The following is a 288,358-nucleotide window of genomic DNA, read 5'->3' as shown; positions in this document are numbered from 1 at the left end:
GAGCCATGTGGAATAGCAAAACCATCTTCATATTGTGTTGAAAAGTTAGAAGCATTAGCTTCACTTGTGCGGCCTGTTGGACAGAAAAGATTTCAAGCGGGATAGAGCATCACATGCACAATGGTGTCAAGGGCCATCAGAGGTCTAGGAGCACTAAAGCTGTAGGATGCCTGGCATCCATCATCCTTCCAAGGTCATCCTATACTAAAACAGTGATTAACTAAGTGCTGGGACCGGGTCAAAACTCGGCTTGTTGACTATCAAACAAGGCATTCGACTCAGGAAGATTTTATAACTGTTTAAAAAAGAAAGCCAACATTTTTGCTAAAACGGCAGCAATAACAAGATCGGACTAAAGTTGCTGAAAATGGTGGTATCTAGTGAGGAGTTTTTCAGTAATAGCCGTATAAGTTCTTCATTCAAATAAAATGGAATAGATCCAGTAATTTGGAGGATTGATTATCACCAAAAGAAATGCCCAGAAATGAGCGCATGTATTCTATTTGGAATGGATTACAAGTAACAAAGCTGAAAATGTGCTAGCCTGCCCATTTCCTTGTTAGGGTTTTATCCAATAGAACACACAGAGAGGGATATGGTCAAGACAGCACGAACTAAACAGAGAAACTATTGTACTTGGGACTGAAGATTGTAGCGGTCTGGATCTTGGCGGCTGGCAAACACAAATACTCTGCAACTTAGAAATATTCACTTCATGGGCGAGGACAGCCACAAAAGTGGTGAGAACTAGCAAAAGGGTGCCCGGTAACGTCTTGTATGTTATAGGGCGTCATCAACATTGTATATCTCAGTTTTTATTGTTTTGCTCTCTTTCTGGTTATTTTGCTGCATTTTCTTTTGCCTACTTAACACAGTGCTTAATTTGTAAAAAAAATTTAAAAAAAAAAAAGTTTCGGGGCTATAGTCAGCAGGTCACTTCTGCTTACACTGCCCATTCCTGATGTCAATTACCATAACAGCATAACTAATAAGTCACACTCCTACAAGGATTACAATTCTGACAATTTCAGGACCCCAAAGTTGAAAGAATGGTTTGGCAGCAGGTATTAGTAATTCTGAATAATGTATATAGAATTAATAATCAACAGTAGTTGTGCTCATCTCTCACCTGAAAAAACAGTGCCACCAGATGGAAGACCTGTGCTGACAATTAAGTGCCAGTGCCGAGCACCAGAAACCACTGACTTAACTGCTTTCAGACTGCGAAGATTGTTCCGCAAGACCCCGTACTGTTGTGTTCTATCTTTGGTTTTACTGCTGGTTCCTTCAGGCTCCCATAGAGTATACTGATGCTTTTGGGGCTTGTAGTTGCAAACTCCACAGCAAATCATTTACTACATTTGCATGTTATGAATATTGCTGGGTTCTGTTCCAATAATTTTCTTTTGTTGTACTACTGCTTCTTGTTATCTTAAAACCTACACCAGAACCAGCCCGTTATATGTATGGGTACCAAAATGCTCCTCCTGGGGTGTCAGACGGCAGGTGTGCTTTGTCTTCTATTTTGTGTATCATAATATGACTAAACCTAGCAGTAAATATTATCCATAAATATTCCAGAACATGTGTAGGAAATATTCTGCTACAGACAAAAGTTCAAGGCCATGAGATTGGTTTTAGCCTTCTTAAGCTTATGCCCCAAAATGTCCCCATTGTGTCATGTATTATCCAATACCTATACCACCAAAGTTTTCTCACAAAACTATGGGCCAGATGTACGGCCGTTTGCGACCAGTAAAATTCTTTTTGGCATGTACCAACCCTGTTTTGCGAGTGAGTAATCTATTACCAATATGCAAAATAGGGTTTGTAAGGGTGTCCCTTCCTAGTAGCGAGTTGCACTGGTATGTAGGAATGTTTTGCAACCGGGAATGTAGTCGCAAAACATTTGCAGTTACCACCAACTTCAAATTGGTGGTAAGCCATTCACAAATGGGAAGGGGTTCCGAAGGTATCCTTGCCCCTTGGTGAATGGGGGTGCCAACATTTTTTCAGAGCAGGCAGTGGTTCCACAGACCACTACCTGCCCTTAAAAAATTCAAAGAAAACGTTTAATATTTTTCTTTTAAACGCAGCATTTGAAAAAAAAGTTGCTTTATTTATGAAGCAAAAAGAAAAAGAATTCCCTTTTCAAAGAGATTAAATATAAACAAAATGGGATATGCAAGTACATGTCAAAACCCACCCAAGGTTTGGATCATGTGGTATAATTACTTGTGGTATCACAGGCCAATAGCTACTAATATTGTCACTAACGATAGAAATGACAAAACCTTTTAGATGAAATTACAAGTTGCTGCAATGTGTAACAATAATTACTCAATGATCAATAATGTACTCAAGTTTCAATTATTTATTTAAAACCCTTATAAAAACACAAACAAAAACCAGATTGTCTCACAATCCTACAAGTGCAGTTTTATAAAGTGCAAATTCGTATAGTCACCAGTATATTTCAAAACAGTGATTTTTCTTAACAAATTGGTATCTTTTTTTATATTCACTACATTATTTCGAACAACAAATCAAAAATTCAGATTGAAAAAATATCACATTAACAAACAGAGAAATTGAGGAGGAGCCTAGCGCGCAACCAAGATGGCCGCGTAGGTGCGAGGCTCCCGAGGACCTCCGCGACCTCCTGCATAAATCCTGACCATATCCTGTCCTAGACGAGGGGACTGTGTTCGTGAGACCGAGCTGAGGTGCCACCCGTTTTCCGTTTCCGAATCGGACCTCGGGCACCGGCGGGAGCAACGATTGAGGTTTGCGGCCTTCTCCACGCCGGCCCCCCGGATTGGACTTGTGGGGCGACCCGGAGACAAAGTGAACAACAGCGGCGGGCGAGGCTGGGCGATTCGCGTACCCCGCACTTTCGCTTTCGCTTTCGCGCCCTCCTTGCTGCCAAGCGAGGTGGGGTTGCGAGGCGGCGTGCGGTGGTGTGGCTTCATCGGGGTGCCCTGCCGGCCCGCCAGCTGTGATCCGCCCTTCGGAGCTGTGGTCGCCCTCCCCCGGAGCCCGTGAATTGGTCTGTCAGCCCTTTTCAAGGAGATTGGCACGATTTGGGGACTAGAGCCATGTCCACGAAACAAGATGGCGACCGGGCAAAGGTGAAATCGACCCGCCGTGGCGCAGCCCCTCAGTCTAACAGCATGGACCGCTACACCCTCCAGAAGGGATCTCCAGAGGCGCCGCGTCGGTCCCCTGTTGGCCCGACTGATGCTCCTGCTCCGCCCGCGGATCTGACCCTCCGGGACGTCATGGGCGCCATCGCCGAGATGAAGGCCTCAGTGGACCAGCGCTTTGACACTCTGGCGCAAAAGATTGACTCGGTCCTCGTGGATGTGGGCCTGGTGAGGGCCGATCTGTCCAAGACGAATGACCGGGTCGACTCTTTGGCCCACACCACCTCGGGCCTCACAACGGACGTGGCAGCCCTCCAAAAGGAGGTGCGCCGACTGGGCCAGGCGAGCGCCCTGATGGATCGTCGACTGGAAGATTCCGAGGGTCGGGCCCGGAGGAACAATGTTCGCATTGTCGGGGTGCCGGAGGGACGTGAGGAGGAGGCGGCGGATCTGTTTGTGGAGGACCTGATCCTCACCCGTCTCCAGCCCCGGGGGCTGAGTAAACTATTCGCAGTGGAACGTGCCCACAGGGTCCCCGGAGGGAGACCTAAGATCGGAGCCCCTCCGAGGCCTCTCATTGCCCGGATCTTCAACTTTCGGGACAGAGACGCTATCCTGCAGACTTCTAGGCAACAAGGACCGGTCAGACTCGACAATATGGACGTAAACTTCTATCCTGATTTTACTCCGGCGGTCCAGAAGCAGAGATTGAGTTTTCTCGGAGTCAAACGTCGCCTACGGGACCTGAACCTCAAGTATGCGATGCTTTTTCCAGCGAAGTTGAGGGTAGAGGTGGATGGCCGCACGCACTTTTTTGATCGTCCCGAGGCGGCCGGGGACTGGTTGGACACTTTGCCCGGGGATCGGGGCCGGGGGGGTGGGGGGGGCGCGGTTGGTGGGGAGGGCTTGCCGGATCAGGACTGAGGGACTAATAGTAGGCCTTGCTCTGGACAACATTATTGTCATCATTGACTGATTGTGTAAGTTCCCCTCCCATGGAGGTCGTACGGGGTCTCTTGGGGGCTTTCCCTCCTCCTCTGGGGGACTAGTTAGTGTTTTCATCTATGGGGCGACAGGCACACTGCACTTTGGGGGGGCTGTTTGGGCTCATGCAGGGGTGCAGGGAGGGGGGAGTTCTGTTGGGATGGGTGGGTTGGGGTGGGGTGTTGTTCGTTTTTACCGCAAGGCAAACCCTTTACTGTATTGGTGTTTTTGAGGTGCTCTCGGGGGGACAAATGATGGCTTCTGTATGTGATGGGGGGTAGGGACTTGACTTTGTTGTCTTGGGACGTTAATGGACTGGGGGATAGGATTAAGCGAGGTGTGGTCCTGCAGTATCTGAAACGAATTTCGCCAGATGTGGTCTTTCTGCAGGAGACACACCTTATTGGTAATTCCTTTTGTGCCATGAATCGGCGTGGCTATCGTTTGGTGGCCCACTCGGGCTTCACGTCTGGCTCGCGGGGGGTGGGCATCATGGTTAAGAACTCGCTCCCGCTGGAAATAGATGAGGTGCGCCATGATGAGAGGGGACGCTACACTGCCTTGGTGGGGAGAATGGAGGGCAAAGTGGTTGTCTTTGTTTCAGTGTATGTCCCACCGGGGCTACAGTCTACCACTTTTGCGGACCTGGGGCGCCTCCTCCTTGACCTTCCGGGGGGGCTTCTGGTGGTTGGGGGGGATTTCAATGCGGTGGTTTCGGGGACTATGGATCGTCACCCCCCTAGGGACCTCCCCCGGGCGCAGGCGTGGCTGTCCGGCCTCTTAGACACATTGGGATTGGTGGACTGCTGGCGCTTAAAACATCCCACGCAGCTGCAATACACCTTCCATTCGGGTGCCCATGGTAGCCTCTCGCGGCTTGATCATATCCTTGTCCCTGCGGCCTATGCTGGGAGGGTGGGAGAGGTGCGCCATCTGGCGCGGGGTATTTCAGATCACTCCCCGCTCCTGTTGCACTTTGGTGTCCTCCCGAGGGGGGAGGGCAGGGTAGCTCCAATCAATGCCTGGTATCTGCGCGACCCCACTATTCGTGCTGACCTGATTAAATCCTTGCAGCGGTATTTCGAGGAGAATGTGGGGTCTGTCCCTTCGGCTATCTCCCTTTGGGAGGCCTTCAAGACAGTTATTAGGGGGGAGGCCCTCTCCTTCATATCCCATGCCCGGAGGCGCGAGCAGGAGGAGGTGACCCGAGTGGAGGCCGAAATTACTGACCTAGAGGGTGATTTGGGGAGTGGGGTGACGGATGCTGCACTGCATGTTCTACACCTTAAGCAAGCGGCCTATAGGGCCCTCGTCACGGAGGCAGCCAGGGGCCTCAGTAGAGAGCAACAGGGGCGACTGTATGATGTGGGTGATAAGGCTGGTAAATTGATTGCGTGGTTGGATAAAAAGGAGAGAGCGAGTCGTGTGGTTCCGCTGATTGAGAGGATGGATGGTGTACGTGTCACCGAGCCAGAAGACATTGTCTCTTGCTTCGCGGATTATTTCCGCGAGGTGTATTCCCCGGTCTCTCCCTGCTCGGAGGCGGATTCTCATGCCCTGCTTCGAGATATCGCGCTGCCCTCCCTTTTGGTGGAGGACAGGGAGTCGTTGGATGCTGCCCCTACCTCGGACGAAATTGCCCTCGCTAAACGCTCGGTCGCATCTGGCAAGGCCATGGGCCCGAACGGCATCCCGGTCGAGTTGTATAAGCTGCGACCAGACGTACTGGCACCCCACCTCCGCGCGATGTTCCTGGCGGCCCACTCGCGGGGCTCCCTCCCACCGGACCAACGTCTGGCTACAATCGTGGTGATCCACAAGGAGGGGAAACCCCGAGACCGGGTTACCTCCTATCGGCCTATCTCGCTCTTGAATGCGGAGCCCAAAATCCTTGCCAAGGTGCTTGCCAACCGGCTGGTCGGCGTGGTGGGCGATTTGGTCCACCAAGACCAGTCTGGCTTTATCCCCCACCGCAACACGGCCCTCAATCTGCGGCGCTTGCACGGGGTGCTCGCGCGTGTTCCGTTTGTGCGGGAGCCGGCCATCTTGGCGTCCTTAGACGCCACCATGGCGTTTGACACGCTCGAATGGCCATACATTTGGGCGATGCTGGCGAAGTTCGGATTTGGACCGGGATTCATCAGCTGGGTCAAATTGTTGTACTCGGGCCCGTTAGCGCAGGTGGTAGTGAATGGGCGAGTCTCGGCCCCGTTCGCGCTGGGACGGGGCACGCGACAGGGTTGCCCCTTGTCGCCGCTCCTGTTTGCATTGGCCTTGGAACCCCTGGCGGAGTGGCTGCGGTGGCACCCTTCCATCCGTGGTCTCCGTTGGACCCCCGAGTATGAGGACCGCGTGTCCCTCTACGCTGACGATATCCTTTTGTACCTAGCCTCCCCGCGCAAATCACTGATTGTCCTGGTTGATGTCCTGCGCTCCTTTGGCCGTAACTCAGGCCTTGTCATCAACTGGGCTAAATCGTGTGTCTAAGGCTCCCGTCCTCCCGCGGGGATGTCCAATCCAGATTGCCTCGCAGGGGTTTCGGTACCTGGGTGTCTATATCACGTTGGACCCGGAGGCCCGCTACGAGCGAAACTTGCTTCCCCCCCTCCAGCGCTTGAAGGAGGACGTCGCGCGCTGGCGGCGCCTGCCGCTTTCGCCGCTCGGCCGGGCGGCATTGTTTAAGATGATGTCGTTGCCGCGCTTCCTGTACGCTCTCCAGAACACTATGGACCTAGTCCCGGCGCGCTACTTCCGTGAGGTGGAGAGTCTACAGCGCCGCCTGTTCTGGGACGGGAGGCCGCGTATAGCCCTGGCGAAGTTGACGCTCCCGTGGTATGTTGGGGGGATTGCCCTCCCGGACATTAAGCGGTATTACTGGGCCTCCCAGCTAGCTGCAATTAATCACGGCCTCTATGGGCCCGCCTTGAACCCGGCATTTGAAATGGACAAGATGCTCCTGCCCGGTGGCGACTACAATCGAGCACTCTACTCTGGCGCGCCGGATCCCCGCTTGACGGGGCCCACGCGTGTCATGGTGCGGGTGTGGCACGCGGCCAATGCAGCTATGGGGTGGAAGGACCGTTTGACCCGCGCGTCGCCGTTGTATGCGCCTCAGCGGTTGGGCTCCCTGTGGACCTCGAAGGGCTTCGAGAAGTGGGACACGATTGGCATCAGTAAAGTGGGGGACCTCTGGACGAGAGGGGGATTTAAAACATTCGAGACGCTGCAGACGGAGTTTCAGCTGCAGGGCAGTGAATACTTTCGGTACTTGCAGGTCCGTCATGCGCTGGGCTCCGTCTTCCCAGACGTCGCCTCCATCCCGGAGTCTTCCCCCCTGGAGGATAGAGTGCTAGATGGCCACGTTCCGGATAGCACGATCTCCCTCATTTACAAAAAATTGATTAATGACCGCTCGGGCCTGCTGACTGGCCTCCGTGAGGCTTGGGTTGCCGACGGGCTGGAGTTGGACGACGAGGACTGGATTTCCGCGGTGGCCTCTCCGAAGGAGGTGGCCATACCGGCTCGCCTTCGCTTCGTCCAGCTTAAGATACTCCACCGGGTTTACATGACGGGGCCAAGGCTTCTGCGTATGGGTTATGCTGAGGATGGGTTGTGTAAGCGTGGGTGTGGCGCTTTGGCGACTTTTTTGCATATTTTGTGGGAATGCCCGAAGGTGGAGCGATTCTGGCGTGGTGTGCATGAGGTCCTGCGTCTGGTTACGCTTGTCGCACTGTTGCCTGAAGCGAGGAGATGCTTGCTGAATGTGTGGGAACCAACTGATTACTCGGTGCCGCAGACGCGATGGGTGACTCTGGGATATATGATAGCTAAGCGTGACATCGCTCAACTGTGGGGATCCCAGCGGCCCCCGGCGGTGTCGGCCTGGAAAGAACATATGGATTGGTGCATGTTCCGAGAAAAGGTGGTGTATGTGGCGAGGGGCAAGCCTGGGGCGTGGGTGAAAATATGGGGCCCCTGGAACGCCTACCGCGGGGGTATCTGCGAGCCACCACTGCCGCCTGCTGCCTCACCGGCTCCGTCCCCCTAGTTGACGCCCTCCCCCAGCCCCGGGCACAGAGTTCCCCCAGTCCTGGACTTTTTTCCCTTCCCCCTCTTCAGATTCCTGTGGATGGTCGGGATCCCTCATTTGAGGAGCACGTGTGGTTACCTTTGATTGCGGGTTGCCTTGCGGGTGTGGTTTTTTATGTTGTTGTGTGTGTATAAAATGAAACCGTATTGTGGGCTTTGAGTTATGTGGCCCACGTCGTTGATACCTCCTGATTTACTTCTCTGCAACGCCAAGTGCCCTTTTGTAAGTTTGTCAGGTGCTCCTGTCACTCTAGCGGCCGGCCGGAAGGTTGTAGGCCCATACTTGTATATACTTGAGATTGCAAATAAACGGTTTAAAAAAAAAAAAAAACAAAAAAAAAAACAAACAGAGAAATTGTCGATGCGGCGTTTCAGCAAAAAATGTCTTCGCCTTGTTCAGGACAGAAATGATTACATTTTATTGAATACAATTATTATATTGAGACCCAAAACAAGTCGTCTCTTGCTTAAAATGGCAAAAACCACAGATGGAAGAAAACGACATTCTTCTCCCGTGGTCCACTGATCATGGGAATCTCTGTGGTCATCTATTGAGTATGGCTCCAACGGCCGTATGTCTCTATCCTCAAACCCCAGGTATTTAGGGCAATACCTGGGGTTTGAGGATAGAGACGTATGGCCGTTGAAGCCGTGATACGACTGTGCAAAGTGCAGCGATTTTTCAACCTGGTCAACTAGAATCGAATCATATAGCAATACATATTAGCAAGGTGGCAGTTGGACAATACCAATTGGATTGCTAGGAGGACCCATTTTAAGGAATCCTGTAGGAACTCCATCTCAAGTTTTGGACTTGGCCCCTTTTGCAGGGTCATCCCTAACCTTCCTCTTAGCCTTTTTTTTGACATGGTGTTGGTGGTTTTAGGACTCTGGGCACTTTAGCACTGCTGTCCCGTGTAAAGTGCGTGTGCTCTCTGTGGTAAACATGGTAAGATTGTTCTACACCTGTTTGGCATATTTAATTTACCAGTCAGTCCCATGTAAATTGGTATCTCAGACTCAGGGACAGTAGATTAAATGCTACTGGTGGGCTTGCAGCACTGATTGCGCCACCCACCAAAGTAGCCTTTCAAAACTGTCTCAGCACTCTGCCATTGCAGGACCTGTGCACGCAGTGTTACTGCCACTATGATATGACACCTAAAGTGTGTGCCACATTGGTGACCCCCCTTTTACTGCATGTCAGTCACCTCTAAGGTAGGCCCTAGCTAGCCCTATAGGCAGGGTGAATTGTAGGTAAAAGGTAGGACATGTACCTGAAGTGTGTGACATGTCCTGGTAGTGACGAACAGCCATTTTGGTTTCGCACTGCTGTGAGGCTGCCCTCCCATAGGAATGCATTGGGGATTCCCTGATAAGTGTTTCAGTGGTAATTCCTGACATGAGAGGAGCAGCGTGGTCAAGTTTGGTATGGTTGGAATAGTAATAATAAATGCTGCGCAATGGTGTGCACAGATTTATTATCACTATTTTAGAAATGCCACTTTTAGAAGTTGGCATTTCTGTGTGCTATGTGTCTGCCTGCCTGATGTGGATTGCATGTCTGGCTTTGGAGTGACAGGGCTGGTGAGGTGTGTGTGGCTCCAGGGAGGGCAGGGTGAATCAGCGCTAGGCTTAATAGGGGATCTGCATGTGGAGCAGTGGGAGGAGTAGTTCCCTGACCCTGAATAGGTCTGTGCCTGCCTGGGTGAATGCTAGCTCCGCCCCCCTGTGGAGTGTCTGATGACCGAGCCCCCACCTGACAGAGGGGAAGAGGAGCCCTGTAAACAGAGTGCTCCAATAACCCCCCAGAACCAATTGAGACTGGTCCCCCTAGCCCTGTGGCCAAGGGCAGAAGAAAGACACATGTAGTATAAGTACTGGGGCTGTGACCCCATGAAAAGGTTGCGCTTCCTTGTGACTTGGGGAATTTGCTGCTGCTGGGCCCCAGGAGGAACCGCCATGAGGGCTGCCTCCCTGCTGGAGGGTCCTGTGAGCTGGCCTGCCTGGGTACAGCCTTTACACTGAGACTGTTGGGACTTAGCGCCTCGTGGGCACTCTATATATTTTTCAGGAGGAGCATGAGGGCTCTGCTGCGCTGAGCTGCACATCGTTCGGATGGAATCCCAGTACAGGGATTCCCCCGTGCTGCTGAAAGGAGAGCGAGAGCCTACCCCACACTGTGTGGGAAGCAGGGGCCCACCCTGCATTTGCAGGATTAAAGAGCGGGAGCCCACCCCGCGTTTGTGAGTATTTCCAGAAGGAAGCGGGAGCCCACCCCGCATGGATGCCAGCGCGGCGGGAGCCTACCCCGCACTGTTGAGCCAAGGAGTGAAACCAGCCCAGAAGACAGGACGAAGTCTGTGCCTGGTTGTGGGCGGGGCTCATTTCCAGCCACCCATACGAAGCGGCCCAGGAAGAGGAAGCTGCCGAGGCCGCCAATTGCAGGGTGGCCGCGGAGGAAGTCAGGCAAGGGAAGCCTGCTCGTGCGCTGAGCTCTACTCCCAGGACTGAGAGAGCCCCGCATTCTGACTGACCGGAGAAGTCTAGAAGGAGAGCCCGGTGAGTAGGGGCTAAACAGAGCTGCGTTGGCACTCCAGGAGGCACCATGGTGCCACAGGTGATCCCAGCTGATTTCTTTTTGGGGCGATTTTCGGGTTCCCTGAGTGGGATTGTAGAGGCACAGTGGTGCCAAACCTCATTATCACAGCTGCACCGCACAAGTGTGGGCAGTTGCAACGTTGGGCAATATTGTTTTAGAGTCCCAGTAGGGGCTCAGGAGGCACGGCAGTGCCAAAGGTCATTCTTCACAGCTGCACCGCAGAGGCGCAGGCAGCTGCAACGATGGTGGCATTGTTCTTTCTCTGAGAATGAAGGAGTGAGATACACTCCTCTGCCCCAGCGCAGTGCTCACAGTGTTTTCGCTGCCCAGGCAGCCAAACGGGTCAGTGGAAGGTCCTAGATTAAGCCCTGACATTTTGGACAAAGAGCATTGGAGCCCCAGTGCAAGGCCAGTTGGCCTGGGGTCAGTTTGGTGATATTGGTAGAGCGCCAGGCTCTACAAAACTGCATAATGTATTTATGCCTAATATGGTGGTTGCCAAATATGATTTATGCCCATGGTCTATGTGCTCATGCAAATGTGATACCTACAGAGGGTGCTTATGAGGCTTGGGCCTAATGTGTTTTATGCCTACTGTGATGCAGACATAATGCCTTTATGTTGCAAGATATAATGCTGAGGTCATTATTGTACCAGGAGTAACTGGTTGTGTTTTATTTCTACTACTTGTGCTTGTGATGGTTCTGACAGTGGCCTGATTGTCCCTGTCATGTATATAATCCCCTGTGAATATTGTCTAGTGCCAGTTGGCACAGTGTATATGTGTGATTATGATTTTAATGTGTTTTGGATAATACAAAGGCTATTTTTTATATAACCTTGTGTGGAGTTCCTTTTGTGGTGTGCCTAGTGTGTTAATGCTGTGTGTGTGTGTTGCGCAAACACTTTACACATTGCCTCTGGGATAAGCCTGACTGCTCGTGCCAAGCTACCAAGGAGGTGAGCAGGGGTTATCTTCAGCATGTAACTCCCTTGCCCTGACTAGAGTGGTGGTTTCTGCCTGGCTTTGGCGCATGCCTTAGCCAACCAGAAATCCCATTTCCCATTTCTAACAACAAGCAACACCATAATAAATATGTTGTCTTTGTGACTCCATCATAGATATTCTCTACACTCTACCGCAACGATAAATCAATCAGTGATGTTAAAGTGTGTGTCGTATAAATTCTATAGATGACCACATAGAGTCCAATCATCAGTGGACCACGGGAGAAGAATGTAGTTTTCTTCCATTGGTGGTTTTTGCCATTTTAAGCAAGAGACGACTTCCTTTGGGTCTCAATATAATAATTTTATTCGATAAAATGAAATAATTTCTGTCCTGAAGAAGGCGAAATAACTTTTTGCCCAAACTCTGTATCGACAAGTTCTCTGTTTTTTAATGATATTTTTTAAATCTGTATTTTTTATTTGTTGTTCGAAATAAAAGTGAATATAAAAAATGATACCAATTTGTTAAGAAAATCACTGTTTTGAAATATACTGGTGACTATACGAATTTGCACTGTATAAAACTGCACTTGTAGGATTTCGAGACAATCTGGTTTTTGTTGGTGTTTTTATAAGGGTTTTAAATAAATAATTGAAACTTGAGTACATTATTGATCATTGAGTAATTATTGTTACGCATCTCAGCAACTTGTAATTTCATCTAAAAGGTTTTGGTATTTTCTCTCTTTTGTGACAATATTAGTAGTTTTGGGCCTGTGATACCACAACTACTTATACCACATGATCCAAACCTTGAGTGGGTTTTGAAATCTACTTGCACATCCATTTTGTTTATATTTGATCTCTTTGAAAAGAGAATTCTTTTTCTTTGTGTTTCACGGACCCTTCTCTTTTCCTAGCATAAGGGTACCTCCCTTATATTGTTGGAATTATTTATGAAGCAAACACAGACATCCCTGTGTTATTGCCTATTCCCAATTGGTCGTAATTTGTGACCTGCCTCATGAATATTGATGAGGCAGGTCTCTTGCAACCCATTTGGGATTCACTAATATGTTTGAGACACATTAGTACATTTCATTTTGCAAGTCTCTAATTGCAAGTCCCAAAAAATCGCTATTAGAGACTTGCAAAATCGAAAGTTCGTTGTTTGGCCCTATATGTTATAGTATAGACCTTAAATAATTTTGCCAATATGGGTATCCATACTAGAGTCCTCTTATCACTGTGAAGCTGTTTATTTATATTGTTTGAAGCACCTCAAGTGGCCAAGGATATTCCTAGATATGAGTCCCTTGCTCAATGTGCCACTGGAACCAAGCTGTACCTGAATTAAGAGGCCCAGATAGGCCAAAGCCAGTGTTAGTTTGCTTGTGTTATGGTTCAGAGAGGACCTGGCTTGGCAGTTCAGGCTGGACTCTTCTTTTGGAGGAGGACAAAGGCTGATTTCTATATGGCTGGGTCCAAACTGAGGTTGCATAGTGGACAAGAAAACAATGAGTTCGAATTCTACCCCAAGTAATTTTCAGTCATGAGACAAACTGCAAGCATTCACTTTTTGCGTGTTCAATGAAAATTTTAAATGCCGTTTAATGCTTTGACTAGAAGAACCTTCACATATAAGAAAAAACAATTCTCACTGTGCATCACGCAAACGGAGCAGGAGATCACTACCTAGGCTGGTGGGAATGACCAAGCCCACCGGTGACCTAGGGACACAGAGGAATCCTTTGTGGCCAAGTGATGACAAGAGGCCTTCCATGGGAGCCTCACACGTAGCCAATAGAAGACCCAGCACCCACACTCCACCTTCAGGGTGATGATTGCTCCCTTATCTCAGGAGAGTCATTCCAGATACATTTGGGTGTCTCAAACCTGTGTTGAGCTGAAGAGACACATGTCAAAAAGCATGGAGTAGGGGAAGTGGGGTGTCCTCTACCAGGTATTCACACTGATTTGTTTTCCCACAAGCTTGTTTCACACATCTGGACAGGACAGAATAGTCTCAAACCTAATGAGCACATATGGGCTCAGGATATACTAATATAACGCGCAGGAACGAAATGGGCCAAGTGTAGCATCCTACCCATTCTGAGGACCTGCCGATGCCTACACCAAACGGAGCTTAGAATTACACATCTTTATTCATCACATTCTAAACTTGCATTCGCTTCACTACACCCTAACAATTACGTCACAGTTCTACGGAGTCCATCAGGAGCCAAAAGAGTTCAATCATTGCTTACTCACACAACACTACATCTCCCCCTCTGTTATATACAAAATAAAAAAAATCTAACATATACGATCATAGCTCTTCAATGAGTCTTCATTTTGCTCTGATCGCACCTCCTTATTGTGTCATCAGAAGCTGGAGACAGGCAGTAGAAGTGTCTGTGATCTGCATTGGTGATATCGGGACCCCAGCAGTCAAGGGGTTTCCTTTTGTCTTTTCAGACACAGTCTCTACTTTGACATCAATGCCTGACGAGCGAGGAGCCACATGTCGGAAATGCAAGGAATCTCACGTAATGGACTTCCAAATACATGGATAAGCCACCAAGTGTCCTTGGCTGGTCACAACATGAAAGGGCCCTGCATTGAAGGGAGCAACAGATTTTCATTTTCTAGACTGATGGACAAACACTCGATCTCCTCATTTAAAAGTAATATATTTTGCATGATGGTGCTTGTCTGCATAGGCCTTCATTTTCCTTTTATGATCCAAGTCTTTTAGACTGGCGTCTTCCTCAGTAAGTGATCTACTGTTGATCCATTGAGGTAAGTTGGTTGTCTTGGCTCTCCTGAACATCGGGTTTGCAGGGCTTTCACCTGTGGTTGAGTGAGGGGTCATATGGTAAGCTCGTAGAGTAAAATTCAAGACAGTTTTAAGGTCGAGCTTTTCCAATACACCATTCTATACAGCTTTCTTAAGAGTACTCATGAAACGCTCAACAAGGCCATTGGCCTCTGGCCCAAGCTTTGTGCTCTTCTGATGCTTTAAATTAAGATCACTGAGAAAGTCTCTGAATTCTCGACTGTTGAGAGGTGGGCTGCCAAATTTTAAAATCACAGGAACATCCCATCTTGCATAGATGCCATCTAATCTCTCAATTACTCTTTCTTGAGTGAGAGATCTTCTATTAATGGAAAACAGGAGTATTCATGAACAATCACTATCAGGTGATGTCATTTGTCAACAGGACAGAAGAAGTCAAGAGCAATTCTTTCCCGTACATGCTTTGGAAGCTCTGACATGTTTAAAGTGTGTTGAGTGCTTTTCGACGAAAAGCAGTTGCATAAATGACAAGCCTTTTAATTATTTTTCTTCCCTCATCGAGATTAGAAAACAAGGCTCATTTTCAGAGAACTCGTTTTGTGCGGACGATTCCACAATGTCCTTGATGGGCCACATCAATTATCTGTTGTCACAGACTCTCCAGAATAACAATTTTCGAACCTCTCAGGATAATGTCTTCTTGAGTAACGGACAGTTCATCTTTGATATTTTTAAACTTCTGTTATTTACTGTCACTGTAAGAGGATGAGGGTTCTCGTTCTGAAGCTGCTGAATAATGTCTTTTAATTTTAACATGTCACTATCTTGACTCATGGCAGTGACAATTTGTTCCAACAAAATGGCAGATGGTGTGCTTGATTTCACAATGAAATTTATGAAGTCTTCAGCCGTCTTGGAAGGGGTATCAGGGAACTGCAGAGGCACTCATGAGAAGTAGTCAGCAGAGTTTTTATCTTTCCCCAGATGGTTCACGATTGTGTAGTTGTATTTTTGTAATCTTAGGACCCAGTGTTCAATGCGAGGGGGCGCTTTTGGATTGCTAAAGATGGTCAACAATGGTTGATGAACTGTCACAAGCATACAGGCTTTCCATATAAGAATACGTGGAAATATTCACAAGTCCACACCCCTGCTAAACCTCCTTTCTCAAGCTGTGAATAGGTACTTTCAGTTTAATTCTAATTTGCAGGAACCTGGGAACCAGACAGTCATTGGAGGCCTGCAGAAATTTGCAATCAGATTCTAGCAAGCACTTTGTATTTGCAGTCTCTAGGTATTTATTTGCTATATGGCGAATGAGGAGAAAAAATGTTTTACTACTGGCCCCGTAAAAGGACAATAGCACTTTAAGGCAGTCAGGAGAACCTCACATGTTTATGTTCATGTTTATGTACAGGATTTATAGAGCGCTGGATTCACCCCCATAGGGATATCTCCACGCCATAAGACAGAGAAGGTACAGGACACACATAAATCAGTCCTAGAATAGTTCAGTCTTCAGGAGTTTCCAAACGCGGAGCAGGCTGGGGCATTTGTGCAGGGCCTCCGGCAAGGAGTTCCAATATTTTGGGGCAGGGCAAGCAACAGTTCTGCCACCAGTGCATGCTTTCCTGTAGCGAGGGACTACGAGCAGCCCTTTCCCTTCAGATCTAAGCAGTCTACTTGGGAAATAACATTTAAACTTGTCTGCCAAATAGAGGGGACTGTGCTTTATGGGCGAGGCAGCAAAGTTTGAATTTGATTATTTTGCGGATCGGTATCTGGGCTGATATTCCAATGAACCTTTCAACCTTAATCTACAAGCTAGCTGAGAGCATTTTGCCATGTATCTAGTTGATGGATTTACTAATTGGCCTCTGAACATCAGTCCTTCTTTTTTAACATGAAGCGTCAATTTTGTATATACATAATGATGGATAATATTTTATTGATTGCTTTTTACTAATTTGAATGCATTAAAATGACATTTGTAAGCCATTTTCATTGCTTTTGTATATTTCATATGGTCACATTGACTTCGCATTTTTAATGTCTTTATTTGTATGTCTCAGTTCAGTTCAGTTCATGAAACTTTATTCCGATAAACATCGTATCCATAAAAGTACATAGTAAAAATATAAATGACAAGGGAAGAGTAACAATAAGAGCAAGTAAAAATTGAAAATTTGTAGAACACAATATTACACGCTCAGAAATAAAAACGGTATATTCATTGGCAACAATTGTAAAATGTATCCATTCGTACTTTAAAAACTCAAGAATTAAACATTGACTTGCGTGCCCGAGTAGCAACACTCCGAAATGTGCTAATACGAAAAGTAAGCTCTTCATCAGTCAGGGCGAGCATACTCAAAAAGGCAGAATCCAGACTAATGGGCCTGCTCCTGCTGAAAAAAGGGTAAAGGAGCCCCTTACTGTACTTTGTGTAATATTTGCAGAAAAACAAGAAGTGAATGGTAGATTGGCCACTCACCCCGTCACATGGGCAGGGTATTAAATCAAGTTTCGAGTTGTGGTAAATAAAAATTCCTTTACCGGGACTGAATTTGATACAGAAACATTATAAAATAGCTCAGTAAAATGAGAGGCAGAATCCGTGATATTAGAGTTTCGGAATGGGCTTTATTCCAATAATCGATTATAATCGGATGCTTCAAGTTCCATCACCACGGGGGTTCAGGAAGTGAAGTACATACTTTATTGACAAGAAGTAACTTTTATAGTACATACATTATAATGAAGTGAATACAGTAGGCGTAACAATTGATAAGGACATTGACGTTTGGTCTGCGTAACCGAAAATGGGTGTAATAATGAGTAAAAAGAAACATGATTGGTTATGATGTAATACATAGGTGGATCTATAAGATAATACTTGGCATAGATGCGCGCGCAGCAGTATGACGTGTAATTGACGTGTAACTAGGGGGTGACGGGGACTTGACATTTAGCTCTATATGTGGAGACGAGAAGTCTGGGGGGTCAAGTCAACCTAATCCCAAATCATATCTAACATCCTATGTTTAAAGAACTATGTTATCCACAAAAGAAGGACTCTCGGACAGAATCTAATCTATACTGACTGTGCGTGCGTGTACAAGCGTCTAAGTGTCTACACTGAATGCGAGGGGGTAGGAATATTCCATGGTAACAGGGCTATGAATTACTTGCATGAGGACAGAGAAGTTGGGCCTTTTTGCTTGGTAACAGGAAGAATGTTTACTTAAACTACTAGGCAGGAATGCATCGGCTGAGGGGGAAGCAGATAATTCGAAGGTGAAATACAGTTCTTGGCAGAGAGTAGGCTGATGTCAGGCTTCGTGAGCCGCGCAGAGAATGAGACAAAGTTCATGGTCACAGATGCAGGCTCGGACTGGAGCTTTCAGAGGCAGAAGGCAAGAGGAGTTTTGATGACAGAATCAGGGCCTACTTGCCTGGACTGTAAAGTGGCATAAGTGAACCATATAAAGCCGGTGGCCTTTCATATTTAGGAATGGAATATCCGGCCTATTCATGGCGGATCTGTCAAAGGACATGTTGACGGTGGACGCACATGTGTTTGCGTCTTCATAACTGGAACTGGAGGGAAACATACATGTACTTGTGACATGCACATGGGACCGTTGGGGTCCAAGATAGGGGACATAACTGACCAGAAAAATCCATATTTCCACAGAGTGGTAGCCAAAAGGGAAACACAATGCAAATGTAACTGTCCCTGCTCTAAAGCGGAATAGGAGGCTCCTTTCCCAATGACTCATAGGTAGCATTAGATAATTTGATAGGGGGAGGCAGCACCGCTCACAGGACATATAGCTGGAAACAAATGGTTTCTTCGATTCCAGCGCCAGTCTTTCTTTATTATATGACAAATAAAGGGTATTTCTGAGTTCTTTATGGGCAGAGTTTCAATTTCGCTGGGATTTAAAAAGATACAACCTTTGTTAATGCTACATAGGTTCTGATAGACTCCAGAAAGCCTGGGATATCCATCCCCGTCTCACACTTCATTCAGTCAGTAATAATATCTCTGGTTAAAGTTGCTGCCTCGTTCTACCAGACCGATAACTAGAAAAGGGCTGGGAGAGCACTTATAAAATCAATTATGTAATTTAAATTAAATTCCTTGTGGCATATGTATTGCGGAGTGGAGATTGGGATGCCCAGCAGTTTCCTACAAAATCTGTTTTCTTCCTGCTGGATGCAGGAACTATTTGCAGTACCCCAAATCTCAGCTCCATATGTAGCTACTGGGACACATTGGCTTTTAATTTTTTTTTTAAATAGCTAAAATAGCACCTGAATTCTTTGGACAGGAGAGACTAAACATCGAGTTGATGGTCTTTGAGAACTTGCTCCTGGAATGGGTAAGATGCTCAGTCCAGGAGCTGTTCGCAGCAAAGACCACCCCAAGATAGGGAAATTTGCAAGTGCTTATCAGTTTTTGGTTGCCAACAGTGATGGAGCTAAGCTGGCATTTCCGGGGGCCACAAGACATTAAAAATGATTTATTAAAATTAACTCTTAGGTCCAGGCTGTCCATATATTTAACGAAGGACTGTGCCAAGATACATAGAGAATTTGGGGTGCGGCATATAAGTACCGTATTGTCTGCGTATAGTAGCACGGGGAGAGGTTTCCCATTAATCATAGGGACATTCTGGGACATAGATATTAGTGATTTGTTCAGTCCGTTAATATGAATAATAAAAAGAAGGGGGGGCAAGATACAACCCTACCTGACCCCCCTTCCAATCTTAATGGGTCCTGAAACCTCCCCACCTCTGCCAATCCTCACTTGTGCCTGGAGGTCTTTGAGGAGATATGCCAAGAAATGGACCAGAGGCTCATCCAGGCCATAGGCCAACAAGATAGCCCACAGCTTCGACCTATTAACAAGGTCGAAAGCTGAGGACAAATCCATGAAGGCCAAATAGACTGGAGACTTCCGGGCGATGGTATATTTCCCAATTACAAGGCTGAGATTAAGACATTGTTCGTTAGTACCAACCTTGCTACGGAAGCCTAGCTGGCAGGGCTCTAAAATACTGCATTCCTCCGTCCATTCCAATATCTTATTATATAAGACTCTGCCCAGTATTTTAAGGGTGTTATCAATCAATGATATCGGCCTATAATTGCTGGGCTGCGACCGATCCCCCTTTTTAAATATTGGGACAATAATGCTTTTAGCCCAGGTGTCAGGTAACGGGGCATATATTAGATTGTTGAAAACATTCAGGAGAAGCGGTTCCCAAAAATCCGGCTTCCATTTGATAAAATCTATTGGTAGCCCATCAGGGCCGGGAGCCTTATTCCCAATACTCTGATGGATGGCTTCTTCTACTTCAGCGAGTGTTATCTGAATGCTGACAGGTGGGCCATATTCATACTGATCAATGTCCAGTGAGGGGAGGCATAAAGATTTGAAAAGTGGGTTTCCCAGGATTGGCTGGATATAGTACAGCTAATTGGGGTTAGTAACTGGCCCATAGATCGAAAATCCCTAACAGTGGACCAAAATAATTTACCATTTTTATCAGTTGCAGCTTGCGATAGGGTTTCCCAGCGGTCCCTAAGGAGTACTCCCTTCCGCTCGTTAACTGCCCTGTTGTACTTCTGCCTGGCTAATTTCACATCCAATGCGCACCTGGGTTCAACTGACAATGCCTTGCGCAAGTTCCTATTAGCCAATGAGCATTTGTTATCGAACCATCTAGGGCCCTGCCTTCTGATGCAATCTTCGACAAGTAAGTTTTAATAGCCAGACAAAGTTTGGAAAAGTTCTGGACTACCTCTGGGTGCGGGGTTTGAAATGACAGTCAATAATTAATGAGAGGCAGGTTGTCCTTAGCTAATGATTTAAACAGATCCCCGTTATCAATCACCCTCCATATTAATCTTAAATTGTCTGTCGATAATGTTAGGTCTCTTGCCCCACATTCAGATGGAAACCCCGGTCGTGCGGCCAATCTCAGTGCTGTTTTAATAGGGTTGTGATCCCCTTGAACAGTGGCAACGACCTCTGCGCTGACTAAATAGTCCACGAGTAGAGGGGAAATAAAAACAAAATCTATAGTAGAACGGTGGCACCTGCCTCTAAATGTCAGGTGATGGTTAATGGTCGCATGTGATGAGTCCATCTGGTCCATAACATTGACCAGATTGTGAGAACTCAAGAGTACTGCCAGTTCTGCACCCCTATGAGAAGAGGGAACTAGATTGTGTGGCGCTGCACCCAAATGCGTGTCTTTGAGTTTTGCATTAAAATCCCCTCCCAAAATAATCCCAATGATATTGCCCGAACCTTGCTGGTAATCTAGATTAGAAATAAAATCAAAGAGCTCAATGAAATTCTTATTTGGAATGGAAAGGAAATCATTATTGTAAAAATGTACCAAATAAAAAGAAACTCTTCTCTTGTACAATACAACTTGAAAGTTACAACTATTAATTGGGAGTAACTTAAAACTTCCACCGGCTGCTACATTAAGCCCAATGAAAAGGCCCCCTGAAGGTCGGCCCAACATATGGCGGGATGCCGCCGCATTAAAGCAGTGAAACCCCTCAATGTGCAAATCGTGTGTGGCCCAAGTCTCCTGGAACATTACTATGTCTTGTTCTTTGACTAAGCACAACCAGCCCTGATCATTAAGTTTGGACTGTAACCCTGCTACGTTCCAGCTAAGAATGTTCAAGCCTACTCCACTGTTAGCTCTGGTGTGGGATAGGGCATCATTATTATTGTCAGTAGTTACTATAGTTGCAGGGGAATCCTCCAGATGATGTTGCTGAGGCAACTGGGGGGCCATCAGTGGTGGTTGTATGTCTCATTTATGTCTCATTTATGGCCGAATTAAAGAGTATTAGCTAACTGACGGACTGGGTGTCCTCTGTGCCGTGCAAGGATTGCACCTAACCATTCAAAGTTAAACCTGCATCAGCGAGCAAATGACACACTTGCATGAGAGCTTTATTGTGCTCCTTCTGTGTCTATCTGAAAACCAATATGTCATCACTTTAATTGAATGCATTTATGAAAGACTGCATGATATGTTGAAGGAAAGCTTGAAAAAACGCTGCAGCTGATGACACACTGAATGGCTAGGGCGGTCGACCTCGAATCTAGGGAACTGGGTTCGATTCTCGGCAATGACACTGAACATCCTGTGATTCTCGGCAAATCACTTAATCCTAGTGCCTAACACACAAAAAAAAAATAATAATTAATGTGTCCTCATGTAATGCAACTAGTGCTATATAAAGCGCTCTGATAACCGATTCAGGTCAAGGTTGCGCTAAATAAAACTTTGTAAAATAAAAAATAAAAAAATATTTGGTGTCGACTTGCTTCAACTGATGTGGTCGCTTGGCCTTGTGGGTGTGTGTCGAACGTCATTTCTGGAATGTTCGGATGGTCAATTAGTCTTTGCGCCGTGACACTTAAGCAATCCTTCGCCTGGCAAACAATTACAAAATGGTTCTCCTTCGCACAGCCTTTGCAGATCTGCCCAATAGCGAGACATTTAACTTCGTGTGGAAATTAAAATCCATACCTGAATTACAACTTCTTTTTCCGTGGAGACATTACTCTGTGTTCTTTCATGTTCATGACTGACTCACTCTGGGCACCTCCAGCCTCCATGTCAGCAGCTTGTCGATCAGCATGCTCTTCAGATATGGCAGCCATAAGAACTCACTCCACATTAAGAGTTCCTTTCAACTTTTGTTATCTGAATGAATATGACAGGCATCCGTCAATGACTCTTAAGTATAGCTTTCTCATCAGTAAATTAATTACAATGTTTGAGGAGTGTATCCAGACTCTCAACACATTTTTCAATGGTTTCATCAACTTTCAGTCATTCTTGACTGAAAATGTACCTTTCACAATCTACAATGGGCATTAGATTGAACTTGAGATATAAGGCTGCTTGGGTTTGACAGTATGTAATTTTGTCAGCTCCCTGCATTTTCTTTATGACTTATTTGACATCTTCACCAGGAACATTCTTAAGGTATTTGATAGTCTTTTTTTTAGTTGCTTCTTCTATTGCTTCAATTAAATCATCAAATGTCTTTATCCATGCAGCTCATTTGTTGCCAATATTTTACTTTTTGGAGGTATTGAATTGTGGTTGGTGGTGATTTCAGAAAGGTGGCAGCATTGTAACCATTTATGAGATTGGCTGACACTGAGTGTGGAGTTCTCTGCAACACTGTCTGCTGTCCCCTAGGACCCACTCATCCATGCCATATCTAAGGCCCTGTGCTGCGCTGGCCTCTGGGTCATCTTGGACAGTCTTTGGAACCTTGACCTCCCTCTTGATCTCCATTTAGAGGCCTTCAATTTAATGGAGACCTTTGGAGTTGTTGGTGTGCCCCTTCGTGTATAGACGGCTCAGTAAGCACAACCCCGGTCACTTCCTTTGCGGCCACTTTATCCAACAGTGTTGTATGATGACTCTCTTTACTCAGTTCTGGGAAGCAAATGACAGTTTCTTGTATTTGAATTGCTTTGGTTTTTTGGGAATCTCTTTAAAGTGTCTGACATCTAGTTGATCTCTGCCTTACAGTGCTTCTGATTGCAGATTTATCTTCCAATTTGCTGCTCTTTCAAAACCAAGTTGTATCTGCCGTTAACGTTATCAATCGGTATGATGTATAACTTTGGTTTGCGTAGTACTGCTGCACCTCTGTTTATGGCGTTCACAACAGGTTCCTGGCCAATGATAGGCAGACTTCTCAGTGAAGCTTTTTTTATCTTCAAATGCTTCACACTAGCTGGAGTTGCATTTTGACTCCACATACGCCAAACGTTGATTCAGCACTTCGACTGAAGCACAGGTGGTATGCACAAGCAGTATTCTGGACTACTGCATACTCTATGAGAGAGCACTGCTGATCTTCAGGTTACTTATCCCAAATCTTGTCGCTAGTTGTAGTGTCGTCCCAAGCCTGGGTACCTGCTAATGACTACGTTACACACACAGCTTAGTATTACATGTCTTTATTCGTTTACGTGTAAAAGCAAACTCCACATTCTAAACCTTCATTCACTTCACTACGCTCTAACAATTACGTCACAGTTCTACGGAGTCCATCAGGAGCCAAAAGGGTTACATCATGCTAGCTCACACAACACTATCAAGAAGAAGTGAGAAGAGGTTAAAGAAGCACAGAACCAAGACAGTTAAACGAGAAGGGAGAATAGATTTACATAGATTTCTGTTTTCTCTCTCACAGTTTTTTGTTTTTGTTTACTTACTTACCCATGATTGTTTTATGTATTTGTTCTGAGGGGACCTCAAGACGAAGTGTATAGAAGCTGAGCCCGAACAGACGCACAGCACCAAGAAAGGACACCTTGGGCATAAGAAAAAATCAAATTTATTGATTGGGACACTTTTTGATGCTGGATATTTGTGCTGTACAAAAGCAAACATTTTCCGTATTCTGCTTTAATCTTGTAAACAATAAACTGAGGAACTGAGTTTTCAGAATTCCTTTCAGAGGGCCATGGGGCAAGCAAGGGTTTAGACCTTTTACTCCTGATTTCCCAGGACCTGAACTACTATAGGTTCTAAGCAACTGGGCCAGGTACTGGTGCAGTTCGTGTTCCTCAATTTCCCCTTTCTACCACGGACAGAGTGATTTCTCAGTCACACACACACATACACATCACACGCTGGTGGGGCCCATAACACCAACATTCATTCTAATCAATCTATCCGTATACTTTTTTTCAGAGAAGGGGATATGACATTTGGGTTCCAAACTACACTGCTTCCCTTGATGGGAACTCGCTAACATCACTTAACAGAATCCCTCTACTCCTCCTCCCATCAAGGAGAAACACAAACCTGATCGATGAATCATTTAGTTGGAATTAGCTTAATGATTCCTTAATTCTCTGAATCAATCAATAATGCATTTCAATGAAAGAACAACGCAACACATGATTTCAATTAATCTTTCTTTATCTAAATCAAATGCAGGTTAGACCTGATTAGTAAATTTCATCTTTTGTCATATTTACCTATTCTGGCTATTTGTCGTTTTTTTCTAAGTCAGAATCTGATCCTCAGTCAAATCGTCAAAGTTCTGTTCTATCATGCAGAGTCACCGTCCTCTCCGTCAGCATAACATCAGGATACTGGACATGATAAAGTGCGTTCCGAACGACCCTCTCTATTCTACTATTATTTATACTAAAAATTTACATTCAAATGTTACAATCTTCTTTTCCAGAGCTTCTCATTGGTCAATCAAAGTACATCCTAATTCATCAAGAAACATTCGATGTCATTCCCACAGGCTAAAAGTTCCAAAACGAATGTATGGGAACGTTGCCAATTCATGGTTTAGGTCGCAACAATTTGTATTGAAGTGTTGGCTTTTCGCCTGGTGCAGCTGAGGTTTGCGCAGGCGCGTTTTTCCATTCCCTTCATTGCTTTTACTTCGTAAATTCTGATTCAGTCGGTGGCCATTTTATAGCAGTCCCATATGGTCAACTTAAGTAAAGAAACACATAAACGTCATTAATACATTGAAATGGTTAAACAGTGTAATTTCCCTGTGCATTTATCTAGCCATATGCCACGTCCAAAGCCATTATTACTTGTTTATTTAGGCGGAATTCACGATAACATAACATAAGCAACGTTTATCCTATTAATATGCATACAGACTTAGTTAACATATTATCTTTAGCCATGCAAAGCAATCCCACGTATATTCTCTCGGTTGATAAGGTTCTTTAGTTTCTTAAACAACACTCTATTATTATTATGATTAATCATTAGTCATTTTAATACAAACATATATAAATGGATTGGGTATATAAAAAGAAAACATTTTACCCGCTCCATCAATCCCCCCTTTGCTGATTTTATCACCATAAACAAAACCCACAAAAAAAAAATCAATTTATTTTTCCTTTTGATGGAAATTCGAAATGTTTTCTTGCTCAATTATAATTCTGTTACTCCTTCATCTTCTCTTTTTGTTTTGTCATACATACTCTCCTTCCATTCTTCCAATTCTATCTCCTCAAAATCCCTTTCTTGTTTCTTTTCCTTCTTTTTGATAATTTCTCGTCTAATTTTCTTTTTATTTCTTTTATGTCTGCAACACATACATCCTAATCTAAGTATTAATAATATGAAAATCACACACGTTAATGGAAATAATATTTTCCCTAATATAGTACTACCTAATTTACCTAAGAAAGTCTTAATAGCAGCCATCTTATTACTAATTTTAGTCCAGATACTTTCAACCTCTAGTGGTACTATTTCATCATGCAGTTCAGTAATATTTTTAATATATACCTTTAGATCTTTAATTTAATTTAATTTATAAAGTTTTATATAGCGCGAACAAGATCCCAGGGGATATCAGAGCGCTTTACATTCAAACTGAAACAGGAAACAACCCCAGGAAAAAAAGAAAAAAAAAAAGAAACACAAATTAACCATAAAGTGCACGAAAGTTCGCATTGAAGTTAAGTTAAACAAAGTACAGTGTAAGGACAGCAGAACAAAGAGTCAAAGAAAAAAAAAAAAAAAGTGTAGTAGATGTTGACACAATGGGGGAAGGAACAATGTCAATGGGCCAAGGTGGGTAGCCCAATTACTGAAGGAGTTTGTTCATCAGGAATCTTTTGACTTCCAGTTTGAACACCGTTGTACTGGTGATTCTGCGTAATTCTGGAGGAAGAGAGTTCCATATCCTTGGAGCCGCACCCGAGAAAACTCTGTGAGAGGTTCTCTTTTTGTTAAAGATAGGTGGTTTCAAAAGTAAGGTAGTAGCGCTTCTAGAGACTCTTGCACCAGCAGATAGCTCAAGTTGAGGCGCCAGATACCTGGGCGTCTTGAGGTGGATTGCTTTGTGGGTCATCGTGGCAATTTTTAGCTGGATTCGTGCTTCAAAGGGGAGCCAATTTAGCGTTTTTAGGACTGGCGATATGCGCTCATTGCGTTTGGCGCCTGTAACCAATCTCGCAGCAGCATTCAGTGAAGCCCTTAGTGGAGCCAGGGTGTATTTGGGCAGGCCACAGAGGATAACACTGCCGTAATCTATTCTCGGTAGGACCAGCGATTGAACCACCTGCTTGAAATCCTTCAGTGGAAGGAAAGGTTTGATGTTTCTGAGTGTCCTAATCAAGTGGTTTGCTCCTTTACATGTAGTGCTGATATGATTTTTCATATTCAGGTTATTATCCATGGTGACTCCTAGAGATTTGGCTGAGTTTACGATGAGCGGAGTACGGTTGAAAGTAGTGAGGTGGCTCATCCAGGGGTCAATATTGGGGGTGTACTTCTGAGGGGAGACAAGCAAGAATTCTGTTTTTGAGGTGTTGAGCAGGAGATGGTTCTCAGTTAACCAGTTTTGAGTATAAGTTAAAATGGTGTTGAGTGATATGATGTTTTCCGGGGATGAGATTTTCAAGTAGAGTTGCGTGTCATCGGCATACATGTGGAAATGAATATCCATGGAGGTAAGAGCGTTAGCTAAAGGTTCCAAACAAAGGTTGAAGAGGATAGGAGATAAAGCAGATCCTTGGGGGACTCCCATGAGAACGGGCGAAGGCTTGGAGAGAGAGTGATTTGCCTTGACTCTTTGCGATCTGTGATGGAGGAAGGACGAGAACCACTGTAGCGCCTGATCACCAAAACCCATCCTGTTTTGCAGAATGGATAAGAGAATGTCATGATTGACCGTATCAAAGGCAGAGGAAAGGTCAAGGAGGATCAGGAGGCAGGATTCATTTTGATCGAGAATCTTTAAAATGTCATCCATTACATGAGTGAGGGCCGATTCAGTGCTGTGCCCCGCCCGAAAGCCGGATTGATGTTGGTCCACGAGCTGGTAGTTTTCTATGTGGGCACAGAGTTGGGCCTGAACGCATTTTTCAAGGAGTTTCGCAAGGGTGGGTATGTTGGAGATAGGTCGGAAATTATTGAGGTCTGTCCTATCAGCATAAGGTTTTTTTAGTATAGGGGATACTTGAGCTGCTTTTAAGCAAACAGGGATTGTACCTTGTGAAAGAGACGCATTTACAATCCTTGTCCAGGTAGGGATGAGTGTATTCTTGATTTCCTTGAAAATGGAGGGGGGTTGATATTCCGGAGAATCTTTTTGATGTCTTGTTCACTGAGCGGGGTAAAGGTGTCCCAGGCCGCGTTGTTCTTAAGGGTCAGGGGGGTGGAGTTGAACTTTTCAGAGGGGACAGGTGGAGATGCGGCTCTGGAGGAGAGGAGTTCAGCGTTCTTAGCAGCGAGGTCAGATGATATGAGTTTAGATTTCTCAATGAAGAAGGAAGCAAGATCTTCACATGAGGGTGGACTGCTTCCAGGTTCCGATAGGTTTGGACCTACAGTTGATTGCTGTTTGACCAATTCAAAAAGTTTCTTGGGGCAGTTTGCCGCTTGATCTAATTGGTGTCTGAAATAGTTAGACTTGGCGTTCCTGATTTGTTTGTAGTACATGCTCCTAGCATCTCTTAGGAGTTTAAGTTGGTGCGAAGAGGGATTCGTTCTCCAGGAGCGTTCAATTGCCCTAAGGTTGCGACGTTCCGTGTTTAGGTTTTCATTATACCATGGTTTGGAAATTTTAGTTGAAGCATTTTTATGTTTGAGTGGAGCAATGTCATTCATGATGTTGGAGATTGTCTCATTGTAGGAGTCAGTGAGTAATTGCACCTCCGTCAGGTCCGCTTGAGAGGAGAGGGCAGATGTACAGTGGGCGGCTAGCTCAACAGGGTTTACTAATCTAAGGTCCCTTTTCCAAATCTTTGATTTCGTTGGTTGGGCCTTCCACCGCTGTACCTCCTTGTTGATAAAAAAAAAGGATGCAGTGGTGATCAGACCAGTCACACGGGGTAATAGACTCCAAGGTGACGGTCTGCCCGTTCGAAATAATGAGGTCAAGAATTTTTAGCTTTATTATGGGTTGGTTGGTCGCAATGCTGGGTCAGATCCTGATCACTTAGAAAGGTTTTGAGGCTAGAAACTGCCGGATCTATAGAGTTAGCCCAGTGCAGATTAAAGTCACCAAGGAAGATTTGGGACACGGCTGAGTCACTATTACTAGAAATGATTTCAAATAATTCCTCAATAAAGGGGAGATTGTCTCCTGGGGGGTGGTAGAAAGTGTGAAGTTTACAGACCGGTAGGTTCTTACTTGAGATGTTGAGACAGAGATATTCACAGGAGGAGGGCGCAGAGGACTCAACGGGAGAGATCGAGAGTGTGTTTCTATGAATACAGGCTAAGCCCCCGCCAAGTTTCCCAGCTCTGTCTAACCTAATAATATCATGAGAGGGAGGTACTAGGATGTCGAGTATCGGAGTGGAAGCGGGATTTAACCACGTTTCAGTGAGGATGATAATGTCTAAGTCCAAGTGTTGTATGAGATCGAAGATATCAGTGGCGTGTTTACTGGCTGATCTGCAATTTAGCAGTACACATTTAATTCATAGTGTCTTTGAGGACGGAGGAGTCTGGGTGATGTTCACGTGAGTGAGGTTGATCTTATTGCTGATTCTGTTATTGATAGACGGTCCTCTATTTGGGTTAGAAAGGATGGGCTGTATTTGTCTTGGCGGGCTCCTGTTAGGGTTGGACCAAGTAGGGTAAGAGTTGAGCAGGTCCTGTAGCTCTGCGGACGCAAGGTAGGTCTCATATCTTCTAGGGCGGGAGGTGTCATTAGGTAGGGGAATGGATTTCATGGTGGAGGAAGGTTTCTTTGCTTTCATCAGGAATGTAAGTGCAACAATGTTGAACTTTTAGCATTCCACAGACTCAACCCTCTTTTGCCAATAAGATATCAAGGGCAAGTCGATTTTGCATAATCATAGCACGCATGGCAACCATTTCAGTGTTTACCAAAAGGAATCCTCCAGCGGTGCTTGTTGACAAGCGATCCACTATGGTTGACAATTTCCGAATATAATTTGCATTCAAAGATATTCCCACTGCTGGTATCAAGGCTCCAAAAATATCACCTACAATTTCTAACCAAGTTTCTCTTCTACTACGCATTAATAGGTTATGTGGTCCACTATTTTCTACTCTATCCATGTGAAAGATTTTTGGAAAGATCAGGCCAACATAACATGTGCCATACCAATGGTCGGGCAACCTGTAATAAGCCTTGTTCCCACAAATATAGTACAATCCAGGAAAAACTGGATCTTCTCCGCCTCTAAATCCCCATCCAGATGCAATAAAGTATGTATCATGACACTCACTTGTCCCTATATAATAATAATCATATTGGGATCTTTCTCTCATAATACATAATTTGCCTTTCTGTGGTGAATCTATAGCTATCGTTGGTCTAGCTTCACCCTTTGTCTCCTTTTTCCCATCTATGTCCCAAACATTTTTCCCTACTTCATGTCCTTCTGCCTTTTTATGCATCTTCAATCTCCTTTCTTCAACCATATCTAGAAATGTTTTCTCTTCTGTCTTCAAACTGCAAGTTAAATTGTTTCTAAAAATATATTTTAAGGTTGGTTCTTTAGTCTCTATAAAAATCTCACCTACTACATTAGCAGTTTTAGCTGGATTCAATTCATTATTCATGGGTAATTGTCCAAGAATGTTATCTACATTAGACAGATTATATTCTAATTTCCCTACTTGATAAATATACTTGTTAAAACGCTACATGTTATTCCATAAGTTGCTGGAAGGTGATGATAAGTCACTCCTTCTGAAACAGAGGCAGGTAACTGCATACATACGTAGCAGTCCCTTACGTCCATTGTTTTTACATATTCATACAATAATTTTGAAAATACATTGCTAGAAAAAACAGTTATAGACCTATCCTTGTGCATATGTTCAGTGCTTGTTTTAAATGGTACTACCTTTTGTGAATTCTTTACTACATTAGTCTTATTCTCGGTATGCCCTTCTAGTGTATCTAAAGTTACTTTGAAAGAGATCAAAAGAGCAAGTACGCTCCAAAGAAGTATTAATAATCCTGTACAACAACAACACATTTTACACCATCTTCTCATAAAGGTACATCTACTCTTGTTATCATCTATGTTAGCCATCTTGTTAATTTGACCGTGTCTTTTTCCTCTTCTACTCCACTCCTCGTACTTTCACCTGAAGAGCTAGGCACTTATCAGGTTATCTTAGTCCTTCAATTTCTTATTCAATCCTTTATATTTCTACAAGGACCTTCTTGAAATCACTCAGTTTGGCATCTCATTGTTTTTCACTTCCTTCTCATCATCCACATACAGAATTTCCTGATCTTCCGCTTCTTCTCCGATATCGGATAGGATAACTCTCAGGATTTCCGCTGTTTCTTCTTCCTCCACCACTTTCAGTAAAGTCTCCTCTGGATTTTCTTGACTATCTACCTCTTCTCCTTGTTCAGGTAGTGCCACATACGTCCATTCAGGTGACTTATACTTCTGGTTTGGTTTTCTCGATCGTTTGTTTTCTTCAGACACTTCTGTCTCTCCCTCTTTTTCTTTGTGCTGACTTGTTACTTTGTTGACTTGTTCAGCTTTTGTGGGTTTGACTCGTGTCAATCGATATCTCAGTCTCTTTATTTTGTTTGGCCAAAGGTCTCCTTTAGCATTTCTTCTTGTTTTGCCTTCTTTACTGTTTCTTTCCTCGATCCAAGTTCTCTTCCTCAGAACTCGACCTTCCGGTTCACTGTCTTCAGATTCTGTCTCATTTGGCTTTTCTTTTCCACCAGCTACTTTCTCCACCTCTGGGGTTGGCCCTATTTCTGTTCCTCCTCGGGTCTCCGACACGCAATCTTTCTGTTTGCTGTTTGTCCCTTTACCTAACTCAGTGTTGGATGTCCCTACACCTCCTCGGGGGTCTTCCGCAGAAATCTGTCCCTCTCTCTCTATTTCTGTCCCTTCTTCTCCTTCAAGAATTTTCTCAGGTGGAACTTCTCCTACTCTTTCGTCTGGTGTGAATGTTACTTCTGTTGAGACATTCTTTTCTTTTCTTCTTTCTGTGCTCACCACTGGCATTTTGTTTGTATCCAGAATCTGAACTATCTGAAATCTGCAATCTCTTCCTCAGGATTTCTTCTCTTGGAGTTGGAACTAGTCTTGGTTCCTTCTCCCCCCTTTCGGGATTTTCTTTTGTCTTTGAATTCTCATTATCTGAATCAGCACTTGATTCCGAATCATCAAAATATTATTTTCCAATGCTATCTGCTGGATTTGGAACTCTCAAAGTGTGACTTGCATGTATCCAATTTTTCAGTCCAGCACACTTCACAGCAGTTGTTGTGGTCAGGATAACTTGCCTTGGCCTTCCCCACCTTGGAACCAAGCAATTCCTTCTTCTGTGGACTTTTATTCTCACCCAGTCACCTGGGCTCAGGTCATGAGCTGGTTTTCTCTCAAGGGTTCTGGCATCCGCTCCAACCTGGTGAAACACAGAATGGACCTCGTCAGCCAGGCCTTTACAATAATCCAAAATCATGTCATCAGTTATTGTCATCAATTTGTTGACTAGAACAAATACGTGTCTCATGGCTCGTCCCATGATAATTTCGTGGAGACTCAAACCTGTAGTTCTGTCTGGAGTAGATCTGATTGTCATCAAGACTAGAGGCAAGACATCAGGCCATTTCATTCCTGTGGCTAAACACATTTTCCCTATTCTGTTTTTGATTGTACCATTCATTTGTTCAACCACACCAGAAGCCTCTGGTCGATAGGCACAATGTAGTTTTTGTTGTACACCCAATGCTTCACAAATCAATCCCATGATCTCATTGTAAAAGTGTCCTCCTCTGTCTGACTCAATGGTCACTGGGAACCCGAATCTTGGGATGAATTCCCTTAACAAGAGCTTGGCCACTGTGATTCCATCATTTCTTCTTGTTGAGTACGCCTCCACCCACCTGGAGAACAGACAAACTACCACCAGAACATACCTCAACTTGTTATAAGGGGGCATTTCAATTAAATCTATTTGCATTCTGGTGAAAGGTCCTCCCTCTCGGCCTATTGTGCCTAGGCTCACCACTGTTTTCGTTCCAGGATTGTACTGCTGACATATCAGGCATCTTTGACAGAGACTCTCTATCAACCTGAATTTTGCGTTATACCAGGTCTGCTTAAAGGCCCTTATCATGGCATCTCTCCCTAGATGTCCTTGTCCATGATACATCCGTACCATGGTTGACATCATGCTATCAGGCATTACTGGTCTTCCATCCCGATAGACCCATGCATGATCTTTCTCCCTCGGTGCACAACCTGCTTTTACCCACTGTTTCATTTCTTCATCTCCTGCTTCATCCTGCAACTGCCTCACTTCTTCCCATGTTCCCACAACGCTAGTAAACATTAGGGAGCAAGAAAACATTTCCTTTTCCTTTGCCCTATTGATTGAATACATGTTTCGGGCACCGTTCTGAGCCATGTCATTAGCATATCGGTTCCCAGTAGTGATATAATCACTACCTTGACTATGAGCAGCACATTTTACAACTGACAGTTCTTTTGGCAACTGTATCGCTTCAAACAATTTTCCCACCACTTCTGCATTCTTTATAGGAGTTCCACTTGAGGTCAGAAAACCTCTCTGCAGCCAAAGTTGGCCAAAATCGTGGACAAATCCAAAGCCATACTGGCTGTCAGTTAACACAGTCACTCTTACATTCTTCCCAATTTTGCATGCCCTTGTCAATGCCACTAGTTCTGCTACTTGAGCGGATTTAACCCCTTTCAAGTGTGATGCTTCTATGACTGCGGCAACTATGCACATAGCATAGGTTGCACTCAACAATCCTTCATCTGTTCTCAAACAAGATCCATCCACAAACAACACATAATCACTTTCTGGCAATGGTAAATCTTTTATGTCTGGTCTGGGTTTCGTGCAAAAATCAAGCACATCCAAGCAGTCATGATCAACATCATCTCTTACCACCACTCTCTCTGCATCTGGCAATAGTGTAGCTGGATTCACATTCACACATCTTTCCAGACTCACATTGGTTGCACCTAGAATGACCTTCTCATACTTAGTCAGCCGACTATGTGACATGAACTGTGTTCGGCTCCTTGTTAAAAGGATTGCCACATTATGAGGTACAAACACTCTTACTGGATATCCCATCACAATTCCTTCACTCTGCGCTTCGGCATGTAGCAGCTACTGCTTTCAGACATCCTGGCAAACCTACCGCCACTGGATCTAACATTGATGAAAAATATGCAACTGGTCTTCTCAATCTTCCATGTTTCTGTATTAACACTGAGAGTGCACATCCATTTCTCTCACTGCAGTACAATTCAAATTCTTTCTCATAGTCTGGCATTCCCAGAGCTGGGGTTTCATAAAGGCTGTCTTTTAATTGTCTGAATGCTGCCAATTCTTCTTTGTTCAATTGAAGAGGGTCTTTAACCTCACTTTTCGTCAATTTTGCCAATGGTTTGGCAATCAGGGAAAAGTTACATATCCACTGACGACAGTAGCCAACCATCCCTAGGAACATTCTCACTTCTCTTTGAGTCATTGGGGCTCTCATTCCTCTAATAATTCTGATTCTGTCTATGGTTACTTTTCTCAGCCCTTTTTCAATGGTATGTCCTAAATATTGTACTTCTTTTTTACAGAATTGTAATTTTGTCGGAGATACTTTTAGTCCTCCATCTGCCAAATGATTCAGCAAAGCTATCCTGTACGGTTCACAAGCTTCGCGTGTTTTTGACGCCACCAATAGGTCATCAATATACTGAACCAGAACTGAATTTTCAGGCATGATTAGATTTTCCAGAGATTTCTTTAGCAACTGATTGAAAATTGAGGGGCTCTCTGTGTACCCCTGTGGGATTCGGCACCATGCCAAAATATGCTCTCCAAACCGAAATGCAAAAATCGGCTGGCTGTCATGATGCAACGGAATGGAAAAGAAAGCATGACACAAATCAATTTCCGTGTACCATTCTGCATCATGGGGAATCTGATACAAAATCACTGATGTATTTGGAACAATGGGACAACATGACACGACAATTTTGTTAATCTTTCTCAAATCCTGAACTTCCCATTGGGCTTTTTCAGTCCCATTATAGGTGAGTTACATGGACTGCTCATTATTTCCCTCAACACTCCTTGTTGAATCATTTTCTCAATTAAAGGTGTCACTCCTTTAATTATTTCATGTGTCAGTCTATATTGTGGAATGTTTGGATAAATTACTCCGTTCTTTTAGTGTAATTTTTACGGGATCTATATCTCTCATAAGCCCAACATCTTCTCCAGTAAAATCCCAGACTCCTGCTTTCACTGACTGCTTCAATTCTTTGGGTAACTCATCAGGGTTAAATACTGCATAAGTTCCTGTAATTCCATTTTCTTGATTAGCTATTGTCATTTTATACAGTACGTCCTCATCTGGTGTCTCAAATGCTATTCCATCTGGAGTACGGAATATAGTGCAATTCATCTTGCACAGAAGATCCCTTCCTAACAAATTCACAGGACTGGTATCGCACACCACAAATCGGTGCATGTCTGTGAATTTCCCTATTTTAACCTTTACCGGTTCGGTAAGTTAGGTCCTAATCTGGGTGTTTGACACACCAACTACTTGGATTGTTTCATCCGAGAGAGGAAGATTCTTCACATCTGCTGACCTGACAGTAGATCGCGTAGCTCCAGTGTCCACTAGAAAAGGAATGTTTTCATCATTAACTTTCCCATCCACAAATGGTCCTGTCTGATCTATTTCTAGAGTTGCGCCAAGTACGCACTCTTCTTCCTCACTTCGGCACCGTCAATAATTCTCCTCTGACTCACTCTCGTCATTTCGCAGCCAATATTGTGAAACAGCGCTCGCGCGTTGCGGTTTGTTTACCTGTTCTTCATTGTAGAATCTCACTTCTTTGCTATATTTCTGGGTATTTCTGCTTTGCGGTAATGGCGGTTTTGGCAGCCTTCTGCTGTTGCTGCGGTGGGCCACTCACCTCACACTGCACCTGTGGATTCAATGATGGATTTTCATTATTAGTACTTGGTGGATATTTACACTCGGATTTCCAATGCCCTAACCTTCCGCAATTGTGGCATGGAAACTTCTTTTTAGCTTCTTCTACATTACCTTTTCCCTTTCCTGGGCCAAATCTCGGTTTGATTCCTGGGTTATTGGCTTGTTCGACTAGCTGAGCTTCCTGTCTTTCTGCGACTTTCACTTGAGCCCACATTGCCTTTTCTTTTATTTATTTTAGTTCTCATCACTAAAGTATTTAGCATGTCTCAGGATTTCATCAATTTTCTTGCTTTGCCAATCTACAGTGTGCTGCTTGATCATTTCACTAATTTCGGGACGTAAACCATGCACAAATCTGTACACAAAATGACTTAGATCCTTTTCTCCCAGATTTTCATCTCCACTAAACTGTTTGAAAGCTAGTATTAGCCTTTCATAGTAAGCATGAACTGATTCTTTCACTTCCTGATGCGTTCGATCTATTTTAACCCAATCTGTTTCTTTGGGAGGCACTTTTTTTTCAAAAATACCATAACTTGTTCGTATTTCTTCATTATCTCGGGGTCTGGTGCTCCTGTTTTGGGATCTCTCGGGTATTCTTTAGCTGGCCAATCTATGACTATTTTGCATTCTGCCCATAAGTCTGCTGGCACTATTATATCAAATAAGCTATTTAGATCAATCCACAGTACCTTTGACAACTTAACAAATCTGTCTACCTGTCTGTACCACTCAACGGGCTTTTCTCGCAATCGAGGGAAGTCATTTGTAAATGACAAAATGCACTGTCTTGTCCAAGGGACATGCACATATACGCCTCCTGGAATCTCTCTCATAGGAAACTCTGTTACTACCTTTTCCTTTTCTCTCACAGGAAATGCTGAGAAAGTTCTGTCTGAGGTATCATCCCGCTTTCTATACCACCTGCTTTTCCATTTGTCCACATCTCCCCATTTCCTTAACAATGTGATTATGTCCTTAATCTGCCCTATTCGTCCTGCAGTGTTCAGGTTCTCAATATCCTTATCCGTGAAATCCACTCGGTAAGGCTTCTGTAAAGCTTTTAGCTTGTCCATGTCGATTCCCATTTCACTTGCTATTTCTTCTAGCCTGTCATGTAAATTCTTTGCTCTCCAAGTGACACTCTTAAATAAGAACAACAGCTCCTCATCCTGGTAATTTTTCAGCTTTTCTGTGAGAATTGTCCCTACTATTAATTTTTCTAACGCCATGCGTAATTTTGCCACATCAATGGTTTGGGATTCTTTCTCTTTACCTTGCAAGCCCTTCAGCCATTCGCTCAATTCGTCTGTAGTTATACCTACTGATTTTTCTACATTCCCTGGTTCTGTCATTCTCTGTGGTTCTAATATTGGTCCCCCTACCATTCTGCTTATTTCTACAGTATCAGGATTATAAAATGGGTTATTTGACACATGTAGTTCACCTTCACTCATTGTGTGTCTCCAAGGATTCTCCCTTGCTCTCATTAGGGGTTGTTCCGCTTGTCTATTGCTCACGTACGGAACTGTTAGACCATGCTCATTTTCTTTCTTCTTCTCAAAAATAGGCATAACTGGACCTATGGTTACAGGGACTGTAACTGCTTCTAGATTTTTAGTCAATTCTCTTATTTTCTCTGTCAGTTCTAACGTGGTTTTTGCTAATTCCCTCGAATTTTCACTTTGTCTTATTTTCCATCTCTCTTTCCCTAAAGGGAATTTCTTCTCTTCACCTCTGGAGTCGTAACCTCTGTCTTGATGATTCGCAGGGTTTCCCTCACTGGAGTACCTGAGGTCAGCGTCTCTGACTCCTGTCTGTACGGAGGTGGGCTTTTGTAAAACATATCATCTAGGACATCATCCTCTGATTCATTTGCTCCATACCTTCCAGGTTCAACATTATGCCTTTTCTCTATACATTTCCTTCCTTCACTTTCCCCTGCAGTTCTTACGGGAAACAGTCCTTCAGTCATACTTGCGTCTCGCCACCTTCTCATTCGATCACAATGAGTTTCGCGATCATTTGGCCGTCCGAACATATATCTATATCTACTGCCATTTCTCTGTTTTTCTCGCTCATGCATTTCGTCTTCCCACTCAGTCAAAGCCTCGAACTGCGTCGGTCTAGGCCACGGATCTAAGCTCATCATTCTCTCCCGCAAATTCCTTAAAATTGCCAAATTAAATGAACCATTTTCTGGAAACGCTAAAGCTCCGTCTTCCTTTGTATACTTTGCCCAATTGTCTATTCAAATGCAAGTATGGTATCCATATTTCGCAACCATGAAGGATGCGGGTGTTTTCGTCGGAGGAAGTAACTGTCCTTCCCTAGTCACAATCTCTTTGTCTTTCACAAACCATCCTTTTATTTTACTAAACAAGGATTTTTTCTTTTTCTCGGGAGAATGATAATACATCTTCTTTTCTCTCGTGAACCCTTTAGTCTTTTCTTCAACTGTATCATCTTTGGTCCAATAGCAACGCGACTCTCACTCACGCACCAATCCTGGCACGTCTACGTCACTGTCACAATCTCAAATCCCAGCGCGACTCACACTAACGCACCAATCCTGGAGCGTCTACGTCACCCTGTACTTCTCCAATCCTAGCGCGGCTTTTCACTGACGTACCAATTCAGAGCGTTTTACCCCTCTGACTAGCCGTCCAATCCCAGCGCGGTCTTCCTGACGTCAGCAGTCGCTGCAGCAGCTCCTGCTCCTGACTCCTGTCTCCAGTCTACCCCTCCTTTACAAAACTGCACGGTAGACTTTGTTTCAATTTTACAATACTGTTAGTTACAACATATAAACATCTCTATTGTCTGCTTCGCTAACCACAGAATAGCAATAGACCTTTCCCACGAGAATCCTGTTTTCCCCGAGAGCAGCGCTTACCTCTGCCCTACCACAGAATCGTTACTTCCGTTGATAAAGTAGCACATCCCTCTACTTCACCCTTCTACCAAGCATCAATTAACTGTTTCTCCAGATTTAAGACACATAGTTGGATGCTCCTGAGAAATAAAACCAGAGTTTCACAACTAACCCGAATGCTATTTCATTCACGCAATTTCACACAAGAAAATGTAGTTTATTCACACAGAATCCTGTCTTTTCCGAGAACAGCGAACAGTCTGTCCTACTACAGAATTATGACATACGTTAACAAAGCAGCGCTTACCTCTACTTTGTCCTTCTAACAAGCTCAGAGAATACCTGCTACCTTTTCAGTGATAAGCGTTATCGGTATGCCAATTGGTTTCCTGGTACTTAAAGACCAAAATTTCACAGGTACCCTTCGCTATCATTCACACTTCTCTCCCACAGAAAATATCACTAATGGTAACACTCTGCGATGCTACCGAATCGAACCCAGACAATGCGCCGTGCAACTTCAATTGTTACACGGTTTCCCGTGTACCTACGGGCCACCACAATCCCGTCTTTCCCGAGAGCAGCACTTACCTCTGCTCTGCTACGGAACTGTTATCAATTCCCGACTTCCTACATCCCAGAAGCCGTACAGACAACATAAAACTCAATACAACTTCAACATATAGTGTTAGTACAAATACCAATCAATAACCGATAAGCTATATACATGCAAAAAATCATTAAACCAAAACAATAAAAACCATCTCTAGCTACCAGAAAACCTGGTGCAGTTCGTGTTCCTCAATTTCCCCTTTCTACCACGGACAGAGTGATTTCTCAGTCACACACACACATACACATCACAAGCTGGTGGGGCCCATAACACCAACATTCATTCTAATCAATCTATCCGTATATTTTTATTCAGAGAAGGGGATATGACATTTGGGTTCCGAACTACACTGCTTCCCTTGATGGGAACTCGCTAACATCACTAAACAGGATCCCTCTATTCCTCCTCCCATCAAGGAGAAACACAAACCTGATCGATGAATCATTTAGTTGGAATTAGCTTAATGACTCCTTAATTCTCTGAATCAATCAATAATACATTTCAATGAAAGAACAACGCAACACATGATTTCAATTAATCTTTCTTTATCTAAATCAAATGCAGGTTAGACCTAATTAGTAAATTTAATCTTTTGTCATATTTACCTATTCTGGCTATTTGTCGTTATTTGCTAAGTCAGAATCTGGTCCTCAGTCAAATCGTCAAAGTTCTGTTCTATCATGCAGAGTCACCGTCCTCTCCGTCAGCATAACATCAGGATACTGGATATGATGAAGTGCGTTCCGAACGACCCTCTCTAGTCTTCTATTATTTATACAAAAAATTTACATTCAAATGTTACAATCTTCTTTTCCAGAGCTTCTCATTGGTCAATCAAAGTACATCCTGATTCATCAAGAAACATTCGATGTCGTTCCCACAGGCTAAAAGTTCCAAAACGAATGTATGGGAACATTGGCAATTCATGATTTAGGTCGCAACAATTTGTATTGAAGGGTTGGCTTTTTGCCTGGTGCAGCCTTGATGGGCACAGCGATGACAGTTCACCGGCAGGTCGCAGCTGCTGAGGTTTGCGCACGCGCGTTTTTCCATTCCCTTCATTGCTTTTACTTCGTAAATTCTGATTCAGTTGGCGGCCATTTTATAGCAGGCCCATATGGTCAACTTAAGTAAAGAAACACAAAAAAAGTCATTAATACATTGAAATGGTTAAACAGTGTTATTTCCCTTGTTAATACCCATATGTGTGTGCATTTATCTAGCCATATGCCACGTCCAAAGCCATTTTTTCTTGTTTATTTAAGCGGAATTCACGATAACATAACATAAGCAACGTTTATCCTATTAATATGCATACAGACTTAGTTTACATATTATCTTTAGTCATGCAAAGCAATCCCACGTCTATTCTCTCGGTTAATAAGGTTGATTAGTTTCTTAAACAACACTCTATTAATTATTATGATTAATCATTAGTCATTTTAATACAAACATATATAAATGGATTGGGTATATAAAAAGAAAACATTTTACCCGCTCCATCACCTTGGGCATAAGAAAAAATAACATTTATTGATTGGGACACTTTTTGATGCTGGATATTTGTGCTGTACAAAAGCAAACATTTTCCGTATTCTGCTTTAATCTTGTAAACAGTAAACTGAGGAACTGAGTTTTCAGAATTCCTTTCAGAGGGCCATGGGGCAAGCAAGGGTTTAGACCTTTTACTCCTGATTTCCCAGGACCTGAACTACTATAGGTTCTAAGCAACTGGGCCAGGTACCACTTCAGCACTTGAGTCTCAGGGTTAGCAGAGACCAAACAATCTAAGGCTCCCTTGGGGGAGAGTTGGATACAGGGTGCGAACACTGGCTCACAACTCAACATCCACACTGCAACAGCAATAACTAAATGTGCAGCCAAATACTTACTTTTGCGATACAAGAACTATTTGTTTTTATCACTACCAACACAAAGGGAAATTCAACATTCACAAACAACTATACAGTCCCTCTAAGGTAAGGGCTCTAGTATTTCTTTAGCTGGTTCCCATGCCCTCATTACTTCTAGCGACAGTGGTTATTCCCTGTTCACTACAGACAACATCCAGGGTAAGCTCCACTAATAGTCCGAGTCTTAAGAGTCCACTCCGACCTCTGACTCTATATTACAGTAAATAATGTTCCAGCGCCAGAGCACTGTCTAGCAAGCACCTACAGGATTCAAGTGACTGGAGTTCCTGTGTGTGCCCCTTCTGCGGGAGTTGGAGCGACAGGAGCTGATTCAGGTGGGTTTGCTGCAAGCAATCCAAGTGGGCTGCACCCAGTGGTCATAGAGTTCCTCACACACAGTTTTGCCACTGCAGCAACCAGAGGTTCTTTGAGCCTCCTCCGTCCAGGGGAAATCTCTGGTCCATCCCACAGTGGACGGGATGGGTGGCGCGAAGATCCTGGTGTGAATCCTTCGTCCTGGTGCAGGTACGCATGGGTCCCACGGCACCGCACTTCTCCAGTGACAACTTCAACCTAGTCACAGGACCGGGTGATCCCAGTGACACACTTAGGGCCCTATTACGATGTGGTCAGAAAAGGCTCCAACTATTGGTCGGAGCCTTTCTGACCGCATCGTAATATGCTGGTTGGATTCATTTCCGACTGCCTCATTAAGATGGAGGTGGTCGGAAAGGAATCCAAACGGTCATTCAACTGGCTACCGGTGCGCTCGGAGAGCCCGTCTGCCAGTCGGAATTCAGCCAGTAATCCTAAGGGCAGTTCTTTCCGCCCGTGGGATTACAATGTCAGGTTTCAGCAGCCTTTCCATACCGGCCTTTCCGACACAGAAATGCTCTCGGAACTCGACTCTTCAGGGCCCCTCTATGGTGCCCCCCTGTTGATCCCTGCACCCCATGGCAGGCACCTTGAGGTGCCTACCACGGTGCAGGGATGAACTGCACTTCCTTTTTTACAATGGGAGCATGCATTCCAGCTGGTTTACGGCCAGACTACATGCTCCCATTGTAAAGTATAGGAATGCAATGAACAGTGTTCAGTCGCATCCTAATTAGTCAGTCGGGAACGCCGACTGAATTCCGGTCGGTCCCATGACCGAAACAACTCCGCCCAACATCATAATAGGACCCTTAATATACACGAGCTTCAGCCTAGTAGGCACCACAAAGTCCTCGGAAGAGGCCTCTTCTGGCCATATGGAGTTGCAGCCCAACACTACACAAGGGCTACAGTCCTCACAGCATGGCAATCTTCTTACAGTGGGCCCTCCTGGCATAAGGAGTCACTGGCTCCTAACTCCGCACTGGCTCCAGGCCAAGAGGTGCAGTGATGCACATAGCTCAGTTCACTGCAAACCTCTCCTGACATAAGAGGGTCACTGTCCTGCACACGAGCATCAACCAGATCGATGCAACAGCCATCTCCTCACACCACGCAAATTGAGTCCACTTGAAAAGGCTCCCACTGCACCTCACTCCATCTAACTCTCTCCATTGCCTCAAAGGGCACTATGGTCTTGGCAAGCAAGCAGACAATGGTGCTCCAGGGTAGGTTGTATTGGATTTCCTGGGTGATATCCTCTCACTCAGCAGGGAGACTAGCAGGCCTTGGCCCCAGCCATGGTCATAGGCAGAAGACATGCAGAGCTTCGCCTCCTCACACCACCCATCTGACTGCTTTGCAGTTGACAATTTTTGGGGTTTCGAGCATCCCTTCTTATAGGCTTTTACCAGACACCAAATGTGGTTTAGAGTCTTTGGCGTTTATGTTCGATGCCTGATTCATTTTGAAGTTCCCATTCCTTTGCCCTATGTTCCTCTAGAAAGCATTATGTCACAGCAAGAGTGACTCCAAATCTGGTGGCCCCACAACACAGGCCATGGGATTGACTAGATTTCACACCTGGATGTCACTTACAGTCATATGTGTATTGCAAGGTTAGCCCAGGGCCTTCGCCCTACTCGTTGATTCTGTTATCAGCCCCATCACCTTCCTGAGATGTGCCCAGGCCTTTCTTTTGTGACCTCTCTCTGAATCAAAAAGCACTCTGTGAAGTGTACAGGGGAAGTCTAACTCTGCTTTCTCCAGTGTATCCCACCCATCTTATAGGAATGCAGCAATACGCATACCTATCTGGGGGATTCCTCTACCTCCTCTCCTCATGATTCACCATGCTGGCTTGGATCTCCCAAAATGGAACGGATAATCTGCCATGTATTATACCATTCATAGCCAAACATACACCCAGCACATGTACTTAATATACACACACCTCACAGCACTGTATCCTTCATGTATTGTACCACTCACAAGTATACATACACCCAGCACATGTACTCTTGCCGCATATGAAACAGGTAGTGTCAGAAAAGGGATGTTCCTATCAGTGTCCCTATTCCATACATTGGAGGCCACATTGATCTTCCGAGGGGTAAAAGAAGCAAGTATGGGCCCTAGAATGGTATGTTTGTATGGCTCAACAGGACAGTGACAGTTTACAACCGACTGTGAAAACTCACTCCAAACAGATTAGCTAAGTATCTGTCAGGTACTACAACAGATCTTGGCTCGAACCATTCCAGACCTCTCTGTAGGTCTCCAAACATTTACACCAGACTCACTTTTTGTCAACTTTGAACATATCGCACAAGTGGCCAACTGGCCTGGTGGCAGCTTAGTCCGTTATCTGGGACATTTGTTGGTGGAAGACTCTACAGTTGATCCATCCTTTATGGAAATTAAACAGGTCATTCAGAATGCTTGGGGAGAGACAGATAGATTTTGGGTTTGCTTTTATAGGGAACTACCATGGATAACCCTAAAGCTTTGCATTATGAGATCGAGGAATTAGCAGACAGGTGGCTAAAACCTTGAACTCCTACCAAGAAAGAAATAATGGAGAAAAATATGTACATGTAACCATCTCTAGAGCATTTACATTTATCTATCTAGTGGTGGGTTATGCAGCATAATCATTTTACTAAGAATCAGGCTAAAAGTTGAGAGGTAGAACTGATTGGCAAATGTTATGAATATTAGAGTACATTTAATCAAGGGGCCTAGAAACTTCCAAATCAGACGTGGCTGTAAGTCCCCCTCCTCTGGAGATTCTGTCAGTTATCAGGCAAGGCACTCAGTGCATTAGGTAAATTAGTGAACATTGATTTATTAAGTGTTATTTGTTTCATTGTTAAATGTTGTGTTCCTAACGCACAGCACCTCTGGGATTGCCTGGAACAGTCCTCCCCCTGATTTCTCACTAAAAACCTGTAGGGATTGGATTAGGATCATCTAGAAAGGAGATGGTAGTTCTTGTTTTAAAACCCCTGGGTGGCCAACTGGCACTGTAGAATTGGGTTGGAACTGAATGCAATAGCAAGTCCCAATAAAGGCTGAATTTTTATTCTACCCACAAATAGATTTTAAATATTTTTAAATAGCTATCCAATGTGATGAATAGGCATATATTGCCAGACGTCCATAGGAAAACTTAATTGTGAAGAATCAATTAGCATGTTTATTGCTCAATATTGACCGGCTCTCAAGATGTTTTAAGGTTGTGGGAAGTGAGTCAAGGGTACAACAAAATTCTGATAAGCATCAGCACTAATGACTACCCATAACTTCATGGGTAGAACCTTATTACCATGTTTAAAAGTCGCCACAATCAAAAATCTGCTGTGCCAAAAAGCAACCTGCCTAGGTTCTATATTTTCAAGCATTGTAATTGAAAGCAGCAAGTCTCAATAGCCATTCCATGTTTTCCAGTGCAAAACAAGTGGAATAAACGTGAATCAGAGCATAGAGAAACAATAGTGCCAAGCTAAAAGAAAAAAGGGTTAAAACAGGAGTGAAACTGTTTATCCAAGGGGAATTTCCCACCGTTCTGAAGTTAATGTCAAATGCCCTCTTAAATTAAGAAAGCTGACATCATGAGTGATCGTGCATGTGATTGGCTTTAGGATTATACAATGAATGTCAGATTAGTGTAGGAAGCAGTTTGAGGACTAATGGTTACATAGATGGTGTTCTTGTTCCCTCTTCATAAACTAAAAAATATATTTTTGTTTAGTGGCAAATAGATCGTTGCACATGCTATTGACTGGCCAAACTACATACATTAGACAATTTAAATAGTGACATAAATGTTAACACAGAGAAATACTAAAACAGTTTCAGTCACGCATTTTACAGAAGTTTAAAAGTCTGACTGATCTCTTGTTAGTATGCCTGGTTCTCCTCCTCTTTTAGCATAGGTAACATTACAGTAGTTGGGTAAGAAAATTGCTGGATAGTTGGATCTGACCTATATATGCCAGAGCTATCATAAGCCATGTGGTGGGAAAAAAGAAAGAAGATCATGCATTTGCAATATCTTACCACACACTTTCCGCCCGCTGATTTGATCTGCCAAAAGAATCAGTCTGTTATGTCCACCCCAGCTCTGGAGCACCCAAATGACCACACCACACAAGGAGCTCTGTAACACATATTTATTCTTTGACATGCATCCTTTAACTGAACGCTCAACATCCATAAACTTTATTGGCTAAGCGAGACACACATATACACTTCTCAACTGATTATGGAACTGTGTAAAAAGTCCTGCAAGGACCACAAGGGTCCTACTCCACACGATCACCCAACACTACATCTCCCCCTTTGTTAACCCCTTCAGTGCCACACCCTTTCCCCCTCCTGTGCCGGGCGTTGCACTAGTGGGTGGGGTTCATGACGAGATAGTCTCGTCATGGGCACAGCGCAACCGTGCTCCATGACGAGACTATCTCGTCATGGGCACTGAAGAGGTTAAATACAAACTATTGACAAAATATATACATTAGAGTTCCTCAATGAGTCGTCGAGGTGCTCACACCAATCTTCCAGATTGAGTCATACGAGGTGAAGGACAAGCTGGCTGGCATTTTTCAAAGCAAGGTTCAGTCCGTATATAACAAACTTCTGAAAACAGCTGAGTTTGTAGGGAGTAACCATCCAGCGCAGCCTGAGGACAAGGTCTCTCATTGTAACCTAATTAAATTCCCACTGTTGGGAGAGGAGAAAGTGGCTGACTTCTTGTTAGAAACCAAATCAGTGTCGCCCCTAGATCCTTGTCCACCGCACATTCTACAACTGGTTCCGGGGGAGATTAGCATCTCACTGTCTCCAATATTAAACCAAATTGTAGCTTCAGGGGTCTTCCCCACGACCTGGAAAAAAGCCTGTATCCGTCCTATTTAAAAAAAAAACCTAGGTTAGATCCCTCAGACGAGAAAAACTACCGTCCTATCTCCTACCTGCCTCTACCGGCCAAAATTCTGGAGAAGGCCATGAACTCAGAACTGACAACATATTTAGAGACAAATAATATTCTTGACTCTACTCAACATAGTTTTAGATCATTAAATTCTACTGAGTCGGCCTTGATCAATGGCAACAGTGGAAATTCAGAAGGTGATGGATGGTGGAGGGAGGGCTGTATTGGTCCTGCTTGATTTAACAGCAGCCTTCGAAACCGTGAACCACACGATATTCGTTCGACGGCTACAGGACGTGGGTATTAGTGGTACAGCACTTGCCCTCCTTACCTCTTTTCTATCATCTAGAGAACAACTTTTACTCTGGGGCGGCTATCAATCGGAGGAGTTTACACTCCCTGGTGGAGTTCCACAAGGCTCGGCCTTGTCCCCTATGCTGTTCAACATATACATAGCCCCCCTGGCTAGACTTATAAAAAGCTACGGCTTTAAGCTGGTGGCATATCCCGTTTTTAGATGCTTACAAATCTGCACTACTTCCTAGGGTCGAAACGTCGACGTTGCTCACTCAACTTGTCCACGCAACCCCACAATTAGAATAAGGAATATTATATCCTGTTGTGGTTTATACATCTGACTTTGGACTTTCTTTGTAAAACTGCATCCATTTTTGTAAATATATGTTACATGTGTGAATCTGTGTTTAGCACTACGTCACCAAGCACGATCAGTCACTAATTGTTTCATGTTTATGTGTTATATATTTGGACAGTCTTGTAAATATTCTGTTGATTTGCACAAAGAGTAAAAAGGAATTTATTTTCATAATCTCTTGTATTGATATGTGTGTGTTTTCGTCTCTTCCATTGAATGACCATTGAAACATTGATTACATGTATTAAGTACTTTATAAACAAAGATCACGTGGCTCCCAACAGAACTATTGTTTTTGTTCCACAAATACACCCAGGTTCTGAGGGTTACTGGGTTAACCCATTATCTTTAATGGCCCCATTGTTTAAGGGTCGAAAGAAATCAACTGAAAGTTTCTCCCAGTATTGTTTAGGAAGGTCAGATCGATTTAGTGGGTGCTGTTTTGTCTTGGGAGATCAGCAGTTACACAGGTGACATGCTTTCAGTTCCTTCTCGACTTGTTCATCAAGGCGAGGAAACCACACTCAGTCTCTGAGGGTTCTCTTGGTGACTACAATGCCACAATGTCCTTTGTGTGCCAATTCAATGATTTGTTGTCTCAAGCTCTCAGCTATGACAATTCTCGAACCTCTTAATATGATACCTTTTTAAGTGACAGAATGTTCTTCCTACACATTTTCGAATTTTAGATATTCAATGTCATCTGTGAGAGGTGGGGTATGCTTTCTCCAAGATTGTGTTGCAGTGATATCCTTGAGTATGAGCATGTCTCTGTCTGTGTTGTTAGCAGAAATGATCTGCTCAATGGATAGAGGTGCAGGGGTGCTGGACGCTACTATGAAATTGATATACTCTTCAGTCGCTTTAGATGTTGTACTGTGGCGCTCTAACATCACTCGTGAGAAGTAATCTGCTGGGTTTTGATCCGTCCTCGCCATATTCTTGCAATCACAACCCCCACCTCTCAATGCAAGGGGGCATCTTGACTCTTGGATTTCTGAAAATGGCGAGCAACTCCTGGTGCTCAGTGACAAGGGTGAAATGCTTTCTGTACAGAAACACAGGAAAATATTCACAAGCCTACACTACAGGCAGGCTTTCTCTTTCTGGCTGAGAATAGGCACGTTCAGTCTGAGATAGACTTCTGCTCGCATAGGCCATAATATGTCTCTGAGCATTTGGATGTCCAAGGTGTTATTTTAAGTACATATCTCTTCTATGATGTTTGTTCTCCCCTTTTCTATTTTTTTTAATATATAGGTCCAGTGCACCTAAGGGTGAAATGTGGTCCTCATGCCCTGAAAAATTAGCCAGAAAACAAAAGTGGCAATAAAACACGTCTGCCATTCTGCTTAAAATGGTCTAAACATGGTATGGCATTTTAAATCATGAGTATGGGCTTAAAGAATTAAAGTGGTGTGCTGTGTGCCATGCGTAACCTATTTTTAATACTTTTTTCGTGTGAGGAAGAATTTGCTCCTCCTTCAATGGGGACCCATAGGGAGTATTTTGAGATGTATAACACACATGACAAAGGTTTTTAGAATGCACACATACACAACAATCTTCTGAAATCGTTTGTGTTTTGAATCCTCTATCCTATAAGAAAGTTGCTTACGTGCGGCACTTCCTATACTTTTTCACACACACTTACATATATTCTCACAAATACTTACGGGTTTCACCTTGGGGCACAGGACATGGCGTTTTTATTTTAAGTGAACACACATACCGGGGATGTTCCCAGATACACACTAGAACTTCTTCCTCCCGAAATATAGAAGAGGGGGCCCCCATTTAGCTTTTATTTAATGTGTGATGTGCAACAAGGGCTTTTTGTATTTGACTAGTTCATATCAACACTAATATGCACTGCACCTCCACTGTCCTTTCTGGCACTTCCACTGTGGGCGGAAACCACGGCATCGGACCAGTAGAGTGCTCAATGAGATCATGCTTTAATAATGTTTCTAGTTCTTTCTCAATGGCCTTCTGTAAATGAAAAGAAAGACAATTGTGTTGCTGAGCCTTATTAATGTGAAGTTGCACCTTCATTGTCTTTAGTTTCCCTAGTCCATCAAACGATGACGGGAATTCATTTACTATTTCAGAATGTGCATTGAGGTTGTAGCTGATGGATATCAGTCCCATGTCTGCCACAATACTGAAGCTGAGTAGACATGCACTTGACGTAGTACCTTGGAGGAAATGAATTGCTGCTTGTACCTTCATTTTCTAATGCCTCATGGTCGCTAAAAATAACCCTTGGCTTTGCAATGGTGAAAAAGCAGCCCATGTGTACACCGTTGTTTTCGATGGCATTATGCGTGGTATTGGAGACAGCTTGTTGTAGTTTTCTGCCAGCATGATATTGATCGATGCACCACTGCCTATAATAAAAGTTATAGGGCAGCCATTCACCTTTAGTGTGAACTTTGGACACTGGCCAAATGAATATGGTTGATTCACATGGCAATCTCTGTTTGACTTGCGCTCTTCTTTGCAAGCAGCCAATTCTACATGTCCAGTTGTTGTGTGGTTGATATCACCTTTGCACATCCATCTTCCTTACTGTTGCTCGATGATGATATTGAAGAACTTTTGGAAGATGAATTTGATGATGATCGACATACTTTAGTCTCCACTTGCCTCAATTGATGTTGCTGTTTAGCCTTGTGGGTGTGGCTAGAATGCTTCTGGAACTTTCTGGTGCCTATTTTCTCTTCTCGTCATGGCACACTTAGCTTCTTTTTTGCTTTGTACACCATTAATAAATGATTTTCTTTCCCACAGCCTTCGCATATCTGTCCAATGGTGAGACATTTAGGTTTGTGAGGAAACGAGAATTCACATCAGAAACAGAATTTCTTTTTCTTGTGAGACATCGTCTTCTGGGCCTCCACTTTTTGTTTCTGCTTACTTTTTATGATCAACGCGGATTCATTCTGTTCCAGCTTACATATCAGCAGCTTGTCTATCTGTACATTCCTCACCTCTTGCAGCCATGTGTACCTTTTCTAGACTGAGCATTTCTCTCAGCATGTATCATCTGAAGGAATCGAATAGGCAAACATTGATGACTCTGAGACGCTTGGCTTCTCCGTCATTGAATTCACTGGACTTGCAGTGCTTGATGAGGGTATCAAGTCTTTTGATAAATTCATCCATCGTTTCACCAGTTTGCTGTCTTGCCTGGTTGAAAATTTACCTTTCATAGTCGACATTCAGCATTGGATGGAACTTGGCTTTGAATGGCCTCATAGAAATGGAGTAAGGCAAGGTGTTGCAAATCACTGTGTTGCCTTACTCTGCGTTAGGGAAGAGTTCCATGGGCATTGCGGTGGGTGTTCAAATGCAACACCCATGGATTTTGACGCTTGCCCAGATTTACAAAACCATGTAAACCTAGGAATTTTCCAAAACCTTGCGCCTTCCCAGGGGAGGCACAACGAGGAGAAATACATTTAGTTCTTTCCTCTTTGCATATGTGCTGCATTATGCAGCATGCATAGAAAGCATAACAAGCCTCCCAGGATTGGTTTTCTACAGGAAGGTGCCCTGTCCTGCACAAACACAATCCTACCGCCAACAAAGGTACCCTTGCACCATGGTGCAAGGGGCACTAGGCTGCTGAAAGGATACCGGCACTGGTGGAAAGGACAGGAATGTACTGTATTAGATAAATATGGTGCGTTACTCTTCTTTCCCTTTGACGAAGGTGACTTGCTGCGCTGCCCTACACCAAATCCCCACAAATTAGGCCCTTTGTTTGAAGGTTTTTCAGTGAGGGCTACTCATCCTAATCCTCTTCATTATTATACCTTATTGGTTGTATAACAGATCAATTCCATCCCCTGAAATGAAACAAAATATACAGTTGCGCGCGGAGTGAAAAAGCGTGTTGTCGCTACAGTTTTAATTAAATGTTCTTTTTATTCTTAAATGAGGTGCTCCATTTTCTTACTAAGGGACAGCTCTATAAGACGAGTATACTGAAAGGGTTTTACTCAGTAGATTCAATGTTCAGCCAGACTTTTTCTTGTAACAGTGAAATAGGATGCCTGTACAATTTCTCTGAAGCCGTTTGAGAAGAGTGACAGCTTTTATAGTTGATCTCGTGTGTGCGGTGAAAATAATACTGTAGCAGGTGAACTGTGGCGGGCAGTTCCCCAGGGGTAAACAGAAATTAATATTTCTCAGACAGGTAGACATGGCCCATATGGTTACATACAAGGAATCATGTGGTCCTTATGCAGCATCAAAAAGATTCCAGACAGCTATTCCGCACAGCTGAGGTATACCAGCCATGTGCTCAGCTAGCTCTCCTCCTGGCACTCTTCAGTGAGTGACAGGGCAGGAGTTGCTCTGGTCAGCACATGCTCCCTGAGCCTGATTCACAAATCTTACCTGGGTATGAAAAGGCTGACATTTTCTCCTGTTGAGAATAGTGCTTTAAATATGCACGAACGCTTCTATTTCTTATGGTGGGAAATATTTATGAGTCTGGAAAGACCCATTCCCCTACATCCATCTAAAATGTTGGAATGTTTCAGTCCCTTCAAAATGCTGCAAGTGCTCTTATTTCCGGCTTCTGCCTTTCACAGAAATACATTTGTGTAGTTCTCACTGTAATGCTAATAACTATAATAGAATTATAAGGGAAATTCAGAATCTTAATATTCTACTAATTTTTGAATAGCGATTTAGAATTTACCATTTTGAATTGCAATAATTTGTGTGCATCTAGGTAATGCTTATAACATTTTTATTTGTGAAGCACACATGTGGGAGCCGAATTCCAATAATTTTCAAAAGCACAATATCTGAGGCATCCCAAGTTTTTCCTTAGGCATTTTGACTCCTCTGATCTCTCCTTGATCTAGCGGCAAGAGACTACCCTCCCTGTCAACAATTTAATAATTTAGCAGAGTAGGATTAAGATAGAAACAAAGATTACTCAAGAACTGAGTTCAAGATCAGAAATAAGTTTAAATATTTAGCACAGAATTGTTAAATAAACAATACAAAATAAATGCATTGCTTGCCATGAAGGCCCAGATAGAGTATACAGAATCATAAAAACATAAAATAATCCATTTTTACATCTCGCAAGATTCTAAGTGAAAACTCATTAGGAGTACTGACAGCATCCTAATTGAGGAAAAGAAAGTCTCTAAATAATCATAGTCTCTAAAGGAAAATGAGAAATCGCCCTTAATCCTTAAAAACCAAGGGTTTTTATGCACAATTTATGCATTACAATTAGCAAAACTGCAGATTCAGCATGGTATGCTCATGGTTAGAGCGCATTGGCAAATCAAAAAAACTTCGTATTAATTAAATCATCTTAGGACTAACCCATTTCTTAAGGTAAGAGAAATCTTCAGCTTGCTTCCTCCGCAACTACACTCCAGAGCTGTACAACATAATGTGAATCATTTCTCAAACAGTAGCTCATATAATTATATTCTTCTGCACACCTGTATCGGAACTTCCAGCATAAATCCTTTAAAATGATACATCGGGTACAATGATGGAAAGTTTCATTCACAATACATGCTTTCTAATACATTTGCGTTGTAGCATTCTGTGTTCTGCGGGAACTGTGATGAGAGGAGACTCGCAGAAGGTCATTGATTAAGTAGGGGAAATAAGGAGGAGCAAGATGAGCAGAGCACTAGAAACTGCATCCATTTTAAATAAATGGTTTCTCCCACCAAAATGTTGTAGAACTATACTACAATATTAATCGCACTTCCAAACAAAATAATCACATTTTTTTAAGCGCAACAACATCAGTTCCGACCGCATGCATCATTAAAATTACTAATACGAAAAAGTAATTTGTCACCCAAACCTTATAAAAATTTCATCAACCTCTCCCTCTAATTACTTTTTTAATAATCATGATAACCCCATTAATAGACTTTATTAATCAGCCATTAGTAGGTGGAAACATTCATCTTTTTATATATTCGAACATTCTCCTCCATCTGCTTTAGTAGTTGATACTCTCAATCTTTGCAGTTGTCTATTTCCAAATAAATTGATCTTTTTCTCTTCTTTGATTGGTATTTGCTCTTAGTCCTACTATTATACCTACCAATTGTACACTTTAATACATTTAGTAAAATAAATAGAATACATGCACAAATCATTATTATTTTTATAGATTTTAAAACAAATTCAGAACACCACCCCAAATATTAGTTAACTATTCACCTACCTCACCAAAACTACTCCGTAATTCACTAATCCAACATCCTACGGTCTCCAATAGCCCGGTTCCTCTGGAAATCTAATCACGAGTCAAATGCTATGTTGGTAATAATAAAAAAATATATACCACTATAGTCTGGTATGTACCTACAGCACCTCTTAGCCGTAACTGCCTTACAAACTGCCGGTTCTGCATCACCACTGCTTTAATTGCTACCATCTCTACCTTCACTAAACTAAAATGCCCTGCTGTATCTTCAGCAAGTCTATTTACTGCTGGAGGCAATTGTCTAATCTTCACAGCATTCATTGCTATCTGCATTGGAGAAATAATAGCACCTAATATGTCTAAAACTACTTGTCTAAAGCTTTGTTTCAATCTCTTCAAAGTATGTTCATTATCCAACTCATCTACATGGTGACTTCTAGGGAAAACCTAAGCCAAATAACATGATCTCACCCAATATCATGGCAGAATAAAATAAGCAGTCTTTACACTTCATAATTGATTCTCCTCCAGACTAAAGATCTCCACTGACCTCATAAGATTTGTCATATACACTCTTATCTACAAACTCCACTTTTTCCCCTTCCACTGAACTGCACCTTACCATAAACATTTCACCTTTCCTTTCCTGTTCTATTTTCAATCTTGAATGTAAACCTGAAAGCCTAAATTCTTCTTTTTTTGTGTATTCTAAGGCAATCTTCTACTCTTTTATATTTCTTATTATTTTCACTCCTCTTTCATTATATTCTTTAATAAGATTATATTTGTCTTTACTCAATGAACTACAACAATCTCTATCCAAGTTAGTATCATATTTGTTTTGTGTGATCACGCTCAAATACTGTGGTATACACTGTGGGGTAGCTGTTCCTGAAGAGAAACGGAATGACAACCTATTCTGGTTTGCACATAAGTATAAGAGTTGTCTATTTCAAAAGAAGTTGGGATGACTAGAATGAAGGGGAATTCCTCCTCTTGAATATAGTGCCCTCACACACCCTTGCGAGTGTCATGCTTCATCATCGGGCATTTGCTGCTCGTGGGGTGGCGCTGCTGTACCCCACGGGCCCCGCGAGACGGCTCTTTATTGGAGATCTTTTAAGGAGACGCCGCAGTTGTGCATGCAGGTGTATGGGCCTGGGATGGTGATTGAAAGAGTGAGTTAAAATTAACAAGCGGCACCCGGAACCTAGTTTTATTCAGGGGTCCGGATGATAAGGTTAAAAATTAGATCGGATGTGGAGCTCCTCTTGGAAACAAAGGTAGAGGGACGGATAAATGTGCTCCCGTTGCTCTCAGTATCCGTGTGAGTATGTGGAAAGGAATAGGGTCAACATGTTTCATGCATCGTGATGGTCCATAAGGGATCCAGGGGCGCTTCGTCAGGACCAAAAATCTAAGAAGAATATATTGTAAAGAGTGACCAGGGATCAGGGAAAAAAGAGGAACCCTACATACCTTTGTTACCTATAGTTAGGTGGTGTTGTGTCTCAACGCTAGTAGGAACGTGTACTCCATGTTCCTTTGCCCAACCTAGTAATATGAAAAAAGAGAGACATACAAACATATAAAATTCCATTTTCATGTTGGCATTCACTCTGATTCAAATGTGCTGCTAGTCTGATTGTACACAAAACAACAAGCATACTAGTGTGCATGCTTAGCGAGGTATGCCTTGGTTGACATACTGCCAGTGGGCACACAAAATCGAATAAAATGCACAGACCCCTGTGCGGTGATGTTCACAAGGGGATTGTGCCAATATCAATTAGCTGCGCTGTGTTAAATTCGTGGAAAATAAGGCACAAACAACACCAGCATCACTATCTCACGTACCGGTCAGTGCAGTGATGGTGATAACAGACTGGATCAATGTAGCGGGCTCTCATGACAGTGATAGGTCAGGTACGGTCTAATTGAATATATAATATACATGCAGGTAGTTTGACCTTCTAGGTCAGCAGTCCGAGGTATTTAATTTGTGAGACGAGTGTATTGTAGCTCGTGGCTCTAGCTCGTGGCTGGGATCTCATGCAGCCGCGTCTCATGTGCGGCGTGAAATGCAGACACGCCGTGTTAGTTCTCACACACGTAGTCACACACCTTGCGCATATCGCTAATGGTGAAATAAAGGTGAGAACGGATGGGAAAACCTACCCCCAGATTAGAAGTGAAGGGCCGCGTCGGCGCTCGCTATGGCTACTTGGGGGGAGTCTCTAAGGTAGTAGAGGGGAAGAAGAAGGGATAGAGATAGTTGAATTCCAGTGCTTTCATTCCACCTTCATTAGCACGAACCCTTTACCTCAGGTCTTTAAGTGAAAAGCTCCAGCAGGAAACTTACAGTCGCTCGTCCCCTTTAATGCACGGTACCTGCCCGTCCGTCAGTGGATCGCCGGTATGACCAAGAGGAGTTAATGGCCGCCAAGTTAAAGTGTTTGGGCTCGGAGTAGGCGGATGTGACGTGGCCGGGGGACGCGGCTCTGATTATGATACAGTGTGAAGCGTAATGGATAGGTGACTGCATGACCTCCTCGTACTATTAGAGCAGGAGAATTCATGGCTGCCATATTGGAGAGGTGCGAAGCAAATCAATAATGACTATGATCCGTCAGCGTAGTGCTGAAATATAGGGGCCCATTAGGATGTATGGCGGATCGCAACCGCCTGCATGGCAGAGGCGATCCGCCCTACATCCTTCCATGCCCGCCACCCATTTACCCCCGCCATATTAGTATGGCGGGGGTACCGCGGCGGACAGGGAAGACTGTCCGCCGCTTTTCCGCCCAGTCGACAAGTTGACCGGGCAGAAAAGGGTTTAATATGGTGGCGGTGTCTGCTAGACACAGCCATCCATATTAGCATGGGGGTGGAAACATGCATGCAGACTTCTCTTCTGGGGGCCGTTGCAGGCGCGCAGGGTATTTGGGGGGTGGGGGGTGCACATGGGGGGTACCTATGATACCCCCCTGCATTGTCATGGACATGGAGGCAGGCACCTCACGGTGCCTGTCACCTTGTGCATGACAATGCACGTAGTGCATTTGCAGCATTTTGGCGGGCGGTGCTGTGAGCACCGCCCGCCACAATGCTGGCAATGGACGATGCCACCGCCACGGTGGCGGTGGCATCCCAATCGCCGGTGCGGGACCGCTGCACCACTGGCAGGCGGTCCCAGCACTGCCATCCTAATGGACCTCATAGTATTTTGCAATTATGTTGGAGGGGCAATGTATTTTAAGGAGTGTAGGACAACAGGTGTTAAACAAATTTAAAAAACAATGATTCTATACATTTTTTAATCAAATCTGTGACATCCAGGATAATGGTAAAACTCCTAAAAGTTCTCCGAGCCCATTAGCACGTGATAATAATGATGGTGTCGGCTATGCTGGTGTGTGTGCGGTGGCAAGCTGTCCCCCATAATGGTCCATCAGAGTGGACCGCATTGAGAGGGTCAAAATAGTGGAATGCTAATAAAAAGGTGCAGGTATGTGCGGAATGGAAGAGAGATATATACTCTCAAATACTCACTATATTTAACGTCCTCATCATTCTCATTAGTACATTTTCAAAAGACACATTGAAATCAGTCAAATAAGGAGAAAGAAATGCTTTGTGATTTAAAATAGCAATGAAAACAACATAAGACAACCTGCTGCCACTAAATTGATCATATCCCCAGTGAGCGCTTGTAAAGTTGTGTTGGCCTCGATCCCTCAGGGGAGAGAGAAATCAAGTAGATTGGAGATTGCAGAGAAGGTCCTCCCAGAGGGGGGAATTGAGCAAGGAATGTCAGTTGGCGGGTTCGAGGAGAAACCAGAACTCCCCCTGATTCAATCTACAATGTTAACTGTAGCAATTGGGGGAGACATCTCTGTGTTGGTGGAAAGGGAAGAGGTATCCTGAGTCGAGATGGCAGAATCAATTATCAAGGGGGCGATGCAAGAAGATAATCTGCAATCTCAATCGCATCACAGCCCTGCTGCTGCTGCTAGTGTCAATCTTTGTCGGGATGTTGACTCAGGGGCTGGGGGTGATACATTTTTTTAATGATCAGACAATTTGGACTGGTCAGAGTATGAGAGTGATGAGAGAGACAGTGTATTGAGTGACCTAAACAGCCAATTCGATAATCGGGGAGATATCGCCACAGTCAGGAGGAAGAAGACAATCCAATGGGAAAGGCCTAAGATGGAATCAAAGGAACGTCTGTGGGATTCTTTGGCCCACCATCCTTAGAAAGTCAGGAAGGCATGAATGTGGTGACTGAGCACTCAGAAGTAGTGTCACTGGAGGCTATATACCAGAGTATAATGATTTATAGGGAAGAGACCCGCACTGAGATCCGTAGAACTCAATTAGCTTGTTGGAAGATGAGGGGGACTATCCGAAGGGTTGCCAAAACATGTATGGAATTTGCAGCAAGAATGGGGAAAGCAGAAGAAAGGTTTGCTACTTTGTAGAGTGGGGTACTGAATCATAAAACGGCAACTGAGACTCTGGAAGCCCAAATGTCAGACACCCAATGGAAATTGGAAGATTCTGAGAATAGGTTCTCTACCATTTCTGGGGGGTGGGTTCTTTCCCTCTTTTCTCCTAAGGTGTAGATGTCAATATAAACCAAGCTGTGTAACTGGGCTGTTCCACATACTTTTCACCTGCATATTGTGATTGGCCGGGGGGGGAGGGGGGCTCTTCTTTTTGGGGATATTGTTTAGAGTGTGGTATTTTGTATAATTCCCTTTTTTTTGGGTGGGGACTAGGATAGTAATGATTTATGTAGGGTGAGTTGGGCATGGCATATGGGTAGAAGGATAGCACTCCATCACATGACCTAGTTGGTCCAATTGCTTTCATGAAGAGGCAGGGAGAAGGGTGGGGGTAGCTAAAGGGAAGCTGGGGGGTGGGATAGGTGGGGCGGTAGAGTGGGAGTTGGGGGGTCAAAAACAGGATTTTTTATGCTTCTGATAAATATCATAGCAGACAAGTTTTGTTCTTCAGGAAGGTTCAGTTTTCAATGGATGAGATATTGCGGAGTATTAGTTAGAGCAGAAGCTACTGGCAAATGTGTTTTTCTGTTAGAAATGATGGGGCAACATACGTTTAAGTATGATTAATATATATGGCCTTAATTATAGAAAAAAAAGGAGCAGGATTGCCCTGGGTTTAAGGTTTATGAAGGAAAACCTTGTATGTCTACAAGAGACTCATATCCCATGTGATAAGTCGCGGTGGTTAAAAGATTTGGGTCCCTCATTATAGATGCCCACTCGTCAAGGGATAACATCAAGGGGAGTGGCAATATTAGCCAATAAAACTATCTTTCCTTGTAAAAGGATGAAGGAAGATACATTTGTATGGTGGGTAATTGTTCAGTGTGATATTGGGAAGGCCCAGTTCACGGTGTGTTCAATAAGTGGATCTAATATTGTTGAGGCAGGGGTGTTTGATTTTTTTTTTAATGGAGTTAGCTTCATGGCGTCAACTCCTCATTTTTTGTGGCTATCTGAATATCCATGTGGATATATATGATGACCTCAGTGTGAATCACCCCTATTGAGGGAGGAAACCAAGTGTTTAGAAGGTTTTAAAACAGATAGTGAAAGACCTCGACTTGGTGGATGTGTGGGCTGAACTCAGGGCTCCAAGTCCAGGTTTTACTTTCTATTCCACTCCAAACAATAAATCAGTTGGTTAGATTATTTTTTTGTTTACACTGCTTTGGTGGGATAGGTGGGGCTCAAAAGTTACATTGGAGTAATGTCGGATCATAATCCCCTTGTGCTGGAGGTCTTAGCTGCTGGTACTGTGAGCAGTAAGAAGTCCAGGACTTTTGAGAGGAAACTCTGCAAGATCCGTTATATAGGGATCATATGGCTAAATGGATTGTGGAGGTTTTGGAGATCAATAGGGAGACGTCTGCGGATGGCTCAAACTGGGACTCTTTTAAAGTTGGTGTTGGGGGATAAACCCCAAGTTTGTCTCTTCATCAGCAAAAAAAAATGTAGATAAGATTCGGTGGCTGTATGATCAGCTGGCTTTGGCAGACGTTTAGCTCTTAGAAAAGGTTTCTAGAGGACTGAACATTCAGGACTCCCAGCAGCTTATAGCAATATTAAAATCGAAGATGATTAGGCAGTTTATGTCTGAAGTAGCTGCCAAATTCCAGCAATATAACGAATTTGGTGAAAATACAGGGAGGCTCTTGGCTAAGTGAATTAGACAGAAAGAAGTTGCCAATGAAATATTGGCCATAGAAGATCAGGCAGGACAGATGCTCAAGTCCCCAGCAGATATTCTTAGAATTTTTAGGGAATTCTATGAGCTGTTGTACACTAAAGAGTTAGATCCTCTGGAGGATGAGTGTAGAGATTATTGGGGGATTTGGAAACGGCCAAGGTTAAAAAGGAGGGATAAGCCATGTTTGAAGCCTCAATAAGACAGGAGTAGTTGCTGTAAGAAATGTGCTCTTTAGCAGCAGGAAAGGTCACTGGTCCTGGTGATATTCCAGTGGAATCTTATAGGCTCTTTTTTAAAGAAATGCAACAAGATATGCTATTGACTTTTTTGCAGGCTCAAGCTGGGAGAGTTCCAACTTCATGGGAACTTAATAACATTATTGTCTTTAAGAAAAAGGGGGAAACAGCTGTGCTACCAGGATCATATAGGCCAATTTCCCAAATTAATTGTGATGGTAAAATCCATGCGAAAGTGCTAGCCCATAGGTTAGAGAATGCCATTCCTCCCTTAGTCTCACCACGCCAACATGGTTTTATTCAAGGAAGAGGTACAGTAGATTATGTTTGGAGAGTTATTCCACTATTCAATGTTGCCCAAGCCAAAGGGTCACCACTTGGTCTTGCCCTATTGGATGCCGAGAAGGCATTTGACAAATGTTTATGTGGGCGCTTCTAAAGTTGTCATAGCACCACAGTCCTTGAGTCAGGCACACTTGTCCCTTGCCATAGCGGAATAGAGGAGGTTTCATACATACTATGTGGTACATGTTGTCACTCTGGTTCCTAGAATGAATAATGTACATTGTGTGACATCAAACATGACTAACGTGTATTCTGTGGAATTAATTATGTGATGCTTTTTTGCATTTGCAACAACATGTAACATTGTACATTGAATACCACTTTGTATTAAGTTTAGACATTTAAGGCTTATTTGTTTCGATGAATCTGTATTTTCTTTGATGAACATGTCTTTTTTTCACGTGCCACTTTGCTTTGAGCATGTTATACCAGTTCACAGTAGGTGCATGTTTCCAACCGGTGCAGCAACGTGTCAGCGCTTCTGTATACGCACACAGACAATTGTTTCCCTCTCTGTGTGCAATCCTGCATGTGTTGAGCTGGCTATAAATAAATACAGAGCGGAAAGCTCAACGCTTGGCCTCCGATATTTATGGGGCTTACCCACGGCTTTAAGTGGGAAAATAAAACCTGGAGGTGCTCTTAAAGGGGCGGGGCACACCTCAAAGGGGTGTGGCCTATCTAAGTAGGGGCGTGGTCTAAATAAAGATAACTAGTGTAGCAGTACCCCCTACTCAGAGCCCTCCCCCTCGTGTGTGGCAGCCCAGGCTGAGACAGCTTCCTGGGCACACACACAGCCGCACTCGAGCACTTCACAGGTTTTTAAAAGACCATTTGCTTGTTAATGATTCTTTGTTGTTTTTTCACCCCTACTTAGAGCCCCTGCATCTCCACACTTCCTACTACTGTGCCCACGGGTGTTTTGTTCAACAGTGCAAAGGCTCCCACCTCCCCTTCATCGCCCCGTGGGTATGCCAGTGGGTGCTTGTCGCCAGGATGAATAGGCCCCTCTGTGGCTTTAACACTGGCGGTAAAGACGCCGAGAGGCTTGTGGTGTTCCAAACAACTGGGCGATGCTGCAGGCCAGCGTCGTAGCACACAAAATCAGCCTCCTGTTCTCACACTTGCAAAATAGGGCTGTCACATCCTCGTTATGATGCGGTCACATAACATTTCCTTCTGTGCAAACACGTTTGTATTATTTCACGTCTAACTTTTGTTTGACTGGACTTTTACAAGCAAGTTTCCCATGATCAGAAGTAAAGAAGAGATATCAAAATGTAGGCCGTTTCTCACACGAGGTGGTTTAAGCTGCTAAAAGATCCCACTTGAGTTACCATTGATCGACACAATGGTGCGATGAAAGCACACTAACTAGGAGTTGTGGGCACTCTAGTTGCGCCTCTGATCGAGCTGGTGTCTTCTGTCTTCCTGATTCCTGAAATAAAAAGAAAAAAGAAAGAACATCATACATGCCAATAGATCCAATTCAGGCGGGAGACTACCGATTTTTCAAGTAAAAAATGGTTTTATTTTAGCTGTCTCCCGCCTGAAATTGCGTTTTCTACAAGAGAAGTCAATGGGGCATTTTCATTCTCCTGATTTTTTATTTTTTAATCTCCCACGTCCCTGTCCTAAAATGTTGGCAGTGAGTTTCTCTTCATTTTCGCTCACATCTGGCCATCTTGAAGAGTTAGTAATTACAAAAGGACAATAATTCAGTCACTCTGATGCTTTACGAGTGCTTAATATTTGGACAGATTTCTGTTTTGGTTAACGAGTATGAGAAGACGTTAACAGGTGACTAAGCAAAACATGTGTTAAGTTACATAGCCAAATTGTTATAACTGTGTTTCTTATGGCTTTAATTTGTTTTTACAGTTCACATTAGATAAAAATAACTGAAATCCCAGGAACAGACCGTAGCAAAAAGAAAATGTGTAACTAGGCATGTACAGTTAAATAATTTAGGATAAAAATACTACGAGTATTACTAATAGAGAGAATGTAAGTGCTAGTGAAGTAGAGGTATTTCATTAACTATTATTTGTCCACAGGCTATTCCAGTGAACAACCTAGAACACACATCCACTCCCAGACGCACACCCTAAATCCAGAGAGAGAGAGATCGGTTTCCAGAGTTCCTGTGCAATTTGTTCTCTTTTCTCTCTCTTTCATCCCAACCCCTTCCCCTTTGGTGCCATTCACAGCTCGTTGTTATCAAAACGCATTGAAGCCGGGAAAGATTTCATGGGGTACTGGGTCCAGTCATCTTCCTAAAGAAAGACCTTGAGTTTAGGTGAGTGGCTCTTCACAGTAGGCCAAGCCACAAAATCTAACTTCCTTTCAGGGGACATGGACCAAGAACAGATTGATGTTCACGATATGGCCCAGGCCCTAGCAGCCGAAATTGCAGAAAGCCTAGATAAAAGTCATCTTGTGTGCAATTTACATTTAGAGATGTGCAAGTTATGGGAGGAGAATGAAGTCTTATGCAGAGAATTAGTGCGTTTTAAGCCTAGGGTGGATCCATGGGATATGTCGCCTTACAAGTTTGGGAAAGAACTTCTTGATGCAGGTGCTCTTAGTAAAGTGTTTATCTGCCTTTTAGTGTTGATCATTTAAGACCTTTGCAAGTAGCTGTAGCAGTGCCTACTCCTATACCTCTAGCTATGCCTGAGCGAGTCACCCGAGATAGTTCACAGTATTTATCAGTCAATGCAAGTTGCACTTTTTGTGCAAACCACAGTCCTTTCCCACAGATTCAGCTAAATTTGCCTTTATTATATTGTACCTTGGTGGTGTGGCGGCAAATTGGTCTATCCCTTTAACAGACAGTGACGATCCAAATCTATTCAACTGGTCAGCCTTTCAGGCAGCCATGACACGTCTGTTTGCTAGACATGTTTTTGTTCAAGCAAGCGATAACGAATTGTTACATTTAAAACAGGGTAATAAGGATTTGTTAATGTATGTTACCGTTTTCGATAGACTCCTGACTGAAACAAGATGGCCTGATTAAAAAAGGACCTCCCTTTTTTACTGTGGGTTAAGAGATGACTTAAAAGATGCTCTCTCCCATATAGTAGATCTACCGGATGACTACTCCGACTTTGTGGACTAAGTAGTTAGATTAGATCATAGGTTAGGAAAACGTTGGGGGGAACGACCAAGGTCAGACACTAGAGTAACTAAAAAAGGAACAGAAGGAAAAGAGGCAAAAACAAGGTCCCTGATGTAGAACCCATGCAAATATGAGGGGTTAGGGGTCCATTAAGAACTGAGGAGAAAGAGCGTCATCGTAAACTAAATTTTTGTTTGTACTGTGGCAAAGCGGGGCACTTTGCCTGTGATTGTCCTACAAGACCAAAAACTAAGAAAGTTGCTGTTCTCTATAATCCGGTTGCTGCAGCTCCGGAAACTAGTGCTTTCGACTAGAATGGAGATCGTCGAGTCGAGAAAGACTGTTCCCCAAATCTCCCAATATTTGGCAAACACTGTGGCAAGAATCTCTCGCTATTTTACTATCCAGGTTACCCTCATGCTAACTGTTCAACAAAGTCAAATGTTACCAATGTTGATTGATTCAGGTGCAACTGGAAACTATTATTACCTTAGTTTAGCTAGTAAATTGGGGATTCCTAAGGTGTTAAACGCTGAGCCAGAATCTGTACTGGCCATCGATGGATCTGCATTATCATCCGGCCTTATCACATATCAGACAATATCCCTCACATTGCTTTTTTTAATTAAATATTTTTATTGCCATTTTGTACAAGCAAGTATACCATTATCTAGTCCTCACATAATCAACATTTTATACATACCATGTATCTGAATGTTTTACAATTCAACATTCCCAAACTGTATTCCGATATTTAGCTCATACTACTACTATAATCAACATCAAACTTGCCATTTTTTTAACTTAGTCCTTTTCCCTTTCCCCCACCCCTCCACCCAACTCAGACCCATAGACCTCCCGTCTTAGTACTTGTAGGGTCTCATTTAGAACCCTGTAATGTCACCTGTTTTCTATCCTAGTTCCGTTTCCTTGTTTCTTCACTTGTTCATGTATTGTTATTATTATGGGGTATTCTTGCTGGGTGTTGTTATTGCTGATTGCATATCCCTAATGTCTGCCAGCATTGCCGTCCATGCTCTTAAGTCGTCTTCTAGCTTTTCGTCATGCATGACCCTTTTCATACGTATAGCTTCTGCTGTCGCCCTCTCACACAGATCACTCAACCACATTTTTATACGGGGTGGGTTGGGGCTCTTCCAGTATATCGTGAATCGTCTTTTTGCCAATATAAGTCCCAGTTTTACTAATCTCCTACTTAACTTTTTGCTTTTGGGAGTAGGTAATAGTTCCAACATCACTGTGTTCAATTATTTAGGAACTTTCCATCCAGTGGCCTTTTCCAGCTTGTACAAGATTTCGGGTCCAATAGGAGGCTATGACCGGGCAGTGCCACATCACATGCAGAAAGTCCACCTCCCCCTTTTTACATTTGGGGCATTCGGTCATCTGAGTCAGGAACATTTTACTTAGTGTTTTGGGGGAGAGGTATGTTTGATGTATGTAATTATATTGAACTAACTTAAACCTCTGTTTGGAGTTCACTCCCTTGACTCCCTCGTGCACTTTGATCCATTCCGGCTCTAATAGGGGCTCTCCCAAGGCCTCTTCACAGCATGCCTGGATTGGTAAAGCAGGGGCTTTCAGGTCTTCTCTAAGTGCTCGGTACATGTGCACGACTATGCGGCCACCCTGTGCCATATACAGCATAAGTTGGAGCACTCTTGTTATTGGTGGCTTCTCTGGGAATGACGCCCACAGCTCACTTGTCACATGTGATATCTTTATATATTGCAAATATTTCCTCCGCATTTTCGTGGGAGATGAATTGCTTATTTGAGAATAGGTCTCCCGGTGTCAGGCAACCATCATTTATGGACGGACATAGAGTACGCTATTTTCGCATAGGGTTGTATCACCCAGAGTGGCATGTCCGGAGCATACAGGGCATTGCCTATCACCTTTATGACTACGTGTTCCAACACTCATGCCACATGTTGGACTATGTATTGGCAGGCTCGCAAGACCACTGCCACCCACATTAAGTGCCCTGCTAGTGAGTCACCATCGTTTGTTCCGGCCGGTAACCCTTTTTCCCAGTTATCATCAAGCCAGTGAATTGTGTGCTGCAGTTGAGAGGCAATGTATTATAATTCGATATGAGGAACTTCCAGCCCCCCATTTTGCCCCTGTTATTTGCATTGTCTTTAAGCTCAATCTTTTGCATTTTGACCCCCACAACAGTTCTGTCAACAATGAATTTAATGTTTTGAAGAAGTGATTAGGGATCTCATAAAATAAATGTTGAATCACATATAGACACTGCGGCAGGACAATCATTTTTGTAATTGCGATTTTACTAATGAGCGATAGTGGTAGCCCATACCAAAAGTGCACCAAACCTTTCACCCTTTCCACTACTCTCCCTAGGTTAAGTCCAGATGGCTCTCAGGTGTGCTCATCAGCCTGATTCCCAGGTATTTTGGGTCAATTACCACCCATGGTAATCCTGTCATTGGCAATGATTTCCTTGGTATTTTGGCTAACCCGCCAATCAGTAGCAGTATTGATTTGCTGGAGTTTGTTTTTAGTCCAGACAGTTCACCAAATTTGCTTAGTATTTCTAACAGTTTGGGTATCGCTTGAGTGGGTTGTCGAGTGAATATTAAAGTATTCTCTGCGTACATAGAGACCACGTAGTTCGCGTCTCACAATTTTATTCCCCAGTTATCCAGTTGTTTCCACAGAGATTCCGCTAGTAGTTCCATTTCTGCCACGAAAAGTAGCGGTGACAGGGGGCACCCCGGTCTAGTGCCCCCCTGCAGTGTGAAGGCTCGCAAAGTTAGCCCCCATACGCAATCGAGCTTGAGGGGCATTAAAGAGCAATTGCAACCACTTAATGTATCCCTCTCCTATTCCCATTACCCTCAGTGTTGCCCATAGAAATGACCAATCCACTGAATCAAAAGCCTGCTCTATGTCAAGTAGCGCCAGAGTGCAATCTTCAGATTCTATAGGTGTGGAGTGCCATACATGTGCCAGTCGTCTTGAGTTGTGCGTGGTGCTGCGTTTGGGGATAAAACCAGATTGGTCCCTGTGTATCAGAGTCGATATGCAGGGTAGGAGTCAGTTAGCCAATACCCCACTCAAAATTTTCATATTCAAATTTAAGAGAGAGATTGGCCTGTAGGAATCTGGTTTTTGTGGGTTCCTATCTGGTTTAGGGATCATATTCACTATAGCCTCTCTCATGAAGGCCAAAAGAGTTTGTAACTATAACTCCTCATTATACACCTCCAGTAGTCGTTTAACTAGTATTGGTGCAAATGCTTTATAAAACTCGGACGAAAGCCCTCCACTGCCTGGACTTTTGGCTGGTTTTAGCATCTTATTATCTTCTAGTATCTCTTCCTTGGTGATCGGGGCATCTATTCCCTCACTTGTCTCTTGGTCTAGTTAGGAAAGACCTAATGTAGTCAAGAAGTCTCCTATCACTTCTATTGAAGGGGGAATTCACTTTGCGTATACCCCCACCATATGCTGTGTTAAAATCTCCAGGATAGCAGCCTAGGTATAAACCACTGTCGTCTCCATTTGTACTATGGGCGATGTTGGCATTTCATTTCTTATTAGTTTAGCCAAGAGTGCCCCTGACCTATCTCCCGCCATGTGTAGGCATTGTCTATACGTTATGTAGTTAAATTCCTCCATACAATGTAGGGACTCCAGCAAATCCTTTTGGATGGTGCCCCATTCCTCCTTACTCTGAGGATGTGTATGTAGCTGTGATTCTACTTTCTCTAATCTCTTCTCTTGGGATTGAATATCTCTCTCGAGCTGTTGTCGGACCCTGTATGTGGTTTTTATACAGACCCCTCTTATCACCACCTTCATTGCCTCCCACTCTGTCGCCCTTGTGTTCGTTGTCTCCCAATTGTCCTCAAAGTAGTTAGTAATCTCCTCAGTGAGGGTCTTTACAAAAGGGTGATCCGACAGTGCTTCCACCTATAATCTCCATGTGGGTATTGCTGGTCTAGGGCATTTAACACCAACTATAAGCAACTCAGGTGAATGGTCCGATAGATACCTGGGTAGGTAGGTTATGTCCAGCACATCAGGGGTCAAATCAGAAAGAAGATTTAAAGAACTGGTTAAGTCGATTAAATGTATTTGACTCTGGTGTGTGACAGGAGAAGGATCTTTTTTTGGGGTTCCTCGCTCTCCATATATCTTGCAGATCTATTCCAATTAATAGTTCTCTAAGTGCTCCGGTCATTTTCGGTTTGGTGTTATGTCTAGTGGGCTCACTATCCAGGGATCTATCTAGGACTCAGTTAATGTCTCCCATCAGAATTACTCCCGCTCCCAGGTATGGAGTTGCCGCAGTCAGCACGATCGGGAAGAAGTCAGGGCAGTCATTGTTTGGGGCATACACATTAATGAGACATTCCTCTCATCCATCTAACCTAGCATGTAGTATCACATAGCATCCGTCCGGGTCAGTTACATGATGAAGGTGTTGGAATGGAACCCCGGGGACTATCCGGATAAGGGCCCCTCTGGCAAACCCTGAATATGATGTGGCATAAATGTGTCCCCTCCATCTACGTTTTATGCTTGATATTGTGTCCCCCACATATGAGTTTCCTGTACTCATGCTATAGATATTCTAAACCACATTAGATAAGCAAATACACATTCCAAGTGAGTAATTTCCCTATGGGGAAGCCATGTTATCCAATTGGTGTAGAGTTATTTTTGTGGTAAATGGTCTTCCGGTGATGCTTCTACCTGCTGTAATGTTAGGTCAGTCTTCCCGTGCTGAGTCCGCTCCCACTCCCCATTTTCTAATAAACTCATAACTAGTACAACATCTACAACAAAACTGTCTCTTACCCCCCCACCCTTTCGTGTGAGTTCCGTCGCTAGCCTTACAACCAGTACAAAATTCAGCACCTAACGCCCCATACCAGCCTCCACCCAACCTTTATAATCGTGTAGGCTTTAGCATAAACGGTCAAGGTCCGGGACTTTCCCAGCCTCACAATGTACCCTATGTAACTGTAGTTTGTCAGGTGCTACACTAGAGAACTGGTTCCGCCAAGACGCGAGTCTGCTCTCAAGCTTCCCAGGCGGGCCTGAACTCTGGCGTGGGTGTTGCTGCCTCGCGGCTGCCCATTCCATTCCTTACCCTAGAGGTTATCATATTAGTGTTCGCATTTATACAATGCACACATCGTCTTTAACTTTTTAACATATATAGCTCCACACCAGCATGCATTTGCTTATTAGTCACTTATCTGCTCCTACCGTCAGTAGGGTTCAGAGGGCCTTCATTCATGTCCGCTTCCCTGATCTCCATTATCAGTCTCTGGATCTTGCGTCATCTCTACCGATTCCGGACCCCTCTCAGTGTCAGAAGCTTGCAGGGTGCCATCCTGGAGGACTTTAATCCATCCTCGATCCCCTGTTCTATCTATCCGCTGTTGTCATGTGGACTGTCTTCTGTCTTGTGTCGAGGATTTAGCTGTTTGGTTTCCTGTGGATCGAGTGGACGAGGCCAGTCACTGCCCCCCCTCTCCCCTGCTATCCAGCCATTCACTTGCGTCTCCTGCTGAAAAAAATAATAATGTACGACCCTCATTCTCAACCTGCAGCTTTGCAGGGAACATGAGGCTGTATTTCAGGTTCAAGTCTCGCAGCCTCCGCTTGACCGCGATGAAAGATTTCTCTGTTCCTGCACTCTTTGTGTATAGTCCGGATACACCAAAATAGGATGGCCTTCAAAGGAGAACTGCACCCTGCTGCGGGACATTTGGAGGAGATGGTCTCTATCCCTATAATTAAAGATATTTGCAGTGATGGCCCGAGGGGGGAGCTCGGGCACTAGGCAGTGATACTAGCGCTTTGTGCGCTCTTTCAATGTTAAAGAATTTTGAGAGTTTTATGGGGGCGGTTTCTTTAACTTTACAGTCTTCCAGGAATAATTCCACTGAGGGACCTTCCACTTTTTCAGGGAAGCCTGCGAATCTTAGGTTGCTCCTTCTTGATCTCCCTTCGGAGTCCTCTGCCCTCTCATCCAGTTTTATGACCTGTTTTTTTAGTTCGACCACTGTGGCAGTTCGGCTTTTCGTTTCCTAACGCAATGTGTCAACATTCTTTTCTGTGATGAACACCCTGTCCGAGACCTTCCTTAAATCACATCTCAACAGGTTTACGTCTATGGCCACAGCATCGATCCTGTGGACCATCTCGTCTTTGGTCATTTGGATGGCCTGAATCACGTCTGTTAGCGTGAGGGGGTCTTCAGGGCCCTGCTCTATGGGAGCCTTCCCACTGTTAGCACGCTCTTCACTGCGTTCCAATCCCGGCAGCATGGGCTGAGCATAATTCGAGATTTTGTTCACCTGTGTCTTGGACATTTTGTCTTTCATCATGGTGACTCCCGATTTCTCCACCCAAGCTCCGCTTGTCAGGGATCTCGGCCGCCCCGTGTGCCCAGAATCATCTTGTTCTAGTGTTAAATCTTCGAGTCAGGCCTCCAGCATTCCTTCCTAATCATACCGATCAGGCCTTTCTTTATTCACCTCTTCTTGTGTTTGTGCTAGACGGCTTTCTGTTGGCTATATTGAAGCTGGGCCATGTCACACTTCAATCAGTCCCACTCTCTAGTGCCTGTTTTTATAATCTTATCTGCTCCTGCTTTACAGTTCAGTCCACCCCTCGACTGTCCCTTTCATGGGCCCTCTCTCACACAAGACGCAATCTGCCACTCGCTGTGTCTTCACATTTCTACTGCAGTGCCCAGAGCAGTATCAGGGGATCCGCCGTATGTGCTCAGTGTAGGCCAAGCAGGTTTTGTGTAGGGCTCTCAGCGGCCGCTCACAGGTTTTCCCAGAATTTCCCCCGCTTTGCCGCTTCTCCCGTGTTTCCTCAAAAGTGCCACGGGTCAGAGTTCGTATTTGGTGTCCGGCCTCTAATTTACGCCGGTCCCTTTTGCTCACCAGGACCGCAACTCCGGATCTCCTCACAGCGCCCAACCCCAGCTGTGAGGAGAGGCACTTTTCACTGTAAAGGCCAGGGGGAAGAGAGACTCTTCTGGTCTCTACTTAGTGCTCCGCCAAATGTGCTAGCACTACTTCCCACACCCACCCGGCTCACAGGTCTCCCCACCTGTGTTATCCAATCTCCGACCTCCGGATCACCGTTGTCTCCGTCTTCCACTTTTGTTAGCTGACTGTTGGATTCTCTGTCTTTCCAGCTTCAGACTTCTTTGTCGCGAACCGTCGCCGCACCAGGGTGCGTATCCCCTTGCTGACACCCGGCCACAGGGTTTCTTTACCGGCGTGTTCAGTCGGTCTCCGTCTCCAGTAAAGGCAACCACATTACCGCCTCATAGAACTTATGATTTCCATATAGACCGAATTCCTGGTGCTCCTCTGCCATGTAGTAGAGTGTACGCACTCACAGAAGCAGAGCTACAATACTTACGGCAATATATGGATGAACTCCTGGCTACAGGTTTTATTAGACATTCCACTTCACCAGTGTCTTCCCCTCTTTTTTTCGTCCCAAAAAAGGGCAATGAGATTTAAGGGTGTGTATTGACTGCTGCAGCCTTATTAAGGCAACCATTAAGAACAAATATCCATTACCGTTGATTCCAGTCCTGTTAGATCAACTCAGACATTCAAATGTGTATACCAAACTAGACCTCAGGGGAGCATACCACCATATACAAGTCAAAGAGTATGATTAGTTGAAGACAACTTTTCAAACAAAATTCTTCCTTTTTGAATTTGCCATTATGCCTTTTGGCTTGTGTAATGCCCCGGCGACTTTTCAATACTTTATTAATGACGTATTATGGGAATTTTTGGATGTCAATGTGGTTGGCTAGATTGATGACATTCTCAATTATTCAAAAAAATGAGGAAGAACAAGTTGAACAAGTGCGGGCTTTTCTCCAATGATTACTTGAAAATCAGTTATTTGCCAAACTAGAAAAATGCCCTTTTCATGCCCACACTGTAGATTTTCTGGGCTATCTCTTTTCTCCAACTGGTATATCAATGGACCCAACCAAAGTGGAAGCAATGTTAAAGTGACCAGAGCCCAACAGCATAAAAGACATCCAACGAGTGTTGGGTTTCGCAAATCTTTACAGATGATTCATCCAGAACTTTTCCGACATTGTGGCCCCTATCACTCATTTTTGCGCAAAGGAAACCTTTTGTTTGGTAGGAAGCTGCTTCACCAGCATTCCAGATTCTAAAAGACAAATTCATATCAGCTCCTGTGCTAAAGCATCCTGACCCCGATAAACAAAGAATGGTTGAAGCAGAGGCTTTAAAGGTTGCTGTTGGAGGCGTTTTGTATCAGAGACAGCCAGATGATGGTCAATTACATCCCATTGCATTTTACTACAACAATTGCTCCCAGCAAAGCAAAATTATACGGTAGCAGAGAGGGAGCTCTTCGCCATCAAATTGGTCTTTGAGGAATGACAACATCATCTTATGCGACAAAACATCCGGTGACCATCTTTACCGATCATAAAAATTTACAAGTATTTGGATCAGGGAAGGCTTTGATACCACACCAAATGAGATGGCTTAATTTCTTTAGTAACTATGACTTTCTGATTACATATTGCACAGGAGCATAGCAGTGTCAATCTGACATTTTATCTCGATTTGGTAATGCATACAACATCAGAGTCCGTACATCCCAACATCATTCCTCTCGAAAATATTTTAGCAACTACAACCGCTGAGAATGATTTTTGTACCACCCTATGGTTACAGAGTCAAGATGTAAACACGCAAGAATGGCTCTTGAAACCTAATCATACCATCCATGATGGGGGTGTATTCTCCTAGCTCTTGTATATTTCTACCTACTCAGGATTTGAGAGAACAAGTCCTGGGCTGGGCACTTGACAGTTTTGGTGGAACTCTATGAATCAAGATATGTTGCAAAATGTCCTGTCTGTGCACAACAAAAAATCTCTCACCAAGCACCATCAGGACTCCTACACCGGCTTCCAATACAACCCTGTCCTTTTCATACTGTTAGTATAATTTGTTTAACAAACCTACCCCAGCTTGAGGTTACACTACAATTCTACTGGTTGTAGACTTCTTATCAATTCCTCCCATTGCCAAAATTACCCACAGCTACAGAGTTTATTAATATCTTTCTGTAGCATGTAATACGTTTGCATGGCTTACTTTCCAAGACCATCTCAGAATGTGGTAGTCAATTTACTTCTTGATTCTGTAAAGTCTTATGTAAGACATTAGGAATTGAAGTTGCCCTGTCCTCTGCTTACCATCCAGAATCAGGCGGCCAAACGGAGAAGGTCAACCAATCCTTAGAGCAAATACTCCTCTGTCTCTTAGCCACAGTCACCAGTGAATGGGATATAGCCTTGCCAATAGCTGAGTTTGTATACAATAACAGTGTGCATGCAGGGACTCATTGCATCCCCTTCTATTTCCTCACAGGATATCATCCAAGAACCCTACTGATTACCTTACCTACTCCGTTAGTTCGTACAGTCGCTCAGTGTTTGCGACAATTAATCGACATCCAGATACAAGCTAAACTATCTCTACAGAAAGAGTCCATAAAATCAAAAGCAGATACGAAACAAGAACCTGCTCCTGGTTACAATCCTGGAGACCAAGTATGGTTATCTACAAGAAATCTCTAAATAGAAGGATCACATTAACCTGTTCACAGGTACATAGGCCCTTTCAAGATTTTACAAATAGTGAATCCAGTCTCTCTAAAATTAGAGCTACCTGCTGAATGTCCTATCCATCCAGTGTTCCATGTTATCTGCTAAAACCCTATCATCAGGAGATATAAGTCACGACACCCCCACCTCCCATACCTATAAATGGACATTTAGAATATGAGCTACAATGCATCCTGGACTCTAGGTGGTTGCTGGGTCGTTTGTACTATTTGATTTCATGGAAAGGGTATGATGCTTCAGTAAATTTGTGGGAAGCAGCCTCCCATCTTCATTTAGTGCAACAATTTCATGCACGCCATACTGACAAGCCACACCCGGTGGGGTGTTCTTTTGGGGGAACGACTGTCATGGCCCTACATTTCTTGGGTCAGGCACACTTGTCCCTTGCCATAGCGAGGCAGAGGAGATTTCATACATACTGTGTGGTACATGTTGTTACTCTGGTCACTAGAATGAATGATATACATTGTGTGACATCAAACATGACTATTCGTGTATTCTATAGTATCAAATGTATGGTGCTTTCTTGAATTTTACAACAACATGTTGTAACATTGTACATTGAATACCACTCTGTATTAAGTTTAGACAATTTAGACTTATTTGTTTTGATTCTGTATTTTCTTTTATGCACATGTCTTTTTCTCACCTGACATTTTGCTTTGAGCACGTTATACCAGTTCACGGTTGCTGCACATTTCCAACCAGTGCAGGAACGTGTCAGCGATTCTGCACGCGCACAGAGTCAATTGTTTCCCTCTCTCTGCGTGCAATCCTGCACGTGCCAAGCTGGCTATAAATAACTGATGAGCAGAGAGCTCAACGCTTGCGCTCCGTTCTTTATGGGACTTACCTGTTCTCCAGCAACTACCTCATCAGCGTGTCTTCTTGCAGCTTTTTTCTGTTCTCTCGCAGTCTACAGCCGGATAGCCACAAGTCTTGCCGATTCCTGCTGTGTGCCTCTAACTGACTTCCGGTGCCTTTCTGGGTCAGGCAGTCCTCTATCTGCCTGATTCCTGAAATAAAAACAAGCATTTGCAATGCAACAGGGCTCGCATTTACGCGAGTTCGAGTTTTGGCATTGTAAATGACAATAGCTTTTATTTATGTTTTGGCTTTCGAAACATAAATAAAATACATTGTCATTTACAATGCCAATAGCTTAAACTTTCATAAATGCGAGACCTATTGCATTGCAAATGCTTTTTAGTTGAGAAATTGAGGTTCGCATCCTCTGAATCTCACTGACCCCCTACACCCCCAGTGCAAAGTCAGCAATTGCCCAGGGTTCCCTGGATAAGTGAACACCCCCCTCTATTTCCCCTATTTTCATATTTCAACCAGTTTCCATCTTCACTACATACCTCGACCTCTGCCACCATCTCTCACTAGTTCATATCAACGTAAGGATTTTTTGATCCCCTGGCAAAACATATTTTAATTGTCTTTTGTAACCGAATGTTTGTTGTATAATTAAGTTTTGTTTGGCATCCTGGTGGCCTGAATTAGCAGAAAATGCATAATAAAATTCAAAGTTGTTCCGAAAAGGGGCTTCCAGAATATGTCTTTACCAGAGTCCCAAATCCTCAAGATGACTGCTGAGTTCTTAGTGATCAGAAAATGAACAAATACAAAAAGATTTCAGATTAGTGTGAACCAGCCATGGCTGTTTCGATATCCTTCTTTTCATGAGAGAATGGGCATCCAAACACAACCTTGCAGTGTTTACTTTTCACCAGAAAGTAAGGCTGGTAACAACTTCCCAGTAAATAAATTGTGTTGCTGTTGTGTATGCAAAATAAAATTGTTTAAATGTTTGCTACCAATTGTTAATCTCAAGCTGAGGGGCGACTGCTCTCGGAGAATGAAAAAAAAAGGTTGTGGCTGGGGAGAGTCACCTTACCTCCCTCCCTGGGGACCTGAAAAACAAAGCGCTTTCATCCTCCACGGTCCACACCCGGATACAATGTAGAGTAGCCAGCAGAGGCCATGTTTTCGGGCGTGAAATTAAAGTATATATATAAAAAAAAATGCGTGGGACAACTACGGCGCAGTTCTGTGGAAATGCGCGCCAAGGGTCTTTGTAACATCTCACCACAAGCTAGTAACTATGGGGCAGATTTAAATTTCCTGGCGCATCCCTGCAAATTAGCAGGGATGCGCCAGGAAAGATGCGTCACGAAAGTTTACCCTTGCGCCACAATAGATGCGCCGCATGTACAATGCAGCGCATCGTGGCGCAAGGATAAACAGATGCGTGACGCATCTGATAGCGGAAGGTTGGCGCATTGCTGGAGTTGCGTCGCAAGCGCGACGCAGCTCCAGCAAGGCTCGGGAGTGCCCTATCGTTACAATGCTGCGTCAATCCTTACGCCTGCTTCAAGCAGGCGCAGGGTTTTGACGCAGCATGGCTGGAAAAGTGACTGAGTGAAATCTTGTACATTTCACTCAGCCACTTTTCAGAGGCGTTCCTGCGCCGGAACGCCCCCCCCCCTGTGCAGGTACGCCCACATGTGGCGCAAGCTTTACAACGCGACGCATCTCCCTAGATGCGTCACGTTGTAAATGGGGCGCAACATGGCGCAGGGTTTACGCAGCCGCTGCGTCACAAGAGTGACGCAACGGCGGCGTAAAAGTGGCGCAGGTCCGATGTAAATCTGCCCCTCAGTTTGTCTCTTTATAGTCTGCGTGTTCTCCCTCTCTGGCTCGAGCTACAGAAAGTTTTGCATTCAGTGTGCTCTGAAGGAAGACTCTCAGAGAAGGGGAAAGAGTGCACCCCCGCTTGCCCTTAACACCCCCTTTCTAAGCACTCCCTAACAAGGTCTCGCTTTGTGTTCCTGCCAACTGCACTGTCCTGTGTTAATGCCGAGCCAGCAGAAACAGACTTGCATATTTACATATACTTTTCAAACAAAAGGCAGCTAGTACGTTAACCGGGCTGCTTCATGGCTATTGAATGGGCAGCAATCTTCACTGGGGGCACCTACTTGTTCCGGAGCCACTCTGAGCTCCAGAAGTCAATCGAAGGCGGTTAAGTCTTTACCGACGGGGTTTGGTAACCCACAATACCCTTGTCTTTTGTTTAGGATAATTATCCTTGATGTGCCACAGCGCTGCTGGTACTGTTGAAGCTTGATTTAAAATCTAATAGGGTGAGTCTTTTGTCTTGACATACCCGTAAGAGTGGAGTTTTTATGATTGTTCGTTACTGTTTTTACTCTGATTGAATGTAGTGAATTTAATTACATCCATCTTTGTTGGCAATCACAATTTGTTCTGCCTGTCAGCACACCATGAACAATATTTTTATGAGTCACCAGTGTAAGCACTATGCGTCATGTTCTATTGATACAGAGAGTTATGGCTTAAGTAAGCATGCACTATAATCAAGAAGTATTTACTTTGATGCCCCCTTTTGTTCCCTCCTTTCTTAGATTTTCTTCTTCTGTGTTTAGGTAATTATCCTAAAACATACGTGGTAGGTAGATTACTGTCACCACCACAGGGTGTAGATAGTTTATACTTTGGTCCTGATAAATTGCCATCTGGCCTCTCAGACAGTTTGGCAAGAAACATGTTGACCAGTATAGAGCAGAGCACTATAATCTTAAACCACTAAATTTAAGATAGGAGTTTCCGCTCTAATTTTATTTTTAATCAGGTAGGAGCCACTTCATTAAAATACATTTGTGGACTACCTAACCTGTTTTAAATTGCACTTTCACCACATAATATCTACACTAACCTGGGTCCCTCACCCACACCTCACCAAACGGCAAGGAACAAAAGATCTCCGCCAAAGAGCCCCATCATTGGGTGCCCGTCGGGTATTGCAGCGCCGACCCGTAGAGGAGCAGTCCCGATGATGAAGCATGACACCTAGCTGGCTGGGTGTGTGAGGGCCATAGTTCCGAATTCCCCCGCCTCCTTACTTACCTCCCTTGGAGGACCCTTGCCGTTGGCGCCCCAAGGTAGATTGTCAACCCTTTTCTCTCTGTACTCGCCCACTGGATGACCCACTTAGGAACTGCATACCCTTTCGGCTTCTGATTCAAGGAATCAGACCGTAGCAGAAAGATAACATGTAATTAGGCATGTACAGTTAAATGATTTAAGATTAAGAGGCTACGAGTCTTACTAATAGGGAGAATGCATGTGTTAGTGAAGTAGAGTGATTCCATTAACTATTGATTATTTGCCCATAGACTATTCCAGTGAACAACCTAGGAAACAGTCCCAGACAAAACTTATAATAACCTCACCCTGAATCCAGAGAGAGAGACTGGTTCCCAGAGTTCCTGTGCTGTTTGCGCTCTTTTTTCTCTCTCTCATCCCAACCCTTTTCCCCTTGATTCCATTCGCAGCTCGTTGTTATTACAAGGCATTGTAACTGCGAAAGGTTTCAGGGGGTATTGGATCCAGTCATCTCCCTAAAGAAAGACCTGGAGTTCAAGTGAGTTCCTCTGGACAACAGTGGAATGGCTTTGGGATAAATTCATCCAGGCCATTAGAGTCTGAAAGTATTACCATCTCCAGGGGGACTAGACAAGAGTGTCCGTGCTTCCAATTTTATTTGCCATTTATATAGATCCCATTTTAGAAAATTAGAGAACCGAGCACATATTAAATCTGTGGTTGTTAATCAGGTGGAATATCGGTCCGTTGCCTATGCAGATGATATAGCGGTCCTCACGACTAATCCATCTACTGCACTTTCTGACGTTAAGGCTTTAACCAGGCAGTTTGGGACATGTTCTGGGTACAAGCTGAACAAAAGTAAAACACAAATTGTTCGTACAGAGGGAATCAGATTTCACAACCTGCAGTTGGTTTTGGAGGCGCATATTTTGGGGTGAAACTTACAGCAGCCATAGATAGGATAGAAGAACTGAACTTGGCACAGCTATTAGATAATATTAAGTGCAATTTGGATAAAATTGATCATTTACATTCATGTTTGTTTGATAGAAATAACATGCTAAAAAGACGATTTTACCAAAGATATTATACATCTTTAGGAAAGTCCCATTAGAAATTAAGTATGGTTATCTAGCCTAAAGAGACTGTGATTTAGATTTCTATGGGGGTATCGAAGTCCCAAAAGAGAAGAGAAGTGGATGATCTTGCCAAGGGGGGGGGGGGGGGGCAGTCCATAGCTTTACTTTCTATCACTGAGCTTGTATGATACAACATATGGGAATTTTGCTCACTGATAACCCGGTACGGGGGGGGGGGGACAAAAATTGTAGAGGCCCCTTCTACTTATGAATTGACTTGGGGGTATGAAGTTAAAGGTTTTCTAGCTAAGAATATTGAACATAGCTATTACAAAAAGACGAGGTTTAAGGTTCTAAAGTCTGCATAAAAGGTTTGACTGCAGGTTAAACATATAGCTGGTATTCCAAAAGTCACCATGTAAACTCCTATGACGGCTTCATCAATCCTCTCAGCAGTGTTTCAAGTTTAAGGAACATCTAGTTGCGTACAGAGAGGTATGTCATCCTTTGGGAATCTGTATATAAATGAACAGTTTTATAAATGGACATTTTTGTTCATTTGTTGAATTGCAGGAACGATATGGATTGACCAGGGACACTTTTTTAAAGTATTTATAGCTTCTGGATATTCTCCTTAAAAGTATGAAGGATTTAAATGCGGCAATTCTGATCGCTCTGATTGAAGCAATAAAAAGGAAAGCTATGATTGGTTTAATATATCAGCTATAGATTCAGGAGTTACCAGATGATTTTGAGGAACAACTTTTCAAGTGGGAGACTAGATTAGGGGTGGAGGAGCCCAACATTTATGAATATATGGAGTTAGGGAACAAGGTCCTTTTAACAGCCAGTTTGAAAAACCAGCACTTTATGACAGTTATTAATCTATACCATACCCCGGCAAAGGTTGCGAAATGTGAGGTAGCGGATAGCAGCTTTCATGTGTTTTTTTCATGCCCCAAACAAGGAGATCAAGATGTTTTTGGCATCAATTTTAGGTGCACAGATTCAAATAACTCCTATATTGATGATTGGGGGGGGGGGTTAATGATCATATGCTTAACAATGAAGTGGTAATGTGTGGAGCATATTTATTATTTCTGGCTATGGCAGTTGCCCAGTTATGCATCTCAGTGGTTAAGCCCAGATCCCCCCATCTTTGAGATGTGGAGAGCCTGGTTGTTGGCAATCTATAACGCTGAAGTATCTTTGTATGATCTCAAAGCATCTAGGAAAAGAGGCTTGGGATGAAGAATTTGGGCTGCGGTTACCACCTGGATGGAGGGAATAGGTGGATAAAGCCTGGAGGGGCATGTTAGTCTGGTGGTATGTTCTGGGACTTTCTGTCTGTTTAATAACTTTTTGGTATTTACAGTATAGGCTTTTTTTTGTCTAGATGCATTCACACTTTCTGAGGGGATGGTTTGCGTCACTTTCTTAATCAATGTTGCTAATCCAAATACAGGTTGGGTGTAAGGCAAGTTTATGCTACTATAGATATTTACATATATAACATTGTATTTCTTGATATTGAAAGTTTAGATTATGAATTTAATGAAATGTTAGAGACTTGGCTGTGTATACCTATCCATAATATGAATTTCCATGATTAAAAGCAATAAAAAAAGAAAACAGTATATGACAATGAGTATGCAATCTCAAATTGTACATATGTCGAACCTTCCCTAGGCAATGTAAGAAGATTATGCGTACGTAATTTCTAATTTCTGCTATCTCTATGTATTCCCTAATCGATTCAGTATAGACATAATCCTTAAGACCACTAACTAAATGCTCTTTCGTGTACTGGTATAATTTTTTTTAATTGATCACAGTTAGTCCTAACTTCAACATTTTTTTTGGGGGGGGGGGGAGTTTTATATAGTGCAAACTTCGAAGTTATCAGGTATCAGAGTGCTTTACAAGAGCACCAGTTGCAATAGAGATGGACACAATCATTTTTGTTCGGCACGGGAAGATTGAGTGATTTGCCCTGAATCTCAGGATGTTGAGTGTCCCTGCTGAGACTTGAACCCAATTCCTCAGCTTTGAGGTCCACCGCTCTAACTGTTAGGCCACCTATTCTCCCCAACATTACCTTTTAAATGATCTGAAACATTTCCTTCAGGAGTCAATAAGTACACCAAATAGGCCACCTAATACAATTAAAGTTATCATTAACAGTGCCATCCCTACAATTTTAGAGCATCTTCTATTTCCCACCTCATTCTTTAAGACACAAAATACTCTTGTGGCAAAATTCAAAATGAACCAAAGTTTTCTTTAAACAATAATATTTTCTTCTGCTTATCCTTTCATTAAAGAGATTAACGAGAGAGCTAGGGAAGAGTGGGGTGCGTCCGTATCCCCTGTTTCTATGTCAGTTTTATCAATGTTGGACGAACCCAACGATGTGTGGTACGATCACTGTCAGACAGTGTTTGGGAACCCACTAGGTAAGTTAAAAGACCCCTCACACACCAACCTGGTTCTGGTTCATGTATGGTGGTGGTGGTCCAAAAGGTGGGTTCCAACCGTAGCCATATTGTGGGTGTATTTGAGGGTACATAGGTGGGTATAATACATTGGGACCCCGGGGCCCCTGAGCCCATGGTTGTTGCCATCCTGTTTGTCCACCTCTGCCTTGCTGGCGTCTGCGGTAGCTGCTGTTGCTGGAGCTACTGCTCCCTGACGAATCTTCGTCTGATGATGTACCTGACGTGTCAGCACGGTGGGGTGGTTGGTAGTCAGCTTCGGCGTAGGGGTAAGTCTTTGCGTAGGAGAATCTTTTCAGATTCTTCTGGAATTTGGTAATTTTGCTTTGGGTAAGACCTTCTTTGTATTCATTTATTTCTTTATTGGTTTCATCCAGTCTTTTCTTGAATGAGGAAAGTGTTGCTTTAAAATGAGTTTCCGTAGCTTCTATTTCAATGAGGAAGGCGTCAGAAACGCGTTTGGAGGTTTGGATGATGAGAATCATCCAGTCACGTGTGCATCTCCATGCTATTTGTGCCCAGTCTTTATGGAAGGTGGGATCTTCGAGAAAGATACGTGGGGCATTGATGACAATTAGGCCCCTTGGTGCGGTGTTATTCCGTAAATATTCGGTTAGAATTACTCCGTGGAGTATAGTTCTTATCCGGTTGCGTTTCATTTCATTCAGGTTATCCCAGTCAGCTGTTTCAGCAATGGAGGTTGCCATGTTGAAATCTGCCAGTAGTGGGGGATTGTCAAGTATGCTATTGACATCGTCCAATGTGAACCCTAAGCCTGGGTTCTCAGCCATAGTGGAAAAAAAGGGGGGGGGGGGTTATTGTATGCGCAGTATGTAGAGGGAAAAGAATGCTCTCACAGCTGTGCGCTGTGAATATATGTAGAGAACAACGAGAGAGCTAGGGAAGAGTGGGGTCCGTCCGTATCCCTTGTTTCTATGTCAGTTTTATCAATGTTGGACGAACCCAACGATGTGTGGTACGATCACTGTCAGACAGTGTTTGGGAACCCACTAGGTAAGTTAAAAGACCCCTCACACACCAACCTGGTTGGTGTCATGCTTCATCATTGGGGTCCCAACCGGGTGGCCGAATGCCCCCCGGTTGTGCTACGACGCCTGACTACAGCGGAGCTGGTGTGGTGCAAGAGTGTGATGTTGTGAAGATTAAAAATATCTCTGAGAGTCCTTGCCGTTGGGAGTTTATTGCTGGCGGCTCAGGATATATTAAAAACAAGGTATGTGATGCAACTACGAAAAAAATTATTATCTAATACTTGTTCGTGTTGTAGGTCTACATGTTTCAGCCCTCATGGAGATGTATGGAGCTTTCGTCAGGACCAGTGAGAGAAGTGAGTGGCAAAGTGAAGGGTGCCACGTGATAAGTGAAAAAATTAAAAGGTTGATTACCTACACACTCGCTAAGGTGTGTGGACCCGGTGTCTGCGAACTTGCGGACACCGCAGCGAAAAAAGACCTGTGGGAGGAAAAAGACAGCACAAGAACATGTATAACAATGACGCATGGGTGCCGAGTATAACAGCAATTATAAAATGCAATCTTACGTGCTGTGATGGAACAAACCTATCTGTAGGAGGATCGTACCTGTGGCAACACACAAACTGTGCTAGTGTTGCATGCTGCTAAGCGTATGGTTTGTCGAAGGCAAATCAATTTAAGGTGCTATGAAGACGCAAGCCTCTCTGTTAACTCTATAAACCAAGTGGTTGCAATCAAGACAAGACAAACAGTGAAAACAGGTAGTGGTGCAAACTATGCACTTAGGATGCCTGGTGAGTGAAAGGCATCAGGCGAGTAGGTAGTAGTACCGTGAGGCCTCAAAATGATAATAGTAGAGGTGTGTCACAGTGAGAAAACCAGTGAGCGCTTCAAGGTCAGGGCTTGCTGGTGCCGAGCGGCAGAGCGCGTCGCTTAATAAATCTGGGATGGGATATTAAAAGAAGGGGTGGTTGCTATGCCCCTGTGCGCAGCGCTAGGGAAGAGGAGAAATAAAATAATGCGCTCCTCATGCAAATTTCTGTGAGGAGAAAAATAATGATAACGAGCATGAGAGAGGCGGAGCGTGGAAAGCCTGTGCAATCCACAGAGAAAGGCGCGCGTCACCTTACTTGATCGTAGAGCTGCACCCGCCTGGCACCTATTGGGGTCTCCCTTGGTCCCAGATGGTGTGGGACCCATGGCGGAGGTAGATTAAGTAGTATTGAGCTCCATAAGGTACGTGCAGTCTGGCCAGTGGGCGTGGGCGGGGGAGCGGTGCCTGCGTCTGTGCAACGGAGAAGTGTTGACCTGCCGCACATGCGTAAATATGTCACATGCGCAATAGAGGAAGAGTGTGCCGCGCATGTGTGGGAGGTGAAGTGTCAAACCCACATCCGCACGTGCGCAGTGATTGCAATGTGCAGCGCTGAAATAGCAAGGGGCCAAATAAAGGAGAATAAACGTGTAGGTCTGCTGGGCATCCGGAGGTACAGATACATGTGTGGAGACAAATGGTTAAAGACTTCAATAGAGCCGGATACATTGATAAAGGGCAGAGTTAGGATCTTCTGAGACTGTTATAGGGGATATTATTGTTTAAGCCAGTGATATTGCTGGACAGACGATATATCCACCTTTGTTCTTGTTCCAAGAGGCGGTTCTGGATGTTGGGTAGGTTATGGTCTAAAGCCTCCAGGACGCCCCATCTCATGTCATTGGTCGTGTGGCCTTTTTCCAGAAAGTGGTTAGTCATTTTAGTGGTGTTTTTCTTGCAGCGTATTGTACTGCGGTGTTCACAGATCCTGTTTTTTATTTTACGGGTAGTCATACCGATATAGATGAGGTTGCATGGGCAAGTTATCCGGTACACAACATGTTCTGTGTTACAGTTGGTGTGCTTGCGTAATTCCCATGTTTTTCCAGGTTCCAAGTTGAGGTGTTTGGTCATCTCAGTGATGTGGCAGACGCTGCAGCTGCCGCAGGGAAAGTGTCCTTTGATGTTAGGGAGGCCCCAGGCATTTAGGACCGTGTTCGTAGGTCTGGGAAGGAGAGTAGGTCTGGTAGATACAATGGTGTCCTTAATGGATTTGGCTCTTTTGTTCGAGAGGAGGGGAGGTTCCCAGTTAAGGTTGCCTGTGTTCAAGATTTTCCAGTTTTTTTTTGATGATTTGGGAAACCTTGTTGGTCCCCGTGTTATAGGTAGTCACGCATGTTAGTGGCAGAGGTGTTGGTTCTTTGGTGTAGGTTTCTAGTAAGCCTTCGAGGTTTTGGTTTCTGGCCCTCTTGTTGGCTGTCTTGGTGGGCAACTGCGTTGGTGCAGCTTATGGCAAAGGTCCGTGGCTTGCAATTTATAATCCTTTGTGTCACTGCAGTTTCTGCGGAGACGAAGGAATTGGCCATATGGGAGGTTTACTCGGAGAGCTCTGGGGTGGAAACTGGTAAAGTATAGTAGAGAGTTACGGGCCGTGGGTTTGAAGTGAGTCTTGCTCATTCGGCCTCCTGATACTGCTTGTATATCCAGGTCCAAGAATGTGGTCTGGTGACTGGCTGAGCTATGTGTGAAACGGAGGTTGGGGTCACACGTGTTGAGCCAGTCACAGAAGGTGGCCAGCAATTCGCTGGATTCTTCCCAGATCAGAAGGATGTCATCAATGTATCGTTTGTAAAATTTGATTTGAGGAATGCGTCGTAAATTGTTACTGAGGAGGTGTTTGGTCTCAAAGTTAAATACGTACAGGCCCGCTATGCTGGGAGCAAAAACGCTCCCCATTGAAGTGCCATACTTCTGGAGATAGAGCTTGCCTTCGTATTTGAAGTAATTCTCTTTGAGCACAAGAGTTGCACATTTAAGTACACAGGAAGGGGGCGTTCGGTATTGCCAGTCGGCATCATTGAGAGCCTCTTCTAGTACTCTCAGGGTGTCATCTTGTGGGAGGCTAGTGTACAAGCTCTCTACATCGAGTGACACCAAAAACGAAGTATTGGGGTCATAGTGTATGTCCGCTAGAAGTCGTAGGAGGTCTTTAGTATCTTTCAGGTATGTGCTGGTGGACTGGACCAGTGGTTGTAAGAAATGGTCACAGAAGCGTGACAGGGGTTCCAATAGGGACCCGATGCCTGAGACGATGGGGCGTCCAGGGGGAGGAGTTCTGTTCTTGTGGATTTTGGGGACAGTATAGAAATATGGTATTTTGCCTTGTGTTGTGGTGAGGAATTTGGCCTTGTTTTTAGAGATCTGGCCAGTCTGTTCCGCATCTTCCACTAGGGTTTGAATGCGAGTTTTCAAGGAAGTGCTGGGGTCATGTGTGAGCAACTCATAGTTTTTTGTATCATTGACTAGGCGCTCGCATTCTAGATGATAGTCATCTTTGTTGTGTATTACCGTGCCTCCCCCTTTATCGGCTGGTTTGATTATGATCTCGGGGTTGTTTTTCAGTGATTTTAGGGCCATCCGTTCTAGCTTGCTTGTATTTTGGAACGTCTGGGGTTCTTTGAGAGCTTCAATTTCTTTGAACACTATTTGCTCATATACCAAAATTTCCGGCGGGGTTGAGCTGGGTGGTGGCATGAAGGGGGACTTAACTCTTAAGGTGGTGTCCCCTTGATCCCCTCGATCAGTGAGTATGGGGGCATTCTCGAAGAAAGCCTTGAGCTTAAGTTTGCGAAAGAACTCTGCTAGTTCACAATGCAATTTAAACTTGTCAAGTTTGGTTGTGGGAGCATAGCCAAGGCCTTTCTCTAGGATGGCTTCTTCTGTAGGTGTTAGAACATGTTTAGAGAGATTGGTGATGAGACTTAGCGTGTGCTCGGGCCTGGTTGTTGGTCTCTGGTCTGGCTCCTTGTATGAGCTCCCTGTTGTGGGTTGTCTTGCCAGTGTACTGAGTTCCCTCTGTGTCTCCTTCCGCGTCCTCGTCGGCCTCTTCCTAAAAAAGGCTGTGGCTGGTTCTGGTTCATGTATGGTGGTGGTGGTCCAAAAGGTGGGTTCCAACCGTAGCCAAATTGTGGGTGTATTTGAGGGTACATAGGTGGGTATAATACATCGGGACCCCGGGGCCTCTGAGCCCATGGTTGTTGCCATCCTGTTTGTCCACCTATGCCTTGCTGGCGTCTGCGGTAGCTGCTGTTGCTGGAGCCACTGCTCCCTGACGAATCTTCGTCTGATGATGTACCTGACGTATCAGCACGGTGGGGTGGTTGGTAGTCAGCTTCGGCGTAGGGGTAAGTCTTTGCGTAGGAGAATCTTTTCAGATCCTTCTGGAATTTGGTAATTTTACTTTGGGTAAGACCTTCTTTGTATTCATTTATTTCTTTATTGGTTTCATCCAGTCTTTTCTTGAATGAGGAAAGTGTTGCTTTAAAATGAGTTTCCATAGCTTGTATTTCAATGAGGAAGGCGTCAGAAAGGCGTTTGGATGATGAGAATCATCCAGTCACGTGTGCATCTCCATGCTATTTGTGCCCAGTCTTTACGGAAGGTGGGATCTTCGAGAAAGATACGTGGGGCATTGGTGACAATTAGGGCCCTTGGTGCGGTGTTATTCCGTAAATATTCGGTTAGAATTACTCCGTGGAGTATAGTTCTTATCCGGTTGCGTTTCTTTTCATTCAGGTTATCCCAGTCAGCTGTTTCAGCAATGGAGGTTGCCATGTTGAAATCTGCCAGTAGTGGGGGATTGTCAAGTATGCTATTGACATGGTCCAATGTGAACCCTAAGCCTGGGTTCTCAGCCATAGTGGAAAAAAAGGGGGGGGGGTTATTGTATGCGCAGTATGTAGAGGGAAAAGAACGCTCTCACAGCTGTGCGCTGTGAATATATGTAGAGAACAACGAGAGAGCTAGGGAAGAGTGGGGTGCGTCCGTATCCCCTGTTTCTATGTCAGTTTTATCAATGTTGGACGAACCCAACGATGTGTGGTAGTATCACTGTCAGACAGTGTTTGGGAACCCACTAGGTAAGTTAAAAGACCCCTCACACACCAACCTGGTTGGTGTCATGCTTCATCATTGGGGTCCCAACCGGGTGGCCGAATGCCCCCCAGTTGTGCTACGACGCCTGACTACAGCGGAGCTGGTGTGGTGCAAGAGTGTGATGTCGTGAAGATTAAAAATATCTCTGAGAGTCCTTGCCGTTGGGAGTTTATTGCTGGCGGCTCAGGATATATTAATAACAAGGTATGTGATGCAACTACGAAAGAAATTATTATCTAATACTTGTTCGTGTTGTAGGTCTACATGTTTCAGCCCTCATGGAGATGTATGGAGCTTTCGTCAGGACCAGTGAGAGAAGTGAGTGGCAAAGTGAAGGGTGCCACGTGATAAGTGAAAAAATTAAAAGGTTGATTACCTACACACTCGCTAAGGTGTGTGGACCCGGTGTCTGCGAACTTGCGGACACCACAGCGAAAAAAGACCTGTGGGAGGAAAAAGACAGCACAAGAACATGTATAACAATGACACATGGGTTCTGAGTATAACAGCAACTATAAAATGCAATCTTACGTGCTGTGATGGAACAAACCTATCTGTAGGAGGATCGTACCTGTGGCAACACACAAACTGTGCTAGTGTTGCATGCTGCTAAGCATATGGTTTGTCGAAGGCAAATCAATTTAAGGTGCAATGAAGACGCAAGCCTCTCTGTTAACTCTATAAACCAAGTGGTTGCAATCAAGACAAGACAAACAGTGAAAACAGGTAGTGGTGCAAACTATGCACGCAGGATGCCTGGTGAGTGAAAGGCATCAGGCGAGTAGGTAGTAGTAGTGTGAGGCCTCAAAATGATAATAGTAGAGGTGTATCACAGTGAGAAACCCAGTGAGCGCTTCAAGGTCAGGGCTTGCTGGTGCCGAGCGGCAGAGCGTGTCGCTTAATAAATCTGGGATGGGATATTAAAAGAAGGGGGGGTTGCTATGCCCCTGTGCGCAGCGCTAGGGAAGAGGGGATCAAGGGGACACTACCTTAAGAGTTAAGTCCTCCTTCATGCCACCACCCAGCTCTACCCTGCCGGAAATTTTGGTATATGAGCAAATAGTGTTCAAAGAAATTGAAGCTCTCAACGAACCCCACACGTTCCAAAATACAAGCAAGCTAGAACGGATGGCCCTACAATCACTGAAAAATAACCCCGAGATCATAATCAAACCAGCCGATAAAGGGGGAGGCACGGTAATACTCAACAAAGATGACTATCATCTAGAATGCGAGCGCTTACTCAATGATACAAAAACTATGAGTTGCTCACACATGACCCCAGCACTTCCTTGAAAACTCGGATTCAAACCCTAGTGGAAGATGCGGAACAGACTGGCCAGATCTCTAAAAACGAGGCAAACTTCCTCACCACTACACAAGGCAAAATACCATATTTCTATACTGTCCCCAAAATCCACAAGAACAGAACTCCTCCCCCTGGACGCCCCATCATCTCAGGCATCGGGTCCCTATTGGAACCCCTGTCACGCTTCTGTGACCATTTCTTACAACCACTGGTCCAGTCCACCAGCACATACCTGAAAGATACTAAAGACCTCCTAGGACTTCTAGCGGACATACACTATGACCCCAATACTTCGTTTTTGGTGTCACTCGATGTAGAGAGTAGGCCTGGGCCAAAATTCCGTTCCGTTCGCGGAAATTGCGATATTTTGGCATTTTCGCGTTCCGCGGAAAGCGTGAAAATGTCAAAATTTCCGCATTCCGCAGCTTAGCGATAATTTGTGTCTTGCTCGCGCTGTAAAAAAATACATTCTCGCGTTCGCGCGATCGCCTTACCTGAAACCCCGCGTTCGCCGACAAGTTCTCTTGACCCGGTCGCGTTCTCCACGAGATGTTGAATTTTGGTAGCCATTTTGCGCTGTCTCGCGACAGTTCGCGGCCGCATTAACATCATTTGTCACACGATCACGTCATTTGTCGCGCGATCACGTCTTTCTTCTCGCGATCATGCACCGCGCGAGTATGAGAAGATTGAGATCTCGAACATGTCATTCTACATCGCGAGCTAGAGGATGAGGACGTGGGCACGTGTAATCGAACGCGAACAGGAGAAAGAGACCCCGAACGCGATCATGTCGTTTTCGACACGCCGGCGGAAGTAATGTGAAGCTTGAGAACTCAACAACGTAGAATTTACAATTTGGAGAGGAATATCGGCTCTAGCAGCATGAAACCATCTGCAAATGCTGATTTTGGATGAAAAGAACTCCTTACATTGACATTTGGCTTTCCTTTTTTGTGCAAGGAGTCATTTTTTTAAAAGGTGGAGAGAGGGAGGAAGTGACACAGAATCTCCAACTTCCTGTTCCTGTCCAGCAGGCTCCTCCCAGTGCTTTGTCCATCTCCTGCTCATTCTGCCTTTGGATTTGGAGCTGGAACGATCACTCTTTTTGTCTGCTGCATCATTGCAATTGGATTTCAGGATTAGGATATTTTACAAGTAAGTGGTTGTTGTGTTTGTTTGATTGTGGGCATTGCAGTTGTTGTACCTACAATTTATTTTTGATAATTAATTATCATCATTCCTTTTTTATTTTGTGGGTAGTAGTAGTAGTAGGCCCGAGCTAGCCATGGGCATGGCCTCATGGGTGTGTGTGTGGGCATGATGAAGCAACTGTTCCTTTTGTTGTTTTTTGAATGTATTTCATTTTCAAGCACATTTAGGGCATGGATGGCATTGAATTGAGTTGGGGAAGTGTGTTTTTTGGGGGTGGCCTTTGTGATGTTGTTGGGCCTGGCCATGTGGCTGGTGGCCATTTTGAGGCCTAGGCCTGCAAGCTTGCCTGGCCTTGTCTGCCAACAGGCCTGCTTTTTCATCCACTAGGATCAGAGCAGGTAGCCACAGCTTTAATAATCAAGTGTTTTCTGTGTGATCTGCTGAATTTAGACATCATTTAGGGCATGGATGGCATTGGATTGAGTTAGGGAAGTGTGTTTTTTGGGGGTTGCCTTTGTGATGTTGTTGGGCCTGGCCATGTGGCTGGTGGCCATTTTGAGGCCTAGGCCTGCAAGCTTGCCTGGCCTTGTCTGCCAACAGGCCTGCTTTTTCATCCACTAGGATCAGAGCAGGTAGCCACAGCTTTATTAATGAAGTGTTTTCTGGGTGATCTGCTGAATTTAGACATCATTTAGGGCATGGATGGCATTGCATTGAGTTGGGGAAGTGTGTTTTTTGGGGGTGGCCTTTGTGATGTTGTTGGGCCTGGCCATGTGGCTGGTGGCCATTTTGAGGCCTAGGCCTGCAAGCTTGCCTGGCCTTGTGTGCCAACAGGCCTGCTTTTTCATCCACTACGATCAGAGCAGGTAGCCACAGCTTTATTAATCGAGTGTTTTCTGTGTGATCTGCTGAATTTAGACATCATTTAGGGCATGGATGGCATTGCATTGAGTTGGGGAAGTGTGTTTTTTGGGGTGGCCTTTCTGATGTTGGTTATCTTAAAGACATGCTTTTGTTGTATGTGTCTGGTGTGTTGGTGTTCAATGCATGCAACCTGCAGAGCTTTTTGGGGCCTGTGAATGTTCGTATTTACATTTTGTTGCATTAAAAAGGCCGAGCAGTGTGCTTTAGCAGGCATCCTTTACCTGGCTTTTATAGGCCTTTTGTCAGCTCCTGGTGGTTCCCAGGCCCCCGGCTTGTTTGTGATTTGTGTGTGTCCATGTGGGTGGTGGCCTTTTTTGGTGTTTGGACTGTGAGTTATTAGTGTCCTGCTTTTGCCATAGGCCTGCATGGTTTTCCTATTGGCTCTTTGGCTTACTGCTTCCATCCATCCACCCCCTTTGCCAGCAGCAGCTCCATGGATGCAGAGATGCTCAAATAATGCAATGGTCCACCCCACTTCCATTACATTTTTATTTTGTTGTTTATTATTAACTTTCCTATCCTTCCTGAGAGTGTAGTGTGTGGCTGTACACAGTACTAGTAGTATAACATAGCTCTAGTTAAAAAAAAAGTCATAAATGGCTAGACTATCTTTTGTTTGCACTAGTACAGTACTAAGTAACTGAACCACAACAACAAATGCAACATTTCACTGATGTTCTTCTCCTGTCTTATTTGCTTTTAGGTTCACAAAAGACAGAGTAGGAGGTGTCATCAGCATCACCCGGCTACCCGTTGTACTGCCAGCCAGCCAGAAGTCCTGCTGCGCATCACGTCCACGTGAGACCAGAACTTGTTGTGCATCTGCATCCTGCCTGACATCTGAAGAAGATGGCCCCAAAGAAAGGTACCAGGTCCAGTACCAAGAAAGTTGCCGGTGAGAAGAAGGAACAGAAAAAGCAAGTGCCATTAACCACGACTGGTGGTGTGCCGGCCAATGTTTTTTTTGGCACCAAAGCGTTGTCCGGGAACCAAGCTGGGAGCAGCACAGCGGTCCAACCCCACCAACCTAGGCCCAAGGGCTTTAGTGTCGCAGAGTTAGCCAGTCTACTAACGAGCAGCGATGTTGAAGAAATGTCATTACCGCAAAGTAGTACACAATCAAGTTCAACGCAGGTGCAAACTCAGCAGATCAGTGTGCAGCCGCCACAACAAGAACAGCAGCAGCCGCCGCTACAAGAACAGCAGCAGCCGCCGCAACAAGAACAGCAGCAGCCGCCGCCGCAACAAGAACAGCAGCAGCCGCCGCCGCAACAAGAACAGCAGCAGCCGCCGCCGCAACAAGAACAGCAGCAGCCGCCACCGCAACAAGGACAGCAGCAGCCGCCGCCGCAACAAGAACAGCAGCAGCCGCCACTGCAACAAGGACAGCAGCAGCAGCCGCCGCAACAAGAACAGCAGCAGCCGACGCAACAGCCCACCATAGTAGTTGTTGCTCCTGATGTAGGGGCATTTCAGGAAATCGAGCTTCCTGCAGACAAAGTGGAGCAAAGTCAAACCACTGTTTCAGAAGATCTATTGTCTTCCAGACGACCAGCAAGGAAAAGGAGGCTTAGTCCATCATCTTCTTCTTCAAGCCCCGCTTCTGATGATCGTGATGACACTTGGGTACCACCAGCTCGGTCTGAGAGTGATATACGCCACAAGCCAATGCTTCTGAAAAGGAAGGTCCCAGAAAAACTTAGAGTTATGGAGGTAGATGTAGAAGAGGGGGGTGATGATGTTGATGAAGACGAGCCAGTCATCACGCACATTACTCCCGCCCCAAAGGGATTGGAGACCGACATTCTCACCCTATCCAGAAAGACTGCTACTGAGCGGGATGTAGCACGGATCTCACCAACACAGGTTACACCACCACTACCTCCAGCTGCCATATTTTCCAAGGCCCGGCAGGGACCTACATCCAGCTCAACCATCTCAGTAGGTAGTGGTAGTAAAAGTCACAGTGTAGGTGGAAAGGGTCACATATTTTCAAGCACCCCCTCAAGTTCATCTGGTGTTGAAAGTGGCACATCCAGCAGTGCCAGAAAGTTCTCCTCCCCAGTTTGGGATTTCTTTTCTGTTAGCACCAAGGAGGAGAACGTTGCTATATGCTCAATTTGTCGGCAAGGTGTTCGGCGTGGTAAGCTTGGTACAAACTATGGTACCGGAGGACAAGCAAGTCATCTCAGAATACACCACAATATCGTGTGGGAGGCTCACCTACTTAAGTTAAAAGAAAGTAGAAAAACTCAACCCATTGAAGTTGGTCAAGGTGAATCAGGGAGCGATATTATTGCGGTGGAAGGTGAAGAAGAGGGAGGCATTTCTAGCCCTGTTCCCAGTAGTGCAGTGGTAACGCCCACATCCTCCTCAGTAACATCAGAGTGGCACCGCAGTAAGAGCCATACTCAGAGTGTGGGTGAGACACCAAGGCGACCGGCGAGTACCTCAATGAGACAATCTGTGTCGTTGAGCCTTAGTGGGTTAATGAAAACAGCACCACTAAGGAAAGTAAGCCAACCTACCATTGAGAGCATGTTTAGGTTGGAGGGGCAGTTCCAACGCAACCACCCAACGGCACGATTGTACAATGCGAAGCTGGCTAAAATGTTAGCGCTGGACCTTCTTCCTTTTTCATTTGTGGAAGGGGTGGGTTTCCTTGAATTTGTGTCTGCCATCTGCCCGAAATGGAAAGTTCCCAGCCAGTCCTATTTCACAAGAATTGTTGTTCCGGCACTACATCATGATGTACTGGAATTGGTTGGTCACGGTTTGCAGCAGAGTGCTGTGCACAATATCCACCTGACAACAGACATGTGGAGCAGTTGCCAAGCCACAGATTAAATGTGCATCACTGCACACTGGATCTCTTTTGTGGGGGTTAGAGATAAACTATCTGCACGAGGTGTTGTTGACACAGCTGCGATTTTTGAAGGTACTCGGAAACATGCAACTGTAGCCATGTTCGCCATGGAGAAATCTCATACGGCTGAAAACATTTTAGAAGAGTTTCGCACCAAGGTTTTGGAATGGCTGCGGCCCAGAGGGCTTGGTATTGGTTTTGTTGCCACAGACAATGGCAGTAATGTACTTAAGGCCATGGAACTTGGTTCCTATTTCAGGGTTCCGTGTTTGGCACACTGCATAAACATTATAGTGCAAGGCTCTCTGAAAAAAGAACCCATAGTCAGCAATTTACTGGCCATCTGCCGAAGAATATGCACTCATTTCAGCCATTCTTTTAAAGCTCGGAAGCAGCTGAGGATCATCCAACGTGAATTTAGGATGCCAGTCAAGGCACTCATCCAGGAGGTGGCAACACGTTGGAACTCAACGTATTACATGCTTGATCGTCTGTACGAACAGCACAGGTCACTCCATGAATATGTCTGGTACAGAAGCAGTGATGCTAGTGTTAAAGGCATGACCCTTCAGAGGGAGCAATGGACCCTAATTAAATTCCTGACTGAGATGCTGTCTCCTTTTGAGGTCTTCACACGTGAAGTCAGCAAGGAGGACTGTACAATGGGCCAAGCTATCCCATTGTTGCAAATGCTAGAGCATGAGCTGAATAATGTGTCTGAATCCTACAAAGGTGTAGAGGACAGAAGGCAAGCCCATGACTTGGTGGAGAGCTTATCCAGGCGCTTATCAGAAAATGTAAGGATACAAAATAAAATTTTGTCACAAGAACATTACATTTGTGCCACAATTCTGGATCCACGTGCAAAATTAGGACTATTCCTTGCTTTTTCCGACAATGATGTTGCCCGCTACAAAAGTTGTATAGCTGAAGCAGCCATTAAGTTTGAAAACGAAGGGCTGCTAATTAAAAGCCCGCCACATCAACCCACAACAAGTACTGATACTGAAGCAGGCCATGCAGAATCAAGTGCAACTTCGTCGGCTGAGGGCAGTGCGGTTGGCTCACAATCACATCACTCACCATCACTATCGACTACAGAAACAAAAACTGGATCATTAGGCCGAGTACAATCATCATCATTACAGGATTGGTATGTAAAGATGGGCTATTGCAAGCACAGTGCTGATGCACAGAAAAAACAGCACAAAAGCTTACCATCAGCAACCCTGAACATTGACCGGATGGTCCAGGCCTATCTGGACGACCCAACAGAGGTGTACGTTGATCAAAACCCATTGCAGTATTGGTATAGGAAAAGGTCTGAATGGCCACAGCTCAGCAGGCTGGCGATAAGCTATCTGGCTTGCCCTGTTGCAAGTGTCTCTTCCGAACGTGTTTTCAGTGCTGCTGGTTCCATTGTAACATTGAGAAGGACCAGTCTATCTCCAAAAAACGTGGAGAGGTTAACAGTGATCAAAATGAATCAGCACTTCATACCACCGAATTACACCATGCATGAATCAACAGAGGAAGATGAGGACAGCGGCTCAGGTGATGGAAGTATTGTGTCAGATGATTACCTACTACTGGAAGAACCCCCAGAGTTTGAGGACGAGCTATACTTCCCTGACAATTAGGCTCGAACTTACTGTCTTCCTCCCTTTTTTCCCCCTTTGTTTATGTGTCTGTCTTTCCAGTTATACACTTGTGAATCGCCACAAATCCATTATCACCGTCTTCTACTCTTCTAATTTAATATACAAATTTCAGGTGTCTGCCATTTGACAGTACAGTCCTCCGAATCCAGCTCCTCCGCTCGATCATACTGAATCTCCTGCTCAATTCCATTTCCCTCATGAATGATGATTGGATGATGGTAACAACAAATTCAAACTTTCCTCGTCCTTCCAAAACAAGTGGACCGTGAATCAGATGACCACTATAGCTATCCTCCTTTCAGAGCCGAGAGAGACTGGCCATTAACTGAAAATAAGTTGGAACAGGTAATGATTGATGCCATGCATTGGCCGCAGAATCGCAGACTGAATGATGTAGATTTTGTTGTGTTTGTTGCGCATGAATTTATGTAATTGTGCACTGCCACTAATCAACTTTCTACAGAACACACTAATTTTCCCCTTCTTGCAAATAAGAAATGTGGACTTCTCCTGCATCTTGGTGATACATTGCTTTTAATTCAATACAGGAAGGGGACTCACTCAATCTGTGCAATGCAAATGACTGTGACACAACAGCACCGTCTATGATGATGATGGCAAAATAGACGGCCCGTTAACAAGATGAGATGGAACAGGTAATGATTGATGGCTGCCATGCATTGGCCGCAGAATCGCAGACTGAATGATGTAGATTTAGTTGTGTTTGTTGCGCATGAATTCATGTAATTGTGCACTGCCACTATTCAACTTTCTACAGAACACACTAATTTTCCCCTTCTTGCAAATAAGAAATGTGGACTTCTCCTGCATCTTGGTGATACATTGCTTTTAATTCAATACAGGAAGGGGACTCACTCAATCTGCGCAATGCAAATGACTGTGACACAACAGCACCGTCTATGATGATGATGGCGAAATAGACGGCCCGTTAACAAGATGAGATGGAACAGGTAATGATTGATGGCTGCCATGCATTGGCCGCAGAATCGCAGACTGAATGATGTAGATTTTGTTGTGTTTGTTGCGCATGAATTTATGTAATTGTGCACTGCCACTAATCAACTTTCTACAGAACACACTAATTTTCCCCTTCTTGCAAATAAGAAATGTGGACTTCTCCTGCATCTTGGTGATACATTGCTTTTAATTCAATACAGGAAGGGGACTCACTCAATCTGCGCAATGCAAATGACTGTGACACAACAGCACCGTCCATCATGATGATGGCGAAAGAGATGGCCCGTTAACTTAAGATGAGAAGGAACAGGTAATGAATGATGACAACTAATGGCATGCATTGGACACCTGACTCCGAGCTATTGGTCTTTGTGTTTGCGTGGTTTGTTGTGCACAAAGTGATGTCAAAGTGTACTAGTAGTAATCTATCTTTCTGTACACAATAAAGAATGACTCAAGTCAGTAATATTTATATTTCTTCTCTTGTTGTGTCATAAAAATTATACTTATACTGCAGGCTGATCTTCAGTCAGTCAGTAAAAGTATCAGAGATGATGATGAAGTCAGGAGGATGTTTCAGGAGTGGCATAAAACATAAAAGCCTAAAGGTAAACACGTCAACAACAACCACAGCAGACCCAAATGTCTGTGTAGAAGTTGAATAGAGTGTAGCGGTGGGATGACTGCAGTGCATTGATTTTACTAACTTAAACTGTAAAATGCTATGTTTGGAATGGATAATGTGCTTTGCGTTTGTCCAACTCTTTGAGAGAAAAAAGAGGACTCTAAAGTGTTAACGTAGGATGTGCTAATGCTAAGCACTGTGGCCCTGCTCTCTCCTGTTACTGTTGAAGGTCAATGCTGGACAAAAACTAGAGTAGAGATGATGCATATGCATACATGCCACCTTGGAAAGTGTTCTTGTTGCACTACACCATCACTTGTGCATTTGTTTTCACTTTCTTTCTCAATATACCCTTTGATTTTCCATCTAAAATTACAGGCCGGTATTGCCCAAAACTTTGTAAAACATTACAATGCATATTAATTACCTTACCAATCAATCACCTTTTTTTTCCAGCCGGGCAGTGGCGAGTGGCGAGGCGACACACCCAAGATTGATGGACGAGACGAGAGGAGCAAGAGGACTGCCGAGATGCAAAAATCCAGTCCACATTTTTGACCAGGATAAGACAGTAACAGTATCCACTTTTAACTTCTTTTAAATAATTTGATTAATATCTTGTATACAATCTTTACAACAGTGTGTTCTTGGAGTTGTTATTATCAATCATCATTATGTTTGCTCTGTGTTTACGATTCTTCCCTACCAATATTTAAAATTTCTATTTGCTATCTGTTAAAGTATTAAGGCCGGAACAACAGAACAAGAACTAGAAGTGTATGTAATTCGGGTATCTCATCATCATGCATGCATTGCCTTTTTCTCCCTTAACATATGGATATGGTAGTCTTCAATGATTGTTGTTTGTTTGTCTATGTATGCATACTGTTTTTCTATGTCAAACCTTTCCCAAAAAACCCCTTCCCATCCATTCAACAAACCCTAACCGTCTTCCCCCGGGCTGTGTGACTTATTGTCGAGGTGTAACTAAATTAAATGTACACCAATACTTAATCACACACTTGATGGGGCGGATGTGGCGAAAGCAACACTACTTCAATTTGAAGGCAGAGCGATGATCTTCTTCTGCTTGGCCACCCATGAGTAGGCTATTTCAGAGGTTATTTCATTTTATTTAACAAAGGAACATATACCTCAGCATGAATTGCCGGCATTGATTGGATTTGTTTGTTGTCATTCCTCATATACAGCACTAACTGTTAGACTGTAGGCATAGTCAAGTGACTCAACACAACTATAGTTTGTAACTCTGTCTAGTAGGCTATCCTCCTAACCACCATTCAGTTTTTTTGTCAAATATTTGAGCATATTATTGTTGCTCGGTAAGTTCTGTACTGTACTTCATTCAACTACTCCTCTAACAGTCTCTCAAAGGCGATTGACTGTCTCCTTTTCTTTTTTTTGGAAATGCTGCCGCCCTGCCAGTGTCTACTACTACTACTATACTACCACCACCACCACCACCACCCCAATCATGGCATGTATGAAAAAGGAAACCATCTTCACCATGCAGTCAGTGCTGTGCCACAGTTGGACATAAACATCAAGCACCGGTAAGAGAGAAGTTTGGGGGAGACAGAATTAATAATGGACATGTTGTCAATGATTTTTTCACACACCACTCCAAAGAATGCATAGACTAGAGGACAGACTGAAAGTACTAGAAGGACCAGTCAATGAGTGAGGTGTGTCGCATCTATCTGTTTGTGTCTTATACAGTCAGCAAATTTTTGAAATCAAACACAGGCTAGGGGCGGCCATGCACCAGCAAGGAAACAGTGTGATGTAAAACAGTGACCCCATCTACAAAACATTAACAACATTGCATGTAACATAGAAAAATATATTTAATGTACCCTAACAAAAATAAACTAAACCCACAAAAGCTGACCCACCCCCCTCCCTAACCCCAACCACTGTCCATAGTAGAAAAAAGTCTAACGCCCAAACGAACAAGAATTAAAAAAGGGGCAGTGACAGGGACTAACTGGTGGGGCGGGACTGGAGGAGGACACACATCTGGCGCATCTCGTCCTCTAAACGGGCGACGCGGCGTCTAAGGCCGCGGCAGTTGCAGCCACAGTGGGAGGGGCACCGGAGATGGCACGGTGGCGGCGGGCAGCCGCCAGACGGTGGCACCGTACCGCTGGAGGGCGGTGGCTGGGGCCCGGGGCACTGGAGGAGGCTTGAACAATTGATGCCGCAGTCTCCTCCTCCTCCTCCTCGGCTAGGACCACCAGCCGCCGGTATTCCAGCTGGATTGCCTCCAGCTTCCGGCGCCGTGCCTTGGCGGCCAACTCCTTCCGGTTGAGTTTCGGAGTAGCTGAGTATCAAAAAGAAAAAAACAAGACAATTGTAAAATATAGTCTTAATAAAACAGTAGGACAAGGTAATTATTTATACACATAGTGGCATGGTAGAGTAGCACTATAAAATAAAGCACAGGAGTACATAACATTTTAAATGTCGCCCGTCCTTCTTCCTTCCACCTGTCTTCAACTAAAAAGTGTAACAGTGCACCAGGCGCTCTTCTCCATAAAACTTTCAAAGCGGAGTTGAAATCAGATAGATGAGGCCATTGGTTACTCAATACTCCGGCTCCTAGTCCTATACCAATTAAAGGGAATTCTAGTCTTCTAGTTCACTCTTCAAACGTCCCCAACAACTCATACTTACTTACGACATCGGATAGCGGGCGGACTTTGTCCGCCCGCCATCCGACTGCTAAAAAGGGTGGGGGTCCCGTGGGGACAATTAATTAGGATGATGCGCCCGGCACTGTGGCGGGCGCACCCTGGTTTTTTTTTTTTACATTCTGGTTGGCTTTGCTGAAAGCAATGCTAAAATGTTGTGCTGCTTTTCCAAGCACAACATGACGGGCCCCGCACGGAGCCTGTCACGTTTTGCTTTGAAAGGCGGGGGGGTACCATAGCATAGGCAGGTACCCTCCATGGGGGCCCCCAAGCATACTCTGCAATGTCTGCATGCCTTTTCGTGGCGGACGGCAATGCCGCCACGCAAAGGCATTCCAAAATGCAGATAATATGGCTGGCGGTGCGGTGAGAGAGACACCACCGCCATATTGAACCCTTTCCCGCCTGGTCGACATGTCTGAATATTTTCTACAGGGATGGCGGGAGGTTTGCCCCTGCGGTGTCGGCAGTAAATTCCAGCCGGCCCGGCGGGGGCAATACGCGTAGCCCACCATCCTAATGGGGCCATAAGTCACAACTGTACAGTATACATATATACATACAGTACACCCTTGCAGTGAGTGTACTGTCAAGTTCAACAATAGTTAAGGATTATGAATCTAACTTACCACCGCCCGCCACTGGTGCTGCCACTCCCCCTACTGCTCCGTTGCTATCTGCAGCAACTGCTGCATCCTCGCCTCCCCGTCGCCTTCGCTGGCCCCGGCAATGGTGGTCCGTAGTGCGCCTAGAAAACATTACACATTTATTAGGCGTCATATACACCTCCCCCTATTGATCAGTAGCAAGGTTGAAAAATGAGTTAATACTAACATACATCTCTAGTACAAATCAGGTAGTAGTAGAGTAGACACTAATAGTTATATATGATCATTGTAGCCTTTGCTTAATTAGCCCTAGCCATGCTACCATTTTACCTTTGTGTCTTTTCTTTTTGCACATATGACGTTACCTTTACCTTGCAGCTTCTTAAGACACCTTTGAGCCCGCATGACCTGCCTCACACTGCTACTGTCTAGTCTACGCGCTGCGTACAAGCGGTCCACAAACATTAACAAGCCACTTTTTTAGGAAGTACTGGTGTACTACTGTTACGGTTAGTCCATATTGCTTATCCATAGATGCTACACTTTTTGGCACGGCTGAGAAATGCTTGCAAGTTGCAATATACTAACGCACACCATTTCTTTTTTCGCATTACAGACGCAAGATTCCCTTCTACGAACCAGAGCTTCTGAATGATGCAACAACTACCAGTACTAGGTTCTTCTAAGGTGAGGGGTCCCTTCACTCACATATTCTTTTATAAATTGCTATGGGATGGTGGTGCTGCCTTCCACCACTGTTCAGTTATCATGATTTAATTCCCAACTGTATAAGTGTAACAACAATGTATATTGTTTTAATGTTATTGATTTTCTGGTTGGTGCTGCTAAGAAAACAGTGTACAGAGAGACCTTCTCAAATTGAAATAAACATTTTGAACTTACATAGACTTGATGGTATTTTGGTGTGGACTAACTTACACGAGTGAGCAAATTAAAGTAAGGGTGTGCATGGGAATTGCTTCCACGACTGAGAGGCTGGGTGTGTTATGTTCTGGGTTGTCTACTTGTTGGGTATCTTGGGGGGAGGGTTCCGAGACCTAATAGTTATGACAAGACAGTACTATAGTCAAGCAGTGGAATTGTGGTGGGTGCGGAATTTCTGATTGAGGTGTGCAAGGAAGGTCCAACCTACCATCACCAACATCCTATTTTCTGGTGCAAATGTATGTGCAAGATCCCTACAACAGTAGTATGTCCTATAGGGTATCATATCAAAATAGTTATAAATTTGGTAGGGCTGTTGTTGCTGTGAATTTTCAAAGCCTCAAGATCAATAAGAGTAAAAGTAGTACAAGACGACGACCCAACGGATTGGACTCATTGGCTCGAGCTACTGGTGAATATGAGTTTTATATTACAACCTTTCACAAAGAGTGGCACTGGCCAACTGGGCAAGACTAGCTACTACAGTACAGACAGACTGATAGTATGTAGTAGTAGTAGTACTCCGAGTCATCATAGCGGAGGCAGGGATAAGATTTTTGAAACCGTACAGATCGAAGGATAATTGGTGGTAAAAAAATAGCATTTGGAAACCAACAATAGTTCAGGAAAAATATGGGCAGTAAAAGTTATGGAATAAGAAATATTATTAAAAACAAGAAGACTTACTGGGGCCAGCAGAGGAGCCCTCAGCGGTGTCCTCCTGGTGGTGGTGTTCCTGTCCCGCCGACTGCCCAGTCCCTGTCGGTCTGCCCCTGGGTGCTGATGAACAGGAAATATATAAGAAAGAGACAAACATTGGTGGATGGTGTCAAACAAATACAATATTTTTCAACAACGGTCAAAAAACACTTATGTAAACCACAATTGCAATAACTACATTGACCGATCTCATCTGGTCAACATGTAATATCGGGGGATTCGCAGTTCGACTACTTAAGTTACTATTTATCAACAGTAATCCAGTCTTCCATTCTGATTCCAGAAAACTAAGTTACAACTAAGCCTAAGTACAACGTACCACCCAACCTAGCCCACCTATTCCAGGCATGCCAATTGTACATTAAGTATGCATTTCCACTGTATTCCTCAACAATGCATATAGTCAAATCATGGAGGACACATGAACATGACTACATTTTTTGTATACACCAAATTTTGGTTTGATTGATGCTTGCTGATCTGCTACTGCTAATTAACTTCTAAGCCTACCACCATTCATTGAACAAACTAGAAAAGGTTCTAAAGACTGCCGTACTAGCAGCACGTCACGTAACTGAGTGAGGGGGCATCACACATACCACTAACAAAGTAGAAGCTCATACAAAGTAGTGTACCTAAACATCAATCCGCCCCTATCTATTAGTGACGGTCACGGGACAAAGTAAGGAGTGGACTAGAGTCACTGTAGCATTACGTAACTTAATTTCTCTAAAATAAACTCGTAAAGAATCATGCTAAGCAAGCGCAAACGCAAGCTGCAAACAAGTAAGATTAGTAGTAGCGCAGAAGAGCACCATAATCACAGAAGACTTTTAAACGTTATTAACCTGGAATGTATTGATTTGTAAGCAGCAACATTCTAGCTGGTTGGAAGGGAAAAAAATATTCGCAATATATAACACAGAGTAGAAGAACAGACACAAAGTTGTAGTAATTAAATATGTACTCACCAAGCCCCGGGACCTCCACTCCTAGCAGGTCCAGCAGGTCCTGCTCACGGTCCAGGATGTCGGACCACCAGTGCGTCAGCTGTGCCTGGGTGCGCCGGACCCCAGATATGCGCGACACTGCCCGGCGCACCTTCCCCCACCACTGCCGACGCTCCGGGAGGCCGTACCCGGACCCAGGCCTGCCACCTGCTGCCAGGGTTGAGGGGAGGTGGCGCTGCACAAAGAAAATTAGTGCAGCCAACTCCTCCTCCCCAAATAAGGCCCGTGCCTGCACCCCTTGTGGGTGCCGCCTTCCGCAAGGAAGGCGGTCGCGGCTCTGGCTGCGCCGTCGAACAGCCCTACCCTTGGACATGGTTCTGGTGACGGGGCGGGAAAGAAAAGGTAAAATAAATAAAGGAGTAAAGGAAATAAATAGCAGGGAATAGAAAGAGGCAAAAGTAGCTAAAAAACAAAAAAAAAATAGACAAAAACCAAAAATATAGAAGCAGGAAAATAGTTAGAAAAATAATAAGTAATAAAGATCCAAAAAAAGTGGCTATAAACAAAGGATTGAAAGGATTTTGGGAGGATTGAAAATCAGGCCCCAGCACCATGCAATAGAGTGAAAAACAAGATGGCTGCGCCCATTGCGACCACGTGCGCAAGTTTGCGCGATATTTTCTCCCCGAGCAAGCAAAAAGCAACGCGATCAAGTAAAAGCGGACGCGAACAGGAAATTTCGACCGCGAACGGGCGCGAACATGCATTGCGCGACCCGGAACAGGAATTAAGCATCACGAGAGGGCGGGACAAGTGAAAACAAGATGGCCACGCCCTTGAGCAACCGCATGGGTAAGTTGGCGACCCGCGATCACGCAAAAAATACCGCGAACAGGCGGGAAAAAAACTTCCGCGTCTTCGCGATATTTCCGGCGTGTTTGCGGAGATTTTTAGCATTTTCGCGATAATTTGCGAAAGTTAATTTCGCAAATTCCGCCCACCCCTAGTAGAGAGCTTGTACACTAGCCTCCCACAAGATGACACTCTGAGTACTAGAAGAGGCTCTCAATGATGCCGACTGGCAATACCGCACGCCCCCTTCCTTTATACTTAAATGTGCAACTCTTGTGCTCAAAGAGAATTACTTCGAATACGAAGGCAAGCTCTATCTCCAGAAGTATGGCACTTCAATGGGGAGCGTTTTCGCTCCTAGCATAGCGGGCCTGTACGTATTTAACTTTGAGACCAAACACCTCCTCAGTAACAATTTACCACGCATTCCTCAAATCAAATTTTACAAACGATACATTGATGACATCCTTCTGATCTGGGACGGATCCAGTGAATCGCTGGCCACCTTCTGTGACTGGCTCAACACGTGTGACCCCAACCTCTGTTTCACACATAGCTCAGACAGTCACCAGACCACATTCTTGGACCTGGATATACAAGCAGTATCAGGAGGCTAATGAGCAAGACTCACTTCAAACCCACGGCCCGTAACTCTCTACTACACTTTACCAGTTTCCACCCCAGAGCTCTCCGTGTAAACCTCCCGTATGGCCAATTCCTTTGTCTCCGCAGAAACTGCAGTGACACAAAGGATTATAAATTGCAAGCCACGGACCTTTGCCATAAGCTGCACCAACGCGGTTACCCACCAAGCATAACCAAGACAGCCAACAAGAGGGCCAGAAACCAAAACCGCGAAGGCTTACTAGAAACCTACACCAAAGAACCAACACCTCCGCCACTAACATGCGTGACTACCTATAACACGGTGACCAACAAGGTTTCCCAAATCATCAAAAAAACCTGGAAAATCTTGAACACAGGCAACCTTAACTGGAAACCTCCCCTCCTCTCGAACAAAAGAGCCAAATCCATTAAGGACACCATTGTATCTACCAGACCTACTCTCCTTCCCAGACCTATGAACACGGTCCTAAATGCCTGGGGCCTCCCTAACATCAAAGGACACTTTCCCTGCGACAGCTGCAGCGTCTGCCACATCACTGAGACGACCAAACACCTCAACTTGGAACCTGGAAAAACATGGGAATTACGCAAGCACACCAACTGTAACACAGAACATGTTGTGTACCGGATAACTTGCCCATGCAACCTCATCTATATCGGAATGACTACCCGTAAAATAAAAACCAGGATCTGTGAACACCGCAGCACAATACGCTGCAAGAAAAACACCACTAAAATGACTAACCACTTTCTGGAAAAAGGCCACACGACCAATTACATGAGATGGGTCGTCCTGGAGGCTTTAGACCATAACCTACCCAAAATCCAGAACCGCCTCTTGGAACAAGAACAAAGGTGGATATATCGTCTGTCCAGCAATATCACTGGCTTAAACGATAATATCCCTTGGAACAGTCTCAGAAGATCCTAACTCCGCCCTTTATCAATTTATCCGGCTCTATTGAAGCCTTTAACCATTGATCTCCACTCACGTATCTGTACCTCCGGATGCCCAGCGGACCTACACGTTTATTCTCCTTTATTTGGCCCCTTGCTATTTCAGCGCTGCACATTGCAATCACTGCGCACGCGAGGATGTGGGTTCGACATTTCACCTCCCACACATGCGCGGCACACTCTTCCTCTATTGCGCATGTGACATATTTACGCATGCGCGGCAGGTCAACACTTCTCCGTTGCACAGGCACAGGCACCGCTTCCCCGCCCACTGGCCAGACTGTACATACCTTATGGAGCTCAATACTATTTAATCTACCTCCGCCATGGGTCCCACACCATCCGGGACCACGGGAGACCCCAATAGGTGCCAGACGGGTGCAGCTCTACGATCAAGTAAGGTGACGCGCGCCTTTCTCTGTGTATTGCACAGGCTTTCCACGCTCCGCCTCTCTCATGCTCATTATCATTATTTTTCTCCTCACAGAAATTTGCGTGAGGAGCGCACTCCTCCCGTATCCTGAGCAGCGAACTTACTCAGCCATAGTGTAATTATTTAATTTCTCCTCTTCCCTAGTGCTGCGCACAGGGGCATAGCAACCCACCCTTCTTTTAATATCCCATCCCAGATTTATTAAGCGACGCGCTCTGCCGCTCGGCAACAGCAAGCCCTGACCTTGAAGCGCTCACTGGGTTTCTCACTGTGACACACCTCTACTATTATCATTTTGAGGCCTCACGGTACTACTACCTACTCGCCTGATGCCTTTCACTCACCAGGCATCCTGCGTGCATAGTTTGCACCACTACCTGTTTTCACTGTTTGTCTTGTCTTGATTACAACCACTTGGTTTATAGAGTTAACAGAGAGGCTTGCGTCTTCATAGCACCTTAAATTGATTTGCCTTCGACAAACCATACGCTTAGAAGCATGCAACACTAGCACAGTTTGTTTGTTGCCACAGGTACGATCCTCCTACAGATAGGTTTGTTCCATCACAGCACGTAAGATTGCATTTTAAAGTTGCTGTTATACTCGGCAACCATGTGTCATTGTTATACATGTTCTTGTGCTGTCTTTTTCCTCCCACAGGTCTTTTTTCGCTGCGGTGTCCGCAAGTTCGCAGACACCGGGTCCACACACCTTAGCGAGTGTGTAGGTAATCAACCTTTTAATTTTTTCACTTATCACGTGGCACCCTTCACTTTGCCACTCACTTCTCTCACTGGTCCTGACGAAAGCTCCATACATCTCCATGAGGGCTGAAACATGTAGACCTACAACACTAACAACTATTAGATAATAATTTCTTTCGTAGTTGCATCACATACCTTGTTTTTAATATATCCTGAGCCGCCAGCAATAAACTCCCAACGGCAAGGACTCTCAGAGATATTTTTAATCTTCACGACATCACACTCTTGCACCACACCAGCTCCGCTGTAGTCAGGCGTCGTAGCACAACCGGGGGGCATTCGGCCACCCGGTTGGGACCCCAATGATGAAGCATGACACCAACCAGGTTGGTGTGTGAGGGGTCTTTTAACTTACCTAGTGGGTTCCCAAACACTGTCTGACAGTGATCGTACCACACATCGTTGGGTTCGTCCAACATTGATAAAACTATCCTTTCATTAAACCATAATCAAAAACAATAATATGGAAGCAAAACCAGCATTGTCTTTTTCAGTTCATGTGTCAACTTCAAAGCAAATCTGTCATCGATTAACTAGACTCAATAGTTGTTTAAGTCCTTAAAAATCCTCTCTAATTTCTGTTAATTGTTTTTCATCAGAGATGGGAATATTCAAAGTCACTATTTCACTTATCAAGGTGGCTTTCTTTAGCTTCAGTCTCAAGATCTAAACCACTTTCAAAACTCATTGGCATTTACAGATTCAGAATGCCTCTTCTTCAATTTCATCTACTTCTTCTTCCAATACTGTGACTAAATGTAACCACTGAGATGAGTCATATTTTTTACTTTGGACTCTCTGGATCTTTTAGCAACTGGTGATTCACTCCCACTAGTTTCTGAATTCAACTGTCTCCCACTCTCTCTTTCTGGCTCACAATGTTTCCATTTGCAAGTTCTCTTTCTTGGAATTTCATCAACTTTTTCTCTTCCATCAACAGTTTATATCTCTTTGTCTTTTTACTTGACCTTGAGCTTGCACTTTGATCAATTTCATTTCTGACTGCTTTTTCCATTGTGAAGCTCTTTCTTCCAAAAGGGGTCTTTTTTTGACTTTTTATTGGCATCTAAGCAAATATGCATAGCATTAATACACTGATAGTACACATTCATTTTCTTATCGTACACACATTTCCAAATGTTTCAGTGCCATACAATTTTCATTTTTCATGTGTTCTACATTTGTACACCTTCTAGTACACATACATCGTTTGACTACCGTAGTACAGTATTCACTTCTTATGTATACATCTTCCCCTTTCATGATTAACAAAGGCACACAAAAGGACAGTTCCTACACAAATGGCCACTGGTATCTATATTACTACAGCAGGGTACATAAACCATTAGTGGGGGAGGTTATCTGACCCGGTAGAATGAGTTCAGCACTACTCTCCACTCTTTTCAGCTCTATCTGCGCGGTACCTATCTCTTCTTGATGTTTAAATGTCTATTCATTATCTACTGTCTGTGTTATTAAATATGACTTTACTGGGTCCCAAATATCTTTAGGGTGCGATGTTGGCGAAAGTAATTCTGCATATGTCAAAGATTGTTCTTACCAGAATACCAGATCTCGGATCCAGTCTTTAAATTTAGGGGCTTTTCCCCTTCCCCATCTGCAAGTAACTCTTTGTTTGGCTAATAATAGCCCCAGTGCCACGTAGTTCCTGCATCCGGCGGCTATCCATTCCGTATGACACAGGAGGGCCTACAGCAGGGACGCCGGTATTATTATTGATGTCATTTTTGTGAGTGCTGTGAACACTTGTTGCCAGTATTGGTTAATGGCACTACAGTCCCATACAAGGTGCATAAAGTCCGCCTCTTCCGTACCACATCTGTCACATCTATTATTGTCCCTTAGTTTAAACCTATACATTTTAGCTGGTGTATAATAGATACGATGTAGAAATTTATAATGGATAATACGTAAGCGGCTACTTGCAGAGATGCACCCAGTTTGTGTGCAGCAGTACTCCCACTGTTCATCTGTTAATTCATATCCCAACTCTGTTTCCCATGCCACACGTGCATTGCAGTGGTCCGATTTAAGGTTGGTCTGTATATTATGATAGAGTAAGGAGACTACATGTTGAGGCGCTTTTAGCTGTAGCAGTAAAAGTAATGGGGCTAGAATCGGCGGTTCCGCAAGATAGTCCGGCGTGTACAAAAGGGGTCTATTTACTTTGATTTTCAACTGCAACTGGTCATTGATTCCATCAGAGACAACTACTTCTTGCTTCCACTCATGCTTTCCTCTTTTGTACTGTAACAGTTCTTCATCCTGACCACTCTGTAACCGGACTTCAGGAATATCAGATTCTTCATCTGAAGTCTCACTCACCTGAAACTTTTGCTTTTGTTTTTTCACTTTATCTTCACCAGCTTCAGAAAAATGTTAATGCTCCTCTGGATTTACGCTGAAAACGTGGCTTTTTCTTTGAACTTGATCTTGTACAAACTCTGTACTTTGATCATTAGCCTCATCTAGTGTTTTAGCTACTCTTACTCTCTACACGTGTGCAGCGTGGATCTGCTGAGGCATACCTGCATAATTGATAGCACTCTTTGTCACCAAAGTTATTTTAAAAAGCCCTCTCCATTTTTCGTCGAGACAGCCTTTACGAGCATGTTTGTGAATTACCACCCAATCATCAGTGTTCAGTCCATGTCAGTGTGCATCTTTGTAGTCTTCTGTTGCCATATTCACCTGATGAGAGACAGATTTCACCATATCACCCAGACCTTTGCAAAAATCAAGAATGATGTCATCAGTTATTGAACCTAGAGCAGCTGAAGCTACATATGCAAGCCTCATTGCCTTACCCATCACTGTCCTTTGAGGGGATAAACCTGTTTTTCTACCAGGGGTACTTCTCATATTCATCAAAACAGAGGAAGAACATAGGGCTACTTGAGATCAGTAGATACACAGAATTATTTTTAGAGTGCCATTTGTACTCTCAACCATGCCTGAGAATTGTGCTTGATGACTACAAGGAAATCTCTGCTTGATCTGAAATATTGTACAGATTATCTGTAACACTTCGTTGTTGAAGTGTGCACCATGTTCAGTCTCAATAGAAGTTGGGGGGCTGAATCTTGGTATCATCTCCCTCAGTGTCAATTTGGCAACTGTAAAGATATCTTCTCTATTCGGGAGAAATTCTTCCATCCATTTGGAGAATAGGCAGATAGTCACTAAAATATATTTCAAGCCATTGCCAAATGCCCTCCAAATAAAGTTTGCCTGTAACCTCGTAAATGGGCCTCCTCATTTGCCAATGTGATTCAAGACTGTAACCGTTTTTATTTGAATGGCTCCCAGTTTTTTAAAAATCATAACCAAGCTATCTCTTCCTGAATTGGGTTGATTATGCTAATATTTACCCATGAGCTGCAACATCAAATTGAGTAAAACATATTTCTTCTCCTAATTTACATACAAATCGTGCTACATTTTTTTAGCCTAATTTCTACCATTTTCTTTTCTCATTGTTAGGAGCATCTTCTTGAAGATTTTTCAATTCACTCAAGTATGTTTGCATTGAATCCATAAAAAAAAAAATCGCATTATTTAAACTCTGGTTAACATCCGTTATTAAAATCATCATTTTCATTCTCTTGAACTATAGACTTTTCTTGTAAGGCACAATATCTGGCCATTTGATCTGTGCATCTGTTTCCCAATGTGACCATGTCTTTGCCAGCCTTGTGGGGTATGCACTTAGCAACTGCTACCTCTTTTGGTTTCTGAACTGCACTCAACAAGTCCAATATATATATATGTTCAATTTTTTAATGGAGCTCCCATGGATTTCATAAAGCTCCTTTGTGACCACAGCTGTCCATAATCATGAAAAACACTAACACCACATTGACTATTTGGATAGATAATTACGTTCAAATTTTCTGATAGGTAGCAAGTTCTCTTTAAGGCAATCAGTTCTGCCACATGCGCTGATGCCACATTTTGTAAAGAGAATCTCTATTATAAAGGATACTCGATAGGCAGCTTTTAGTCCTCCATCTTGGTCTCTTAAACAGGAAGCATCCACAAATAATGTCAGATCTGCCAATTCCAATGGAATTTCTTTCTGGTCTCATGATCAGTTTCTTCTTCCCGGTTTTCACAATTCTTGTCTGAAATTGGAAGCAGTGTTGCTGCATTCAGGGCATGGCATTTTTGAATGGAAGTACTGTCTGCCCCAAGAACGGTTTGCTCATAACGTGTAATGTGCGGAGTTCTTGTTAAAATAATCTCTACTGAATGAGGGACATAGTTAATGAATACATTACCCATTACAATTTTTTCACTTTGTTCAGTTGCCAAACAAACAGCTTGAAACAGTTTTAAACAACTCCAAAGACTTTCAACTAATGGGTCCAATACTTCTGAAAGATACGCCACTGGGCGCAGAAGTCCTCCATGTTTCTGAGTGAAAATTGAAAGTGCACATCTGTTAGAACTGGGGTCTTTAGTTGGCTGAGGTAGGTACCTTAGTCCTAATAGGGACCCTTGCTTCTAGTCAGGGAAAGGAGCGGTACCCTCTTAGATAACCCCTGCTCACCCCCCAGTAGCTTGGCACCAGCAGCCAGGCTTATCTCCAAGGCAAGGTGTAAAGTATTTGCAACCACACTCCCAGTAACACAGTGAAAACACCACAAATGGACACCAGGCTGGTTTTTATAAAAACACCGGTATCTTTATCAAAAGGAATACAATGAGACCAAACAATAGAAATCCAACATATGTGTATTCGTAATCTTTCACTTTGCCGCTTATTAGACCAGCAATCACTTATAGGTTCTTGTGGTATTAATGAGCAGTTCACAATAATCTAACGCAGTCCTAATGCAATGCTATACAGTTCATAATGTAGTAATAGCACAGTCCTCAATGCACGTACTAATGCATATCGTAAAGCAGGAATAATGCGATTCGTAATGCAAGATTCTGGCAGTTCGTAATGCAAGAAATAATGCGATTTGTAATGCAAGAATCAGGCAGTTCGTAATGCAAGAAATAATGCCATACGCCAATCTGCGCGGTCAACTCAGGCCCCCACTAGGCCCCACACCAGAGACAACTGTCATATGCTTAAAGAGTGGCCCCGGTACTGCTGGGCAGGTACAGGCCGCTCGCGGACTCAGTATGTCTAATGCGGTGCAGTGGGAGAGAGCTAGGAGCACTCCTGTACTCTTCCTGCACGCATCCCCAGGCCACACACACTTGCGGCTCCAGACCGGAGTCCAAGCCTTACCTGGGGGGGTGTGCTGCCTCTCTCTCTCTCTCCCCATGCCGGACGGGTTACGGCGCTGCCTTCTCCTTCATTGACGATCTTGGGCAGATTCCTCTTGGTGAACAACGATCACGATCCATTTCACCTGCGGCTTTCTTAGCTTCAAGAAATCCTTCAGCACGTTGCGGCTTGGGCTGGCGGCAGTGATCCTTACTCACAGCCTCAGTTATGAAGACGGCTCGGGCCACAAACAGCAATACAGCAGCGTGGATGATGTTTCACACTGCGGGGGCAATGCGATCCCGGGGCACCTCATTAACAGTACCACGGACCATGCGGCGCTTTTCCAGAAATCCTGTAGCACGTTGCGGCTAGGGCTGGCGGCGGTGATTCTTACTCACAGCCTCAGTTACGATGACGGCTCAGGCCACAAACAGCAATACAGCAGCGTGGACGATGTTTCACGCTGCGGGGGCAATGCGATCATGTGGCACCTCGTAAACAGTACCGCAGACAACACGGCGGTCTTCTAGAAATCTTGTAACACGTTCCGGCTCCGGACGGTGGTGGTGATTCTTACTCACAGCCTCAGTTACAATGACGGCTCGGGCCACAAACAGCAATACAGCAGCATGGACAATGTTTCACGCTGTGGAGGCAATGCGATCACGGGGCACCTCGTAAACAATACCACGGACCACACGGCAGTCTCAGTCATGCAAAAGCACAAGGCAACAAGCGTCGTTGAGACACGGTTGGAAACTTTGATGTTCCTGAGCTGTGGTAAATTTAAATTACCTAGACTTAATTTATGCGGTAAAATACAATACGAATAACTCAGTAAAAATAAGAGGCAGAATCCGTGGTATTCGAGGGTATAATAGGGAATTTATTCCTTACAAAGGAATGATGGTTCGAACCAGGCAATCGAGTTCCGTCACCACGAAGGTTCAGGAAGGGATCAGCAATACATTCTTGACAGGTTATAGCATATATAGTAATGCATTACAGTAAAGACAGATGCAGGAGGCGTAACAGCTGATAAGAATACACATACGTAATAAAAAGGCGTTATAATAGGCGTGCATAGAGGCGTATACTAAAAACGTCATTATGATGATGACACAAGTGGGTGGATCCATTAAGAGAATCCTGCAAAGTCAGCAGAAATACATGGCAGAGATGCGCGCGCAGCCGCATGACGTGTGATTGACGTGTAATTAGAGGGTGAAGGGAACTTGACATTTAGCCCTACATGAGGAGACAGAAGTCTGGGGTGTCAGGACAACCTAGTCCTAAATCATATCTAATATCTTGTGTTTAAGGAACTATATTATCTGGAAGGAAAGGTCTTCTCGGACAGATCCTATTCTATACTGACTGCTAGTGCGTGTACAAGCGTCTAAGTGTCTACATGAGATGCGAGGGGGCATGGGCCTACCATGGTAACGAGAGTCATGAATTACTTGCACGGAGACAGTAAGGCCGGGCCCTTTGCTCTGCAGCTGGAGGGATGTTTACCTAAGCTACTAGACAAGAATGCATTTCTTGAGGAGCGGAACAGATAACTTAAAGGCTGAATACAGTTTTGGCAGGCAACAGGCCGGGCTAGGCACCGTTAGCCGCGCGGGAAGTAAGACAAAGTTCATGGATACAGATGCAGGTTCAGGCTGGAGCATTCAGAGGCAGAAGCAGGAAAAAAGCTCAATGGCAGAATTCAGGGCCTACCTTGCCGGAGCTGAAAAACGTGAAAAGTATACCATATAAAGACGGTGGCAAGGCATACTTAGGAACGGAATATCTGGCCCATTCATGGCAGATATGAAAGAGTACATATTAACGTTGGACACAATTGTATTTGCGTCTTCATAGCTTGAAGTGGAGGGAACATACATGTACTTGTAGCATGTACATGGAGCCGTTGGGGTCTAGATAGGGGACACAATTGACCATAAAAATTCATATTTCCTCATTCCCTCCTTGTCCCCTACGGACCCTCATGAAATATCGATCTTCAGGAATCCATCAATCTGTTCATGTAACATCATTTGCTCTTCTTTCTTCTTCCGGGATCTTGAATGAAAACTTGAACGTGGAATACACGATGTGGCACACAGGCCGCAAATCGCTGGTCCACATTGTAGACATAGGCAGCAACTGAATACTATGAGAAGGCCAATACCTAGGAAGGATAGGACTTTCCATCCCCAGGCTGACAACACGCTCCAGAACCAACCGGACCATGTCCAGGTGCCTGCATTTTGATGTATCTGGTTTGCAATCTTGTGAAGACGAGTTATGGCTTTATATACGGATGGCGCGTTTTCTGGGATGAAAACACAGCAACTTGATCCGATGACCCTACAAGCTCCGCCCCTATCTGCTAGGATGACGTCAAGGACAAGACGATTTTGGAGAACGACAATCCGCATCGCAGACTGCTCCTCTGTTAAGTTGCCTAGGGCAGAGGTAGTTTCATTCACTACTGCTTCAAGGGTTCTGGTTAATCTACGTATCAGTTTACTGTTTGAGACAACACCTATGTAAGGAAAGAGACCTTTATTGAAGTCTGTATATTGTTCCCATGCTGTTTCGGTGTAGTCAACAATCGGGATATCTCTCTGGGGTCTATGGTGTACTAGATTGGTATTTCTGTGATAATCAGGAGGGGCTAGGAAAACAGGTGGCAGAAGAAATGCAATGTAACAGGTACCATCCCAATCTAGGGGTAGGCGTATATATGCGGTGTGACCACAGATGAAGTAGGAGTGGCGGGAAGCTCTAAATGTAGACTTGCCTTTATCACTGAATTCGATCACAGTAGTACATTTACTATGACCCAGGTATACTGAACCATTCTTTCTTACACATAATTCACCTTTGACTGGTAATACGGACATAGCAGGCAAGACTAGCGTAGCTTCAGATTCAACATTCAGAATCATGAGGTTAAGTGTAAAATTACCTAATCCATATACTTCATTTTCTAGGTCAGTTCCTGTTCTTTTGGGAAGTCCCTCCTTGTTAGGATAACAGGCTTTAAACAAAACTAAGTTCAGGTTTCCCCATACCCAGTTGCTCTGGTAAACTATAGTGTTTGAATCTAAAGAGTTAATCAAACTAAACCATGCTCCACAGGAACCATTGTGTGTAAACGGGTACGGAAAGAGAGGCAGAACTCCTTTGTATTTCTGATAGGGAGGGAGTCGGCCACATATCCAACAATTTGTAGCATTGCTGGTCTGATGGGAATGATGTAACATACTAATGAATGTGTTGTTGCGCAGCGCAAATCTATAGGACAACTCATGTGGAGGTAGTTCACTAAAAGAATGTTCGGCTGTGACATTGTAAGCACGCTTGAAAATAGGATAGTACATGTGCAACAATATACTTGCAGCAATAATAAAAAGACTTAGAAAAAACATAATCAACAATGTCACTATACAGTGACTATGAAGTGATTTACAGTATGCATGTTTCTTGAGCTGTTTCTGTCTATTTCTCTCTCTCATTCGGTCTAGAGGATACATGTCAAAGACTTAATTCAACCGATTCACCTTGGAGAGGACTTAAACAATCGAATTGTCTGACTTGCTAGACCTTAGTTTCAGTTTATAGTTTTGAGATTCGGTCTGTTCAACCAGGGGGAGTTTTGAATCAGTCTCTGGAAGGGGGCAGGGCTGAGAGTTCAGATCGGATGGAAGTCCATGAAATTTCTTGATATGACTCGAGTGTAACCAACCCTTGCGACCCTCGACCTTCACTGCTGTCCTCGTCGTTAGAAGAACCAGTTTTGGTTGTTGCCAGCGAGGCTCCAACGGGCTCCTCCTGTCGAAGTTTCTGACGAAAACAAGGTCTCCAGGAACCACTTCATGGGGCTTTACCTCGGTGTTGTCGGGAAAGGCTGCAGCTACCTGTGAACGGCAAGATTGTAGTGCAGACATCAAGGAAGCAAGGTAATCTGTCAGCATATTACAATCAACATCAGTGATTTTACGAGGTATAGGCGTCCCCCACATATTTGGTGGCCTACTGAAGACCACCTCGTACGGGGATAGCCCTGTGCGAGAATGTGCTACCATTCTCATGTAAAATAGTGCAACCGGTAAGGCTACTATCCAATCGACACCTTTCTCTCTAGAGATTTTAGAAAGTCGTATTTTCAGGGTCTGATTATGACGTTCCACGAGACCTGCAGCCTCGGGATGTCGGACACAGTGGAATTTCCATTGATAGCCTAACAAGAGTGAAATGTGTTTCATTAGCTCGGATGAGAATGGCTGGCCATTATCTGAGTACACGATACGGGGCAGACCATACCGTGGGAAGAATTCACGAACTAATTGTTTGGCAGTAGTCGGGGCAGTGTAATCTGAGACGGGATACGCCTCTGTCCAACGGGAAAGAGCGCACACAACTACGAGGACATATTTGAATCCTCGACATCGTTCCATCTGGATATAATCCATCTGGAGGACTTCAAAAGGGTGATCGGGAGGTTGAAATCCACCCTGCTCTACAGGTACGCCTTTACCTGGATTGAACTGACAACAAACCATACAAGTTCGGACTTTCTGTTTGGCTGCAGCTCGTAAGTGTTTGTTGAACCAAATGTGTTGAATACTGTCTAACATGGCTTTTTCTCCTAGATGTGCTGGACTATGTATTGTGTTAATGATAACTTGAACCATTGAGTCGGGGAGAAACCATATAGATTTTCCCTTCGTCATCCATCCCTGATCTGTTTGGATCCCTCCTAATTCAGTCCATTTCTTTATTTCCTCTGGTGTAGCATGTGTCTGTATGTCAATTACATCAAGGGCGGGATCCTTAACTGTCATGCAGTGCGTCGGCGTCGGAACTATTGTCTTTGTCAAGTCAGTTGCATGAGTCTGATTCTGTGCTGTTTGCTTAGCTGTTCGGTCTGCTAGGTCGTTACCCTGGGAAATTTTTGTATGGGCCTTACACTTCATGATAGATATTGAAGTAGGTAGATGTATTGCATTTAATAGAGCTTGAATAAGGGGACCGTGTTGAATGTTGGCACCGTGAGAAGTCAAATAACCTCTCTCTCGCCAAAGGACTCCGAAGTCGTGTACGACTCCGAAAGCATAACGTGAATCTGTGTATATGTTAACTTTTCTATTCTTGGCTTGAATACAGGCTTGTGTCAGAGCAATAAGCTCTGCTGCTTGAGCTGATAATGTGTCGATACAATTTGTTTCAATGACTTCGGTGTCTGTCGTGACTGCATAAGCAGCCACTAACTTTCCTGTACTTGTTCTCATACATGAACCATCTACATAAAGTGTCAGGTCGGGGTCTGGTAATGGGACATCTGTCAAGTCTTGTCTGGGTTTCTTCGTAATAGTAATGACTTCAATACAATCATGTGCCAGTGGGTCTGTTCCACTTAATGGCAAAAGTGTGGCAGGATTTAATGTACTACAACGTCTGATTTCTATGTGTGGCTGAAATAATGTGAGTTCGTAACCTGTCAGTCGTGCTATAGTCAAGTGTTGTGTCTGTGTCCGGTTCAAGAGAACCTCTACTGCGTGTGGTACTTGTACTGTCAATTGATGTCCTAATACTATGGAATCGCTTTGTCTGATCGCTAGAGCTGTTGCTGCAACTGATTTCAGACACGCAGGAAGAGCTTGAGCTACGGGATCTAATGTGCTAGAAAAGTAAGCACATGGCTTGTGTGATCCTGCTTGTTCCTGCGTGAGTACTGACAAGGCAGTACCTTCACGTTCTGTAACAAAGAGTGTAAAAGGCTTACTGTAACATGGTGTCGCTAAAACAGGTGCTTGGCATAAAGCTTTCTTTAAGTCTTCAAAAGCTTGTGTATGTTCTGGAGTCCAAGGGAGGACAGTTGATGTCGCTGCCTCCTGGGTTGTCAACTGAATGAGAGGTTTTGCTAAAAATGCATATTGGGGAATCCACTGCCTGCAGTACGAAGTGAGGCCTATGAAGGCCCGTACCTCCTTTTGTGTCTTGGGTGGTGGCATGTTTACAATTAACTGGATGCGGTCAGGTGTGAGCTGTCTCCCCCATTTGGACAGCAAGTGCCCTAGGTACACAACTTGCTGGGCACAGAATTGCAGCTTTGAAGGGGACACCTTGTGCCCCTTGTCGGCTAAGAAATGTAAAACCGTCAGTGATGCTTTTTCACAATCGGGTTCGCTTCGGGCGGTGATCAGCAGATCATCGACATACTGAAGCAGTGCAGTGTTGACTGGCATGCGGATACTGTCAAGTTGTCTTTTCAGTGCTTGGCTGTAGATGCTAGGACTTTCTGTAAATCCTTGAGGTGCGCGTGCGAATTTAAAACTTCGTCCATTTAAACTGAATCCGAACAAATATTGGCTTTCCGGATCGATTGGGACGCTGAAGAAGGCGTTCTTGAGGTCAATTACAGTAAAGAACGTTGCCTCTGAATCAATAGCTGTCAGTAATGAAGAGATATCTGGGACCACGGGGTATTGTGGTACAATGCATTTGTTCAATTCGCGCAGATCAATAACTAATCGATATACTGGGGGTGCTTTTGGATCAGTTCGTTTAAGAATCGGAATAATCGGAGAATTACATACATTGGAGTCGGTTTCTACAACCACTCCTTGTGCAATGAGCTCGTCAATGATTTGCAGTAAAGCCACTACAGCATCTGGCGGTAATTTGTATTGTCGCATTCGTGGTAATACCACTCCTGTTTTGAGTGTAACTCGATATGGTGTAATGTGCATACAACCTACATCAGTGGGGCCTTGTGCCCATAAATGTGCAGGTAGATTCTGTAACCTGTGATCCATGTCTCTAGACACGTAGTGACCTTTAAAGTCACGCAAAAATAGTCGTACTCCGTCCGGAGAACAACATATTATAGCTCCTAGAGCTTTCAATGTTTTTATACCTAACAAGTTTTCTGGGCATGATTTCGTAAGCAATAGATCTGTAGTCCGTGTCAATGGACCAACTGTAAATGCAAGTGGTTGCGATACTTCGTTAATAGTCGGCTTTCCTGAAAAACCAAGGGAAATATTTTGTGAGCCTGAGAGGGGTGCCCCTGGGACTTCATCGTGACTTATAGTTGTTCTGCTTGCCCCTGTATCAAGTAGAAACTTTCTGTCTTTCCCTAATACTTGACTCTGTACATAAGGACCCTCTTGATCTACAGGAACCTCAATAAGGGGTAAGCCAACTTCCCTCTCTAGGCTATTTCATGTGTAGCGCTGATACTCTGGATAGTCATTTTGTGCATACTGGTACATCTGTTGTGTCGTGTTTTGTGTTGCAGCAATAGGCTGTGGCTGTTGTTGTGGAACCACTACGGTCTGTTGTGGAACCGGCATAGGCTGTGCATGTTGAGGTGCTTGTTGTTGGATCTGATCCTGTCTAGGCGGACGTGGTCTCTCCTTAGTTTTACCCGTGGAGATATTATGTTTTAGAACTGCACAATCGTTTATATAATGACCTGGCTGTTTACAATAGTTGCATGTCCCTTTAACGGGAACCGCTGAGTTACTGGACTGTGTCGCACCCTTTTTATGACCGTCAGCTGGAACTGACTGAGCGACAAGCATTTTCATTTTCGTGTCTTTCATACGTCTTTGTTCGTGTTCTTGTTCTTCTCTAATTCTATTCTGGTGATACTGTAACATTTGTAACATTTGTGAAGGAGTGTTAGCTTGCCAAGTGCTTTCAACTTTCAATACTCTGTTTTTAACCTGTGGCAGGGAATTTTCGACTAGTTTTGTTACAAAAAGATGTGGATATGACTCGCTATTTGCTTTCAGGCCGCTATTAATACCAAAACATTTTTCAAATCGGGAATAAAAATCACTAGTGTCTTCATCGGGTTTCTGTTTACAAGCTGAGATTGCTCCCCAATCTTCCTTTTTCGTAGTTCATAAACGTGGCAATACTTGTACTAATAATCCTGGCAATGCTTTTGTTTTGTCCCCAAGCCCTACGCCTGCAGTTCTGCTATTTTCTTCAGTTTCTAATGCGGTCCAATCAATCTTTTGGTCTCCCACCTCCCATTCTTTTTCTTTGAGTTTCTCATAAATACCGGCAGGCAATAATACTTTCAATATTTTCATAATGTCAGGATAGGTATAATCACCCATGAGTAACATGTCCTTTAGTTCACGGTGAAAACCTGCTGGATCTTTGTCATGGCTGGGTACTAATTTTTTCATTTCCAATAGTTCTATTTTGGTTATGGGCGTGTACACAAACACGCGTCTAAACGTATTGTCATCATTTCTTACTGGGTGTACTTCGCGTAAGGGATTCTGTCTGTCTATGTAATACGTTTTTCTCTCCATGGAAGGAGCTGGATCATGTTCTGGACACAAAAAGGCACTATATCTATGTCTGTATTCTAGAATTACTTTAATTAGATCGGTACCTAAACCTCTCCATTTATTCATGAGTAGTTCTATCAATATATCAGGTAGGGGACCAGGATCGGAGTGTTGGCCTTTATATAATATAAGGAGATGTTGTATCATGTATATACTAGCTAAACGCTGTTCGTCTGGGGCGAGATTCAGAAACGTATGTGCTAGCGCATCATCACTGTATTTTTCAGAGCTGTCAGCCCATTGTACTGCTGACCTGGCTAATTCTTGTTCATTCATAGAATCGAGCACATGGTACCCCCTTCGTTCTCGAAGTAATTTATCAGTAGCCTGGAATAAGTGTTCAGGGGTCCTTGGATTTGTAATAACTGTTTGAAAAATTCTGTTACATTCTGGACGTATCGGACGTATTGTTTTATTAAAAGATCTTCCCTTTCCTACATAAGCTATCATTTGTTTAGCTGGTAATTCAAATTGTCCTGTGTTCATTTCTGACTGTTCCTCCTCCTCTTCCTCTGATTCAGTTTTATCTGCTTCTACTCTGCTTTCATGTATTCGTTCTACTTCTTTTCTGATCCTTCGGCACATGGCTTCTATACACTTCTGTTTATCATGTCTCCCGTCTGTTATATTCTGACCCCATTTGGTAAGTACTTGCATTTCCTCCGAATCTACCTCAGGCCTATCTCTGTTTCTGATCAAGCAGTTTATGAAAAAGCGTAACAATAATTTTTGTATGTCTACTTTCTGGTATTCCATGGCTTCGGCAATACTTTCAGGACCTTGCCCTGTTTGGATAAAGCGATATATTTTGTCTAGATGTTCAACCATTCCTGGTAACGTCATTAAATATTTTGCAGCTCGTCGCAAACGTACTGAAGACAGCAACATTCTGTCGTCTTTTCCTGGCACTGGATCATATCTACAATCGGAAAGAGGCTCATTTAATATATTGTCTGATATTCTTTGGGGTGTACGTTGGTATGCTAAATCCCTATAAGTCAATCTAGTTGTTGGCGGTGGCGTGGAAAAACCTCCTGTCGCACCTCCTGAGGTGCCAAGTCCAAAAGGATTTGTTGGATGTAGGGTAGAGAGTGTGGGTGCAGGAAGGACTGTAGAAACAGATGGAATGGTTAGAACTTGAGTAGGAGTTTGTTGCTGCGGAGGTGGGTGCAGCTGATTTTGGGGTTGAGCGTCGTTAACGGGTGGTGTGCGTGGCTGCACACCATTAGCATATTCGGGGGCTGCATCGTCTAAATAGGAAGAAAGGAAAATGTCTTTTGCAGTCTTGGGATGTACTTTAATCGGCAGTAACGGAGGTGGCAGGTCTTTTGGTACCTCCAAGGTGGCCTTAGGCAAACCCTCGGCCAGAAGAGGATACATACCATTCATAAGAGTGTTTCGTTGCCTGTCTACTTGTTCTGATTTTACTCGGGTACCTTCGTCAATTAAAATGTTTTCTCGGGCTCTTTCTGAATCTTCCCTACTTTTCTCTTCCTTTCTGAGCGCTTTCTCTGTGCGTCTATGCGATTCTTTACGCCATAGTTCAATGGCATCCTTCTGCGACTGTCTGGCTTTCTTTTTCCATAACGCTTCCTCTATTCTCATGATGCAATCTGCATCCCATGTTCCAGCAGCGGGCCATCTCTGACTCTCTGCTAAATCCTTGGTGTAGTCCACCCATAGATCAAGATATAATACGGCATCTAGGCCATGTTTATGGTACATAAAGTACCCTGGAGTGTCCCTAGGTGGAATAGGAACAGCTTCCTCGAGTATCCCTTTTCTAGTTTTTATCTGTCTTAATTTGGAAAATAACGGCATCTTGAACCTTGCTACTTAATTCTTACTCGGTCTTGAACACAATAATTACAATAAACACAATAAGGAAGATCGAACAATCACTCATACCACAACATTTAAAACATATCAAAACATTTTAGAACGAACAATAATAATTAGAATAAAACTAGTTAACTGCATAATACTAAATATACTGTATGTACTGCTAAACAGCACAGATACACTGCTAACACAGTGCAGACCAGGTCTGTGTACCCAGACCCGTCTTGACCGGCACAAACTAATGTGCACGTCTAGATGCGTCCCCAGCAACGGTACTCACCGGGAAGCACGGAACGGAAGGCCTCGGAAGTCTGGACTGGACTAGACCAAACTGGACTGGACTCGACTCGTGACTTAGATACTTCGGAACTTCGGAATCTGGTGGGCCTCTGTATACCTCGGATCTTGCTCTCTCAGCTAGGCTCTGGTTGGGATTCTCCGCACTCCTCACCGCCTCGTCTGTGTGTTGATCGCAGCCTCAGTCGCCCCCGTTGGCCTGAGGGAGATACAGGAAATCCTGCGGGTACGCGTAATTGTCCGTCCGGCTGTGGCAGGAGACCGGGTCTGCAACGCACCTCCGGCGCGTGGGGTGTGAGAGGTGTCCCTGTTCGGGCGCCAATTATGTGGTAAATTTAAATTACCTAGACTTAATTTATGCGGTAAAATACAATACGAATAACTCAGTAAAAATAAGAGGCAGAATCCGTGGTATTCGAGGGTATAATAGGGAATTTATTCCTTACAAAGGAATGATGGTTCGAACCAGGCAATCGAGTTCCGTCACCACGAAGGTTCAGGAAGGGATCAGCAATACATTATTGACAGGTTATAGCATATATAGTAATGCATTACAGTAAAGACAGATGCAGGAGGCGTAACAGCTGATAAGAATACACATACGTAATAAAAAGGCGTTATAATAGGCGTGCATAGAGGCGTATACTAAAAACGTCATTATGATGATGACACAAGTGGGTGGATCCATTAAGAGAATCCTGCAAAGTCAGCAGAAATACATGGCAGAGATGCGCGCGCAGCCGCATGATGTGTGATTGACGTGTAATTAGAGGGTGAAGGGAACTTGACATTTAGCCCTACATGAGGAGACAGAAGTCTGGGGTGTCAGGACAACCTAGTCCTAAATCATATCTAATATCTTGTGTTTAAGGAACTATATTATCTGGAAGGAAAGGTCTTCTCTGACAGATCCTATTCTATACTGACTGCTAGTGCGTGTACAAGCGTCTAAGTGTCTACATGAGATGCGAGGGGGCATGGGCCTACCATGGTAACGAGAGTCATGAATTACTTGCACGGAGACAGTAAGGCCGGGCCCTTTGCTCTGCAGCTGGAGGGATGTTTACCTAAGCTACTAGACAAGAATGCATTTCTTGAGGAGCGGAACAGATAACTTGAAGGCTGAATACAGTTTTGGCAGGCAACAGGCCGGGCTAGGCACCGTTAGCCGCGCGGGAAGTAAGACAAAGTTCATGGATACAGATGCAGGTTCAGGCTGGAGCATTCAGAGGCAGAAGCAGGAAAAAAGCTCGATGGCAGAATTCAGGGCCTACCTTGCCGGAGCTGAAAAACCATATAAAGACGGTGGCAAGGCATACTTAGGAACGGAATATCTGGCCCATTCATGGCAGATATGAAAGAGTACATATTAACGTTGGACACAATTGTATTTGCGTCTTCATAGCTTGAAGTGGAGGGAACATACATGTACTTGTAGCATGTACATGGAGCCGTTGGGGTCTAGATAGGGGACACAATTGACCATAAAAATTCATATTTCCTCAGAGCTTCCACAACAGGGGACCAGCTCTCCTCGGGCCCTCTGAGACACACTACTTAAGGACACAGCACACAGCAAAGTCCTCACAAGCAGGGGGACACAGCACACAGTAAAGTCCCTTGGCCTCTCCTCAGTCAAATCAGCAAACTGCAGGCCAGCCCCAGAACACACAGCAAGGGCAGTCCTTCTCTTCACTCTCGTCAGCTGTTCTTCTTTGGCAGAGGTTCCTCTTGATCACAAAGTAGGTTCAATCCTTTTTCAGTTTGGATTTCAGTCTTGAGTTCAGGGGTTTCAGCTTTCACAGTGCCTTTGAAGTCGTTGTGTTCAGTGGGTTCTGAGCACACTCCAAACCAGACCTGGGTGTCTTCCTGCCAGTGCACACCCTCTTCCTTTGATAATCAGGGTCTGGGGCCCAGACGCTCAGCAGGAGGTCGAGTCATCCTTTTGTGGCTGCAACACAGTCCTCTTCACATCCAGGGGGCTACTCCTCCCCCCCACATCAAATGCAGGCCAGCCTGTTGCTGTTTCACCTTCTCCTCCCTGGGGTCAGGACACTTCCCAGACCCTGTCACATCCAAACACAGATGGTCAATACACAAACAGGCAGGGGCACACAGGATGGTTTAAGACAAGAAACCAGCCACTTTTAAAAACGTGGTTTCTAAGCACACAATTTAAAAACCATCTTCACAAAAATATGTGTTATTAAATTATGAGTTCAGGTACACTAAACTCCATTTCTCCATCTTATGCCTATGGGAAGATATGCTGGAAACATGGGACACAGCATTCCCCATTCTGTCCTATGGGCAAGATGGCCTTGCAACAGTGAAACACACATTTGACATGGTACACACCTCAGTACATGTCCTACCTTTCTCATTCTCTGCACCCTGCCCATGGGGGTACCTTGGGCTTACTATATGTATGATGTGCATAAAAAGGTAAGGTAAGGCCTGGCAAGGGGGTGCACTTATCAGGACAACTGAGATCTCTTTTTAGGGCTACTTGTGTGGGTGGCACAATTTGTGCTGCAGGCCCACTAGTAGCATTTGTATTACCAGCCCTGGCACACATAGTGCACTTTACTAGGGACTTTGCTAGTAAGACAAACATACCAATCATGGACAATCCATTACCATAAAACTTTATACAGGGAGCACTTGCACTTTGACACTGATCAGCAGTGGCAAAGTGCCCAGAGCATCTACGTCGGCAACATAATGTAAGGAAAAGGTCTAGGAGGAAGGCAAAAAGGTGAAGGAACTTTAGCCAAAAAGGGCCAACTCCAACAACATCCATATTTTTCATGACAGAATAGGAAAAACATCATATTGTAATCAGGCATTCTGTGTGTGGGTGCATCAATCAATCAATCAAGACACTTGTAAAGCGCACTTCATACCCGTGAGGGTCTCAAGGCGCTGGGGGGGCGCTGCTACTGATCAAAGAGCCAGGTCTTGAGGAGTCTTCTGAAGGCCAGTAGGTCTTGGGTCTGCCGTTGGTTGGTGGGGAGGCTGTTCCAGGTCTTGGCGGCGAGGTAGGAGAAGGATCTGCCACGGGCGGTCGTTCTTTGGATGCAGAGGACTGTGATGAAGGCGAGATCGGTGGAGCGGAGCTGGCGGGTGGGGGTGTAGAAGCTGAGTCGTCTGTTGAGGTATGCTGGGCCGGTGTTGTGGAGAGCTTTGTGTGCGTGGATGAGGAGCTTGAAGGTTATCCTCTTGTTGATGGGGAGCCAGTGCAGGTCTCTCAGGTGGGGTGAGATGTGGCTGCAGCGGGGGATGTTGAGGATCACGTGCCGAGGCGTTCTGGATGTGTTGCAGTCGTCTCAGGAGCTTGGCCGATGTTCCTGCGTAGAGAGCGTTTCCGTAGTCCAGCCTGCTGGTGACGAGGGCCTGGGTGACCGTTCTTCTTGCTCCGGTGGGGATCCACTTGAAGATCCTGCGGAGCATTCGGAGGGTGTTGAAGCAGAATGAGGAGACGGCGTTGACCTGCTTAGTTATGGAGAGGGTGGAGTCGAGGATGACCCCTAGGTTGCGTCCGTGGTCGGTGGGTGTTGGGGCTGTTCCTAGTGTTGTATGCCACCAGGAGTCGTCCCAGGCTGAAGGGGTGGGGCCGAGGATGAGGACCTCCATCTTGTCCGAGTTCAGCTTCAGTCGGCTGTTCCTCATCCATTCGGCGACGGCCTTCATTCCTTCGTGGAGGTTGGTTTTGGCAGTGTGAGGGTCTTTGGTGAGGGAGAGGATCAGCTGGGTGTCGTCGGCGTAGGAGATGATGTTGTGGTCGTGCTGTCGGGCGACGTGGGTGAGGGGTGCCATGTAGATGTTGAACAGCGTCGGGCTGAGGGAAGAGCCCTGGGGTACGTCGCAGATGATTTAGGCGGCATTGGAGCGGAAGGGGGAGGCGGACGCTCTGATTTCTGCAGGAGAGGAAGGATGTGGTCCAGTCCAGGGCCTTCTCTTGTATCCTTGCGTCGTGTAGGTTTGTTCGTAGAGTGCGGTGGCAGACCGTGACAAAGGCGGCTGATAGTTCCAGGAGGATGAGGGCCGCTGTTTCTCCGTTGTCAAGCAGGGTCCTGATGTCATCGTGGCGGCAATGAGGGCTGTTTCAGTGCTGTGGTTACTGCGGAATCTGGACTGGGATGGGTCCAGGATGCTGTTCTCCTCGAGGCAGCGGGTCAGTTGTTTGTTGACGATTTTCTCGGTGACATTTGCTGGGAACAGGAGCAGGGAGATGGGTCGGAAGTTCTTGAGGTCCTTGGAGTCCGCCTTGGGTTTCTTGAGTAAGGCCTTGATCTTGGCGTGCTTCCAGCTTTCCGGGAAGGTTGCTGTCTCGAAGGAGATGTTGATTACATTCCGTAGATGGGGTAGGATGGCTGTGCAGGCTTTGTTGAAGATGTGGTGAGGGCATGGGTCTAACGGTGATCCGGAGTGGATGGTGTTCATGATCTCGCTGGTGTCCTCGTCGTTGATGCTGGTCCAGGAGAGCAGGCGGTTGGTGCAGGTGGTGGTCATGGGGGCGGTGGTTGTCGGGGTGGTCGTGGCGTTGAAGCTGTCGTATATGTCGGCACTCTTGCGATGGAAGAAGGGGGCCAGCGAGTCGCACAGGTCTTGCGAGTTCGGGCTGTCGTTGGTGTTAGAGCTGGGGTTGTAGAGTTCCTTCACGATGTTGAAGAGTTCTTTGCATTTGTGTTTGTTGTTATCTAGGCAGTCTTTGAATGAGGCCCTTTTGGCGGCTCTGATGAGTTGATGGTGTCTGCTGGTGGCGTTCTTGTGGGCTGCGTAGCTGTGCGGTGTTCGTTCGCGAAGCCAGTTCTTTTCCAGTTTTCGGCATGTTCGTTTGGAGGCCTGGAGTTCTTCGGTGAACCAGGTGGCTTTCTTGCTGGTGTGGCAGTTGGAGGGTGTCTTGAGTGGGGCGAGAGTGTTGGTGCAGTCGTCGATCCATTGTCTGAGGTTGCGGGCGGCGGGGTCGGTGGAGTTGGCGGGTGGGCTCTGGGCGAGGGTGGTGGTTAGCTGGTCAAGGCATCTGTTGGGTGCGGTAGTGCATAGTGGGCTTCCTGAAGGTGAAGTGGATGCAGTGGTGGTCGATCCAGTGGGGTTCGGTGGTGTGGTTGAAGGAGACGTGGGGGATTGCGGTGAAAATGGGGTCGAGCATGTGGCTGGCGGTGTGGGTGGGTGTAGTCATGAGCTGTCTGAGTCCAAGGTTGGCGAGGTTGGCGATCAGGGTGGTGGAGTTGGTGTCGTTGTTGTTCTCGAGGTGGAAGTTCAGGTCCCCGAGGAGGATGTAGTCTGTGGAGGCGAGGGCGTGTGTGCTGATGAAGTCAGCGATGGAGTCGCTGAACTGTGGTCTGGGTCCGGGGGGTCTGTAGACAAGGGTTCCTCTGAGGGTGGTGTTTGGGTCGGTGTGGATCTGGAAGTGCATGTGTTCGGTGGTGCTGAGGGTGTCGTCGGTGCTGGTCGAGACTCTGAGGGTGTTCCTGTGGACGATGGCAATTCCTCCTCCTACACCGTTGGTATGGTCCCTGTGGGTGATCTTGTAGCCTTCCGGGATGGCTATGGCGATGTCGGGAGCTGAGATGGGGTTCAGTCAGGTCTCCGTCAGGAAGGTGACGTCTGGGGAGGTAGAGTCGAGAAGGTCCCAGATTTCGATGGCGTGCTTGCAGGCGGAGCGGGTGTTGAGGATGCAGCATCTGAGGTTGTTGGGTTCTTTGGTTGGTGGTTTGGCGGGCCGGGTGCTGGTGAAGCTGCAGTTCCGGCAGGTGAAGGGTCCTTGGGTGCAGTTTGGGGTGGCCCGGTAGCAGGTGTGTTCTCGTCCGGGGTGAGTGCGTGGAGGGTGCTGGCATCGTAGCGGAATCGGACGTTGTGGTGTTCACGGGGGCCAGGGGTTCTGATGCTGGGCGCGGTCCAGGCGCGGACGGGCATAGACAGGCTTGCCTTAGGTGCGCCTTTGGCACGCCCGCTGCGTGCGGCCACGCAGTGGCCGAGGGAGGAAGGAGCAGCTGGGAGGCTGGTACGACGAATGGGTGAGCGGGGGGGCGGGGCTGCAGGGGATGCAGCGGCGGGAAAGCGGGAGTGAATAACATAAAGGCAAGATACAATACAATAAAACGGTCACAGAAGCAGATACAATACAATAAAAACGGTCACAGAGCAAAATAGAGCACAATGCATATACCACTAAACCAAACCTATGGCCTACCACTGGCCACCAGGGATGAGGCGCAGGTGGTGGCCTGCGGGTGCAGGCGGGCATCGAACTCCCTCAGCAGCAGCGGCAGCTGGGCAAAGACACGGGTGCAGTCAGGTGGAGCTGTGCAGCGTGCGGAGCGACCTGCCTGGAGACAGGGTCAAGGGTCGTTCTCACTGCCGCGCAGAGGCCGCCATAAGAAGGGGAGGTGGGAGAGAGGAGCAGCTGGGAGGGGGGAACGACGAATGGGCGAGCGGGGGGTGGGCCGCAGGGGACGCAGCGGCGGGAAAAGCGGGAGGAATGGACGGCAAAGGGGAGAGAAGGCAAATGGCAGTGAATAACTGGGAGGAGGAAACAGAAAACAGAAAGGCAAAATACAATACAATAAAACGATCACGAAGCAGATACAATACAATAAAAACGGTCACAGAGCAAAATAGAGCACAATACAAAATACCACTAAAGCAAGCCTATGGCCTACCACTGGCCACCAGGGATGAGGTGCAGGTGGTGGCCTGTGGGTGGAGGCGGGCCTCCAACTCCCTCAGCAGCAGCGGCAGCTGGGCAGAGATACGGGCACAGTCAGGTGGAGCTGCGTGGCATGGGGAGCGATCTGCCTGGTGACAGACACAAACTTTCTTTTACTTTCTAAAATGCATCAAAATACTCATCATCAAATGGTACCAGAACTTGTACATCACTGCACATTAACACTACTGGAGGTTTTGTAATCATGGAAAAGTTTGGAGTCCACTGACGACAACAGCCAACTATTCCAAGAAATATCTGTACCTCCTTCTCGTTGGTCGACGGACTAAATTTCAAAATTGCAAAAACACATTCTTTAGTGGCTTTCCTCGCACCCTTTTCAATATGGTGTCCGAGATAAATTACTTCTCTTTTACAATACTGCATTTGGGCAGACTTTATGCGCATTTGTAGCCAAATGGTTTAACAAAGCAATTGTATCAAGTTTACAGTCTTCTTTTATCTTGGATAAAATTAGCAAATCGCCAGACTTACATTGCTGTTTCAGACTCTCTAAATCTTTCTTCAGTATTTATAAGAACGTTGAAGGACTGTCAGTATACCATTGTAGAATTCTACATCACACAGGCACTTTATCCCAAAATTTAATTCGCAGAGGAACTGTGAGTCTTCATGTAATTGAATTAACAGGAATGCTTGGCATAAGTCAATGACTGTATACCATTCTGCTTCTGTTGGAATTTGAAAAAAAGATTCTGCTGGATTCGGTACCACTAGAAAACAAGGAATGACCATTGTGTTTATCATTCGGTGATCCTGTATAAGTCTTCATTTGCCATTTGGCCTTTAATTCCCAACACTGGAGAATTGCAAGGACTACTGCTGTGGGGTGACAAAACTCCCAATACTGGAATAAACACGTGGACTCTTCTTGGCAATGCAAAGACAGTATTTAACAACTGCTACAACAGGGAGGAAAACACAACGGACTGTACCGCAGTCCTGCTCAGGCTCTCTCTGTGGTTTTTCTCAAATTCCTGTTCGCAGACAGGCCTTTTTATACAAATCAATAGAATACTTTTTTACACATAGTAAATAATAGTTGACTTGCAAGTTACAGATTTAAGATGGCAAAACACTTAAAGCCATGTGACCGCATAACCCTGAATTCCTGAACTAAACCATTACACATTATTAATTATACTTCTGACAATGCTTAACGACAGAGCATTCTTTGGCCTATAAATGCGTGTGTTTCATGCAATTTACTTAAAGTGTGTGCTAGCAGCATTGTGTGCCTCAGAACTTTGTGTGCTCTCAACTTAGTTTCTTCCCTGCACCTATTGTTTAATCAAGCACCTTTGTGCTCTGGGCTAATTCGATTACGAACCCATTGTCAAATCAGGCCACAATCTGTTTTAGGCACAGTGTTTGCTGGGAGACTTGTGTGCTGATGTCGTAAATGCTTTCAAGTACTTTAGACGTGAGTTAGCCTTTAAATGAAAGCTCTTTCAAGTTTACTATTCCACTACATTCTTGAGTGAACTTGCTCATGTCAGTGTGGGAGTTGGGCCTAAACTGGTAAGTAATCACAAACGGCTGTGTGGTTTCTGCTTGGGCTTGATGTTTTGCGATATTTTCATGTTTCATATTTTCTACAGCATGTTAATTTTTTACATTTCCTACAAAAGTACCAAGCACTTCTCCGAGAATTCCCTGCTCAACCATTTTTTCAATCACTAGTTTCTTTCCTTCTTCCACCTCTTTTGTAAGTTTGTACTGTCTCGAAAATATTGCATATGGTTAAATCTTTATTCTCACTGGTTCTGCTCTTTTAATAAATCCAATCTCTTTATCAGAGTAATCCTATACCTCTTCTTTGCCAGTATGTCTTAATTCGAGCCGTAGATCATCATTTGTCAAAACTGGGTACGATTCAACTCCTGAATCTTCCAAACTGATTTTAAAAACTGAATCTTCATCTTGCATTTCAATTGCAACACCAGCAACTGTACAATAGTTCATACAATTTATTTTACAAAGAAGATTCCTTCCAAGTAAATTTGCAGGTCTCGAATAAGGACAATATAAACTGAAGTCTAACTTCATCTAACCGATTTTAACTGGAACATCTGCTGTAACCTGATCAAGAATGTGTTTATTTCCAAGCTCTACAAACTTGGCTTCTCTTTTCGAAAGGGGTAGGTGTGGGACTCCACAGAACAAACTGTAGAATGGGTAGTCCCTGTATCAATCAGAAATAAAATGAGATGGCCATTGACTTCTCCGTCAAATTGTTAGCCACTCTGATCTACCGCTCTAAGCAACCACTACTCCTCCCACCTCAGGCACTGTTATTGCATTACGGGGGCTGTTGGCATGGGCATTAAAAGTGTTTTTTGATTCTGCATATTCTGCACTGAATTCTTCATATTTTACATCATATTACCTCTCTGTGTCTATTCATTTGATTCAAACTCAACTGAATCCTGTAAGAATTTTGTGTACATTCCCTTTTCCAGTGTCAAATCCTCCCACAACAATTGCACACTGTCTTCTTATTCAGCATTTACATTCATCCCATTAATTAAACTCTATATACAAACTTAGATAACAACAGTCAATAACAGTGCAGCTCTGTCGAAGCTCAACTTCACACAGTGCGGGTATGCCAGTAACTAACCAATCAGAGTACAGCTTTGTGGTGAAGTCTCACCAGTTCCAACATGGCTTCCTGGCTGAGCAACCAATCACAGCACAACTTCTTTGTTATCAGGAAAGCAATTGAGGAACCACATTAAACTATTTGAAATAATTAAAACTATTGTTTCTTTATCCTAGAAAGTAATAATAGTGAGTACATTAAGTAGAACAACTCAATCGCATATGATACAAGCTCAAATGTGAGCAAAATGAGAAAATAAAAATCAGAGACAAAAATGAATCACAGAACAGACCACAGCAACTTGCAAAAGGTCTCGCTAGGCAAACTTTGGCCTGTAGAAACCTACCTGTAAGTCAATATACTCAACCCCATGCATTCAGAGCACAATAACTCAAGGTAAACTGTCAAACCTGAAAAAAAATTGTTCATTCAGAGTCCCTATCAATGTGTATGCCTCACTCTGAAAACTACAATGAAGACAAATAATAGATATCTCGATATTTTGGATTCTCGACAAATCCAATAACCAACTCAATTCAATCCAATAACGAAACATTATTTAAATAGGTTTACAAATATGAGTAATACATAATGACAACAGTAATCAATCTACCAATTGAACCCACAATCTTAATCACCTACCCAATCAACTCAGCACAAAAACAGAAATCCTTCATCACAGGCTCAATCTCCAAGACACATTCACAAGCTCAATTTCTCCCTATTTATACATGCACTATGAATTTGAGCAGGAAAGTAAAGACAATACAGCTAGTCACTTCACAGGAATATCAGACAACCAGAAAGGTTTATAAATCTGCAAAAACTCTTTTCTCCGGTGATCTAAGCATTAAGAGCTCAGAGGTGACAGAAAGTTTGGTTCAAATTTAAAGAAGATGTGGTCTTAATCTACCCATCCTCTGCTACCTAAATTTGTGGGAGCCCAATACTTTTCTGAACCCCAAAATCTTGTGCACCCCAATTTGTCCTAGTGCAGTTTGGTTCCTCCGATCCCTCATTGATCTAGTGGCAAGATACTGCCCTCCCCATCAATAACTTAATGATTTAGCACAGTAGGATTTGAATACAACTGCAACCAGTCAAGAACTGAGTTCTAGATCAGAAATAAATGTAAAAGAATTAACACAGAATTGTTAAGTAAACAATACAGAATAAATGTATTGCTTGCTGTGATGGCTCAGATACAGAATCACAAAAACATTATTTAATCCCTATTTATGCAGTTAAATCCCTCACAATTCTAAGTGTCAAACTCATTAAGAGCACTGACCGCATCCTAAGTGAGGAAGAGAAAGTCTCAACATATTCAGACAGGGTTATGGGAGGAAAATGAGAAGTCTCCCCAATCCTTCAAAACCAGGGTTTTTTATACAGTGTTTATGCATAACAATTAGCAAAACTGCAGATTTAGCATTGTATGATCAGGGTTAGATCGCATTGGCAAATCAAAAACAACCTTGAATTAATTAAGTTTTCCTAGCACTAATCCATTTCTTAAGGTAAGAGAATTCTTCCGCTTGCTTCCTCTACAACAGCACTCTGGAGATGTAAAGCATAATATGAAGTATTTCATAAACAATATCTACTAGAATTATCTTTTTCTGCATGCCTACATCCTTCAAAATGATATATCAGGTACACGATGAAAAGTTTTATTCACTTTCATTGTAATCAATTTGCTTATTTGTGTGATAGCATTCTGTGCTCCATGGAAACTGTGGAGAGAGGATGCGGGTCACTAATTGGGAGTGGGAATGAGCAGGAGCAGATGAGCCGAACAGCAGACACTGCATGCATTTTAAATAAATGGAGTCTCACACAAATCTGTGGCAGAACTGTACTACATTATTTATCACACTTCTAAACAAAATAAATTGTTTTAAGTAAAAAATTATTAGTTTATTGGTTATGCATAATTAAAAGAAGCATAATTTAAATCACTAATTTGCACAAGTAATGTCCCACAAAATTGCACATTAAAAAAACGTTCTACACACATTCACCACCAAGGGCCATCTTGGAACTAAAAAATAAATGGTTGTTGCTCCTCGACTCAGTAGTACTCATTTTATGGACTTCAGAAGGATTAAAGGCTGAAGGGTATAACATGATTTAAATCTGTGACCATGAGTACAAACACAGGTTCCTGGAGTAGATTAATTAGTTAATTGATTCAACTGATCCAGCATTAAACCTTTTGTGAATTGTAAATTCTGAGATAGTTTGATCTATTTTTCTATAGGGCCGTCTAAAAAAAAAAAAAAAAAAAGGAAATGAGGTCACTCCTTCACTATTTCGCTAGAAACCTTGCAGTGAAACCATTCATAGGATGTTGTCACTTTAATGGTAACTTGTTGAAAATTGCACAAAAGAGTGATGCATGCAGCCCCCAGTTAGACCATTTGAAAATTGAAAACCACAGCTGGAAGAATGCAAGAAATGCTCCATGGAAAAAGAGGTGTACCTCAGGGGCTCTCTTTCTCTGTATGTGAGGAGCTCTAGGCTATTTGTCTTGATCACCACAGCATGTATGTATTAAGTAGCATTCAAACCCCTCATTGATGCCATGTTATATGGAAGGGACCCTGAAAACGTCACTACTGAACTCATGACTGCACTAAATTCGTATATTAAGTTAAAAAACATTATAGCTCATTTTTGTTGTAAAAAAACCTAGACACCATAACAGTGCAGTACATTTCTTAGACAACCCCATACAGAGTATACCAGACAAGCAAAGTCCTAACCATCCATATTTACATTTCTGTAAGGTCATGGCCAGGCTCTGCTCCTTGTCATCCTGTTTCCTCCCCATCCTATGGTGCCCCTCATGTCAATATTAAGAGAAAGTGTAGACACAAATTTCCTCTTTTTTTCCAGATACAAACTCCTGCAATTTGGAGCACAGGCCCACTAAGATGAGAAGTATATTATTCCATGCCAAAGGCAATACCTCTCAGCACCTCCGGGAGGACCCCAGCACCCGATGGTGAGATGCTCTGGGCAACTGTGTCAAAACTTGGTCCCCTCGTCTCACACAACTGTAAAGACCCAGCAAAGAGGAGCAATAGCTAAGTGGAAGGCCAGTAACGGAGGCAGCAGTGACTGTCCCAAATCAACTGTTAAAGTGTTAAACCTCACAAGTCCCCCTTGGAGGTCCAAATTAAAACTGCCAACTTCTAGTGCCTTAGGGCCTAATTTAAATCCTTGCAGATGGCCCTAGGGTCCACCAGGGCAATGGACTGAATTACTCCATTGCCCTGGCAGAAGGACCACCAGATTTATAAATGACTGGCAGGCAGGCAGTCATTTATAAAAGCATTGCCAGGCGGTCATTTATAAAATCATTGCCAGGAACCGCTGTGACGGCAGTTCCTGTGAATGCATTTTACTCTCTGATACGGGGCTGCACCAGCAGGATGCAGCCCTGTCAGGAGAGTGTTTCATTTTATTTTTCAAACTTAAATCCTGAAATGCGATTTTCTTTCTGAAAAGAAAAATATAATGCTTCTCTTGCCATGGGAGTCTTCTCCCATGGCAGGGAGAACATTATAATGATTTTACAGTTCCTTACCGTTAGGTTTTACCTGATGATAAGAAACAGTAGAAAATGCCTACATGTCTTCCCATCCAAATTGGTTGTAGATTTGTGACCATTTCTCAGACTACCCTTACTCTCTTTGGCCATCAGAGGAGTTTGGTCACAGCAGAGACAGAATAAACTGGCCAAAATGAAGGTCTACCCGCGTTTAATTCAGGCGGGTGAACCTGCATATTGGCGAAATGTATACTCTGTCTGTTGCGCCAGAGTACATACTACTAATATATAAATCAGGCCTATAGGGGGTCATTGTGATGGCAGAAGGCCCGCCACCACCAGCAGTGCGTTGGTGGGCTTTCCGCCATCGGAAAGCAGTTTCCCCTCCACCACATTACTATTGCGGGGGGAAGCTGACCGCAATGACTGCCCACCACGGATCCGCCACTGGCAACCATTACGATTGTCTGGCGGAGCTGTGGTAAATAATTTAATTACCGGGACTTAATTTGATACAGAAACATAATAAAAATAGCTCAGTAAATAAGAGGCAGAATCCGTGGTATTAGAGGTTCGGAATGGGCTTTATTCCAATGGACGATTCGAATCGGTTGCTCCAAGTTCCATCACCACGAAGGTTCAGGAAGTGAAGTACATACATTATTGATAATTAATCACTTTTATACAATAGGCATTACAGTGAAGCAAATGCAAGAGGCGTAACAATTGATAGTGTAGATAAGACATACATACATAGCAAAAGTAGGTGTAACTGGGTGTGACTAAAGAACATCATCAGGTGTGATGTCATAATAGGGTGGTTCCATGAAAGAATTTCGCAATGTCAGCAGAAATACTTGGCAGAAATGCGCGCACAGCAGCATGACGTGTGATTGACGTGCAACTAGGGGGTGAAGGGGACTTGACATTTAGCTCTACATGTGGCGACAGAAGTCTGGAGGGTCAAGTCAACCTAATCCCAAATCATATCTAACATCCTATGTTTAAAGAACTACGTTATCCAAAAGAGAGGTCTCTTAGAGTAGAATCTTATTCTATACTGACTATACTGACTGTTAGTGCGTGTACAAGCGTCTAAGTGTCTACACTAGATGCGAGGGCAGAAGTCTTCCATAATAGTAAGGCTATGAATTACTTGCATAAAGACGGAGAAGCCGGGCCTTTGCTCGGTAGCTGGAAGAATGTTTACTGAAACTACTAGACAGGAATGCATTGGGCAGGGAGCGGAGCAGATAATTTCGAAGGTGAAATACAGTTTCTTGGCAGGCAACAGGCTGATGTCAGGCTTCGTGAGCCGCGCAGGGAATGAGACAAAGTTCATGGTCACAGATGCAGGCTCAGACTGGAGCTTCAGAGGCAGAAAGCAAGAAAAGCTTGATGACAGAATCAGGGCCTACTTGCCTGGACTGTAAAATGGCATAAGTGAACCATATAAAGCCGGTGGCCTTTCATACTTAGGAATGGAATATCCGGCCTATTCATGGCGGATCTGAAAGAGGACATGTTGACGGTGGACGCACATGTGTTTGCGTCTTCATAACTGGAACTGGAGGGAACATACATGTACTTGTGATTCATACATGAAACCGTTGGGGTCCAAGATAGGGGACATAACTGATCAGAAAAATCCATATTTCCACATTCCCTCCTTGTCCCCTACTTGCCCGTCAAGAGATATCAATCTTCATCAATCCATTGATCTGTTCATATAGCATCATTTGTTCTTCTTTTTTCTTCTGGGACGAATGAAATCTTGGTGATGGAATACACGATGTGGCACACAGACCACAAATCGCTGGTCCACATTGTAGGCATAGACAGCAGCTGAATAGTATGAGAAAGCCAATACCTAGGAAGGATAGGACCTTCCATCCAAAGGTAGATAATACACTCCAAAACCAACCGGACCAAGTCCAGGTGCCTGGATTCTGGTGTATCTGGCTTACAATCTTATGAAGGCGAGTTATGGCTTTATATACAGATGGCGAATTTTCTGGTATGAAAATGCAACAACTTGATCCGATGACCCTACAAGCTCCGCCCCTATCGGCCAGGATGACGTCAAGGACAAGACGATTCTGAAGCACAACAATCCGCATAGCAGACTGTTCTTCTGTTAAATTGCCTAAGGCGGAAATAGTTTCGTTCACTACTGCTTCAAGGGTTCTAGTTAATCTACGTATCAGCTTACTATTAGTAACGGTACCTATATAGGGAAAGAGACCTTTATTGAAATCTGTGTATTTTTCCCATGCTGTTTCAGTGTAATCGACAATTGGGAGATCTCTCCTTTCTCTATGGTGTACTAAATGAGTATTTCTGTGATAATCGGGAGGAGCTAGGAAAACAGGTGGCAAAAGGAATCCAATGTAGCAGGTACCATCCCAATCTAGAGGCAAACGTACATATGCCGTCTGACCACATATAAAATAGGAATGGCGGGAAGCTCTAAATATCGACTTGCCTTGATCACTGAATTCTATTACAGTGGTGCATCTACTATGGCCCATATGTATGGAACCATTCTTTCTTACACATAATTCACCTTTTACTGGAAATACTGACATGGCGGGCAAAATTGGAGTAGCTTCGGATTCGACATTTAGGATCATAAGATTAAGCATAAAATTACCTAATCCATATACTTCATTTTCTAGATCAGTTCCTGTTCTCTTGGGAAGTCCCTCCTTGTTAGGGTAGCAGACTTTAAGTAAAACTAAGTTTAAATTTCCCCATACCCAGTTGTCTTGATAAACTGCAGAATTTGAATCTAGGGGATTAATTAAACTAAACCATGCTCCACAGGAGCCGTTGTGTGTGAATGGGTATGGAAAGAGAGGTAGAATTCCTTTATAATTCTGATAGGGAGGGAGTCGGCCACATATCCAACAATTTGTAGCATTGCTAACCTGATGGGAATGATGTAACATACTAATAAACGTGTTATTGCGCAGCGCAAATCTATAAGACAACTCATGCGGAGGTAATTCACTAAAAGAATGTTCAGCAGTAACATTATAAACATGTCTAGAAATAGGATAATATATGTGCAACAATATACTTGCAGTAATTATTAAAAGACTTAAGAAAAACAAAATTAATAACGTCACTGTGCAATGACTACGCAGTGATTTACAGTATGCATGTCGTTTCAACATTTTTCGGGTGTTTTCTCTATTCAGATCTAAGGGATACATGTCAGAGACAAATTCAACCGCTTCACCTTGGAGAGGACTTAAACAATCAAATTTCCCGACCGGTTAGATCTGAGTTTTAGTTTATATTGTTCGTGACTACTTGATTCAACAAAAGGAAGTTTTGAGTCAATGGGTGAAGACACACGAGGTGTGGTGTTTACGTCCGATGGTAGTCCATGAAATTTCTTGATATGACTTGAATGTACCCAGCCTTTTCTGCCTTCGATCTTCACGGCTGTCCTTGTGGTGAGCAAGACCAGTTGCGGTGACTTCCACCTAGGATCCAGCTGAGTCTTTCGATCAAAGTTCCTCACGAGGACCAGGTCCCCCGGAATTATATCATGGGGTTTCACCTCCGTGTTGTCGGGAAAGGCTGCAGCTACCTGTGAACGACAAGATTGTAGTGCAGACATCAAGGAAGCCAAATAATCTGTCAGCATATTACAGTCAATATCAGTTATTTTTCGTGGTATAGGCGTCCCCCACATATTTGGTGGTCTGCCAAAGATCACCTCATACGGGGATAGCCCTGTTCGAGAGTGTGCTACCATTCTCATGTAAAAGAGTGCAACTGGTAAGGCTACTACCCAGTCGACACCTTTCTCTCTGCATATTTTGGACAATCTGATTTTCAGGATCTGATTATGTCTTTCTACGAGACCTGCTGCCTCGGGGTGTCGGACACAGTGGAATTTCCACTGATAGCCTAACAAAAGTGAAACGTGTTTCATTAGTTCGGATGAGAACGGCTGGCCGTTATCTGAGTAGACAACACGTGGTAAACCGTATCGTGGGAAGAATTCTCGAACTAACTGTTTGGCAGTAGTCGGGGCAGTGTAATCTGAAACCGGGTATGCCTCTGTCCAACGGGAAAGAGCACAGACAACTACGAGAACATATTTGAATCCTCGACATCGTTCCATCTGGATATAATCCATCTGGAGCACTTCAAAAGGGTGATCAGGAGGCTGAAATCCACCTTGTTCTACGGGAACGCTTTTTCCTGGGTTGAACTGACAACAGATCATACAGGTACGAACTTTTTGCTTGGCTGCTGCTCGTAAATGTTTATTGAACCAAATGTGTTGGATGCTGTCTAGCATAGCTTTTTCTCCTAGATGCGCTGGACTATGTATAGTGTTAATAATAACTTGGACCATTGAATCAGGAAGGAACCACACAGATTTTTCCTTCGTCATCCATCCTTGGTCCGTTTGAATCCCTCCTAATTCAGTCCATTTCTTTATTTCGTCTGGTGTAGCATGCGTCTGTATGTCAATTACATCAAGAGCGGGATCTTTAATCGTCATACAATGTGTTGGCGTCGGGACTATTGTCTTTGTCATGTCGAATGTTCGAGTTTGAGCAGTCTGTTTAGCTGTTCTGTCAGCTAGATCATTGCCTTGAGAAATGATATCAGTAACTTTCGTATGAGCTTTACATTTCATAATTGATATTGCAGTGGGTAGATGTATTGCATCTAATAAGGCATGAATGAGGGGTCCGTGCTGAATGTGGGCACCGTGAGAAGTTAAATAACCTCTCTCTCGCCACAGCACGCCGAAGTCATGTACAACTCCGAATGCATAACGTGAATCAGTGTATATGTTGACTCTTTTATTTGTGGCTTGAATACAGGCTTGTGTCAGAGCGACGAGCTCTGCGGCTTGAGCTGACAAGGTATTTATGCAATTTGTTTCAATGATTTCAGTGTCCGTTGTGACTGCGTAAGCGGCCACCAACTCTCCTGTACTTGTTCTCATACATGAACCATCTACATACAACGTCAGGTCTGGGTCTGACAATGGGACATCTGTCAAGTCTTGTCTGGGTTTCGTCGTGATTGTAATAACGTCAATACAGTCATGAGCTAGTGGGTCTGTTCCAATTACGGGTAAAAGTGTGGCAGGATTCAATGTGTTACAACGTCTGATTTCTATATGTGGCTGGAACAATGTTAATTCATACCCTGTAAGTCGCGCTATAGTTAAGTGTTGTGTTTGCGTTCGATTCACGAGAACCTCTACTGCATGTGGTACTTGAACTGTCAATGGATGTCCTAACACTATGGCATCGCTTTGTCTGATTGCTAAAGCTGTTGCTGCCACTGATTTTAGGCATGCAGGCAAAGCCTGAGCTACGGGATCTAATGTACTAGAAAAATAAGCACATGGTTTGTGGGATCCTGCCTGTTCCTGTGTGAGTACTGACAAGGCAGTACCTTCGCGTTCTGTAACAAAAAGTGTAAACTGTTTATTGTAACATGGTGTTGCTAAAACCGGTGCTTGACATAAAGCTTTCTTTAAGCTTTCAAAAGCTTGTGTATGTTCCTGAGTCCAAGGGAGAACAGTCGATGTGGCTGCCTCCTGTGTTGTCAATTGAATGAGTGGTTTTGCTAGAAATGCATACTGAGGGATCCACTGCCTACAATATGAAGTGAGGCCTATAAAAGCCCGTACCTCCTTTTGTGTCTTGGGTATTGGCATGTTAGCTATTAACTGAATGCGGTCGGGTGTAAGCTGCCTTCCCTCCTTGGACAGCGAGTGTCCAAGATAAACAACTCGCTGGACACAGAATTGCAGCTTAGAAGGGGACACCTTGTGCCCCTTTTCGGCTAGAAATTGTAAAACTGTCAGTGATGCTTTCTCACATTCAGGTTCGCTTCTAGCGGTGATCAGCAGATCATCGACATATTGAAGCAGGGCAGTGTTCACTGGCATGTGGATACTGTCGAGTTCTCGTTTCAGTGCTTGGCTATAGATGCTGGGGCTTTCTGTAAATCCTTGAGGTGCGCGTGAGAATTTAAAGCTACGTCCATTTAAACTAAATCCGAACAAGTATTGGCTTTCCGGATCTATTGGGACGCTGAAAAAGGCATTCTTGAGATCAATTACAGTAAAGAATGTTGCTTCAGAATCAATAGCTGTCAGTAATGACGAGATATCTGGGACCACAGGGAATTGTGGCACAATGCACTTGTTTAATTCGCGCAGATCAATAACCAATCGATATACTGGCGGGGCCTTCGGATCTGTTCGTTTAAGAATCGGAATTATCGGTGAATTACATACATTGGAGTCTGTTTCCACAACCACTCCTTGGGCAATGAGCTCGTCAATGATTTGTAGTAAAGCCACTACAGCATCTGGTGGTAACTTGTATTGTCGCATTCGTGGTAGTACCACTCCTGCCTTTAGTGTAACTCGATATGGTGTGATATTCATGCAACCAACATCAGTAGGGCCTTGTGCCCATAGATGTGTAGGTAAAGTCTGCAGTCGGGGATCCATGTCTCTAGACACATAGTGACCTTTGAAATCACGTTCATAATGTCGGGATAGGTATACTCTCCCATGAGTAACATGTCTTTAATTTCTCGGTGGAAACCCGCTGGGTCTTTGTCATGACTGGGTACCACTTTCTTCATTTCTAGCAATTCTATTTTCGATATGGGCGTATATACAAATACACGTTTAAACTGATTGTCCTCGCCCTTTATTGGGTGTACTTCTCGTAAGGGATTCTGTCTGTCCATGTAATACATCGGTCTTTCCTTGATGGGCAGTGAGACATGCTCTGGGCATACAAAAAGAAGGTACTGCTTTCTTGATTCTAGTATTTCTTTAATTAGCTTAGTACCTGAACCTCTCCATCTATTCGTGAGTAATTCAGTCAATATATCAGGTAAGGGACCAGGATCTGAATGTTGGCTTTTATACAGTATAAGAAGTTGTTGAATCATATAAATCCCAGCTAAACGCTGTTCATCTGGGGTGAGATTCAAAAATGTGTGTGCTACTGTATCATCACCATATTTTCCGGGACTGTCAACCCAATGAACGGCTGACCTGGCTAATTCTTGTTCATCCATAGAATCGAGAAAATGATAACCCCTTCGTTCTCGCAGTAATTTGTCAGCGGCTTGGAACGAATGCTCGGGGGACCTTATATTTATTATAGGTGTTTGGAAATTCCTGTTATTATTTGGACATATCGGACGTATCGGGTCAGTAAAACATCTAGTACTATTACAAGATCTTCCTCTACCTACATAGGCTATGGTTTCTGACTGTCCTGTGGACAGTCCTGATCCTTCCTCCTCCTCGTTTTGTTCGAACTGGTCTACCGCTAATCTCTCTTCGTGTAGGCGTTCTATTTCTTTACGGATCTTTCGGCACATGGCTATTATACAGTTTTGCTTATCATGTCTCCCTTCTGATATATTCTGGCTCCATCTGGTAAGAGTTTGCATTGCTTCCGGGTCTACCCCCGGTCGGTCTTGATTTCTGATCACACAATTTATAAGGAAACGTAACAGTTCCCCTTGTATCTCCACTTTCTGGTATTCCATAGCTCTGTTAATACATTCAGAATCTCGCCCTGTTTGGACAAAATGGTATATATTATCTAGATGCATAGTCATTCCTGGTAACTTCCCCAAATACACCGCGGCTCGTCTGATACGTAATGATGCCATGATCATTTCGTCCTCTTTGCCGGGCACAGGGTCATATCTACAATCTATAAGAAGTTCCTTAAGCGTACGGGCATTTATGAGTTTGGGGGTACGTGGATGTGCTGATTCTTGAAAGGTAAGTTTATTTACTCTGGGTGGCGTAGAAAAAATATTGGTAGCACCTCCGGTAGCCCCGTCTGGGGTATCGGGCGTGAAAGGATTCGTTGAACGCGATACAGCAACTATAGGTGTGGACACAGCTATAGAAGTAGCTGTAGGAACAGATGTGGAAACAGATGTGCTTGCCGGAACTTGTGTCAGGATTTGTTGTTGTAGAGATATAGATACAGGATCTTGGCGTTGAACCTCCCCGGCCGACGGTCTATGTGGGGCGGGGTTAGCATACTCGGGAGCTGCGTCATCTAAATATGAGGAAAGAAAAACATCTTCTGCGGTTCTAGGATGCCCCTTAGGATGTACTTTTATTGGAAATAATGGGGGTGGCAAGTCTTTTGGTATTTCCGGAGTAGCCTTAGGTAATCCCTCGGCCAGGAGGGGATACATACCATTCATAAGGGCATTTCTTTGTCTGTCTACTTGTTCTGATTTTACTCGTGTACCTTCTTCAATTAATAGATTTTCTCGGACTTTATTTGAATTCTCTTTATTTTTCTCTTCCTGTCGGAGTGCTTTTTCTGCACGTCTATGAGATTCTTTACGCCATAACTCAACGGCGTCTTTCTGTGACTGTCTGACTTTCCTTTTCCATAACTCTTCCTCTACTTTCATGATGCACTCTGCATCCCAGGTCCCAGCTGCGGGCCACCTCTGACTTTCTGGTAATTCCTTGGTGTAGTCTACCCATAAATCAAGAAATAATATAGCGTCTAAGCCGTGTTTATGATACATGAAGTACCCTGGAGTGTCCCTAGGAGGAATAGGAACAGCTTCTTCGAGTACCCCTTTTCTAGTTGTGATCTGTCTTAATTTCGAAAAGAGCGGCATATTGAGAACTGATCTGATACTTGATCTTGAACAAACTTAAGACAATAAACACGATAATGAACAGTCATTCATACCACAATATGCAGAACGTATTAACACATTTAACATTTAACATTTAAATGAGCAAACAATGATGATGACGATCTAAGGAAAACTTAATCACTAAACATAATACTCGGCATTATCTGGATTATTCTGAATTTATATACTTGATATACTGCTAAACAGTACAGATACACTGCTGAAACAGTGCAGACCGGATTTGTGTACCCAAACCCGTCTTGACCGGCACAACCTATGTGCACGTCAGAACGCCTCCCCAGTAATGGTACTCACCGGGTAGCTCGGAACGGAAGGCCTCGGAACGGAACTGAACTGAACTGGACCGGACTGGACTCGACTCGAAAACTTCGGACACTTCTGAGCTTCGGAAACCTGGTGGGCCTCTGTATACCTCGGATCTTGCTCTCTCAGCTAGGCTCTGGTCGGGATACTTCGCACTTCTCACCGCCTCGTCTGGGTGTTGATCGCAGCCTCAGTCGCCCCCGCTTGACCGGAGGGAGATACAGGAAATCCTGCTGGTACGCGTTGTTGTCCGTCCAGCTGTGGCAGGAGACCGGGCCTGCAACGCACCGCCGGCGCGTGAGATGAGAAAGTGTCCCTATTCGGGCGCCATTCATGTGGTAAATAATTTAATTACCGGGACTTAATTTGATACAGAAACATAATAAAAATAGCTCAGTAAATAAGAGGCAGAATCCGTGGTATTAGAGGTTCGGAATGGGCTTTATTCCAATGGACGATTCGAATCGGTTGCTCCAAGTTCCATCACCACGAAGGTTCAGGAAGTGAAGTACATACATTATTGATAATTAATCACTTTTATACAATAGGCATTACAGTGAAGCAAATGCAAGAGGCGTAACAATTGATAGTGTAGATAAGACATACATACATAGCAAAAGTAGGTGTAACTGGGTGTGACTAAAGAACATCATCAGGTGTGATGTCATAATAGGGTGGTTCCATGAAAGAATTTCGCAATGTCAGCAGAAATACTTGGCAGAAATGCGCGCACAGCAGCATGACGTGTGATTGACGTGCAACTAGGGGGTGAAGGGGACTTGACATTTAGCTCTACATGTGGCGACAGAAGTCTGGAGGGTCAAGTCAACCTAATCCCAAATCATATCTAACATCCTATGTTTAAAGAACTACGTTATCCAAAAGAGAGGTCTCTTAGAGTAGAATCTTATTCTATACTGACTATACTGACTGTTAGTGCGTGTACAAGCGTCTAAGTGTCTACACTAGATGCGAGGGCAGAAGTCTTCCATAATAGTAAGGCTATGAATTACTTGCATAAAGACGGAGAAGCCGGGCCTTTGCTCGGTAGCTGGAAGAATGTTTACTGAAACTACTAGACAGGAATGCATTGGGCAGGGAGCGGAGCAGATAATTTCGAAGGTGAAATACAGTTTCTTGGCAGGCAACAGGCTGATGTCAGGCTTCGTGAGCCGCGCAGGGAATGAGACAAAGTTCATGGTCACAGATGCAGGCTCAGACTGGAGCTTCAGAGGCAGAAAGCAAGAAAAGCTTGATGACAGAATCAGGGCCTACTTGCCTGGACTGTAAAATGGCATAAGTGAACCATATAAAGCCGGTGGCCTTTCATACTTAGGAATGGAATATCCGGCCTATTCATGGCGGATCTGAAAGAGGACATGTTGACGGTGGACGCACATGTGTTTGCGTCTTCATAACTGGAACTGGAGGGAACATACATGTACTTGTGATTCATACATGAAACCGTTGGGGTCCAAGATAGGGGACATAACTGATCAGAAAAATCCATATTTCCACAGAGCGGTCAGCATCAGTAAAATGGTCCGCCAGATTAGGATGCTGGCCGCAGCCAGCCTTTCCGTGGCAGATAAACCGCCATTGAAAGGTTGGCGGGATTGGTTACAGGGGCCCGTTGTGGGCCCCCCTTTGTGTTGGGGGGAGGTGTTTGTGCACTGAGGCGGTATCCATGGTACCCCTCTACATTTCACTGCACATAGTGGCTGGCACTGCGTGGAATTTAGATTGTAGCCTAGTGAATTCCAATAGGGATGGCCCTTAAAGCTCTGAAGCCAGGGGACCTATAAACAATACATCATCCAGGTAGTGCAGCACAAAGAAGGAACCACATTCTTTTTTGAAAATGCATTCCAGAAAAGTACTGAACTGCTAAATAAGAGCATGAAACAGAGCAGCCCATAGGCATGGATTTAACAAAATAGAGTGTCCCGTCAAACTGCAAACCCAATGAATTTAAATCATCTGGATGCACTGACAGAACCGTGAAGGCTGGTTCCCAGTCTGCTTTTGCCTAAAGGGCTCACAGGCCCAGAGACTGCAGAATGGCAATAGCTTAATACTAAGGAGCATACCTAGCAGAACACAGTTCATGGTCAATCGCATTATAAGACTACCCTTTTGATGCAGAGAGGTTGTTTGAGGGGAAACACCCCAGCTCCTACTTTTTGACCAACCCCCAGGGCACAGCATATACATTTACAAAGGGGAACAGTAATAAATGGACTAGCCACTCCTCCCAGGCCTCTCTCCTTCTCAACCTTGCACCTGGCGACCTCCATGTTCACCTGACAGACTGCTCAGTCCTGCATGCTGACTTACCAATTAAAAGCTGTGGTGGTATCCAGAAGGCAAGACAAAAACAGGAAAATTGGTGCACTACCTGAAAATCTGGGTAAAAATGTAACCATGGGATTAAAGTCTGTAAATGCACCTGGAAGGTGACCTTTCTAAAGACTTGGTCACCTTTCTTACTTTTTGGGGCCTTATCTTTGGATTTTAAAAATGTTGTTTTACTTCAGACCCCAAAGGAGCAAATTTGTTTAATTTTGCTATAGGCACCTTTTGCGGTGTTTCTCCAGGTAATGAAGTGCCCGCTGTGGGGAGGGGGGCAGAAAAAAGAGTCTCCTGTGCCATGCCTTGGCTTATCAAGCTCATAGCCCCATCACTGGCAACAAATCCTGCAACACCATCAGGACCGGGTCTAGGGCAGTATGACCAGTGCGGCCACACCGGGAGCTGACTTCGGGTGGGGCGTTGTGGTGGCAAATATTTTTTGGTTTTAAAAGCAGCTTCTTCTGTGTTCCTGGCCTCCAGAAGTTTTAAGGCAACAATGTTAATGCCAAGATAACCCTGGTGATTAATGTTCTTTCTAGAGAGAGATCGGAGGTTTGTCTAGTGGAAGTTTTGACTCATGGTAAGGAAGGGCAGAGGGTTAATATGCCTGCTGCAAAGCATGTGTACCATTCAGATCACAAAGTGCATATAATTTAAATAGGTCAGTGGTTACTGCTTTTGTCTGAGAGATCCTTGTGTTACTTGCAGTTTCTACGCTATAAACCTAACATGGTACAGTGAGCTATTAACTGTCGTGAAAGAGCTGCATGCAAACTGCAAGGTATAGAAAAGAGGTAAATTATTTTTTTCCCCAGTCTTTCATTATCCTCATGTTGGAAAAATGTTAATTTGGATAGAACTCAATTCTGATTATTAAAGAGAACCCCCAATCATGGTGTTAAGTTTTAAATTCTGAGTTTGTGCTTCACCAGACCAAACCCCATTAAACTATACTGTCTACCAGTATGGATGACATGTTACTCCTACACCTTGTAGTCCTTGGCCTCATGTTCCATTTCCTATACACTAATTTACAAACCTATGATTGATTATCTCTGCATAGTGTGTGTGATGTAAAGTCCTCTGACACTTTGCACTGGAATGTGTGGTGGCGGCACTAAAAAACTAATTAAGCGCATCGGAGAGAGAGTGGTTATGGAGACTTGAGGGGCACTGTTAAAGGGTGATAGGCAGGGAATCTGTGGTGGAGGTGGTCACCGAGGGCGCCAACAAACATTGGCGCAGTGGGTGCCACCAGTGCGTAAGCCGGCCCAGAACACTACCCACCAGAAGGGATCAAGTCATGGCCGGACTGGGAACCAAAACCGGCCCTGGCAAAGTGCTCGGCCGGACCCCCAGTGGGTGGGGGTGCAGCCGAGCTGTTTGCCAGGGCCGGTTTCAGACGATTTTGTTACAGGTGCCCAAAATCGGCCCTCACCCTGGCGGCCCACCGGGGAAACGTCCGGTGCCTGCTACGGCCACTCCGGCCCTGGATCAAGTCCTTCTTTTTGGTGAGCTCGGAAGATGAAAGGATCCCTAATGACACTGTCCCTCTTTTTCTGCGAGGCCATTCGTTGGTGCCGATGAGGCGTCCCCATAATGGGGCACCTCCCATTTTTCAAGTGCCTTTGAAACTCCTAAGAAGCTCCCTCCTTGTTAGTGGAGTCCACCCAGGGTGATAGTCTGGCAATATTCCAGTAGCTGTGCAAAAGAATGCTTAGGATAAATGAGGCCATTTAACAACCTTAAAGGTCAGCCCTTAAGATATGGTCAAAGTAAAACATTGCTATCCATACCAGCTATCCATACCAGCATCCCCTCAGAGATGTGTGATAGGTTTCATATGCTTATATCATGGAGTAATTAAAACCTGTCCATAGCATTAGACAATGGGGCACTGCAAAATCAAAGCCAGTGATACAGGAACTTCAGTGCAATGAGATTTTGAACAGTGTAAATGTAAAATACCATTGCTTGTCCATATTAACAAATGATTTATTATTTCCTGTACTGCTTGGTTCCTTATCTCAATTTACCATTCCGTGCTGCGAGCTTGCATGCCAAGACTCCAGCGCTCAACATTTCAAAGCCTCATGAGATACGCCGTAACTGATTTCCTAATATAATTGTATAGAGGAACTGGCGTTGTTAGGTAATTGCTACATTCCTTTGCTTATGCACTACAGTAACCAGCGATTTCTGAAGAGCGTGTTTCACACTTTAAAGCAAGATTAGGGAATTGACCATGATAGATAGAGAGAAAGAATAATTGGACATTTCTAAAGGCTGCATTTATTTGCATGCGCTACAGGTTTCAAAAGTGATTTTTCCTGAGTAGAAAATGCTCCCTTTTGTGCCTAGCAATTACTGCATAATCTACTCTGATAAAGTAACTGTACAGATTTACATTTTCCCAGTCGGGAACAGTTCGCAAAACTCATGATCTGAAATGTGTTCAAGGAATTTCTTAAAGGGCTATCTTTTATGCCTTAGGGTTGTTAGTTAATGCATGCCACTGGATTTGTTTAGCAAAGTTCATGCATAGCGGTTAGCAATGTTATGGATTTAACAAAGAAGACTACAGTACAATGTCGAATTTTTATGAAAATAACATCTGCGACTTTGACTCTGGATTTCGGACAAAAGAACCTTAAATGTCCATGGGCACTCTTCCTTGCATTCAAAATGAGATCCAATTACAGGAATTCTGCAACTTGCAGGTGCATTATGCGGTAGATGAGACCTGACATAAATCACACGAGCAAACAGGGAAATAGGAGGGACAGGTGGGGGGTGGGGGGGGAGGCGTTAAGAAGCATTACACCCCGAGGCCCAATGCTTTCTGTAAGAAATTAAGTTGTTGCTTGAGGTGAGGTGTGAGGCCTTCTCAAGCAACAGCCACAATCTTTGTCATCATCAGGGTGGACCACAAAAGTCACTGAATTAACCTGGGCTTAAACCTCTGGTAGTTTGGCACAAAAGCATTCAGGCTTTACTTAGAGGCAAAATGTAAAGTATTTATGTCACACTTGAATAGTAATTAATTGAAAACATCACACAAGAAAAATTCCACACCCATCTAGAAGAAGCATTGGAAATGCAATCGGTCTCACATTTGTTTGAGTGAAAGCTATGGGCATTGTAAATGTTAATGTCTTTTACCTATGTTTTATGGGGTGTATGTATGTTGTGTATAGTGGAATTCTGTTGTTTGGATTGGATTAGATAGTTGTGTGGCGTGGAATTCTGTGGTGTGAAGTGGATTTGTGTAGTGTAATTACGTGGCATGGTGTGCTATGGAATTATGTGGATAGTAATTATGTGGTATTGAGTGTACTGTAATTATGTGCCGTGGAATTGTGTGTTATGGAGTGTAATTATGTGGGTATAAAACAAAGGAGAGAGAGAGATGCAGTCGAAAAAGATTCAATCGAAAAGAAGGGGGAGAGATAGAGAAAGGAATAATTCAGGGCAAAAGAATTTCCTATTTGGAAAAAGACCCATCACTCACCAACCTGGTTGGTGACATGCTTCATCATCTGGGTCCCACCCTGACCGCCGAATGCCGTCAGGGTGTGCTTCGACGCCTGGAATTCCAGTGGAGCGGGTTTTCGTGTGTGTAGGTGAGTGAAAACGTGAATGATGAAAAATAAAAGTGATATATTAAAAGTGTCAGCGGTGTGCTTCCTAATAATTTAATATGAAGCCACTTGGCACAATTAAAACCTGTGAATAGATATCGTAACTGGTATTAATGGCCAGTGATATCAGTGTTGGTATGTGTGTGTGGTCAACATGTTTCAACCTTTCTAGTAATTCTTAGGTTTTCGTCAGGACCAGGAATTTGAGGAACGGGGGGTCTGCACTCGCTAAGGTGCACCCACACCCTGAACCTCTGTGTACTACACCTTTATTAGAGAGTAGTTTGTTGTGCCTTCAAGCCGTTCTTGAAGGATGATTCGGATCTGTAAAAGTAAAATCCGAAAAAAGAAACTTTCTATTGGAATTATTCCCATTAACTCTCCACGCTCACTTATTATGGTATGCGACATGCAATGTGAGTTGTTGAATGCAATCTATTGTGGGTTGTTGAGGGTGGTTTTTGCATGTCTCAATCCATGTATAGGGCATGCATTGTTAATTTGGCGAAAAGAATTATTATTAATATTCTCGCATCACGTGCATTAGTTGTGCCTGTCTGTTGGCAATACAAGAAGGGCATACGTGATGATTCACACTGCTATCAAACATTTCTAGTGCAGTGCGCGTATATTTGTAAAAGTTGAGACAAACAAATAAAGAGCGCTCAAGGACTCACGTTAAAAAGGCTAAATATAAAGCCTCATGGTTCCCGTGGGGAGCGTGGGCTCTGAACCATTGCTGTGATAGAAAAGGAAACAACATTTTCAGCTTGATTTGTCTTACCTTGATCTTGTAAGGCCCTTCTATAGTTGGAGTAGGGATATACTTACGTTCTCTCACCGGTACACCCGTTTACACACCTACTTCGGGGTCCCACAGTTACCGAATGCTGGCGCCGTGTCAATCACGGTCGGTATTTAAGAGAAAATGCTTCCGCCCTTGTGACTTGGGTTGCGGTTTAATTGGGTCATAGGGATCAAGGTAAAATTCTGTATTTTGTGAAAAGTGATAAGAGTTCTGCAATAAAGAGGTGTTTATTTGCAGATGTTTGCTGAGTCATAGGGCTCAGCTTAAAATTCAGTAACCCGTGTAAATAATACGGGTTCTGCAGTAAAGAGGTATATTGCAGAGAAAAGGTAACAATGGATTCTGATTGAAACCTTGGTGTGTGTTATAGCAATAAACTGAGAAGAAGAGATAACAGAGACCAAATTCATCTACTAAGTACTGAGTTCCATGGTATATTGTCGTTCAGCCCTGTTATGTGGGTTGACAGACGGTACACCCATCTTTGTTCCTTTTCAAAGAGTGTATTCTGACTTTCGACAGATTCAATAACAGTCCAAATCATATCATTTGGAGTGTGGTTATTGCTGATAAAATGTTCAGTCAATTTAGTAGTCGCTTTCTTGCATTGTTGGTAATACCCCGCTTCCCTGTTCATTGAAAATGACACAGCACAGCTCTGCCAAATGGCTTGAGGCGGAACGCCGAGTCATTAGCTAGTAGATGAGGCCCTGCATATGGAGTTTATGGCATGTTGGAAAACTGTAGGTTTGTGTGCTCTAGACCAGCAGTTGGAAGTTAAGGCTTGGTACAGCTGCCTGTTCCATGTGGTGATTATTACACGCTCATTCGGTGCAAAATAATAAGGATGGTAATGAAACATGTTCCAGAGCTGCTTTTAACTGTCTGTGCGAGTGTGCTGAACACAGAACAGTTTAGTGTTGAGGCATGACAGAGTCTGTATAACAGAACTCAGTGTATGGTGGACACGGGGGCAAGCAGGAGTGTAACTGGAATAGCAGTACTAGCTTACATTGAGCAAATGTTTGTGTTACAAATGTACATTAATTCGAGGCAGCTACACGGTTAAATACAATTAAGCTATAGATGTGATTTGTCTAGAATCACAAGATTTGGGCAACGAAACAAGAATTAATCTGAAGCAAATTGCTTGCATAATATGAAGGAGATTAGTAAATAATTGGAGTGTATTTCTCGGGCTAGCATTTATCAGCCGAAGACATGCCTCTGTGCTCGTTTTGGCAAGCAGTGCATTAAAGTCCGAGAATATTTTAAATGATTGTTGCCATTGGGAATCATCTCGAATAGTTTCCTGCAATGTCTGCTGCAGTTGCTTCTTATGTGACCCAGTATGGTTTGTGATAGCACTGAACAATGACCTTTGTGTGACCTAGGTTTATTTCTTCACATGCACAATATTCGAAAGAAGAACCCGGCTTCTTTAAGTAATGTGGACATTGGATGGAATGTGTCACCATTGACTCAGCCATATATGCAACACATGCCATAGCTTTCTCCTTAAGTAGGTCATAGCTTCTGGAGTCGTCCCGGAATGTTTGCAGCAATTCCCAGAACAGACTCTCCACGTGCGCATTTCCCATGGGCCATCTTTACTGCGGACGGTTGGCGGTGATAGCAGATCCCAGCCTGGCTTGCCCTGCACCTATGATGAGGAAATTCAGCCGTAGCCAACGTTAATGTCCGAAATCCACCCCCTTATCTCTCTGCAGTGAGAGCAGGAGGTCAGGAGGAGCAGGAGCTGCAAAAGCGCGTGGGCGACAGCAGGAGAACGACTGTGATTCCAGGCACCCTATTCCGCAGTTTGCCCTTTGAGGACGGGGACTAGAGGGTGTCTCCTGGTGACGGAGTGCAGTGCTACCGGTAATGGGAGAAGGGCAGCATACACAGAGGCTTCGGCATCAGTCATTGAACCTACTTCGCCATACAGTTGCGCGCTGACCGCCACTACACCATATTGTAGTGTACTATAAATGTTAAAAGAGAATGAGAGATGGGGTAGCGAGAAGCAGGGGCACGCACGACGCAAGCTAGACTCTACTGCAGGGAAGGACAGCAGTAGAAAATAAGAAAATTAAAGGCAGGCAGCATGCGCCTGCCTGCTCGCTCCTGCGGCAATACTTTATGATAGTGATTTTGCCAGAAAAGGTAGGACATGCACACACCAGTAGCCATTTGCAGGCCATGATTTTTAAAGGACACAAAGGAAAGCCAATCCAAAGTGTGGGAGGAGTCAGACCCCACAAACTACAGACAACAGATCGTCTACAGCGCAAGCCCTGTTTAGGCTCGACCTAAAAATAGGGTAAACTGCAGTGGCGGCTCCCCCATAGGGGCGTGGGTCGTCGCCCCACTGCTTTCTCGCGTTGCGAGAAGGCAGAAACATAAACTGTAAAAACTACCATTTATGTTTCTGACTACTCCTTGCGAGAAAGCAGAAGTGCCTCTGTGCCTGGTTGCGGGGGGCGGTCCTGCTCGAGTGCATGGGGGGAGTGGCCTGCCCACTGTTGTGGGTACTGACTGTTTGGTCGGCTCCAGCTGACCAAACAGTCAGTACCCACAACAGTGGGCAAGCCACTCCCCCCTGCACTCGAGCAGGACTGCCCCCTCTCCCTTTTTCTCTATGCAGAGAAAATGTCCCGGCTGGGGCACTCTCCTGCAGTGCCTACCAATCACAATGCTGCCAGTGCAGCGTTGTGATTGGCTTGCGTAGGGGAGGGAAGCTGCCTGCTGAATGCAGGAACAAGACTTCCTGTTCCTACAGCAGGAACACGCGGACCCAGCTGCACCTGTGCCAGTAGTACAATGTGACCGGCCAGGAGCGGAGACGATGCTGTACCCGGCACTCGGTATGTTTAATTTTAATTGTAATGGTCAAGTTCGTGTTTAATGTCTGCAAAAACGCCGATGTTTCTGACAAACGCCAATCCGTACATTGCTCCCTGTGCAGCAGCATGTCTACCTCAGAGCTCTTTGCTTAGTGCCCTGGGACTTTATGAGATACAGCATACCTGGGAAGTTGTAAAAGGTGATTTAATGTAATGTTTTTGTTAGGAACCCTCTAACCGTTTTATTCTTCTTGAAACAGTCCTAGCGCCGACAGGCCTGTAGGTGAACGCTGCACTCGCTATCACGCACTCACACCGATGTTATACTACGACGACGAATATCCGACCACTTTGCTTCACTTTACATTTACTTTAAAGGAGGACTGAGCCAGGTACCTGCAACAACATGTGCTGAAACTCTTCCGACCTCCCTCTTCCTAATGTTAGCACCAGAAGCACATTCTTATTATCCTGCCATGTATGCGCTAGTCTACACAGCCCTGCGAGAGACGCGATTTCAAAAGTGCAGTCTACTAGGAATCCCGGAAAAAATAATTACTTGTTTCTTCGACCGTTTCCCTGTCAGTGGGCCAAAGGCCCCGGTCTGTTTGGGAGTCATTTTATCGCTGTGGAGAAGACTTTTGCAATCTACATTTGTGATTCCGGTTTACAGGCTTGTGGTAATACACTCGTGGGTGTGTGCACAGTGAGAACTACGGATTGTATTCAACTACATTCACATAGTTGGTTGTAGTGTAACATCGTAGTTTGAAATAAAACACAGCAAAGATCGTATTAAAAGCTAGTCGTGATTATTGTGAAAATAACGGTGCTGCAGTTCCGGGTGCGGGAAGATAGAGCTGAAGCGGCCGGCGCATGCCTGCAATATTTCACCAACCCAGGTATGTGACCACAAAGCCTGTGCCAGCCTCAGTGCCCCAATGAGAGGCGGCACGCGGGCAGTACTGCAATGTCTGGAATCACCTTCCTATGTGGCGGTTGTCATTATTAGTGATAATTGGTAATTCCCCACCCTTCCCTGCAACCCCATGTCCGTCCCCCCACCTCCCGATCCCTATTCCCTTGCTAAACGTGTGTTGGAGGGGTGCTTGTAATGTGTGGAATAAATTAATGGCCAGGGATGATTACGGGATATTATACGATTATCACAACCTTGTGTTAACTAATAATTTGTACTTGTCGGACCACCGATTATAAAATCTAATCGGGCCTAGAATGGCTAATACATATGCAAACAAACGCTATTGACGTTCGTTTCTGTGTGGATATGTATGTATCTGTGTGTGCATTTATATTTTTCGAAATGACCGTCATGACTGCCCTGAAATTTGGTAGATGGCAACATTTTTCCTAAGGCATATATGGAATGGAGGGATCTGATGCAAACAGAGCACTTGCTCCTTTTCTGCTGTTAGCAAGATAATTGTAAGGATGTTTACAATGATTGACCCGTTGTGAAATCCAAGGTCACAGCTTTTGACCCATAGGTTGGGCACAGATTTGCGAAGTAGGCGCACTAATCATCTGAGTACCATTGTTAGCAGGAAAGACAATATGAATCACAGGACTTTGAATGTCATTTGTAAGAAAAAATGTGAGTTGTACAATTTCTGGCAAAGAAATAGGCAGTTAAAAGCGAGAGAGTGTACATTAACTTGCTAGAACGTTTTAGCCACAGAGTGTGTGTTTTACATCCTTGAAAATGCAAATAATACCATCAGACCTCTTACAGATGGTGCTTACCAAGAGGCTTTACATAGTGAAACGAAATGACTAAGTAATAGATGCACAGAAACATGATAGTCGATGACATAACTCACTTGGTTGCTTGTGCACTGCAGAGTCTTGGGCCTGAATTGAACGACCCAGATTTAAATTATGGGTTGACTCAGACTTTCATCCGTATCAAATTGATCAAATGGATAGGTACTTTTGAGCTACAGAAGGGGCCGAGGGATAGCATCACCGAGAGAAGCGAGGCGGAGCAGAATAGAGAGATGTAGAGGACCAAGAGAAGGATCTTTGTAGATCAAAGGGCAAGCAGAGTTTGGAGACAGAAATCAAGACGATGGAAAGGAGTGTGGGGTAGCTGCGTTCAGAGAGAAAAATCACAAGAAGGTGTGAAGAGAACACACCTGGGCTCTGAGGAGGTGAAATAAGGACTAGCGTGGTGGTGAGGGATCTGGGAAGAGAGTGTCATAAATCCACAGTGCGCTTTCCCTGCCAAATCTCTTTTTCACCTACCCTATATATAATGGCAGGTCGCAAGGATGCGTACTAAAACGCATTTCTGTACATCCTATCAAATCATTGCACTCCAGGGCTTACGTGAAGATAATTGTGATTTGACTCTAGTTTATCCAGCATTAAGCAGCCCGTGGGGAAAATGAGCAAAGTTATCTTAGCACGGTTAATGTCAGATGTACATTTTGTTATTCCCTTCAGCCATGAGCAGGGCTAGTCAGGCTCGCTTTCTACGCTCGCTCGCCATAGTGCACTCAGTCACAACTTGTACGCCTCACCACTTTCAAACTTTCAAATGTCACCAGCCGCCACTGGTAAACTGTAATAAAATATTTGACACCAAAACAACATAAATCCAATCAGTAGGACCGGAGATATGTCATTTGAAAGATTTAAGATAAGTATTTTGCCTAAAAGCATAACGCACCACTCACAGCTATCTGGTCATCAGAGACCGGGTGAAAGTCTCAAGTTCAGGTCGACAGTGATGGAGTGCAGCAGGGATACATGGATCAGGTTAGTCCTGCTGAAAAAGGTCCCTTCTAAACTCCAGCGCAAAGAATCAATTTTGCAGTGGAGGAGGCCATGAGGAGCCATTAGATCATCGTGAATGGTCATCGCTGTAGCACAAGGAGCAGGCCAGGCATTGCAGCTGGCCATCTCTGTAGTACAAAGATCCTGTTGGGCATCCTGGATGGATAGTTTCGCATTGTCAATTACCATGGGCTGTTGATGCTGTAGCGCAAAGTGCTGATTTCATGTTGCTGGTTGTCGCTGTAGCTCAAAGACTCAGGTTCGTTGGAGCTTCGCACTCAATACGGGTGGCAACATCTTGGCATGAATGGGCCTGTTTACTGTTGCAAAGAGCTCAAAACTTCAAGATTTCTCTTTTTCATCTAGGAGGAGTTCAACAGATGCCATATCAAACGACCAGGACCTGGGACACACCTCTTGGGCATCGAAAAGTCACTCCAGCAGAGGCCATCAGTGGCCAGCAGGACTCAGACTGGCCCAGTTGCTGGTCCAGGCATTTCCAGTGCAGCAGGTCAGCTGAGCAGTTGCAGAGAGGCATCTGGAGCTTGTTGTATCCCGTAGCTCATAACAGAAGGTCAGTCAGATGACCCTTGGAGTCACTTCAGATTGGGTTGAAAGGTGCAGGTCCAGTCTTGCTTCTGAGACAGAGAATAGATAAGCGCAAGGTGAAAACACCTGAACTTGGAGGAGAAATTAATACCCCAGACTCCTCTCTATTGAGAGCAGCAGACGTGCTTTCCAGGAAGATTGAATTAACGAAACACTGCTTCTCCTTGGAAGATGTAAGAACCATTAACGTTGAGTCTGCAGAGTCTGTCCTTACTGTCCCCAATGACCAGGGTCTGCGAGAGGCTCTAGTTACCCATATCCTACCAGCTATCACGTGTTCTTGACAAAAAATCTTAAGTTGCCAACAGACCCAAAAAGTCCTAAAGAGAGTGTAGGAGAGTAGGATCTGCACTTATGTGGCCCCCACTTTTTTTCTGATGTTTACAATGGTTTCTGGCTATAGTCTGGCTGGGTCCCTGCTAATCAGGGCCCCAGTCTCTCTGTTCTCTCTAAACTTGGAGTGCATATTAGATGCACTAGTGATTGGATACTGTGGTACCTTATGAGCCCCTAGTATATGGTACCTTAGGTACCAGGGGAAAAGGTACTTCACAGGCCTACCAGGGGCTGAAGCATGTATTATGCCACCCCTGGGTGAGGTAGTGTTAGCACTCCTCACTGCGGTATAGGTTCCCTATATCCCACCTTACACACACATATAAACCTATCAGTCACCCCTAAGGCAGGCCCTATCAATCCTGAGGGCAAGGTGCTTGGTTTTCCATGTGAGGGGGTGCCTCTGCCTGAGCAGGGCCCCTCTGCAGCCCTCAGAGTCTATTCTCTATGGCTGTTTGTGGATGTGGTTAAACCATATACTCTTAAGTGCATTATAACCTACCGGTAAATGCTAACTTTGGGATGGCTGCATCAAAACAAGTCGTGTTTGGTGTCAAACGCCTTGGAGTATGATCCCACCCTTCTAGAGGGATAGACATGTACCTACTGTGGAAACACGGTAGAGATCTGAAAGAGCCGGGCATCACAAAATGGATGCCACCAGCACAGACACTGGGCTGCCCTCCTGCTGCTGACTGAAACTCGCAGTGGAGGAGGCCCAACAATAGGCATCCTGTCACAGGGAGGTGTCACCACCTTCCAGACAGAATTTAGTGTATTGGGGCTGGGTGGGTGCACTCTTAGAGTGCTTTGAAGTCCTGCACTGGGGGAGCAGTAGGCTCTTCTGTGCATATACCAGCTCAAACCGATTCAGGGGCTACCTGCCCTGCTGTGGCGCAAAACTGGACAAAGGGAACTGGGTGTCATAGAGCTAGTCCCTCCCTTTCCTTTAGTATAAGATAGGGAAACCTTGCCATTGCAAACTAGATATCCCTGGACGACGCTCTACAAGAAGAATCCTGGACCTTCGATGTTCCATTACCTTTGGAAGACTGAAGAATCTCCCTCGGAGTCAAGGAGTGACTCCCCTGCTTGGCAGGCACCAAAACTTTGAATCATCGGTCGCAAACTTTCCCGCTGGAGTTCGAAGTCCCTGCAGCCCCAGAAGTGGATTTCCTGACTTCTCGATAGCCATTGTGAGTACCCAGCAAATCTGAGGCGAGTGAACCCCACGAGTGATGAGGAATAGCAATACCTGGGTACCGTGCACTATTGTCAAGTGCAACCCCTTCACGACATTCTACGAACTTGTGCATTGGACCACGTGTGGTCCAAGCCTCCAGCATGATTTCCCTTGAAAATCAGAGGCCTATCTCGTCCTGAGTGACCGTGGGCTCCTGTGAAGTGAATCCTCATGATGTGTCTTTGCGATCCCTTGCCGGTTAGCTTGTGGGTCCCCTGAAGACTTTTTCATCAAACCAAAGGGCTCCTCTGGTTGCTCCAGGCCTGCCCTGACTTACCCTTGCTGGGTGAGTCCGTCAGATCTTGCTGGTCTGCACCGCTGACTTTCTTCACATTCCACAAGACTTGCTGTTGCCAAGGCTTGTTGGCTCCAATCCGGTTGCCGACACCTCAGTAAACTGCAGACTTTATGGGACACTCTGAATCCAGCTCCTGGTCATCGTCGACGCCTCCTGGACCTCGTGGCTGAAGAGTCAAGACACCTGTGAATCACCTGAAATCACCCGACTACCGTGGACATCCATCTTCCTGGCCCCTGGTCACTGGCAAGTGACTGTGGACACTGTCCCTTCTGTTTTCAGGTCTTCCTTCTTCTGAATCCAGCATTGGATTCCACCAGACACTTCTCCAGTCTTCACAAGCAGCAAATCTTCTTCGGCTTCCATTGAAGACGACGCCGCGACCCAACACCAAAAGACACCTATGCACCCGGCTTCCCTGTGTGAGATAACTCGTTCACTCCGGTGCTCCTGTGTGTGTTGGCACTCGAAGTACTTACCTTGTAAGTGGCTTGCTTGTAGACTCTTCCGAAGTACCCTAAAACATAAAAAATCCAACCGCGACTTGCTCCTTTGAAATCAATAGGGAACCCGCGGCTGTGTTCTCACACTGCACGCGTCACCCGTGGGTCCTTTACTTACGTGCCTTGGGTGGATTAGTGAGGCCCCAGCGATTCTAAAGGCCCTAGGCCTTGTCCCCTTGCAAGTCGACATTCCTAAACCTCTATTTTAGTATACGGTCTGGTACGCCCCAGGGCCCCATCCATATAAGTGCCTAATTTGTTGTGAAACATTGTTTTTTGCATATGTTCCTGACTTCTAATCTCATAAAGAGATTAGTAGAGTGTGTCTAGAAATAAATACATATATATTTTATATATATACCTGTGTGGTGTCTTTTTCATTTGGTAATTCAAGAGATTATAAGGTAAAACAAGCTGCTTTACATTCCTCAGAGACTTAGCCTGAAGGCTGCTCTCCACAGCTACCACTAGGATAGCTTTCTTTAAAAGGTTGTCTTAAACCTATCTACCATAAGAGTCGAATTGGACTGGTGCAAGGTGTCCACTTTAACTAGTGACCAGCATATGCCAGGCCAACTTCTCACAGAGAGCCGCCATCTAAAGGAAAAGAGAGAAGGCAAAAAGACCATTGTTGCCTAAAAGAACCAAAGTATCTGTCATTCCAACCCCTGCTACCCTCTCTATTGCCCCAGAAGCATTATCAGCCCCTGCAAAAGCTATGCAAGGCACACAAGGCATACATTCCGATGCTGTATTAAATACATTTCTGACATCGCAGGGAATTGATTTATGGGTGCAAATCGTTAAATTACTTATTCAACCGCTTACCACTAAATTGGATAAAATTCTGGAGAGACTGGACCAGTTATCCAACCCAAACTGATTTCTCTACGATCAGGGAGGCCTCAAAATGGAAATCAAATCCCTGGAGTATCTGCTTCCATTCCTGCTCGGGTTTCACATTTATGTCCTGAGCCTCATTCATTGCATCCTTCTCTAAAAGAGAGGCCAGTCACTCTCAATCCCACGCATTCTAGCGGTGTGGATAGTGGAAGAAACACTCAAACGACCCAAGCTGCTCAATATGTTTTGGCCCCTCCCGGTTTACAACTGTTTAAAGTTGCACAAGCAGACCAAGAACCTGTTTCTGACACTGCAGAGGATGGCAGTGGGCGGGTGATAATGGGGTGGCATCTAATAATGATTGCAGTCCTTTGAACTTTGGCAAAATAGTGACAGTAGGCGATAGACTGGAATTACCCATGGCAACGTGTCCTTTTGTAATTATTTTAGCAAACACCCCTGTGTTACGCTTAGACCAGCATGAATCCACGGTTCACCTGATGGATATGGTTCTACACTGACTGTCTATATTTCAGAAGGGCACTTTTAAACTCTACAATCATAATATCATGGCCAGACGAGTAAAGTGGATAAACTTGGGCCCTAAGTCAATAGGGGAGGATTGTATTGTCAACTTTAATAATCAGAGGATGGTTGGCCATTTATTATCCATACTGACAAACAGATTTCTGCATTACCATTGGGATTTTTTTTATAAGCCACTTATTACAAATTCTATTTGTCATCATAGGGATAACCTCTCTGCACATCTGCATTATGGCCGCAATGTAATTCTTTCACCATTCATGAACAGAAACAGATTTTCTCCTTTGAGTGATCTTGAAGTATGTGATTGACTATCACCACCCTCTGATGTATCTAGTAATTCCCATCCCCCTCCAAATATACCTTCTAATTACTTCGCCACCTGGGCCGGACTGGGAACCAAAACCGGCCCTGACAAAGTGCTCGGCCGCCTCCCCCCCCCCCCCACCCCCCGTGCGGCTGAGCTCTTTACCAGGGCCGGTTTTCGGCCGATTTTGTTACAGGGCCATTTTTGCCCAAAACCGGGCCCCACCCGCGCGGCGCACCGGGGGAATGCCCGGTGCCCGCTACGGCCAGTCCGGCCCTGTTCGTCACTGATAGTCCAATACTCCTTTCAGTTTCCTTGAAAGTAATATCGTGGATCATAGCTGGGTATAATCTTAAAAAGAATAATTCTCATTGGTTTGCTATTGTGGAAAACTTTGATATCCTGTTTCCCAAGAAACATAGGAAACAAATATCATCACAATGGATGGGTTCCGCTCTTTCCAGACTAAAGCGATCGCCTCTAGAGCAGAACGCTCTAGAAGAGGAATCCACTTTGATAGCCAATAAAGCAAAGATTAAGATAGTTTCTTTTTTAAACACTTCTCCAAATTATCATATTCTGCTATGTGAGGGTCACAATGAGAGGGATTGGATCCTGATTGATTTTTATAATAACTTTGAAGGCAGAATGGAATCTGTACTAGATTTAATCAAGAAGGATATTGATGATCTGACCAAATCCCACCAAAAACTCTTTGATATTATATGATTAGGTGATTTTAATGCCCATAATTGTACCCAGGTTGAGTCTTCAATTTGTGGTCTGAATGTGGATTTTAATGAGTCCATCGATCACTTTAGGCACAATGATTATGGCAATGCCTTAAATAGACAACTGTTAATTAATAATTTGGAGATCATAAACTCACTGGATGATAAATCGGTCAAATTAAATATTACTTTCTCTTTGAGGACACATACTTCTCAAATTGACTTTGTCCTGCTATTAAAGGCCATAAGAGTAAAGTGTTCTCATGTTAGTACTAAGTTCCGGCCTTTCAGTGATCATGAATCAATCTTCTTTCACATGGAATGGACCCATGATAGAAATTGCAACAGAAGTAGAATGCCTAAATCTGTAATTGCAAGAAAAAATATGGTGGTATTGAAATGCTATAAGATTGATACCTCCCCTTTCACCCATACAGTAGTTACCAAATGGACCCAAAAACATTGTTTAAACTCTAATCCCTCATATATGTTAATTCTCTTGGCTTTCGAAAAGATCTTGGATGAAGTCCACAGTAATCTTACTCGCCCGAGTTCACAGAGGCCCTGTAGGAAGGTAGGCTGGTTTGATGATGCCTGTACTAAGGCCCTGAAGAACCTTCACTCTGCTCTTAGAGTGAAACCAAGGGATGAGGTTTTGGTTAAAATGCTATGCTTCTCATACAAAGAAGCAAGAGCAACAAAGTTGAGGACCCTGAAGGAAGAAGCCTGGGATAGGTTGCAAGAAGCAGCATTATCAAAAAACAGCAGTGATTTCTAGAAGGTAATTAATTGCTAGTATTTGAAGGATGAAAGAGAGATAACACTGTACCTCCACGTAAGTGAGGAGACTCGGGTGGCTCACTTCAAAGGAGTGTTTGGGAATTCAGAGAGTGAACCACCTGAGTCACCTGCTTTATTTATACCTATCACTGATGCTCTATTCCCATTTAGCTTGGCTGAAATGAGACTCACCCTGAATCAGTGTAGTACAATGAAGGCTTCTGGCCCTGATGGAGTTCCTATTGATCTCTCTTTATCGAATCAGGATCTCTGGGCCCCTCTACTCACCAATGTTTTTAATGTTCTAACCCAAACAGGAGTTCCCCTTTCTTCGAAAAAGACTGTAGTTATCCCAATATATAAAAAGGGGGATACGTCAAATCCTAAGAATTATAGACCCATATCCCTTCTGGATAGTACAGCAAAATTAATGGGTAGTTTACTACTGAATAGGTTAGAAATTTGGGCTCAGGAAAGAAACATCCTATCTCCTGCCCAATACGGTTTTAGAAAGGGAAAGGACACAGTCGACCAATGTTTAAACTTAAATTTGTCAATCGCCAAGTACACTGCGGCAAGGAAATGTCATCTATATATGGCCTTTATGGACTTGTCACCTGGCTTTGATTGCGTGGTTCACGCAAAACTTTGTTTATTAATGGAACGCATGGTGTTGACAAGTCAATAATACATTTTATCCGCAAGTTGTATTGTGCGGACTCAGCCTGTGTTTGCTACGGGAGACAGAGTGAATACAGAAGCCACTTTGGGATCACCCACAGAGTGAGGCAAGGTTGTGTCCTCGCACCGTTTTTATTCTCCTTATATACTAATGCCGTAGAAGCTGACTTGATCGGGTAAACACAGGATGTCCCCTTAGTTGGTTCCATTCCCGTCCCGATACTTTTGTATGCGGACGATGTGATCATATTGGCCCGTACCGGTAACGCATTACAGAATTTAATAAACTCTTATTTAAAATTTATGGACAACCTGGGCTTGGGGGTTAATTAATCAAAATCTTATGTGCTGGTGGCAGGGCCTAGACTGATAAAAAACCCTAGATTGACCATTGAAGGGATAAGACTGGATGTGGTGAATACCTTTTCTTATCTGGGAATACTTTTTGATTAAAAAAAATACATGGCAAAGAATGGTGTTGAACAGAACCCTTCTTATGGAAAGAAGGATAGGAGCCCTGTTTGGTTTTATAAAAAAAACTTGGTTCTAAACCTATTGTAACAGTAAAAAAGATCTACAAGGCTAAATTGATTTCTGTTGCCATCTATGGGGTGGCTGTGTGGGGAACAGCCAATACATCGATTCTGCAAGGAGTCGAGGATAGCTTTTTAAAGAGGTTAGCAGGTATTCCTCAATTCAATCTATGGGGCTTAAGACCCCCTTCTAGCTTTACTCCTGGATTGGATATGCTAGGTATGGAGGTTAATCTAGTTGAGAAAGCTGTTCTTAATAAAATCCAGAGGTCTATTAAATTTGTCCCTGCTCCAATGTATAATATCACAAAGGAGGAAAACTCTGCACTTACGGCTCTCAAGAATAACAATGGCCTTACGATTAAACCCTGTGACAAGGGTGGGGGCATTGTTATTTTTGACACCAATAGGTATAGAGAAAAAATGTTTGAGCTACTTGGGTCTCCTAGGCATTATCGCAAAATGATGTCCAACCCCGAACCTAGGATTAAACGCCGGATTCTCCGTGAGGTAGAACAGGCAGTTGAGAGGGGGGATATAGGCTTGTCAGAAGCCCATTTCCTCACGCCTACACACACTCGCATTCCTATCACCTACGGTTTGCCAAAGACCCATAAGGATCAATTTGATCCACCTTTGAGACCTATTGTCTCAACCATTGGCTCGGCTACGGAACCTTTATCTAAATATCTTGATAGGTTCCTCCAGCCCATTGTGGGTAATTTATTATCCTATGTGAAGGACACGGGACATTTTATCTCTAAGATTGAAGGCCTTGATTTTGAGCATGAAATTCTGGTGACCCTTGATGTTGAATCACTCTATTCGAACATTTCCCAGACGGAGGCCTGTAGGGTATTGAGCAATATTATCGATTCTGATCAATCCCTATCCAATGGCAGATTTTTGATCCAATGCCTTGAGATTGTCCTAGAAGAAAACTTTTTCGAATTTGATGGACAACTTTATCAACAAGTACAAGGAGTTAGCATGGGGGCGGCCTGTGCACCAAGCATTGCCTGTCAAACAACTTTGGATGATTACATTGAATGGCTGAATGCGGCTGATAGTAATATCAGATTGACTGCCCACTTCAGTACCGCAAAAATTGTGTTTCCCGATGTTTGGGTGGAACATCACAATTCTAAGCTTATGGTGTCCCTATACACGAAACCCACCACTAGTAACACGCTACTCCATTTTGAGAGCTTCCATCCTAGAAGCCAGAAGGATGGGATTCCTTTTAGTCAATTTCTATGATAGCGTAGAAATTGCACTTCTATTAAGGACTATCACCGCAATGCTGAGACCATGAAGTTGAAATTTGTCAATAGGGGATACCCACCTAGGATGGTGAGAGACGCGCTCAAAAGGGCACGTTTTTAAAATCGCGATTCTATGTTCCAACCAAGGCCCCAGGAGCAAACAGACAAACTTGTTTGTGTCACCAAGCATTCGCCTTTTAATAACAAGATCAGGCAAATCATCAATTCAGAGTGGCATTTGTTGAATTTGGGCAAACAAGCATCTTTTTTGCCCAAACCAGTCTTTGCGTTCCGCAGGAATAAAAATCTTAGGAATCTGTTGGTAAAAGTAAAACATTCGGACCAGAAAAGCTGGTTACAAAAATCAATTGAAGCCTCCTCTCCCATTAGAGGAAATCATAAATGTGGCACGTGCCATGCATGTGCCAACGCCATGGTTGGCAATTCTATCTGCATCAATGGTTTCACTGCTGAACTGAGAGAGATGACTAATTGCAGGACTTATAATTGTATTTATGCAATACAATGTCCCTGTCAATTTGCCTATGTAGGTGAAACCTCGAGAGAGGTTAGAGTTCGGATTGGAGAGCATAAGTCCAACATTAGACGGTCTAAACATGCAGCACCTCTTGTGGGTCATTGGATTGAAAAAAAAAACACAAAGAGGATGAGCTACGTTGGACAATTCTTGAAAAGATTCGACTCCAGAAGGGTTCTGATCCTGACAACATACGCAAAAAACGCGAAGTCAATTGGATTTTTGTCCTTAACACCAAGGACAAAGGGTTAAACGAATCCCTTCCTTGGGAAAATGCGATCTTGTAGGATTCCCTTGTATCATGAGCCTCAGTCAATGTTACGTTATGCTCTAACTACTTGGTCTCTCTGTCAGTGATATATTGCTTATGACTGGCCACTTTTGGTCGTACTACGTTCATATATCCATCTTGTTGCCAAGACTTTTATCTATTTATTCAATGTTTGTGTATTATGGTTCTTTTTGACTTTGTTTTGTTGTGTTTTAGTGTTTATTGTAAGCATAACGTCTTTGGTTTAAAGTTTTGTTTTCATTTGTCGCCTTAGTAGAAAAAAATCTTTCTGTTTAAAACTATCTCCTGTTTTTAATTCTGTTATTTTTGTATTATGTCCGTGTCTCTTTACAAACGGGTTTCTGATCACGGCTTGTTTTCCCTTTTTCGGATCGTGCCGTGTTTATGACACGTCCCGGCCCGGGTTTGGGCTGGATTGGACTATTTAAATGGCCTCATTTCTGCCTGGCCTCTTCCGTTTTTGATCATCTTTCATGGCCATTTCCGTTAGGATGCCGGTCGACCGTTTTTCGGCGCTGTGTCTACCCTCCAAGGTACGATATTTTCCATACCCTCGTGCAGCCTTTTTATCTATTCTTATGTTGGCGCACATTACTGTCTTGAAAATCTCTGAATATAGGCTTCCTTCGATAGCATGCTTATCGTTATCGTGGGGCATGTAGGAAATCGTTTTTTAGCTACTCTGGCACTATTTTACATCAAATTTATTTTTTTGTTATTCTTTTCCCTAGCGTGTGTGATCGTTATAGTTTATCTGATCCGAATTAAATCGTTTAAGCTGACATCTTTGCTGTATACTTCTTTCTGCCTTTATATCAGGTGAGCCACTTATATATTTTTTGCTATTTTTTGTATCTGACTGCCACATATGTTGCACTCAGACGCGAACCCGCGAACTATGGGGCTATGTGTGGATACTTTGTAACAGCTTTTTTCATTTCTTCCTTTCCGCACTAGAGTCAAACCCGCTGAAGCGGTTTTCCCAAAAAGTCTGAACCCCTGTGAATAGCTCTGATGATTTGACTCTTTGCGATATTTAGGTAATTTTCTATTCTCTATGTAGCTGTAGGGCTTTTCCTCAGCAGCGTTAAATTGGACATGTGTTTTTCTTTATGCCTTCGGTTGTTAGTTCCCATCCCTATATGACTTATACATTTTTCCGTTGTTCTTAATATTTTTTATATTTTTTCTTTTGTTGATCTGTATTCATATAGATCCTCTATCCCTTGATTCCAATTAGAGCCATTTTCTTGCTCTCTGTGGAGCTTCATTTTGGAAGCGCATGCCCCGAACAGCCTTTCTGTTTGTATACAGGTAAGCGCTCTTTCAACATCTTGTTGCTTTTGGAGAGGGTGATACTGTCATTTGGCGATTTTTTTTCCTAGTATGCTGTTTCATTTTTCTTTGTTTATCCCTTTTTCTCCTCAGTCCCAATTTTGGCTTCTAGTGCTTGTATATATAAAACAATTGAAAGTATTAATCCTAATTGGCTAATTTTGTGACCCTCTGTATGGACAAAATATATATAATATGTCTTTTCAAAATATATATACACGTATATACATATCTATTTTTTCTTATTTTATGACAGGTCCCTTTTTCATTCATGCTGTCTGTTGCGTCCTGAAGAAGGTGGTACTCCCAATTAGGATTTGTTTCACCGAAACGCACGTCGGCGCTTTGAACAGGGCCCCTTCCTCCCTCCTACTTGATTGAACCTTCGTCAAAACTATGTTTTTCAGAAACCCTGGATGCCATCACTATATATCTATTTGAACATTTACAAGAGTTCTTTCTGAGTTCCTGGCCGGTGGGGCCCTAATGTATTGCCAGTCTGCACTTTGATGTCAGTGTGGATTTGTAAGGTTGTATGAATGTGTTTTGAGTATGAATGAGTGTATGTATTGATCAGCCTCTTTTTTGGTTGGTAACCTGTCTCTTTCTTTCCTCTTTTTTGCATTACATTTGTGTATTGTGATTTATTTAGTTCCTTGCTGCATATTAATTCTATTCATTTGATCTGTTTGTCTCTTTGGAACTGTTTTTTCTGAATTTACTATATATATAAAAATGTGATCTATATATTTTTATTATGCCAGAAAAAGATTAATACCTTTAATAAAAGAAGAAAATCTAACATCATTCCTTTTGATTTTCTCAAAACTCAGAATACGTGTTTATATGTGTGTATATGTATATTTGCTTTTGATCCAGCCAGAGTGTCTTTAGCTTAAATTTAATTATATGATACATTGTACATGTTTAAGTATAAACAGTAGAGTATGGATTCTGTGTTCAATTCCTCAATTCTGCTCCACCTTTATCTGTCATTCAGAATTTAATGTACCGTATATGTCGGATAAGATTAGTTCTGCCCCGATACTTCTATGGCACTCTATCTGGAAAAGAGATGTACCAAAATTAACTCAGGAAATTGTACAGGATTGCTTAAACCTAGACAGCGTAAGCAAGACAAAATGGCTCCAATATGTAAAGAATAATTTGTATTCAATTGGTAGGGGGGATTTATTCGATAGACCAGCTACAAGTACTACGGTGTCTAAGGTTAAACTGAAAGAGTTAATAATAGAAAATGCAGGCGAGAGAGGTGGGTTCTTAATTGTACTAAAACTAGGGTAATACAATACAATTTAACACCCACATTAAATAATACTGACACCAATTACCTAACTTTTGTTCCGCAGCCGCAACATAGATACCTCTTGCTGAGGTTCCGGCTAAAATGTATTCCTTTCATGTTGGGTTTTCCTTCAAATGTTTACACCTTTGATGCGCTTACACCATGCCCCTGCAATGGAAGTTCTATTCAAGGGGAACTCCACTTATTATTCTTTTGCAGGTTTTATAGAGAAGAAAGGAAAACATATAGTTTACCACATATGTGCAGTCTTAATTTTAGTCAATGCTGTCCCACTCTTTACCATTACAATCACTGCCTGATGCACTAACTTGCTACTGTATAGCATCGTTTTTATGTTGTGCTTTAAATACATGAAAAAAGCTTTTGTAATTTAACATATGATTAGCTTATTATGAAATTATATATTTTTATTTTGTCATAACTAGTCATAAAAATTTGAGGAAAGCTCATTGTATATATTTTCATATATGGATTTTTTTATGATTGTATATATCTTAACACCTTGATAATTCTATGAATATATATTTTATACTTTTTATGCCATTTTTATGTACTGGTGAAATAAAGTGATCAAATGGAAGGGTATACCTTGTGCTGGCTTTGAAATTGGATAAGCTGCTGCGTTTTTGCCCCCACAAAGGTGTTTGAAATTTCCTGTCTCCCTGTCCTGATTTGTCTGCAGTCACAGTAGGATACTGTGATGTTCTTTATGCCTGAGCTGAGGCAGGGTCTTTGAAGTGCAAGAAGGGCATTGTGCTCTCACTTTTTCATAACCTGCGGATATCACAAATTTGATAGTGCCTAATATGTACATATTATTAGTGGGCTGATCATGATTATTTCCTACAGGTTGTAAGAGTGTAAGACTGTCAGATGAAGTATTAATTTCTACCAATCTAAGAAACAGAAGTTTTTAAAGTGCCAAAAATAACGTGCTTCACATAAAAGCTGCGGAATATAGGTCTTATAAGCCACAAAAAGTTTAAAAAATCACCAATATGAACAATGCACTAATGAGCCAGTAGGTGCTCTGAAAAATAAAAATGCAGTTGTGAACAATACACCCATGGATGAAAAATGATTTTCTTGAATTATGCCTTGACCTCAGTTGGCATCGTAAAAGATAGAGGAATAATTTTCATTGCTCTTGCAACATGTACATCAGTAGAATTACAGATGGATTTGAAGCACCAACAGCTGTACCATTAAGAGAATTAAAGCTATGAGCTTCCAACTTAACTGAAAAAATTTAAAATAACCATTGACACTATAAACAATCTGGTAACAAACCTTCACCTAAATTTGATACTTCGATAAAGGGGTAAAGTCTCTCCACCTGAAACAAGTTAACCTTGTATTTTAAAGTTTTAGCGTCTTTGCTCCTGCCTCTAGCCATGCTCTTTTTTAGGTCTGGTAGGAGCCTGCTCTCTGACAAAGCTCATGCAACAGCAAAAAAAAGACAAAATGCTGTACACAGGAAGGGTCTTTAGTACCAACTGACACTCATAGGATTTGGGTAGGTCAGGCACTTATAAAACCCACATGGCCAAAAATTATTTGACATTTTATTCTGTGATAATCAAGGTCAACCTCACCATCTCTGTTTTTAATAATAGTATGGGTATGGACCCACCTACTGCACATAATTTAGCTCCAATTCATAACCCTTCATAATTTACAGAAAGCTCTATCCTCACCTCCAACTCTAATATCCTCTACACTTGTCACAATTCCTCACCTCTCCCCATAGTGCCTCATTATGGGACTTCCAGCCCCTTAACCTTTACTCTCTCTTACCCTCATTTTTCACACTTCTTTCTTTTACTCTTTTCCCTGCATTTAACCCTTTCTTCCACCCTTGCCACACCCTGTGGTTGGTTGAAATCTTGCAATGACTGATTTGTCTATTCAACCTTGCATATTCCATCATACATTGTCATTACTCCTAAATCAGTTTCCAGTATTTCCCACCATACCTCTCTGGCCACAATCAACACAGCAACATAGAGGTTGTGAAATGTTGATTGTTCTCCTGAAAATAGGTCTCCTTGGCAATTCAGGAAAGACCACAAACTTTAAAAGCAGATAATTAATGATGGTACCCTCCTTCCCCCAACAAGCAACATGCATCAAAACAGAGAATAATTCAGCAGATCACCAAATGGGAATTTATGAAACCCGCAACACTGATAAACTTACCCGATTATTTAATACTTAAAGAAGTGTCATTAACCTTTCAGCCTGCAACACAAGTGCAAACTCTACTAGAAGGAAGATAACTGAAAGCGGTTGATACCCTTTTAGATCCATAAAAATTCAGTTTTTATGGGTAATCCTAGTCTCTCTTGGAATTCATGACCTTCTTCCTCTAGATCCACACTCACATCAGGATGCCAAGCTTGTTCTTCATTTAGTTCACATAGGCCTGCACAATAGTTTCCTCGCTTGAGTGCACTTTAAGGCCTCTATCCAACTGCTTTGATTACTTCACTAACTATTAAATAACCACGAACCTCATACTTACTGACAAAACCACATCTCTGGACATTAAGAATATCGAGGACTTCTTCAGAGAGTCTGATCAGTTACCATCCTCCAGAGTTAACTGTGTTTTCCCAACATACCCACCAGTAAGAGTCTTGGAAACAGACTTTCATAGGGACATTACAGAGGTTTGAATCGTTAAAACCTGATTGAACTAAAAATTATCCACATAAGTACCTTTGCACAAATAACACTCAAATGCCTCTTGTGCACCTACTTATCAGCCATAAAATACTGCTTGGAGATAGCATAACTAATAACTTCAAAAAACGTGGACCAATATATCCTGACAGAAACTTATCAGAAGTAATCCTCTTCACCAGTTTAGACCTTCTGCTTCCACAGGAATATTTAACCATATTGAAAAACAGGCAAAAATAGACAGGGTCAGTAACAGCTAACCATAGAACTTCTAATAAATGCAAGACTATAAAAAATGAAATATGTCATTTTATCATTGTGTGTGGATATCAATAGAAATCTTAGAACAAAACTCCAAGAAACACAATCTTGTATTCTACAGACCTACAGACAACATAACATTTGTAGCACAACTAATTGAATTTCTCACTTAAACTTGGTCACCTCAGTTAACAATAAGTTTGTAGAGGACTTAAATTTGCACAGCAGCCAGTGTGTTGCATTATGTACTGTGTAAGGTTCCTGTATACTGTTACTAGATTATTATATAATACTCACATTTGGGCTGTTGGTAAAGTGATCAACATCTGGATATGGAGTGTAGCTGGCTAGGACTGGCCATGTTGCTCCTTCATTACTGAGTTGGCACAGTCTTATGTTTTGTATACTATGGGGAAGGGTTCCTTTAAATCAAATTATATGCTCTTGGTAAATTAATGTTATTTATATCACCTCGTAAGGATCATATTCATCTGGTGTTTCACCTACTACATATTCATGAAATAACCATGTATTGTCATCTGCAGCTGGGAATTTCACACACAAGTAGAATGCCTATGTCCTAAATGCTTTGTGTGCCTCCACCATAAAGGTAACCTCCCACCATCTAGGGTGAGAACATGTTAAAGTACTTTCTGAGTAAACGCATGTCTGCAATTTTCAGATATATTTTGCGCCATGATTTTAACAATGAGTTCCCAGTATTCGGCTCACACAGTGGGAACTCTATACTTTCAAGCTGGAATTTACCAACAGCCAATACAACGAGTCATACCTACTCAGCTGAGAGGGATGTCCCCTACCTCCTTTTAGTAGGTGTGTAGGGATCTCTGAGAAAGCACAATTGAACTACTCGATTGTTCCATACAAAATAAGAAACCAACCAATGTTGGGGGTGCCATTTCATGTAGTTTCCATCAATCAGTAGGACTTGCGTGTTTTGGGGCAACAAGAACTTATAATGGTGCCAGACTGTTTTCATGCCCCCTCAGGATATTTTGGCCCTTGGACCAGCTAGCTCGCAGTGCCACTGTTAGCCCCCAAAGCTGAAACAGGGAGCGAACGGTTCTGGCAACTGCTGAACATGACAATTCTTTTTTCTCAGGAAAAGTGGTGAGCGATTACAAACGTCTTTCTCTCAGAGAAGAATGCAAAGAATACACTCAGGTGCATTTTCAATATTAATTGAGCTGTGATGATTCTTCCATAGAAGAAATGTGCTGCGATGAGTAATACACAGAAGCAGACAAAAGTTATATTGAATGTCAAAACAGTGAACAATACAAATAGTTCCACCAGCTTGTTTTGACAGCTTAAATATGCATACATAACATATACAATATGATAACTCCCACTATGCACAGACCCTACCCCTCATGATTATGGTGTAGGTGTATGTTCTGTTTGCCAAGAAACCTCACTATGGATGAGCTATCCCCATTACCTGGTGGGTTAAGTGTAGGACTCCGTCTTGGTTGTGAACTGGCCAACTCTCACAGAGATGTCAGTCAGCTGCTAGATGAAAGGCTTCAGCATGAAGGGACCTCTCGAAGTCAGCAGAAGTGTCTCCTCTGCTTGTGTCAGGAAATGAAAGATTATATATAGAAAACAGTATCCTTGCCTTGGGCCCAGATGGAGATCAGGCCGCCATGTTTGTGTTTGTTCAGATAGCTGTAATGCCATATGGATGCAATACAAAGCACATTTGTGTCACACACGTGAGGGCCCTGTCCTTATGCCAAGGCAGTATGATAGTGTGCTCACAAAGTGTTCCATGTCAGCAAGATAGGTGTTTCTAAGAAACTAGGCCAAGAGGCATGAATGCAAATGTGTGTCAAAAGTCAATGTGGCAAAGAGAAGGAACTTCAGGAAACTGACAGTATTTAGATAAAATGGTACAAAATCCTACCGGGCCTAACACTGGCACATGACAGAGGGGTCACTTGAAGAGGACTTAGTTTCTGCTGACCTCAATACCTGGAGGAGAGGTCAGTTGAAGGACTTAGTGTCTGCTGAGAATATGTCACAGCTGGTGGGGGTGAGGGGGCTGAATTAAATTGATAGATTCATAGTGGCAAGCAAGGAATGGAACTTTACCAGTACACAATCCTAATTGTGGTAAAGAAATTAGTAAAGGGAATTGTAAGGTTGTGATGGGGTTTAGTGTCATATAATGCTGACCAATCCAAGGGGCAGGGTACAATGATTTAAGGCCACCCCAGGAGGTTCAGGCCGTTGGGCTCCATGCCTTGCTCCTACCCCTTGTGGGCAGACAGATCTTGCCTACCCAGGTTCTTACCGCCACTATAAGCAGGGTTGAGACATCTCACGTCATGCAAGATCTAGATGACAGGACAGGCACCTCCCGGACAGTGGTTCACCTGGGATAATCATCAGATCAATAGCAGCTCCTCAACTAGGGAACTCGGACAGGAACACTGTTCACCCCATCCAGATCAGCTACTTTTTCAGGTAAATAATTCCTTGGGAACAACTCTGGGCTTTCCTCATTGTGAACTTATCCTGCTTTCCTCGTCCTTCAGCACCCTGTTGTCATCAACCCCATCTTTGGATCCCGGCTGCAAAATGTTCGCAGCCAGAAGGTAAGTCAATGACCAGGACCAACGTGGTCCTTGTATCCGACCCACAGTCTATCGCTGTCTGCCGTAAAACTTACCCTTGTTCTGGTCTTGCACAACCAATTTGCATTTTCGTGTTATTTTGTTCATTACAATAAATTTGAGTGGGATTTTTATTTTGTTTTTAACTTCTAAATGATATACATATTTTCTTAAGTTAAGACTGTGCCATTTCTTCCAGGGGTTGAACACAGGTTTCAATTATTGAAACCTTTACTGAACCTAACATGAATGGTGACGTTATTAATTGTGTTGGAATACCATTCGCCCCAACTAATAATCCACTTTCTCATGGTGATGAACTCCTGTTCATAAATAAACAAAGTCCTTCTAGAAAACTCTGCAAGAACACAATCAAGTGCCAAAGGATGTTTCCAGGACATTTTATTTTCCCTAGAATTATCAACACCTACTTTGACAATATATTCTTTACGTTCTGTAGTCTCATTTTCCCTCTGTACATCATTTTCTCCCTCCCTCTGAGGACAATTATAAACATAATTCTTATTCAGTTGCAATTGTTCATTTATAGTATCAGGTTGGATTTTAAATTCATTCACAGTTCTTGTCCAAAATCTATCAACTTTTCCAGAATGCTCATATTCCTGAGGATAAATGAGCCCTGACTAGAGGTAGTCATCTCTTGAATTTTGAACTAAACGAGAAGGAGGCATCAACACCCAAATGCAGTTCCTAGCAGGATCCATGTACTATGTGTCTCGTCTTCTTAACAAAACATTGCTTGTGACTTGCATGAAATAAAGGTGAAGGTGGCATCAGTGATCATCAGAAGTCTGCGAGTGGGCTTTATATAGGTAGTATGAGCGATCTAACCCCACCTCTTTTCAAGTTCAGTAGTTGTCTCCTGTCTCCTCTCTCTGCACCCTTTTCCTGAAGGTGTAGTCATTATTTATTGCACCTGATAAAATCCAAAACTATGAGTTCAAAACTCCTAGGGTGAGATATATAGCACCTGTTGTTCCTTTTTGGGGAGTGACATGCAGATAGTTGCGCTTACCGCACCAAAATCCAGATGTCCTTATCATTACCAGACCTTTTCGGCAATAAAATTCCAGCAAGTTTGATGTGACAAAATTTAACAGGAGTTGCAAATGTTATCACTCTCCATAATCACCAGGTGTCATAAACATCATACAACTCGTTATTGCTACCTTTACGCAAACAGGGACATGCGCAGGTGTCAGAATTCCCTAACACACTTATAATCAGTCCATAAATGTAAACAAATCTGCTGTTACGATTATGCAGAATTTAATATTGCTATTAGCAAACCTCTATACTTCTTATACCCGAGTAGCCAAACTTCCCCAACGGCCGAACGGAGTAAGGGCCATCAGAGAATTGGCTACACGTCCACCCAACTAATTTAGATGTGCAGACATATAGCTGTTTTTTACTGCCAATCAACACCATGTGAACCCTAGTGGTAAGGGACAGTAAAAAAGTAAAAATGCCGCCCTGGCCATAGGGGATGACTCTAATGGTGAGGGAGGCATTTTGTTTTCTAGATTTTTTTAAAGAAAATTCTACTTTGGGATTTTCTTTTGAAAAATAAAAAATAGATTTGACAGACAGCTCCATCATGTTTGTGGAGTTGTGCATCACACTTAAAAAAGCACTGACAGGAACTACCTTGAAGGCGATTCCTGTCAATGCTTTGTAAATACTGCCGCCTTGGTGGTCATTTCTTAATTTGCCAGATGGTACTGTGTAAGGGGGATGGAGTCATTTACCTCATCGCCCTGACAGAGTAAACCCCATCCGCCAAAGAATAAATCTGCCCCTTTATCAAGGTATGTACAATAAATAATTGTGTGGTCTGTATATATTAGAAATTGTTTTCGAAAGGTAAAGTCAGCTCCAGGGATTCTTCATTAATAATATGACGCAAGACGAAATATTGTTGATCTCTCCTTACTAACTGAGCCATCTAACTAGCTTAAAAATGGCAGAAAAGATTATACATTTTTGAGTTGGTAAGATCTGCATTCTATTCAAATATTATGATACCTTGAAATAAATATTGCCTTAATTAAATGACTCGAGGATATGTATTTCCTCTCATTGCATGAAAACATTAATGAGTAGTAATGTTAACTCCTTCTGGTAGGCTTCATGAAGAGAATCGCTTCGTATTTTAGAGCTGCTGCTTTGCTGTTCAGAACATTCTGTAGAACGAATATTTGTCAAGGCTTTCTGCTTGATTGCTGGGAAAAGTAAGGACATTAGGTATGACCACCTTTGAAGTGATACTCCTCCAGACTTTTTTCCCTTCACTACCCTGCTTTTCCTGAACCGGTTACAGTTGGCTTTGGGACTTTACCCCTGCTAACCATTGGTAAAGTGATTGAGCTCCCCCTTCCAGACAGGTACAATTGGTAAGCACCTGATTAGTACATCTAATGTACATATAAGTCCCTAATATATGGCACTACATGTACCCACAGCCTTTATATTAAATGTTACTGGTGGGCTGCAGCACTTATTATGCCACCCACTAGAGTAGCACTGTAAAACCTGTCTAAGGCCTACCATTGCAGCATATGTACAGTTTTAAATCTGCAAGTTCAACCTAGCAAAATACACCATTTGCCAGGCATGAAAATTCCTTTCTAAGATTTTTAAACTGCCTCTGGGTAGGCCCTAAATGCTCGTAGGGCAGGGTGCAGGGCATTCAAAAAGTAGGACATGTGTAATTAAACTTTACATGTCCTAGCAGTGAACATCTTCCAAGAATGTTTTTATTCCTAGCTCCCCCATAGACTAGCACTGGGTTACTTTGTTATACTTAATAAGTGATAACTTTAGTTTGTTGCAGATAGATAAATGCTTCTTCCCCTCATTTGAATTGCAATTTACAATCCTCTTAAGGGGATGTCAGATTTTAGACTACTGTTCTGAAGATGCCACTCTTATTAAACATCTAGCTGACCATTTGATAGGCTGCCAACTTTTAACGCAGACTCCGACCAAATTCTCAAATAAGGTGGTCTATTTCTTTTAATTATTCATTTTCATTAATTTCAATTTGTTAATTCACAAAGACCGATATCAGATACACATAACAGTTCAAATGACATCACAAAACAATTCACATACCATCAAGACAAATAAAGATTGAAACAAAGAGTCCAAATTACAGATAACAAATAACAAGTATTTGATATAGTTTCCAGTCCAAGAAAAAACAATAGGTAACCTGCAAGAACAATTTTGAATGAAAACTAAGGTTACCAACCAACTGGGGTAAATGCATTTATGGCGACAGAGGATTTGTACATTCAATACATTATTTTCCTCAGCCGCTACTTATTTTTATATTGAAAAAAATACCCTGATGGTTGAAATATGCCAACGCGCTTCGAATCCCACTCAAATTACGGGGACTCTCTTCAGGGCTGAGACTGGATTCTGTAAAACCAATAAAAACATATATATTGTTTTGGCAAAGTCTCCTCTTTCTCATTCACCTCTATTTACCAAAAGAAATTCAAGATTATATCTACCTCGTGTAGATCTTGGAAATCCCTTCAAAGTTGTGGGGATTATTGTGGGTGGGTTTTCCTAAAAAGGAGAAGGATACTGAGGGGATTATTTATGAGCCCCTTGCACCAGTTTTGTGCCCCTGTTGTGTCACTTTTAGTGATGCAGCAGGGGCATAAATAATGCGCCATGTTGCGCTGTATTTATGAAGCAACGCAACTAGGCAGATGCGTCACTTCGTAAGACCCTGCGCTATATTATACCTGCTTCAGGTATAATGTATGCAGGGTGGGCGTTCTCCAGCAAGAAAGGGTTTTAGGAGTGGCGCAGCGAAAACCCGCGGTTGTTCACGATTTTAACGAGTTAAGCCACAGCGATCAGCTGATGCTCAAACTGTTATTCAAGATTTGCAAGTCTTTGGTGGTACATAAGCAGTAGAAGCATTCCCCTTGGTCCAGGACCAGGCTTTCACCTCTAAGGCTTACAGGGATAATATGAGCACCCTGGGTGTTGCTTCTGCATTATTCCGTCCCCTGTCATCCTGAGGGGAATTCAATAGTGGAACAGAAGAACCATGACTTTAAGTAGACCTTAACAGCTAGAGTATTAGGTTCAGCTCGTAGTTGGATCCATCACCTGTATGGATCACATGAAGCATTAAATATTCTGCCTAGAATGTCGTTGGGTGACCGGACTCTATATGAAATTCTCTTTGGCATCCAAATGTATGACCCAGATCTTGATAACACTGGCACAGAGTATGGAGATGTGCTTTTTGACATCAATGAATGTATCGCTGTCTTACAGCAAATACAAGACTTCTGAGATGAGCACTCCAATTTGAATTCTAAAATTTCTGCGACGAATTGAAGGAGCAACCAGCAGTTTCTGGCTCGATTCCTAAAGTTGGAGATCTATTCCAAGAGAAGATTGTAGATAAAAAAGCATTTGGCCCATCCTACTGTGCACGGGCGCCTGTTCTTTCTGTTAAAGGTACTCGAACTGTGATTTTGACGCAGTTTGTTGGTTGTGAATGTAACAGATTTGTTTCAATGATTTGATCAAGCAACACAATGTGACTAGTCATACACATCAGGCCCGGGGTTTCTGGGTAGTTTTTTCACACCTGTCCCTACCCTGCATAAAATCCCTTTACATGCATTAAGCAGTCCAAATCCTTCTACACCCTGACTGCTGCTCCTTCCAATGAAGGTATATATACTATCAACCACCTTTGGAGGTACCTGCCTGCTTGCCTTTGTCCACTGAGATGCCTGTTTTTACTCAGACTGCCTCTGATTATTTTGTTAGCATTGATGATATTTCTTCTGATGCAGCACATACCTCTATACGTGGTATACATGCATTTTTCATTTGGCTGAAACAGACTTATTAGGTTTTTCCATGATCCTACTGTTGGATTTTTCTTTCATTCTTTTTTCTTCTCTTCTGGATTAGATGTATAACATATTTCTTTCTACTATTGAAAGGACACTATCTTCCAGATTGTGCTTCCCCTAGACTTGTAGCTGAGGTTATTACAACCATTCTTCTTCACATAAGGTCCGAAGAGACTTGTCCCTGGTGAACGTTACTGCAATTCCTGTACATAATGGTATTGTTTGGGATAAAGTTCCCTATGACATTTTTGGTTCAATTAAAACATTGCAAATTCCGTATATTTTTAAAAGTGCTATGAGTGAATTTCTCTCTCCAGGTTCGTTTTCTGATGAATGTTTCTAATATGCTAACGCAAGGAGATGATGGACGGAGCACTGAAACATTTCAGACACTCACCCCCAGTCACAGATCTGGGTTGAATCCATCATCATTCTTTAGCTCACTTTGCCACCCCTATTCAGACCCAGCTATATGCAAATAAGCCTTGACCCTGTGCCTCATGGGAACAGTCCAGGTCTTCCCTGGACGGAAACAAGCATCCTGGGACCGGTTTCGGGAAAATACCACTCATCAGCCAGGCTAGCTTGAATCCAGTGGCAAAGTGAGCAAAGGACCCATGTCTGGGCATACCCTGCCAACTTAGGGCTTATAAAGCAAACACAAGGAGACGATGGGTGGGGCGCTGAAAATTTTCTCATTTTGTTTGCTTTGTTTCTAATATGCTATCTGAATTAGAATCATACACTGTTTTAGAGAACGAGGATTAATATGTGAGGTGAAATGCTTTGTAACCATCATTATGCACATCACTATTTACACAGAGCTAGTACTCCATGTGCTGTTTTGAACAGTACACAGTGGGAGCCCTGTCTGATGCCACCTGTGGGTAGTCCTAAAACATACTTGAAAAAGATCCCTTATTTCTCTGACCATGTCTGTACAGATACTGTTTTCTATTATCATAAGCTTACACCTTTGCCTGAGAAGAAAAATATGCTCACACAATCAGCATTGGTTGATTCCACGTTGTTTATATCACAACTAGCCATACATGGTGATGGATATTGGATGGACAATGTTGAGCTTAAATCTGTTTGAGGGACACAACACTTGCATGTCCAGGGAACTTATGCCTTATTCAGGCTTGTTAGATCTCTCACCAAATTATTTTTCTAATCAAAACAGTGCAACAGACTACCTGTCTTGGTTTGGCTTTTATAAAATGTTTACATTTGCCAAGCATTCCCTCTGTTGCAAAATTTGATGGCTGGCAACAATTTAATAATTTCACGGAAACACAGCTCAATGAAATGGTGCAGTTCCCTTTCTAGTTCAGGTGGGTGATGCTTTTAGCTCGTTGACACCAATGGCTGCCATTCTTGTTTTTAAACTCTTCTAAAGGATATACAGCAAGCATGCCAGACCCCAGTATATTCAGTCATGTTACTCTGGAGTGATGACTACCTATAGCATAGGAAGGTTATGCCAGCATTGGTTAGAACATTCCTCTTTGCTGGCCGTTAAAGATCATTTATCACTCCTCTCTGATAATTTTGGTTTACAAGTTTTTTTATTAGACCTCAGAGCGCCTCATCCTAAAAATTTTGTTTATGCCACATACAATGAAATTTGGAAAATTTCTCAAAAAGAAGCGCTGAATCTTTGAAACAAATTGATAAGCAAAATCTGGAAAAAGCATTGGCAATTGTTAATAATGGGATGACCACATTGTCTTCACGCATTTGTTCTCTGAAAAATATTGTTACATCTGCATTTGATATTATACAGAATGACATGCCTTTGATATGGTCAAAGTCAGTTGAGATTGTTTTTACAATTAAGTTGGGCATTACAAGTTTTGAAATCAAGTGCCATTAACATATTTAAATGCAGCTACATTGTTTTTGGCTTATAATTTGACACGTATGCAGAAAATCATGGCACAAAGGGAATCCACTTACACAATGCTTTATGTAGAAAGGTTAGAAAGGTTAGAAACATTACCTTTTACTGTAGTTGAAACCCCATCAGCCACATGGCCGATTCATCAATTCATTTCTTTATCAATATCATCGTTTCATTTAACCTCATGTCTAAATCACTTTCCTGTTGGCAGATGTGAAGAAATATGTGAACATCTTATACATGAAGCTTGGTTTTGCCCTTTCAATACAAATGTTTCCACAACAACAAAGAGGTTTTGGTTAGACTACAAGACTGTGGAAGCTCTTTAGGGAGCTAACACTTCACAATGTCTGAAATGCCTCAATGACAACCCTTGGGTGTTATTTGAAGGGCCATTGAAAAAGCCTGATTTTTTTAAACTTTCCAATGGCAGTTATTTCATTTGAAATGATCAGAGCTACTGCGTATGAAACCGGGTGTCCCTTATATAGTCACTGTCTCCAAGATTGTGACTTGCTTCATGAATGTCTTATTTCCTCCTACACATTCTCTTGGTGAAATTACTTTGTAGTCAACAGTCCTTCTTTCACACATTAATTTTGATAAATTGAGCAGGCTGAAGTCATTAATGTTTCAAAAAGATGTTGCATTAACATATGCAAAAGAAGTTTTTAATCTTCAGTTTGCCCATTCCTCGACAAAAGAACAATCACTGCTGTGCACTCAGTTACCATAGCATTTTGGTGAACTTATACGCCGTATTTTGAACGCTTCTAACACTGCTGGAGTGGCACACTATTTTAAAGTAATTAGGTCTAGATTTGTTTCTACGTTTCAGACTGTGCTTGGAGTTATTCTGTCTTTTATACATTCATTATTCTCAAGCGTTTTTGGAGGCATTCCAATTGTGCTGTTTCTGCTGATTGCTATTTTGGTTCTATTGTTATTGATCTGCAGTGGTTGTCACACATCAAGACCTGATGGTTATTGAACTACCTCACTTCCTCCTGTGTTGTGAACACATGACACAGTATTTCAGAGAGTCCTTGTTGTTGCAACTGAATGAGAACTGATCTCCGTCCTTCTGGCCAGTGTTGTTTTAGAGAGCACAGCATGAATTTCCCTGCCTAGGGTGCTCTTTTGAGTGTGCTATTAACCTCTGCCTTGCCATGCAATTGTCCCAGTTTCTGGATATAAAATGGATTGTGTAACTTTTGTGGTTGCACTAGTTTTGTTGTCCTGTGATTCCGGTCCCTTTGCTTCAAGATGCTCATTATGAGCCTCTGCCAGAGATTTATTTGGCTTCTGGTTCCTCTACGGAGGGTGTACTCCTACCACATTTGTCCTCCACTTCTGTCGACTGAGTTGGAGGTGACTCTCTCTGCCAATTGGATCTTGTTCTACCAGCCTCTGTTGATGTGGTCTCTGTGGATGTGGGTCCCGCCCTGGGCATTGATGACACTCCGAATCTAGATGTCCTGGACTTCTTGGAGATGCCGCATTTCAATTTGGATGCCTCTTAGAAGCCTTTGATCTGCTTTTTCTACTGTGAAATTCTTTTTTGTATTTTGTGTTTATTTTGCGTGATTTTTAATTGGTCTTTTTTTAATTTATTTTCGCATCTGCTTGTTGAGTTAAAGTTTTTATGTGAAATGCAAGGATTGTAAAGATACAGAGCACATTGCTTTTTATAGATTTTATATATTATTGTTTATTTCTCTATGAGAAGTCTCTTTTTTGACCAAGGGGAGGGTGTCATGCGGCTTGCTTTTAACTTCTATTTTAGTTCTCTTTTTCGCTAAGCCTAATTTTAAATGGCACTTTTCACATGTTTTTGTATTGCATGAATGGCCCTTACATGCATTTATTCCTGATAGGCATTGTAGGCCTGCAGTCTGCACAGTTAGTTCCAGGGATGCACAAAATCAGAACATGAAGCATTGTTTTCTTTTCTTTGTTCGCAAGGACACCACTCTTCTGTTTCAGCCTAATTAAAACACTGCACTCAATCAATCAGTACCTTGTAGAGCACGGCTACTCACCCAAAAGGGTCTCAATGTGGTGGGGGGAGATGTAGGTCAGTTGAGGTGCTGTGGTTCAGCTGAAGAGCCAGGTTTTGAGATCCTTCCTGAATTGAGGCAGTGACGGTGATTACCTGAGGTGGAGAGACAGGGTGTTCCAGGTCTTTGCTGCGAGGTAGGAGAAGGATCTTCCTCTATCTGTGGTTTTGTGGAGACATGAGATGGTAGCCTTGGCCAGTTGGGCAGAGTAGCGGACTCTGTTGGGTACGTGGAACGCAAGGTGGTGGTTAAGGTCGCCGGTCCTGCCTCATGTAGGGATTTGTAGGCGTGTTTGAGGAGCTTAAAGGTGATTCTTTTGTTGACTGGGTGCCAGGGGAGGCTGCACCTTTAACACAGTTTGATTAGCTTGTCATTTTATTATTTAAACCATGTCTGTGCTGATGTCAGGTCAGCTGCACTTCTTCCAGAGTCATCATGGAATTCTACTGTATTGTGCAGTCCCTCTGTCCCCGACCTTCATCCTGAGAAGGAATATAGCTGTGTTCCTGGAGGTGCACTCATGGAGGCATTAAGCCTGGCTTCCTGACATACACTACCATGGTACAAGGTTAGGTCATTTCAACAGATTAGACAGATGGGCACTCCCGATATGCTCTCTGTAGCATAGAGATTACAAATAGATAGGAGTAAATTTAGGAATGCGATGAACAATTAACATGACTGCATTGCTTGTATTTTTCACTATTCTAATAACACTTACTACAATACTATATTTCATTTTTCTTACATTCGAAGTTCATGCTTTATGTGCATAGAGTAGAGCTTTTCAATAAACGCTTGAAAACGCAATATTGGATCTTTTCTTTGTGATCACTTGGTGGCATGAAAGTGTGACAAGCAAAAGGGTTTGATATGTTTCCATTATTTCCTTGGGAATCTGAGAGTCATATTCTAGGCTACTGACACCATCTATAACTCTGGGGGTTTAGGAGTTTAGATGCAGTACTGTGAGCTAGCCAAACAGACCAACATTAACTGATTATATAAGAAGACTCTTTCTCTGTATTATGAAGTTTTGTTGTTATGAATAAACAGTTCTACTAGATTAGTAGGGACTGTACAACAACACAAAAGCAATCCCAAGTTAATTTAGAAAAATATAGAACATTTTAATAAATAAATGTCTCCAAAACAGCAAAAAGTCCTATCAGTAGTGCTGGAGTTCTGTGCTCTTAAAAGTTTAGGGAAAAATAGTGGCAACAGCGAGTATCTGGTTGAGCCACACCGGGATAAAGAAAAATGTTCAGGCTGACAGCAATGGAGCAAGAGTCAAGTATGGGAACAGGTGCAGCCCACTGGGAGATGTACTTTTGAACTTGGTGCGGGGCTGTGAGGGCTGTGATGTGAGGCTCTGTGTTGAGCTGAGTCGAGTTGTAGATCAGGAGCTGTAATGTGGAGCACTACATCTTCCTGCACCATTCTGCGTTACATCTGGTGAAAATACTGATCAGGAGTTGTGAGGTTCTGCAATGCAATGCCTAGCTTTGCTCCTAGCCATGCTGCGTTGAATCAAGTGAAACCTTCAGTTTAGCACATAGGAGTACACTCTAAGTCCAGGCAAGGGCCGATGACCTTTAGAACATCCTTATGAGGATCAGGCCTCACTCCCAACAGAGACCATCAGAGAGGACCAGGACAGGTCTAGTTGGGTCTGGTCAGCTGGTAGGCAGGAGAGGCTTCTGGAAGCTTGTTGTGTCCCTGTAGTTCAAACAGGAGGTCAGCAGCTCACTCTTAGCTTCAAGGAAAGCAGTTTCAGTCTAAATTCTACTGACAGCAGGGCAGTCCTTCTTCTGTATCTTCGCAGGTCTATGAGTGTTTTGCTGAGAGGTTCTGAGGGTGCCACTTTTAAACCCAGTGCCAGCCTGTGTGTAGGAGATCTCTCCCTTTGTCTACTCCTCAAATTGTTTAGGTTAGTTTTTACCCTTCCCCTGAGTTTCACCCCAATCTGTCAAAGGGGACAAATGGCAGGCAGCCAGGCTCAGGAGTGGGCTGCATTTGTCAATCACAAAGCAGGCTTCTTCAGACGGCAGAAATTGGGTGGGCACAGCCCTCAGGTTACGCTTAGAAGCTCAGAAAGGGTAGAATGCAACACCCCAGTCGATCCGGTTCAGGAAGTAACACCTTTCCCCACACCCAAGGCCATTTTGTCTCCTGTCAGGATGGAATACACAACACACCACAGGAGGGACATTAACATTCATGTGACCTTCGACAGTGGCAGAAAGGCACTTTTGGTTTAGGCAAGAAAATGCCAACTTTTCTGGTAATACAAGGGGTGGGCCCTACGACACACAGCTAGATAGGGCCAGTAAATACAAAATAATAAAAACATCTAGCTGACCATTTGATAGGCTGCCAACTTTTTACGCAGACTCCAACCAAATTCTCAAATAAGTTGGTCTATTTTATTTAATTATTCATTTTCATTAATTTCATTTTTTTGAATTCACAAAGACAGATATCAGATACACATAACAGTTCAAATGACATCACAAAACAATGCACATACCATAGATACCACCACGTACATATTGACAGAGTTTGAGCAGACGGAAAGCAGGATGAATGTGTGTGGACCCACTACAGAAACTCGAGTGAGTAATCGCAGGCGAAATGAAGCATTCAATTGATTTGAAAGCATGCGAAGAAGACACGCTACAGCTACCTCTTCTGTTTGTACTTTCAATTTTTTAGTTGATTAACTCTGAAGCCATCAGTGTGAAAGTGAACAATCACAAACTATTTCAAACTGCCATGACAACACCAATCGACAATGGTAACTGAAACTTGAAAGTAAGTGTCAAAGTGAGGGGATAAAATAAATGTTACGGCTCGTACACTTGCATAGCTTAAATCTTCTGGTCTATAAGAGAAAATACCTTTGTGTCTGTAGGTAGGAGAAAAACTGGAACTGCAATACCGCTTAACCCACAAATATCGACAGAGTGGCGACTGAGTCAGAATTAAAGGAGCTTTCTCATAAGTAAGTGTAACCTTCCATCATGCTATTCAACATTTAATCAATACACTAATTAATAGTAGCCAGTAGTTTTTATATATCCTTGTCCTTTTTAGGAATACACACCCGCAATAATACCCAGAACTTTGAAGGGATTTCCAAGATCTACATGAGGTAGATTTAATCTTGAATTTCTTTTAGTGAAAAGAGGTGAATGAGAAAGAGGAGATTTTGCCAAAACAATATATATGTTTTTTATTGGTTTTACGGAATCCAGTCACAGCCCTGAAGAGAGTCCCCGTAAACTGAGTGGGTTTCTAAGCGCGTTGGCATATTTCTACCATCAGGGGATGTTTTTCAATATAAAAATAAGTAGCGGCCGAGAAAAATAATGTATTGAATGTACAAATCCTCTGTCGCCATAAATGCATTTACCCCCGTTGGTTGGTAACCTTAGTTTTCCTTGAAAATTGTTCTTGCAGGTTACCTATTGTTTGTTCTTGGACTGAAAACTATATCGAATCATTGTTATATGTTATCAGTAATTTGGACTCTGTGTTTCAAGCTAAGATCCTCTGAAGCAGGATATCTCTGTTGACTCTTTCGCCCCTCTGTTCCCTGGCCGTGTTTCCAACCTCAAAGCATGCAGCCTCTGTCCCTTCGGAAAAAGAATTCCTTCACAATCCACCACCCTCTCTGCAGCAAGGGTGCCGTGGGCCCTGATGCCACCAAGGAAAATTGCCCCTGACACCTCTTTTGTAAAGGCAGCCACAGGGCTGCAGTGCGTTACTCACATCCCTGGACCCAGTGACTCTACATCCACTGAGCCAGTCATAGCTGGGCTGTCTTTGGTGCAATAAATATGCAAATTATCTTGTTTCACCTCCCTCTTTCACCCCCCTCCCCTGGGCCATCACTCCAACGCAAGAGGCCGAAGCAGAATGTCTGGCCCTTTTTCCAATAAAAAAAGAACGTTGAATCAATGGTGCCACATGGCCTAACAAGCAAGAAACATTTCCTCTCCTCCCTTTTGGGTAGCGGGTCAGTCATTATTCGTCTGCATTGGGCCCATCACAACACTGGACCCAGGGCCATGTCACCTGCTGCTCTAATGATAGCTATGACAAAAGGCAGAAGGGTTTTTGACTTCTGATTAAATAGGGATTTGTAAATGCAATAGGATTTGCCTATGTGATCGTTACTACTTTTTTCATTTAGCTTGGTGAGCAGTTGCACAATTTAAGTAACTGTTGTGACTTGTTTATTGAGAAAGCCAATATATTGTGCAGTAGCTGGTGGTAATATAAAGCGGGGAGATTAGGGAGAGGGCGAAGGCCACAAAAAAAACCATGCCGCGGCCAAGCACGTTTGAAATGCATGCACCCATGGGGAGATTAGGTAAAGGGTGGAGGACAAACCAAATAAGCACAGCCAAGCACTCTGTGTAAATGACAGTAACATTACCAATATGAACACCTTGTTCCAAGAACACTGGTGTGAGCCAGTATTCTATCTAATGGAAAACCCCTAACTCCAACTACTTGGTATTGCATTTGTTTGACAACCTTCAAATGTACCTTACCATATTAGTCTTGACAGTTGGTCAGAAGGCTCCATAGACAAATGTTTGTTACAGCACAGACTACCCAAGGTATACATCCCTTCAGCTCGCAACTAGTTTTAGCCCACATTTTCTGCAAAGCTGTGAAGTGAACGATGTTCAGTCTGATCTAATTTAAGGGTCCCTCCCTTGGATGACGATCCCTGTGATGTTCCTTAAAACTACATTCATTAAGGTAAAAGCTGCTATTTTTGTTTATTTGATTGCCTAATTATGGTATTTGGTAGCGTTTCATTTTATATCTGTTTTATGGTCCGATGCAAAGCCAGTCTGTGAAAAAAGATTAATAAAAATAATAAGTGTCATCTAACATGGTAATCAGCATTCACATGCCAGGAGAATGGCTGAAAATCAGGGGAGGTGGCAGGTAAAAGATTACTAATTTTTCATTTTGTAGCCATTTAAAAAAAGCATTGCAAGAATTTCATTTGCAGTGCAATTATAAAATAAATTAGCATGTTTCCTTCTATGCCTGCTAGAAGGTTGTATTATCTATGGCCCCGCTCAGTGAAGGCCTGAAATTCATGTTATTCTGACTCTCGACGGAATAACATGGCTGGCATCAGATGATGGGCACGTGAAGCTGCACGTAGAAGCATGCATTTTGCAAATTATATACAAACAACTCACACGGTACCAGCCAAGTCCCGAAATGATGCAAGCAAAGGTAGCGATAGTGTCCCCTAGCATAACCACATGGAAAGGCCTTTCATGCATTTCTAATATAAAATATGCCACAAAGTATCTTGCCATAAATGCTTCACATTTACCAAATCTTCCAGAGGCTGCAGAACTCAGCTCATAGAGTACTTGAGCCAGGGTCATGTTTAGGTCAGGTCAAGCCGAAGGCGCGTGCTGCACTGTCTGTGGGGCTGAGCACAGGGCTTAGATTGACTTCCACCTGTGCTCACCTACACTTTACACCAGTATTCAGGGAGGCGCGCAGGGCTTAGGGAACACATCGATGCATATAATTATTCTGGAACGCTGGGGGCGGATGGTGAATTGACTGGACACTTGTGTAATATGTAGTGTTTTATAGCACAGCAGCAGCTTGCTCAGCAAATTAGTTATTGTTGGCTGATTTTGCGAATTGCCCACAGCATCCTCACATTCCCAAACTGCACGTGGCAGTGTATCCATAAGCGATTAAAAAATGTTAAGAGTATGAGAGATGTAGAATTCTACACATCGCCACTAAATGTGTGAAGTCCCCAGTACCAGACACCGTGTGAGGTCAAAATTGCAGGCCTCTCAAGGAATCGTGGACACTCCTGCATTCCAGTACGTGCACACAAAACGTGATCACTAATCACCTTCCCTTCACCCAGGGCTACCAGTCTACCTTTACGCTGCCTCATGATTATTTTCGACCACTGACCAGTACCACAGGCATTTATCTTTGGAAACGGGACTCCAATGTATCTGCTGCCCTTGCCTTGCATTACCGACTACTATTGGAATATGCAAGTGGGTGGAGCTAGGAACTACTATTGGAATATGCGAGTGGGCGGAGCTAGGAACTACTATTGGAATATGCAAGTGGGTGGAGCTAGGAACTACTATTGGAATATGCGAGTGGGCGGAGTTAGGAGCACAGGCCAACACGCGTATTAGTCCGTGTGCAGTTTAGATTTGTTACCTTATGAAAATACATTTTGTAATGTGGCAGCATTGCAAATGAATGATGAATAATTTGTACAGCATCATTTGAGATTTATTTTTATGCCCTCTCTAATATGGAGAACAAAGTCATGTAAATACTGCCTCTGCTCCTTTCCTCCGTTCCCAACATTATTTGAAGATGCAATCGCTCGGAGCTAGGCGGAGGAATACAGTGATCAGTAGAGGTTTATGGAAGGATGATACATTTCCTCCTATTAGAGAGAGCGGAGCTATGGGCTGATGAGATCAGCCTGAGTACTTTCAGTTGAGGGCCAATTAGATCGGCCAGTGGCACTTTTACAGGGAAATTAGGTAAAGGAAGGAGGAGAAACAAAATAAAATGAAAGCAAGCACGATTGAAATGCATGCTTCCAATGGGAGAATCTGTAAGCAAATACTGTGCAAGCAAAAGCTTTAAATAAAAAAGTCCCACAAAAGCGGATGGACAGAGTAATTGAACCTCGAGAAACTAATAACAGAAACACAGAAGAGAAACAATAGGAAGCAGCATGCTTCCGCCAAAAGAAACAGGAACCAATTAACCAATTAAAAGCAAGGAAGCAAGGGGCAGGATGTAAGCCCCTTCTAACATTTAAATTGAATACTGTAGATTTCGATGCAAACACTGTGCAGGTGAAATCTAAAGATTAGAGCCCAGCATTGGTACCTCTTGCCTAGAGCATCATTCTGGGCATTGTGCTATCTGTGCTCCTTTGTTAGAAAGATAATGAGTCCACCGATCTCAGCCAGGGTTTCCCCCTGGAATTCATTTTACCAGCCTTGCCTGTATTTCTACGTCAATGTCAGTAAAAAAGAATAGGGCAAAGTAGTGAAAGCTAGTATTTTTTTTTCTTCTTGAAATATAAACTTAACACAGCAAACACATAACAAGCCAGATGTCTTTCGCAGCATAGTGTGCCTCACGCGAATACTATTAAAAAAAAATTCTGATTCCCAGTTATATTAATAATAACATTTAGATGCATGAATTTCAAGTGGGATTTCAGGCTTCTTGCATTATTTTTTTTAGCGTAAAGTTTGGTGTAAACTTGCATAAATATTTTAAAGAGTTCCTTTGAATGTTTTTTTATGCATTTAGCCATTATGTTTGTTTATCATGGAGCGTCCACACAGTGACCCTTACACATGCATAACAGGAAAAAGTTCATATGCACCAAATGGTAGGCTCCTCTTTGTTTTCTTGCATTGTGGCACAAGTACTTCTCACTGTCCAGTAGGGGTACCAGGTCCCAGGCCCTCTCTCTTCCCCATTGTGCGGGGCTGCCCGGCAGTGAATGAAACACATGCCCGGGCTTGTTAGGAGGCGTTCGGAGCACTGTGCGTGCAGTTTCGGAATTAAGATCTAGTTTCCATCTACATGTGGTGAGGCTGAGAGGTGTGTCACCTGTTTGTAACTGTTGCTGCCAGTACTGCAACTACATGGAGTCAACGAAATAAGGGCTGCACACTGATTTTTGGCGGAGTTGCAAGCTTCATTGACCGAGGTGCATGTTTGCTGCCTGTGCAAAGGCTGGTGTGTATTAGTTCCCTGTCTTGGCTCTGCCTCTGCTGCCTGGTGGGGAGACGAGTCTCTCTGCTGCCTCACTTCATGTGCATGCTGAAATTGTGTTTGCAGCCTGTACCGAGTGCATCCTGTGTCTGAAATTTAAGGCACAGGCGTGGTTATGTACTTCCTGCCCGCCCATTATGTAGCCAGGGCTGGTTGGGACTATGTGGTGTTTGGTTGTGCTGGGATTTAATTTTATGTCAGCTGTTAATGGGGTTAAGTCTGTGTTGCCACTCAGCTAACGTTTCTGGTTGTCTGGAGTACAGGGTCTGCCCGAAGTCTGCGCACTTTCACTGCCGTGTCTCCTGTCTGCTTTGGGCATGTCTGCCCAGTCGTTTTACCTGTATAACAGCCAGAGGCGCAACTACAGCCAAATTTCGGGGGGGGGGGGGCTAAGCAAAAATTTCGGGGGGGGGGCTGAATCTTTAAACAGTAGGCAGAGTGGCGCTGATTTCGGGGGTGGGGGGGCTGAATCTAGGCAGAGTGGGGCTGCAGGGGCTCTTAGAAGGGGTGAAACAACAGCGAGGCCTCATTAACATGCAAATGGTCTTTTTAAAGACCTGTGAAGTGTTCGGGCGCGGCTCTGTGTCTGCCCGGGAAGCGGTCTCATCCCGGGCTGCCACACACGACGGGGGAGGCTGAAGCCCTTTGAGTCCAATGGGTGTTGTGCGCCTGATAACAGCCATCATCGGCCTTTGTAGAAGCTGTTTTAAAGAGGCTAAAGAGCATCTGCAGGCTGGGCAGATCTTACGTAAGGTTATGCATTCTGTTGCCTGCCTGTGTTGACACAAGACTATTGCTTTATTTACCGGAAAACACTAAAGCGCAATTCCGCAACATTGCATACGCACTAGCGCTACTGAATGTATTTTTTTTAAAAGAACTTTGTAGCAATTCTAGCGCATGGTTAAGGATTTGTCCTAACACCCATATAAACAAATACTCCCCCTCTACTTCGATAATGGTACATCCCAAACACGCAATTTGTAAAATTTAGCGAGGCGCTCCTGAAGCAGCCGGCACGCTGACACTAAAGTATCAGTCGCAAGGGAGCCGAGCTCACAGTTAAAACATATCCCAAGCATTGAACAAGCCGCCCGGGGGACCTCGCTCATTACTAAAACGAAAATAAATAGCCAGGGTGCTGGAAAGTCTCAAATATGTGCTCAAAATACGGCAAAAACAACACAGCCTACGACCTCGCGGAAAGCTCTTCAAACTTATAACACGGTAAAAGGTCCTCCCAATACAATGTTTACATGAAAAAAAAATGCAGGGGAATGGATAACAGTTCAGAGCCAGAGTGCTCAAAATACGGCAATAACAAACACAGCCAACAATCTTTGTGAAAACTATTCAAACTTATAACGCGGTAAAAAATGTCCTCCCGATACAATGTTGTAATAAAAAAAACAAGCATTGGCCGCACGCGCGCCTCACGCTTAAAGTTAAAACAAGCGTTGGCCGCGCGCGAGCGGCCGGAGACGCAAAATGTGGTGGGGGAGGGGGAGAAGCGGGAGTTGTGTGTGCGCGTGCGTCATCGCGATCGCTCTGAAAGCGAAAGTGATCGCGATGACGCACACGAGTTTTCAAAGTGCTGCTGGCGGCCGGCTGCGCGCGTGCACGATCGCGTGAACGCAAGTGTTAGGCCAGCCAGCAGCACTTTGAAAATCCCACATACAAAATGTCTCTTCGAGCCAGCGCAAGCACTGGGGCTCAGCGAGACCTAAAAAATGATATCTATCTAAATTATTTCTAGATGATATTTAAAGCAAACAGAATGATAATTGATGTGTTACATAAGAATAGTGAGGATTTTATATATATTCTATCTCATCTAACAGTTCTTGGCTGTTTTAAATGACCATCTTTTATGTGGTTTCCCCCCAGATGTGTGCCTTCTGTTACTGAACCCATTGTTGTTTGCCATAGGACTCTGTGCACTTTACTCCTGCTTGCCAGTGGTAAAGTGCTCATGCCCTCCCTTTCAAAAATGTTAAAATTGGTCTACACCCGATTGGTACATTTAATTTGCTTTTAAGTACATTGTATGTGGTACCATCTGTACCCAGGGCCTGCAAATTAAATGCTACTAGTAGGCTGCAGCACTCAGTGGCCATCCACTGAAGTAACACTGTACAGCGTGTGTCCAGGCTGTTATTGACAGCCTGGGTGTGCCGTTTTAAACTGCTTATCCGACCTGACAAAAGAAACCGTTTTGTAGGCCTATACCTTACTTTTTAATACGTATACATCACCCCAAGGGAAAAGTTAAAAGCCATAGGGCAGAGTACATGATATTTAAAAGCAGGATTTCTAATGTTGTACTTGCCCTGGTAGTGCAAAACCTATAAAGTAGTTTTTCACTGTAGCAAGACCGGCTCTCCTATAGGTTTATGCTATTAGATTTGATAGGTAATAAATTCTGCTTGGGAATAGCTAGAATACATTTTAAGGACTCATTTTAATAGTAATTTAAAATCCAACATAATTGTCAAGTCCGATTTTATATTACTATTTAGGAAATGACACTTTTGGAAAGTTGGTATATTCCTGCCTAAAACCAAAAGGAATTTATTTGAGTGTCCAGCTGTCATCTGACTCCTGATGTCTCCCCTGTGATGAGATGGCTATCAATCCCAGACAGTGGACAGCGGACTCTGGGTGTGGGGAGGGGGAAGTCTCCTTGACAGAATGGTATGGGGGCTGTGCTGAGCCGCTCTTGAGCCTACGCTGTTACTGATGGGTGAAGCGCACAACTGTGCCTGATTCTCTTTTGCCTCTCTAGTCAGACGGGCTCAAAACCAAGTGGGGGTAGGGCACCAGAATAGGTTTAGTGGGAAAGGATGATACTGGGTTAAAATTTGGACCACACAGACCTCTCCTTAGAACACTCTTGTACCTGTGAAGACTCAGAAGAAAGACTGCCCTGCTGTCTGAAGAGCCTGAAGGAAGACTGAACCTGCTTGCCTTGAGCTCAGGACTCCAGAGGGACTCTCAATGGTCAGTTGACTGACATCCTGTCTGAGCTACTGGAACACAACCAGCTTCCAGAGACCTCTCTTCCTGGGAGAAGTGTGGTCCAGCGGCCAGGGTGGCTGCCTCCGGAGCACAGGGCTCACGGTGCGATCCGCAGAGCAAGCTCAGCCCAGCACCATGTGACTCTGGGCATTAGCTTGCTTAATCTCCCCGACGGCCCCCTGTGCCTTGAGATATTTAAGGGTGATTAGTTTGAGCGTTGCAAAATACCGGGTTCCAAATACCGAGTTACAACTATCCAACTGGCCAGTCCCAACAGGGCCTGCACTTGACCCTGCTGCTGGCCTCTATTGAAGTGACTTCTAACCCCCAAGAGGTGCCACCGGACATAGACTATTGGCTGATGTTAGGCTGTACTCTTCCAGTTCCCAAACTGCAGTAAGTGGAACTTAGCAACCTTTTTGACAAATTTCTGCCTGGAGAACAGACAGAGACTCGGGTTGCATTTCAGGCTGTTGAAGTTAAATCGCCATTAGGCCTCAAATTTCCAGTTTGCCGCAGTGAGGGAAATTCGACTTAGTGTAAAGTTTCTAAGTCTGAACATACAGGACTTCACAGGGGCTGATGCAAGCAGCATCCGATTGATGTCGAGGCATTCCTGGGCAAGGACTTCAGCCATTCTGAGCTTTCCCGCCCCGTCGATGACTGCTCAGGGACATCAGCTTTCAGCAGCCTGATGTTGTCAAGCCCCGCACTGGATCCAGTTTGCAACATGCCTGGAAATGCACCAAACATAGTTATACTTCCAGGCTATCTTTAGGTATAGGCACTTTGTTGGAAATTGCCTTCTATGCAGAGTCACCCCAAACCCTTTTGCCTTACTCCTCCCTTTTTGCTGAATTTATTTTGCTGGCATTAGGACTCTGAGCACTTTAGCACTTCTAACAAGTGTTAAAGTGCATGTACTCTCTCCCTAAAACATGATAATATTGGCTTATCCCTGATTGGCATATTTAATTTACTTATAAGCCCCAGTTAAAGTGCACTAACTGTGCCTAGGGCCTGTAAATTAAATGCTACTGGTGGGCCTGCAGCGCTTATTGTGCCACCCACTCAAGTATCCCTCTGACCATGGCTCAGTTCTGCCATTACAGAGCCTGTGGGTACAGTTTAAAGTGCCATGTCAACCTGGCAAAATAAACCTTTTGCCAATTCTATACCTTCCCTTTTTATACATACAACTAAGGTAGGTCCTAGACAGCACAGAGGCCAATGTGCAATGTATTTAAAAGTCAGGACATGTACCTTTTAGATTTACATGTTCTGGTAGTGAAAAACTCCCAAGGTAATTTTTCACTACTGCAAGGCCTAGCTCTCCCATAGGATAACATTGGGATTACCTTCTTACATCCTTTAAGTGTCATTCACAATCTGGAAGGGATAGGCTTTTCAAGATTGGTGTCTCTGTAATAGCTATTTATAATCACAATTTATTGTGGATGGAGTCGGATTTTAAATAGCAATTCTGAAAATTCCACATTCTGAAAGATGGCATTTTCTTACTTCAGCCATTTTGTGCCTGCTGCTTGCCTCTGATCACTTGTCTGGGGTGGGTGAATCCTGGGCTTTGTTATTCCCCCTAGACAGCGACGCACAATAGTGTGACTTGATAGGCCATTCTGGGAGAATGATAGGGAGGAGCTGGACCCAGCTTCACTTACCCCTGAATAGGCTGTGTTCTGTTCTCACACAAAAAGCTGCATACCACCCTGTAGTGAGTTTGGAGGCAAAGCAGGAAGGGAGGACCTCTGTGCATTTCAAAGGCATGCCTTTGAAGTGTCCCCCCACTTCAAAGCCCAACTCATTATAAGTATTGGACCTCTGATGCTACCACTTCAGTAACTTTTGGAACTGCAACCACTCTGCAAGGAAGAAGGACTGCTGTGCTTCTGAAGGACTGCCACTCTGCTGGACTGCTGCTTTGCTGGGCCCCTGCCTTGCTGTGCTTCCTTGTTGCCTGATGTTGCTCTGACTGGGTGAGAAGGACTGGACCTGTATCACTTGAACCCTGATTGACTCTTAGGACCAGCTGGATGGCCTCCTGATTTGAGGTCTCAGGGACATAAAACACTTCCAACCACTCTGCTTCTGCACCTGGACTCTGTGGGTCTGCCTGCCAAGTGGTGCTACCCCAGGCCTGGACCCTTGGAAGTGGTCCTAAGGTACTTGCTCCAGCGGAAGCAAAGCATCCTCTCCCAAACCTGCTGCATTGTCACTGATAGGCGGATCAGAACAGGTGCCTTGCCTCTACTACGTGGATTGGACTCGAGTTATTGCCTTTGGATCCACCACTGTGGTACACTATTCCCAGCAAAAGGTCCTCACATCCCTGATAATAGCAGCCTCGACGATGATGCCAAATCTCCTCATCGCAGCTTCCCTGCTCATCAGAGCCGACTCATCGCATTGACTGCACCATGCATCCTTAACACCGGTCTTTGCATCGCAAACTCCATCAACAGGATCCTCAACACATCATGACCTTGCACCACAGTCTTGCTGGATCTCAGAATCGGTGCATTACGTCTGTTGCATGACATATTCTCGACCCAAACCCACGGAACGTTCCACAACCTCCGAGTAAGGTACTTTTGTTCAACTGGCCTAAGTGTGTCCCTGTAGCTGACCCATGCTTCATGGCTGTCAGCCTGAAGTTTTGACTTTGTTCGAGTCTGTTGTGACCAGACATCCCATTTCAGTGCTTTACACTTCTTAGCGTAATTTGTGTCTTAAAATCTTTAAACATTAATATCTCAATTTCTACTTATTGGATTTTTCTCGTTTTAGTCTTGTTTTATTTATGAAAGTCAGAACTATATTTCCACCTATGTGTGGTATATTTTATGTGGTGTTTTCACAGTTTTACTGTTTGAAGTGTTGCACAAATACTTTGCAAACTGCCTCTAAGCTAAGCCTGGCTGCTCTGTGCCAAGCTACTAGAGGGTCAGCAAAGGTTAATTTAGCGCTTGCCTGACACTTGCACTAAGATTGTAGTTGCTATTTGACTAAGGTTTACAACCCAGTCAACTAACAACCCAATTTTTAACACCCTTGTTGATGCATTTGATGCTCACTTGGGTATAAATCCACAATCATATCTTGGTTTAGCTAATTGAAATATTCTTCTCTCACCTAATGTAATAAACAGGTGCAGCTCCTCCGTAAAGGCAGAGGGGCGTCACCCCACAGCACATGCCAGCAGATAGTAAATAAAATTACAATAACATTGTTATTGTCATTTTATTTATGCTGTCTGTCAAAGTCCCGCAATGACTGTAGGGAAGGGCCAGGCCGGGCCGGGCATGTCAAGGAGTAGAGTGCACAAATGCTCAATTAATTTCTTCAACCCGGCTGTGTTACACAGCAGGGTTGGAGGAAAGACACAGGCTACAATGCACCATCTGAGTGGCACACGAGGCCGCTCAGACCAATCCTGGCTCTGTCTCATGTGAGAGCAGCATCTTGATTGAGTGTGGAGCCTGTGCCCTGAGAGCTCATCTCCTTACCGCCCGACGGTGACGAGAGGATGAGCGAGGCGGCTGTCAGTGGAGCAGAGTGGCAGGCAAATCTTTTCTTTTAAAAAAAATAATATTTTTATCACCCCCTGTCCCAAACCACTGCTCTCCACCCTGGCCACCCACCCACTCAAGATAGGTGGTGGACCCCACTGGTAATAAACTGTAATTGTAAATCTTTCCACTTCCAACTCTCAGTTTCTCTACTGACATCTCAGTGCTCTGTTTCTGTCCATTCCACCTTCCCTTCTTATGTGCACTTTTGCTGGTTCCCGTCCTCCTTCCCTGTTCAGCATGTATTTTATTTGCCACCAAAAATTCCCCACACACCAGCAATTATCATTTTCCCCCCTCTATCGCTTTTTCCTCTGTTAGTCCACATCATTCAGATGCCTGCCCTTCTCTCCCAGAGACTTCTCATTAGTGTTGCTGTTTGAACTGAGTATTTTTTCCTGTAACAAGTAAAGGCTGTCAATCTTCTGGCCTCAGAAAAATCTACTAAACAATGCAGAAATCAAGCCTCACGGTATACTGCAGAACTCAAAAACATAAAATTGAAGTGCAGGCGTTTAGAATGTACCTGGAGGCTAGACTATAGTGAGTAGGGCAAAATTAATTACAGACTAGCCCTGGTTGAATATAAAGAAGTAATTAAAACCGCCAAAATTAACTACTTCACCTCAAAAATAGAGGCTGCAAAAAATGTGACTAGAGAGCTTTTTAAAACTGTCTCCTCTCTGTCCAAACTTCAGCGGGATAATCAATTCTTTCCTGATCAAGCTCTCTGCAATAAAGTGGCCAATTTTTTCTAGACAAAAGTACAGTCTACAAGGAGCTTGCAGGGAATGCTCCAGATGCTGCCAACAAGATGTTATTAGAGGATACTTTCTCCGAAACTCCTACTACCTGTCAACTGTTTGGGTTCTCCCCTTTAACCTGGGAGAGAGTAAATGATTTACTAATATCCATCAGATATGGCTCCCCGTCGGAGGCCTGTCCTCCCTCAATACTTCACATGGCTACGGATAGGGTTAGCAGCCATTTGGCCCGCTCCTGAATAACATTATTTTGGCAGGTTCCTTCCCCGCTTTCTTGAATAAAGCTTGTATATGGCCCATTTAAAAAAAAAACTAATCAGATCCCTCCGAAGTAAAAAACTACCGGCCTATATCTTGCCTACCCCTCGCAGCCAAAATTCTAGAAAAATCTATTAATCCTGAGCTGGCATGCTACTTAAAATCCAACAACCTCTTAGACACCACCCAATATGGCTTCAGACCATACCACTTAACAGAATCAGCTTTAGTCATGGCCACTGAGGGGATACGTAAACAGCTTGACAGTGGGGGGAGGGCCGTCCTCAAGGCTCAGCACTGTCAATGATCCTGTTCAACATCTTCGTGACTCCTCTGGCTAAGCTGCTCAAAGCACATGGGTTCTCGCTGGTTTCTTATGCCAACGACACTCTATTTTCTAGTGCAGAAACAGTGGCTGGGATGTTTGACAAATGTCTGAAGCACATCATTTGGTGGATGCATCTGAATTATCTTAAATTAAACACAGATAAAACTGATACGGTGTTGTTCAGAAAAGGACTATGACTCTCGAATCACCTGTGGTGGCCAGCAAAGGCAGGACATTGTCCTGACCCCACTGAGAAGGTCAGAAACTTAGGAGTCATGTTTGATGATCAGCTCAATTTTTCAGGTCAGATCAATCTCCTAACTTCCTCGTGCTTCTTCCTTCTAAAGATCCTGTGCAAATTTCTTCTGTTCATTCCTCAAGAACTCAGAAAAACTGTAGTAGTCACCTTAATTCTCTATAGAATGGACTCCTGCAATGCTCTCTTTCTCAGCATTGACAAACGCCAACCAATAAAACTCCAGTCCTTGCAGAATGCCGCAGCGAAGGTGCTGTTTAACATCCAGAAATTCCATACCATAACCAACAGCATTAGGGACCTTCATTGGCTTCCGGTCCAGAAAATAATTTATTCCAAGGCTCTGTGTCTGGTGCATAAAGCACTATACGGTGGGGGCCTCTGGACCTACAGAAACTTTTCTCCTGGCATGTACCATGGCGGGACCTAAGATCAGCCAGCAGAGGTCTTGTTCAGGTCCCTAAAATTCAAAGGGCTAGATTGGGGGGAAGAAATCTCTCCCATCTGGCAGCCAAGCTCTGGAATACGCTATCAGTTGTAGCTAGGTTACAACGAAATAGACTTCTGTTTAGGAAAATGCTGAAGACCTGGCTATTCCCGTCCAAGTAAGAATGCAATACTTCCCTCACTGGTGAAGCTTTTCGGTATATGCCACATTTAGCACCAAGATGCTGCGGCATTTGTGTGTTTTTCAAATGTTTTACTCACTTACTTACTCACTAGTGCACACATGCTTAATTATGTTTCTTCAACCCAGCTGTGTTACATAGCAGGTTTGGAGAAAAGGCGCAGGCTTCAATGCACCATCTGAGCAGCTAACGAGGCCACTCAGATCAATCCTGGGTCTACTATCATGTGAGAGCAGCATCTTGATTGGGTGTGGAGCCTGTGACCTGAGGGCTCAACTCATTCTGGCCCAATGGTGACGAGAGGAGCAGCGAGGTGGCCGTCAGTTGAGAGGAGTTGCAGAAAATTCTTATATTTTTTATTTTTTATTATTTTTACCCCCCTATCCAAATCCCCTGTCCTCCTCCTGTGGCCGCCCTACCACTGAAGATAGGTGGCGGGCACCACTGATAATTAACTGTAATTGTATATCTTTCCACTTCTAACTTTTAGCTTCTCTACTGACATCTCAGTGCTCTGTTTCTGTCCATTCCACCTTCCTCCTCTTAGGTTCACTTTTTATGGTTCCCTTCTGCCCACCCTGTTCAGCATGTATTTTATTCGCCTCCAATATTCCCCCACACACCAGAAATTCTCATTTTCCCCCTCCATTTCTTTTTCTTCTTTTAGTCCACCTCATTCAGATGCCTACTCTGCTCTCCCGGAGACTTCTCATTAGTGTTGCTGGTTGAACTGAGTATTTTTTCCTGTAACAAGTAAAGGCTGTCTACCTTGTTAGGTTTGAAAAATCCTGTTCCTGCAATGCACTCATGCTATATTATATTAGCAGTGTGTGGCTACATAGACGCCATTTGGATTCACGTTATGCAACCCACTGAGTAATCCCCGCAATGTGCAGGCTTCAGTTAGCGAGTGTGGCTCCATTTTGTATTTCGTAATCCCTATTAGGCTGCTTAGGCTGTGCTCGAACTAGGCCTCAGTATTCAGTATTGCTTGCCTCAGCAGAACACTGTATTTCGTTATTATTTTCTCTCCTGTCCAAGGCTGCTTCCCGACTTACTAATGAATAGGCCGTTCTGCCTTTGCATACCTATCCGATTGTGTAGTTCTGCTCCCACGTTAGGAGACGATGAGACTCGGTGCTGTGGCCTTGAATCGTAAATGGCATGTACCCATCTGACAGGTGGTAGATCATCCCTCTGTGCCTCCTTTGTCCATGTTCGGCCCAGGCCGGTAACTTTCCATTGTGGGCGTGGTTAGAGGCTCTTGGGAAGAATCACTATGTGTTGCAGACTGTTGGGGGGTCAGTCCCTCGGCAGACATCTTATGGTGCAGGTTAGATTGGACTCCTCTGCATAGTATTGTTAATAAACGATGTTTGTATTCTCTACTGTCTGACCGACTCTTCATTCTTGGGAAGGCATAGCAGGTGGTTATAAGTTACCCGAGTGGCCACTAAGGGCCACTTCCTTCAGTTGGCACCCGAACAGGGACCCCACAAGGTGATCCAACTTGCCCGTAATCGGGCTGTAGGGTCGGGGGTAGGTTTGGTCGGTCGGGTGGATCGGGGTACACCACACGAACGAGCCTGGTTCTCGCAGCTGCCCCACCCGGCTGATCGTGCGTCTCCTCATCTAGTGGTCACCGACTGGGGTCCTGAGAAGGCAAAACCTTGGAGTTGACCATTTGGTCCGAAGAGTCAGCAGTAGAGAATAATTTGACTCGACCTGTGTGCACCTGGTGAGTGAATTGAATCTTGGAAAAATTGTGTCATTCTTGAATGGCACGGGCCTAAGGGCTGTGACTTGGTACATTCTCCGGATTGTCTTGGTGCAGTTTTCGGACTTCCTTGCTTGAACTGCACAAGCCGACGGGCTGTGTCTTGGTATCGTCTCTGGGCCGTCTTGGTTTGAACTTGGTGGGTTTGCGGACCCTTTTAAAAGACACAGAGTGTTTGTGAACAGTCTACCAGGTGAACTAGAAATTTGGTCTCACCCTTGAAAAGGTCTGGGACTGTTCGCGAACAATCTGCCAGGCCAATTGGTAATGTGATCTACTCTTAAAAAGGACTGGGGCTAGAGCTTGTCTTCTTGCACTTGGTACAGTCTCCGTACTGCAGGGAGCGGTCTCCAGACCGCTGTGATTCGGTCTTGAACAACTTCTTATATCTATCTTTTCTTTTATTAGTTTTGCTGGTGTTATACTTGTCCGTTAGGGACAGCGTGTGTGTCTTATATTAAGATGCCTTGTTTCAGTAAGTTAGGATGATTTGGATGTCGATGTTGTTCCATTGATGCTCAACTGGAAGAGAGCCAGCCTGCGCCTCCGGAGGGTCCCCCGAATTTTGACGTATACGTCAAACTTGGTATTGGCCCTATTATATTTAGCACATTGTGGAATAAATATACGAGGGACAATCCTGAGTTACAATGGCCGCTTACTGGCTTGTTTGATGAACAAAAATGTAATTTCTTGCAGGACAAATTGTTTGCTAGAAAAAGCAGGCTGTCGATGTTTAATTCTTTAAGAGTATGATTGAAGGAAGCAAAGCAACGGCGTTTGAGAGCAGAGAAAGAGGCCCAGAAAAGGCAGACTCAAATGATAATGCAGAAAGTAGTAGTCTAAGAAAGAGAAAAGGTAGAGAAAGGCATAGAATGTGCAGATAGGAGGTTTCGGTTGCAGACTGATAAATGTTCTGTCACTAGAGAGGAAGGTGATGTTTTTGTTTTTGTTGAAAAGCTATTGGATTCTCGCCCTCCTCCACCTCATGCTCCTGAGCAAATATGCCCACAGGTTCCAACATCTCAGAACCCGGCCCCTAGTGCTGCTCTGTCTAGTGTTCTCGCATCTGGCCAAACTGCTTCGGTCCTAGCCCTGCCTGCTTCCTCTCTGCTCACCCAGGTAGCGGGGGCGGGGGCCATTGGCTCTCCTGTTCTGTCTACTGACTCCGCATCTACCGCTACACCCCCTTTCACTCCTACAACACTGTTCCCTTTCATGATGATACCTGTCTCCTCATCTGCTCTTTCTCCCTCAAGTATGACACCCCAATCATTGCGGAATGGCGAGACCTCTGTACGTGGGATGCATGCACCGCCGAACACATGCATTTCCAGATCCACACAGACCCCAACTCCACCCACAGAGGCACCCTCGTCTACAGACCCCCCAGACCCCGACCCTTGTTCAGCGACTCCATCGCCGACTTCATCAGCACGCACCCGCTGACCTCCACCGACTACATCCTCCTTGGAGACCTGAACTTTCACCTTGAGAACAACAATGACAGCAACTCGACAACCCTGATCGATAACCTCGCCAACCTCGCGCTGAGGCAACTCATCACAACGCCTACCCACTCCGCCGGCCACACGCTTGACCCCATCTTCTCCTTCAGCCCCCTCGTCTCCTTCAGCCACACCACCGAACTCTTCTGGACTGACCACCGCTGCATCCACTTATCCTTCCAGAAACCCACCACACACCACCGCACCCAACAGATCCCTCGCCACTGCTGGAGAAAAATCACCGAAGACCAACTACACGCAAACCTTGCTCTCAGCCCACCCACCGAACCCTCCAACACCGACGACGCTGCCCACAGCCTCAGATGCTGGATCGACGACTGTACCAACACCCTCGCCCCGCTGAAGAAACCCCCCCCACAGAGACACCAGCCAGAGGTCCAGCTGGTTCACCCCAGGACTCCTAGCCTCCAAGCGAGCCTACTGGAAACTAGAGAAGAAATGGCACAGCAAACAGACTCCGGACAGCCACGCAGCCCACAGGGACGCCACCTGCAACCACCATCACCTCATCAGGACTGCCAAGAGGACCTCCTTCAAAGACCGCCTCAACAACAACACACACAATAGCAAGGAGCTCTTCAACATCGTGAAGGAACTGTCCAACACCAATGACATCCTGCCGTCGCAAGCCCTGTGCGACTCCCTCGCCACCTTTTTCCACTGCAAGATAGCAGACATCCACAACAGCTTCAACACCCAGACAGCCCCAACAGACAGCAACACAACAGACTCTCTGCACACCATCGACCACGACCCCCTGCTAGCCTGGTCCAGCGTGAGCATCGATGACACCATCAAGACCATGAGCACAATCCACTCCGGCTCCCCGTCAGACCCATTCCCGCACTACATCTTCAACAAAGCCAGCAGCTCCATCGCACCCCACCTGCGCAACATCATCAATCTCTCCCTCAAGACCGCAACCTTCCCAGAGAGCTAGAAAAACGCCGAAATCAACGCCCTACTCAAGAAACCCAAGGCAGACCCGAGAGACCTCAAGAACTTCCGGACCATCTCTCTGCTCCCGTTCCCAGCCAAGGTCATCGAGAAGATCGTCAACAGACTGCTAACCTGATACCTCGAAGAAAACAGAATCCTGGACCCTTCCCAGTCAGGGTTCTGCAGCAACCACAGCACCAAGACCGCCCTCATCGCCGCCACCGATGACATCAGGACCCTGCTGGACAACGGTGAGACCGCTGCCCTCATCCTCCTGGACCTCTCCGCCGCCTTCGACACTGTCTGCCACCACACACTACGTGCACGCCTCCACTCTGTAGGGATCCGAGACAAAGCCCTGGAATGGACCACCTCCTTCCTCTCCGGCAGACCCCAGAGCGTCTGCATCCCCCCATTCCGATCCAAAGCCTCCGAGATCATCTGCGGCATACCCCAGGGATCCTTCCTCAGCCCGACATTCAACATTTACATGGCCCCGCTCGCACACGTCGCCCGATAGCACAACCTCAACATAATCTCCTATGCCGGCGACACTCAACTGATCCTCTCCCTCACCAAGGACCCCATCACCACCAAAGACAACCTCCGCGAAGGAATGAAGGCCGTCGCCGACTGAATGAAGATCAGCCGACTGAAGCTGAACATGGACAAAACAGAGGTCCTCATCCTCAGCTCCAACCCTTCAGCCTGGGACGACTCCTGGTGGCCGACGGCACTGGGGGCAGCCCTGGCACTCACCGACCACGCACGCAACCTGGGAATCATCCTCGACTCAACACTTTCCATGACCAAGCAAGTCAACGCCGTCTCCTCCTCCTGCTTCAACACCCGCCGCATGCTCCGCAAGATCTACAGGTGGATCCCGACAGATACAATAACAGTCACCCAGGCCCTCGTCAGCAGCAGACTCGACTACGGAAACGCCCTCTACGCGGGAGACCCGACCAAGCTCATCAAATGACTGCAACGGATCCAAAATGCCTCGGCACGACTGATCCTCGACGTACCACACCACGGCCACATCACCCCCCACCTGAGAAACCTGCACTGGCTGCCCGTCAACAAGAAGATATCCTTCAAGCTCCTCATCAACGCACACAAGGCTCTCCACAAGACAGGCCCAGCCTACCTCAACAGACGACTTTCCTTCTACATCCCCAACCGCCAGCTTCGCACCGCCGACCTCGCACTCGCCACCGTCCCGCGCATCCGAAGAACAACCACCGGCAGGAGATCCTTCTCCCACCTCGCCGCCAAGACCTGGAACACCCTCCCACTGAGACCCAAGACCTGCTGACCTTCAGGAGGCTACTCAAGGCCTGGCTGTTCGATCAGTAGCGCCCCCTCCCAGTGCCTTGAGACCCGAATGGGTATTTAGTGTGCTCTACAAATGTTTGATTGATTGATTGGTGGCAGTACGGGACCGCATGGAGAAAGTTATGGGGCGTTATGCTGTGGGTGATGAGGTAAAGCAAATGGTGTCGAATCAGGCGGCTCAGTGGGCTCGGAGCCCGATCTATCGTGTGGAAGATGTGTGAAGTGTGATGAAAGATTACAAACCATTCATACAGCAGCATGCCCTTAAGCATATGTCAGCTACTTTGATAGGACTGTGGGAGCAGTGTTTTCAGGGTGTCCCACAGCTAGGACAGCCATGGACAGGGCATAGGACCAGTTCCGGTGCCTGTAGAGCAGCGTGGACCCTATGTTATTGCAGATTTACAAGGCACGACCGAGAAAGTTTTAGTTGATACAGGGGCTATGAATAGCTCTGTTTCCTATTCACTGGTCCCTGGGGCAGCTCTGTCTGGCCAAAACAATGTTTCGGTGGGTTTCTCAGGCATGCTGATTGTTAGCCCCATTTCCAAACCTCTTGCTTTGACTATTGGCCCCTTATTGGTGATTCACTAATTTTATTAACGTCAAATTGTGGGGAAAATGTGTTAGGATTGGATTTGTTAAAAAGGTTACATGCGACAATTTTTTGTTCTCCAGACGGTATTTATATGACTATTGGACCTCAAGTGGCTCATGCCAAACAATCCTTCGCAAAAGATGCCCCCCTCCCTGCTGAGTTTAAAGATGTGCCACGTACACTGTGGGCTAAAGGAGACACAAATGTGGGGGCTATTCCAGTTCCCACCTGTCTCTATACAGATTAAGGAAAAATTTTGTATTGCCACGTTTCCCCAGTACAAGATATCCCAGGCAGGAGAAAAGGCCTTATTGCAAATAGTACAAGATTTTATTAAGTCTGGTGTGGTTGAAGAGACAGTAGCGAATGTATGTAATAGCCCTATTCTTCCTATTCTTAAAAATACACCGTTGGATTCTTCTGAGGCTCACCCTGATGTTCATCACTTTGTCGTTGACCTTAGAGAGGTGAACAAAGTTGTGGTTCCCCAGTACCCTGTGGTTCCAGATATTACAGCGATCTTGACAATGATTCCCACGTCAGCAAAATTATTTTCTGTGATCGATCTGAAGGGTGCGTTCTCCAGCATTCCAATCCATACAGATAGTAGATATCTGTTTGGATTTGCAATAGCCGGCAGGAGCTTTAGATTCTGCCGGGCTCCACAAGACTAGACAGAAAGTCCTAGTATCTATAGCAAAGTTTTGAAAGCCCTATTTGATTATTTGGAACTTCCCCCGGGTAATGTTCTGTTGCAGTACATTGACAATCTCCTTGTGGCCTCGGACACTGAAGATGGTTGTAAAAAGGCCACAGTTAAATTATTATTACATTTAGTACACCATGGACACAATGTGTCACTTTCGAAATTTCAATATTGTCGACAGAAGGTCACCTATTTAGGTCAACTACTGTCGAAGGAGGGATGCAAGCTAACACCCGAATGCATAGCTGCTATTATTAATATGCCTGTTCCTAAGACCCAACGTGAGGTACGCGTGTTCATTGGTATAACTTCGTATTGTCTGCACTGGATCTGTAATTACTCCTTACTAACAAAACCCCTCCTCTACTTGACCACCAAAGACGTGCATGAACCCTTGCCTTGGACATCTGCATGCCAGCAAGCTTTTGAGCAATTAAAAGTTGCTCTTGGGTCTGCTCCTGTGTTTGGCACTCCTGATTACCAGAAGCCTTTTGTGATCTATGTACACGAGGCGGATGGTTGCGTGATTTCTGTTCTAATACAGGGTTTCAGTGGTAAGCAGAGACCCTGCGCTTATTTCTCTGCTATTCTTGACAACATCGCCAGAGCTCTCCCAAGCTGCCTGAGAGCTACCGCTGCGGTGGCAGTTTCGATCAGACAATCAGCAGAGCTCTTCCTTGATACTGATCTCACAGTAATGGTACCTCGTGCTGTGGATACGCTTTTGAATAAGACAAAGATGCAGCACCTTACTAGTGCGCGTCTGACTGGATATGAGTTAACCTTGTTTGCTCAGCACATTACCATCAAACAATGTGCTACTCTGAACCCAGCCACGTTACTATCCCTCCCTTCGGACGAAAAGGACAACGATGTCCATGATTGTTTTTTCAGACTAAGGAAGAAACGAAAGGACGGGTAGACCTGACTGATGTTCCCTTATCTGATCCCCAAGGGGAACTATATGTCGATGGCTCTTGTTTTAAACCACCAGATGGCACTACCACAACAGCTTATGCAATCACAACGTTGCACACTGTAGTTGAAACATCCCGTATCCCATACCAATCAGCCCAAGCTGCAGAATTGGTTGCCCTCCTTAGGGCTTGTGAGTTGAGTGAGGGACTGAATGTCAATGTCTACACTGACAGCCATTACGCTCTTGGGGTGGCCCATAATTTTGGGTGCCTCTGGGCAGAGAGAGGGTTTCTGACCTTGCATGGGCTGCGAATACAACATGGCCCGTTGATACATAGACTGTTGTCAGCATTGACACTTCCTGATAAGTTGGAAATAATAAAATGTAGCACTCATAAAGCAGTGACAGATGATGTTGGAAAGGGAAATGTGTTTGCAGATCAGACAGCTAAGGAGACAGCTAGATCAAAGATGAAAAAGATGTTTGTGGCAGGTCCCACTAGATGAGTTCCAGACAATTGAATGTTCGAGGACACATTAGAAAACATCAGGGAAACACAGAGTGAGGCGACCGTAGACAAATTGGCAATATAGGAGGATAGGACAGGGCGTTTGGATGAGGATGGGTGCTGAACTGACTTATCTGGGAAACAGAGATGGTTGCTACCCTACGCATATGTGCTCCCTGTTGTGACCATGGCCCATGGTCCCACACAAATTAGTGCCAAAGGAATCTGTAAACTACTTGATCCAGTATGGCAGAACGATAATATCTCTAAGGTAGCAACACACCTGGTGAAGCACTGCATTGTATGTCTGAAACATAACCCTGAGAAAGGCACTCCTATACCCCCAGGTAACTTTGCACCGCCTTCCTTCCCTTTCGAAGTTCTCCAGATGGATTTCATTGAAATGGAACGAGTTAACAATTTGAAGTATGTGCTAGTAGTGATTTGCGCATTCAGTAAATGGATTGAGGCTTACCCCACTAAGGAGAATACAGCTATGGCGATGGTGAAAGCATTCTTAAAAGAGTTCCTCCCACGCTATGGATTGCCTTGTGTGATTAAGCAGAAGTTTCATGCAGTGGACCGCCCCCAGTCAGCAGGCCTGGTTGAGAAGTACAATGGTACTCTCAAACTTAAGTTAGTGAAGATTCAAGAAAGCACAGGTCTGAGATGGCCAGATGTGTTACCTTTGGCTTTATTATCTACCAGAGCGACAGCGCATTCTAGAACAGGGTTGTCCCCGTATGAGGTGGTCTTTGGGCGCCCCGCCAACATCTGGGGCGTCCCAAGACCCAAGTGCTTTTCCGAGATAAAGTAGCCCTTGCTGATAGATTATCTGTAGGAACTGTGTAAAGATCTACGTTCTATTCACCAACAGATTCACACCACGCTGCAACCAGGACCAGAGGGATTTTGTGTTGATTAAGAATTTTCAACAGGAGAACTCCCTGGAGCCGAGGTGGACAGGGCCACTGCTTGTACTGCTTGCTACCTGCACCGCCGTGAAGGTTGAAAGCATTGGGTGCATGGCTCGCATGTGAAATGGATACCTTTGTCACTCCCGTATGATGGGTGGGTCCTTGACTGTATAGCTGACCAGGAAGGGGAGAGAGTCCCCCATATTGTTCCCTTCTCAGACGCCGATTGAGGTGGGCGCAAACAGATGAAGAAAGTGACACAGCCTTGCTTGAGTCGGTCACCCCAGAGATAAGGGCGGCCCCAGATACTCCCGCTCCTAGTGTACCAGAGTCTGACTCCCAATGCCCACCTGAACCTGAGTTTCTCCCCCTTTTTATTGACGAGACAGTGCCTGGAATCACCAGGTATAACCTGCAGCCCCGAAAGAAGGACAGTACATCAGTAGGACAGTCCAGGAGTTAGGGAAGGACTGAAGCTTAGGGCATAGGTACCATGCCTAAGGTGCCTGCATTAGATTAGAGCGAGTTACACTGGTGCATTGCCCTGGACACTGGACAGGATCAATGAGGGTATTTGCCCAGGAGGGAGGGTGCCCTATCCTAAAATAAGAGGATTTGTTTTGCAGCAAGGGCTGCGATCACGCAGCTTCCCCGTGGGAGTGCTTCATAGCACCATTGTTGATGAACAATAGGAGCCTACCAGCGAGGCTCTAGAAGGACGCTGGGTGATTTGTGCCCCTCTGGTCTGTATTTCTGTGGCTCCAATTTCTAAGGTGTTTTTCTATGTACCCATTTGGTCATGCAGTCATGACGGAGGAACAGCCCCTAGTGGCCCCTCCATTACAGCAGTATGTGTTCTTGGTGGTCTAGCTGGTCTACTGGGAGTAGTAGTGGTGGTGTTCCATCTCATAGTAACAATAACACTATTTGTGGTGGTGTGGTATCTAGAAGAACAGCATCCTGTACACACTTTGATTGGGACTACCTCGGCTCCACCTGAGCATTCGTTTGTTACTCTGGCCCGCATAAAGAGAGACATAGACACACTTATGCCCAGAACGCTTTCCTGCAGATGCTTCATCAGGTACACAGTACTTCTAATGCCACAAATTATTGGGTGTGTGGTTTACTTCCCTCAGTTATGCACAAAAATGATTTGCTGGTGTCATTGCCCCTGTCATACTTGGGTAGCTGCGAGGTCTGGTTCCAGTTGCTTTCTATGGTATACATGCGCTATCATGCTGACGCTATAAAAATGGTACAGGCTGATTATGAAGCAGTGCTGGAGTATATAATGGTACACCAAGGACCTTAACACCCAGATGCTTGCATCAACATTTTTGAGGCTAATGAAAATGTTACTAGGTTACAAAAAGAAATGCTAGATTTTCAAGGATTTAATGTTACCGAATACTGTAGATGTTTCCAGGAACAAAATATCACTGAAGACCAAGCCATGTGATCAATGCAAGAGCTAGTTTCTGTTTTGAAGGCTCAGGCAACATTCCAATAGGACAGAACACGTGTAACTACACATACCGATTGAACACTACTAGTAGCCCACCTTTGCTTACACCTCAAAATGTATACTTCATCCGTGGGGAACAGGCTTATTCATGGCTTCCCAGGGGATGGTATGTTATATCTCTTTTCTTTTATCCCCCCCCCCGTTTACATTGCACCATCTAATTATCACAAGGATCATAAGCTACAGCATAGGGATCTCCATTTGCATCGAGTGAAGAGAGATGTCAATCCAGAAAATATTGATCAGACCGATACCTCCCTACAGCAATTTACTGACATAATGAAGGGCATTCTGCCATTTTGGGGTCCCATGTTCAATAGTCGTAATATTCATCGCCTTGCCAGGGTAGTTGAGGGAGTTATTAATACTACAACAGGTATACTGGCTAATCTCAGCCGAGCTTCAGGCTATGAGGCTCCTTGCTCTTCAAAACTGAATGGTTTTAGACGTCATTCTTGCTGATAGGGGTGGAGCCTGCCGCATCATCGGCAGCAGCTGTTGCGTGTACATTCCTGATAACGCCCCTGATGTGTACACTGTAATACAGAAATTACACAGACTTGCTTCAGATATCCATCAGGATTATAGTTCATGGTCCCTCACAGGGTGGCTCTGGGGTCTACTAACATCATGGGGTTGGAAAATACTACTTGTCCTAAGAGCTATCGCAGGGGTCATCTTTACATGTTACTTATGTATGAATTGCATTCCAGCCTGTTGCACCTATTGAGTGAGTAAACTCACCCCCACCCCTAAATTATCCAGACGAGATAACAAGGTCACCACTATGATGTAGGATTTCCAGGACATGATGCTCATTGATGAGGGCATCTTTGAATACTAAATGGTTTTAGATGCTCCTGTGTGCTTTATTCTCCCTTGTAACTTGAGTGACTATGCATCTTCTTTCTTTCCCCTTAGAATTGTAAAGACCCTAAAAGTAAACCTCAATAAAGCATTTAGCCACCCATGCTGTTAGGTTTGAAAAATCACATTCCTGGAATGCACTTGTTTTATGCTATATTAGGTTAGCAGTGTGTGGCTAAATAGATGCCATTTGTATTCACGTTATACAACCCACTGAGTTATACCCGCAATGTGCAGGCTTCAGTTAGCGAGTGTGACTCCATTTTGTGTTTCGTAATCCCTATTAGGCTGCTTAGGCTGTGCCCGAACTGGGACTCATTATTCAGTATTGCTTGCCTCTGCAGAACACTATATTTCGTTATTATTTTGTCTCCTGTCCAAGGCTGCTTCCCGACTTACTAATGAATAGGCCGTTCTGCCTATGCATACCTATCACATTGTGTAGTTCTGCTCCCATGTTAGGAGATGATGAAACTCGGCGCTGTGGCCTTGAATCGTAGCTAGCATGTACCAATCTGGCTGGTGGTAGCTCATCCCTCTGTGCCTCCTTTGTGCATGTTCGGCCCAGGCTGGTAACTTTGCATTGCGGGCGTGGTTGAAGGCTCTTGGGAAGAATCACTATGTGTTGCAGACTGTTGGGGGGTCAGTCCCTCGGCAGACGTCTTAGGTTGCAGGTCAGATTGGACTCCTCTGCAGAGTATTGCTCATAAACGATGTATGTATTCTCTACTGTCTGACTGTCTCTTCATTCTTGGTAAGGCATAGCAGGTGGTTGTAAGTAACCCGAGTGGCCCCTAAGGGCCACTTCCTTCAACCTTTACAGGTATAGTTTAGTTTCTATGTCAAGTGAAGATTGTGTGGCAATGTAGCCTTCATTATAGTGTTTTACTCTTTCTTTCCTAGAACTGGAGAAGGGCTGTAAAGAAGGTGCCTTTATCATCCAACATTCAATAGAGACTGACTTTTATTTTTTTTCTGGCTTTACCTTGCTTACAGCGCAAAACCAAAGGGGATGATGGACGGAGTGTTGAACATTGCAAGCACTCACCCCGAATCAACTGATCTGGGTTTAATCCATCATCATTCTTTAGCTCACTCCGCCAGCCCAGTTCAGACATGGCCATATGCAAATCAGTCTGACCCTGTGCCTCATGGGAACAGTCCAGCCCGAACAGGCAGCCCATGTCTTCCCTGGCCCGGAAACAAGCATCCTGGGACCGGTAATTTGTAAAGTATTTGTACTCACAGTAACACAGTGAAAATACCACAAATGGACACCACACCAGTTTAGAAAAATAAAATATCTTTATCTAAACTAAACAAGGCCAAAACTACAACAATCCAACATACAGATACTTAGTAGAATGTCTTTTAAAAAGGTTGTTGCAAAAATAAACTTGTAGATGATGAATGCGACACTTTAGTCTCAAAGTACCTGGAATGCGTAACGCAAAACAAACAAAAGAGTCGCAGAGCAGGCGATGCGTCAATTCTTCCGGCACTCCCGTTCTAATGCAACAAGATGGCGCCTCGATGCGTTGCGACGATCCGGTGCGATGCTACAAAATGGTGTGACACGCTTCTCCGGTGATGCGGCGGCAAACAGCGACGATAAGTTTCTTCAGCGATGCGACGGCCCTGCGACACACTTCTCCGGTGATGCGATGGCACCCGCTGTGGAGGCGGCACGCTTCTCCGGTGATGCGACGGCAAACACGGGCAGCGGCGGCACACTTCCTCGGTGATGCGACAGCAGTGGTTGCAGTGGCTGTGGCGGCGACACGCTTCTCCCTTGTTGCGTCGCGCTTCCAGCTCCCAATAGCAAAAAGGCCTCACACAGTTACAGGTCCTCCTGGCAGGTTTAGAACTCCCAGCAAGGAAGTTCAGGGAAGCTGGGGGTGACATCCTATTTTGCCTGGGACTTCAAAACAGGAGGCCAGCTTTTCTCAGGCCCTTGGAGACTTTTCTTCAGATGGACACAGCACACAGCTAAGTCCCTTGGTCCTCTCCTCAGCAGAAACAGCAAACTGCAGGCCAACCCCAGAAACACAGCAAGGGCAGTACTTCTCCTCAGTCTCTTCAGCTGTCCTCTATGGCAACAGGTTTCTCTTGATCACGAAGTAGTCTAAAGTTCAGGGGTTTCAGCTGTCATATTTATACCCCAAAAGTCTTTGTTCTCTATGCGTGAGGTGTCCTGGGCAAGTCCAAACCAGTTCTGGGTGCACTCTGCCTGTGCACATCTTCTTCCTTTATGAGTGTGGGTCAGGGTCATCAGACATACCGCAGGAGGTGGAGCCAGCATTGTGGAATGCAGGCACAACACTAATTAGGCCCAGGTGCTATTCCTCCCACCACTCCAAATGCAGATCGGCCTCTTCAGCCTAGTGCTGACTCACCCAGACTCCTGGAGCCACCCCAGCCCCTGTCACTCTCAAACCAGTCAATACACAAACAGGCAGAGGCACACAGAAAGGTTGAACACGGAAATAGCCACTTTCTAAAAGTGCTATTTTCAACCACAGAATTTAAAAACCATCCTTCCTAAAAGATGTGTTATTAAATTCTGAGTTCAGGGGTACCAGACTCCAAGTTTCTATCTCACTCCTATGGAAATATAAACAGGTAAACATGTTACACAGCATTCCCCATTCTGTCCTATAGGCAAGATAGCCTTTCAATAGTGAAAAACGAAATTGGCAGTATATCACTATCAGGACATGTTACCCACACTAGTACATGTCCTACCTTTCACAGACACTGCACCCTGCCCAGGGGGGTACCTTGGGCCTGCCATAGGGATGCCCAATGTGTAAGAAAAGGGAAGGGTCAGGCCTGGCTAGTGGGTACACTGGCCAGGTCAACATGGCAGTTCACAAACTGCTAACAGGCACTGCAGTGGCAGGCCTGAGACATCTTTTTAGGGCTACTCATGTGGGTGGCACCATCAGTGCTACAAGCCCACTAGTAGCATTTGAATGACCAGCCCTGGCACACTTTGTGCACTTTACTAGGAACCTACTGGTAAAGCAAATATGCCAATCATGGATAACCAATCACAATAACAATTTACACAGGGAGCACTTGCACTTTGGCACTGATCAGCAGTGGCAAAGTGCCCAAAGCATCTAAACCAGTAAAAACAAAATCCAGCACAGTGTCAAAAATACAGGAGGTAGGGGCAAAAAGTCAGGGGTAACTACGTCAAGGATGCCAGGTCTAACACGTGTCCTCCCCAGCTGAAAAGTGGGAAGAACTATCCATCCTCTTGGGAGTTCTCATCGCTAAGGCAGAAGAACCTAGACAGACCATCAGCATTGGCATGTTCTGTAGCAGGGCGGTGTTCCACCGTAAAGTCCATTCCCTGTAGGGCGATGGACCACCTCAACAGTTTTGGGTTCTCACCCCTCATCTGCATTAACCATCTGAGGGGCCTATGGTCTGTCTAAACCCGGAAGTGAGTCCCAAACAAGTAGGGCCTTAGCTTCTTCAGTGCCCAGACCACAGCAAAAGCTTCCCTTTCAATTGCACTCCACCTCTGTTCCCTGGGAAGTAGCCTCCTACTAATGAAAGTTATGGGTAGGTCCAAGCCCTCGTCGTTCAATTGTGAGAGTACTGCTCCCACACCATGCTCTGAAGCATCTGTCTGCACCATAAACTCTTTGGAGAAATCAGGCGCCTTGAGAACGGGCGCCTTGCACATGGCAGCTTTCAGGGCATTAAATGCGGTCTGGCAGGCATAGGTCCAGATCACCTTCCTGGGCTGCTTCCTTGAAGTCAGCTCTGTCAAGGGGGCAACAATGGTGCCATACCCCTTGACAAACCGTCTGTAATACCATGTGATACCTAGGTAGGCTATGACCTCTGTCTGGGTCTTGGGGGGCATCCAAAGCCAGAATGGTATCAATCTTTTCTTGTAGGGGCACCACCTGGCCGCTCCCTACCTGGTGTCCCAAGTACACCACAGATCCCTGCCCTATCTGTCACTTACTCGCCTTGATAGTGAGGCCTACCCATTGCAGAGCCTTCAACACTTCGCAGAGGTGTTGCAAATGTTCCTCCCAACTGGAGCTGAACACAACAATGTCATCCAGATAAGCGGCGCTGAATTCCTCCAGCCCGGACAGTACATGGTTGACCAGTCTGTGGAAGATGGCAGGGGTGTTTATCAACCCAAAGGGCATATCACCGAACTGGAAGTGCCCTTCAGGTGTTGAAAATGCTGACCTCTCTTTGGCCCCCTTAGTTAAGGCAATCTGCCAGTACCCAGATGTTAAATCAAACGTACTGAGGTGCCGTGCAGCGCCCAACCGATCCACGAGCTCATCAGCTAGGGGGATGGGGTTTGCGTCAGTCTTGGTGACCACATTGAGCCCACGGTAGTCCACACAAAACCGGAGTTCTGGAGTGGCACCGGGTGCAGCAGCTTTTGGTACTAAGGCTTCTCGGCTAGCCCAGGGGCTGCTGGAGGGCTCAATTACCCCTAGCGCCAACATCTTGGAAACCTCTTCCTTCATGCTGGACCTGACCTTGTCAGCTACACTGTAAAATTTCTGTTTCACAGGCAGACTGTCCTCAGTGTCCACATCATGGACGCACCAATTGGTGACTCCTGGTGTCAGGGAGAGTAGGGAGGCGAACTGACTCAACACATGGCGACAGTCCCTCTGCTGTTCAGGGTCAGGGTAGGCGAGAGGTTCACCCCATCCACTGACCCATCTTGCTCCTTTGCTCACAGGAGGTCAGGAAGAGGGTCACTCCCCTCCTCCATCCCATCATCTGTAGCAAGGAGCATTGTCATATCAGGCCTCTCAAAGTGTGGCTTGAGGCGGTTCACATGTAGGACCCTCAAGGGGTTCCTTGGAGACTGCAAATCAACCAGATAGGTTACGTCGCTCTTGCGCTTCACTACATCATATGGACCAGTCCACTTGTCTTGGAGCACCCAGGGCTCCACTGGTGCCATCACCCACACCTTCTGCCCAGGTTGAAATTTGAACAGAGTGGCATTCTGGTCGTACCATCTTTTATTTCTTCCTGGCTAGCTTCCAGGTTCGCCTGAGCGAGTTTCCTGAAACGTTGAGTCCGGTTCCTGAAGGCCAGCACATAGCTGAACACATCCTGGGGGGTCTTACCAGGGGACTTTTCCCAACCCTCCTTCACCAGACTCAGAGGTCCTCTCACAGGGTGACCGTACAGGAGTTCAAAGGGACTGATCCCTAAGGATTTCTGGGGTACCTCCCTGTAGGCAAACAACAGGTATGGCAAAAAGACATCCCATTTCCGTCTCATGGGCTATGCAAGGCCCATGATCATGCCTTTCAGGCTTCGGTTGAATCTCTCAACCAACCCATTCCTTTGAGAGTGGTGAACTTGTAAGTTACCCTACACTCCTCCCCCAAAGATTTCATGTACTTCGAGATGAAGTTGGTATCCCGGTCGGAGACCACCTTTTGGGGGAACCCCACACAGTAAAAGATCCCCATCAATGCACGCCTATCACGGGGGCTGTGATTGTCCTGAGCGGGACAGCTTCCGGGTACCTGGTGGCATGGTCCACCAAGACCAAGATAAACTTGTCGCCTAAGGCAGTCTTGGGTTCTAGTGGCCCCACAATGTCGATGCCCACCTGCTCAAATGGGGTGCTCACCACAGGAAAGTGTTGGAGGGGAGCCTTACACTTCCCTCCGCTCTTGCCACTTGCCTGACAAGTCATACAATGTGTACCGACGTGCTTCTTCATTTGGGGCGGGTAAAAGTGGGTGACAAGCCTCTGGTAGGTCTTGCTGTACCCCAAATGTCCTGCGAGAGGCACGTCATGAGCCAGACCTAGTAGGAAGATCCTGAAGCGCTCGGGTACCACCATCACACGGGCTGCACCAGGCTCAGCGACCTTAGGCTCACTATAGAGTAATCCATCTGCCGAGTAAATGAGATGTGTTCCTGACTCGCTACCTGCTGCCTGGTTTGCAGCCTGTTGCCACATACTCATGAGAGAAGGGTATTCCATCTGCGCCTTGCAGAACTCCTCCTTGGAGGGACCCCCTTCCTGCTGCCAATGGGTCAGCTCAGGCAGGTCTTCCATTTTGGCCACCTGTTCCCCTGTAGGTTCAAGGGCAACCCCTCAGGTTCTGCTTCATCCTGGACCGTGAGAACGGCTGGGGCTGGTTTCCCACGCCCCCTGCCCCTTCTCTTCCTGGCAGGCACCTTGGCAACTGTTTCAGGCTCCTGGGCCTCTTGATTACCCCTACTGGCTGCCATTAACCGAGTAGTCACACAGACCCACTCAGGCAGTTCCAACATCTTCAAATGAGCCTGGCGTTCAACCTCCTTCCATGGAGAACCCTCCAGGTCATTTCCAAGCAGATCGTCTACAGGCATGGATGGAGTAACAATGACCTTCTTGGAACCTGAGACCCCCCCCACTCAAAGGGAACTAGTACCACCTTACATAGGCACACGGAGTTGTCTGCTGCAACTACAACGTAAAGTGCATTGGGAATAACCTGCTCCTCAGACACCCATAGACACCTGACAGATGTCACACTGGCTTCTGTGTCTCTCAGAGCCTCCACCCTCCTCCCATTGATGGTCACCCACTGCCTGTATTTATTTAGTATTCTCAGGCTGGTAGGACTCTTGGACCATCTCTCTGTCTGCTAAAGAGACATGGGTCATCACTGCTTGCTCCTCCCCTTCACTGGAAACTAATTCCTCCCCCAACACTACACTCACTAAACCAGGTGACTGAGCACCAGTGGGTGCCTGGGATTTCATGGGGCACTTAGGGGCAATGTGGCCCTTCTCACCACACGAGTAACATCTGGGGGAACCCCGCATGTCACGCCCGCCCTTAGGTGGCTGACACATCTTAGACTGAGGGGGCTGGGACTCCTTTCCCTCTGAACTGTTTTGGGGCCCTTTAGAGAACTCCTTTTGGTTACCTTTGTCCCCCCCCACTCTTCTGCTGGGGATCCTGCCCACCTTTGGATGTGTTACACACAATCCCCCTGTGGACCCTGGTGCTGGTCCAGCGGTCGACCTCCTTAGCAAGCTCACTAGGAACAGTTAACTTACTGTCCAAAAGATGCTGGCGCAGCTCAGGAACACATGGACTACTCAAGTGCTCCCAACTAATTAGATGGCACAACTCCTCATAATCAGTTACTTTGCTACCCTTTATCCAACCTTCCAGTGCACACGTGTACAACCTCACACATTCAATCCAAGTGTCTGAATCATACTTCTTGAAACTCCTGAACTTCACTCTGTACTGTTCTGGGGTGAGCCCATACTTGAGGCATAAGGCCTCCTTCATATTGGCATAGGTCAGGGTACCCTCCTTCTCTAAGGGTGGTAAGACATCCCTCTCAGAAGCCTCAAAGTGTTTCTATAGGACCGTCCACCAGTTCTTCTCAGGCACCTCATTCATCTTCAAGGCAGGCTCATATGATTCAAACCTTGCATAGATATCATCTCCCTTCTGAAAATTCTGTACTAAATCCTTGGGTAAATACACCTTACCCCCATGCACTGACTGTGCGCTGCCACCATTTGAACTGGACTCAAGTTGCTTGGCTTTGATGTCGAGTTCCCTCATGCTCAACTCATGAGCCAAAAGCAATTTCTTTTCCTCCAGGGCGAGTGTGCTTGCTCTCCTCTGCCCTCTTTTCGCTTTCTAAAAGCAATCTCTTTTCTTCTATTGCAGCTTTTTGGCTCTCCATTTCCAAACTCTTCATTCCAAGGCTTAAAACTTGTAATTCATGCTCTCTGATCATTTGGTTCTCCTCACGCTCCCCTCCGGTGAGACTTCATGCTGAATGGACGCTGGCAGCCGTTCAGGCTGCCCTTGGCACAGGCAAATCCTGTGGTCCGGAACCCATCCCCTTGTGCATCCCCATCCATGTCTGCATTAGCTGTCTCCTCAGCTCCTTTGGTCTCCCACCAGGCTTTTGAGGCCTTTTGTAGCTCATCCTTCTTAGAGCTACTCCTCATGGGACATCCCAAATCCTTGCAAAATTGTTTGAGTTGATCTACTTTGTAGGAATACAAATCCACAATGTGAATCTCCAGTTCTGCCTTCTCACTTGCTGCTTTACCATTTTGAGACATGATGCGTGGATGACTCAAGCATCAGATCAAAAATAGAACCAAAAACAAAACACAGTATGTGGTTGTGTAGTGGTCTGCACTAATCTAGTGATGTACACGAATCACTGTGGGTCAAGTACAAATACAAGTTCAAATCCTCACCGCTGACCACCAATGTTAGAACTGGGGGTCTTAAGTTGGCAGAGGTAGGTACCTTTGACCAAATAGGGACCCTTTTAGTCAGGGTAAGGGAGATACACACTTTAGATAACCCCTGCTCACCCCCTTGGTAGCTTGACACGAGCAGACAGGCTTATCCCAAAGGCAATGTGTAAAGTATTTGTATCAACACTCACAGTAACACAGTGAAAACACCACAAATGGACACCACATCAGTTTAGAAAAATAAAATATCTTTATCTAAACTAAACAAGACCAAAACGACAAAAATCTAACACACAGATACTTAGTAGAATGTCTTTTTAAAAAGTTGTTGCAAAAATAAACTTGTAGATGATAATTGCGACACTTTAGTCCCAAAGCACCTGGAATGCATAACGCAAAACAAACAAAAGAGTCGTAGAGAAGGAGATGTGTTGATTCTTCTTGCGCTCCGGTTCCGATGTGACAAGATGGCACCTCGATGCGTTGGGACGATCCGCTGAGATGCGACAAAATGGCGTCTTTGCTGCAATGCGACAACGTGGAGGTGATGCATGCACGCCTGATGGCTGTGCAGCAAAATCGGTGGTTTCCTGAGCCATGACAGGCCCTCCGACATGCTTCTCCGGTGATGCGGTGGCACACTTCTTCAGCACTGCGACAGGCCCTGCGACACGCTTCTCCGGTGATGCGGCGAACAGTGGCGACACGTTTCTCCAGCGATGCCACGGCCCTGCGGCATGCTTCTCCGTTGATGCGGCTGCGAACAGCGGGAGTGGCGGCACGCTTGATCAGTGATGCGACAGCAGTGGCTGTGGTGGCAACACTCTTCTCCCTTGTTGCGTCACGCTTCCAGCTTCCAACAGCAAAAAGGCCTCACGTACAGTTACAGGCCCTCCTGGCAGGTTTAGAACTCCCAGCAAGGAAGTTCAGGGAAGCTGGGGGTGAAGTCCTTTTGTGCCTGAGACTTCAAAACAGGAGGCCAGCTCTTCTCAGGCCATTGGAGACTTTTCTTCAGATTGACACAGCACACAGCAAAGTCCTTCTTCAAGCAGGGGGACACAGCACACAGCAAAGTCCCTTGGTCCTCTCTTCAGCAGAAACAGCAAATTGCAGGACAACCACAGACACACAGCAAGGGCTGTACTTCTCCTCAGTCTCTTCAGCTGTCCTCTTTGGCAACAGGTTCCTCTTGATCACGAAGTAGTCTAAAGTTTAGGGGTTTTAGCTCTCATATTTATATCCCAAAACTCTATGTTCTCTATGTGTGAGTGGTCCTGGACCCAGTCCAAACCAGTGCTGGGTGCACTCTGCCAGTGCACATCTTCTTCCTTTGTGAGTGTGGGCCAGGGTAATCAGACACAGGTGGTGCCAGCATTCCAGAAGCAGACACAACCCTATTCAGGACCTGGTGCTACTCCTCCCACCCCTCCAAATGCAGATCGGCCTATTCAGCCTAGTGCTGACTCACCCATACTCCTGGAGCCACCCCAGCCCCTGTCACTCTCAAACCAGACAGTCAATACACAAACAGGCAGAGGCACACAGAAAGGTTGAACAAGGAAATAGCCACTTTCTAAAAGTGCTATTTTCAAACACAGAATTTAAAAACCATCCTTCCTAAAAATTGTGTTATTGAATTATGAGTTCAGGGATACCAGACTCCATGTTTCTATCTAACTCCTATGGGTAGATATACAGGTAAACATGTTACACAACATTCCCCATTCTGTCCTATGGGCAAGATAGCCAATAGTGAAAAACGAAAATGGCAGTATTTCACTATCAGGACATGTTACCCACACTAGTATATGTCCTACCTTTCACAGACATTGCACCCTGCCCCCTGCCCAGGGGGGTACCTTGGGCCTACCATAGGGGTGTCCAATGTGTAAGAAAAGGGAAGGGTCAGGCCTGGCAAGTGGGTACACTGGCCAGGTCAACATGGCAGTTAACAAACTGCTCATAGGCACTGGAGTGGCAGGCCTGAGACATCTTTTTAGGGCTACTCATGTGGGTGGCACAATCAGTGCTGCAAGCCCACTAGTAGCATTTGAATTACCAGCCCTGGCACACTTAGTGAACTTTACTAGGGACCTACTGGTAAAGCAAATATGCCAATCATGGATAACCAATCACAATAACAATTTCCACAGGGAGCACTTGCACTTTGGCACTGATCAGCAGTGGCAACGTACCCAAAGCATCTAAACCAGCAAAAACAAAATCTAGCACATTGTCATAAATACAGGAGGTAGAGGCAAAAAGACAGGGGTAACTACGTCAAGGATGCCAGGTCTAACAATGAGGATCACTCATTTTCCCAATCTGAAATCATTCGAGGCATGGCTACCTAGGGTAGAGAAAACACACACTGGTCTCCACGTGCAGATGGAAAACTCCTTCCATATCAAGACTTTATTATATCTTTTTCTGAAATCAAGCTTTCGCTTTAATAAAACAAAACATATTTTCGGATTGAATGCATCAAAAAGAGTTACCACTTGGTAAAGGGTCATTACCTTCATTGGAATGCCACAGCAGCAGCTCCACTGAAAGTACAGATATTCCTAGAGGGATCTTCAAATTAAAGCAGCATGGGAGAGGAGACCATTTTTAAAAAGGTGATAGAAGAAAGAAATCTCTGAACTTCTTGAGGAAGGTAAAATATGTAATATAAAGTTTTAGTTGTGAATAACACAAAAGGCATGCAGACAGATCTTGTAAAGAAGGGAGGTTTAAGGTATCTAAAGGCAATGTGGAAAGGTTGTCCAATTTCCTAGATTGATGATGGTAAACTTGAAAAAACTGTCTACTATATACATATAAGCTTCTTGACTCTTTTCTTTCCTGAGTATGGAAAGCTATGACTCAAAAAAGTACCTAGCATGATACAACTCCTTAGATCTTTTAATATCTCTTAGGAAAATGCCACGTCCTCTAAGAACACTTGCTATATCAACATATGGAATAGAATGACAGATTTACCTTTAGGATATATCAGAAAACTGGCCTAGAGTACTTCTGGATGGTAAAATGAGTTACCATTCAGCAATCCTGTACTGCTCATCATGCGACCAGAGCTGCAGTACTGTTGCAGCATTTATCGCAGCAGTTAGCTAATAATCATTACTAAACTGCATGAGGCTTGCGGTCAGGGTTATTGGTTATGGCATGCCCTTGCCTCTCTTGCAATCCTCCACCAGATTTCTGCACTTGCTTGGTCACCCCTAATTCCTGCTAGTACCCTCAGAACTAAAAGCATCCTTAGAAAGCTATAGCACTTCAGTTTGCAGCAGCCACCTTCTGAACAAATCTGTATAAGGAGTAGTATATGTGAAGACCTGGAGGGGAGGGGTGTAGGTCACCTGTCATATATGAAGGCTTGATTGGGCCCACACTGTGGTTGCAGGCACTGCCCTACCAATGATGTTCAGCTTCTTATTGTCCACGCCATATGAGGTCCCAACAGTGCTGGGCCACTTCCTTCTGTAGGAATGGTACCAGTGCTTGCCTGGTGTAATTCCAGTCTGTTTGTAGAGTCTGTTCAAGCTTTGCGTTGATTACCAAAACATAATGAGTACCAGTTTGTCATTGACGAATTGCCACGCTTGATCACAAATAAAGACAAAAGATAACTGATTGAAAATTATGGCAACCTGTTGCTGCAGTTGTGTTTCATAGGTTGGATCGCGTAATAGACTCTCGTCTCGTTTTCCTCTCATTGTACTTAAGATCTGTGGGGGATACCAGTGGTTTCACCAGGTAGTGACTACAGATACAGTTGAGTGACTCCAATAAATCAGCTGTCATAGAATGAGGCGCTGCTATTGGTGAAACGGACCATTGGTGCTCCAGGATTGGTTGCGACTTTACAAGCCGTGAAACATGGCGGAACCTCGGCACACTGCACACTCTGGGGCTCTTTCAGCCTGCATGTCACCCAGAAGACAAGCCAGGATACCGGGTGAGCTCTTCCAGTGGTTCTAGATGATTCTCTTCGTCAGCACAGTGCACCCGCTCCATAGGGACAGATGGTAAACATTCAATCATGTCCTTTATCAAATATAGTCAAATCCGCATTGTTTTCTCAGTGACCGCAAATTGCGCAGAGCATGTACGAGTGATAGGTATAACCGGCGTGGGCTTGAGCGGGCACAAAAGCTCGATGTTTATTATCCTAACAGTGGCTGTTTTTCGCGAATACTACAAAATGTGTAGCAGAAAGCACAAATAGAACAACACATCACTATTTATATAAATGTCCCCTTGTGCTTGCACCGAGGACCTGCACGCTTTGAAGAGCAAACCAGTGTTCAAAGGAGATATACAATATAACAGATATAGACTCCTTAAAATTGCCAATTACATCCTTAATGTGAAGCAAAATGAAAAACACTTCAGAAATTGAAAATGTCAGCAGCATTTTAATGAACAGAGTGAGTCTAAATCAATATCAGAGCCTCCCTTCCTTTTCCATCGTTTAGACTGCCAGGTCTATAAAGAGATATCAGTAAATGTCACGAATTGAAAAGCAAGTTACTTTGAAGCTAGGAATCAATTGCTAGCTGTGCTCTGCTAAGCATGGCATGTATGGAAGGCACTCTTGTCATCATCCCCGAGTTTGCACCATTGCTACCTCAGCCCATGTATTCAGCACAGCCCCGGCTCGTTGTGCCGAACCTCCTGTGAGAGCCCCCCACCACCCCACTGACCACCTTATTTTTTATGATGTCCTCCCCCTACAGGTTCTTTAGAGAACCCGCAGGGCTCGCTCTACTTCCTATTTTTTCTGTCACTCAGAGAGACAGGTCCCACACACCACTGGTAAAGGATAATGTCCCTTGCTCCCGGTCCCAAGGACCGGGGGGTACCAGGATCTTGTTTGCATGGCCAGGTTAGACTAAGCAGAGGAGATGGCATAGACCATTGGTATTGTGCAGGTGTGTTGGGCAATTAAGCGATGACTTCGTCTCAGCAGTACCCGTTTTCGACTCCTGCAAGGAACTTTCATCTCCTTTCTGGATCGTCTTACTGGGTGGAAGGTTGACTTTCACCAAAGGAACCAGATCATTCATAAAAACAGAAGCTTCTTCGTTAGTCCCGTACTTTTTCAGGGCCCCCGTCCCTGTTGCCGAATGCTTATATAGGATTTGAAGAGAGCAAACTCTGTTAATTCATGATGAGGCAACTAACACAGCCATGCCACCGAAGGCTGGAAATGCCACGTGCTGTCTGTCTCTAGGGGATATTGATTGTTTTTACATTAAAAGCAGGTGTTCGTGCGATGTAGAGCCCTGTAAGATTTCTTTAACCCAGGCCATGCTTTTAGTGAACACCCAACAAAAGTTTCTTGCATGACCTACTCGCTGGTTTTCGATATTCTTTTTGTTTGTACCAGTTCCCACCCCTGAAGCAGTTCATTTGACGTCAACTGGGAATACTCTTGTAGTTGCTAAGACAATCTCTGATAAGACGCTGGTGCTAGGATGTTCACGAGAGGCTGCCACAATTCACGGCCTTCCACAGGCTTAATACTTCGGAAAGCAAGGGGAAGATATTGTAGTTATTCCAAGCACTATATTCTTGCCCAGTTCAATATCCATGGGAGAGGTTAGCAAATCAGCATCATTATTCACCTTGGAGGCATTCATCTTAACCAAGGTATTTTATTTGGAACCCTGTCGTACATTCCACACACAACTGTTTTAGAAAGACTTATCTTGACCACTTTAATATGCCTAATAAATTTAGAAAGTCCTTTGGATAAATGACCAGTTTTCCAAACTCTCACTTTATTTTTTTGTATTTTAAGGCGGGTGTACTCAGAGTGGTATTTATTTGACTGCTGCTTATAGGTTTTAATTTTAATTGTGTGAAGACCTCCCATTTTATTGTGCATTTGTCTTAGGCTCACCTTCGTTACAGGCCCCCTTGTGGTTCTCTACCGCCCCACTCTCCGTTCCACCATGGGGTCTTTTTCCCGGTTGAGTGGAGAGAGCGTGAGGGAGAGAATCAAGCCCCTGCTATTTCCGGCCTCCTACACGATCGCAGGGTTTGACGGTCTAGTTGTTCTTGGCCTAATTCCATTTGAACACGCCAATGATGACACGCAATGGATGCGGGCAGCGAGCGCGCCACTGGCACGCTGAAAGCAAGCCCTTCTGCGCCTGTCCATGCATGGACCGCGCTCAGCGCCAGCCACCCTGCCGGTTTCCCACCGCTCGGGGTAAATCATTATCACTATTCACGAGATGAACTGGTTCTCTATAGAGATTTCTGTAAATAGTGCCCTGGACCTGTGTTGAAACCACAAGACCCTTGAAATCTTAGAACTTGCCCTCAATGCTGGCTCACCCTGACAAATATCAAAATTTAAAGGTGCTATCCCTACAAGGCTTGCTACTATCTTTCCAACTCACACTTATCAGCTACTGATTCGACTCCTACCAGTATAGGGTCAAAATATTTCAAAGCAACGCTTATGAACGCCAGGTAACTAGTAAAAAATGCCTTGGCTTTTGCTTATTTTTTAGAGCTTTATCAACTAGATTTGGCATTTATTACAGAGACCTGGGCTGATGCTGGGTCAGACCCTGACCTTATTACGGCTTCCCATCTGGGGTTTGCCATTTCCAGATTAGATCATTCATTAAAAAGGGGGGAACTAGTAATCAACCCTTGCGAACATCTGAAAGTCTCAATTGTGCCCCTTCGAGCCATATCGAATTATGAAGCATTAGCCTTCAAAATTGCTCTGACTAACCACTACTCTTTTAATGGGGTTTTAATGTATAGGCCTCTGGGCCCTAGATGGGCATTTCTGAATAATAGCAGCCAACTGCTAGATATTAACGTTCACTTCTCTGATTTTACCATTTTAGGAGACTTTAATTTCCACATTGAAGATCTGGCAGATAAAGATACCTCTGCCTGTATTGACCTCCTGGAAAGTGTGGGTCTCTCACAGCTAGTTAAAGGGCCTATGCATGCGGCTGGCCATTCTCTTGACGGACATTTCTCAGATAATCCCTGTCTCAAATTTTCATCCATTCTCCACCTGGCGTGGTTGGACCATTCAGCTGTGATGTTTTGCATTAATCTGGAAGTGGTAGCCGATCCTGTACCCCCCTCTTCGGCTAAAACGTTAAATCGCCCATGGCATAAAATTACTCTCGAAATTGTCAGGACCTACCTGAATAGCTCTAAACCTCGAATCTCTGTGGACTTGGATGAGGCTACTAAAATCGACCATAATTGGATTACTGGTAACCGAAATATCTTGGCACCATTAAAAACCATGGAAAATAAAAGGACTGCCCCTTCCGAGCCGTGGTTTGATGATAGCCTTAGATGGCAGAAAAAAATCTGCAGCAGGCTTGAAAAGAAATGGTGCACTCTTTGTGAAAAGTTGGCCTGATATATGCTGTTGACTAGTTCTAGTGGGCACCTTGTATCAGTCCAAACAATCCCTTATTGGTTATAGGTTAAAGAAAACCTTTATTGAAAGCTATCCTAGTGGTAGCTATGGAGAGCAGCCCTCAGGCTAAGTCTTGAAGGAATGTAAAGCAGCTTGTTTTACCAGTCTATAATCTCTTGAGTCACTAAAGGAAAGATATCCACACCAGGTATATATATAAAATATATGTATTTATTATAACACGCCCTCCTAGTCTCTTTATGAGACTAGAGGTCAAAACTCATAAGTTACAATTCAATAATCACAGTAAAATAGCACAAATACACGTCAGGCCCTAGGGGCAAGCCAAACCATATACTAAAATAGTGGTATAAGAACCACGACTTAACTAGACACAAGGCCTAGAGCCTGCAGAATCGCTGGGACCCCAAGGAACCACCCAAGGTAGTGACACAGGGGACCCACGGGGGCCGTGTGCAGTGTGTGAACACAGCCGCGAGCTCCTGTTAGCTGGGGAAAGTTGCGGTTAGATTTTTAAAGATTAGGGACACTTAGTAATGAGTCAGGACCAAACCCTTTTGGACTTAGGAAGTTCTAGGGATAGCACCCACGGGAGCACCAGAGTACTCGTGTTACCACACCCAGGGAAGCCGGGTGCATAGGTGTCTTTTGGTGTCGGGTCACGTCGTCGATTTCAATGGGAGCTGGTGAAGAAGTGCTGCTGCCGTGAAGATGCGAAGTGTCCAAAGAGATCCAAGCCCGTATCGAAGATGAGAAGAACCTGAAAGCAGAGGGGACAGAGTCTGGGTCACTTGCCAGTGACCAGGAAGGCGATGAGCAGATACCCACCGATGTCGGGTGATTTCAGGTGAAGGAGGTGAAGCTAGACTCTTCAGCCATGAGGACCAGGAGGCGTCAAGGACGTCCAGGAGCTGGATTCGAGCTGTCTCATGAAGGATGTCAAGTGCTGCAGCGTCGGTGCCCAGATTGGACACAACAAGCCTTGGCAACAGCAACCCACGCAGAAACAAGATAGATGCTTCGGTGCAGACCAGCAAGGTCTGTGGGACTCACCACTTGGATGGGAGTCAGGACACGTCTGGAGCAACCAGAAATGCCCACGGAAATGCAAAGTTACCCCCTCAGGGACCCACCAGTCAACGGACCAGTGATCACGAAGGGACCTCGAGACAAAACACAAAATGGCGACCCACGAGTCACTCGGAATGACCAGGCCAACAATCTTCAGTGGATTCAGTGCTCGAGGTGGGGGTTAACAGTCAGCCCAAGCACGACTTCAAGAGTCATCAAGAAGTCAATGCACTTTCAGAAATGCACGGAGACAAGGAGTTCTGGTTCCACAGTACTCACGAGGGCTGCTGGTCTCAGCTTTGCTGGGGACTCAGGTCAGCTTCTGAAATGTCTTGAAATCCTCTTCCTGGGCTGCAAATACTTTGGAGTCCGGCGGGAGCTTCGATGATGCAGACTGGCAAATTGCTTCGTTGGTGCCTGCCAAGCAGGGGAGTCACTCCTTGACCCAAAGGGAGATTTTTTCAGTCCTCTGGTCTTGAGCAGAGTGTCGAAGGTCCAGGATTCAGTGTCAGAGTTTCGTCCAGGGTAATCTAAAGTCCTAAGGACAGGGGTCCCATACTTATACTAAGGTAGGGGGTTGGACATACTCAGGGGACCCACCTATGTGAGGGTTTGGAAAGAGGGGTGGCTACACCCACTTCCTTTGTCCAGTTTCGTGCCAGAGCAGGGACTGGAAGCCCCTGAACCGGTTTGAGCTGGACTATGCACAGGGACACCAAATGTGCCACCAGTGCAGGACTTCAAAGCACTCTGAGATTGCTCCCACCCAGCCCCAATACACATAAGCCTGTCTGGGAGGTGGTTACACCTCCCTGTGACAGGAAACCTATTGTCCAGACCTCCCCTGCCAGAGTTTCGGTCAGAAGCAGGAGGCCAGACCCGTGTCTGTGGCTGCGCATCCATTTTGTGATGCGAGGCCTCTATTACGTTTCTACCGGGTATACCAGTGCAGTCATGTCTCTCCCTCTAGAAGGGTGGCATCATACTCCCACACCAGATACTGATGTGGGGGTATGATTCAAAGGTGTTTGACACCAAACACGACATGTTTCCTTGCAGCCAGTCCAAAGTTAGCATTTGCTGTTTGGTTATAATGCACTTAAGAGTATATGGTCAGGCTGCACTACCAACAGCATCAGAGAAGGGTCTCCAAACGCTGCAGAGGGGCTCTGCTCATGCAGGGGCACGCTCTCACATAGGAACCAAGCACTCTGCCTTCAGGATTGATAAGGCCTGCCATAGGAGTGACTTATAGGTTTATTTGTGGGTATATGGTGAGATATAGTAAACCTATATCTCAGTAAGGGGTGCATGCACCACCTTACCCAGGCTGCAGTAGCAGACCTGTGGTGTCATTTTGGGTGGCTTTCGAGGGGTGGCATAATACATGCTTAAGCCCCTGGTAGGCCTCTGGGGTACCTATGCCTAGGGTACAGAGTATACCATATACTAGGGGCCTACTAGGGAACCTCAGTTCCAATCTGAACTGTACCTAAAGTACCTTGAATCATTTTAGAGAGGAAGCAGCTAGGCTGGGGTCCCAGCCAGACTAAAATAGAAAAACAGTGAAACACTAGCAAAAAAGTGGGGGTAAACGTGAAGCAGATCCTACTCTCCTACACTCATTATAATTATAATGATAAAATCTCTTATAATAATCTATTCTGGATGACAAAATAAAAGTTTCAACTGCTAAAAAATGTTATTTTCCACTAAAATGAAGAACTCCCTTAATACCCCAAAGAACATTTTGCAACAGTCCAAAAGTTGTGCAAACTCCCTGAACCGAAAAACATTGGAGTAGAGCAAGAATTCTGCGATCTTTTAGCAGGCTTCTTCTAGGCAAAAGTAAAAGTAGTCTTTGATTTTTTTGCCTCCTCTCATCTTGCGAAGGGAGGGCTCATAGAGAAATCCACTTCCTTAAGTTTAGGGGGAATTAATCTTACGGACATCCCTGCAGAGAATACTCCTATCTTTGAAACTTTTAACTCCATTTCTGACTCACTCGTTCTGACTCTTCTTGGTCAGACAAGATCTGGATTGTGATGGGACCTGTGTCCTCTGAAGGTTCTTCATTTGGTTCCCGAGGTTACAGCCAGCTACCTTAAAGGTATTTTCAATAAGATGTTTCTTGATGGGTATTATCCAAGAGAGTGGAAGAGGGCATCCATTCTTCTTCTGCTGAAGAAACCAAATCTAGATAACAAGGACCCCAATACCTATAGGCCGATTTCTAGATTACCTTTTCCGGCTAAGATCGTAGAGAAGGCTATGAATATAGAAGTATCTCAGTTCATTAATGACAACAGTCTCCTGAATAGCTCTCAATCCCGGTTCTACATAGCGCCGACTTTGTCCTTATTAATGTCTCAGAGGAAATCACAGAGGTCTAGGACATAGGCGGGAAGATGGCCTTTATCCTGTTGGACCTCTCTGTGGCCTTCAATATGGTTGATCACGGTATTCTCATCAATCGACTTTTTTGACTCAGGCATTAGGGGCAGGGCACTGGAATAACTTAAATCTTTTCTTGAAGATAGGGAGCAACTGGTGGGGCTTGAGGGGTTCAGGTCTTCCTTGTTTTCCTTTCCCTGCGGGGAGCCGTAGGGCTCCTCATTGAATCCAACACTTTTTAATCTTTATGTCACACCCCCGGGCACTCTGATAAAGTCATTCGGATTCACGATTGTGACAAATGCAGATGACACACAAATCATGGCATCCTTTGCTGGTAATCCAGAGGACACCGCGTCTAGATTTCATGGCTGTGTGCAGGAAGTTGGAAAATGGATGTCTAAGAACTGTCTTAAGCTAAACGCAGGAAAACTGAGGTGCTTTTATTTGGGCATGACACCTCTTTCTGGACACCTAGTTGGTGGCCGCAGGAACTGGGAGAACTTTCTAATCCGGGCACCAAGGTAAAAAAACTGAGGAGTCTATTTTGACACCAAACTGTCTTTCGAAGGTCAAATGAATGCTATGACCACTTCCTGTTTTTTTTTATGATCAAACTCTCAGGAAAGTGCTACCTTTTATTCCTTTAGACCTTCAGAAAGCTGTAATTTCTGCACTTTTTCAATCAAAGATTGATTATTGCAGTGCTCTCTTTTTTAATATTCAATCTAGATTCTTAAACAAATTGCAGGTCCTCCAAAATGCAGCAGCAAGCCTGCTGTTTGACATCCCAAAATATCAATCAGTGGCGCATACCCTGCCAATATTGCATTGGCTGCCAGTTAGAAGGCAAATTAGATTTAAGTCCCTCTGCATCACCTTTAAAGCACTAAATGGGATTGATCCTGATTGTTTTACATATAGATTTATGTGGTTTGTTCCAGAAAGGCAGCTTCGTTCGGCATTGTCTTTTAATCTTGTTACTCCAAGGGCAAAAACTGCATCTTGGCGGGGACGAAGTTTTGTGGCTGGCACAGTCAGCCTGTGGAATTCCCTGCCGTTGACACTTAAGAATCTTCTCATTTTTCGCAAACTTTTAAAAACCTGGCTGTTTAACAAATAAGAGAAGCCTTCAACCAGCCTTTTTACATTTTCTGTTAGCCCTTCTAAAACCATATCTGCTGCACCTAGACATCCTTGGGTATTATTATTTCATGTAATAAATTATAATTTCGTTATAAATTATAATTTCATACCTTTCAGATATTTTAACTAACACTTCTCTCCTGCTAGAATCATGCAAATATTTGGAATACTCCTTTTAGAATAGTTGATAATTCTTTGGTTCCATAACAACAATCTTCCCTCTCACTTTTCTTTTTAAAGTACCAATGACCTAGTCTTGTGTCAGTTGTTATGTAATCTCTTCATTTGTGTACTGATTACTAAGCCTGTATATACATAATTTTTCACATAGGAAATCTTTCCAATTGATATCATTAAAGAGGATGGAAGCAATATCCTCCTTGATAACTCTATAAAATAATGGTACAAATATATCATTGTTGTTGGAAAGTGGTTTATTAGTAGTGATAATTAGGGACCTGCAGGTAGTAATAAGTCCACAAACACAATAAAAGGTTCAGTCAGGTTCTCAATAAATTATACCCTAGCTCAACTCTTGGAAGCTGGCAATCAGCAGGCAGGCTGAATTTAGGAGAAGAAGGTGTGTAAAGCATTAAAAAAAACAATACAGTAAATAAGTAAGACACAACACACAATAAAAATCAAACACAAATTTATGAAAATAGGTTCTCATTTTATGAACAAATAGACTCCAAAAAGACAGAAATCCAATGTACCAAATGGGAGATATGATTTTTAAAGAATAACCTATTTCTAGTGCCTAAGAACCAAAAGCACCAACTTGGGACATCTGGTTGAGCTTGACCGTGCCACGATCAAAATTTCAGGGTGACAGTGATGGAGGGCTGGCCGGATACACAAAGAGGGAGGCCTCGGTCAAAATGTTACCTTAGCACTTAGAAACATTTTTGGGAGTTTTTTCCTCTTGTCGTCGAGCAAGACAGTTTGTCATGCTGTATTTGCATCAACGTTGTCGGCTTCATCCAGCGCGAGCCCTCAATCAACTCCTGGAAGTCTTGTCAATGCCTGGAGCTTCAGAGCTTTCGGGAGGACAAACCTGAAATCCAGGCTAGGTTGCGGTTTAACATCAGAGCACTTGACTCTCTGTCCACTTATGGCGCTTTCAATCAAAGTTGCTCCAAACTTTGCAATTTCTTCCTGAAATTCCCCTTGTGGGTTCAAAGAGTCCAAAATAGCAATCCAAGGGTCTAGAAGCTCTGAGATGGTCCTGGGAATGTTATGCCTATGTTTCCCACAATGGACCTGGCCAACTCCTTAAAAGTCTGCTGAATGCACTTCAGATGGGTCCTTCTTGGTGAAGATGATGCAGGTGGAGCTCTGTTTACCTGTTACTTTCAGGGAGCCCACTCCTTAATCATTGTGAAGCCAGGCAAAGTTCTTAGGGCTGTAGTTCCAGATTGTGTAGCAGGTACATTCCTTCAGAGTGAAATTCTTGGGGTAAAGATAAGGCTTCCAGCAGGGCAGTCCGTCTTCACCTTGTTGTTTCAGGCAGGAATCTAAGTTGCTGGACAATGCTCTCATATTTATTCACAGTTCCTGGTTGACAAACGGGTGAGCCCCTGACCAATGGCATATTCTTGACCCAGAAAGCACTATTCTTCCAAAATTCAAAATGTGGAAACCCTCTCCCAGAGGTTAAGATCTGGCTAATCTATCTCACTGGTGAGGCTAAATTTCCCTAACACTCCCCTTCCCGCCCCTCTGCTAATATTATTACAGGGGTTCCTGTCTGACTGGGGGTGCAGGATGTGAGGTTGAGCCTGTGCTGCCCTCAACTGGCATTCCCTCTTTGAAACCAGGTAAGCTACTCCACCCCGTCCTGCATTTTGCTCTGCAGCCTGCAGTTCTCCTCCAACAGGAAATCCTTTGTCTCTAGTCAGGCCACTTCTTCACACCTCATTAAGACAGCTTGGCTCAGCCTGGCCGTGGCTGACCAATAAGAGCAGGGCTGCTGGAAGGCTGGATTTCTGTGATAGTTATAATAAATCTAACAGTGCCAGGAGTATATTGTTTAGCTCCTTTCTTTCAATAGTTAAACTTTAATAAAGTATTCCCATGTTAGCCTTTGGAGCCTTTGTGCTACGATGGGGAAAAATGTAATTGGCCAATTTTCCCTCACCAGGGCATATAAAATATATTTTATAACGTCCCTGCTTATAGGTACAAAACACCCTACACCTGGGGTACCTTTAGGTCCCAAGTCAAATTTGCTTATGATTTACTTTTAAAAGCAGCCTGCAAGGCAGGGCTGGCTTTTCAAATGACAGCAGGCACCACAGTAGTGCACAATTAATTGCATTAAATCTACTGGGCCTCTAAACCTACATGCCCTTACATGTACCAGGGGCTTACAGGTAGGTTATCATTCCAATTGTAAATACACCTAATTACCATATATCTTTCAAACAGAGCACTGGTCCTGGTTCTGGTTAGTAGAGCGTAGGCTGCGATCAGAGTCAGCTGCTACCAGTAGCAATCAAAATCAGTGAAAAGTGGATGACTTTCTCACATGTCCCATCCCAGATAAAAGGTGATGGGTAACTAACCTACACCCTGTTAGTTCTCATCACCTAAGTGGAAGAACCTGGAAAGTCCATCTATGGCATGGGCAGTGCTAGGTCTGTGTTCCACTGTAAAGTCCATTCCCAGTGGGGAAATCATGATTAAGGTTCTAACTCTTTTATGGAGGTTAAATACTTGTGAGGGAGATAGAAAAAAGGGATGCATCCAATTTGGTTCTGATTTTGGTGATGTGAAGCTGCAGCCTAAGTACAGTAGTGAGGGTAGGGTGATGGGCAACCGTTTGGTCAGAAATGGCTGCCTCTCAAGGAGCACTCGTCCTTCTCTCCCTTCCTTTATCAATTACAGATCGCACTGTCATGAGCCATCAGGCTAAGAGGACAAGCATAATCTGCAGGCATTATATAGAAAGCATTGTCTTCGAGTGCATCGTTTGTAGTGAATCTGACCTAACCAAGATGGCCACCGCTCTGGGAGGATAAACCCTTCCTATTTCTATTTCCATTGATACTCAGTGTGAGATTCAGGGTGAAGAGGAGCAGCACATACCTCTTCTATACCTATTGATTCCATGTAGTGGGAGCACCAAACGAGTGCCGATCTCTGGGGGACTAAAAAATTTAAACCTGGTGCCCGGTAGACTGTACATATTTGGATGGGGGAGTGAGAGTTTGGAAAGCATAGAGGAGCGGGTGTATTGAATAAGTTGGCATTAGCTGGGAGTGATACAGGCCTCAGGGCGAAGCCCTGGCCAGGCCACTCTACACCAACTCACCCGCTGGAAGGTCAGAGTTCTGGGCCACATTTTGAAGTGCTGAGTTGCTTCTTCCTTCGGCAACTTGACATAGTCACAGTGTCAACATTGAGGTAATTAGAGCCGGATCTAGGGCTCCACAGCCAGTGTCTTCACAACCAGGGGGTGGTGAACAGCTAGACGCCAACCTCCTCCTCACTAGCCCAACTCATTGACAACTGGGGATTAGACCCGGGTGCAAGGCTCAGCATTCTACATCTTCACTTTAGGTGGTAGGCATATGGCTATACCACCAACCCTCTTGTCTTTCCTCATTCTCTCCAGAGATTGGTTCTAAGGCTCCAAATCATCATGAGAGGTTGAGTATGAAAAGAGACATTACTCTCACACAGAGTTAGCCATGTTGGTTAATGGCTTAATGTAACAACTGTCCATGGTATTGGTGACTCCTAAGAGTTATAGTATGATCTTGGTGTCATCAGTGTGAAAGATGATATAGAGTCCCTGGGTCTGAATGATGAGTGCCAGAGGAGTCATGTACAAGTGTAAGAGAGTGAGGCTGAGTGAAGAGATTTGCGGGACTCTACAGATGAGCTCCGTGGGTTCTGAGGAAATGGAGTGAGCTTTTACTGTTGCATGCGTCCGAGTGTGAGGTTGGCTATCCCCTCAGGAGATGGATTTCAGTGTCTAGAGTTGTGGAGTCTGGAAATGACTGAGTATTGCTAGGAAACTATATGAATCCCCTGACAAAATAAAATTATGGCATATACATGCCTACCTCCTTTCCTGCCTGTGCATCAAGGTTGCTTGCTGTGTAGAGCTGTGTAGATGTGTTTCAAATTGAACCCAGGGCACACTCTTTCACAATTTGCATGCCAAACAGTACAGCAAGGCACATTGGTGTGGTGTGCTGTATGAAAAGCAGAGTGCAGAATTGTGAAACAGATAACAAAGCATGAAATATCTTGGTTAGTCCTGGGATCCACACTGGTGGCTAGAGCAAAAACAGGCACCCTTGCAACATGGGGCAACGGTCTCAGCCGTGGAGTAAATAAGCAAATATTTCATAAGTGCTTTAGAACTGCACCATAATATGTAAATGTGATCAGTTCCTGCACTCATTCTTTCAGGCAGGGCAGGCCAGGCCAGGCCAAGATTCTGCCTAGCTGCATTGTGTTGTGTGTAATGACACAAATATGCCCCCTTGTTAATCCTGTGAGTGTGTGAACAATGTTCAGGCATTTCCATGTGAAAAGCCACAATAGGGTAACATTACCTTATTTACTTGTAGAAACATATATTGTGTTACACATATCCCTGTGTAATTGAAAGTGATTTAAAAAAATGTCCAAATGTTACAATTGTCACTTCTGTCAAATTCCATCATGTATTATTCGTAACATATTTCTATCTCTTTCCAGATAGACAAACAACACCTTCTGTAGATAAGCCTGTCCATGATGCCCAACCTGTTGATGGATACCATCCTGCCCTCCATGGATATAGACACCTTCCAACAACTCCTGGATTCTTTGGAAACTTCTCCTCTGCTCTTGGCAAGGGAAGATGATGCTGCATGGTCTGCAGATGAACCGACACCCAACGGACCTGGCCAGTCTAGCTTTTCCATCGCAGCTGAGGACTCCGAGGACCCCCAAGATGTCTTTCAAGAGGTGAGTTTTAGGAGTCCAGCAATGAATGACTGATGCGGTCCAGTTGGGATGGAGACAATAGTAGGCACTCTTGAAGGAGTCCATTGGTGTCTAAGTCCTATAAGGTCTTAACAAAGGCAATGATGTTCACCCAGTCTTGCCTCCATGGGAGTGATGAGTCCATAGCTGACATCGCTGGTGTCATGATGCGGAAGGAACAACACCAACCTTTTACATCTGACACCAAGGTAGTTGTCAGGCAGCTGGGGGCCATAAATAACAGCATGCAGTCCCTGGAGCACAAGATAGACTCCTTCATGTCATCAATCAGTACCCTTAATAGCAACGTCATTGCTTTGTTGGCAAACCAGCAGACCTTTGCAAGGGATTTTAATGCTGCCTTAATGCAACTTACAAATCCTGGTGGGAACAGGGTAATCTTCTGCCTCTGATGTGTGTTGGCCTCAGCTGCCTCCCATTCAAACACCATCAATTGCAGGGGAGGCAGAACACCCATCAGAGGAAGAAGATGTGGAGTTCCCCGGTTTCTGTTGAAGAACTGCCAGATGAACATTTGCCCAGTTTTCTAACAGTCCTGTGTAGAACATCATGCCACCTTCTTTGTCACCCAGTATAGTACTTTTTTTTGTTCAGTTGTTAATCTTATCCATTTGTGTTCTTAAAAGAAGCATACATTTGCCAATGTCAATTCCTCACTGAAATACTCCTCACTACTAAGTGTCATCTGAAATGTGTTACAAATGAACTTTAGTTGGTCATCAAAACGTAACCATTTACTATCATTATTGCCTTTTTTTTATAACTATATTTACCATTTTAGTACAATATTCCAAAGCAATCACAATTGTTCACTGCCCTGAACATTACAATTGAAAAATATGAGATGACAGCTGATGTATCAATACAATAGTTGTCCCGGCATATAGCAATAATAAGAGAAGAAACAGCCAAGTTTTAAAATACAATCCCAAAAGCCCAGCCCCATCACTGATCAGAACCACCCGTCACACAGCAGCTGGTCATTGAGTCCATCCAACCCCGACAGCCACAAGTTCGGTCATATAGTCAGGAAGATGCGGTAACTCCAAGGGGCAGCAGAGCAGTGGATGGTGAACAATTGGAAACAACAAAACAGGTCATCCCACCCCAGCTGGGACTATGCCTCGTTCCAGTTGAGAGTCAGCGGCTTGTCGAATGGTTTCCACATAGGACCTGAAAGGTCCCAAATATCTTTGGGGCGGGAGGCGCTAAGAAGTGTGCTGGAATATACTTCGCTACTGGTGTTACAGTGAGCCACGCTATTGAGCCAACTCTGCAGAGTAGGAACTGTCCTACGGCCCCAGTGTATAGTGATTTCTCTCTTGGCCAGCAGCAAACAAATGGGAACAAATTTCCTAACGCATTTGAGGAAGTTAACCACATAACCCATGAGTGCAACTTCAGGCGTGGGGATGAGGGATAACTCGGTCATGTCACCTAGGGGTATATTCACAAGAACGTGTGATAACTACCGCAAGAGTAGCCTAACTTTACGCTGTGCCAACCAAGTATTCACAACGCGGCAGTACCATGCGATAGTCACCAGATAACACGTCAAATGGCTGCGCAATATCCAACGCCACGCCACTAAAATGCGAAACGCGAATGCAAAATATCATGCGATGAGGCCAAGCGCGGTAACATTTTTTGCAAAAAACAGCCACTGGCCTGCAGATCCCATGGGACTGGCAGGAAAATGCACCATACAAGACACAAAAAAACCCACCAAAACCAATTCAAACTGCGTAGCACCATGGATGCACCTGGACCGAGTGCAGAGGACATGCCAAACTCACCAAGCCCCACGGAGGACCAGCACGGAAGCCCGGGGTCAGGGAAGGGCAAGGAGAAGAGGAAGAGGAAATGGGGTTCAGTCCGCAGGAAGACCGGATCATCGTCATAGAGGTGATAGAAAACTATCAACAACTGTTCGGCACCTCCCCTGCGGCACTGGCAACACAAACGGAAATATGGCAGTCCATCGTCACAAAGTCAATGCAATCGGAGTGTCGAAGAGGTCAATGGAGGAGGTCAGGAGGCGCTGGCATGAAGTGCACAGCCAAACGAAGGAGAAACTCGCCGCCAACAGGAATGCAGCAACGGCGACTGGAGGTGGGAGTCATGCGACACAAGAGGAGCTGAATGAGCTGGACGAAATGGTGGCCACAGTCAGCAGTGTGGAGACGGTGGCAGGAGTTGGGGACATGGACACAGCTCGATACGACCTGACCCAACAGCAACAGGTTGAGTAACGACAGGGACTGGGGGACGGGGGGGAGATGGGCACAATGGCACACATGCACAAATATGTGGCGCACACTGCACACCCACAATGATCATGGAACATGTCCCTGACAGCCTTGGCACACTGCAGCACACATAGAAGCACCAAGTAGGCCGCCGTCCACTATGTGCAAAAAGGGGCCCCCCTCCCCAACACCAATATCACAACTACCCATGCGCATGTGCTGAATCCTGGAAAGCAGTGGCTCAGTGAGCCACACTGACTATGCAAGTGACACTGCATGATAGAGAGCATGGCTGCAGTCACAATACATGCCATGGCCCACGAATGGACATGGAGGTGTCCCAGTGCTGATCGCATCCGTAAAGGAGCAGGTCACACTCTGACATATCCACGTGCACCCACAACCTATGTTGCACAACACATGAAGCAGACGAACAATGCACCAGGCCACAAAATCTGTCCAGGAGCATATATGAACCAAGTCAAAAACAATACAGCCCCCGAAATGCACACAATTCAAAGGCACCCTGACTCAAAGGGAGACGGGTACATGAAATCAGAGCTGTAGGGCAACTCCCCCACAATGCAGCACACACACATAGCAATCACATTACATCAGCAATGGCGTCAACGTGGTACAATGCGCAACACCAGAGTACAGAGCTCACAACATGTTCTGCTCGTGCGTATCAACTGTCCTCTCACATCAGGCATTGCCTGACACTGTGTGATGACAATGTACAGGTACTACCACACATCTGTCATGTAGTCGGTAAACACACTGTCTCCCATCAAATATTCAGCTCCACCACAACAGTCAAAATGTACATTGTCATGCAGGCTGAATGTAAACATCTGCAATCCTTCAACATACATGTACAACACTATTAACCTGCATCACCCCTTTACATTTCAGAGGGACAAAAACACCTCGTGCAGAGCACACCACACTTCCCATCAGTGATGATGAAGAGGACAACCTGCACATATGTCAGGACACCTTCCAACGGATGATGGACAGTCTCTGCACCCCATCCCCAGGAGCAGGGCAGGCCAGCTGCCTCAAGGTGACCCTACCACCTGCTCAGACCACACAGCAGGAAACACACACCACCACGGGTGTCTCCCAGTACCCCCTGACCAAGACACAGGATTACAACAGCGTGTAAGGGCATGCTAGGTGGATTTGGCTGATCAGCTGTGGGTGGGATTTGAGCTCGTGGCAGTCAAACCCGATGCCATTTGTGGGTGTCTGAGTCCCATCATGGACCACGCACAGTCCCTATCGGACACCCCCTTTTTACACCATGCTCCACCACAGACCTTGGCTGACCTCGCTGGGGCCATTAATCAGATACAAGAACTGTCTGGTCAGACAGGCACCAGTGATGACAGCACAGAGTTGGCACAGCTGCGGAGGGCAATGGAGACCATGGAGCAGATGCAGGCTGGACGTCTGGCTGCCACGTCTGGACACCAGCGAGCAGTAGCTGGGAACTTCAGCGCCCTGCAGTACATCATTTTGCCATTGATGCCACTGAGGCTCTCACAGATGGCTGCAGCGGGAACATCGACACACACAGCTCCGACCCCTGATGTGTCAGTGGCACACAGTGATGCAGCCCCATCCCCTTCGCAGTCTGATGTGTCAGTGGCACACAGTGATGCAGCCATTACCCTGCCACACACACCGGAAACACCGGACACAGAACCCGTATCAGGTGAGTAAGATGGGGATAGAAATTACTGTGTGAGGAAGGAGGCAATAGCATCCATCACCGCTATATGGCCTGTCCCTACCTGGTTCTGACCTATGCATCATGCCCTCACACAACACACCCCACTGACCCCCGGAACACTCTGCGACATTCACCCAGACCCCGACACAGACTGCCATATCCTCACTGCTGGACAATCACACAGCAAGACTACTGCGGACTGCACTCCCCCTCATCCAAATCACTTTTCATTCCCCAATGGACTCTGTTTGGCCCACCACTGGGCTTCTATGTAATGTGGGCTTTGATGGCCATGTACAGCTCCAGCTCCGTCACTCACCTGAATGTGAATAAAACATTTTAAATCACACATATGTGTCATGACTATGTTCACTTACGTATAGAGGTATGGCGGGACGTAGGGACAATGATGCACATGTGGGTACACCCTGGTAACTGACATCTATGCGTATGTGTATCCCTGAGACACATGGCCAATCGGATGACTGTGGAGGTGAGTACTAGCTGTTTCCCCATTGCACATTAACTACAGTCTCACAAACCCCCAACGTAGGCACACGTACATGAATAGGGCTGTGTGTAGGAATGCCCAATCGGTAGCAGGCCAGAGGTAGTGACCTACAACACATGTGAAAACCAGACCTCATGTCGCATACCTACACGCACACACCTGTGTGGCCATGTCCTGTTACAAATCATGACATAGCTACACATTGTCTGAGTTTGGACGCCATACTCACATTGCAGAAGTCACATAAGTGCACAGGTTGGCCAGCAACTATGCCATAACAACGTCAGGCCCACAGAGGTGGAGATTGCAAAAGGGAGCTACCCCCATTGTACATGCGTCAGTCAGTTCCTCCCTGTGTAGGGACGATGCACATTGTGGCACATGAGTGGACATTCGATTCAACACTCATCACAGTTAGACACCAGTGGATTAGCATAGACTTTATTGGCATGTGCGTGCCAGTATGGACGAGGCAACGGCCACAACAGGCAGGGACAGGCTTAAGGTGCTTACACGCAGCATGGGAAAATGTCGAGGTTCAGGAAATGCTGATGCAAAAATGGACAACGGTCTCAGGACACCCTGCCGTTCTGGTCGAGTCATGTGTTGTCTAGCCTCTGCCCATTGCCCTGTGTGAGGGGCTCGACTCACTGCCCATGTGATCAGCATAGTGCTCTGCCACCGGAGTGCACAGATTGTCTGCACTGCTGACATTGGTCAGGTGGAAGGGTCCGACCAGTTCACATGTCATCCTACGTTGCATGTGTGTTCACTCACCCCAGCAATGTGTCCGAATTGGTAACGTTGCAAAACGACGCTGTGTTGCTCCAAGCATGGACCGGCATCACCTTGCACAGGTGTGTGTACACACGGGTAGTTCCACACACATGCATCCAGAGTCTTGACAATGGCAGACATGTCCTCTGTTGTGGTGGGATATGTGAGCATTCCTCCCTATGCAACAAGTTGTTGGGACCTGTGCTGTGGGTGACAATCCGATGTGGCTGCAGGGACGTAGTTACTCGTCCATGAATGCCAGCACAGCTTCATGTGCAATGTGTTCCTATAGTACGTTGTTTTTGTGTTCGAGGAACACCAGGGTGAGCCAATCCATTAACTGGTCCGGGCAGGTGTGCTCAGCCCACGCCGTTTCCCCAATCTGCAACACAGCCCAATAGGGGAGTGCCTCGATGTGGTCACAGCACATGAGGAATTGTGCAATCTCCCATGCACAACTGCCAACTCATACGCAGTATGTCAAGGCATCCCATGCACGGCTGCCTCGGTTACACTCCTGTTCATGATCCAACAGGGGGCGCAGACACAAGTCATAGTCCAATTCATGGTTGTGTTGGATAGGCAGACAACAATGGGGCACTCAAATGTGCATGTTCGGCAGTGTAACCAGGGCTGGACGCAGGTGACGTAGGCCAGGCGGAAGCTCAGCCGGTAGCAGAGCCACAGCACTGCCAGTGGCAGTACGCCCAGTGAATGCAGCATACGTGCACGGTGCTGTTCCATGTGACGGGGGTTGTGCATGTGCCCGGGATGGCCTGACATTTCGTTGTAGCGTCTCGTGGAACCAGCATTCTTCTGGACTGCGGCAGTTGTTATGTTATGTTATGTTATATGGAGCTTGTATAGCGCAACTATCGCCCTACGGGCATCTTGGCGCTTTTAGCTGAGACAACATCAGAAGATGAACAGAGGGAGAGTTAGGGAAAGAAGCCTGCCAGAATTAAGCTTTAGGATATAGCCAGGTCTTAAGTCCCTTGCGAAATTCCAGTAAGGAATTACACTGTCGCAGGTTTACAGGGAGCTTATTCCACAAGCCAGATGCTACTGTGCTGAAGGATCTTCCGCCGACCCTAGTGCTCTTAAATCGCGGAATCACCAGAAGACCAGCTGATGAAGAGCGAAATTGCCTGCTTGGTAGGTAGCGAGCAAACTTATCCTGTAGAGGGGCTGGGCCCAGTCCATGTACTGCTCTGAAGGTTAGACACAGAGACTTGAAAACGACCCTTTCCCCCACGGGGAGCCAATGTAGGTCCCTTAGTGCTCTGGCCGACGAGGAGCAGCGTCGCCTGTCGAGCACTAGCTTGGCTGAGGCTGACTGAATCCTCAGCAGTCCTTGGAGGATGTACTGCGTAGCCCCCAGATAGAGGGAGTTGCAATAATCAAGTCTGCTTAAAACTGTGCTGCGTACCACTGTAGCTCGCGACTCCCCAGGGAGCAGAGGTAGGACACTCCGAAGTAGCCGCAGCAGGGCAAAGCAGACACTAGCAGTCTTACTTGCCTGGGACACCATCTGGAGGTCGTCATCGATGATCACCCCAAGATTGCGAACCTTCCTAACTGGTATGAGGGGTCCTTCCTCCGGTGTAAAACGGAAATCAGGAGGGAGGTGTTTAGGGATCCTGAATGGTGAACAGAAGACCACCTCAGTTTTACCGCTATTAAACTGAAGAGAGTTTCTTCTGAGCCAATTCGTAGTCTGGCTCATGCATTGATGGAACCGCTCCATGGATAGTGCATCATCCCCTTCTAAAGAGAAGGCCAGTTGCGTATCGTCAGCATAGTTCACCAAGCTGACTCCGAAAGATTTTATTAACGGGAACAGGGGCCGCAGGTAGATGTTAAAAAGAATTGGGCTGATTGCGGACCCCTGCGGCACCCCGTACGCAACTGGAGACCTGCTAGAGGAGAACGGCGGCAAGGTTACAACCTGCTGTCTGTCCTCTAGGTAAGATTGAAACCATTTCAGCGCTCTACCTTTTACACCTATCTGCCTCAGCCTCTCTAGCAGGACTGGATGGCTAACCGTGTCGAATGCTGCCGACATATCGAGAAGCACTAGGATCATAGCATTCCCGTTGTCGGCACGCATTCGAAGGTGGTCCAGCATGGTGGTTAACGCTGTTTCGGTTCCGTGGCCAGGGCGGAAACCGAACTGATCTCTGTCTAGCAGAGAGTTCTCCTCCAGAAACTGAGACAGAGTCTTACTTACAGACTTTTCCAATATTTTCACCGGGTAAGGTAAAAGAGAAATGGGCCTGAAATTAGCCGGCACCAGAGGGTCCAAGTTCGTTTTTTTTATCAGTGGGGTTATCACTGCTAATTTCCAACAGCCTGGAACAGATCCAGCCACTAGAGATTGATTGCAGATCTTCCTTAACCAAGGGAAGGTATTGCGTCCGTAAAGCTTCCATATCTTATGGGGAAAAGGATCTAAAGGAGAACCAGACGACACACTATCAATCAGGTTATCAAAAACTTCATGAGAGAGAGGTTGAAAACTATCCAGGACAGCAGTCGGTTTTTGATCTTCGTCAGTCGAGCTAATTGTTTCCTCTGGACTGTCCTGGGTATTGTCCTGCAGATTGTTCACAATGTTGGAGATCTTCTCCTGAAAAAAGGAGGCGATCTCGCTACATAGAGTTTGCGAGGGGGCGACTCTGTTATTCATGCAGTCTGGATTGGATAGGTCTCGGACGATCTTGAAGAGGGCTTTGGACCCGTTGGCAGCCTGTGTAATGGAGTTAGCATAAAAATCTGCCTTCGATCTCAGAATGAGAGTTTTATATTGCAGTTGTACTTGTCTCAGATCTTTTTTATCTTTTTCAGAGTAATTTCTTCTCTATTTCCTCTCTGCTTGTCTGCGAGAGAGTCTAAGGTGATGCAACTTCTCATTGTACCAGGGCGCTGATCTTTTTCTTGCCCTCTTTAAAGATTTTACAGGGATAACATGGTCTAATAGCTTAGTTATATGTTCCGTAAAAGACCTATAATTATCCTCCACGGACTTGTTGGGGAAAAAAGACTGGCATCGAAAAGTGTGGTTATAGAATCAATCCTTGCCAGTTTGACCCATTCTCTGTCCATCCTGTGAAAATACCGCCAACTGGGCGGATTGTTGTGGCAGGGCATCGCCACACTTAGATGGATGAGAAAGTGATCAGACCAGTTCAAGGGCATTATGTTAAGAACTTTTGTCATATCTGGGTTTGCAAAGACCATATCCAGAATGCGTCCCTTCTGATGGGTGGGACTAGACACCAGTTGATGGAGAGTCAAGGTGGAGCACGTGAACAGGAGGTCTCTCAGTTGACTGCAGAGGCCTCCGTCCTCGCTGAGATTGAAATCACAGAGAATGACCATGTTGGTGTGGGTAAGTTTTAAATTAGTAATGGTTTCCACAAGAAGATGAAATTGTGTGGTTGCACCCGGTGGTCTATAGCAAAGCATTCCCATGAGTAGATTCCCACTCAGGGCCTGAAGTGAAAAACCCAGGATTTCTATCCCTCCAACCTCGTCAATCTGACATGGTCTAAAGTCTAAAGTATCCTTAAAGATTGGGGGATTCGTAGTGTCCTTAAAGATATGCCACAGCTCTGGGCTATGATTAGATTGTGTGTGCCACTTTGGGTAGAATGGGTTGCTGTTTCCGTGAGTGTCAAGGGCATCCCATGCGGGGGTACCTCAGGCAGGGCCTTCTGTGTGTGGGGTGTGGATAAGTTGGATTGTTCATTTGTGCAATGCGTGGTGTGGGAGTGCCATGGCATCTCTCTCAGGGTGTTCCAGCCGTTTTCAGGACCAAGGTCAGAGGTGCAGGTGTCCTCCCGCCTTCTGCATTGGTACAAAGGAGCTTTCATCCCTAATGTGTGTCTGACTACTACTCGCTTTTTAGGAATGTGATGTGGCTTTGGCGCTGAGATTGAGGCAAGGCCTTGGGTTCATGGTGTCCCGATAGTGATACACACACACATGTTGGCATGTAGGGCCAGGTGCCCGGGAGGCCTTGCGCTGCTTGTGCAGTCTCACTCCGTCTCTCTCGCTCCCTCTCTTCCTCCCTCTCTCCCTCTCTTTCCTGTGTTGTAAGCATGGCACTCCTTCTTCTCTTGGATTTTGTCTTCCAGGCTGTGTCCTACAGATTGTCCAGTGCGGATCCGCATCCGAATTCTTTTTGGGTTTTGGTTTGAATGGTGTTTTGTGTTGGTGATTGCATTGCTGTATGACTGATTCTCCTTTTTCTGGACACACATGTGTTTGTATTCCTGCTTGTGCGACATCAGTCAAATGTTTTTTTTGGGGGGATTCGTAGTGTTGGTGTGCAGTTTATTTGTCCGGGGGCCGTGATGGGAGCCCAGGGGGGTGGGTTTGCGGGCCTGGGTGTGGTGTCGGTGGGTGTTGTGGCCCTCTTGGGTGTGCGTGCTGCATGGGCAGTTGCTCGGGGGCATCTGTGGTTCTTCATGTGTGGCTATGGGCTGGTGCTCCCTTTCGTGGTGCAGGCTATGGTCCGACTTAGCACCAGGTCAGAGCAGGTGTTATTTTCCTGCTGCTAACATGCCTTATCGCCTGTTTTGTGTTCTTATCGCAGTTCTGTCTGGTCGTTGTGAATGTTGTGGAGTGGTGTTTTCGCGGCTTTGGGCACGGGAACGCCTACTCTGCATCTCATTAGCGATAGTTGCGGGGGTCTTCTGTGGCGATGTTTTTTGCGGCTGCTATCGTGGGTAAACTGGTGCTGTGGGCTGTTAACACCAGCTTGTGAATGGGGCGATGAATTTATCGCAACTTTGGCTGCGATAAAGTGCCGTTAACTCGGCGATAGCTCCTTGTGAACCTCCCAATACAGCTGTAATTTAGGGCAGGTCCAAGAAAGGTGTGCAAAATCAGCTTGTGGGGTGTCGCAACTATGAGAGGTGTGGGGTCTAGACAGATCCAGTCTATGGCTTCTGGGAGGGGTGATGTACATTCCACGCAAAAATTTGAAATGTAGGAGTTTATGCCTGCTGTTTAGCGAAATTTCCTTTGTCACTACACAAGAATTTGGCCCATTGATCGTCTGTGATGGGGTGGCCCAAGTCGATCTCACAGTACCCGCAAATCTTGCTATCGTCAACCGGTATCATCCCTGATCCTGCCCTGTAGAGTTTAGAGATGAGGTGAACCCCGCTTTTGTTCTCAATGATGAGCGAGAGTGTGGTGAACGAGTCAGGTTCGATAGGAAACCCAGGCAGTACGGCACGTAAAGCCGAACGAAGCAGCCCCAGGACGAAACTATCCATAAATGAGGTGTCAAGAAAACGGACATCCTCTGTTGCAGAAAAGATATGCCCATCTGGATATAGATCTCCCAGACGTGTAATATCAAATTTGGCCAAAGTGCATTGTGCAAGTTTTTCGCTGTGTAATTGGCAACCAGTGGGCGTTGAGAATGGGGAGAGCTGAGGAGTATAATGTCGAGGTGCCTGTGAGTCGTTTTAGCTTAACCCAGGCCCAGCTGGTGGAGGAAACCGTCTGGATATCATTAGGGTCTCTGGGGATGCCCTTCGGCAATACAGTGGATGGCTGTTCACGAAGAATGGGATCCGAGCGTTGGGGTGGAACCATGCAAATGCGTAGCTACATTGAGCCACGAGGTAGTATAATTGTAGGTCCGGCACTCGGTACCCCCCCCTTTGTATGGTAATGTGAGAACTTGCCAACGCACGCGTGCCTGTTTGCCCCCCAGACCAATCGTAAAAGATGAGAGCGCAACGTTAAAAAGAATCTGTTCAGGAGGGTTATGGGGATATTATTGAAGAGATATAAAAATTTGGGGAGCACCACCATCTTGATGATAGCAACTCTTCCGGCAATTGACAATGGCAGCCAAAGCCATCTTTCCACTTGGGCTTCGAGGGCGCTGACTGCCTGCCTGTAATTGAGGTGGAGGATCTGGGCGGTATCAAGGTGGATGTGAATTTCAAATTCCCATGGAGTCATACTGGAGGTTAAGGGGAAAATAACTGACTTGTGCCAGTTGATGCCCAGGCCGGAATATTGCCCGAATCGGAGAATCTCCCTAATGAGGGGCTCAAGGTTAACATGGGGCTCTCTAACGTAGAGGATGGTGTCGTCCGCGTAAAGTGAGACATGAAGGGGGCCGGTGTTGAATTGCAGGCCTCTATGCAGATGCCTTTCCTGAAAATGGTGGATTAAAGGATCCATGGCAAGAATAAATAATAAAGGCGATAGATGACAGCTCTGTCGTGTGCTGCGGGATAAAACAAAGGGTCGGGAGAGGGTGCCGTTCAGGGGAAGTCTTGCAGTGGGATTGCAATATAGGAGTGACGTGATGGCTATAAATCCCACTGGCATACCCATGCGGCGCATAACCGTCACAAAGAAAGGCCACTCTAGGGAATCAAAGGCCTTCTCGGTGTCTAAGAGGATTGCCGCGGTGGGGACCTCAGGGTTAAATCTGTAGAGGACCGAGAAGAGCGGCCTGAGATTCAATGAGTTCGAACGGTGGGGCACAAAGCCGGATTGGACCGGTGAAATGATAAACTCCATCAATTGGGAAAAGCACATGGCGATGATTTTAGCAAGAATTTTATAATCCAAATTGAGTAGGGACAAAGGTCCGTAGGACCCACATAGTGACGGGTCTTTGCCAGGTTTGGGGCGGAGTATGACGACCGCTTCTTGAAGTGTGGGGGGCAGCATTTGTGTCCTGAGGGCCTCGGTGTATACCTCAATTAGTTGCGGCGCCATCAAGTCTTTGTATGCCTTGTAGAACTCCCCTGTGAAGCCATCCAGCCCGGGGGCGGACGAGCCTCGAAGGGCGTTTATGGCTCTGAGTACATCAGCCTCGGAGATTGGCTCAGCCAAAAAGTCCTGGATATGTTTTTCTAGATAGACCAGTGCGGTCTCAGATAAATAAGCTTCCTGCACCATGGGGTCACGCCCCAATTTGGAAGTGTATAGCGATGTGAAATAAGCAAGAAATTCGTCGTGGATCTCCGTGGTGTAAGTGAGAACCTGATCAGCGGAAGATCGCAGCTCGGTGACGTACGCTTTGCTGTATGGGGGCGAAGCATCTGCACCAGCGTCCGTCCAGGACGCTCACCTTCGCCATATCGCCGAGCGGTTTGATATTTACCCAAAAAAAGTATCTCACAATCCGCAGAGTTCCTATATTCAGTGAGGAGGGCCAAGCATTTCCCCGCCGTATATGGGGTAGGGGTGTGCAGCGTTGTGTCGTCTAATTCAGTGAGATCACGTTCTAAGCGGGAAAGTGTCTTGCGGAGATCTTTAAGTACCCCCGCATGTTTAGCAATGCAAATGCCTCTGATGTGCGCCTTGAATCCCTCCCATAAAACTGCCCAAGTGTCCACCGAGCTGGTGTTGATGGTGAAGTAGTCTTCAATGGCCTCGCGCACTTCAGAGAGGAAAAAGTTATCGTTGCAAGCACCGCTAGGAAAGCGCCATTGCCGCTCGTACCCATCTGGTCGGGGGGCCCGAAGGTGAAGCTGAAAATGGGGAGTGATTAGAGTACGTTCTCGGAAGTGTCATGACAGAATGGAACCAGCTGGAAACACCCGGGGAAATGAGCCAATAATCGATTCTAGTCCAGGTGTTATATTGACCGGCATAGTGTGTGTATTCGGTGTGGGAGGGATTACACTGGCGTCAAATGTTAAGAAATGAAAACTGTTCTCAAAGGTCCAGAAGAGCATGGCGTGCGCGAGGTTTAGTGTCAGGAGAATTAGCGGCACCGTCTAATTCGGGATTGAGGACAATTTAAGATCCCCTCCAACCAACAACAAGATAGGATCTAATTTCGAGAGTTGGGCGTGTAGGGAGTGGAAACATTCTGGGGAGTCAGTGTTCGGGGCGTATACATTTACCAAAGCTACGCTGTGGCCCATTAGTGATCCAATGACAATGGTGTATCTACCCTCATTATTACAACAGAGGGGAGACTAAAGGAGACGTTCTTGTGAATGAGAATGGCCGTGCCCCTAGCATAATTGCTGTAGTTGGAGAAATACCTGTGTGCTCCCCAGCTAGAAGCAAAATGGGCAGAGTCATATTTGGCTAAATGCATTTCCTGTAGGAAAGCAATGTTGACATTATGCCAAATCAGGTAATGGACAACATGCCATCTCTTACGATTATCGTTGAGACCCCATACGCTCCAGGACATCAAGGACAAGCTGGAGGGGCCATCTATGTTACCCAATTGAGCCATCAGGAAATCTTGGCATGAGTGAACGATATAAGCTCCAGTAGGTGAAGGCAAACTGTGACAGTGAACAAACTAAAGAATTATCAACAAGGACCATACCATGGCAATTACCCATCCCCCACCCCCCACCCACCCTTACTACAAAGAGAGCAAGGCATATCCACAACAGATAACAATACGTGAAGTACCAATTGGCTTTACAGTGGAATGAGAAAACCCAGGAATGGTACATCTGCGAAACCCGAAATAGAACCTAGGTGTAAACCAAGAGGGGTGGCAACGCAACATCATTCGACCAGCTTTTCAGAACATTACAAAACGATTAGTAGAATTATCCCCATAGAGTCCTGCAATAATGAAAAAGAGCCAGTTCGGCGGAGTCAGACAGTTCCGGTACCAGAGAAGAGATCCATGCTTGCATCGGAGCCACTATGTGGAGGGGAGGACCCATCCCCGCCAGCAGCCGCCTGATTGTTGTTTTGTTTGTAAGCGTGACAAAAGGACTGTACCTCGGTAGGATTCTCAAAAATACGAGCCCGGCCATTAACATCCACTCTCAATCTGGCAGGGTATAACATGCCATATTTCAAGTCTAAGTTCCTGTGGGTGGCCTTGACTCCATTGTACTTGCGACGGTCCTCTTGCACCATGATGGTGAAATCCGGATAGAGAGCGAATTTGGAGCCCTGCCACGTGGTGACCCACTCTCCCTAGCGAGGCGTAGCACCGTGTCACGATCCCGAAAGTTCATAATGTGCGCAGTGATTGGGCGTGGAGGGCAGCCCGGTTTGGGCCTCGGGCGCTCCACCGCGAATCCTGGGGTAAAGGACTGTCTCCCAAACATGTCGGCCAAAAAAGTCTCAACAAAGAGGTCGATGCGGCCCATGGCAGTGGATTCAGGCACCCCCAAAATGCGGATATTGTTGCGTCTGCTTCTCGCTTCGAGGTCCTCGTTCTTGATTGCCACATCCTTGAGGATTCGCTCCCTCCTTTTGAGGGATTGAGCGGTGCCATCTTCAATGTCCGAGATTCGTGCCTCCGCCACGTCCTGGCGTCGGCCGTGAACTTGAATTTTGGCCCCTTGGCTTGCAAGATTCTTATCAAGAGTGTCAAATTGCCCATCCAATGCTCTAAAGCCAGCTCTCATCTCCTAAAGCAGTGAGGTGGACGGGGCCGAAGAGTCATCAATCCGGTCTGCACCCTGTCCACCCTCCGCCATGTTGGTGTTGTCCTCTGGAACCTTCCCTGCAACTGATCTAGTTGTGATACTATACTCTTGAACTTGTGCCTCCATTTCACTGTTGGTTTTTATCTATGTTTTGGAATGGTGTGCATCACCAATGTTCTGTTTCATATTGCGTTTTAGGACCAAATAGGAATATATCGTTCTTTGTGAACGGCTACCGGTTTTGGACAACGAGCTCCATTATCTTTGGCAGATACATTCTTCGATTTGTACCTGTACACATGATACTTTGTTTGGTAAGCATTTTGGGTTGGCTCCTCCCGTTATAGAATATGTAGCCCTCTCCTTCTTCTTCTTTCTCTTGCCCATGCTCTCTATCATTAGATCAACACCGCTAGTATGGTGTACAAATTGAAAAAATTGCAGATTCTTTGTGATATTAATGTTGTAAATTAGTTGTTTGTTTTGCTTTAATATATGATGTGTTTTTAATCTTTCTTTGTTAGGACTGTGTAGTCAAGTTGTCAAATTTGTGTGTCCCCTTTAGTACATTTGCATTAATATGGTCTAGTCTTGTGTGTGTTCTTAGTGAAAAATGTTATTGTGTATTACAGTCTTGTGCCATTTTTGTTTGTTATTCATATGTGCTCTTGTTATATTTTTACAGCCATGAGGAAGTTCCCTATATGGGAATGAAACGCGTTGGCTGGAATGTCTCAAGTTAATGTTTTTTAAAAGAAATATTTTCAAATTAAGAAGTTACTTTTCCATCTACACTGGCCTATTGGACTGTTTGAGCTGCGCACCCCCATTTGGCATAAGAATCTCTGATCTGCAACACAGCAACACCACTAAACGGCTGGCGTAGGGGTTGTTTGCTCAGCGTTTGCACATATAGGAACTGGCACGAGGTGTGGCATAGGAGGTTCGCCGTTGTTGTTTTTGGGTTGCTGCCTTGTCTGCAACTTCTTCGAAGGGGAGGGTCTTCTGCTTGGGTTCTTTGCTTCCCATGCCGCGACACAGCGGAGCGAGCGTGCCTACGGCAGATTGGTTCCTATAACGGTTGCAAAGAGAAAAGGCAGGAGCCAGGGACCAGTGCTGGAGATAGATCGGGGAAATCTTTGCCTGGGGTGTCAGGCGGAGGTGCAGCAGGTGTTTTCTTCCCCTGGGCAATTTGGTGGGAGAGATTCCGGTCTCCTCAGGAGGTGGGCGCACAAAATGGGCCTGTGTAATGGAGCTTAGAGTCTAAGCCGAGGCCTGGGCGCTGAGGGCAGATGAGACTCCACTAGAGTCGTGCGGCAGGCCGGCGGTAGTAGATCAAAGGGTGCAGCCAAACTGTCCCATTAAATGGGTGCGTAAGGGCGAGTCACTCCGCTGCAGAAGTACTGCAATGCTCAGGTCTTGGTGTTAGGGGAGACAGAGGCACCTTGTGAGGCCATGCACAGGGTCAAGTACGGGCGTAGTGAGGGGCACTGGCTGAGTAATGAAGGCCCCTACTCCTGCACGGATGTGGACTCGTGCTTCAGGGTGAAATGGAGCAGCAGTTGCTGGAAAGGGCTTTCCGTATTATGTGGTGGCTGGGAGATAGGCCCAATGGCTGCAGGCCGCGGTCAGGAAGGGCCGTTTGTGAGCGAGGACGGGTCAGGAGGCAACTGGGTGCAGGGAGCAACGACCGCCCCCAGCTACGGCCCCCCTCACCTCACAGCAATTGGGTGGCGCTTCCCGGGCTCTCCCACGGGCCCTGTCCCCGCGGGCCTCAGGGAAACAGTTATAGCATATTAAGTGGTCCGGGGGCAGCCAAGCGTGGCCGCGCCCCTGCTGAGCTCTAAACAGCGTATGAGGGGGGAGAGCACAGAGGCAGAGCCCCGCCCGGCACACTCAACGCAACAATGCATCCCAGAGAAGCCAAGCCCCAGCCGCCGATCATCGTCACTCCTCCACTGCACTGCGAGGCAAGGAACAGGGCTGCGGCTGCCACCAGCTCCACCCCTCAACTTCTCAAACACTGGTACTCCGGTATAGAGGCACCTCCTCGGGAGCAGGTCACATCGGCATATTCAGCTTGGCTTCCGCGACCCAGCGGTGTCGAGTTCAGGGTGGCTGCCGCCGGTAATGTCGGGGAAACAACGGTGTAGCTGGATATACTGGTGGAGCTTAAACGCCGCGTGGCCATCATGGTCGGCAACTTGGCCATGCCCCCACTTTCATTGTTGCTTGAAAGAGGAAACATTTACTCACATGAGGATGCATTATTCTGGATAAAAAAAGAAATTGTTTTTGAAAACCATAGTGAGTTTTGTAAGGTTGCTTCTGAGAGGTCTAAAATATAAAATGGTGTAAATGTAATATTGTAAACCACTTGTTTGCAACTGAAGAAGAGTGAGCTAAAGTTAATGTCATCTAGGGAGTAAATACATATTAGATTAAGCTCAAATGTCTAGGACATTTACCAAATTTTTGGTGACATTGACATGCAGTCCTAAGTGGCAGTTTACACCTACACCAGATCTTGATATATGTACTCACATGTACATGTACGTACAATATAACTTCAGTACAATAACATCTCCTAATACAATATGTCATACTGACACATGTGATTTAGGTGTATGTTTGTTATATATATATTTAGTCACAAATTGATAACCTGTGCATCACTCATATCAGTTATTCTTACTCATTTAGACGTGTCAATGACAAAATCTAGACACAGTCCAGATATGATCACTTTTGGTGTTGGTCTTGCATCATGCAAGGGCAGGCAAAGTTTTGCCACAACCTAGGCGAGAGATGTTTCGATAAGCTAGTACAGCTTCTGTAGCTCTGCATTTCATAAGGAATTTGGAGTTACGCAAGGCAGCACATATTGCTGACTTGTCTTAGTCTGTGTCAGGAAGCTAGTCCATAGATGGAGGGTTTCACTGTAGATGCTTATACTTTAGGAGGGATGAGCAGAGTAGGCAAGTGCATTGTCAAGAGGGACCTTAACCTACGTGAAGCCTCGATATTTATTTGAAGCTGTTGGAAAGTTGCTGCAGTGCACAGGTCATTCCAGAGACTGTCACCTACAAGGTGAAGGCTGCTGTGTTCAACTGCCACAGGGGACTTCATTGCCCATGACCCTTTGTGTCACTCACAGCTGACTTCACATTGCTGATAAGAGGAGCCATGCTGCCGTGCTGTTTGGGGGATGAGCAAAGTCAGTGAGTGCATTGCTAAGAGGGACCTTAACTTATGTGAAGCCTCGATATTCATTTGAACCTGCTGGGTAGTTTCTGAAGATCATGAGCCGAATCATGTTGTTGTTCCATGGCCTGGGAAAACTCAAGAAAATGAAAGTGCAGCTGCATCTCAATGATGATATTTGACCTGTTGCTTAGCTCACCATTGCTGTAGTAACAAAGATGGACAGTAGTGGAGCAGCGTGCATTTGGTTTGATATGCGCAAGGCGAGCAAAGCCATTGAGAGGAAGGGACACCCCAGTCAACACATTGCGGACATGATCATGCAATTGAATGGCCTGAACAAAGGGTACCATCAACTCGAGCTGGAGGTGAACTGCAGGTACATTACTACCTTTTTGACTCATGTTGGTTTGTTCAGATATAAAAGACTTAATTTTGTAGTATCTTCTGCTGAGGAGATATTTCAAGACTCTATTCGCCGAGTGTTCTAGCTTGTTACTCATGCTTTCAATCTGAGTGATGACATACTCGTTTTTGAGTGAACACAAGAACATGACAAAGCCCTTAACCAAGTGTGCCAGTTACTTGCTGATGCAGGTCTCTGAACGCTGCAAAGTGTGAGATTCACAAAACCAAACTCAAGTTTTTTGGGCACATATTTTCTCATGGGGGAATGATTCCAGACAAAGCCAAAGCACTGTCATTCACTTGCCCCTCCCCCAGCATTTTATTATCCTGCAATCTTTTTGGGATGGGCAGTTATTGCACAAAAAACATTTGCAACTTTGCTACAGGAAGTGCCCCATTGAGAGACTTGACAAAGTGAAATGTACTCTTTCAGTGGTCTCCGGAACGTGACCAGAGTTTCAAGGACATTAAACATGCGATTGCAAATGCAACTGAAATGGCCTACTTTGAACCCAAGTTACATATCAAAATAATGATTAATGCGAGTCCAGTAGGGCTTTGGAAATCCTTGCTCAACACAATGGCCATCTGAATGCTCAGAGACACATTGTGGCCTATGTCAGTTGAAGTCTGTCTGAAACAGAATTTGCCTATTCTCAGCCAGAGAAGGAGAGTCTGGGTGTGGTGTGGGCCTGCAAACATTTTCATGTATTCCTCCATGGAAAAAGATTCTCTGTCATCACAGATCACCAGAGATTGCTTACAATTTTGGGAAACCTGAAGGCTAAGATGTCCCCTCACATCAAAAGGTGGTGGTTGAGACTGCAAGAGTATGACTATGAGATTGTGCACAAACCAGGGAACAATCAAAACTCAGCAGATTACTTTTCACGAGTGCCGCTACATCGTCAATTTGACATCCAAGACATCTGGAGCCTATCTCAACTTTATTGTTAGATACAGCACACCAGTGGCTCTGTCTGTAAACAAATCATTGCTGCCTCCAATGCAGACAAAGACATGACAATAATCAAAGAGATTATTGCCACCCAATCATGGAGTATGATGTTGAATTCCATAAAGTAAAAAATTATACTGGATGAGTTAGCAATCAACCAAGAAAGCATAATACTATGAGACTCAAGAATCGTCATACCTGGAAGCAAAAGACAGCGGGTCATATAGCTGGCCCATGAAGGACACTGTGCTATCTTGGCCACAAAGATAGCCTTAAGAGATTGAGGAGCATATTATCAAGGGATACTTAGCTGCTTTTTCGGCACATAGCGCCGAAAAAGCGGCAAATATTTTATTGCGCGATTTACAAGGACTCGCTAACAAGCGTTAGCGCGTGTTTCCTTGCTACTTTGCATGTCAGCAATCAATATCGCTAATGACATGCAAAGTAGGCGTTCCTCAGATAACATCATGGGGAAACCTCGCTACAACAGCTTTGCTGTATTTACAAGGTTGCCCCAGACCCGCGAAGCGATATTAGAAGTCGCGCTAAGGCCCCATTAACGCAGGATTTTAACTCCTGTTAAAAATACGACGTAGCCATCTGTAAAACGGGAGGTGGATTGCATGGCTGAGTCTAAACCTGCCTATTACCAAGGTTTTCTGTATCGCTGGTAAATTATCGATGCCTTTATGCCGCTAAAGCATGTTCTCACCCTCTATCGCTAGATTTCACATCGCCTAGGTGAAAAGTGTTGCTAATATGCCGCTAACCTGGCACAGAAATCCAGCGATAGACGGCGATAATGATAATCGCGCTAAGCGCGATTTGCAATAATTATCGCACTTACTTGATAATATGCCCCTGAGTGTGGTTCCCTTGGCTAGATGAACGAGTTGAGAAGGAACTGAAGTGATGCCACATTTGCAATTGTTGTGCTTCAAGGTAATGCAGCACCCAGTGGCAATGTCTGACCTTCCTGCCCATGCTTGGGAGAGGGTTGCAGGTGACTTTTTTGGGCCTTTAGAAAATGGACATCATCTCATGTCAGTCAAAGACGAGTATTCACGTTTTCCTTTCATGGTAGACCTATCTTTGTCAAACCATGGCAAAGTCATAGAACAACTTGATGAAATCTTTGCAACGTGGGGCATCCCTGAAATCCTCAATTCTGATAATGGCCTGCCCTTTACAAGCAAAGAATTCAAAGAATTTCTTGTCTGACTCAACGTCAAACACCAAAAGAGTACACCCCTCTGTCCCAGGTCAATGATGTAGTAAAACTATTTGTGGGCACCCTAATTCGGGTCATTTAAAGAGCATCCATAGAATGAATCGATTAAACAAAGCCCTCTGGGCATATCAATCAACCCCTCACTTCACAGCTGGTGAGTGTCTAGCCACCTTGCTATTTGGGAGACATCAGAACAAAAATACCTCAATGGACCCCGGATCGATCAGAGAATGATAACAAGGTTTGAGACACCGACGGGACTCGAAAGAGAAAAATGAAAGAATATACAGATCACCGTTGTCATGACCAGGAGACAGTCTTTGACAAAGGAGACTGGGTACTGGTTAAGCTGAGACAAAGACAGAGTCAGACACTCCTTTTGCCATTAATCTATCACAGGTTGTGGTGTGCAAGAGACATATGGTGACAGCACATCGTACTGGAAAATCCATCACTTTGGACACATCACATTTTAAACAGCTACTGCAACACTTGTCGAGTCCTGAAACCATGCGTGAAACGACCCCGCCAGCAGAGTTGCCTCAAGCAATTGAGCCTATGTTGCCGTTGCCCAATCAGAGTGGACCTCGATCATCTTGGATCACCCGATCCGGCAGACAAGCGCGAGCGCCTCGTTGACTAATCCAGAAAATTTGATTTTACTGATGTCTGCCACTTTTTTTTATTTAACAAAGGGGGAGATGCAGCATATTGATGTTGCACGCTTTAGGAACCTCATGGCTCTGGGCAGACTCTGGAGAAGAAGCACATGATATGCAGGGAGGAGTTAGGGATTGGTTAATGTGAAGTATGATGTTATGCTCAGTGTGTGAGTGTATGCTGAAAAATAAATAAGTGTTTGACTGCAGGAACCGTGTGGTGTAATTCGTTCGCATGCTACAGGGATGGGGAAGACGCTGCACCCAAAACCTGTCTGCGCTTTCACAGCCGATCCATTAGATCACATTGTGGGAAGGAGGAATCATAGATATCTATACACAAGATAAATTTAGGGTCAAAGTGACATTATGCACATTTCGAAAATCAGTCACATTGCTCGGAAGTCAGTTGGGGCTTATTGACAGGAAAAAACCTCCATTATTGATTGCTACATATCTGTATTATAGCATGTTCTGTCAAACACTTGACAAAGCAGATTTAAGTTTCTATAGGGGTATGTTCTATGTTTCCTATCCAGCAAGTGTTTTGGTCAGCCAATTGCCATACATTTTGCATTCAATAGTCCTCTTTCCCATGTCTATTCTACAGTATTCATTGGTCTTCTGTTTTGGAGGAAAACATCCTCATGTGAATTCCAAGTAGTGTTGAATTTGCAGAAAACACAACATCAAATATTTCCCTGATGAGGGTGCAACAACAGTTGTAAGCATCCAAGATACGATGTTATTACTCATCCCCTAGCTGCACTTTATATTTTAATACAACAAAACATACCCCACTTCAGACACAAGGCTCGAAAAAATAAAGCAAACACCGAAAAATATAAGAACAACATATTTACTCGCTCAAGGGCAAACTATGAGAGTTCTTTCAGACGAATACCTCAAAGAATAGGAACATCTAGAAGGGAATATTCCTTGTACATGTTGCTGTCTTTAATTTCTGCACAGATGGCTGGTCTTTGATTAGCCTTTCACGCTCCTCTGGTTTGAAGGCAGGATTATGATTACCTGTCAACACCCATATCTGTGCGTTTCAGATTTTAGGAACACAACCATTCTGATAATCAACACACTGGGAAGCCCAACGCTAAAAACACACACAGACTGAAAGGTGATGTATTGCATAGGTTCATGGTTCCCTCCCTGCTAATAAGCAAGTTGGAAGTACCAAAACAACCAATTTAAGAAACTATTGAATAAAACAAAAGTTAGGATGTGTTAGCCTTCTGTACTTCTAGTTGTTAGCCTCTTCCGTCACCTATCACACAGGTGGCCAGTCAGTTTGTTGTTTAGACCTAGTAAGCTGTTCTTCCCAAGATAACGTTGTCACTGCCAAACCTTTCTTCTGCCCCAAACCTTCTCTACTCAACAGCTCAAGACTTTATAAATGAACGTTCGGGAACATTCTGTAGTTCAGCGGCTAATTTTGAGCACCGACGGCAACATTTCATAAATTGCTGCAGGCCAGTGCTTAATTTGTAAAATATTAAGTGCCAGGGCTGTTACCAGGAGGCCACTGGAGCTTGCAGCACCCATCGCCCCTGCCATTGCTGCCAAAACAGCTACTAACCATCTCTCTTGCAGGTAAATGCGACAGTGCAGATTATTCCAGGACCCCAAAGCTAAAGGAATGACTGGGGATGGCAGGTATTAGTAATTTTTAAATGTATATTGTTTTCCTGAACAGCTGTTATAATGCTCATCTCTAAATTACATGTGCAGCGCCACCTTGTGGCTGACTGCCCTAAGTTTGTTGTTGACAATTAGGTGCCGGTGCCGAGCACCGGTAACCAATTAAGTGCAGGTGCTCAGCACCGGAAAGCTCCGGCTCAAGTTAAGCACTGCTGCAGGCACACAAAGAGGTGTAAATGTGTTTAGCACCAGTATTCTAACACAGTGTGGTTATATATTTTGTTTGATCGACAGGTGGGGCTCAAAGGGGTTGTTTAAGTCGCTTTATAAAAACCCAAAAAAGGAAAGCATTTTTGCAGGTGGTGCAAATAAAATTATGCCTGCCTTGTTTAGTCTAGCCAGGGGGTAATCTAAAAATTATGATTTAACTCTTTGATTTCGTGGTGGGTCTCAGAAGAGACTCCAGTGAGGGCATAGCAGCCAGGCAGGAGCGTTACTTTGGTGGTGGGAGTTGTTTGGCGTGTGACACCCTCACAAAAAAATAAAATTTTGGCTTGGTAGTTGGGTCTAAGAGCCCTGAGTAGGGTCTTCTATGTCTGTGTTGTTTTTTTCTGTCATCCCAAGTTTACTAAGAGGTTTTAACTTGTTCTAACTTTTGGATCAGGGACTTAAATATAGTTGGACCCAGATTTACAAATATTTTGTGTCTGGTGTGTCACTTTTATGATGCATCCTGATGCAAAATCTTTTTGGGAAATATCTTTCTGGAAATATCTATGTTTCTCCTGGCAATTTCCTCTTTTCATGTGTGCTGCATTCTACAACACACATACAAAGAGGAAAAGCCCTCCAAGGATATTTTTTGAGCAGGAAGATTTGATTTGATTTGATTTATAGGCTTGTAAAGCGCACTTATGCAGGAGTGCTCAAATAAAAAAATCAAATCAAATCAGGTGTTTGTTAAGCGCGACAAGACACGCGTAAGGGTCTCAAGGCGCTGGGGGGTTCACAGGTTCCAGTCCAGCAAAGGAGGGGGTCTGTCGAAGAGCCAGGTTTTGAGGATTCTTGCTAAGATAGGGAGCGATGTTATCTGTCTGAGGTGGAGCAGAAAGTCGTCCCAGGCTCTGGCTGCGCTGAAGGAGAATGAGCGGCCTCCCGATCTGGACTTTCTGGTGCGGGGAACCACGGCGTAGGAGAGCAGGGCTGATCGTAGGGTCCTTTGGGGTGCATGGAATTTGAGTTGGCTATTCAGGTATGCTGGTCCGGTGTCATGGAGGGCCTTGTGAGCGTGGGTTAGCATCTTGAAGGTGACTCTAGCTTCGATGGGGAGCCAGTGGAATGTGCGCAGGTGCTGGGAGATGTGGCAGTGTCTTGGCAGGTTGAGGACCAGTCTTGCGGCGGTGTTTTGGATGTTCTGTAGCTTGCGGGTGAGGTTTTTGTTTATTCCGGCATTGAGTGCGTTGCCGCAGTCGAGCCTGCTGGTGATCAGGGCGTGAGTGACGGTCTTTCTGTGTTCGAGGGGGATCCAGTTGAAGGTCTTACGTAAGAGGTGGAGGGTGTGGAAGCAGGAGGACGAGACGGAGTTGATCTGGCAGTCCATTTTGAGCTCTGAGTCCAGGATGATTCCCAGGTTGCGTGCATGGTCCGTGGGGGTGGGCCGGCTTCCGATGGCGGGGGGCCACCAGGTGTCATTCCAGGCATCTGGGTTTGGGCCCATGATGAGTACTTCCTTTTTGTTGGTGTTTAGTTGTAGGCAGCTGTTTTTCATCCATTTGGCGATGGCTTCCATGCCTTCTCGAAAGTTGTGTTTGGCGGTGTTGGGTTCGCTGGATAGGGAGAGGATGAGTTGGGTGTCGTCTGCATATGACACAATGTTGAGTCCATAGGTTCTGACGATGGGGGTGAGCGAAGCCATGTAGATGTTGAAGAGCGTAGGGCTGAGGGAGGACCCCTGGGGGACTCCGCAGGTGGTAGATGTAGGGTCCGAGAGGAAAAGGGGGAGTCTGACCCGCTGCGTTCTGCCGGAGAGGAAGGAGCGGATCCAGTCGAGGGCCTTGTCTTGTATTCCTGCGTTGTGGAGTCTGCGTATTAGGGTGCGGTGAGAGACTGTGTTGAACGCCGCTGAGAAGTCGAGGAGGATGAGGGCTGCTGTTTCTCCTTTGTCCAGTAAGATATGGATGTCGTCTGTTGCGGCGAGGAGGGCGGTTTCCGTACTGTGGTTTTTGCTGAAGCCAGATCGGGAGGAGTCGATGATGTTGTGCTCTTCGATGAATGCGCGAGTTGGCTGTTGATGGCTTTCTCGATTACTTTCGCTGGGAACGGGAGCAGGGAGATGTGTCTGTAGTTTTTGAGGTCGGTGGGGTCCGCCTTGGGTTTCTTCAGGAGGGGGTTGATCTCAGTGTGTTTCCAGTCGTCAGGGAACGAGGCGGTTGCCAGGGAGCGGTTGATGGTGTGGCAGAGCATGGATGCTATGGTGTCAGCGGCTCTGTTGAAAATGTGGTGGGGGCAGGGGTCCGTGGGGGCCCCGGAGTGGATTGACTTCGTCGTCTTCAGTGTGTCTTCGGTGGTGAGGGCTGTCCAGTTGTCGATCGCTGGCTTCAGGGTGTCGGGGGTGGTTGGTGAGGGTTCAGTGTGTTGGTTGTCTTCGTCGAAGTTGTTGTAGATGCTCTTGATTTTGTGGTGGAAAAAGGTGCTGAGTTTGTCGCAGAGGTCTAGTGAGGGAGAGATGTCAGTGGACTCGCTGGTGGGTTGGGCGAACTCCTTGATGATGTTGAAGAGTTCTTTGCTGTTGTGTGCATGAGTGGAGATTCTGTCTTCAATCGCTTTTTTCCTCGTTTTTCTGATGAGTTGGTGATGGGCGTTGGTGGCGGCTCTGAAGTTGTTGTGGGCATCTGTGGATTTGGTGTTCCTCCAGGCCTTTTCGAGGTGGCGGCAAGTGCGTCTGGGCTCTCGAAGTTTGGTGGTGAACCATCTAGCCTTCTTGGCGTGGGTGTTGTTTTTCTTGAGGGGAGCTATGGTGTTGGCGCTGTCGGAGATTCATCTGTGCATGGTTCGGGCTGCGGTGTTGACGTCGTCGTTTTCCGCGATGGTTGGGGTGGAGTTGCTGAGAGATGAGGTTAGCCCGTCGTCGGTGATTCTGGTCCAGTTTATTCGTGGGAGCAGGTGCTGGTGTCTGTGGATGGGGGATGTTCTGAAGGTGAAGTGGACGCATCGATGGTCAGTCCATGGAGTTCGGTGGTGTGGCTGAAGGTGATGGAGTTTCATGTTGTGAAGAGGGGGTCGAGGGTGTGTCTTGCTGAGTGCATGGGTTCGGTCACGATCTGGTGCAGTCCAATGTTGTGGAGGTTGTCCAGGAGGGATGTCGTACTGGGGTCCAGTTGGTTGCCGAGGTGGAAGTTGAGGTCTCCCAGTAGGATGTGGTCGGTAGATGAGGGTTCCTCAGAGGGTGGAGGTAGGGCTGGCCAGTATCTTGAAGTGAAGGTGTTCCATAAGGTCTGTGGACTCATCGGGGAGTGTGCTTGTGTGCACAGGCAGAAGGTGGATTTGTGGACGATGGCGATTCCTGCTCCCGGGTGGGTGGGGCGGTCCTTCCTGGAGATCTTGTATCCTTGGGGAATGGCAATGGCGATGTCTGGTCCCGAGGTTGTGTTGGTCCAGGTTTCGGTAAAGAATGCTACATCTGGGGTAGTGCTGTCGAGGAGGTTCCAGATTTCAGTGGCGTGTTTGTGGAGGGATCGGACGTTGAGGAGGATGCATTGCAGGGTCTTCGGTTTGGTTGTGTTCTTGCGGGCGGATTGCACTGGGTCAGTGGTCTTGGCGGTGCTGCAGGTGTGCCGGCAGCGGTGACAGCTGAAGGGTCCGTGGGTGTCGGCTGGTGATGCTAGCTTGCAGTTGTTGTTGCGGCCTGGGTTAAGACCGTGGAGAGCCGCTGGGTCGTAGCGTTGGTGGTGCAGAGATCCAGGGTTCCTGGCGCTGGTCGCAGTCGGGTCGCGGACGGGCGCAGACGAGCTTGCGGCAGCCATTAAGTAGGGGTTGGGGAGGGCTGAACAGCTGGGAGGTGGGGAGGGGAGCTGGATTGGGCCGGTCGCACTGCTCATGCTGGGGGGAGGGGCCGCGGAGGCAGCAGCGGCGGGGAAAAATGGGCTGAAAAAGGCAAAAGGCAAAAAGAGAGAGAAAAGTGTAAATAAGGCAGCAAAAGTGCAAGAAACAGTGGAGGAAAGACACAGAGGACAAAGGAGAGTGAAAGGGGGAGATTGAGATGAGGGTAAAAAACGAGTGAAAAACAGAGGAAAGACACAGAAGGAGAGTGAAGGGGGAGCTTGAAATGAGGGGAAAACGACAGAAAATGGAGGAAAGACCCAGAAGGAGAATGAAGGGGGATATAGAAGTGAGGGGAAAAATGAGTGAAAGAGAGAGAAAGAGCGGAGCAAGAGAATGGAGACAGAGGTCCACTGGACCACCAGGGATGAGGCCCAGGTGAAACCTGCGGGTGGAGGAGGGCCTCAAACACCAACACTCGAGAGTGCAGGGGCTTGGGGGAAGGTCTCACTTAATAGTGGAGCTGCGAGGGAGGGGGAGCAAATTCACTGACAATGAGTCAGTGGTCTTGCTTGCTTGTCCCCGCAGCAGCCGCCATTAAATAGGGTTCGGGGAGGGCTGGACAGCTGGGAGGCGGGGAGGGGAGCTCGTTTGGGCCGGTCGCACTTGTCGTGCTGGGGGGGGAGGGGCCGTGGGGGCAGCAGCAGCGGGGAAATCCCGGGCTGAAAAAGGCAAAAGGAAAAAGGCAAAAAGAGAGAGAAAAGTGCAAATAAGGCAGCAAAAGTGCAAGAAAGAGTGGGGGAAAGACACAGAGGACACAGGAGAGTGAAAGGGGAAGATTGAGATGAAGGTAAAAAATGAGTGAAAAACGGAGGAAAGACACAGAAGGAGAGTGAAGGGGGAGCTTGAAATCAGGGGAAAACGACAGAAAAAGTGCAAGAAAGAGTGGAGGAAAGACAGAGGACACAGGAGGGTGAAAGGGGGAGATTGAGATGAGGGTAAAAAACGAGAGAAAAATGGAGGAAAGTCACAGAAGGAGAGTGAAGGGGGAGCTTGAAATGAGGGGAAAACGACAGTAAATGGAGGAAAGACCCAGAAGGAGAGTGAAGGGGGGAGATAGAAGTGAGAGGAAAAACGAGTGAAAAGGAGAGTAAAAGTGGAGCAAGAGAATGGAGACAGAGGTCCACTGGACCACCAGGGATGAGGCACAGGTGAAACCTGCGGGTGGAGGAGGGCCTCAAACACCAACACTCGAGAGTGCAGGGGCTTGGGGGAGTGCTGAACTTTGGTAGGCCCTGGTAGTCCTGACATTTTAATTGATGAATAAGCAAGTTTTCAGCAGTCTTCTAAATGACATGAGCGACGTGCTATTCTTTTTCGGGATCAGTAAACGATTCCAGGTCTTCGCTGTCCCTAATAAGAAACTTCTGCCCCCCCAGCGAGCCTGCTTGTGCCTGGGAATTGACAGTAGTTGTGAGTGAGCTGACCTCAAGTTTCTGGCTGGCATATATCTTCTGAGGTGTGTCCTCAAATACAGTGGTCCTTTACCCTGTAATGCCTTATATGCTAGGCATTGTGACTTGAATACAATTCTTTTTTCCACTGGAAGCCATTGGGGATCGCTCAATCGATGGGAAACTGGTTCATATTTAGGGATGTCCAAAATTAATCTTGCTGCTGCATTCTGCATTCGCTTGAGCTTCGATAAGAACTGGAACTGTAACCCCACATATAGGGCATTGCCGTAGTCCAGTCTGGAAAGGGCCAATGCTGTAACCAGCGTCTTTAATGCATCCAAGGGGATAAATGGGCGGATTTTCCTAATCATTTTTAAAATACCACAAAAAGTGGATGCAAGCTTATTAATTTGACACTCAAATGTCAGTCTTTCATCAAATACAACCCCTAGGTTCCTGACCTTTGGGACCGGGGTTGGGCATTCGCCCAGATCAGCTGGCCACCATCTTGGAGACCAAAAGGAGGTATTTGACCCTAGTAGCAGGACCTCTGTTTTATCGCAGTTCAATTTAAGGGAGTTATTATGCATCCATGTATTTATCTGAGATATGCAGATGTTGAACCGATCAGCTGTCTCTTCGATATTATTTGAGACTGATACCACCATCTGGGTGTCATCAGCATATGAGACTACTGAAAAACCACATTGCCTGATGATCGCTGCCAGATGGGCCACGTAAATATTGAAAAGTGTGGGGCTCAAGGAGGAGCCCTGAGGCACCCCACATGGCAGTTTGAAGGATTTAGATGCCGATCCATCCACTTCTACTACAAAAGTTCTGTCCATTAGATAGGATGATAGTAGAGTAATGGTGGTATCTTGGAATCCCATGTCCGTTAGTCTACCAATTAAAATCTTGTGGTTGACAGTGTCGAAGGCCGCCGACAGATCTAACAAGATCAAGGCGGCCTTCCTTCCTGCATCCAGTGTTCTTCTGAGTTCCTCTGCTGCCATAACCAAGAGCAGTCTCTGTTCCGTGGCCCTCTCTAAACCCATATTGTGAATAGTCCAGGAGATCTCCGGCGGAGATAAAAGTTGTAATCTGCATGTTGAGTAGTTTCTCCAGCACCTTAGATGGGAAGGGAATCCTGGAGATTGGCCGGTAGCTACTGGGTTCACTAGGGTCAAGATTAGATTTCTTTAATAGAGGCCGGACCGAGGCTGTCTTCCACGCCTCTGGGAACAGACCAGACCATATTATCTCAGAGAATACTGCTTTAATTTGCTCACTGAATAATTCTTGGAACAGATGAAAGACTTTAGGAGGGCAGGGGTCAGACGGGGCTCCTGACTTGGTAGTCTTTACCAGTTGGATAATCTGTTCCACTGTAGGCGAGGAGAAGGCGAAACCTATGCCAGGTGTTTGTATATCTGGCTCTGGTTTACTATTCTCAACAGAGGAGTGATTGCTGTATGTAAATGTTTTGTACACTGTCTCAACTTTATTTATAAACAAATGCCCTAGAGTGTTACAAAATTCCGGACAGTTCATCTTCTGAGAATTCCCTGGGAGGCTAGCTAATTTTTTCACTGTATCAAACAGCTCTGTTGGAGTTCTTGGCCTCCAAAATTTTCTTTGTAAAATGTTAGCTTTTTTCCTCGATAATCGGTTTTTTGTATTCTGACAGGGTATATGCATATTGTCTGCTCTTCCCATGGGCACCAAACAGGGCCCTGTAAGGTAGACTGTGGAGAATTTTAAGTTGAACTAACCTAAGTCTGGCAGAGATTGCTACTTCCCTTGGGGAGGCTACTGCTTCTTGCCACTCTTCGTCACCTTACTCAATGCCATCCCTTTCCCATTTCTCTCTTGTTTGCCGGAGGAGGTCTGCCATGTTGTTGATCAATTTCTTGTATGACAGCAACATGGCTTTCTCAGGCAGGTAGCCATTTAGCAGTCTGTCATCAAGTGGTGACGATTCTGGGGGGGAGGAGCCCTTGGGGAGATGTGATTGTAAGGCGTGGCGGACATGTAGGTATCTGAAGTATTCTGAGTTGGCCAGTTCATGGTTTTGCAGTAGGGAGACAAACGTAGTCACGTCTCCTTGCACCCATAAGTCTCCGTCTTTTGAGATCCCAATTAGATCCCATTTTTTCAAACCCCTTCGACCTCCACAAACTGCCCAACTTCTCGGCATCCCATAAGGGAGTTGCCAACATTAGTTTTTGCTCCCATCCCAGGCTTTTGTTCACAGCGTGCCATATATGGACCAAGTGTTTAGTTGGCCCAGTTAGGGGAAACGCTGAGGTTTTGAATAGAGTGCCCTGATGTAGTTCCCTCCCGGTAGGAGCCACCTGTCCATGGCATATCCCGGATCATCGGTACGTCCGTAAGTGCCATCATTAATGGCTGCGCTGTGGGCCGCCCAGTAGTACTTCTTCACATCCGGGAGGCTAATCCCTCTGTCTTACCAATTTAGAGTGAGTTTAGCCAAAGCTATACAAGGCTTCCCATCCCACGCATATCCCTTTGCAGGCTCTCAATTTCTTTAAAATAGGATGCCGGAACAGGGTCCATAGAGTTCTGCAATGCATACAGAAAGCAGGGCAACGGCATCATTTTGAAGAGGGCTGAGGAAATTCAATTTTCGATCTCGCTTGTATTCAGCCACCATTTTGTGTTCCACCGCCATTTTGTGTTGCCCTCACTCAGGCAGCACAATGAACGAAGTTTTTCTGCTGATCTTACTGCGACGTGTCAAAATAACCTCCTGCCTCTGTTTACGAAACTAATGTCAGGGACTGGCTGAGTCCACTAATCCTCGCCTGGTTTGACTAAACCCTGTCTCGACAGTTTGTTGGTTCGCACCATTCTTTCCTGACTTTATCTTATCTTCTGGCCTTCACTATTCTCTACTTGTATTCTCTCATTTCACAACTGTCCTCCAAAGCATACAAATATGTCCTGCCACCTGCAAGTTGAGTTGTAGACACTACCACTGATTAACTTGTGGGGAGGGGTGACAAAAACTGTTGGAAGAGAGGTTTATTTGGGTTACTTGATATCTTGTTTTCAAACTTTTCTCATTGGTTATATCTTGTTTTCAAACTCTTCTCATTGGATAATCATGTATGCATTGGGAGTGTTCTTGGTGAATCTATGTGCTATAAAAGATTGTGCACCACGGAGTAAAGTGGCAGTCTCCTAAGAACATACTGAGTGTACTTCTGGGACAACTGTACTTAGCTGCAGCTAATAAACCTGATCTTCTACGCTCAACAGAGTGTCCTGTGTCTCTGTTCAACAAAGCAGGTGAACTCAGGAGATTAAGGCGTACCCTGCGCCACCAGGCCCATAAGGCCCTGGTTCTTCAGGGCCGCTTTGCCCAGCAGCGAGAGCAGGAGCTTTTTTCAGCTCGCTATGTCTCTCTTTCACCTTTGCAGTGGCGGGACAAGGTTGCGGTCAAATCGGAGTGCCTGATCTGAGGTGACAAAGATACTTAAAACCCACTATATTGATTTGTATAGGGCATCCCTGAGGTGGGGTGGGCGGATCACCTCTGAGGACGTATAGGAGGTACTTACTCCAATTAATGGAAAACCCAGAGTAGTTCCCAAATATTGCAAAGATGTCCAGTACACTCACAAGTGATGCTTCTGGGGAGGCAAGGAACAGCAGAATGTCATCTGCATATAAGGAGATACAGTCTTCCCACTCTAAGGACCAAAGTGGACCCCTTATCACTGGATCCCTCTGAATCCATGCAGCCAGTGGTTCCAGGGCAAGAGCAAACAGGAGGGGGGAGAGAGGACACCCCTGATGGGTCCCCTGACTCAGCTTGAACATGTCTGATTTCTTATTATTGACCACGACTTGCGCCAGGGGCACCGAGTATAGAAGCCTGACCAAATGGATGAAGTTTGGTCCAAATCCTAACATTGCAAGAACTGCAAAGAGATATGGCCATTCAATGGTGTCAAATGCCATGGGCGCATCTAACGACACGATTATTGCTGCTTCCTGAATCGTAGTTATTCTCCCCAGAACACCATGCACTCTACGCAGGTTCAGTGCAGTGTTCCGATGCGGCATGAAGCCTGACTAATCTGGATGAACCAGACTGCTGATCACCTTAACAAGGCAGGTCGCCAGGATTTTAGCTAGAATTTTGGGTTCCGCATTGAGAAGAGAGATCGGCCTATAGGAGGTGCAGTCGGTCTTTGGTTGGCCTTCCTTGTGTATAGTAATCAATGTAGCCACCCTCTGATCCAATGGCAATATCCCCAGATCTCTGCTCTCTACGAACATGGCGCGCAGGTATGGGGCTAATCTATCAGGTCTGAGTTTGTACAGTTCAATAGGTATGGCGTTTTGGCCAAGAGCCTTGCCTGATTGGAGAAATCTGATGGCTTGTGCTATTTTGTTATTTGTCAAATCACTTTCCAGTAAGTTTCGGTCCTCTATTGACAGAGTGGGGAGCGTTATGTCTTTGATTAGCGACTGGGAGTCCTCTTCAGTATATGGTGCACTTGCGCAGTATACTGCACTATAGTGTGCAGCAAACTGATTTGTAATTTCTTGTGGGTCAGTCATGGACCTGTTGTCGGCATCCAGCAGTTTTGGTACCAGTCTACTAGCAAACTCATTCTTATCAAGCCAGGCGATGAGCTTCCCTGCTTTATCTCCTAGATCATAAAATCTACCCAGTTTTTCCCTCTCCAGGCTTTTATCCCTGTCTGTGGCCAATGCTTTGTATTTGTCTTGTTTGAGCTGTAAGGTGTGCAACTTCTCTTGTATAGCCTCTACTTCTAAGTCGCCCTCCAGTCGGAGGATTTCGTTTTCCGCCTCCACAAGCTCTTTTGTTCTCTCTTTTTTTGTCCCAGCTATCAGTGACAGTGTTTGTCCCCGTATTACTGATTTAAAAGCCTCTCACAGAACCTGAGTGGACTCTACTGACCCTTTGTTTTCTCGTAAGTAGTGATTAATGGCTTGGAGTAGTGCTTTCCTAACTCCTGGGTCTCAGAGATACCATGGATTGATGGGCGCAATTGTACCTACCCTCTTTTGATCCAGGACTATCTGTGCCCATACCGGGGAATGATAAGAGATACCCATTGCCAAGTGTCTGATTTCTTGCACGTTCGCTACCTGGGACACGGGGACCAGGATGTAATCTATGTGGGAGAGACTGTGATGGGCCCCCGAAAGTATGTTGGATTCTGTCTGGGTTGTAGGTTCTCCACCCATCTACTAATCCTAGTGCCTCCATTAAGTCAGGTAACCATCTCTAGGAGGGTCCAATCTCACGTGGAGGCTGTTGTCTAGAGTGCCGGAAATCACTGAATTGAAGTCACCCCCAATCGCCAGAAGACCTTCTGGAAGTGAGATTAGTATTGAGCCCAGGTCTTTCAACATATCCTTCTGGAGGCCAGGTGGCATATAGACCAACATGAGCATCAATATGGTCCCTTCCCATTGTCCCGAGATTCCTGTATATCTACCCCAGTCGTCCGACCACGTGGAACATACGGAGAGGGGAAAGGAGCTCCTCAAAAGTATACCAACTCCTCTTGAGCTGGCAGTGACACCGGCATGCGCCACCAATTTGTAGCCTCACCTGTTTAATGCCTTACAGGAGGCACCCACCAAATGTGTTTCCTGGAGCAGTATAATATCAGGGGCTTGTCTTCTAATATATTGTAGGACAACGCTATGTTTGATCTTATCCCCAAGCCCGTTGACATTCCAACTCAGTATTTTGGCACATTTACCCCACTGTGTACTCATTAGACCCTGTGTAATTTATCGATTCCTCTTGATATATATCAATTTGTCTTGTCGAAGTAACAACAACAACTTACAAACACTCTTAACCCCCAACCCAAAAAAACCCTCCCTGCTTCCGTGCACTCTGGGCTTAAAACTGCCCATTGATAAACTATGTAGAGTGCCTGTCACCCAACTTTTGAACTAAAAGAAGTGTGGGGGATGTGGTGTTTCGCCCATCGTCCCTCCCTTTATTGCCTCAATTGTATAGTCCCCCGAGAAGGGCAGAGTTACAGGATGACCACCCCGTTGCAATAGAAGTTGGCCCCAATCAGTCCCAGTCCGTCATTGTTCCCAAATACCTATTACTGTCACAGGTTTGGTCTGGTTCTTATCTGCGAGACTCCTGAGTAGTGCTTGTGCTTGTCCACTATCCACTCATGTCTGTTTCAGGAGACAGATGTGAAGGTGTAGCCTCCTATATTGTGATATTATATAGGTTTTTCAAGCTTGAGTTTTAAAAGGTATTTCTCTTTCTTTTAACCTTTTATTGCACTGCCATGCATTGGTTCTTATTCTCTACAATTCACTATGGCGGTTGCTATTGCGCCTCCTAATCGCGCACCGCTCAGGGCTCATCTGACTCAATATGGAGTACCTGATGCAGGTGTTGCGCTTATCTTTGTTGTAGAAGCGGATCCAGCATTCCGCTTCGAGGTATTTTATTCTTGGGTCACCTTTCCAGCAGTCGATGGAACAGATAATTTGCTTCATGAGTATACTGCCACCACAACTCCGTTGGATTATAGACCATATAGAACTCTTGAGGTTCCGCTAACAGCGTGGCAACACCAAATCTGGTTTAATGGCGCCCTTCCTCACCCAATAACACCAGTCCGTTTAGGCATCTTATCAATAGATTGGGCCACTTGGCCCGTTTTGGCTGGGTACACCCCGCACCCAACTTATCTCACTGCTACAGTTGTATACATAGAGCTGTTATTCAGTTCATGTCACGCCACTTCCAGGTGAGACCACCTGTCGCTGCTGCGCAACCACCTGCACCTGGTGATGTGACCATCAGTCCATTGATGGTTAATTCTGTGATGGGCAAGTGCCCCAAAATAAGGATGAACTTCCTTATTGGCTTGCAGAGAAATTTGGGCAACTCACATCTGTTTTTCCAAATACCACACCTGTGGAGAAGCACTGGATTTTGACAATAAGTCTGCCGAAAAACCTGGTTCCTGAATTAGCTGATTGTAACACTTGGGGTGAAGTGTTTGCAGCGGTATATTCAATGTGTTTCTGCATCCCCTGAATGACCGTTCTCCCATCCATGATAAAACGTGTTCAGGATGAACATGGGGCCGAAGAGGCTCTGGAGTTGGGAATGAGACTAGTGGGAGTGTTTGAGATTGTTTGCGATATGACCCATGCAAATGTTAAGGGTGATGCTGTGAGCTTACAAGTGGGTCAAAGTTTGGAGGCTGTGGCAGACACAGACAAGCAATGTGAATTGCCAAAGATTATTGCTAAAGCTTATAAAATCATAGGGCGCAATAGTCTGGTAATCAAGCCTTTTACTCAAGCACAACCACAAACTCAAACACAAACTCAAACTCAAAGTCAGCAAAAGGCCCAGACTGATAAAGATGGGTGCCCGTTCTTTCCTAAAAGGAACTGGAGAAATGAAGAACAGGGGCAGCAACAACAGAAGCACCTGAGTCTTCTGAGCGTGCATATGACTTGCGCGATCATGCAAAACTTAAGACTCCTGATAGATTTTAGGTCCCTGATATGTGCTCTTCTCATACTTTACCGGACACATCGGACTCTCAAGTTGGTGGAGGGGACCGCCAAGATCGTGGAAATGGTCAGACCACAAAACAGGGACGAGATCAACCTCGACAATTTGATGTTAAAGCCAAACAAGAGGATCTGCCTCGTTTTAGACCACCATATCAAAAGAAAAAGGTTGCTGTTTTAACAACAAAATATGCCTCAGATGGTGAGAACACGTCTTCTAGACTGGACATGGGTGGTGACTCTGCTCGACAGCGTAGCAGAGGTTGCCATAGTGCAGGAGGCACTACGTCCCTGTCTGGAGGCGAGAGCAACTGATGCATTCATTACACTAGAAACAGCAGATACACGAGTGGCCCCCCCCGGATAGACTATATGAAATAGTCTTCCAAATTGAAGGTGATATACAGCGTATAATCACAGCGGTTTTCTGGGAAAATCTCACCTCTTCATATAAAATTTTGTTAGCTGAGGCAGATTGGCCACCACCGTTTGTGTTAGCATCTCCTACAGGGAAAGACGTTATACTTCCGAGTTTTCTGCGTTATGTCCCTGAGAAACATGCAAAGGCTTTTTTGCAGCCAAGTGGGCTTTGGCCCTTGCTCCGTCGGTGTACCGTAATCAGGTGAGCTGGGATAGAGATTCCCCAGCACATGAGATCCCGTTACGGTCTATACCACAGCCACAACTGCAATAACCAATCAAACGAGAAGCTAAGGCTCCTGTTTGTGATATTCTGACTCATTTGGAATATCAAGGAGTGATTGAATCCTGCGTATCACTGATGAATAATCCTCTTTTTCCGGTATCATAACCTGACGGATCGTATCATGCATATTGTCTTAGATGATTGAAATTTGAAGAGTCATTGTCGTAAATTTGCGGTACAAAACACACACAGCTCTGCACTAGTGAACAGTCTAATTCATAAAAAAATACAAAACTACACTGGATATATCGAATGGTTTCCATAGTCACAACTTGGCTCCTGAGAGCGGTGACTTGACAGCATTCACCGCTGTCAGAAATCAGAAAAAATGTACATGCTTGTCTATTGGGTATAAGAATAGCCCTGGGGCATTTGCTGCACGTGTTGTGTCTTTGCTACACAGCATAGACCCTGATGCATTCTAGTATGCTGATGATATCTATCTGACGGACGATTAACTGATGCCACATCTTGTCCGTGTCGACTGCATTATTTTGTCGATTGCCGACTATGGATACAAATTCAATTTTGCTAAATCACACATCGCACATTTTGTGGTGCTCTTTTTGGGCTATGAGCTCAATAATGAAGATAGGGGGTTGGCCCTCCACTTTCTGGAGAAATGTGCACAGTTGTGACCTCCTTCTACACTGAAAAAGCTTCAGTCTTTCCTGGGATTTTTGAATTTCTGGCGGACATACATTCCCGATTGCGCCCAGCGTATCAAACCGCTATATGCGTTGATACATCCAACGTTTTCTTCGGCTAGCTGGCTTCCAGAGCATACCTCAATTCTGCAATCTTTGCAATCAGATTTGCTTGCTACTAACTACTTGTTGATGCGTGACAATACCACAAACCTGGTGATACGTACAGTACCGGGGAAGGTGGGTTTCACTTACTTGACGTTCAATGAGGGAGACACAGTACCTATTGCATACAAATCACATTTATACAGATTGGCTGAAGTGTGATTTTCAAATATTTAATTTTTTTTGACAGAGGTCCAAATGGCGATTCTTAAACAACGCTCGCTGGCGCAGGGAAAACGCATTCTTATGGTCACTCCTCTCCCAGCTTTAGAAGTTGTGATTAAGGCGAGTGTACCAAACTCTATAGCATTACATCCCCATTGGATTCAGTGGACTACATCTTTGACATTGGCTGATGTCACGTTTATCTTTGATCCTGCTCTACAGACACAGGTGTTTTTACAGTATGAACATGTTCATCCTCCTCCACTGTCGTTGTTTCCTTTGGATGAGTACTAATGTATCATCTACACCAATGGCTCGGCTCAACCGGCCGTCGGTTCTAAACACGCTTATTCAGCGGCTTGCACTATTGTGGCTGGTTCAATTGTCAATGGAGAATTTAAGCCTTCCATAGTGCATACGCAGGCACTGGGGGACTGTACGGCACAATTGGTGGAGCTGCGTGCTCTGGTTCCTGCTCTTGAGTTTGCTAATCCTAATGTGAATACCCTTATTGTATGCGATTCTTACTGCTGTGTTAAGTAGTTTAATGACAACTTATTCTTTTGGTCAAAATATGACTATAGAGGCTCTAAAGGCAGCGCAATAAAGCAGAAACTGCTTTGGGTTTGAGTGGCGGAATTTAAAAAACGTCTCCCACTCACACAGGTTATCCATACTCTTGGCCATCAGCAAGTGGGAGCACATGCTGTTGGTAATTCTTTGGCTGATGAAGCGGCCAAATCTGCAGTAGCCACATGTTCCGTAGCGGCAGTTACAAGGTTCATGACTAAGGTTGATAATAAAATGTTGGCAGCAATTGCTGCTACGAAGGATGAAACTGCTCCTCCGCAGGGCTTCCCTCGAAGTATTCTTATCATTTATCTCCTGAACAGGTCCCTAAGCTAAAATTCCAACGGTTGGGGATCGGCTGATTCCCAACAAGGACCGCAGACCTGCTTTGATCGTTGCCGCACACGAAGGCATGGCTTCTGCACATGCCGGAGTGTCTCCGACAGTCTCTATTTTACAGCAACATTACAGGTGGCGTGGTTTCTATAAGCAGACCCGTAACTATGTACTTTTGTGTGACATTTGTGTAACAAATTAAGCCATCCACGGTCTCACGCCCACCACAAACACAGCTGTGTATATCCAATCAGCCATTCGACTGTGTGTATCTTGATCACTGCGGTCCATTTTCTTCTGATACTGCATATAAATATATCTTGGTTGCAGTTGATTCGTACACTAGATTCCTTGGGTTTGGCCACAATGCAGTGCTGACGCTCAAAATGTCACTAGAGATTTGCTTGTCTTTATCGGAATGTTTGCCTGTGGCACCTTCCATTCTGACCCTTGTCCAGCGTTCGCCTCTAAGGCGTACAAGGGCGCGATGATGTCAATGGGGGTGCAGGTGCAGTTTTGGTCTCAATATAGACTTGAGGGCAATTCCATAGTAGAGCGAATGAACCGTGACTTAAAGCAATCTTTGACAGCTAGAGTCTTAGGTACTGGCCGGAACTGGCTGGCCCACTTGTATGGGGTTCAACGTGCACTAAATAATCTCCCTAGAAGATCTCTGGGTGGGTGGACCCCATACGAAATGCTCTTTGGCATTATAATGTTTGTGCCTGACCTTTTAATGTTTCTGAGATTGACCAATCCAGTTGGTTGGTCTGGCAAACAAATTCAAATGTCAGCTGTGTATTTATAATGTAACACCAGGTTTCACATGGACTAGACCGGATCCTCGATTTCCAAATTCACACAGTCACCACATAATCAGTGGGTAAATTGTGCAAACAATGGTTGGAACATTTCACTTTGTCGTCAGTAAAACAACACTTATCACTCTTGTCGAGCAACATCAATTTGGCCGATTTTATCTTAGGTCCTAGGGCACCTAGAAATAAAAGGTTTATCCATGCAGCTTAAAATTAAATTTGGAAACTTTTGCAGATGGAAGCAGCTTTTCATCTGCGCCAAATAGATCAGGCAAATTTGGAAAAGGTCCTTGCTGTAGTCAACATTACCATCAGTACTTTGTCTTCAAACATTTACAGCTTGGATAATATTGTTTCATCTGTTATTGATATTGTTAAGAATTATATATCTGTGTTGTATCATGGTCAAAATCAATTAAGATCAGTAATGCAGTTTGCATGGACATTACAGACTCTCAAAATGAGAAAAGTCCCTTGGGATATTGATATCACGGGGATGCATGTTGTTCACACACACTTCGAGAGAGACCTTTCCTTGGAGAAGAGCTATGCTGTTCCTATTATGTAAACATACCATCTAGGCTCTAAGGTATGGGGTCTGCTGACAAACCCCAGAGATCTTCCATTTTATAATAAACCTCAACTTACCAAGGGAAGGGTGATAACGCCTATAGTCCTTTATCCACTGTCTGTATATGATGACATCCCCCTTTATATTCTATGGTATTGTAACAATGCCAACTGTTTTAGGTTTATGCATTTTGCTACTGGTAGTGGCTCGTATACTGCATTATAGAGCACGATACTTAAAATAAACATTTTGAACAGTGACTCTGACAATCTTTATTGTGGACAAGTATGAGTGAGTGAGCGAAAGGGTATGTCTTGCTACCGTGATTCCTGAGAGAGTCAGGAGTGTTATGTTCTGGGTTGTATAATCATTTGCAGCTTCGTGATTTTATAGGAGAATGGATGAGACACTAAAGGTAGTCGGTTTTGGGATTTTGGGCACTAAGGTGGTAGGAAGGTACAACCCTTATACACTGAGGTTCTGTTTTCCTGCGCATAGTTCTGTGTATGTGCAGAATCCCCGCAACAATACATTTTAGAATTGACAAACATTGTCAATAGTAGGCTTGGAAAGTCAATTAAACACTCAGAAGGTGATGGTATGAATGCTTGCAAATAGTCCAACAACTGGTAGTACTTCAGGGTAGCATTTCAAAGCATTGTTTTTTGTCTACTCTAGACAGAGGCCCTGATTTAGAATTTAGCAGACAGAGTGAAGGCGGACGGGGTGGTGGAGGACTTTACTGCTTTTCAACCACCAGCCAAATTTAGAGATGTCCTGTCTGCCGGAAATCTCGATACATTAACAGGAACTACTGTGGTGGTTGTTCCTGTCAGTGTATAAAAAGTTTGTCAGGCAGCTCCATCAAACATGATGTCTGGGTGCCTACACTTTCCAAAGTTTGGATTTTTGAGAAGCATACATGTTTATTTTAAAATTCGATGAGACGTGTTGCTTTCTATCTGAAGACTTACAGCTCGCCCGTCTCCTACCATTGGTAAAGTTCAGCATCACTCTCATTTTCTTTTATGTCATTCGAGATGGCATGGAGGCGTCATGCCCTCTTCTTTTGTTTGCCCCCCGCCCCATAGCACATGGACCAAATACATGTCTGCGTCCACTGCTCCTGGTTTTGGAAGCTATTTTATGTCTTTGTTTTCGAGCACTCCTTAGAAGTAATTGTGTTTTCAGGTTGTCTCTCCTATCTGTGTTGCTTCTCTGCCTCGTCTGTTTCTTTTCTACCCTCCCTCCATTTTTCCCGCCCGTATAAAACATACCTGTATACATGTGTACACACAGTCCAGGAGCACATTACTTTTGCACAATGTACACATTTGCCATAAAAAATTCATATCAGTGCGAGGGTTTATTGGCCAATGTGTCATTCACTTTTAAGTCTGACCAATTTCAAAGAATCTGCAACAGGTCCCAGGAGTCTAACTTCAAATGAGTACTCTAATTTTGAATGCTGCTTGCAGCTCCTTTCTCAACTTTCTGTCACACTCATGCAGCAATAATCATTGTTCCTCCATCATCTCCTTTCCCCCCACCATCTCCTTTCTCCACCCACTTACTAAGAAGTCCTGTTCTATTTGGTGCAAAGGATGAAATCTGAGCTATATTCTGGAGATGGAGAAGGGGTTTTGGAAATCCTATTCAATCCAAAGGCATCTGTCTACATCTGTCTACATGTTTGTCCTAAAGTGGGCACGGAAATGTGTTTCCCTGGTGCAGTGACAAGATGAACGTGATGATCATCTTGAAATTGGGATGTTATCGCCTTTGCTTGTTGGAAACATTGCTGTTCCAAGAAGATGAGTTGCTGAGTCCATCCGCATTAAAAAGATTTTGTTTTTAAAAGGACATCTGTCTTTGTTGTTAGTAATATGCTTGACTCAGTCGGTCAACAGGTATTGACGGAACACGAACTTGTGACCTTTAAGGTGCACTGTTGTTTTCTGAAAAGAAAACAACTGTCCGTGAACTATCCGTCCAAATGTCAATAAAAGACTCAAAACAAAGGTGATATGTTGGAGACGTGGCAGGACAGCCAATTGCAGGAAGTATTTTTAAACTGATGTTTTTAACTTTCTGATTTGTTATGTGTACACTTTCCACTTCCGATATTTACTCTAGGGCCAAAAAAAGGTATGTATGCTTACTTCAATAGTAAAATACGTATTTTCCTTTAATTTCCATATCTATCCATGCCTGGCCTGTTTGTAAAATCTGCCCTTTAAGTTACAAGAGCCGATCTCAGGCCTAATTCAGAGCTAAATACATTACGCTGATGTAGTATCTGTGCCTTGGACTTCAGGGGCTCTCCATCGTGACAAAAGAATGTCGTCACTAGAGTGCCACCCATGTCACAGGTGGGGTTGGAATGTTTGGGTTCAAAGTGGTTCAACTGTTGCGAGTATCTACTCTTTGTATGGGGGACTTGTGCATTATCGGCGTGCACATGAGATTTAAAACTCAGTCTCGCTTTGTTTAACTTTACCTCTCACGCTGAATTCTCCCCATGATACTCCCTCATCGTAGCTCCTGCCTGCGTCTCCGCTCCCATTATTTACTCAAATGCAGCGCTTCCCCTTGGAGCACTCACTAACCTCAGCACTCTCTCTCGACTGCACGTAACAGTCGAGCCTTGTCTGCAGCGCAGAGGAAAGCTGGGATGCTAACACTTCTTTAGGTCTGCAACGCCCACAGACTAACATCACTGACCGCAGCCCTTCTTCCCAACCGCGTGCAACAGTCAAGCCTTGTCTGTAGCACAGGAGAAAGCTGAACTGCTAACACTCCTGTAGGTACAGCTGATTAACATTGTTTCCAAGACGTTTACTGAGCGTGCAGTGTAAAGGGTAGGAGGAAGCTGAACCGCTAACCTCCTCCTCATCCATCTGGATTTGTGTCTTACTCTCATAATTACTTGTTCTTGGTGTTGAGCGAGAACCCTTACCTACTCAGTGATAGGCACACTGAAATGTTTGAAGCTTCAGCCTCACCTGGTTCCATTCTGGGATCATCATTGCCTGCTCAGTGATAGGCACACTGGAATAACCTGACCTCCTCCTCTTTAAAAGCCACTTATAGTTCTTAATTATATATTTTTTTGGGGGGGTGCTTTTGGTCTTTAGCCTGCGCTGTGACAGGTACACAGGTACACATTCTTACTGCCTTACCTGTTCAGTGACGGACACACTAGACTGCTGAGTTTTTTACTTTCCTCATCTTTTTTTAATTTTTTTTTTTTATTGATTTTTATAAAGAGTTAAACAGACAAACAAGGTTGCATGAGTTCGAACCAATACATTCGCATTAAACCTTTCTTTGTACATGAAACGCGTGAGGCATGGATTCCAGACCTTTACATACCGAGGTGTGGACAATAAAAATGACATATCATCTGGCAATCACCCTACTACTCCCAGAATAAAAAGAGGCACTCATATAATGCAAAACAATAGAAAACCAGGCAGATATGGTACATCTGTTGCATAACATGTCATCATCCAGGCTAGGACATAAAAAATTATACTAACGCAAACAATAGTTAGCCTGGGATACCACCATCACATACAGAAACTCCGCCTACGGCGCTTTGTGTTTCATCCCCAGTTCGTGCTCGTAGCCAATCAAGGAAAGGTGCCCATATATCTCTAGGTCTGGACGCTGAGGGCATCAATTCCCAAAAGGTCGCCAGCTGTGTCTGGCCATATGTTACATCCCGAATCCAGGATTGCATCCTAGGAGCACTCCCACGACCCCACATGATCGCTACTTGCCTTTTAGCAAACAGGAGTAAAAGTGCATGCAATTTGCGCTTCGGGACTGGTGTGATACATTCCTCATGTTGATACTTTTGGCTAGATCACTTTTCATTTTGCCACTTGTGTTGTGTGCCAGTTGAGTGTGGGTTTTCTTGTGTTCTCTGCATATTTTCTGACTTTATCTAGGATAATGCAAAATGTTACTGCACCTCCCTTCTTTCTAATGACCCCCAGGTGATCCCCCTATGAAGTGGCAAAAGCAGAAAAAGTGTTTGAATGGTATGCCAAGGTTCGTGGGGCTTCATTGAGTGCAGAGCAGAGGTCTTCCCTTCTTCTGCATTTTTTGGGGTCTGAAGATCAAGATATTTTCGATCATATCCCTGAACTTCATGATCCTGAATCAGAGGATTTGAATGAGTATGGCATTTGTATAAAAAATGGGATAAACATTTTTTTACCAAAGGTCAGCACAATACTGGAAAGATACCATTTTGCAAGAAGAATGCAAGTTGAAGGTGAATCGGTTGAGTGTTATATTACACAACTAAGGAAGCTTGCTTTCTCTTGCAAATTTGATAATCTGCTAGAAGAAAGAATAAGAGATCAATTCATGTTAGGGTGCAATATGGAGAAAGTAATAGAGGAATAGTGAATGAGAGATGATACTTCTTTGGATGAGGTGATACAAGTTGCTAAGAGGGTGGAACATTCAATGAAATGTGTAGCCACCATCAAGAAAGATAAGGAACAAAATGTACAAGTGGTGAAAGATAGTCTTAAGAAAGTTAACATAAAAATTGACGGGAGTGGAGTGAAGAGCAGAGTTACAACACATAGGTGTTACAGATGTGACAAAACAGGCCATTTAGCCAATGACAAGAATTGCCCTGTGTTAAAAGCTGTTTTTTCAAAATGTAAAAAAAGAGGGCATTTTGTCGTTGTGTGTAAGGCAAGACAACCTACTTCAAATGGTGTTGAAACCGAGGATGTAGATGAGGATTTTGTATGCGGCCAGATTGTTTTGCAAATTGGGGATGCAGATGGTAAGAATAAGCCCTGTCCCATCAATACCATCTTGATGGAAGGGGAGTCCACTAGATTTTTATTCGATTCAGGGGCCAAAATCAAGATTATTTCAAGGAATTTCTTTTAAGACAGGTAGGAAAGTAAAATGTCCTTACATAAACTGGATATAAATCCTTATGCCTACAGTGGTGAACCGCTAAGTTTGAGAGGTTACTTTGTAGGAGGAATACAGTAAACACAATGCTATGTATCAGGGAAGAAATATTTGTCTCTGAAAAGTGGCATAGAATTATAAGTTGGTTTTACCAAGGTTATTTAAGAGTTATGCTTGATCCAATTAACAATCCTCCCATACTTTTGAAGGAAAACGTGAACCTTATTCATGATAGTGTTCCCCATGGTAATGAGGTTCAGTGTGAGGTAAAAAGAGATTTTGCCAATGTGTTTAGAGAAGAGCTTTGGTGTCTAAGAGGGTTTCAACATGAGATACGCTTGTGTGTTGGGGCTCAACCGACATGCGGCAAGGTGAGGAATGTACCCTTGGCAATTAGAGATGAAATGCAGAGGGAGATAGAGAAGCTCAAGAAAGGAGGAATAATTGAAGAGGTTGAAGGAACTGAAAGGCTGGCCCCTGATGTTGCTCCTTGCAAGCCCAATGGCAGTCTTTGTCTTTGTGTAGACATTAAGGCACCGCAATAAGTGTGTGATAGTTGACCGGTATCCGCTTCCTAATATAATGGAGCTATTGGTGCTGCTTAGTGGGGCAAGGGTGTTTAGCACTATTGATTTAGTGTCAGCTTACCACCAGGTAGAGTTAAAGGAATCTTCAGGAGATCATACAGCATTTGTTACATTATTTGGCACACTTAGGTTTGTTAGGATGCCGTTTGGCTTAGTGTCAGCGGCATCAGTCTTTCAGGGTGCTATGGAGAAGGTACTGAAGGGTTGTGAGGCTGTCTGTGTCTATCAAGATGACATTCTTGTGTTTGAGAAGGATGAGGAGGACAGGGTGTTTGTTTGAGGAGCGTGCTGGAAAAGCTGATTAACTCAAATTTGACTATTAAGGCAGAAAAATGTTAATTTGCCACCACCAATATTAATTATTTGGGGCACATCATCCCTGGCGATGGTTTGATGCAAAAAGCGGAGTTGGTGAATACCATCTTGCGCATGTGTTCTCCATCTTCCGGTGAAGAATTGACTACGTTTTTAGGCATTATACAGGTTACAATTTAATCCACATGGCAGTGCAGACGTGCAGCGGTATAACAGGTTAGACGCTGCAAATCTTTTATGCATTTGGGCTCAGTTACTTCAAAGGCTAGCTTAATGTTTGAGACGCCGAATTGTTTTAAACACAGCATTCTTAAAATTTTAGTACTTACATTCTCTTGCTGCTCTCTGTATTTTTAGTGACTACTGACTACTGGGGTTGTTATGTGCCCTGCGCTTGCTCCCAGTTCCACCACGGATTTTCCGTTTGTGTGGAGGGAGCCGGCAAGAGTGTGTGGAGCGGCTTCTCAGTTGTGGAGGTCACGAGAGGGAGCACTCCCTCAGTTACTATTTAATCCGCATGGCAGCGTGGACGTGTGGTTGGTACACTGAAGGCACGCCAAAGGCAAGCTCGTCTGCACCCGTCCACGCCGTGTCTACTCGGGGGAGGAACTAATCAGTCTTGCCATAGTAAGAAATCCCAAGGCGGATTGTAAGTGCTGAAAACTGTCCTCTCTAGAGGGCCCTTTCTCCTGTCCCTATTGTCTCTACCAGAGATTCGCTCAGGACCTGGAGGTGAGTTTAGAGGCAACTCCCTATAAGAGTAAGGCTATCTTTGTCTCAAATACACCTGCACAGCTAGCTCCTACCTTAAGCCCGGCAGTCACCCCAGAATGGAAGTATTTCCTCTGCAATGTTGATCCCTGCCTAAACATGCCATGGCAATATGGCATATATTATCCTCAGAAATTCCTGGTTTGGGCTTCCTCACGGAGACATGGTTAAAGCCCTCCTCCACACCCACCATTACCTTTGTCCTCCCAGAGCAATATCGAATCCTAAGGGTGGGTAGGGACTGTAGGATGGGTGGAGATATTGCTATATGTTATAGAGTCATTAAAAGTATCTATGATTGAAGCCCGCACGGAGGACAAAATAAAAATCTGTATCTTCAAAATTGAATTGTCACCACAAGAATATTGGAAGGGTGCATTAGTATACCGTCCTCCAGGACCACTTAAAGATTTTACCCTTAAACTGTTGGACCCAATTGCTAGCCATGTGATTTCCTCAAAACATTTTATTCTACAAGGGGATTTTAACATACACAGCGAAAACAGTGCAAAGTAGGAAGTGGTTCTGTTTTTGTCTGATCTGGCCTCCTTAGGTCTAGAAACAACCAATGTAGGCCCTACTCACTCGGCTGGTCATACACTAGATCTAATTCTAATAAAGTCAGCTAAGCTACAGTCTATGGCTCCTCGCCCGGTAGTGTGGTCGGATCATTCCATAATTGTTCTTCAGATTTCCAGAATTCAGCTGGACTCTCCCAGAAATAATACCCCCCACAGCCTTAAGAGACAAGGGAATAAAATTACACCTGAGGCCTTCGAGTAAAGGTGTGAGGCACCTTGAAGGATAGAGCAAAGGGACATCAACTCAAGTCTGTAGCTTTATCACAAAGCTCTAAATACTGCTGTTAATGATATTGCCCCTTTTAAAAAAGTATAACCCCACTGAGAAACAAACAAGACCCTAGTGCTCCCCAGAGTTAAGCAAGAGAAATAAGCTTGTAAACGGCTGGAAAGATGCTGGAGTTCATTTCAGAATCAAAGGGAGAGAGAAATCCATAAAGAAGCATTATCACTCTATTATAAAAACCTAAAAAAAAAGGACGCAAAGCACACATTGCTTCCCTACCCACTCACGACGGAAATTCTTCCAAAGAGTTGTACAAAATTCCTAAATCTTTTAAAAATCACATGGTAGCTAAGGACCCTGCTTCTCTTTCTCAAGAATTGTGCGACAACATCGCCAACCACTTGGAAGATAAAATAAATTCAATTTATGCTTCATTCTTTACTAGCACTATCGAATCCCTCTCTCACCCCTCTATAACAACTAACGCAATGCCCCTTTTAGATAGCTTTACGCCCTTAAAGGTTCACATGGTGGAGAACATGTTAAAATCAGACACGTCTGGCTCCCCTGCAAACATTATACCAGCAAGGGTTGCTGCCCTTCTGTCTGCGCAGTTTTCTCCAGTCGTGTGCACATTATTTAGTCTTTCGATGAGTGAAGGCTTACTTCCCTGGGAATGGAAGGCAGCGTAGGTGATCCCGATTCGCAAAAAGGTGAATATATCAGCATCGGTTCTGTCAAACTATTGCTCCATCTCCCTTCTTCCTCTGCTGAGTAAATTATTGGGAGGATACATTAATAAGATGCTCACTGAACACAGAGCATTCATCGGCTGCTTAGACCCTTCGCAATCAGGTTTTAGACCTATGCATAGCACAGAGTCTGCCCTGATTGCAGTATCTGAATGTATCTGATGCTCTTTGGACAACAATCAAGCTGTGTTATTAGTGCTGTTGGATTTATCCGCAGCTTTTGATACTGTGTCTCACCACATCTGGTTGCATAGACTGGAAGAGATTGGAATTGGTGGCATTGCTCTCCAGTGGTTTTCTAGCTTTTTGACGGACCGTACACAGGTCACCAATGTAAGCTACTGCGTTCCAGTGGGACTGACATTTCTAAGGGAGTACCTCAAGGTTCCTGCTTAAGTCCCACGTTGTTTAATATATTCGTGGCTCTCCTTGCTAAGATTGTTTGGGAGTTTGGTTCATCCCCATTTCTTACACGCATGATATCCAACTGCTGTTATCCTTAAATAGCAATTCTTCAATCACTATATCCATGTTCTCAGAGGGCATGAAACCCATCTCCACATGGATGATGACAACTACCTCCAGCTAAATGCTGATGAGACAGAGGTTATGTTGTTCGGTAATACCAAGAGTTTCTGGTCTACGGATTGGTGGCCAGCAGATCTGGGGATTGCCCCCGTCCTTCAGACGGTGGTAAAAAGCTTGGGTGTTTACTTAGATCAGACAGTGTCTATGCAAAACTAAATAGGGGCGACATTAGGGACCTGCTTCCATGTGCTACACTTGCTACACAGAGTCTTCTTCCTCCTATCTTTGGCTGTACGCTCACTCTTAGTCCAGGCTCTGGTTGTGAGTTGCCTGGACTATTGTAATGCGCTTTCAGATGCTGCCAATGATTCTTTGTTAAATAGACTACAAGTTGTACAAAGCACGGCGGCTTGTTGTGTTACTAATATGCCTCCTAGAACTGCCTCCCTTCCCCTCTTACAGCAACTCCACTGGCTGCCCATCTGCCAGAGAATATTCAAGGTATGCTGTACGGTCCACAAAGCCTTAAATGGAAAAGGACCTAGCTATCTAGCTCAGAAACTTATTCCTAACCAGCCCAGCAGAGTATTATGCTCGGGTATTAAAAATGTGCTTACTATTTCTCGTATTAAGAATGCGGGCTGGTGGTAAAGCCTTCTCCTATAGGGCTCCTTGACTGTGGAACTCCTTACCCCTTACTTTGCGCAATTGTGAAGACCACTTGAGCTTCAGGAAACTCCTGACAACTGTACTCTTCGTTGCTTAATTATCTGTAGCCCTAGCAGTGCCTGTCCGCAGCGCGGAGATACCCCCTTGGGGTGAGTTCTGAGCTTTATAAGCTTCTAAAATAAATAAAAAATAAAAGAAATAAATATTATAACAAGTTTGTGGAGAATTTTGCAGAGTTAGAAAGGGTGTTGAGTTTGCTTGGAATGATGCCTGTGAAAAAGAGTTTACGGGTTTGAAGGAGAAGCCTAATATGGCTCCTAAACTTCAGAGGTTTGAACCAGACAAGGAGTTCATAATTAATACGATCGCTAGCCTTAAGCGCCTAGGTGCGGTGCTACAACAGAGAGGGAGAGTTGCTATGAATACCATCATGTTTGTGTAGCAAGGTTTGAAAAATGCAGAATCTCAGTATTTGCTAATTGAACGTTAAGCCCTTGCACTTTTTTGGGCAATCAGGAAGTTAAAGAAACTTTTGTGGGGCACAAAGTTTGTGGTGAGGACTGACCACAAACATCTCTGTGAAATATTCACTAAGAAAGGCATTGATCTGGTCTCTGGGAGGATAACAAAATGGGTAATAGCCTGGGAGAGGGTTTTTAACTCAAATGCTTGGTTGTGTTTCGGAAAAGCACTGAATGAGGGTGGGGAAAGTTTTTCCTTACTGGTGTCATAGTAGGCATTTTAAATGTTTTAACTTGGTTTAATTCATACGCACTGTGATTTTGTACTGCGCATTTCACTACAGGGGACCAGGCGCGTTGCTAGGGGGGGGCGGTGGGGGCGGACCGCCCCAGGCGGCACTATTTTTAGGGCGGCCGCTCAGCACTGGTGGCCCGTTGCGGCTGCGGTGGCCTTTATAATTTATTTAGGGACAGATTTGACTGTCACTAAATAAATTATAAAGTCCGCCGCGGCCGCAACGGCACGCGCGGCCGGCGGCCCAGTTAAAAAGTTAAACTTGTCTTCAAGCAGCGCGGTGAGCGCGCTGCGCACTGCACGCACCTGACCAGCAGACCTACTTGTTTGTGGTGCGCCAGTGCGTCAGCGCCTGCTGCAGTGCTGCCTTGCCATTATGACGTCGGTCGGTTCCGGTTCGGCAAGACTAGAGCCAGGACTTCGTATTGGTCACCCAGCCTGCTCCAGGGCCTCGCGATGAGAACGTTACGTAGTGGTGACGCGTCACGCGCTTCACCACTACGCACTCGTGAGGACCCAATTCTGCGCTGCACAGGTCGGAGTCGGACTGTCGGAGAAAATAAGTTTGTTTATTCCTATTCCCCTTTCCTGACCCCTGCAGCTGCTTATCGCATCAGGCTGTGACACAGAGTTCGACTAGTAGGTAAGAGAATGTGTTACTATTTTTTTTCTTTTAAAAATATGTGCAGGCCCAGCAGGACACATACTTCTGTGCACGTCATTTAAACAGTTTTTATCCTTCTCATGGCCGATGCAGGACACAATATGACAACGCAATTCAGAATGCCCAGATAACGCTAGTGATTAATGATCCTGCTGGAGAGCAATCGTTTGTCTGTTGGTAGTTTTTAAGTGCAGATGAACTGTATTTTATGTGGATAGCTCAGTGGGTTACTGCCTTTGTCACAGAGATCCTTGTGTTACTTGCAGTTCAGAAGTTACAATCCTAACATAGGACAGTGACCAATGAACTATCATCAAAGAGCTGCATACAAACATGAATGGTATCGTTTTTTTTGTTTTGTGATATAGTTAGAGCTTCCTCAGTCTTTCATCATTCTAATGTTGCTAAAATGAGTATGTTTGAGCAGAGATACATTTTTATCAGTAAAGCTGATCCCCATGGAATACTCTTTTAATTCCTAAGGTTGTGTTTCCCCAGACCAAATCCTCTCAAAATATACTGCCCACCAGTATGGATGACATGTGATTCCTACACCTTGTAATCCTCATTGGCTTATGTGACATTCCCTGTAGACTGATTTACATACTTGTATGATTGATTGTCTCTGTATAATGTGTTTGTGGTGTAAAGTGCTGACACACTACACTACACTGATATGAGTAGCGCTAAACAACAAATGCATATGAGAGAGGGGCTACGGAGCAATGAGGGGCACTGGTGGAGGGTGGCAGTGAGGGAATCTGAGGAGGAGGTAGTTGGAGGGGCTGTGGAGCGATGAGGGGCACTGGTGGAGGGTGACTGCAGGGCTCGAGTCGGGGTACCAGGCGGGTGGACGGTGTCCCCTCACTTATTTTAACGGGAGCTCGATTACTGGAGCAAATGGAGCCACACATTTACTCTTTGGCCTCTCTGGGGCGAGATTGGAGCTCATTCAGAACGCTGCTCACGCGCTGGCTTCTCTGATGCAATGGCATCTAAGGGGTGAGCGAGGGGAGGCAATGAGTCTGATGGTGCAAGCCACTTTCGTGACATTACTTCCTGTTGTGACGTCAGCGTCCCCATACTTGTTTTTTTAGGACTTGTGCCCTGGGTGACAGTGAGGGAATCCGAGGAAGAGGTCATGGTGTGGAGGGGGAGCTAGGGTGAGATGAGGAGCACTGGTGGAGGGTGGTAGTGAGGGAGTCTGAGGAGGAGGTCATGAGGGGGAGAGGCTGCAGAGAGATAAGGGGCACTGGTGGATGGTGGCAGAGGGAGTCCAAGGAGGAGGTCATGAGGGGGAGGGGCTATGGGGAGATGAGGGGCACTTGTGGCGTGAGGCAGTGAGGGAATCTGAGGAGGAGGTCACTAGGGGGGCCATGGAGGGACGAGGGGCACTGTTGGAAGGTGGTAGTAAAGGTATTTACAGAGAAAGAGGTTATTAGTGTGGCGCCAAAAAAGACTTTCGCATCAGCGCTAAAGCCGGCCCTGTCATGGCCTTTCTGTTTTTGTTTATTTAATTAGCAGTCGGGTCATAAGGGCTACTGTGGAACATGCTTTAAAGTGCTGCTAATTATATTTACTGCTATATTCAATGTTTTAAGTTTTAAGGTGATTTTACTAATGTTTTTACCGGGAAAAAGCAAAGTGGAGCCCGATAGTGCCTGATATGGGGCTGGGGCCCAAGGTCAGCTGTGAGAAAAGGTGCACTGGAGAGAGGAGTAGTGGATAATCAAGCCTGTAAGGGAGAGCGTTGCCGAGTCCGGGGTCAGCTGGAGGTAGTAATGAAGAGGGATCCTCCATGAAGGCTCAAACAGATGGAGCCTGAGTAGTATCACTTGCCTGATACTCCCACCTCAAAAAAATCCTCTTCCCATCAAAGGAACATTACATGGAAAAAGCACTTTTTGTGAGTGATAATATTTAGA

Source organism: Triturus cristatus, chromosome 4_1 (genome assembly GCF_964204655.1).
Source record: "Triturus cristatus chromosome 4_1, aTriCri1.1, whole genome shotgun sequence".
In the NCBI taxonomy this organism is placed as follows: domain Eukaryota; kingdom Metazoa; phylum Chordata; class Amphibia; order Caudata; family Salamandridae; genus Triturus; species Triturus cristatus.
This window is presented reverse-complemented; position numbering follows the sequence as displayed.